This window comes from Ammospiza nelsoni, chromosome 9 (assembly GCF_027579445.1).
Source record: "Ammospiza nelsoni isolate bAmmNel1 chromosome 9, bAmmNel1.pri, whole genome shotgun sequence".
Taxonomy (NCBI): Eukaryota; Metazoa; Chordata; class Aves; order Passeriformes; family Passerellidae; genus Ammospiza; species Ammospiza nelsoni.
The window spans coordinates 16,983,454-17,271,811 of NC_080641.1; the positions used below are offsets into that span (position 1 = coordinate 16,983,454).

General features: G+C 37.1%; 1 protein-coding gene across 4 annotated transcripts; it reads left to right on the forward strand.

Moving 5' to 3' along the window:
* Positions 1–54,835: 54,835 nt before the first annotated feature.
* On the forward strand, positions 54,836–178,980 carry COL11A1 (collagen type XI alpha 1 chain). 4 transcript variants are annotated; one of them, XM_059477821.1, is made up of 67 exons: positions 54,836–54,950; positions 69,054–69,221; positions 71,472–71,685; positions 74,096–74,258; positions 86,359–86,487; positions 96,037–96,153; positions 96,760–96,855; positions 99,016–99,261; positions 101,813–101,875; positions 102,404–102,445; positions 102,775–102,837; positions 104,421–104,495; positions 105,805–105,888; positions 106,055–106,111; positions 108,504–108,557; positions 109,983–110,036; positions 110,145–110,198; positions 110,783–110,836; positions 113,969–114,022; positions 114,136–114,180; positions 115,525–115,578; positions 115,667–115,711; positions 116,145–116,198; positions 116,664–116,708; positions 117,832–117,885; positions 120,005–120,049; positions 121,652–121,705; positions 121,786–121,830; positions 124,576–124,629; positions 125,542–125,649; positions 128,205–128,258; positions 131,256–131,309; positions 133,422–133,466; positions 133,597–133,650; positions 133,740–133,784; positions 136,113–136,166; positions 136,996–137,049; positions 138,487–138,540; positions 139,473–139,580; positions 140,363–140,452; positions 140,718–140,771; positions 146,342–146,449; positions 146,929–147,036; positions 148,095–148,148; positions 151,598–151,651; positions 152,367–152,474; positions 153,053–153,106; positions 154,029–154,082; positions 154,181–154,234; positions 160,483–160,536; positions 161,013–161,120; positions 161,310–161,363; positions 161,651–161,704; positions 162,217–162,270; positions 167,317–167,370; positions 167,736–167,843; positions 167,925–167,978; positions 169,015–169,068; positions 169,928–170,035; positions 170,646–170,699; positions 170,789–170,824; positions 170,934–170,987; positions 171,810–172,059; positions 173,698–173,810; positions 174,584–174,652; positions 175,319–175,552; positions 177,236–178,980. In XM_059477821.1, the coding sequence occupies exons 1-67, from the start codon at positions 54,836–54,838 to the stop codon at positions 177,380–177,382; spliced, it is 5,424 nt and encodes a 1,807-aa protein (XP_059333804.1). In that variant the 3' UTR covers positions 177,383–178,980. The 4 variants fall into 4 exon arrangements, with proteins under 4 accessions (XP_059333804.1, XP_059333803.1, XP_059333805.1 ...); XM_059477820.1 differs by lacking the exon at positions 96,037–96,153 and adding an exon at positions 96,424–96,576 and having other exon boundaries at positions 54,842–54,950; XM_059477822.1 differs by lacking the exon at positions 96,037–96,153 and having other exon boundaries at positions 54,842–54,950.
* The last annotated feature ends 109,378 nt before the right edge of the window (positions 178,981–288,358 follow it).

Here is a 288,358-nt window from a genome sequence, read left to right on the forward strand (position 1 = left end):
CTCTGTCTTTTCTGTCATGAGGATATATGGATTTCATTTTTTCACTCTACTCAAGACTGAGAACAGTAGTGGTTTTCTGTTTTCAGCTGAAAACTGTCAGTTTTTATGGAAGCAGAACAAGTTCCTTATGGAAAAAATGAGACTTATATTTGTGCCATAAAAGAATTTAATCCAAACTAATTTCAGAATAGAAACTTTTAGATAAATTCCTCTTAGCCTTTGACACTTGCTCTACATTTCTCTCACTTTCCAAGAGAGGTTTTATCAATAGTGCTCTTTGCTATGTGCTGGTAAATGTCTGCATAGCTTATAAGCCACAGGCATCCAGGAGAGAGTGAAGGAACAAGCAGTACCTGATCGAGGCATAAAATAGCAAGTGTTTGTGAAAGGTATGGGGAAGGCTTTCATGCAGCACAGTTTATCCAACTGTGAAAACATTACTCGGGATATTGGAGTGGGTGCTCGGAGCTCTTTGGCTGCTGACCAGGATAAATGGTCCAAGCAGAGGAGCTGACTGCAGATTAGTTACATATAAAGAAGACACAAAGAAAAAAGAGAAACATGACCCAAGAGAGAGCAGCATGTGGGTTGAGAGATTAATCAAGCATTTCCTGAGTTATTTTTCCCTGTGTCCTGCTCCTCAGTGAACTCTACTCTTTCCCTCCTCTCAAGTAATACCACCTTGCGCAGTTCCATGGGTTTACACACAGAATTGCAAATGTTATCACATCTCTTTCTTCAGGATGCCCCTGGTTTGAGACACAATTATACAATTGCTGAGAAAAAAACAACTAATCTCATTACAGCAAGGGCACAGAGTTCAACTCTACACCACAACCTTTCATTGAAAATATTATCTGAAAGTCACACACAAAACAAAAAATATGGGTTTTCTCCATCATCACATCTTCCTCAATCACACTTCCATTACTTTTTCCACACTCTGAACATAATTCTCACACTTACATTTGATTCAACTGTGTAAGTTTGCATCTCAGGTGATTTTTCTGCACTCATCTGTACTCCAGACTCATAACTGAATGGCCCCTGACAGCTAGTCAGTCACTCCATTGCCATTCTCAGCTGTGATCAGAGAACAAACTTAATGAGATTGATTTCAGACAAAGTGAGAATGAGTTTGTTTAGTGATTTTGACAGACTGGAAAGATCTCCATGCTCCAGGATACTCATTTGTATACTAAATTTTCATCCTGATTGGATCTGGCTGAACACTTTTATCCAAAGCCAATATTTTGACACAATCTAGTTAGGAATAGTTAAAAGCACTGCAAGAAAATTATTTCCTAGACCAGAAAGAAAGCTGTCATATTCTGAAATCTCTATGGAATTTAATACTCTTGTCTGCTCTTGATTTATGACCAAATTCCTCAGGTACCATCTAAAATATAAAAATGTGAAACAGGGGGTACCTTTGGATTATTTTTATTGCCATATAGTAGAATGTCTTTCTGCTGCTGATAATTCCAGCAAGCTGGAGACCATTCTACTTCCAACATATCCAGCATCTCTAAAATAAAAGGTATAGCATCCTTGACTGCTGAAGTAATATTGCGCAGAAACCACTGGAATATAAATCTACCACAAAGACAGTTGAAGGTTTGCAGTATTCAGGACATGCTCTGCTCAGCACTTTTGCTATCACAGAAATGTAAAACTGCAAGAGATCTTCCTTGCAGAACTCACCCCTTAGTGCATGAAACGAGGCATTATCAGCTACACACAGAATGAGGCTTTGTCTGAACTTATCTCCAACTGTAAAGGATTGCAAAGCCTTAAAGGTACTCTGGTGCAGTGATTTTTTCCCATTAAGGTGCTCTTAATTGGGTTTTCTACTAGTATTTTTTCTGACACCTGAGCTAAATATTCCTGTTGTAAATTAAAGACTGGTGTTCTTATGATTTTAAAGTCAGAGGACAGAGAATCAGCTCTCTAACAATATTATACACATTGGAGAGTCTCACATTGTAACACGACATTTGATGACCTTTTCCACAAATATTTGATAATTTTGACTTTGCCAAAACATGATCAAATTTTCAATTCTGCCAACTGCAATAAGCTTTTTCTCAGCAGCTTTTAATTTTCTCCTGTGGAAAGTCTGATCTATTGGTTTTTTGCACAGATAAATGCAATGTATTATTGCTCATAGTGGCACATACATTAATGATGCACTGGTATCCCCACAGTATGATATATAACATCTCCTTGCTATCCCACCTTTTCAATACCTCTACAAAGTAATTGGCAAAGTGTTTGACAAGCTAAACTTACACACCTGTGTCATCACACCCATTTCCATGTTACACTGCAGCCTATGCATAACCTCCTGCTCTGCAAAATGTACCCATCCCATTCAAACCTACTTCCTCATGCTATTTAATTTTAAAACACTATGATTGCAACACTTTGATTATATAAAGCATTTCATTTAATTCATTCTTGCTTATTTGAATATTATTTGAGTTTGTAGAAACCAGTGAAGACCTGTCTCATTAGCAGCAACACTGATTAGTGCTGCCTACTATGTTTTTAAATGTAGCTCTGCTTCACAGTTCACTATACTTACAACACATTTTTATAGATGGTCGCTTTGCCATATGCATGCTGTGCTTCACACAACCTCTTTAATGTGCTGTTTTTACTACAAATAAATCTGTTCTCTGCTGGGCATTTATCACTTGTTTTTATGATAAGTTCATACATCTTAAGTAGACGTTCTTTTAAGTCTTCTATTGCAAAACAATGTTTTAAGATATCATTTAAAATTCACATTCCTGTGTTACAGTAACAAGGACAGAACACAAATGGAATTGGAATTCCCTTTTAGAAGGACAAGTACAAAGGAAAACATGTCAGGACTGTCAGTATAAAACTACACTTTAATTCCTTTATTTGACCATTCTCTAACTCTTCAAATTCAAATATTTATTATGCTCTCCAGTTCTACACCATCATGATTAATGCTTTCCTCTGTGGACTGTTTTTAGTAGATTGTTATAACTTTCTCACATCATAATTTTGTGTGGCTTTCCCAAGTGATAGACAAAGATCAACCACCCATTCTCACTCTTGGCCAGGCTTCCCCTTAGAAAACTTTGATTACTTCATTCTTTCCAAGCACTAAATTTTTCATTTTCCAAATATTATTATAATAAAGATATGACTTTGTAGAAGACTGCTGTGAGATAAATTTTCAGCTAACTTAATTTCATAGTATGTGCCAATGCTATACAAAGTTATCATTCCAGCATAGATAAAGGCATATGTCTTGGTCTTAATGAAAACTACAACCAAGGTTTAATCATAACTATGATAAATTTCACTTTTATAAGTGAAGTTTTGTTTGTCTGAAGAATTATGGGGTCTTTATGATTTTATTGGGGGGGGGGGGGAAGGGGGTCCCGCAACAAATCTTAAAATCTACTTTTGTTATTTGGAAGCTCATTTGCGAGCCCCAAAGGCCCTTGAATTTCTTCAAGACTAGAGTTTTAAGTTTTCAAGCATGGAGTTTTATTTCTAGTTAGTAAAACATTTTAGGCATTAAATTATTGGTTGCTAAATATTAAGCTTGAAAAAAAGAAGTTGTCCTTTCCAATTAACTATGGTTAGTCGGTGAAAATTGTACATTTGAGGGGTGTAGTTCTATATTTATTTGAAGTTGAATCCACTAAACCACAAACAAATGGTTTTCTAGTCTCCTGTTTCTAGAAAATCAAATAGAAGCTTGCAATTACTTGAACTGCACACCATCTGCTGCTGCACATATCTGCACACCATCTTCAGCAGGAGTTGGAGGAGCTGGAGGAATAGGTATGTCTGGGAAGAAGATCAGCATTCTTGGGGTTTAACATACTTCAGGGTACCTCTCAGTGGTATAATGAATAATTGAGAAGCATTCATGATGTGCTCCTACTCGAGTTCTTACTGTCAAAACTTCAGCATATAACAACAACAAGAAATCTTTTCATCAATTTGTTTGATTTGGAGTAGGTGTTCAGAAAAAAAACAACAACTTAGTTCTTCACAGATTTTGAATATTTATATGGGTGTAACAGTTCATTTTCCTTATCTGATTAAATGTCTATGGAAAGCTGTTCTAACAGGTTCATCAGTAACATATGTCAACCACATAAAATTAGACCAAGCACTGGCATCTCTTTGCATCTATTTTCTTAGCTTGGAAAGTTCAGAAAATGAAGAGCAGCACAGAAACAACTTCTGTGAGAGAGTATTGAACACTAAAATGGGCAAGTCGGAGGAATCACAGAACAGTCAGAGTTGGAAGGGACCCAAAGGGATCAGCAACCCCAATCTCAAGCGACTGGCCCATGTGGGGACCAAACCCACCACCTGGGCATTATTAGTGCCATGGCCCAGCAGCTGGGCTCACCTCAGGGGAAGCATTGCCAATGGCACACAAAGGCAGTGAGACACCCATCATCCTTCAAATGCAGGGGGATGTTTGTTTTCTGTTGGGTCCTCCATAAAAGCTTTCTTTGTACCTACTGCATAGTCAGCTTGCAGTATGAAAACTGGAAAGAGGCAGTTTTCTCTGTAAGGAATATTTTTATCACAAAAGTATCTTTACCCACAAGTAAAATGTTTCAGCACCTTTTTGCAGACTTTTTACATAAAGTATGAATTTGGTTGCAATGCTAGAAAGACTGTAGGCCAACATATTTTTTAAAATAAATATAAGATCTTGACATTATCAAAGTGACTAAACATACAGTAAAGGTTTACACTCAGAGTGCACCATAATTTGGTTATTCCGTGTTATTTTTTTAATATTCTTAAAACTGAATAAAATAAAACTGGTTTTGGCCTCTTGCAAAAGTGACCTGAAATTAGTTAGTTTTATCAAACTCATTTTAAAATTAATTTATTAATTCTGAACCATAACATCTGCAGTATTACTGCACCTCCAGATCTCACAAATATTGTATAAGCTATGGGAATTATAGGCCAGCTGGGAGACCTATTTAGGATGATAAAGAATCAAAGTAATGTCCTTAGAGAGCAGTACAGTTATGTAGTTTATTGATTGGAATGTTTTGAAATAACAGTTTAATTCAGATAAGAAAAAATAAATTCAGATTTGGGTCAAGCATATTTTAAAGAGTTGAATTAATTTTGACTTTCACCATCTGAAAAAAACAACTCAAAAAAATTAACATCCATTAAAAAGTTTAGTTTGTAAAATCTACGTTACCTATTGAGAATATATCATTGTTACATGAAATTTCCAACCATTTCTAGTTTAAACATTGTATAAAAATTCTGTCTCTGCCAATTAGACATGCATCAGTCCCTCAGCAGAAAGCAATTTTACCATGTGATGTTCTAATGCAAAAAGCACGACACATGAAAAAAGCAGCGGGCTTGCAGAATGAATATTTAGTTATTCTTTAGGTTGTCATTTGTGGCTTTATGAAAGAACAAATGTTAAAAAAGAGAGAGAGAAAGGCGTCCTCTTGCAAGTAGAGAGGGATGCAGAAGATTACAGTACAACGTACAACATAATCATATATTTACTGCACAAAACTCAGCACAGAAATATATACATTCATTTTGAGAGTTACAGCAGATGTTCACCTACTTGAAGTTAAGGCCAACAGCTCTCCCCAAGCCCATAAAGCACTGCCTAAGGGAGGAAAATATAAACAACAAAACAAACAAAAGCAAACAACAAAATCTAAACACAGACATGACTTATCTTATCTATGGATCTCAGTTCCCTAGCTGCTCAATTTGGGGCTTTTTGGTTATAAGATGACCTAAAAGAGCTAAAAATATTCAGTATATGCAGGTAGCTGCTCTGTAGCTTATTTCAACCAATGCATTACAAGGGTTTTGAAAACTGCCAAGCTGTAAATAAAAGCCATTCCTAACCATGTTCCTTTTAAATTTCACCTGCAAATAAAAAAAAAAAGGAAGAAAAGTTGTTCTTTTGTATCACCTAATGATTTCATGGAATTTGCCCATGAAATTCCAACCAAGTTTTTCTTTAGCCAGACAAGATCCAAATATATATTGCCAAGTGAGAGACGTGGATGTTGGAGCCCCCAGCCATGACCAGTTGTGCAATTTCCATTAAGCAGATAGAGGCTAAAATTCAGTATACCATGTGGAGGGGTAAAAGCAGAGGAAGGAGGAGGCCATGGACCAGTTCTGGGTTTAGCATGACTGTAAACTAGAAGAATTTTGCTTGCTCGCTCCATAGCACACTCCAATCCCCACACCAGCCTCATTCGTCAGTCAGTGCCTCAACAGCAAGATTTCCCAGGCAATGTGCAGCGCCTGAAGGAAGGAAAGGCCATTCACTCCTCCCTGTCCTTGCCACTCTTTCCTGAGTGCTCAGGTGTGCTGGAGCAGGTCACTCTGATGCCAAAGGCTCCTGTGCTCATACCAAAGACTGGCTATAGAAAGAACAAAACAGGCACCCCTATCACTTTGGCAACAATCCTCCCCAAATATGGGATGAATGGACTGATGTATTTACTTATTTGCTTGCAGGGGCTAAAAATAAAGGGTGAGGGCTCTACTCCTTCCTTCCAACTACTCCTCTTGCATTTCTGATTCCAAGAATATTGGTTAAGGCCTCAGCTTATCAGACTATTGTGTCTATATGGGAATACAATAACAAAATTTAGTGTTGTTTTATACTAGTTCGCCTGGATAGCTTTATGTCATTATTATAAAGCCAGTGTGCATTCATAAGGACTGCATTACCACAAGTTTTTCCCATGTCTGTATTTATTTACTCACTTTCCCATAAGAGAAGAAATAAATAACTTTGGAAATGGATTGGACTCAGTTCATGTACTAATCATTATATATATTTGTATATATAAAAGAAGATGTAAAAAAACCCTAAAAACCTGACATGGCAGTTGCCACTATAAACAAAATAAATATTCTTAGACATGAAAATACGACATTTACTTGAAGGAAAAAAGAGTTCTTATAATTCAATTGTCCTTTTAATACAGTCAAATTAAACAGCTTTGAGAGAGAAAAATAGAAAAATACTCTAGTTGCAACTGGTGTTTTGGGACAGGTAGTCTCAATATGCTGTGTAATTGTCAGTTCCAGTTTTCCTTTTCTACCCACCAAAAAAGCCTTCAATATCTGTTACTGTCCTGTCCAGCTGGTTATTGAGTGCATAAAATGGTGTCCTCACTATTAGAAATTCATTGAGAGCTACCAATTGCACCACCTGAAAATCCCCTACTTTACAATTAGAGAAGATTAAATTATTTTTAATAGTAATAAATTGTTTCAGGAAAAAAAATCAATTTGGAGATGGTGTTCTGGGTATACTGATCGTATCCTCTTATTACTATAGATATATGTTTAAACATGCTAGATTGAGCTAACTTGCCACAATGAATTATTTTAAAAGTCAAGGACCAAGCAGTTTCCATCTGCAGAAATGAATAATGATTGAATAATCTTTCTGGATGTTGCCAGTAGTAAATGTCTCCAGATTTTGGCTCACACATCTTTTCCTTGATGTCTAAGGTGACAAGTAAATTCAGCTTGAAAGTTATAGGAAATACTAGTGCTGGCAACTACTCAGCAGACTCAACATATCCATCAGCACCATGTACTTGTCCTCAAAACTGAATTATGAATTTTTGTCCCTTAGGTCTCATACTGTCCTTTTCTAAAAATAAAAAGGGTGAGAAAGATTACTATTTCTCTGCCTGTGAATCTTTTTTCTTTACTTTAAAAAGCTACTTGTTAACCCACTCTACAGAATATTATTATCAAGTATTTTTCTCTGATAGAAATAACCATGTCATATCCTTCACAAGTAAGGATCTTAAGCCTTGAGTGTCTCATGGGAGTGTAAGAAATCCTGCCACCATGTATCTGCAGTCAGAGACAGCCCAGAAACCACAAAACCCCCCAACATTTGTCATTCAGTTTTGCTCTACCTTTTAAGCACATTTTATGTTGCAACATTTCCTCTTCAAAATGGACTGGGGGGAATTTAGAAGAGAGAAGTGTGTTTCAGGTATGGACTTACAGATTCAGATCATATTCAGAGGGGTCTAATTTGAGAGGTCTAAAATTAGAAAAAGCAAATTAGGTTTTTGGGGAGTTTGTTTGTTTGTTGTTTGTTTGTTGTTATGTCGTTTCTTTTAATCACTGTTACACCTTTGACTCCAGACCTGAAATTGATGGTAGATATTAGTTAGCCTTTGAAGAGGGCTTAGAGAGAGCCTGTCTTGCTTTATCTCCTTGCAAGATCCTAATCTGTAGATAAGTGGATGTATCAGTGCTGCCTGACCACTATAATCTCATCATATTTCTTAATTGGCATATGCTCTAATTAAATGCATATAAATTTCACATAAAAGAACTATTGAAGGATTTATGATAATGGAAGTTCTAGGATACAGGAAAAATTACTTCCTTATTGCTAAATAGTTTATACCATGAGTACAGCTTTGCTTAAGGAGGTAAATGCACTTGTAAACTGTTAGGTCCAACCCCAAAATGAATGTGTCTGTGTCTCTCTCATGACACTGCTAGTGACTGGAAAAAATATTCCCAGATAAACACAGCAGTGAATCTATGGATTCACAGTTTCTGCTAAAGCAATCACTGTAATATGTAAAGCACTGCTTTCAGACATGGGAAACATCCTGAGGCAGGTAAATTAAAAATTATTTTTACAGATTGGAAACAGTTGTCACCACATATCTACATAGATTTTTTTTTTTTTATTTCCCCCCAGGTCAACATGCAATGTCATATAGTAAATCCTATCAAGAGACAACATTACAGAATTCATGCCAAGAGTTCCATCTCTGATACTATGTGCATTAACTATTGAAACAGCTGACTGTTATTTATTTCAGTTGTCGTATTAAAAATCCCTCAAATTTAATAAAATTAGTCTCTAAAATAAATAAAGATACAATTACAGTCTTTTAAAGCTCATTTACATAGTTTGCATAAGTGAATTTAACAAAGAAAAATACAATTGACCCATTATAATTAACAAGATCAGTTTCATCAAGAAGTGATTAACCCTTTGTTGTACCTCAAAACTGGTATGTTTTATAGAGGTAGAATGATCTATAGAACCTGAGCACCACCTTGCTACCCTATATAACCTTCAGACTATACACTAATTAAAGCATGAGTGTCAAGAAATTTCTCAAAACAGTTAGAATTTAGCATAATTTCAATAAATTTTACTCTGGATACAATATAATTATGGGCTGGCAGTATTGCAATGTTCTGCTAAGGACCTGCAAGGTGCCTATTTCCAGTGAGACACAAATTGGACAAAAGCCAATGGGAAATCTACATTTCATGTCCTACTCTCTCTTGAAAAGAAATCCTTCCCCTTCTGCAAGTCAAGGAGAGTTTCACTCCTGACTTTAGCAGCAAGGATTTAATCTGTAAATAAAAGAAGGCTTCTTTATTGAAATCCTTTCATTTTGTATTCTGTTGGCTGATACCTTTTTTAAAAAATGAGATTTCAAAAAAGTGAGAGTGTCCAGTCACAGTCCTTAGTTTTGCAAACCTCAGGGGGTCCAATTAGAAGTAGAGAGAAATTTAAACAGCTGTATTTTGCCACTTTAAGACAGAAAACCATTTTGTACCAGACACATAAGAAAGCACATTTAATTATGAAAATGAATTGCCAGCATGAAGGAAGTTCAAGTAGCATGGTTAAAAGGTAAAGTTTTCTAATGCTGCACTGTTCAGTTTTCATGGGCTTTTATCTTTTATTATGGACTCTTATCTGAACTATTCACATTAGCTAGCCAAATTGTATAATAATTGATCATGGCTTTCCCTTTCTAAGTAGGAAAAAACCAATACTATTTATACTTGTTCTACTCATTTACATTTTAGATTACTCAAACTGAAATCCAACATTATTTTATCATTTATTGACAGACATCAAACACTGAAAAAACATTTAATGATTCCTTCTGCCAGAGTCCTTCTTAATTACAGAAGGAACCAAGTTCAGTGCTCTTATTTAGTTACATTCTAAAATGCTTCTTGGATTCTCTACAATCATTTTATTCTCATAGACTGGATGATGTCTCCAGCATGACTCGTCCAGACTCTGGATGCACGCTCTCCTGACTTTATAACAAATACTTGTCATCTGCCAAACTCAACTTGCTAGGGCTTCGTCTACACTGTAATTGGAAATGAAAAAGCTAGGATATCCAAGCACAGAGTTTGCTACAAAAAAAAAAAAAAAAAAACCAAAAAACAAAACAAACTTCAGGAAGTAGACAACAAAGGCACTTAAAAGACACCACAGACTTTGAATGAAAATCTCAAGTGAGACGGATTTCAGAACACAAGAAACACTTAAAAAGGAATCAAACATCTTGTCATCACTTGTCAAGTGGCTCTTTTAACATGTCTGTATCTGACAGATTGCTCTCCCTCCTTCCAGGAACAAAAAGACAGTACAACCAATGTTAATATTTACATTACACAGGCAAAACAATCTCATGAACCACCATGATGGGCAAGAGAGGAAAACCAGAGACTGTAATGGACATGTGGAATAAATTTTTGGAGATGATCACTAGCACAGTCCACTCTCTGTACTAGTGCTTTTCACTTCTAAACAGGTCTGTTTTGTAAAGTCATTCAGTCAATGTATTCCATTCAATTTTCTTCAGAATGATCTCTCCAGAGTTTTTACCCCATAATTCACGTCCTCTTATCTACTTTACTGGTATCCTTGTTATAAAGCTCCTTCAACCATTGTGCCAAAGTGCAGTCCAACAAATGTTGTGGTGATTCCTGACATGGGTGAAAATTTACATAATATGTTTCATGTTGATTAATTATTTTTCTAAATGAGAAAACCAGGAACTAGCATTGGATGTTTTCTACCAAGAGAGAATCTGACTCCCTGGAGTAAGTTTTCATGACAAAAAACCACGGCCAGCTCAAAGTCAGGCATAGATGAAAACAGATAAGCTCTCCTGCAGGAATATTATAAAATGCTTCTATCACGTCCCTTATGTCAGAAGACAAGAGCTGGAAATCAGCAGGGCTATGAACAGTGGCCAAGTGTGTAATTTTCAGTATAGACTGTTGAACTATTACACTTGCACGTCTCTCTGCAGTCTGATGTGGACAAAGCACAGCTGCCAAGTGTGCAGTGCTGGGACAAAGCAGAAATAATGAAGTGTTACAGCCCAATAGGGAATGTGGGTTAAGGATTTAAACAGGCAAAAAGTGTGAAGGGCTGATGCAGAGCAGTCCAGCTGCCAGAAAAAGGAACAGGCAAGAGGGAAAGGTACCTGCAGTAATCATGTCAGAATAGGCTACCCAGGCCTACAGTCAGGATAGTGGCCAGTCATTTACTAGTATTTTCAAATCTGATTTCAGTTTAAACTTCAGAAAAGCCAAGCTAACAAGTTCTGTTCACTGGATTGAACAGTGAATATGAAAAACACTAAAGTTATCTGGAAAAGAAAAGGACAATGTGGAGCTCTGGATATCCCACAGAAAACTTTTAATGAAGGCAGTTAAATAATCATTTTAAAAAGCAAATTAGAAAGCCTCACCAGCAATAAAATGCATCAACGTATGTTATATAAAACTGCAAGAATTACAGCCTAAAAAATGCGATGACCTAAAATTATTTAAGCACCTCTCAAGATAATAATAATGCAGATCCAGTATGAGACAGTTAAAAGAATGAAAAAATGTTTACAATAACATCTCTAAAGATAGCAAGACAAGGGGTATGAAAATATTTTTCTTTGGATCATTTAATCTGTGGAATTATTTCCTTTCTTCCTGTTAGAAATATAATACTGAACTGAATGAAGCTCTGATGAAGAACTGAAAGAAAAGCAAGGAGGAAGGAAAGTAAGATCCCATAGGTAAATGAGGGTAATATGGAGGGGAAAATATAAGATTTATATCTACAGTATTACTCTCCAGGCAACTAAAGGAAAGGCAGACTTTTTTTCTATCTCTATTACCCTCCCCACAGCCTCAAGATTTTAACTGGGTTCCTGATAAGCACAAAAAAGTTGGACCCATTTGAAGACTCTGAAGTTACTGAAACTCAGCATTAAAAAGTTTCTTTTGCCTATGAGTGGCAGCTGGTAAGAGCATTAAAACAGATCACACAAAAATTTAGGAACAGAGAAGGTGAAAGTGAGCAAGGCTGCAAAGTAAAGCAAGTACGCTACTGCAGAATCCTCTTGCCTCATTTCATGAGTGCAATCATCCAAAGGCAGAGACTAATGTCAGGTTTAGGACACCAGAGTGGCACTTGCTAAACAAGACATAACATTTCAATGCTTGGGCTTTAGACAGCTCAGCTACCCTCAGTCATCATGCTCTGCTGAGAATTCCGGGAGAAAAAAACCCAGCATTTGCTGCAGAAGGAACAAGAGGGCAGCCTGCCAGATTAACTTTTAGAAAAACTGGGGAAAAGAAAACAAGGCAACAAAAAAGAAGCCAAATACAATTTGAAAGCTAGGATCTTGTAAAGATATAACTCAAGTACTTTTGAGCCTAGTAGTGGGCTAGAAAAATACTCTCTTGTTACAGTAAAGCTAAAGATGGAATTGGTTCAACTGGCTGCTGTAAAGGCATATCAAGAAGCCGTTTTTTTTAGTGTGCCTTATTTTCATATGTTGGCATCTGCATTAATCTCTCAAAATGAACAGGGTGGGGCCATAGACACATGTAAGAAATTGATTACCCTAATTAGAAGGGTAACTTATGATTAAAACTGTGATATAAAAGCAAACAAACAATTGAAAATCATAAATATCAGCTGTAGAGAGCCATCCAAGAGGTAGGTATTGTTACAAGAGTAATTTGGACATTTTGCTGCCATATTGGAAGATCAGAGGTGTGAATCCTCTGGGTTCATCTTTCAGCTCTTCCAAATTGCTCAGCATACAGAAATTGCTTTTAACATTGTTTCCAGATGTACTTTTGGCAGCTTTCATCTTCTATTTGGACTGATATGAATGATCTGAACCTTGGGAACGCAATTATACTCTGGGAAAAAAAATGTTATTCTCTCCAAATAAAGAACAAAAAGCTGCAAGGCAAAGATATGTGGTGACTTAACATCTAAGTAGCTCAATACCCCAGAAGAGAGGGCAAAGGAAGTTTTGATTACTCCAGCCATTTTTGAGTTTTTGAAGCCTTGTTAAGTCTGACCCAGAAGAGAGACTAGACAGAGTTAAAGAATAAAGTAGGTGTTTATTAAAAGGTTCAATGTACACACCTTGGGCAGTACAAGGGCCCAGTCAGGGCTACACCCCAGATGAGCCCAAAATGGTCACAAAACTGACAATTGGTCACAAGGTCTCTCACTCTTATAAGTTCTGGTCTATCAGCAGAGCTAATTATAGTTTTAGTTTATGAAGCCCCACCCTTCTTGGTTTTGTCTCTTCAGTCTACATTGTTTATGCTCTTGGGCCTGAAATTTTGATCAGTTGTCCTTGGTCCCAAGCTAGAAAAGGAATTGTTTGGTCTATTGTTTTGTCTAATTATTTTGTCTCTCTGAAGAGAGATTACCATCCCTTAATATGAAGCTCAGAACTACACACTAAAGCAGTACAGAATCTGAAAATTATAAAAGCTAAAACCTAAGGCATCATTTGCATGAACACATTCCAACATATTCAAGGAGTTAATTAGATGACTTCAGGTTTGGTCTTAGAGCACCAAGTGCCCATTAAATTACAGATTAGCAGTTGTGTTATCATACTAACGAGCTACTTTTTTTGGGAAAAAATAGACTAACTGGAAAAAAGTAATTGAGCTAAATAATTAAGTTAAAGCTACAGAATTTGCATTTCAACTGTGGTAACTAGTCCCTGTGGTAGGCAGGCAGGACAGCCTCAAGTATTAATATATAGAATGTAACCCTAGAAAGATGCCATGTGTGTGTGACACTGCTGGGCTGTGTGGAGTAGCATCAACATGCAACAGATCTGCCCAGAGTCTGCTTTCAGCACACACTAAAAACTCTTTGGCCCAACAGTGGCAGAGGCTGGAAACAGACCGCCAGAGCCAAGATGAGTAAATATGGCCATTTCCCAAGAGCTGTCATCCCCAGAGCCCCATGGCTGCCTTCTGGCCAGCCTGCTACTTCCTTAAAGCCAGACCTGCAGCCAATACTTGACAGGAAGGGAATGCTGGCTCCCCAGGAGTAAGCATCACAGATCCCAGGAATTATCCTGCTGATCCACAAAAACTCCACATGCTGTAGTTTAAGCAATGCTGCTGTTGACTATTCAGATTTCAAGTAGCAGGACTTCATCTTCCAGTGACCCACTAAGCTGAGAATTCTGCTGTTAGTTTGGTGGGAGAACCTCTTTTTGGAGCAAATAGACAAGTGACCAGCCAGTTACAATATGAGGATCTCTCTGGGGACTTCCCATCACATACCAGGAGCATATCTTCTATCTAATAAAAGTATATTTCATCACTACACCAGAAACTATGGCAATAAAGAGAACAGCACAATTCCAGCTGCTAACCAGTTTGATGTCAGTCAGCCCAGCCCAACAGAGAAGAGAAATCTGGGCAACACAACACTGCTCCAGTTAGCAGCGTCTCAGGCCTTACCAGTGTATTTTCATCACTGAGTTTATTTCTACTATTCATATTCAGTTACTATTTTACAATTACCTGTATGCCCTTTACCATATTGATATTTTGGGTAATGCATTCCAAACAAAACTCATTCAAGCTACACTATCTATGGATGAATTTTGTTTGCGACACTTGGTTCGTTAGAGGAATAAAATGCTGAGAAAAGGCCCCATCCTGCTGCTGGGTTACTGGGCTGTTTTTCAGAGTGCTCACTGGGAAGAAACCAGTCCCTGTTAGCACTGAAACCAGCAATGCTGCAGTGAGCTCAGAGACACTTTTTCTCCCTGTAAGAATTATTTTCCTAAGACAAAATTACTTCCTACTTTTGATGCTGGAGTCTGTGAGTCTGTTCTTCATGGAAGAGCCATACGTGTGCAGCTCACAGAAAATCATAACTCTTTAGATCACTTTCTGCAGTTTCCAGCTTCCCTTATATATGACTAAATATGAATTCAGTGCTACATAAACATCTAAAAGGAGCCCTCCTCATCATTCACAAGTGGGATATTAAAACCACTAGGCATTTGAAGTTAAGGCACAATACACTAGCTTTTTCAAACTTAACTTGAACAATTTCTTTTATGGTAAATAGATCAAATTTGCTCAATAAAACAATTATCCTACATATCACTGATTTTCATTTATTTAAACAAAAATGTTATTCCTTTCTGTGAAAGGCCACTATGAGTTCAAATATAATTCATGTCTCCTTCTAACAATTGATGTTTTCTTTTACCTAAGGGCAAACATTAACATTTGAACACCATAAATTTAGTCTTTAATTCACTAAGAAATTGCACAGAAATTGTTTTGCTAAGCATTTAAAAAAAATCAGTTTAGATAACAGCTGCTGGAAGTGAGCATCATTATTCAACTTTCTATTACAAATACAGGCAGTGTTGCATTTCTCAGGTAGCATATGAGAACAGCTTTCCCATTTAATATCTGACTTCTGCATCAAAATTATTTTTTTCCTTCTGTAGAAGGTAAAGCTGAAAAAACATGAGTTCCTCCTACCAGTGGGAATCTCTGTCCCATCAAGCAAGAGGTCAGCAGTTTACTGCTGTGGAGTCAAGACTGCTCTTTCAGAAATGCTCCTTAATCATTCTTTTTTTTTTTTTTTTTTTTGAGTGGAAATTCTTGTTGGGATGGGTAACAATATTTTCAAAAGCCAAACAAACAGTTGTGTCACCACATGGAGTTGTACATACTAGGAACTACATTTATCTCATTTTCTTGATATGTTCTAAGACAGCCTTTCATACCCACCACATCCCTGCCCCAAGAAGAGTTCAGCAGATGTTGGACAGAACTGGAAGATTTGCCATAGCACTGCCCTTCTGACCAAACAGAGACTGATGATAACTGAGGTCACACACCAGCCAGGAACCACAGCATTTTACCTGGCTGTCTGAACCACTACTGCTGAAAATAAACACATAAAAGAGAAGCAGAGGCCAGTACTTTAAATTGATATTCTCCTGCCCATACAGCTGGGGTGCTTATTTTAATTTGTCTTTAGAGATGAAATAGGCTGATATGTTTTCAGTAGGTGGGGAATCAAACATACTGGACCAAAAAGTCAAAGTGAGTTGGATAAGTAAACAAAATATATCAAAGGAACTCAACAACTCCTTGGCAGTGGTAACAGTGGATTCCAGTGGAGCTTGTGTCTGGAAAATTGGACTCCAGGGCCCAAAGGGATTAATTTTTCAAATTTATTTTACTTTCTTGTTGCAGATTTGGAACTTTGTACTCTTAGGTCTTCCACTCATTTTCTTTCTCCCTCTAAGAACTGGATAGCAGGTCAGGGGAAAAAAGTTGAAAATATGTACTAACTACACAGTAGATTGAAAGACTTACTTTCAACTTGGTACTATAAATAGGAAAACAAACAGAGCTATTGACATTAGTCACTATCAGAAAGTAGCTGATTATTCCACATATACTGTTTTTATACAACTGTACTTTAAAGTCATAAAGTTGCTTCAACATATAATGAGGAAAAAATTTTGTGATGTTACTATTATGAAATTCTATTTCACAGCATTGTAAAACTACATACAAACACCTCCAAAAAGAGAATGTGAGCACTTGCATACTGTGAGGCCATTTACTAACAAGGGCCTGATAATAATGTCCTTCTGGGACACAGTGCATTGTTTTGGGAAACCAGTAATCTTTAATTCAAACTATAAATTACAATGACTCTTGGCATTCCATCAAAGTAAAGTCTTTGCAAGCATAGCTATTTTAGGTTTTTTTCTCTTGCATCATTAAAAGAAACAAACTCAGGATCTTCTGCCCAAAAGCTAATCGGAAGAAATGTGACAACTTTCAGATTAACCATTTCTAGAGAAACGCTCAAGGGTTCAAGTATTCTTTTTAGTCTTTCATTTGAATGTCTAGGCTTCTTTAAGCCTAAGAAAGTCTCACTTTCAAAGTGGGGTTTTACTGCTAAAAATCCTCTCTAGTAATTTTATAGAATCATAAAACTGTTTGGATTGGAAGAAGTCTTAAAGATCTCGTTCCAATCCCCCTGCCATGGGTAGGGACACCTTTCACCAGACCAGGTTTTTAGTGGGCAAAACCAGATAAAGTAGCTAGAATAGCAAAATAAATGTTTCTCTCCGATGACTTCATTCAGCTTATCTAAAGCAAAGGGAAAAACAACTTTATTTCATTGTATACTAAATACAGCTCTAAATGAGTGCGAGTTAGCAGATGTAAGTCTGGTTACCTCAGAGCAAAAACTCAAATCCTACAGCTGACTTTTTTTTTTAACTAAAGTATGATTTTTTGTAAACCAAGTTCAGAGAAATTGTTCATCTATTTGCAGACAGCTCCTTTCTCATCAAGAGGTATTTTAAGGTAACACACATTATTACATTATGCCAATTCTCTGTCGCAGACATAATTCGTCCTGATTTGACTGGAAGTTTAATCAGCTGCCAGGAAAGCAAGTCCTTCACTGGTGGCATTCAAAATCAGCTCTAATACCCGAGCTGCCTTGGGAATCAGAGCTGACATTATTGTTATAGCTCTGAATGCTCATACAATGCATTTTTATCTTGCACAGCTGAAAAAAACCCAGTTTTCTATGCCTTGAAAATTAACAGAGAGCAATCTTATAAAACAGCTACCAACTGTATTGATACATAAATGAGTGAAGTGCTACACATAGATAAGCAGCAACTTGAACTTAGCTGAAAGGCATTCAGAACAATAATTGCATTAAAAATCATGTCTTTAAACCAAACAGTTTTAGAAAGTTTTATTTGAAAGCAACAGATCCTGTTTGGGGTACAGTGAGGGATGCCTGACACAACACAAAATTGAATTAATTAAATTAATTTCTCATTATTTGCCAAGCTTACTTGGGTACTGATTGTTATATCATAGAACTATCCCCAAACTAGATTATGGAACTGTCAAACACAACCAGAAAGATGCACTTGAACTTCCAGTCATAGGCATGAAATTGGCAGTCCAGGAATTTTTAAATCTAAGCTTTTATACTGCACAAGCAGACAATTTTTGAAATTAAATTAATCTTTGTTTCCAAATCTCACATCTGAAACTTCTGCTTGATTGCTGAAGATGCTGATGGTAAGTGTCCTGTACATGCATCTGTGATTTACCACCAGAAGTTACAGGGCTGAGCTGGCCTGACACTTACCCAATTTCTTTGCCTGATTAACATATTTCACACCTGCTGCCCATGTACCTGCACAGCCTGAATATTCTATAACCACCATGCACCTATACTCCTGACTTTAGAGATATTTTCTGTTTTGTCTCTCAATTCTAATCTTTCCACAACCTCAAAAAGTAGAATCCTGTAAAGGTGAAATTAAGCACTACATGGAATATACAACAACTTCATTGTGTGCCATTTTTAAGGAGAAATATACTCATAAATGGGGAAAAAAGAAAAATAATCAAAACCCCCCACCAAATCCAGAATTAAACCCTGATAACATTTTGTCACTGACTTCATTTTTACCAAGCCCACTATAAAGCCCTTCTAAAAGGGAACATAGGGATTTGCATGGCTTCTCAAAGGTAAAAATCATAAGGACATGGGGACATATGTGAAGGAACTAAATAATCTTCATTCCTTCCTGAAATTCTTAAATCTCTAATCATGTTCTGAAGAGAAAAATGAAGAACAATTAGGTCATATGCTTAGTCTCTAAAATGTCTCGTTTAATGCTGCAGCAGTATTTCTTAGAAATACTTGATGCAGCCATGCAGCAAGCTCTTAAAATTGGTTTTTAAGTACTAGATTTTGTTCATACATTTTTCTTTCAGTGATTTATTTAAAGCAGTTGAAAGATACAGCAGTGGTTTTGCAGTAATGAAAATTCCATTTCTTGTAGCACTTGTGTCTTGGCTCCATAGCTGCTGATTTGCTCCAAAATATATTACATAATAAAATGAAATTTCCAGACAGAAGTCAGTGCTCTGCTGCTAGATATATATCAGGGAAAAACCTCTTCTACACGTTGGCTGCTAATTATATGCTATTGGGTTTTGACAGAAATACTTTCTGGATTACATGTTTTTTTTCTTATAAAGATATTTAGAGAAGACTCTATAGCATACTTCCATTTTAATTTCTACACAAATCTACCCATCTTTTCCTGGGACAAAGTGAGACTTTATAATGAGCAAGTAAATTTGGACTCCAGTTGGTATTTATTTTTTTTTACATATTTTCCTAAATTTGAAAATTTGAGGTTTAAAAGGTGGTTTCTGAGGAAGAAGTACATCAGAAATAGAAGAACAATCTGCCAGAGTAATCTAATATTTGATGGTGGAGCAAGGAAGAACTACCATTTCTAAGGAAAAGTGGTGTGTAATATTCAAACTTAAATACTGGATCCATGTGAAATTCAAGATTATAAACAAGTGATCTACTAACTCTTTGTTTAAGTTAACCACATTTTGTATATGGAATGCATGTACAGTTCAGGGGAAATGGAAGGAAGTCCCAATTTTATTTAGCTGGAAAAAAACCATTAGGTTTTCAAAAAAATCCAGTTACATTGATCCCAGAAATTATACTCTTTTTAAAAATATGTCTCAGTGGATATTCTAATAAGTAACATGAAAAAGCTTGGACAAATTAGAATCAGGTCAATATAAATCATTATGTGATGATCTGATTAACTGTATGAAGTATGTAGGTAAAATGTAGTAGCCTATATGCACTATAGAACAAAGTCTAGTGAAATCACAGATTTTCCAAACTAAGAGGAAGATCAAATTAAACTTATGTAATCTGATTCTTTCTGTGTGAGATACAAGTTTAGCACCACATCCTATATTTTACTAAGGGAATGAGATGCTGGAATGCTGAGAAGTGAATAAAGAACATACAGCCAGTCCACTTCCTTACATTTTTCCTCAGGAAAAGCAGATAAATCAGACTATTTTTATTTAGGCCTTGTCTTGCAGCTGAGTTAAAATATATTTTTAAATTAATTTAGAAGACAAATATGTATTGATCAATGCGCATTCATCCATATTCTTGAGTAGTTTAATCCTCCAGCTGTTCTAAATATAGAGAGATTGGACCAATTGCTATCTCTTTGACTAAAGTATTTTATCAACCTCCTTTCATTTGTATTTGGTAAAGAAACTCTATCCAGTTTGTCAAAATATCACCACTTGGAAAGGCATAAAATTCCTCAGCAAAACATGCAACAGAAGCACACTTAAAGTAATAAATATATTTCATTTTTAGGAGAGACTCTTGAGCTAAGTAATTGTTCTGGAGATAAAATGCCAGTATTGCAATGCAAGGGATGAATGAAAGGAGTCAATCTGGAAAAAAATTATAATTCAAGTGACCTTGTACCCAAATGACACAATTCTGTGCTTTGTCTTTCACCCACGCTACGTCAAACCCTTGGTGATCCTGTCACCATGGGCAGCATTTGCAGAGCCCAGGGCAGGGCCAGGCTGTGGAGACAGTGGGGGCCCAGAACAGCCTGAGCACAGCCCAGGACCTGGCACAGCTGGCGCACAGCTGGCACACAGCTGGCACAGCCCCAGGGCAGCCAGGCCAGGCTCAGAGAGGTGCTCAGAGCCTCAGCTCCAGCACCACAGTTAATACCCCACAGAATTGTGCTTTGCACAGGAAACTTCCACTCCATCAAAAGCGTGAACCTTTTTTGAAGAAGAAATTTCAACATTTTGGGAAAGTTGGTTGCTGGTGTGTTGGTTGGTAGGGGGTTTATTTTGTTTTGCTTTGGTTTTTTTTGAGGTTCTAAAATCAAATCTTTCAAACAAACACTGGAAGAAATAATTTGTCCTTATCAGACTCCTTCCTTATATCTTGCAACTCTCAGCCACCTCTTCAGTTATGTCTCCAGACACCACTCTCACCTCTATCAACTTCTGGCTCCCCTCTCCTGCAGTGGGACACTGAGATCTACAATTTAAATAAAAGCTCAAACTACAGCTGGATGTATATAGCAGCTTTGAAATAAATAAGAAGGACATTTTTCTATCATATTTCACACACACAGAGTTTACTTTTGCAGTACTTTAAGATTTTCCATAAACACAGGCTACATTGAGGTTTTCTGTATGAAACTAGGGTCTGATATTAGTGAAAATGGAGCTTTTCATAATAAGTATTAACAGGTCTATTAGTACTCTGATCAGGTTTGGAAAGATTATTTTTTTAAACCAAGCAGAATCCTGGATCTCCTTTCCCCAAAAGTGGAAAAACTAATTTTAACCTATCCCAACACCAATACCTCCTCACATCTGAAAAAGACATTGAGCAGTCCACATGGTGCTCCCTGAAAAAAAGTCAATTTTAAACATATTTATGGGACCCAAATGTTTCATTCAAAACAGTATTAAAAGGTAGAAAGAAAACCCCACAGACTCAGAGATTTTCCATATATGTCCCCAAACTTTCGCTCTTCTACAGTAGAGCCCCCCTGGAAGAGTAGTGCACAGATAATAAAAGTCCATATACTTCATATTTGATCCTTTATTTAAAAACCGAACTAAGAAAGTGGCATCTTATTTTGTGAAATCTCCAAACACCTCAGAAGGAAGAAGAGCCACCACTTCCTCCCTGGCCTTTTTAAATTTTCCTGTCACCCAGAGTTCACTCTGTAGACCTCCAATCTACAGCTGGCATAATGTTCCTTTTTTAGAGGTAAATATAGTTCACAGATGTAGTGTAAAAATAAAATTTTACTTCCTTGTGAATGAGACAGAGGTGACCTTGCCAGTGAGCGAGGTAGAGTTAGCTGTAAGAACCTCAGTGCAACAGCTACTGAATTACACACCTTCACATCCTTTACCTGCAGCTGCAGTGAGCATTTCCAGGAATCTGGAATGGACACCAGAGTTTGCTGGAGGGAGAGGTCTGCTTAGACCCCACCTCTGTGTTATCTCTGGCACTCAAATTAGCTGGACATTACAAGGAGACTCAACAGCCAATTGCCAGTCACCTGACAAAAAATGGGTAAACAAAAGGAGCAAAAGAATTTTCAGAGTATTTTCAAGGCAGTTACAAAATTATCACAAGGCAAAAATTTGGCAAAATACAGACTTCGATCAAAAATTTTCAGACCTGCAAAAAGCAAGTTGCAAGTATAAATGGGGGAACAAAAAATAGATGTGGAAGAAGGAAGGAAATCCCCTAGATACTGAAGAAGGGTAAAAAATGCAAGAACTTATTTCCTAATTTAAGAAATTATAAGATTGGACATACAAGAAAAGCTAACTGACTGCAATCACACATGGTTGTGTAATTTTTCCCCAAAATTATACAAAGCTTCCCTCAGTGCAAGTTCTAGGACCTATCTTGAACCTCAGGAGTAATGAATTTTTGATAGGCCTGATTTCTTCTGGATTACCTCTAAAAGGAGGGATTAAGAATTATGTGGCCCATACACAAAGCATACAACAATTTTTCCTCTCAGAAAAGTAATAAAAAAGGCTGAGATAACTTCTTACTATAGTGTTACCTGTTGCCTTTTTAAGTGCCAGTTGTTTGGTTTATTTAAGTAGTGCAACAGATTCCAAAGATTTTTGTTTAGTCTACAGGCCATCTTCTGAGCAACCATTTCAAGAACACATGCCAATAATTAGCTGAATATCTACTGGATGCCAGAGACTGTAAGAAGAAAAAGAATCCTTCAGCTGACTGTAACAAATACATAATAATATGAAACAAATAAAAATACATAATAATAGTCTCAAATAGGTATTTTATGGTTATGAATCCATATTTTTTTGCATTCTGAATTAGTCATGATTGCCACTAAATATTTCCCAAAATGCCCTAGAGGCAAAGTATTCAAAGGGCCTAAGGAACGTAGGTGCCTTAATCAGGTTTCAAAAGTTAGCTTGACTTAAGTTAGTTTATTAGCTGGATACTTCTGAAATATTTTTCTGTTTTCTATCTTTTAAGGAACATCCCAATGATAACTGCATTAACATATACTTCAAGTAAAACCACTCTGTGTAAGTAGTCAAATTCCCTCACATTTTGTAGTCTGTCTAGAAGACATCCCAATTATTTGTGATTTCATGTAAAAATCATGTGCACTCACATCCAAAAGATGGAGTACATGCAAGACAGTTCGCTCAAAGGTACCACTAGTAGAACACAGATTCTATGAAGTACAAAGTTATCACAGGTACTCCAAACTCTGGTTTCATATTAGCCCCTACTATGTGACTTTATCCCAACTTGCCAGGTCAGGTTTTGGGTCCTGCACATACTGTAACTTGCAGGAATGTATCTACAAAGCTCTCATTTTGGCTGTACTTAATACTCATGAATTGCGTTACTCAGAATGAGTCAAGCAGACAAGCGTATAATTTGCTGATTTACCTTCCCATTTCCTTTTTTCCCCTTTGAGCCAGCCTGTTAGTCCCCCTTTTGTCTTTCCAGAATTGCACATATAAGCAACACCAAAATCAACAATACTCTCACCATCTTCTTCCCTGTGTCCCAATGGTTCAGTTCAGTTCCTAGGTAGAAGTCCCTTTTCCAACATATCTGCTTTATTTAAGATGTAATTAGAAGCATGAGGCAGCTTTTCCCAGTTAATTCTGAAGCATCTGGCATTGACCACTGCTTGCCTTCTGTATGTCAATGTATATGTTCACAAAATTAAAACCAGACTAAGATAATCCTTGACCAAGCAAAATGCCAAATTTGCATTCCTGAATTCATAAGAAATCTACATCTACTTCACAGCATAGGCATCCTCATCCCCTCATGGACCTCTGTCTCTATTACTATGAAAAAAGAAATTAAACCAACAGCAGTAAGTAATAAAACCAGTGGATGGATGACAGAGCAGCCTGTTAGTGACATTCCTTTGCCTCTGCTCCATTCTTTCTTCAGTCACATTAATTTATGCAAGGAGTGACAAGAAGTAGAAGAAAAGGCATATAAGCAGCATCCCTTACATCTGACACAAATATTTTACTTATAGTAGGCCCTGAAAGAGGGAATTTACAAACTTGGGGTATATTTTTAAGTTTAATCTCTTTTGCTGTGGAGTATACTCACAAGAAAACCGTTTGCTCCACTAAAGAACTTACTATGCATACCTGAACTTAATTCATATCACCACATCTTCACCATTACTTCTTCATTCATTTAATGAATTCCAATTAAGAACTGTCCAAAAATACAAAGCAGGGAGGTGATACTAGTGCAGAGTCTAAGCCTAAGCACAGACATGGCTGCCAAGCACTGCCCCTCTCATGCCCAGCAGGGCTGAGGGAAGCTGGCACCGCTGTTCCTGCTGTCCCTGTCATACCCAGCAGGGCTGAGGGAAGCTGGCACCGCTGTTCCCACTGCCCCTCTCATGCCCAGCAGGGCTGAGGGAAGCTGGCACCGCTGTTCCCACTGCCCCTCTCATGCCCAGCAGGGCTGAGGGAAGCTGGCACCGCTGTTCCCACTGCCCCTCTCATGCCCAGCAGGGCTGAGGGAAGCTGGCACCGCTGTTCCCACTGCCCCTCTCATGCCCAGCAAGGCTGAGGGAAGCTGGCACTGCTGTTCCTACTGTCCCTGCCATGCCCAGCAAGGCTGAGGGAAGCTGGCACTGCTGTTCCCACTGTCCCCCTCATGCCCAGCAGGGCTGAGGGAAGCTGGCACCGCTGCTCCCACTGCTCCTGAGGGCCTCAGGCAGTCTGGACCAGGGGATTCCTCTGCCCAGCTCCACTGCTGCCCGCCTTGCCAGCCAGCAGTGCCACATCTCCATCCCCCTCCTGGGTCTGCCAGACAGCTTGAGGTTGGTCTCCAGTTTTGTTAATGAACCAAAATCAATTATGTAAAAGGCAGGGAAAACCCCAGGCTGCTCATTTTGGTTTATATTCAGTTAGGGGTGGGAATCTTGCTGAAGGATATTCATACCCGTTGTTCCCCCAGACTTGGTGGTGTTCATCTGAATCACACCACAAAGACACAAACTTTCATTGTCCACCTCATCCATTCCCTTCTCCATTCATACCTGCAAGTTCTATTTAGTTCTCAGGAGGTTTTTATGGGCAGGAATTAAAAATGTTCCCAGGAAAGTTGCAAGGTCACATTGGCACCAGGTGTCTGAGGGGTGGCTGCCATGAGGGGAGGCCCAGCCGGCTCCACAACACCACACAGCCTGACAAGCTGAGCCCTCAGGGAAGCTGCTGGTGCCTCTCTCAAAGAGTATTTAAGGGGAAAATGTCACAAAGGTGGTGAGCAGTGAGGAAAAAAGTGGGGTAAACAGCCCTGAGACCCCCAAGGTCAGAGAAGGAGGGGAGGAGGAGGCAACCCAGACACACCAGTGTGGCTGAATAATGATCCTTGGCACTACTTTTACCAGGGGCATTGACAATATATTACATAGAAGGTCATTGCATGAGAGGGTCATGGCCATCCATGCCACCATGAGACACCTCACTAAGGCACTGCCCTTTGTCAGACTGCTCTAGAGCTCTGCTTCCAAGCACAAAAGATTCCTGCACACCAGGCCCTGTCCCCTACACACATTCCTCTCATAACCTGAGCCTGTCTCTCACTCATGTACCCGCCGCACTTACTCATCTCCTCTGTGGGTGGTGGTTTCAGCATTTTGAGATGCCTGGAGAAATAAATTACAAGTTCAATTTTGCCATTTCAAAGACTGCTTGCCTTGCAGATGTTGCTGTGTTCGTGTATCTGTGTGTGTGCTCACACAAGTGCAAGGCCTGCACAGACAGAAAAGAACCCAGAGCAAACTTCCAGAAAAGGATCACCCAAACATTTTCTCAGTATAAAGTTCTTAATTAAAAAAAAAAGGCAAACAAATCAAAACAAAACCCCCAACAAAACCACACTAATTCCTTTCTCAGCAGGCTTTACTATCTCAAAGATAGAGATTGGGTTGAATTCAACTACTGAGTTAAATAAGTCTCTAATTTGAGTAATTGTTGACAAGCAGATTAATCGATGATATTTCCATAACCTGTACTATGCATGCTGCGCAACTTCTCATTGTATATATACAAAAATATTTTTCTTCTTAACTTAATGTTATCCTTTTTATGAGATAAATTGCTAAGATTGACTTGATAAGCAAGTTCTGCGATATAAAGTTATGAGGTAAATAACTATCCAGTCCAATTATGCCAAATTGCTTAGCTATAGCACAGGTAAGCTATAAACCATGTTTATCTGTTTGGCATTCTGTTTATCCTGGTGGGAGATCCAGTATCTGCCATCTCTGCTCATCTGTCAAATCCTCTCAGCTGCTCCTTGTATGTGCTTGCCAGAGATGTCTTGTGTGCTGTGCCCTGCTGAGGCTCCCTCCTCCTCTGCTCCAGGCTGGCTTCCAACTTGTGCTTCACGATGCCAACTGGAGATCTGCCTAAGCAGCTCTGTTTTGTTACTGGTCAATGTCCATTAATAATACCACTTCACATCATCTCACTAATCCAAAAGCCATCATTACTTAAATAAAGCACAATCAAGACCTAATAGCAGGCCACCCTTATGCTGCTGGACAAGTCAAAGCCAGCTCAAGGAAAAAAAAAAAAAAAAAATCAACCTAAGGAAAAGCCTGCAGCAATAATTACAAATAGAATTTACCAATGTTTATCCAAACCAATGTACCAATGTTTGGACATAAGAAGTATGAAACAAACTTAGCAGGATGAGATACACTCCATCCTAATAAAGTTTCTACTGGTCAAATTTTAGTTTTATTCATGATTATGTGAGTCTTTGGCAATTCTAGTGTTTTCTCAGATAGCCAGTCTGGATTTGCCCTAGTGGAGCAAAGATCAGCATCTGGCCTCTGAACTCCATTCTCTCACTTAAAAGAAGCTGATATGAAGAATTTATTTTATTTTAGGCTTTCCAACCTTCTATTAAATCTTTTTGGTTTGGGGCAAATTTATTCCTTGGATATCACTTAAGTTACTACCACTCCTTTCCTTGGTAATGAAGATTTATCTCTAACAACAGAAATAAAGTGTGCTAAAACAAATCTGAACAATACTGATGATATTTTTCAAATGTATAATTTTTATAGGCTCAAGAGTACTAATGTTGTCCTTCCTAGTGTTCACCAGACATCCCTACTGGCACTAGCACACAACCCAGCCTTTTACCTTACACAGAGATAGCTACAGAAGCTGATAGACTGAAGAAGCTTCTCATAAAAAAAAAAAAAAAAAAAAAAAAAAACAACTAAAAATCCACCCATCTGGGATCACTTTGCTATTTTCAGTTTTCCAGCTTTTCACTAGAATCAGAAAGACTCAGTTGCAAGAAAGAAGTTTCCTTCTCTTGCTGAAATTCAGAAACGTATAAGTCAGCACCACTGTGGTTCTAATCTCAGCTTTCAGCTTGAGGAGCTGAACTGTGGTCACTTGTTCTCTGTAACTACCAGAGAATTCAGGAAAACTGTTAAGATCAAATTATGCCTTTTCAAGGGCAGGCAACTCACATGGTAATGTGCTGAGCCACCACCAAGGAATGCTCTGGATTCTATTAATACAGGGGCAATTTTGTAGCATTTTCTCTAAATATGCAGCTTTACAAAAAAGGCCTTATTTTCATGCAGCTAGCACAGAGGAAAATGTGGTTAGAAACTTACTGGTTAAGTATAGTAACTTTGGCTGGAATAAGAGGAAATTATTCTGGAGTTTGTAATTTAGGAATTAGCAGTTAGATCATAAAATAGGCTACCGGTAAACTCTAAGTATTAAGGATTAGAATAAATTTTTTTTTTTTTTTGTTATTGACACCAAGAAATCAGTTCACTAACTGTAGTATGCATGCTTACAATGATTAGGCTTGGATGCAGTTTGAGGTATGTGTTCATGAGCATTCATTTACACCTTAATTTTTTCTGAAAATTTTCTACATTCATTTACATCAATGAATGATAAATCTGGGGGAAAAAAGCCTGGAATATAATTTTAACATAGCAACACCTAACAAGCTCTTGAAAACAGGCTTTTAAAGTATGTATCAGTTTATTAGAAATGTTTTGACAGAAAGTTTCCAAACTGCTTTCTCAACAGCTTGCTATCACAGAAAAATTCTGTTATATATACTGACATGCTTTAGATAACCTGAAAGGAGTATTAAATTTCTTAAGTCCATATTACAGCAGTGCAGCTTTTCTGTGGCTAATCAAAACTAGAAAGCAGTCATAGCAAATCTGTAGTCAGTATGAGGTGTTTCAAACTGTCCATCTAGAAAAACAGTTTCTTTTTGCAGTCCAAATTCTACAGTGCTCATGAGAACTGTGACTTGTCAGAGCTCCACTGTGTTAAATACCAACCCTCCCCTGCTGCACACAGGGCTCCGGTGTGATTTCACTGTGTGAAGAGGGCAGAACACTTGGGCACTGGTAAAGGGACCTGTGTTTCTCAGGCTGTGTGTATTACTTAAAATATGCATGGAACATCTTAGAATTACTCTGGATGACTTTCTGAAAACTATAGTTCAATACTCAGATGCTGACAAAAAGACAAAAATTAAAAGAGATAAACAATCATTCAACACTGACTAGAACTCTAGCACACACATCAAAACTGCTACTAGTGACCACCTTTCACAGAGGGATGCTTCATTACCACACTAGGAAACCAGTTCAAGCAGAAGTATGGAATGTTTTCTGAACAAGGATAAATTTAAAAGATCTAGAAACTTCAGCTTTGATATGAGTTGCACTAGATGTGAAAATTAAACATTATAATAGAGAAAAAAGATCAGAAATTATTTCTCAGTGTTTCTTATCATTCAAGAAAACTGGCAGTGACACAAAGAAGTAATCATTCAGTAGATTTAAAGAATAACAAATATTTTTTCACATGCTGAATCTTGAAATGGTAGCATTTATAACCTTAATATTTTAAATGCAAATATACAGATTCAAAATGAATCAAGCAAATTAGTATAAAATAGGTTTGTCAGCAGCTTTAAAACATGACAGTAGAGATGATCTGAAGAGGAAACTTCTTCAATAGCAAATTTCTTTAAACTGGGACAGTGCACTGAGAGATGTTCTTACACACCTGTGAGCTTCCACTCTTGGCCACTGTCTGGGACAGAATAAAGGGTTAGATGGATCATGGATCTGACACTTTACCTGTGTTTCCATTTGAACACAAAAAAACATCCTGCTGCTTTCCAAAGATACCAAAAAAAGAATTTGCATAATACAGTTTTCCCAATGATCACACAGGATTTAAATTTAAAGTCTTGAACTTAAGTTGTTCTGCCTCTGGGAACTGTACACTTCCTCAACAGACAGGAAATCATCTCTAGTTCCTGAAAGGAACACAAGAAAGGTCCTCAGAGCAGATAGAGTTTCAGAATGGAAAAAATGAGAATTACCAAATCAAACAATCAGTTTCCTGTCTTTCAGGAGCCTCGTGCTTTACTGTATAATACAATATAAACACAAGCTCTGTTTTTCCTCAGCATTTTCATTTCAGTTCATAATAAAATAAATCTCTTTATTCATATAAAAGAAATCAAATTAAAATGTAGCTGACATTACTTTGGAAATTATTTTTATGCCAATGATAAAAACAGAACTGAACATGTGCTATTCTATTTTTATTCAATTCCATTATTTGTAAGAACTGGTTCAAACAAGTGATGAGCCATTCATGCTACAAGAGTCCAACATATAAAACTGAAGTAACAGAAAGTGTCAGAAATTTATTATTTCTGCCATGTCAGTCTATGGCCTTTTATCTCCCACACTGTGTACCCTGCTCCAGGAGTTAACTAAAGCCATCAGAAGAGCAGCAGGGAACCTCTAAAAATATTCCAGGACTTGAGAGTGACTAAGAGGAGTCCCACCAATTCAGGCTGATGGAGAAAAGCAGAAGAGTTGGCAAGAGAAGATCCCTGGCACTACCTGAGCCAGGAATAAGGAACAAAGTGTTTTTCAGCTGATTTTCTATTGGAGGATGATGTGGTCATGCTACATCTGTGTGTCGATCAGAGAGGTTGACTCGATTGCTCCTGTCCCTGGGAACAATGACTGAAGGTTTTATAGGCAGCTCCAGAATGCAAAGTCATAATAGGACAGACTGAAATTGGTTCAAGCAGAGGGAGGAGATAGTTCTTGGCAGTTGGCTAGAGGAAAGATATTTTCTATACTCTGAAACTTGAAAATAAAGTCCTGAAAAAAAAAATATAAGTACTTGAACTTTCAAGTCTCAACAGTCCCCCTCTGAGAATTTTCTGTCACAGAGGAGTTTAAACTCCTTAAACTTCTCTCTCTCTCCTATCCAAGGGCAGCAATCTCTCCTCCCTCATTCTTCATTCTCTCCTAACCTTGCTGGAGAGATTATCCCTTCCCCACAGGGACAATTTCAGTCTAACAACTTGCTCTTTGATTATGAAGCACTTGTGGCTGTACTGGTGACTTGTGCTCATCACTACCAGAGCAATGTGAAGTATCTGCTTTCTCCAAAACACAGAGAGAGGACTGAAGATAGGATAAGCCACCTCATGCTCTAAATTTTAAACACCTTTAGGGGCTTTGTGGACCTAATACATTCGCCTTCCTTAGCAGATACAGTTCAGTATCATAAATAGGTTATAATTAGGAGCAATGAATGCATCAGATCCTTTCATTAGGACTTACCTTGCTAGTAAACAGTCCTCTGTTTTTACAGCTCACTTAATATTCACACTTCATATGCATAATAAATTTTATTCTTTCAGTCTCTTTCACTAAATTTTCCACAGTTTTGCATGAGATTTACACTGCAAAAATGCTGAAGTTGTGCTGAGGCAGTCCTTTCTTTAAAATAAATGCCTTTTTTTAAAATCAAACAACTTCAACATATTCAGGTTGTCACTAAAATAGCTAAGCACCCCTAGGACTATAATGCTTGCCCAGACAAATGCACATTCCTGTCTGTAGAGACCTAGCCGGAATGTCTAGCATCAGAATTTCACATTTGTGCAGTCAATTCTATTTCACGTACTAAGCCACAAACCCATTCTGGTTGAAAACAGCAGCAAGTCTGTTTTGAATTAGGTGACGCAGATACAGTAGTAACAGAAACCACAGAGAGCCCAGATGTATATATACATCCACAGACATACAGGCAAGGCAACCAAGAAGCAAAGGCAGCTAGCACTTCAAATGCTCTCCAAATTCACCAGTTTAACACTGCTAATGAATAAAACAATATATTTACTGAACAAAAAGGCAATATGGTGTTTTACATTTCCCTCTTACTGAAGCTCTATGAAATGTGAAAGCAAGAGAAACAGGTAATCCTAGAGTGTCTTCAATGAAGGTTCTTTATTACAGCAAGGACCCCCTTCCTTTGAATGCACAGCTCCAAGAGACAGGACAATATGAACAACTAAGGAAGGCAAGCCTTGCAAAGAAGACATTTAGACCCACAAGAGTCATTATCATTTACCAGAAAAAAGTAGGAGAAAAAAAATTATGCAGGCAAGAAATTAGACAATATTGTATTTTATACTGTAGCTGCTTAAGAGAGCAAGATGACTGTCTGCATCAATCTTATTTTTAGACTACCTGAGATGGTTCTAGCTTTAATGTGGAGACAGAAACAAATGGATGACAATCTTTTAAAATATAATTTTTCAATTTTTAAAGACCATGATTGATGATGTGATTTTATGCAAAAAAATGTTTGCATCATGAGACTAAACCCATACCTGTAAATCAGTGGATTAAAATAACTCAGGCCACTTTCTAATAGTGAATTGTATTAAATTATTTGATTATTAAATGAAATAACTAGTTTATCTTAACACTGGGAGTATTTGTCACTCAACCAGCTCAGTTCTTCCCAGCATAGTTCTAGCCATAGGACATTGTTCCACTTGTCCAAGGACAAAGGAAGTTATGAATAACAGGTCAGTGCCAGTAGAACCTACAACTTTTGCTGTGTTTTGAGATTTTTAAGGCCAAGAAAATTTGGCTTGTTGAGGTGATAAAGGCTTGATTTGCATTAAGATAGTTCAGTAACTCAAGAAGGGCTGGCACAAACACTGAAGTTGTAGCTATTCACGTACACACAGAGAAAAGGCAAACTGAAGAAATATTGAAAAAATAGAATTGTCACTTTTATCAACTTCTAAAACACCACAGAACTCCTCTACATTTATGAAGGAAGTAATAAAATCATGCACATTACACAGCATAAGTTAAATATGAATCACACAGTAGTTATGTCAAATTGCTATTGTTACAAACAGCACATGGCTCAAATAATTGAGAAATTGGAATACTTTCTGTTCAAAAAGATTGGCTACAAAAGCAAGCACCTCTTTCATTCATTGAAAATTGGACAAGAAATTTGTTTTGCATCAGTACTGACACTACAGATACAAAAAAGACATTAAAGCAAAGTCTAGTATCTCACTAAGGAAAAAATATATTGTTCAAAACATTTCATTTCTTCTTCTGTATCAATCCTCTAAATTTTCCCCCATGTCCATCTCTAGAAATGTCTTTTACTTGCATAGGTTTTCCCTCCTCTATTTTTCTATTGTATTTTCTTCTCTATATAACAAACAAGCTATATTTAAAAATCAGTTCTTTTCATAAATTATTTTTATAGATTCTTCAAATCTATAAGCCACTGCTTTTAATTCATGTGACACTTTAAAGAAAGACTGTCTTGTGGTATTTGACTGAGATGAGTCAACATAGCAAAAGAGGAAATAATATACTGTTCTTAAGACATACATACTTTGTGATACATCTAAAATATTTCATCTTCAAATATCACTGTGGCACATTCACATACAGTTCATATAGTCCGTGCTGTCTTATTATTTATTTTAGAAGATAAATATTGAAGAATAGTGTGGGAAAAGCTAAAAACTAAAAATAATTACTCTTTGATATTGAAAACAACCTTTTAGTAATAAATTTATCCAATTTAGCCTGACAGAGGCAGTTCATGACTCAAAAAAATGAAGTCTGCAGCATACAACTGGAGGGACAGAATCATTAAGTAGATTTTTACTCTCAGCCATTTTTTTTCTTACTGTCTTTGCAGAAGGTTTCTGTCCTGCCTCAAGCTGACAGATGGGTTAGCTTGGGAATGACATGGATGAAGGGGTTTCCCTTCTCTAAAGTACCAACCATTCAGTGTTCTCATATTCAGACTTAAAATATATCTAATAAATGTCTTCATACTCCATCTGTAAATAATCACTGCAAATAGAACTGATCTCTTTTTTTTCTTTACAAAATAAAACAAGCATCCCTATGATATCAAGAACTTTGCTAAAAATCCTAAAGCTTTTAAAAAAAGATACTTCCTAGTGAAAATAATTAGTGGGATTTAAGCCTCAAGCAATGTCTAGCTCTAGTTCATTATTGCTTCCAGACATGTGGGTCTTCTGGAAGATTGTTTTATTTTTTCTTCACATTTTAATTAATTTCTGCATTTTAATATAGCTGGTGTATAAGCCCAATGGCATTCGCGTTTTCTCATCCAAACATTTGTGAATAATAGGGCAAATCGAGAGTTAATCTTAATAAATACAGAATATTTGTGAGACTTGTTGCATAGCTTCCTTCATGCCTGAAAGGTCCAGAAGAATGAAACATGTGGGCCCAAGCTGCAAGCTTTGGTATACTTTGTCAAATTAACAAGAATCTCTGCTGAGGGCAGGAAAAGTATCCCAGATTTGCATTACAGCATGAAGTTTGCACCGAGACAAAAAAAAAATGGAAGAAAAAAGCCAAACAGTATTTATTATCAAACATTAAGGCAGAAATATTTCATGTAAAGTCTTCTACCCAAAGGCCCTAAGCATTGCTTTCAGAACACGTATTCAAAATGAAATGGATGCAAAAAAGTAACAGAGAAAATAGGAAGTATTTTTACAAGAAATTACAACAAGTACTGCCTGATTCAGTCTACCAAAGCTGATGCTAATGAGAATATGATAATTTACCATCAATATACCAAGAAAAGTAACAAGTACTTTTTATGCAAATATATGATAAACTAGCCCTAGATAAATGTAGCCAGAAAATTACAAGGTTCTTTTTAATATCAAAGGATGGACTTCTGGAACAATCTTTCAGTTACAGAAACAACTGAATTCATTTGAGACGAGGCCTGATAAATTTAAAACAGACTTAATTTTCTTGCAGTTTTACACATTCCTTAATCTCTCAAGTGTAGGGATACTTTCCTAATGCTTTAATGTTTTTCTTGCTCTTGCTTGATCTATGTTTTTTAGCATCCATTTTGTGTTTCATGACAGCATAAAAAATGCAGGAAACCGTATATAATGATATGATTGTCACTGTAATTTTGGTCTTGTGCATCTCAATGATCACATGGCTTTGATATGCCACAGTAAGTTTTAAAATGCTGCACTTAATGGTAAATGTGGTAAGCCACAATTGTAGAGCTTGGTAATGCTTACTTTGGCTTTGCAAAATGGGATATCAAAGAGGTATAAGATCAACTTGCCATATTTGGCACCATCAAGTTAACTTAAACTTTGTCCTAGGTGGACAGTCAAATAAAGCCATGCCTCTGGAAATAGCAGGGTACTGTACATAAACTAGAAAAATTATTGGTTGTAAAGCAGTCTGGACTGAATATAACAAACTCAGCTGGCTTGAGCTCAGGGAGCTGTTTCTTTTGCTTCATAACAGAGCTTTTGTTTCAGAAGTTGGAGACCCTGTGTTTAGCCCAGCAACAAAACCTGAAATGAATCAACCATGTGTAGGTTTGATAGCATGTTTACCAAGGCTTCCATGTGTGTATTATTCTGTCCTTGTACCTTAACATGATGCGGCTGCCTCTGTACTATCCTACACTAAAAGAAAACAAAAAAACTAAAAATAAACCAAAGCCTTCTCCTTAAAATATTTTTAAAGGAAATTGTGCCAGAATTTCTAAGCATCCAGAATACATATCTACTATCACATTAGCTCCCACAAAATGGTCAGTCCCTCCCCATTCTCAAACAACTCATCATGCATTTTCCTTCTTTCTTGATGGCAATGGGTCATACTCCATGACCCATTCTTAATTCCTTTTGTCAGTTACCAACATTCTCCTACTCCTATTGCCATTTTAATCTTCTTGAATGGACTAAAATACATTACACAATCCAAGTTTCCCATTTCAGGTCATTATTATTTTAAGGTAATTTCCAACTTAAATATACATCCATCCCAGCCATAAATATAACTAGTTGAATGTGGAAGTACAAGTTAGCGGGAGGAAAGTTTATACAAAGTCTTTTGTACATTCAAATTTCAGCCAGTGTATTCCACAAAAATAGCTTCTGTGAAATCATTACCTTGGAGATAAAATAGTACTGTGCTTGAAACATACTGTCTTACAGCCTGAAATTTGTTGTTTATAATAATTACTTAAGAACATTATTCAGGAACAGAAAAACAATGGAAAGCAGGAATTTGCATCTACCCTATTCAAAATGCTTTTACAGTACCATGACTTCATGTTCTTGACACCATCAGGAAAGGCTGGGAAGTTTTATCCAGAGATCCTGACAGCTTAACTGGAGTTAGAGAGATGCCTACCTGGCAGCAAGGGAAAGAAAGTTTACTTGTACTGACAGACACAGCTGTGCCTTGCATTTTCTGCACTCCCAAGGGAGATTTGTGCTTCACTGTTTAGAGAATCACACTGTGAGTCAGTCTCCAAACCTTCCACAGGTGAATAGAAAGACCAGGCAAGAAGTTAAAGGAATGCAGAGTCTGATTCAATTTATATATACAGCACAAGTGGTTGAAATATTTTTCAGACCTGAACAGGAAATCCAGTTAATACTTAGAAAAGGGAGTAAGTAATTTGCCCAGTTTGTTAGGGAGGTTTTCCAACAACCCACAATCTTGATTTTATCAATTTCTAAATTCAGTTATTTGGCCTTTTAGTAAAATACAAGTTTAGAACCCTCACTATTGCTTTGAATGAAAACCTGGTGAACTTAACTAGCCAATCCAGTTTGCTTTCACCACTACTGAACAAGGCAAGAATCTACTAATTTTTTATCCTATTATCACAACACTATTATCACATGAGTTTATAGGGATAAACTCATACTCTTCCAGCTTAGCAAATATCCACAATATCAGCCTATGGCTATATGATTTGTAACAGTTCCTTCATCTGCATGTTTCAAATCTTAGTGTTTCCCACCCACCTCTTCCTTTCCTACAAGGATGACAGTAAAATGTCAAAGTTCCAAAATACTTGGAAAGCCCTCTGGATGAGTTGTTCTGTGTATTCTGATGTGCATTCATTGATACTAACTCAAGAGCAATGGACAAAAAGGGAAATTGATATTGAAAATGATGCTCTACACCAAAAACCCTTTGGATTGGAAACAGCATCTTTACCTACATATTGCTTAGGTTGATGTTCTTTGCTTTTCCATTCCTCTGTCACAAACTATTTTTCAAGTGAAAAACAGAAAAAACAGCACAACCAAAAATAAACAAGATGATCCCAAGAAAACTTTAATTACCTCATCAAATCTTTTCTTCATATTTTTTGGTAAAAATCATGATAAACTTAATATTTCATTGATATGTTTGGTTTTTTTCTCCTTGTGAAAAAGAAGATTTTAGATTCTTAATAATTTTGAATACTTTGTGTAACTTTTGCCATTACCCTAGCCAATGCAAAATAGCATTGATCTAACAGAATTAAAAGTAGACCCAATTTTCAGAAAACACAATAGAAATTAAGGAGTATAAACATGTAGAATTAACTTACCTCTTAAGTCTGTTTTTGAGTAACACAACACTGAAATAGTAAATAAGGATCCATTTTTGCACCGTCAAAAAACAATAGGCAAAGGACTTCTAATACCATATTGATTAGCAAGGGACAGAGAATTCATAATACGCTTATGGTAATCTATCAGTGTAAGAATATGAGGAAAAAAGCCTCTACTTCTGATGCATTGATTTTCTTAGATTTATAGTGAGAAAATGAACAGCATAATCTCAGCTAATGAAGACCAAATCAAGACCAATCTGATATCACTTATTGATGACTTATATTGACATAAGTTTATTTAAGCAAGCATGTAAATAAAAGTGACATTGGGATGAGATTATACTGTGCATGGCTTGAATTAAAGTTCTCTGACAGAGATATTTGTGTTTGAGAACTCAACCTTCTCATTAGCCATCTTCCTTGCTGCTGATTTCTGGATACTTATTTCACAGTAGATATCAAAATACACAGAGAGGAAGGGAAGTCTTCAGGATTTACCACAGCAGGAATTAGCATCAAGTTACAGCATAATAAGGAGTGATGAAAACTTCATGATAAACCATACAGCTGGATTTTCTTTTAAAACAAATATTTAGTATTTTAAGGCATTTTCCTCAACTTAAAACACTTAAATTGAATTACACTTGAAAATTCTTGTGATTGAAAAATAGACTGCCTTAGTCTGATGAGTTTCATTTTACAGACTTGGGATAAAAAAATATAACCAAGAAATGCTATTTACAGGTTTTGAAAATCAACCTGATCTGTTTTATTCTACATAGGAATGTAGGGCTTTAAATTCTGGAATCTCAGGACTTAGTAACTCAGAGAATTTCCCCTTTTAAATTACATTATTCTCCTAGTCATAGTTCTCACACCTTGTTTCTTTTGGTCTAATAGACTATCTCAAAAAAACTCAACATGGGTAAAGACTTGCCCTTTTGGTCTTCAGGCTACCATAACTGTGGGATGGAGTTCCATAACTGGCACAGAGAATACATAAAGGTGCATTTTTACACCTTTGTATGGCAATTCATTCAAAGACAAGAAACAGCTTTCTGAGACTGCTCAAATGTTTGGACTGTTACAGCCATGTTGTGAGAAACTGGCTGAAAAATCAAATGCAAATGAAATCATGAAAGATGGGTGATAACTGGAGTTTATAGTGACTCAGACTCACCATAGGAACACCAAAAGGCAGACAAAGAGAGATAGACCCAGCTTAGCTTCACAAGAATTAGTGTCCCTGCTTTAGAGGAGAACTCTATAACCCTGGGTGACAGGGCAGGGAGCCAGCCACCACTTTAAGGCAGAACTATTTGCACCTTCCTTAGAATCAGCAGTTCAAAAGTGGTTAAAGAGTTTCCATTCCTAAGCTAGATTTTAGTAGAATCCAAACTGAAGCAAGGTTGCTTTTCAAGTACACATAATGCAGATCTGTTTAAAAAGGCAGGTTTAGAAAATAATTCACAAACAATTCATTCCTATCCTTGGTGCCTGTATATTCAAATCCTGCTCCCATGTCCAGCAGTTTTCAAGCCTTTGATTACTATACATTCAGCAATCCCTTTGAAAGCCTAAGGTGGCTGTCCTTGTCCCTTTATATGTAGTTACATACCTGCTCCCTGCCCTACAAGCATTTCCCAGGTCCTCTGCAAACTCCTCAGCTGCTGTGAAAGCTCTGCCAGGTGAGCATGCCCAGCAACACTCAGAATCTAATTCCAGGGAAGCTCCAACATCCCTTCCCTTTGAAAAAGTTCACCTGAACTGAATAAATCCCTCAACAGGCCTAATCTCATCTTTTCTATAAAGACTAGTACACAATAAGCTGTGATCAAACAAGTGACACAATACACCTTTCATCGCACCATGGATGTAATACAGTGCTCAATTGTTAATTAAAAAAATACCTTACTGCTAAATTTAACTTGCTTAGTCTCACAGTACAGCAGGATGTTCTGTAGCACCCAGCCCTCCTGCTTGTGCTTCCTGGCAGTACCACAACAATGGAGAATCCTTTGGAGCTCTTACACAAGGAGCTCCACAAGGGTTTTATTTAATCTGTGCTTGATCAAGAGCTCACCGATCTCTGCTCTTTTCACTTAAAATGAGTCTTTAATTTCATGCTCAGATATTTGTTGGATGGATAAGGGAGCATATTTCTGTTGCAGGCCAATTTCCTGGTAAGGGACCAGCAGGAGAGGGTTTATTTTTTGAGGCAGGTCATCGTTTCCCATGAAATAGCCTTCACTGATATTAAGACAGTTTGCTGTTTTGTTGTGGTGGTTTTGTAAGCTCCCCAAACACAGGTTTGATATAGACCTATGAAAGGATAGCATGGGCTTCAATTTTTACTAACTCTTGATGTTTAACAACTTTTCTTTAAACAAACTATTGAAAACCTTGGATCTGAGTTATCTACCAAATCATGGCCCTCAGAATACAGTTTTAATTTGATTAAACAAAAGCAGCAATTTTTAAAGAAATGAAGATGAACATTTTTTAAAGTGAGAGGCCTAAAAAGTAAGAGAGGAAGCAAAGCACTGAACATCTATTTTTGAGGGAAATTTTTCAAAAGCAAAATAATTCCTGCATTTTGTGCTGCTGTCTTCTGAATAGAAAGAAGCCACTGTTTTACAAGCCAGACCATTTTGCCTTTGGGGAGGGGAAGTCAGGAACAGGGAAACTCCCTGTTGAAGGGACAGCAGCAACATTCCCATGCCTGCAGCCCATTCCTGTGGCTCCCACAGCTGGAAATTAAACAGAAAAAGCGGGTAATGCAAACTTGTGGTCAGGTTTCAAAGTTAGTAGATTGTACCAGCTTGACATGTTTGAAATCAAACTGCACATTCTTTCATTCCATTTTTTATTGTTTGATCAATGTAGGTGTTTGAAATGTTATGAATGTCCACTGTGACAGTGTGCTACGGCTCTGTCCACCAACACAACCCTTAAATCATTGTGTTCCTCATTCTCAATGCAGTTTGAGATGAAATCTCAAAATATGACTAACAGTGTAAGGGTAAGTAATATAAAACATAAATTAGCAGCTTCATTTCATAGGATCATTTAAGGAGTACTTTTTTTTCCTCCTCAAAAACAGTAAGTCCAGTGAGTTTCAGAAACATATCCAAGTTATAGTAACAAAAGTTACATTTCTAATCAACAAGACGACAAGCTACCATCTCTTTGTCACTCCTTTTTATAATAAAGAAATAGATTCAGAGTTTTCTTGGGAATTTGAGACATATTCAAAGCAGATAACACAAATTCCTTACAGGCTAAGGTAAGCCATTGGGGATACAGGCCTTGGAGACAAAGCAGTTCTGATAAATGAACCCTGACAAAGTGACAGACCCACAGGCAATTCTGAAGGCAGCAGCTCTCCTGCCTGTGAAGTTTGCCACGAAGCATAACATGCCCAGGTATTTTCACCTGCTTGTTCATTACTCTCACTCCTGTCAAAATGCATCTCTCTTGCTACACTATGGATGTTTTGTCATCCACAAAACACTCACTTTGGGCTCCAAAGGCAAACAGGCCAAATTCGGAGCTCTAGCAATCTGACATGAGCCCACTGAAGTCAATAGCTACACTTGCTTATACATACATGAAGAATTTTGTGTCAGTATCCTAGAAGGTGGGAAATTCTCACCTATTCAATTAGGAGCAATTTAGCACAGGTTTGTAGGAATTTAAGGGATTATTTCAAACAGAAAAACTGCAAGACTGCAGCTTATCTCAGATAGTATCTCGAATTGTTCATCTGAGTTTTAGCATCAACACTTCACCAATCTCTTCCTCTTGCTGTTAGCAATACAGGCATCACTGAACGCCCATTTTCATTTAGTCATTCTCTGTTCCCAAAGAGCAAAGCACTGAAAATTAGCCTCTCATTCACTGCTTCCTAAGGGTCTTTCCAGGTATTTTCAGTTCCATAATCATCTTGGGTCCAACAGAAGAGCATATACGGGGAACTAATAATCCTTTTTGATTTCTTCATCCACTCCAACATTTCTCCAACTCAAAATCATGGTTATGTCATTCTGGTTTATATTTGTTTTCGCACCATGCGCAAATGCCTAGGAAATACACATTGATTCTACTTTTCCTATATAAACCCCCCAGTTACATACACTGAATTTAGAAATGCCTAGCTACCTTGTAGTAGTTGGAACTAGTCCTGGGGAGAAAAAAGATACAGATAAATATAAACCCCAATGAGGTGCACACATATCTAGATGCTTAAAAATTAGGCACCTGCCAAAATACTAGAAGCATCATAATCATAGCTGGCTTGTAAATGTGAAAATAAATAAAGAACAGAAATAGTATTTGTGGTTAAGATAAGTTGGATGTTTTTATCTAGGGGAAACTAAAAGACAAGATTGTTATATATCATCTGGAATGAATTTTGAGCCTTTTCTATACCTAAAAATAAAAACAGATGTATAAAATCCTATTGGCATTAGGAAACTCAGCTTTGAAAAAGCTATTGTCTGCAAACGTGATGATCCTTAAGTCTGTCTTTAGGAGGACTAAGGGATTCTGAGCAATCCCAGTATGATAGAGGGTATCCTCTATATAATAGCCAATACTTGGAGTCATTTTTATTCCTCTCAATTTCTTAGTCTTGTTCTCATATCTGATTATAATTTGGCAGAGAAGTAGAAGACTAAACTATATAGTAAATTTTGGAATATTACTGCAGTCATCACCTGAAATCATACTGGATACAAAAATTAATCCTTGGTATAAAATAAACATTGTCTCCTATACATCACAACCTGAAAATGCACACTGTAGAGGCTGTAAATATATCAAAGCCTTACTCGCACCAAACACTGAGAATGTGCACCAGCACTGCACCTGTGACAGACAGGTGATCTCTGGTTTTACTGTTTCACAGCACTACAAACAAATAGGCATATTTCAATCTTCAGTATTTTGCCCACTGTATTTCAGAAATTCTGCAACTGATTTTATAGTCTTTTCACAGTACTACCTTATGGAATGTTCAGATTATTTCTGAATGGTGTTTTGGATTAGCAATCTTATATCAAGGCATTACGTCTAAATTAATCAAAATGTTTTTCATTATACCTCTATAACTCTCATTATGTAAATAAGCAAAACATTTACATTCTCATAATCCATGTCAAAATTACCAGAACAAATTTAATACTGAAATAAATTAATTTGGAACTCATCAGCATCACTGAAGATTGTTATGTAGTACAACATTCACTTATTGCTATGATAGTCTGATAATCAATAAATCCTTTAATCTTGAGGGTCCAATCACAAAAACTTTAAAATAATGGAGTGGTGGAAAAAGCAATGTAATGGAACTCTGATTTCTTTAAGAATCCAGATGTGAACTTCCATAATCCTCTTTTTTACTGCCTATTTTATAGAATTGCATTAAAGATACAAGTAAATAAGCTATATTTTAATCCAGAGTTTTATATTTAATACCATTTCATCTTCTTCAACCATCACTATAGTAGTAGACCTTGTTACTTTTTGCTTCAGTACAGACTGGTTACAAATGAATCTAATTATTTCATAGTTTGGGCAATGTGCCTGGCAGACAGCAGGGCTTGGACACCCACTGCTGCTTTGAAGATACATGTTGAAAGCAAAACTTGACATTTTTTCTGATAAAGTTATTAATTTTCATTGTATTGACTAGAAAATAATCACTTCCTGGAAAAAGATCAGAATATGGGCAGCTGAGATTATTACTGACTGCAACAGAATTACTGAAAATTGTGAGCACCTCTTAAATATGTTTTTAAGTGTTGAGAGGAAATGAACCCTACCAAAAGTGAATGAAGTAGAAATTAACATGTTGATCATTTAGTCTAACACACATTATAGAGAAAAAAGGTGTATCACAGTTTCACAATAACATAGACAGGAAAAGGTGTATGCAAAGATTTCTGCTCATCCTGCATTTGCTGATTCTTTTTTGATTCTCACAGAGCTGCTACATACTTGCTGTTTGTCCTAATATCAGATGAAAATAGTCACTTTTTTTCATTAAACAATGATCAAAAATAGTACTTTCTTTACTTGCCTTCTCAAATCCATACAAATTCCCAAACAACATGTAAACACACCATCCCAGAGAGGCATTTTGTGCTGTGCAGGCATCTATGCCCATGGACAGGAAGATTAAGGCAATTTGGGAGTTTTAGTGCAAGCCCTTTTTTCACTATCCCCTGCCACATGAACTACTCAATGCCTTCTGGGAACTGCTGTTAACACACCCAGCCCACTGGGCTCCTGGGACTGGTCCCTAAGACTTGGTAGGGACTGGGTACTGCCTCACATTTCAAAAGGGAATGGTCAGCCCTAAGCAGGGTTTCAAATCCTAGACAATTAAAAGGCACTGACTCAAAAGCTTTTCTGTGCCTAAATTTTAAAGTTACTACAAGTAACTCAATCACTTTCTTCAAAGGGGTTTCTTGGTTTTCTGGGAAAAAACTGGAATGTTGGTCTAGAGAAGACATATTACATGGCATGCTAATTAATGCATGTGATTCAGTTTTCATCAGCTTGGACTACTAAAATGACCATTATCTTATGAACAGAGGTGGATAATGAGAAATATTTGAAGTCTGAGACCACTCATATTCCAAGGCACCTGTCAATCAGCAACCTCTGACTTCTCTGAGGATGTGTCATTTTGGACAAATGAGCTAAATAAAATGGGACTTTTATATTTATTAAATTATAAAGCTCTAATGTATTTTTTCTTTTATTATTACTTAGATGTACTTTGTTTTGGCCCTCATCCTTTCAAAACTGGACAGGTAAGAAATGGAGCCTCCTGAGGCACAAGGCCTCCCTGAAATGTTACCTTTGCTCTCTCTATGTTCTTTCTTATGGAACAGGATAAATTTTCTTCTACTTCAAAGTGCTTTAGCAAGTGATCAGTCATGAGGTTCCCATGCATATGAAGAGGAAGTACAGGATTATCATGGCTGGACAGAAATCCATTTGCTGTTAGAAATTTGCCTTCTTAACTTCCTCCACATCTTAACTTCTATTTAGAAGGAACTGTGAGGGTGGTAGCACTAACGTTGCCAAAAACTAATAAACATGTTACAAGGGTGTGACACATGCAGACCACTAGTCTGTGCCTGCACTGCCTCCTTGTGTATTAGATAGGCCACCAGTGCTCCCCCAACACAAAACAATGCAGAGGAGGGACTCTAAGAAGCCTTTTATACTTAAACATCTGTGTTCATAATTTGTCCCAAGTCATAATTAAAAATGGACTGTGGTATGTAGATATTGGCCCACTGCTTTAAGCACAACACCGATTAAAGCAGAACTAAACAGGGACACTCTTTGATAATATGATAAACAGTTGCCAATGTGAGTAACTGAGCCTGACTACACTGCCCCCTTTTAGCTCTCCCAGCCCATGTATTTGTTTCAATTGGTCTCCTGCAAAAGGAAGTTTCAGATAAAATGAAAAAAAAAAAAAAAAGACAAGACTTTTTAACCAAAAAGATACCAGCAATTGAAGACAAATATTTGAGAGTGTTGCATTGCAAAACTGCAACAGACTCAAGTTTTAGTAGGCCATTGGAAAAGATTCAGAAATGGCAATCAAAATGCAGATTTCTGGCAGTTCTGGTGTGTAATAGCAATATGTAAAAAACTAAAAAGAAACTGAGAAATGGCATCAAGTATATATGTCTCACTTTCAGTTGTCTTAAATGAGGAAAACTACAGTATCCCTTATGCATTATATTTTAGAAGATGTAATGCACATTACACCAATAGCTCCTTTTGTTTTTTCTCTAGAATGAAGTATAATTACAATTACAACAGGCTATGATTTCAAAAAGAAATTCATACAAATTAAAAGAATGATGGGTTGCTGTGTCAGATACACAATGCAGTCCTATAAAATACCAGTAGGTGAGCCTTGAAAGCTTGGGGAGTTTGGCTAAAATAAGCCTTCGGAAACTTGAACCAAATGACAAAGCTGAGCTGGTAATGCTGCAGGACACTTGATATTTCCTGCAGCTTGCTGAACAGGATTGGGATGTGCTGTTTATATGCTGTAAAACACTATTTCAGCAGTATTTTTCTGGGGAGGGAGGTGTAGGAAGACTAGATAATGCTACAAAACAGTCATGATTAAGATTCAGCAGTCAATGACACCAGGAAGCACAGTCATTGCTGCTTTTCTCCAATGAACTTCATAGGCAGACATTATTTACTTTCTGTTTTAACCTGAGGCCAAACACATAGCCCATTCCCAGAAAAATTCTGGCCAGAACATATTCCATTCACAAATGTGGATATGCAGTAACTCCTCAAAGAGATCACCTGTATCAACACTAAAATGCTGCTTTCTTTTGTGTATGTTAAGGCTATATAAAGTAAGAAAGGAGGAACTTCATAGAGAATTACAAATTCATCAGGCTACAGTGATCAATGAAAGGAAAGTTATTGAAAAAATTGTGTTCCTTAATTGTGGCAAGATTTTATGTAAATGCAGTTACTTTTCCTCACAAATAAAAATATAGAAGCACACTGATCAAAAGGAAGGTTAAGGAGTAGAACATGTGGAAGAAAGTGACTTGTGACACAGAGTTATGCATCAAAGTAAGGGTAGGAAGCTCAGGTTCAAAACACATGCCCTCATCCTGTCTGCACAGACAGGTCAGAAGCAAGCAAATAAACTAATTTTTTTCCAAGCCTCTCAATTATGTGTATGTAAGCAAAACCACCAACAACCGTAAACCCAAACCTTGAAAATAGTGCAATAAGTTCAGCTAATACCTGTTTCTTCTCACCCTTTGATGCACAGACAACCCATATATTGAGGGTCCTTCATCCATTTCTTCCTAAATTACAGCCATAACCAGACCAATAACCACAGCAAGCATTAAAATCAACTGACAATTCAGGCTCTTCCAGAGAATTCTCAAGCCCACAAGCCCAACCTTAACAGCTACCTACGTAACCAGTACTTGTAACAAAAGAGTCTCATAATACTGGCAAGCCCTGCAGTATCTGGGAAAACCAGATTCTTCCATTTTATTGCCTGAAGCACTGAACATAACTCCAATCCTTACTTTCATTGCAGCAAGCAGAGGGATCACTACAAACTTTGTTAAATTGTAACCTCAGGTGCAGCCTGTTTGGCAATACTTACATCATCCCTGAAATAAGAGAGCAGCCCATGAAAACATGAGAGCTGTTCAGGGAGCTCTGCACAATCACAGAATCACAGAATTTTTCAAGACTGGAAGAGACCTATAAGATCATCTAGTCCAGCCGATGTTCTAACTGTTCAACTAGATCATGGCAGCAAGTGCCACATCCAGTCTTTTTTTAAATTCTTCAAGGGATGATGCCTCTACCACCTCACTGGGTAAATGATTCCAGTTTCTGACCACTCTTTCTGTGAAGTATTTCCTTCTTACTTCTAACTTACATCTAGCTTGACGCAACTTGAGACTGTGTCCTCTTGTTCTATCCGTTGCTGCCCGGAGAAAGAGGCCGACCCCCAGCTCACTACAGCCACCCTTCAGGAAGTTGTAGAGAGTGATGAGGTCACCCCTGAGTCTCCTTTTCTCCAGGCTGAACAACCCCAGCTCCCTCAGTCGCTCTTCATATGGCTTGTGTTCCAAGCCCCTTATTAGTTTCGTTGCTCTCCTCTGGACACGCTCAAGTAACTCAACGTCCCTCTTAAAGTGAGGGGCCCAGAACTGGATACAGTACTCCAAGTGAGGCCTCACCAGTGCCGAGTACAGGGGAAGAATGACCTCTCTGTTCCTGCTGGCCATACCATTTCTGATACTGGCCAGGATGGCATTGGCCCTCTTGGCTACCTGGGCACACTGCTGGCTCATATTCAATCGACTGTCAACCAGCACCCCCAGGTCCCTTTCCACCTGGGCACTATCCAGCCACTCCATCCCCAGCTTGTATTGGTACAGGGGATTATTATGGCCAAAGTGCAATACTCGGCACTTGGACTTATTGAAGTTCATCCCATTTGATTCTGTCCATATGTCCAGCCGTTCCAAGTCTCTCTGCAGAGCCCTACACCCCTCTAGTTGATCTACACTCATACCCAATTTGGTATCATCAGCGAAACTACTAATAAAAGACTCTAAGCCCTCATCCATATCGTCAATAAAAATATTGAACAAAACTGGTCCCAACACAGAACCCTGAGGGACACCACTGGTAACTGTTCGCCAGCTGGATGTGACACCATTCACCAGCACTCTTTGGGCCCGGCCATCCAGCCAGTTTTGAACCCAGCAAAGGGTATTCCTATCCACCACGGCCAGCTAGCTTGTGTAGGAGTATGCTATGGGAAACAGTGTCGAAGGCCTTTCTGAAATCCAGAAAAAAAACATCTACAGCCTTCCCTGCATCCACTAGCCGGGTTACCTGATCATAAAAAGTGATCAGGTTAGTTAGACATGATCTACCCCTCCTAAATCCGTGCTGGCTAGGTCTGATACCCTGGCCATCCTGCAAGTCTTGCATGATGGCACGTAATATGAACTGTTCCATTATTTTGCCAGGTATAGATGTCAGACTGACTGGTCTATAATTGCCAGGATCATCCTTTGCGCCCTTTTTGTGAATAGGTATCACAAACAATCAAACAATTATTTCCAACAATTATACCACATATTTAAATTTTCTTTTTCCAAATGATACTTCCTAACTCCACCCCAACTCCTAATTTTATATGCATACACATGGGTATCAAAAAGAATTTAAACTCATGACAATTCCATGGAACATCCTATTCCTTCAAGCTTTGAAGAACCTTGCTTTAAACATAGGTCTTGAAAATATTCTTTTTCCATCCTAACGTTCAAGCCAATCTTATCCCTAACCTTCACAATGCCCATTGCTGAAAACAAGGCATTTTCTGCTGATAGCAGTAAGCTGCTTTGTATTCCCCAGCAATAACTCAGTCTTCTGAAGTCATCTCTTACAGGACAACCTTAATGAAGGCTGGCAGAAAGATAGCAAACTGAAAATAAGATGCTAGACCTCAGCGATATCAGACCATTTTCCATCTCTAGATCCAATAAACTAGGTTGTCTATGAATTCTAGTCCTCACCTCAACCTCTCCTACTGCTGACGGCAGCCTTCCTAACACTTCAGATCTGCAAAAATTGATTGTAAACTGGAGTCTTGACACAATCCTAATCTAAATCTGAAAGACAGTAAATCATTACTGAAGAACAAATAGCATCAGTTTCTAGCATCATTGGGTTTTTTTGCTGCCTCTAAAAAGCTTCCAGAGACTAACAGTAAATTGGATTCTAGACAGTAAATATCTTCTGTCAATCCTGTTCAGAAGGCCAAACACCTCAGGGCCACAAAACATTCCTGGACCATTTTACTTACTGGATTAAACCTAAAGATTCTCAAACATTAATCCTTAAATTCTAATCCTTACAATTCTAGTTCTCACATTAATAACTACAGGATCAATTACCCCCAACAGCTTCTCTTCATGCGAGCCGAGTCTTATTAATTCTCACTTCGGGGAACACTGTACGTGCTGCATAAACGATGTTCTTTACACTTAGTCATCATCTTCCAAAGCCCTACTCTTAATCTGTTTCAAATCCTACCAACACCATCCTAGAGCAATTATTCCTGCACAGACTGAAAGAGGAAAACACAACATAAGCCTTAAAACAGTATCTGCCCAATTCTCACCTCTGTAGCATGTGCAGAGTCTAGTGCTAATTTGTAATTTATACATAACCTGTTATAGTGTAGGACAGTATCAGTCTCTGCTTTCCACATGTACTGTTTTTGTGCTTCTCTGGAGGAGACCCTGTACAACTGAACATTACTCAGGGATGCAGACACATCATAGTAAAAAAACCTAACCTCTCGTGTAGCAAAATTCTTCTCCAGAGCTAGAGAATTCTAACTATAAAAAAACCTGACTCTTAGTTTATTTATTTCTCCACCTGATGTAAATACTATTTCTCTTGAGGAAGAAAACCATGAAAGCTTTAGCTGCCACCGTCATTAGTACAAAGATTGCTGACAGAATTCTGCATTTGGGTGAAATGAATTTACCTGTTGATCCTCTATTTTTCTAAGACTTAAGCCTTCTCTTTTATACTAGACTTCTTCCCAGCCTACAGGAGACTAAGGTATTGATTTCTGCCAGTTGGTATAAAGTACTGGCCTAACTCCTTCCTTCTCATAGATTCAAACTGGAAAACGAAGTTGTAACAATTTACAATGCAGCTATCAGCATTAAAGAAATTTCCAATAGTAATTTAAGAAGGGCACCAGTTTCTACAGGAAATCACAATACATCAGCGTCTATTAATTGCTCCCTGCTACTCATCTTTAGCAGTCTTACATAGTTGCATTATTCAGTATTTATGACAGATAAAATTCTCAAACCCCAACACTATCACTAGAATAATAACTAGGACTTGAGTTAACTAGCACATAAGGGAGCAAACCCCATAGTTAATGGCAGCATTAGTCAATGATTTCTACCACTTAACTTTGGGGGAACCTACAGAAAGGTATTATGGCTCTTAGCGAAAACCTTTGGCGTAAACTCAATTGCCATACCTAACTGCTAAGCAGTTGTCTTCTAACTCCTATGGGACTAACAGAGCTCAAGGCACAGGTTTCTATCAAAACAATTACTATTTCCAGGGGTCAGCAGGAACAATCTGCCTCTTAAGACTTGAAATTCCTCACCTCCACCCCTGTGCCAAATCTTCCTCTGCTTATTGTTAACAATATCCTGTGTGTCTGTCAACCAAGTTCTGGAAGAAGAATTCTACTAACTCATTTCTGAGGTATCATCCCTAAAGTGAAAAGCAACACAGGTTATTGTCTTGCTTTGATCTTATCTTTGAAGAGCATTGGAGAACAAATTCTACAAATTTGTTCTCATCTTCATGATGCTGAGGAACAGGACGCAAGCTTGATAGCTGACATTTTTAACTATCAATGTTAACCACATAATTTAAAAATTAGATAAATCCTGCATCAAGAGACGTGCAAGTACCTACCAACAACCCCTTCCAAATCAGCAGACTGTTTTAAACAGCAGTTATGTCATTTAACCCCTTCAATCCATAACTCCGACCTTAATACTGCCTTCATTCCTTACACAGGCCTGGAAGCTTTAACCTCTCACGTTGATGTTTCTGGTAGCAACTTCCATTAGTGCACATTCAACTTAAAACTGTAAGGATTTTTTCACCAGGTACTGTACAAATTCAACCTTCAACACAGACACAGCAACAGACATGCCATTTCTGGCCACATCACAGACCTGCTTTTAGATCTGTGTAGGTTGCACAGTGCAACTTCACTCCAGTTTTGCTTAAGTCATTCTCAATTGGGAAAAAAACCCAGTAGTGCTAATATTTCTGTAGTCTTGTGGTACCTGAGCTAGTGAGCATTGAACTATGCTGTTTTATATTTAATTTCTTTTACTATTCTTTTTCCTCCTTAATTCCAAGGAATCAAAAAGGAAAATATCAAAAAACACATACTGCAGTCAAGACATCCACAATACACTGAGTATCACTATACAATATCATAAGGTTTAAGCATTTGTCCCTACAGAATAACACCTTACCACTTCAGACCATGCCAAGCTTCTAGCCACACAAAGTAACACCTCACTACATCAGAAGGCCACAAACTTCTACCCCCTTGCTCTTTAGCCCAATCTTTTATACCCCTCCTGTTGATGCACTGCAACTGCGTGCCCTCTGTTCCCTTGGGTGGTTGGGCACTCCCTGGCTCATTGCTGTCAGTGCTGCTCACCTGCTGCTCACAGCTGTGCCCATTGGGGATGAGGCTCAGCTACAGCCCCACTCATTCCCAATTACCACAAACTGTGCCTACAGGCACAGCCATTCCATAGAGCAAAGAGGTTTGCTGAGAGTCAGAGAAAGTCTTGGCTTCATCCTTCAAAACCACAGATAATGGAACTAGGGGACTTCAGTGAAGCTGTAAGCTATAATTCATGTTATTAAAAGGTGTATTGCCCTTCTTAAAGATAGAATTATGGTAAGTAACGCTGTGATTATTTTGTGTATGTGCATGTGTTTATGTATGTCTCTTTTTTTGAAACTACAAAAAGGAGTTGATTAGTAATTTGTCTAGCAGAGATCATTCCACTGATCTCCATCAGTGAAACAACTTTTTTTTACAAGAGTTCACTTCTCTAAAGCAGTATAACTCACTCTTCTTCCTAATAATAATCATATAACAGAAAACTCATAGCAAACATAGATTTGCACTAGAAAAGAGACAATGATAAAATACCCACCTACCTAAACCAAAAGAATTAAAGCAATAGAGAAGGCAGTGATGACTATTAAGGCAGATATTTATTTTGCAATATTCACTATGTGCTGCGAATAGAATTGAGAGGGCATCAATATCTGTGTGAAACTAGAAAAAAAACCCGTCAATATCCCTGAAATATACGGAAACCAACAATAAAAGCATACTCTTCTTTACAGTGAATTGTTTATTCTCAATGAAATGACCCCTTTATATAGAGAGAGAAGCCCATCACTTTTGGTGATGTCAAGGAATATGTTAGAACAACACAATGTGATTGCAAGAGAGCCAAAGAACACCATATTTACAGTTACATTTCATTATGGTGTCTATAGCTTGAAGAATGTGAAAGAGCTACTGCTGTGGGTTTCTTGTGACCTACAGTGGTCCAAAGAAACATATTCTCTTCTCCATAATTCCTAACCCCTCCCCCCCTCTGCCCCAAAATACAACAATGACCCATCTGTGCACATACAAGAGAGCAGTTCCTTATATTTAAACATGGATTAATCTGCCAACGTAGATGTATCAGGAACAGAACATAATGAATGTCACAGTGCTTGGTCTTTCTTTTCACTAAAACTGTCCTGAACAGTAATGAGGAACAAAAAAGCCGACAGGAAGAACAAACCACTGTGGATCACGGATGATTTAATAAATAACATCATTCACATCTCTTCTGTTTCTATCTGAAAATATTTTCATATTTTAGCCTTCTTCCAGATTCAAGAAAGAAAATATTTCTCCTGAAATTACATCTAAGAGCTGAAAATTTCTAACAAAAGTCTTTAATTTTATGGCATTCATAAAGCTTATCTATGCTCTGAATTGTTAATCTATTCTTCAACATATTATCACGGCTGCAATTACTTCCCTCTGCACTTCACTAGAATACCATCATTACAATTTAGAAGATTATGAACAATAACTAGGAAAATAAGCTAAATGTAAATCAATCATCCCTAATTAAATAATTTGATTGGCTGCAAAATGTGGATCTTCACCTAAATGACGTGTAACTTTTCTCTTGTAACTGCTGAATCTGATGGCAACTTATTACATGTCTATGTTGCTTGACATGCTGGCATGCAAAAATAACTGAGCTAGCTCTAAATCAAAGTGGTCCTGGTACCAGAATTCATATAGAATTATACAGATTTTTATATTAAGTGTGCTACCTCACCAGAATTAGTAGTCAGCATTTTGTCCTCTTTGTTCTGCTTCAGATTGATGTAGGACCACAAAAATCAGTGGCTATCTTTCCACTGACAGTCTGGGAGATGAACCACATCCCCTAACCTTAAGTAACCATAAAGGCACTGAGTGAAATTACTATTCTCTACACTGTGAGAATACTTGTTCTTTTTCACCACTATCTGAAATGCTTCCATTTCTTCTCCTGGGCAGTGACAGACTTTTTCCTTTTTATTAGGGAAGAGTTTAGCTGTATGCGTTCAAGTAAACAGAAAGGCTTAAAGTCAGAGAAGCAATCTTTGATAAGAGACTGCAAGGAGCTAGAATGCTGGTGACAAAGATGTATAATTTTTAGTATGAAGAGGAAACTTGAAACTTTATAGCATATGAGATTTTCCCACAACAAAGTATTGAGTAAAAATAATAAATTGCCATTGGGACTACCTACTGATACTGTAAGGAAGAAGGTCGAAACAGCAAGTTAATCCAGTCTGTTCTACAAAGCATCTAGTGACTGAGAACTACACTGACCAGCAGAGAAACAATAATAGTATTGACTTTTGGGAAACTTGTATGCAGCTAAGATGTGAGAGAGACAATTGTAAGACAGGATGAAATATTCCATAGGCAGCTGGGGGTAGTCTCACAATGACTGGGGAGATGGTTCAATGGTGCACATGGTGCTGTTGGGTTAAATGCCTGGTGATCTTAGAGGCCTTTTCCAACTTTAATGATTCTATGTGTAAGTTGTGGTACAGAAAGGTCGGTACATATGGCATTTTGGTGCTCCATAGCTGTACTATGGATGATTACCTGATGTGCCAGAATAACCTTGAGTATCTCTTCACTGAATGGCACCCAAAGTACAGCACTTAAGAGAGCTCAGACGTAACAGTGCTATGCACCTTGGTCACCTCCGATGCAAATCGAATGACAATGATCTCAACAGTTTCAGGAAACCAAGGACAGAAAGAGCTAGGTATATTAATGGAGTTCAGGAAAATGTAAGATATTTTATGAAAGAACAATAAATTTCTGAAGTATAATTTGACACAGAAACATGTATTTTATTGGAAACTATGTATTTAGCAATTGTTTTAAGGCATTAAAGATCTCAATGAAAGTAGGTTTTTTTAAAAAAAAAAAATTATATGTATTTCCACCAAAACGTGACCATGGTTTTCTCTCGTTTTCCAGAGAAGCCGGGGCAGACTCTGATCCGAACCGAGGGTTTCGGCTGGACCTGTTGTACAAGTAAGCTCTGCCAGAGGTCTCAGCCTACGGGCCGGTCCGTGTTACCGACTGCTGCACAGGTGGGCCAGGACAGGAGTGCGAGCGGGAGGTTCCCGGCCAGGAGCGGACACCTGGCTGCCCGGGCTGCAGGATGTGCTGAGGCGGGGAATGGCAATGCTTTTCCTTCACCACCCCGCTCCCTCCATTCTTACAGCCGCCTTAGAGCGAAGCCCCCGCGGTCCCCCCAGGGGTGTGTGCGAACGAGCTGCGCCTGGTTGGGGTGTGGGGGGAACGGGTCCGAACGTGCCGCCGCACCAAGGCCAGCCGCCGGTTTCGGGGGGTCCCAAGGGCCACCCCGCAAACGCTTCACCTCAGCGCCCCGGCTCCTCTCCCGCACATTCCTCTCCTCAATCTCGTCCTGCCTCGCTCCCTCCCCTGCCGGCGTCCCCCTCCCCCGCTTGTCCCCAGCGTCGCCCCCCTGCCCGTCCCCGCTCCGCGCCCCCGCCCTCGCTCCGCGGGGCGCCGCGGCCGCCGATGCGCATGCTCGGGGCGAGGGGGCCCGCGCGGAGCGGGAGCGGGCGGGGGGCGGCGGTGACCCGGTGAGGGGACACTCCAGCCCTGGCCCGGCTCGCTCCCGCCGCGCCTTCTGCGTCCCCCGAGCGCCTTCGGGAGGGCCGCTCTCCGCCGCCGCAGGGGCCGGCGGTGCCCGCGGAGCGGCCGGTGTGCCGCCGCCGAGGCGGAGGGCGGTGCTGTGGGCGGCCGGGGGAGCCCCGCGATTGGCCTCCGCCCGGCGGCTGGCGTGTCAGTCGGGCTCCAGGGGTGGCCCTGGGAGCCGCTCGCCCAGCCCTCTGACGGGATGAAGCCTTTAGGGGGATGCGGAGCTCTTTGCATTTTGATTAAAGCCCCTCATCTCCCCTCAGTCTGAAGGCAGGGCACCGGGGAGGACGGGTCGGAGGGGCCTGTGCAAGGCCGGGCAGAGCGGGAGAGGGGCGAGAGAGAAAACCTTCTCTCCGTTTAGCACGTATGGCTCTATAGGAGAAGTCATCTCTGGGAATATAGTGGAAAGGACGGAGCAGGTATAAACTGAACGCGCCCGCGTTTAATTCACACTTGTGGGTGCCCAGCATGGAGATGCAGAGATGGTTCACAAGGTGGAAAACGAGAAGGTGGCCCTGGGACTCGGCTGTAACCATGCTCATCACCTTCGCTTTCCTTCTTCGGGCTGCAGAGGTCAGAGGAGGTAAGAAAGCAAAGGGGAGCCGGGAGTCCAGCCGCCTCTCTCCCCTCCTCGGGGAAAGGACCCCGGGCACGGCTGAGGCCGCGTTCCAGAGGAAACCTGTCAGAGGGGCTCCCGCTGCTGGGGAGGTGAGAGTGCCCTTGCAGCCGCCTCCGGGCGCGGAGACCCGCGGGGAGCCCCCGGCAGCGCGGGCTGGGACGTCTCTCCCAGGTGCCGCGGAGGGACGGCTCTCGGTCAGCCTTAAACTTTGGATGTGTTTTTAATGAGGTAAAGGAGATGTACCGACAGGGTGGGAAAATTAAAGAAATACTTGTTGCACAGAGAGACTTATCATCTTTCAGCACTGGACTCTTGTTTTGTGGAGTGTGGTCCAACTTTGTTTTGTTGAGCTGCTGAAGTTCACCAGATTGTGACTGAAATTGACCGACAAGTCAATTTCTCCTCAGAAATTGACCGCCTTCTCCTCTGAGGGGCAAGGAAAGGGAAAGTTGGGGGTGGAGGCTCTCTGCTCTCTTTCTTCGTTTTCCTCGCTTTTATTTTTTCTTTTGCAACGGGTTTTAGTGGTCAAAAAGTTTTCTAGGGCGCAAGCGGAGGAGAAAATACACTCGCAGGGCCCTTTGCCAGCCGCTGCGGAGGGCAGCTCCCGGGGCAGCGGCGCCCCGCAGGTGGTGCGAGCGGTGCCGAGCCCGGAGGTGCCGGGGGGCTCGGGGGGGGCTCAGCCGGGGATCGCTGGGCTCCCCGCGGGCGGTGCCAGCGCTGGGGCACCGTCCCCAGCCCTCTCCCAGCTCTGCAGCCTGCCCGGGCTATCGATGGTCCCTTAGGTGTCCGTGGACCTGGTGGGCAGGGTGCGGCCCGCGGGGGATTGCAGGGGGAGCACGAGCCAGGAGCAGCCTCAGCAGAAAGGAATCGCCGCCCCCTCCCCCGCACCGCCCCTCGCCTTGTGCGCACTCCTCCGCCCGCACCGCTCTCCCCGGGCTCCCCGTTCCAGCCAGCCCAGCTGCGTTCTCTGGGCTGTGCTCGCAGCTCGCCGAGCTGCAGTGCGGAGTCTCCGGTGGCGGGAGAGTTCTCCTCTCCTACCGGGAGTGAAAACGCTGCCTCTTCCTCCTTTCCTTCCTTCCTCCCTCCCACCGAAGCCCGCAGGCGCATCTGGAGGCCAGTCTGGCTGGGACTGAAGTTTTTATTTTTCTGTGGGTCTGACATCAATGAAGGGGCTTAACTCTCCGAAATGAAAGGTTTAATTTTTCATGTATTTATTATTTTAACGACGAATTTCTCGATCTGAATCCAGAATCAACAGGCGTCCTAGAGGGAGCAGGGAGGGAAAGGTGATCAGTTTCCATTCAAGCCTTTATACCTGGGCACAACTTTGACGGTGTCAGATCAATCAGGGCTCCTGCCCCCTGCTGGCCCCGTTTCTGACAGGGACTGGAGGGGTCAGATTTCATCCGTCTTGCAATTCCACGGACTCGCTGGAGTTACACTAGGGTGAATTAACCTTGCAGTGCTTCAAGGATTCGGCTGCTCGTTACCGTGTGGAAACTAAATTTCTTCAAGAAGAATACCGTCCTGAAAGGCATGATCGATTTCTTATGCCACTTTTCACAGTAGAACTGACTAAATGAAGTAGGGTTTATGTAGACTATGTTTACATAATGGGTTGGATGGAAATGATCAGTTAAAAGAAAATCTAAACCCAAACAGCACAGGAAAAATCAACAGAATTTACACTGAAATCAGCAGAACTGACACTTACTGGACTGTATTCAGCAACATTAGGCAGACTAATTTGGTTGTGGTAACTTTATTCAAAACTAAAAGGCTATATTGATAGTCTTCTAGTCTTCTTCATAAAGGACATTTCAGAAATATAGAACTACAGGCTTCTTATTCTTTGTAGAAACGTTCAGAAAAGAACTTAGTTCTTGACCTTTTCTGAGATACAGTGTGCTATTTGCTTAGGAACTACAGGGAGCTGTGTGTTCAGGGCTTGATCTGTTATTGAAGTCACTCAGAGTTTTTCCATTGACTACAGAGGGACTAGAATTTGACCTAATTTCTCTAACAGTGTACAAGGGACTTATTTCTGAATCATCTGTTACACATTCTAATCTTATTTAAAGTACTTAAAAGTTAACATATGACATAATGATTCCTATTTGAAAATTGGAGAGGGAAAAGATCAAGGAATTAAATAAAATAGCATAAATGGCAGGTAAACAATATGACTAAATGAAAATGCTGGATAAAATATGAATGCTGGGCAAAATATGAGTTGCTCTGTCAAACTCTTTTAAATCTTCTGTTCTTCAATGCTCTTTTCATAAACCATCTCTGTGAAAAGAAAATTACATGGTGTATTCATATGAAGTGTTAATCATGTAGCAGTGACTGTTTAAACACAACAGAAGCCATTCCTTGTAGACAAACCTCAACAGATTCCTAAAATTCTTGACTTTTTTTGAAGTTTCTTTATTTAACAAAAAAAAAAAAAAAAAAAAACCAAAACCATAGACAAGTATGAGGTGTCTTTCATACTTGTAAGAAATGGTGTGCAAAGAAGTGTTTGGGCTCCTGAGTTATTTCTTCTTTACACAGAAAAAGTTACAGAAGTGAGAATCAACTGCATGAGGAAAGTAGTGACTCATACTTGGTCAGCTCAGTGCCCACCAGCTCTTAAGTAGCTCTTTTCAGAAAATGTTTTTGCTTTATGACTTGGCTAAAGTAAACAAAATTCAGTATTTTTAAAGACATCCTTTGATTTCCTTTCCCCTTCCTCACCTTTAATACTAAAGCTGTTGGTAATGTGTTTGGAATGAATAAACTCATTTAGTCAAAGTGGCATGGCTTCAACACTATAAATTTTTGTTAGGGCTTGACATCAATGCACTATTGTGATGCTGATTTAAATTTCATGGGCAAGAAATGAAAAATCAGCCTTTTTATTATTTATAAGCTTTTCCAAGCAAATGGAAATTTAGCTCTTAATCTGTGTGGAAAAAAAAAAGATTTAAGAAGCCTTACTGAAAATGAGGCTGTGAACCTATATATAGAAAACTATGGACCTTCTATGTAAGCAATGAGCAGATTTGTTTCTAAGATAAATAGATATTCTTGCTGTCATCTTAGGAAAAATAAAGGTTCCTTGTGCTTCCCACACACAGGCTTGGAAAGTAGTGGGAGTTCTAGGTGCAGAAGGAATGCAGAACTGGGCCAATTAGTGATGGCAAAAGGAGAGTTTTCTCAGTGGATGCACACTTAACACTGCTACTTATTTGTATTTGCTTAGTAAGGAAGATATGGATCTGTTTGTTGAATGAAAACTCTTGAATGTATCCAGCTAGTCCAAACCTGTAAAAAATAGTGCTTTAAACTAGAAAAGTATTAATTTCTTCTCAGAACTATTTGTGATGTAAAGTACTTTTGATTTTAACTGATCAAACAACTTTTAAGATTAAAAAAGATTGGCTTATGTGATAATTTGTGTACGTTTCTCAGATTGCCATTCCCCAAGTTAGCAAAAATTAATAAATCAAAGGGTGATTTCACTAGGTGCAGCTAGTGGTCCTAGCTGAAGTTTTTCTGAGTCCCAAGGATCAGCAGGTGAAATGGTCCAATCTTCCCAGAACAGTTGCAAGAGACACCTGCATGTCTCTTTTGCTATGTAGTTTTGATTCTTTAATTGTTTCTAAGGTAATATTATTTCAACTTCAGCTGCAGACATCAGGCACAGAAAAAAATGACTGGTATGTGTTGTTAATTCTCTAGAATGTGTGTCTTTGCATTGAATTTAGGAGACCTCACATGGATCCAAGAAAGGATTCAGGCTGCAGGAAACTATGTCTCTTTCCTACCTCTGCAGGAAAGAAGTTTTTCAACTTCAGTTTAGTGTATATCTTAACAACTTTAACTGTATCTAGGGGCACATATACTCTGTGGGTTTGGCTTGAAAGAATCTCTTCTCTAGTACCTATAATTGAAATGACAATAGGAAAAAAAAGTCTTTGATATAAAAACTTTCCTGGTGCTATCTTTTGTTCTGATTACTAAAATGAACCCATTAAAAACACCCCACCCCCAAAGCTCTCAATTGTTAGTAAAATTGGTGTCTGCTGCAGATATAAAATGTAGGAAAAAAGTTGACATACTTATTTTTACAACTATGATGCCCAAAGTTTCTTGATCTCCCCCAAAGAGAACCCTTAATTGTGACAGAGTTGCAGCTTACTAAAGGAGCCATGACATAACTGCTGAGGTTATACCTAAAACAGACTGGAGCAATTATGTCTTTCCCGGATTTGTTTTGTACAGTGGTGAACAGTAGGGTTTCCATCTGCCAGCAAGATTAAGAAGTTGCTTTTCTTTTCTCTGTAGAGTGTTCTGCTTCTTTTCAGAACAAATCTTCCTAGCATTGGTTAATTTATCATTGTTCTGAGTATTTGTTGATAATAGGGGAGAATAAATCAAGCAGAGCTTGGAAGAAATCTTTAATGTTCTAAGAATGTGAAGTCTCATGCAGTGATAGAGATTTGCCCTCTGGATGGGCACAATAGAGAACAGCGGCTTAAAAGGAATTAGGTTAACACACAAGCCTGTTGCAAGGGCTTATAACTGTTCTACTCAGTATTAAATACCAAGTTTACAGACTGTAAATGTAAGGATTAATTGTTGACCTGGTTATTACAATAGTAGTAGAATCTGGGAGAACTTAAATTCTTTTTAGCACATTAGCACACATAAGGGACTGTAAAAACCTTTGTGAATTTCAGGTCTGGGACTTCACTGCAAGTCCAAGTGTTAATGTACACAGTGTGTGAAATAGAAGGTATTTGGCAGAGCTCATATTATAGAACCAGAGTGTTTGCTGCAAACCAAATTGAAAGATGTATTATAAAAGATGAATAAAAATACAGCTTAGATCATGATTCTGCTATGAATAATGTCACTGGCAGCTAAGCTTTCTCTGACAGAAATTAACTTAATAGTAAATAAAATTATGATCACACTTTTGAAGTAGACTAAGTGCTACCTACTCTGTCCCTTACCTGTTACCTTACCTTACTCAAATTATCACAGTAATCTGATAGATCATCAAACATTCACAGCTTATAGATAGTTCAAGACTTCACAACCTTGGTGTCTGCTTAAGAGGAATTCCTGATAATATTGGTAGGATACAGAATTGAATCTGATTTCCTTCCATTGCTCTCACAAGAGGGATAATACCTTTGACATCAGGGAAAATATGGTGAAAGACTTTAGTTGTACGAGTTGTTTCTCTATCAAATAAAATAGAATTATGTTAAATGGCATAATTTCTAAGTCTTGTCCTTGGCTGTATTGTATGCTTAAAGCTGAAAAATGTTCAAATATTCCATATTTGAAAAATCCCATTAATTGGAAGATAATTTTTGAACACTTATTTGAATTATTTCTCAATAAATACCCTGATGACAGAACTTTTAAATGGACTGTTTCTTTCATGTTTAATTGCTGAGGGAACGCCTTGTCTCTTCCTGTAGCATGGACCATTTTTAGACTGCTTCTCTTTTTTATATGGCAATAGAAACAGGATACTCAAGAATGTAATACTTGTTTTGCTGATGTTCACAGCTGAAACTACTGTGTCTGCAGTCTGTGCAAAAAGGAATTTTTGAATATTCAGCAGAGGCCTCAATACAGTTGGACACTTGGAATGCAGTCCTAAAAGATTTGTGCAAAATAAGAAAAATTCCATAGAGGCATGGGACAGATGTTAAAGTATTATAAAATAATGGGTCAATACAGGTCTGCACAGATTATGGACAAGCCAAATCTTCTGGGGGTAGCAAGTGAAACCTTTTATGAAACCTTTTTATCAGGTTATTAGTGCTTGATGGCAGTCAATGCTGTTAAACAAGTCATAAAAACACAATCTATCCAGTCTCAAGAAAGTCCTGAACAACACAAAAGTCATATTTTGTAGTGACTTACATTATGATCAAAAGCCTCAAAATTTAGGTTCCACTTCAGAATTATGCAATGTAATGAAAACTTAAATTTTTTTTTTCTGAATATGTCCAGTAAATAAATCAGCCTACAAGCTAATTTTGCTAAAGGTCTGAATGTGAAGTTGTACCTAAAAAAGTTTTCCACTGGTTTCAGTATGGGATGTAAGTGGTGGGGGATTGTGGTTTTTTGGGTTTTGGTTTGTACTGTATGTGTGATGTAGGTTGGTCTTTAAAGTGAGATGTAGTTCATAGTTGGTGAGTATCAAAATTGCCTCCTGTACATGCCTAGACTGTCTGCATAGCCTTTGAAATACTAAAATGTATTTAATAGACTTTTCAGCATAGGAAGTCAATGAAAAAATTCCAAATAACTGGTGTGGAAATGGAAGTAGCCATTTCTGAGCAGTTTCACAGAAGCCTTTGTGGGTGAAATAGTCAGTCCTAGGCTATTTAAAGCATTCCTGTATGCATCGGGATAATCTCTAGTTCTTGTATGCACTAAATATGAAAGCACTGCAATAACACCTATTTCTAAAAACATCACTGGTCAAGATTCCAATTACATAATTCATCTAGGAAATTAATATATGAAAATTCTTAACAGGTAAAAAAACCTTGAAGTATGTACCTAGAAGTACATATATTCAACATATATTCAGTTAATCTCATAGATTTACATTCAGATTCCTAGGGAAAAAAACCCACTTAATTTTCAGGAGCACTATGTAATTAGGCAACTCAGTTGGTTCCTTTTTGTACCTTCAAGATACTCTGTTAGTCACTTTTGCAGCCCATAAAAGAGAGTTGGTTTTATCCAGCTGTATAAAGTCCATCTATGAAAAGTGTTGGAACCTTCCCAAAGGACACTGCAGAAGCAATGCTTTGATGCTGGTTCCCAGAGCAGTTGTGTTACAGGGCTGGGCTCTCAGCAGAGGTGGGAGGCCGGCACTTCTCAGACTGCCGAGCCCAAATGCCTGTGAGAAGGGCAGCTCTGCCCAGAGCTGGCCTGTAGGAAATGGTGCGGACAGAAGAGTGCCTGATCCTTTTCTGGTGCTTAGACACCTATGGCTGAACTGCAGGGAATGCTTGCTTGGGTTACAGAGACTAGACCCTGCAGTGGGATGGCAATAGCTCAGTGAAGCTGTTGGGCTTAACGTGTTTTTCAATTCCTGCTTTTGGATGTTCTGTATGAATACCTAACAGATGAAAAACACATTAAAATAATAAGTGTAGATAATCATATGTATTTCTTTTTTAAAGGATATCCAGCATAATAACTGCCTGCAATACGTAAAAGTGTCTAAGAGTAAAAATAAGAACAGAAATATTCTTACCACATTAGAAATGGTATAGTTTTCTGGTAATTGATGGGTCTTGTTTTGTATCCTAAAAGTCAGATTGTAATGCTGCTGTTAAAAATGAGCTGAAGACCTCTGACATTCATTAGCTCTTGGACCATTTAATGAGTGTCAGTTAGAAACTTCCATCATAGAAGTGTTTATCTTTACTCACCTATAGAATACATGGAATGTCCTTAGAATGAGGTCTTAGAGTTCTAAAGATTCAGAGTTTTAAGAAAAGTAAGTTAACTAAAGAACAATAGGTTATTATGTCTTTAATATGTAGCATGGTTTCAAAAACCTCTGCTGCAGTCAGTGCCTTCTACTTAGGTCCTTAAATGTATACCTAGAAATCCAACTAGAGTTGGCCTCTTTTGAAAACCTTGCCCACAAATATAAGGAGTCCCTTCATTAGTACTCACCAAATACACACATTTTAGCCTACCAGTCCATCACAGCTTGTAGATTTTAAATGATCTGTTACAGTGACATAAAACTGGACTAAACTTTGAGAAAACACTCCATTTAGAGCTGAAGATTAACATTTTAAGGCTCTTTAAGTTTTAGTTTTTGCAGTGGTTCCATTGGAAAAGATTACTGGCAGAATGAAGCCTATTTCCATGGAAAAATATGAAGTAAAATAATAGTAACTTAGAAACATTAGTCTTCCTAAATTTGTCATATAATTCTTTGTAATGGGGAAATTTAAGCTCTTTTCTACTCCAGGGTTGTATCTCCCTTATTAGGAGTTATTGATTGTAACTCTTAAAGGCTCTTTTTGGAGTGAGCGCTGGTAAATTTTAACTTTCACGCCAATGAAAAAAAAAATCATTACTGAAGAATTATGGGAACTGAAGAAGTTATCTGTTTATTATATCAGGAAAACATACAGTACTGTTCAAAAGTACTTTTTACTGTATCAAAAAGAAGGAAAGACAAAGTTACTGTAAGTATTTACAGTATAACAAACACAGAGTTGCACCCTCAGTTTGCTAAGGTATATCTGTATAGTAAAGAATACTGCCTCTTTTTTTCCCCTTTGGGTTTTGCTATTGTTTGCATTCAATGTGCCCCAGTAGGCAATCTGAAAGCATCTAGTAAATTATGTAAGTAAGCACAGCTTTTAAGTAGGGAAGGCTCATTGTGCCTGTGCTTTCTCATAAAATTAAGAGACTAACAACCAGGAGTTAACAGACCAAAATCTAAATATAACAGGATTTCAACTTCTTTGCTTTATTAGGTAATTGGAGAGAAATAAACATATTTTAGTCTAAATGAGTCATCCCCTGAAGAATTTCTGATGGGAATGAATTTTGTAGCCAGACATTGCCACCACGGTCACTTTCCTGCCAGTCCTGGAGGGTTCCACTTTGAGGCATGATGGTGAAGTCCTTCCCTGTGAGAATGCAGATGATGGTTTCCTATATGCCATATGATTTTACCCTATCTTCAATAGCTGAACTGTCTGGTCCTTAGGCACCAGCACCTCCATCTGCAGTTCAAAAGTGCTTTGCTGTGTAGTTTATAGCAAGAGAAAATATGTCAACCTTGGTACACCCTATCTGCAGAGGTTCAGGGCTCCATTCCCACTGCAGCTTGTAAGTGGTTTGCAGCATGTTCCATGTTAAATAGAGGAAAATTTAGGGTGTTGGACCTTTAGATAGGCCCATTCTGACTTCCATGGTCATCTTTTAAGGAATAATAAAACTCGTTCTCTATTCAGTGAATAATAGAGTTTCAATCTGTATGTGTTCAAAGTCTACTGAGGACCACTGCATAAAACTGGGATAGGATCACTCTAAATGTTTGACCTCTTCAGATGTGAGTAAGACATGAAATACCACCTGAGATCCACACTAGTGTGGAATTGCAGTCACTCATGGAATTGGCACACAAACTGCTTCTTAATACAGCTGTACCTAGGTTAGAAACCTGGCTCTATTTTCAGTGTGGGTTAATGGCCTAACATTTACAAACCTCACACTGACAGTAATGTCACTCACTAAATTGATCTGAGTAAAACTTTGCAAAAAACATGTTGTAGATCAAAACATTTTCAAAATTGAAAAATCACTAAAATAATTATCTTTAACCTTTAAAAGTTATTGTAGCTAGAACAATAATATGTATATATTTTACTCTTTTATTCAAAATTATTGCAACTGGTATAATTCCAAAGATGATATTGCTGCCATTAGATGCACTGTTGATCCATCTTTTTTTGGGTTCTGTGCAGTTTACCTTTGCAGGGCCAGACAGACTTTGTCACAATACAGAAATTCAATGGTGGTGGCTGAAGGAAAAATAAGGGATTTTATTGCCTTTTACTAAGGTCCTAGGTTCACAATGATCTCAGTTACAGACAGGATACATATTTTATAAACTAAAAAGATATGATTAAGTACCATTCATTTAATTACTGTCTACATTTCAATAAATCCAAATGTAATGAACCAGACATGAACATTCCAATGCAAATTTTCTTGCATATGTTACTTGTCCCTTTCTTGTAATGTCTATTCTTTTACCTAAGGTTAATGATGTGTGATCATCTACAAATGTTCCCATAGGGAGATGTGGAATTGCTAAGCATTTTTACTGAAAACTGGGGTCATCCTAAGAGGAGGAAGCTTGATGTCCCACAGTGAATAAGTCATGAGCACATGCTGTATGTCCAGAAGACTTCCATTTCTGCCCTTCTTTACAATTTTTCAGCCCCTCCTTTCTCTGCTGTCCTAACTTGTATTGTTATGGTGCTTGCTCCATCCTCCATGGACAGTTTCTACCAAGAGAAAGGCAGAGCCATGTTGTGTTATAGATTCCAGCTCAAATGTCAGGAAGTCTAAGTGAAGGAAGCAAGTCCTCTGAACTTGCATAATGATGTTACTTATATTTGTGACGTTAGGGCATGTCAGAAATGAATCTGCTGTTTTCACCAGATGGTGCTTAACTCCAGATGATACCACACTGAGCAATGGTAGTAATCGTTAGATGTAATGCAATATAAAGGCAGCAGAATTTGATCCATATGTGTTGTATCAGTATTATTAGTAATGATACATCACAGATTCTGTTTCAGCTTAGATATTGTGGAGTGAATGAAAGCTATGATATTTTCAACTGGGATTATATGATAGTAATGTAGTCTAGATTCCTACAGACTTTCCAAATCTCTAATGGAATTCTATTTTTACAATATAGGGTTATGAATTAATAGAATAGAAAGAATTTTCATGGCCTATAAAACAAATATATCATTGTTGGTCGATGAAATGTAGGCTTGGAAATGCTAACCAAAACTGGAAGTAAATTTTGAGATGCATTTTCTTCCTCTTCAAGTAAACAGAAAACACAGGAAGCTCCCCTCATATATTTGATGTTCAATACTCTCTCCAGTTTACAACTATTAAGCTTCAGTCAATCCTTTTAATTTCCAGCAGAGATATTTCTTTTCAGAAGTAAAAAGATTTTTTTTTTTCATCAGTTTCCTAATGTAAGAAAGCTAAAGGCAAAGGAAGAGTAAATATGGCTTCAGAGTTACATTTAATATGAAATGCTTTGGATCAAATGTTCTGATCCATACCACTGTAAATATGGAAAGCTCACTGAGTGAATGGATCTACTTCAGTCATGCCACAGTAATGAAGACAGGATTTGACTCTACAGTTTTAAAGTTGCAAGTCATTTTGGATCTTGAGATGTGACAGCACTAATTTTTTTTGGTGTGTTTTACCTTATTTGAAAATACAGGAACTTATGATGGAGTTAAATAATTAATTGTTTGGTATCTCGAAAAATACTGGAATGCTCAGGTTCTGATTTTTAAAAAGGGATTTTTGAAGAATTCACCTTTGCCATTCCAGAAATCCTGGTATTTTTAAGCACTTCTGCTCTGGCCACAGCTGTGCAGTCTTTCAGTGGCAGTGAGAGCTGCACATGTCTCTCTGAACTCTCCTGAACCAAGGAAAAAAGCCACTGAGCTTTGCAATATAGTCATTAGTGAGAAGAGCAATCCTCTGCAAAAGTAGCAGAGTAGAAATTTGCATTTTGATTGCAGACTGCAGGCTACCCTGATGAACACAGGCTTCTTTTCACAGGGTGCCTTGTGGCATCATCTGTCTTGTTTACACCTCTTGCAAGAGGTGGCCTTCAAGCAGCAGTGCAACATGGCCGTAAACATCTATGTAAGGGACCTGCTTTCTGGGCCTGGATCTTGGTTTTTGTCAAATTTGCCCTGGCAAACAGAGTTGGGTTTTCAAAGCTGATGTGCAAGTTTCATAAGGAGAATTAACTCCATCCCAAGAACTGGTGAATAGAGCTGTTTGCATGATTCTTATTTATTTCCTTGCCATCTGAATTAGTCACACCAAATTGGAAGGATACAGAAGCGTAAGATTATAGGTCATTAATCAACATTTTTCTTTACTTTTTGAGAAAACTATTGGGGAAAAGTAAAATCATATAGGCAAGCTGTTTTATGTACCATAAGTAAGGTCTCATGAAAGATTCTGACTTGTCAGTATATGGGTTATATTAATGTTGCCCCATATAAATACAAGCTGAGATCTTAGTTTGTGGACCACATAACATTTCTAGTAATTATTTAAACTGACTAGTCCTGCTATTTAATGTTTTTTGAATCACAGTTTGTGGAAATAAATAAATAGTCAACTGTAGACTATTAGCAGAATGTTTTTTCTTATTATTTGGAATTTGTGGTTTGAAGATTGTCCTATTATTATTCTGTTTCTTGTCTGGAAGTTTAGCAGCAGAACTAGCAGGGAGTAATGAATAATCTTTTTAATGGGTGAATAGTCTCCCAAGCAGCCAGGCAAAGAAAAACCATTATTCTAAAAAATAATGAAGAATCTGGTACAAATTACAGAAAAGAGCAAAGGACAAAGGAATGTAGCAGTGGTTGACTTACACAGTGAATTGAAATTTGTACTAATATTTCTGGTGACTGGTTCTACATTACTGGTTCAAATTAATATAAGTACGTCAAAGATAGCTGTTGGTTACTATAAAAAAAAGTGTGGCTCTTCCTTCAGAATGTTCCTTCAGTATGTGTAGCAATTCCTTCAGAACTGTTTGGAACACATATAAAAATACATTATATCCCTTGAAATTATTTTTTCAGTACTCAACAGAGAAGTTAGACTAATACCACAATTGAAACTTTTCTTTGAGACTCTTTAAACATAATTTCTTGAATTTTCTTTGTATGTGGATTTTAGGTAAATTCAGTTTTGTATGACAACATTCATTCCCAATGTGTTAGCTTGCAACAAACATTGGATATTTGGTTTATGTTTACTAACACAATGATGATCCAATGAGGAAAGGAAATGAAAAATTGCAAGATGTGAAAAAAAAAAATTTAAGTTCACAAGCATTTTCTTGGAGTATATTTTAAGAAAGAAGAAGTTATGTGCATTCTAGGCTGACTGAGAAAACAAAGATTGGTTTAACTACAGAGTTGAGGTTTTTGTATTTGGCACTGTCAGGAGATGAATAGGACGAACTAGATAACTTTGTTCACATCTGTGGAAATACTTGTTTAAATAGTTGAATATTCACAGGCAGTGAATTTTGAACCTTAAGTTGATTTTTTGTTGACACGTAAAATGAATAACAGACAATAAATCAGCTATAGTTAATGCCACTATGTAGTTCAGAGATGTGAAGTCAGATTTACCAAGCTCATTTCTCAGCTTTAACACTGAAAGTCATTTAGAACTTTGTCTTCCCAAATTAAGTGGTTATGAGTTTGCCAAGATAAAAACTGTGGAATAGTCCAAGTGACAAAAAAGTCTACTGAAATTTTGTTTCCACTCAAAAAAAAGCCACATTAAAAAAGCCATGGTTTGTAGAGAGTATGAGAATGAGCACCTTAATTTTTCCTAGGATAAAAGACATAGAGTATAATAACTGTTTTCTCTTACTGCCTCTCTTGAAGTGCTTGTCTATTCAGTACTTTGTCCTTTTGCCATGGAGAACTTATATATAATATATTAAGGCTTTTTGTTGGCTTTACATATGTATGCAGGCTTTTTTCTTTGTTTCAACTTGCACCAATATCAGTGTAATAACAGCTCTGGATTTTAATTTTAGATTGTTAGACACTGAGCACAGATGCAATCTTATTGTACTTGGTCTCTAAAGTATAAATTTACATTTTAACTGGGAAATAATGAAAGACCGCAATTCTGCCCATTTAGTAATTGCAGGCACAGCAGGTACATTTTTCTTTCTCTAACTTGCATGTGAAATTAGTTTAGCTGCTTCCTTATTCCTTGGTATCTGAGAAAGCAGTTATGTGTAATCAGAATATATTTTAATCTTAACAACAGATGATTTTGTGGTAGCAGATTATTAGCAGCTGAATGCTTCTGAAGGTTTTCTGCAAACTTTGAAGATCAGTTCCACTTCTCAGAAGTCACTCATTAAAAGCATGTATTGGAAGTTACAACCAGCAAGATCCTCAGCATTTGGAATTGGTGATTTTCAGTGTGTAGTCAAGCAGTTTGAAAATCCGATAATAAAAAGCACATTGGATGGGATGAACTCTTACATATTTAAAATTAATAATCCTATTAAAATAATAGTATGGTGTAGGAGTAATGTGCAATAAGTCAAAGTAGGATGCAGCTACTGCTCTGATTAGACATATGCTTTTGCAAAGAAATTAAGAGCTTTTTTGGAAGCTAGGTGCCATAGAGATTCAAGACAAATAATTCTTCTTGTTGTTTTTCTTTTTTTTTTTTAAACTTTGTCAGCTGAACCCGTTGATGTGCTAAAAGCATTAGAATTTCACAATTCTCCAGAAGGAGTAACAAGAACAGCAGGATTTTGCACAAACAGAAGGAATTCAAAAGGATCAGATGTTGCTTACAGGGTTTCCAAAACTGCACAGCTGAGTGCCCCAACAAAGCAGCTGTACCCAGGTAAGATTGGCAGAAAGCTGTTATGTTTGTACATTAACTTGCTGCATATGTTTTTATGTTCTCTAAAGCATAGCATGTAGTCCAACACCAGGAGCACAAAAAACTTCTCTTACCCCCAGAGTTGGCCCTGCATATGAATGGCAGGGTGGACTCCATCCACCAAATAATTCAGGTTTTATTGGCTTCAGTTACAAAGCTCTTCATCAAATTCTGTCACTGCTGGAATTGACTTGTAAGTCATATTACCTGTTCTTTCATGATGCTATCTGATGGAAACCTTATTTGGTGGCTTCGGCAAGTCTCTGCCTGTTTCAGTAGTGCTTCCTGGAGTAATGCTGCAGTGGGAGAAATGAGTTGTGGTTAGCCATTGCAAAATCATTCCCAGAAGCAGCATCTGGTAAGAATTACCTTAGAATATCTGGATATTTGGGGGACTAAACAAGGCTAGTTGTGGATAGCTGTGATTACATCTTCTCTCAAATTTCTTTGAAATGAAATAGTCAAATTTTGGGAAAGATTCTTTGGATGTTACAGAGAAATTTTTATTCCACGATTTCGCTATCACTTGTCACTTGCCTCAAACTGTTGAGGAAAATGATAGTAAGAATATTAAACCCAAAATCTTTGAAGATTTAAATTTTTTGTTTTGACACATCCTGTAGAATTAGAACGAGTTATACAGAATACATAGAGATTAGAAGTGGCAAAGAAAAATACTTTCTTTTTTTTGTCCTTTGGAGTAGCAATCATATAGATATCACTCAGATCCAGAAAAGGGTCAAGCATGCTTTGTTTTATAGTAATAGTGTGTTCCCAGAGCAACATGAGAAACAGCTATACCCAGTTAAAGAGTGACTTACAAGTTCCCTTAACTCATCACTTATTGCTGATGGAAGAAGATCAAAGCAAAATCCACTACAGATATAATATTTATAATATTTTTCATACACTTCGTTCAGTTTTAATATATCCTCTCAACTAAGTTGAATGGAAAAATTCCTGCTATCCTTTACAGGAGTAAAAAAACCAAAACAATTTTTTTGAGGTGTTTATGGTAATTTATTCGTTTTCCATCTTGTGACACAGGCATTCTCTCTCCCCACCACAAGAAATCTTCACTCTTCAGATTATTCTTAAAGAAATCTGAGTGATTGTGTCTCTTTTTCTTAGTGCTGTGTAGCAGTGGAAAGACTAAAGATATCCAAGATAAGATCAAGCTGTTAGATATAATTTCAGCTAAACAGTACATATTTTAATATGTCCTATCCTTGCTTTCATCTAACTCCTGTAACTCATCAGGATCTACTATATCCATTATTTCTCCATCTTTTAAAAAATTAAATTTATTTTATTTACCAACTTCCCAACCTGATTTTGCTGACTAGTACCAGAGAGTATTCTTATCTATGGTACAGGTTCTTGTTATGTTGAGTGAAATTGTAGTCCACATTTTTAAATTAGATGGTTGCTAAACAGAAGATGGATTTAAAAAAAACAGTGAATGTGAAACTACCATGGTTCTTTCATACTCTGTGTTATTACAGGATTTCACAATAGATTTAAAGCACCTCTCCTACAAAGACAGGCTGAGAGAGTTGACCTTGTTCAGCCTGAAGGAGATAAGGCTCTGAGTGTACCCCTTTATGGGGAGTGGGGGTCTTTCAGTAACCTTTAAATACTCTTAAGTCTTTCAGTACTTAAAGGGGCTTATAGAAAACAGGGGTAGGGACTATTTCCATGGGCAGGTAAATAGGACAAGAGGAAACAGCTTTAAAGTATAAGAGGAGAGAGTAGTATTGGATGTTAAGAAGAAATTCTGTATTCAGAGAGTGGTCCAGCACTGGAACAGTTTGCCCACACAAGTTGTGGATGCCCCATCCCCGAAAGTGTTCAAGGCCAGCTTGCGTGGGGCCCTGAACAACCTGGTCTAGTGTGTGGCATTCCCCCATGGCAGGAGGTGACACAAGATGAGTTTAAGGTCACTTTCAACACAAACCATTTTATGATTGTATGATTTTCAAGTTATGTTTTTAAGAACAATTAAGGTTTAGTTTTCAGGAATTAAACTGATATCAGAAAGAAAAAAAAAAAGACACAGAAAATGTTCCTAATATAATTTTTTATGTACTCATTTTTGAGAATTAGAAAACCCTGCAGTTTGTATGCTGGATCCTATGTGCTTATAGAAAAAATGGAAAATTGGTTTAATCTTTTCTGAATTTATAGCTGTATATATCACTTTGTTTGCAGGTGGAAGTTTTCCAGAAGATTTTTCAATATTAATGACAGTAAAACCTAAAAAGGGTATTCAGTCTTTCCTTTTGTCTATCTACAATGAACAAGGAATTCAGCAAGTAGGTGTTGAAGTTGGTAGATCCCCTGTCTTCTTGTTTGAAGATCAAAATGGAAAACCTGCTCCAGAAGACTATCCTCTTTTCAGAACAGTCAACATTGCTGATGGCAAGTAAGTGGAAAATTTTAAAATTAAGAATGTATTGCAGAACACTGTATATGTGATTATCTTTTTACAAAAGTCTCCTTGAATATTTAAATATGTCATTAACATCATTTCTAGCTAGTTGGACTGGTGTAGTACAAAATTAGAGAAGCTTTGCAGCAGAATACAGTTCCAGCTCCGAATGGTGCATACAGCTATGAATGAAACAAACCACCTTATCTGCCATTTTTATAAATTAAGGGTGAGGAAATAGTCATAGAAGTTGATCCAACCCAAACTAAACCTACGAATATTCTTCCTGTGCGATACACAAAGAAGCTGTTTGCAAAAAGTCTCAAGGAACAGTCTCACTAAAAAGAAATGTCTGGTCCACTTAAAGGTGGTAGCCAGTATGAAGACAAGTTGACAAGACAGCACAGAATTTCTTCTATCCAGAGCCAAACCAGCAGATAAATAAAATAGTTTGAGATTTCTATGTATAAGGAAATCAGGAAAGAGTAAGGATTTATACCGTACCCTCAGTAAAGGAATGAATCTCAAATACCTGTTGCATTAGAAATGCAGTTGTTAGTTTTTTGTAGCTTTGTAGACAAGCAATCATTCTCTGGGAATGTAATTCCAGTGCTTGTAAAAGGACATTCATTCTTTCAAAGGCTTTTTATTTGCTGCGCAGCAGTCCAAGAGGAGCAACCACAGTCTTCAGAGATATACAAAGTAAATTTACTAAAGCAAAAGAAAACAACTCAGCGAGGAAGGGCAAAAATTGAACTGTAATGAAATATGTTTATAAAGCAATGAAGAAGAAAAAAAAAGAAAAAAATTAATAGTCTGCTTGGCCTAGTATTACCAGACAATGAAATTATATGATGAAACCTAGACTTGATTCATTTCCCTAGCAGAAGGAGTGATTAAAAAAAACCAGCATTTTTAAATGGACTTTTGATAAATAACAAAGCTTTGACATAGATTTTATTCAAAATGTTGGTAAACTAGCTGAAATGAAAAAATATAAATGAACTTGGTTTGGTACAATTTCCTACACTGAGACTAAACAACTTCTAAATCAACTGGAGTCAATCCTAGTCACAGTGAGCTATGATTTTATGCTTTCAGCTTCTACACACTTTCAAAAGATAAGCCAACAATTTTCTTCTTACTCAGCTGTTTTATGAAGGATCTAGGACAACAATCTTCATCTCAAACTGAGATATATTTAAAAAGTGTGAACAGTGTAATGTGCCTGAGGATGCATGGCCAGTTTGCTTTTATAATGATAGTGTTTAACAGCATTCCAGAGAAAACATGGAATTATAGTTCTGGCTCAGTGATACTGTTTAGCAGTCAGATTCCATTAGCTTCAAGGTGTTTCTTTTGATACACAGACACTCTTTGTAACAATGATCTAAGCTTTCTCTCTGATTTAGGCAACTCTAATACCACAAGGGCCAACTAAAATAATTTGATTCCAGCCTTCCTCTTACCCGTCATTAGTATGACATATTTTACATTTTTTACCCTGGTCTATCAAAGATTCTTTAACCTTTTGCTCCATGGTGGATTGCAGAGTGGTGTACTTTTGTTCTTAAACATTTGTCATAGTAGGGAGGCTCACAATATTATTGTAGTCTGTCACAATTACTCATAAAGTCTCATAAAGAACATAGTAGAGTTGGGCAAAACATACAAAATTTTATTCTCAAATGTCTCTAAAGTAAAGTTATTTGTCTGTACTCTGAATCAGTTCATTCACTTTTTGGTGAATATTATGTAGGGAAGGCTATTGTTGCAGGAATAGTGCCAAGTATTTGTGAATAAATTTATCTGGAAAAGTATCTTTGTTGGAACTGTTTGTATGTATTTCTCTATGGAATACCTTCAAATATGTAAAAGAACATGATGGTTGTTCTGATGGTTGATCACAGAGAAAAAATAGGGAATTGTAAATAATAAATAATAACCTGGTGGGCTATTTATTTTTTCTGAGTATATAATAACCTGCTGGGTAAATTATATTTGCATAAGTAATTTGGAAAATCAAACACATTTATAAAAATAGTCTGCTGTCAGTTTGTTCAATCTATTAAAATGTAAACTGTGTACTGACATCTAATTTGAGTTTGGTGGTGTTCTCTGGTTAAAGCTGCAAAGAACCTCAGCTTGAGCTTCACCTTACAGAGGATGTTCACAACGAGCTGTGGATTCCTTCTGTGCTGAGGGACAGAATCTATACAGCAGCTAGTCAAAGCACTTTGTACATTTGTGTATGTGTAGGAGAAAGAAATAAAAGGAGACATTTTAAATTTTATCTGTGAACTAGTTGGTGCACCATCTCCTATAAACTGATTTGATAAGAACACGATGACCTAGTTTTAAAAACATAAATTACAGTCAACTTATGTTGGATTTTTTTCAATAGGTGGCATCGAGTTGCTATCAGTGTGGAGAAAAAGAGTGTTACAATGATTGTTGACTGTAACAAAAAAACTACAAAACCACTTGACAGAAGTGACAAAGCAGTTGTGGACACCAATGGCATCACTGTCTTTGGAACCAGGATTCTGGATGAAGAAGTTTTTGAGGTACGAATCAATAATGAACAAATGGAACTGAGGTTTTTATTGTTGAGCAAGTTGCTTAATGCAAACCAGAATAATCTTTTAAGTCAAATGCTGGTATAACGTACAAACTTTGATTTATAGAACCTGTTAGAATAGGCTGAAATAGAAGTAAAACAGGGAGGAGTACAGTTGGAAGATTTGGTGCATTTTTCTGTCTCTTTTGTTGTATCTGGAAGGGACTTGCTTTTTTTGTCTTTCTGCCTAATATTGAGATACCTGAGGTATTTGGGAGAATTAATCAGGGAAAGCTGTGTAGTATGATACTGAATCATTTTCTTTCTGTATCTCATAAGCATTTGCAGATATATGTGTGTGCTAAGAGTATTTGAGAGAAGGGGAGAAGGACCTGGAAAATTTTCTGTGTAATATGAATCTGTTAAAGTGTTTATCCCACCTATTACTCTTTCCAGTAAATGGAACATACTTTGGCAATAAGGACATATATGTTTCCATCATTTACTGGCCAAGAAGTACATATAGGAAGGGTAAAATGCCTTTAAGGAAGTAAGTAAATGCCAATCATGAGGCCGTTCTGGGTAGAATCCTTATGTCAATAATTATTTTTACAGACTAATTATGAAACTTCTTAAATCTGTACTACTGAATTTCCATTATAACATTGTTATACAATGGTTAAAATAAAAGCAAATTAAATTAAAAATGAAAAAAAAAGAAATTACAGATTGGTAGTTATTTCATCTACAGAACATCTGTGCTCTATAAATGTAACAGTTTTAATCCTAGCTTTAAGCAGAACATATGCTTGAGAAGCTGCATAGGTATCAAGAGGGGAAATAGGAATTTTGAGTGTAGCATTGTAGCATTGTTATCTTTTTTTTCCATGGACATGATGAATTGTGGGCCTTTTGAATACAGAAATTTCTGGGGTGATTTAGTGGATCAAGCAGTATGATATGTTTGGTATTTGCAGCCTAATTCACCTGTAGTCCCAAAACCAGTTTTCACATATGAGGAACATTATTTTCTGTTTGAAGATGAATTCCACAGTTGCCTCTATCTGGGATGTGACAAGGATTTTTTGATCTCCTCATGGGATAATTACTTTAAATTTTCATTTGTATTTCTTTCTTAGGTGAGAAACCAGCTTCCCCAATATTTGTGTTTGACAATAAACTGTCAAAAATGTGTGCAATGTGAATATGCATAAGTAAAAAAGGATTTGAGAAAAATAAAACTAGGTAGACTAATTTTTTAGTGTTTTCTATGTGATTTTAGATTATAAGAGAAGCTAAAGCAGCAAGGTCTGGCTAGTTCTTGCAAAGTTTGTAACCATTTAAAAAGTTTTCAAGCAGAGAAATGTACAATAGATAAACACTGATGATTGATTTGTTTAATTCAGTGCAATCGCTAAATAAAAATATCTGCCTGAAGTTTCAGTGGTGCTGAACTAATCATACATACCTGTTTGGAAATAATTTTTTATGATATGTGTGTAAAGGGAGATATTTATTTTATCATTTACCTCAAAAAATGTGGTAGAATGCAATTATTTTTTGGTGCAACTGTTAAAAGAGTCAGTAAAGTTGGATGAAGACATAACTAAGCAAATTGAAATTAGCACTTAAATCAGAATTATCAGATTAATTGATGAAAATCAAAAATAAACCTTGATTTTTTTGAAGTCAAACCCATGTGAAGTCAAAGTGGACATAAGGACATAACTTTACAGAATTTGCTGGAATGAATTAAAATTACTTTTCTCCAAGGGTGTTGCCACTTGTGGAAGGAGGTAAAAGGAAGGTAGTGCTAGCTGGTTCTCTGCCAGATTTTTTTCTGACATCTGGTACACTGACATGGCAAGTCAGTGTTTCAATTCCAGCTGAGACCCACAAAGCCTCCACTAAGAAGGAGGCTTTGGTCTCACAAAAGAAATTGTGCAGCTGTCTGTAAGGTCAGTTCAGTGGCTGAATCTTAAGATTCAGTACTGAGAACAGCAACATTTCTACCTTTTTTTAGCCTCACTGTACATTTCTGAATTTCTTCAGTGATTAGGTTTTCTTACTCAACTGAGTGCACCTCTCTTCTCTTTTCTTATTCAGAGAAATTACTTATAGTCTTACAAGGCTCTTCTTGAAACTGGTGGGGGTTTAGATTAAGTCTCAACTTTTACTTAAATTAGAAGCTTGCAATCCTCAGTTTTGGGATAGGTTTCTGCTTTCTTTGTTACTTTACAACCACCATGGAATAATTTATACCTATGGTCAATTATCTGAATCTGTATGTAAAAATGTGCATTTTGAAATCAGAATGTACCCCAAAGTTTTAAAAAATACTGGGCCATATACAATTTTAATGAATCATAGAATCATAGAATACCCTGAGTTGGAAGGCACCCACAAGGATCATTGAGTCCAGCTCCTGGCCCTGCACAGGACACCCCAGGAATCGCACCCTGTCCCTGAGGGCATTGTCAAATGCTTCTTGAGCTCTGTCAGGCTGGTGCTGTGACCACTGCCCTGAGGAGCCTGTCCCAGTGCCCATCCACCCCCTAGATGAAGAACCTTTTCCTGATATCCAAGCTAAACCTCCTCTGGCACAGCTCCAGCCCATTCCCTCAGCTCCTGTCACTGTCACCACAGAGCAGAGATCAGTGCCTGCCCCTTCTCTTCTTCTCTCAAGGAAGTTGAGAATGCAATGAGGTGTCACCTCTGTGTCCTTTTCTCTAGGGTGAGCAAGCCAAGTGACCTCTGTCCTAAGTCTGGCCAAACAAAACATAATCCAGTTCATGTTGAGTTTGTCTACTGTTTTTTTGCTATCTAAACAGCATTCTTTTTGTTTTATTAACAAGACTTTATCCATCCCTTAGCTACTTGTGCTACAATGTCTAAAGTTTAGTGCTGTTTCCTGAAATCTATCCCTCCTTGACAGGGACATGATTGTGTGTTAAATGTTCTGTTTTTCTTATTCATGGCAGCTCAGAGTGACTTTTGGTGATTTCACGGGTCTCCTTGTTAGTATTTCTGTGTTATGAACCCTGCTGTATCTTGAGACCACAATAGTAAATGAAGATACACATAACACAATGTGTCTTATTTTGTGGGCAGGAAATTCCAGAAGTTATCTAGTCATGACATTAGACTTAACTGTTTAAGACACAAAACTGTTTACTACAGACTTCTCATATGACACGTGCAGCCTTTGTTAGCTTAAATGTAGGAAGCCCTGAAAACAATTACCTTTGCTCAGTGTCAGAAGGATTTAAATTGTATCCATGCATCACAGGGGTCATCTTCCCTTGGGTAGTAGTGATATTTTTCTCATAATAAGCCAATACTTTGGTAGGAACAGGAACAGTGGAGCACTCAGTCTCCTCAAACTAAATGGAAATTTAAAATATGGAAATAATAACCTGTAGATACATATAATGAATTCTTACTCTTCAGTGACCTACTAATTGAGTATGATACTGTTTCATTCTGGTCTTGTAGCATTGTGTGCAGCAGAACACAACTGCACCAAGCCCCATTGCATCCCTAAGGTAACTCACTCCCATTGAAAGCAGCTGTATACAACTGAGTCCAAAACAGGTATCATTACATTATTCTGACCTCCTCATGACTTGATTGTATCTTTTGAAAAAGCAATACTCTTCCAGTCATATTGCTTTAACATATTTGTATGGATCATTCTTTTAGAAGCTTCAGAACAAATATTGCTCACATTTCCTTTAAAACAATGTTACATCCCAGTGGCTCAAATATTCTTCTTTTTGGTTGTAATTGTGTTATTTTAAGTTTCTAATACAAGATTTAACTAAATTAAATTCTTGACCATTTCCTTTTCTTTTATTTTTGTTCTTAATCTTAACCTCTGTTTTCTAGGCAGTTGTTCTCTGTTCTAATTCTAGCAGTAACACAAGATGTTATAGCCCACTGACAAATTTTAAGTGCTTACATTTAATGGGTGTGACATGACCTCATGACATAACTTTCCTGTGATGATCAGTAATTTCTAAGTAAGCATACTGGGTGTCCAGAGATCAGGTAGATCACTGAAAGAAGGAAAGGGCCAATTGGTGTCCTGAGAACATAATAAATTGCTGCCAAATTCACTGGTTTTGTATATCCAAAACACAAAATATTCTTTGATAAGCTTACCACTGGTGCTAAAGCTAAGAGGCAATTTTTTTAGTTGGTGCTGTCAGTAAGATTCTGGTTTAGCTGTAAAAGCAAGAAAAAAGTTATCTAAAGTGTTTTCTAAATCTAGTGGGCAGTTGTGTGGTTTATGTGAGAAAATTCCAATTTGGAGTTGCCTGCTGCTCATTCCTGAATATAAGTGCTAATCTGAGATTTTATGACATTGTGCTTTGTTAATGTGGAAATCAATATGATGTTAAAAACAAGATAGTGAATTCAGCAAGCGATAAGCATCAGGTGCATACAAATGATGAGAAGCAAATTATAAACCATGAATGCATCTTAAAATAATAAAATTATGCTGTCTAGAAACTGTATTATTATTAACTGCCAAATTATGAGACCTTCATTTACACTGCTAAGCCCTTGCTCACTGGAGTGAATCTTTTGATATCAGTGGAACTAATTTGCAAATGCTTGTTTTTGAAAGACTGTCACAACATTCCTCAAACTTTTATATGTGTCTTTTGAAATTAATGTCTTCTGTGTTTTCAAACACATATTGCAAGAACAGCTGGTTTGTAATTGCTTGCTGCAAAGAAGAGAATTCCCAAAATGCAAATGAAAAATAAAAAAGAAAAATAAAAAAGGAAGGAAAAATGAGTAAGATGCTGGTCCATGGCACCTAGTAAAGGAATTTTGAATTGTATCCATTGAAATATGTTTGTAGCTTACGTGTTTTATAAATAATAGGGATCTTTTTATTCTTTGCCAGCTTTAAGGATTTGTCACTCCTCATTTACTACTGTTGGTGTGAACAATCCAAGTTTTTTATAAGTATTTTATAATAACTTAATAACTAACAGAGTCTTTATGCAGATATTTCTCTATAGACACCTTTTTTCCTTCAAACTCCACACATCAGGCCAATACCATAATTTTTTAGGCACTTTGCTGTAAATGAGTATTACAAGACAAAACCTGATGTATAAGAGTCTTATTTAAAGCCCATGAAAGCTTTAACAGTACAGAGTTTATGGATTAAATCCTTGCAGTAATACTTGTTAATAAAGGGTTTAGATTTTGATACTAGGCATTAATCTGTTCTCATGAAAAAAGCAGTAAAACACTTGTGTGCAGGATGGAATTCCTGTTTGAAGGAGCAGGAATAGCTGAGTGAGCAACTGGAGCAGCTGGAGATAGGCTGAGAGTGCCCTGGCAGCAGTGTGGGTTAGCCTGCAGCTGAGGACCTGTCCCTCACATATCTGTGAGCATGGGCAGCCCCAGAGTGCAAGTGCAGATTTTTCAGGGAAAAATGCTTAGAATCAGTGGTTTAGATATCAACACAAAAGTGGTCAGCTTGAGCACTGAGAAGTAAAAAGCAAACCAACATCAACGCCAACAAAAAGTAAAGCAAAGCAGACAATTTTTTCATATCAGAGGGACCTAATAAAAAATCAGAGTTTCTTACAAAAGCTTTCTATTTGGCTTGTTTGGGTTTACTTTGTTCTTTTCTATCTCAAAGAATGGTGATCTGATGTTTATTAATTTTTTATAGCATTTCCAAACTTATGTTCAATGAACAAAGGTCAATCCAGTTTCCCTTTCTTATTTTTGGAAGCAGGAGGGGGACAGAAGGAGAGGGCAAAGTTCTGGTAATTCATTGGAATTCAAATTAATTTTCAAGGAATCTTCCCAAAAAACAAAGGAATGGTCATTTAACAAAACTGTCTGTAATTACATTTAAAATTAACAACCTGGGATCAAAGATTGCTGCATGCTGCATCAGCTTCAAAAGATTTAACAGATAGGATTTATATCACCTCATTTATTATTGTATCTAATACATTTCAGTTTTAAACAAGAGATGTAAATAAGATTTTTAAAATACATGAAAATGTAAGAGATTTGTAGGTCTTTTATCTAGAAAATAGGATGTCCTTGGGCACACGTGCACTCCTATGTCTATGTACACTTGCTGTTGCATGGGCATTGTAGTAAAATCTAATCTCTCAGCCAAGAATTGCAGTTGACTTTGTGAACAGCTATGTTTGGAAGGTCAAAAATGATAATTGGCATATCAACCTATTTCCTAACCAAGCTGAATTTATCCTTCTATAGGCATGGTGTTCAAAGAATCAAGAAGACTGATTTCTGTGGAAACTTTGACCTGTGCAGTATTCTGCTTTCACAGTTTATTGCTTTTGCAGTGCTTCAGTCTGGCAGGCTCCAAATATCTTTCTCCAGCTATATAGTACAATGGACCTGGGCTATGGAATATTATATTAAAAGCTCCTGGAATTTCTCAATCCCTCAAATCTTTGCAGGAAGATTAAATGAATTCTGCAGCAGGTTTTTCTAAATTCTATAGTAATAATATCCATGCTGTCTAGACTTTTGTTCTTTAGAGTCTATAGCTGTACTGTCACATAACTAATTAGAGAAAGTTGGCACAAATACCCAGGTTGGGATATTTGTGCTGATTGCTGCTGATCTGCGGAAAAACTCACTTTGTAATTTCAGGCTTTAGCCACAACATTAAAATGAAAGATATTGATTTTGTTCTTCTGAGTTGGTTTAGTGCCTAGCACTGCTTTTGTTTTGCTTTTATCACAATTTATGTAAAAGTCTTTAAAACTTAATTATCCTTATAAGCACATAAGACGTAGTAATGTTATCCAGTGTGAATCATGAAGATGTATTTTGCTAATTCTAGCCATCACACTCTATTTGAAGAAAGCATTTCTGAACTTCAAATATGTAAATTAGTCATTTAAGTAATTGCTGGGGATTTTTTTTGTTTTTTTGGTTTGTGGTTTTTTCCCTGCAGAGCTTCTGAAGTAATGCTTACCTGCTATTCCCTGGACAAAATAGCTTTCACCTGGCAGGGTTATTGCTTTATTAAAATTCTTGTAAAAGAGATATCCCTAAATGTGCCCCTGAACTGTGTGAGTTTCTTGTGGAACTAGAGAACAACTAGACCATTAAAATTTTACAGACTGGAAGAAAACAGTAATTTCTGCACTGATTTCTTCATACAGTTCCCTTAACGCCTTCTATGAATTCATACTTTTGCCATTTTAACAATGGGGTCTTGATAGTAGAGGTGTCTTTTTTCAATTATGAACTTTCAATGAGGAACTTTTAGGTAATAAATAGACTATAAATGGACTACTTTATGGTTGTAATTCTCTAATACACCATATCTAGAAAACATTAGTAAGATTACCTAGCTAGAAGGAAAAGAGAATATTTCAAGAAGACAGATATCTAAAACATTTTATTAAGTCAATTAAGGTAATAAGCAGCTATTAGCATTTATTGATATAACAATAATTATTCAGGCCCTTGATTTATATCATTGAGAAAATCTGACCCCATATCTAACTGGAAATTTTCTTTGTTCCTATTTCTGCTGTGGAATCTAAGGAAGACTCCAAAAATTTGGAATCACAGGTAGCAATTATTACCACAAGTCTTAACTAAAATGATAATTACATGAAGATGTAGCCAAAATTGGAAAGAGAACTTGTTAGTTTACTGCTTTCCTGAAAATTTGGTGTCCATTTCTTTTTTTTGCTATTCAACATTGCATTTTCTAGTGTTGCACTGTTTTCATATCAAAGCTATTTTTCCAGTGCAGATAACTCACTTTGTGCATTACTGCTTTGAGTTTTTCAGCAAGTCCTGGAATTGTACATACACATAAATTTTCTTATTCCAAGATGTCACTGTGGAATGTCTGTGAGATTCACAAAGGAATTTTCAATGAATGAATTCAGCACACTCTTCTCATTTTTAGCTGGGCTGTTCCTTGTAGTAGAACAGTTGATGTGAGTGAATGTGTGTGCAGTTGTTCCAGCAGGTGTGAGTTCTGCTGATTTGAGCATATTCTCCTTCTAGCTCTCTAGCCTGGTTCTCCACATTTGCTCTGGCATGCAACAAAGTGTATAGTTCCTCAATCACAACAACTCCTTTTAGAACTATTGGAGGATTCTGCAAAGAATAACTTATCTGGTGGAGTACCTCTTAGAAGGAATCCTTCTCTACCATGCTTTGACATCAAGTATTAGTGGTTGGCAAGATATTTTATCTTGGCTCAGGCAGCTTTTATCAGATAACCATGAGTCTGATTCAAAAGTCTCTGGTTTTAGTTATAAGCATATCCCTGAAATAAAGAGGAATTAAAATGCTCATAGGCTTTAACTATTTTTATTCCATATTACAATGAATTATTGAACTGTGCATTGCCTTTGTGAGTTATATGTTGACTTTGACAACTTAGTGCCTTTTTCTAGAAAGAATTTAGGATCCAAACTAAATATTAAGATTTAAAATTTACGTCCAAACTGCTTGTATGGTTAATGTTATATAGAATACCTTGCTGGATGTTCTCCACTAATTCTGGGCAACTGAGATGTAGCTTTCATCTTTCTTATCTCTAATTAGCAAGTTACATTAAATATCTGACAAACAACTGTTTAAAATATACTGTTTTAAGTGTTATCCAGGAAAAAAAAATTGTTACAAGGCAGAAGGTTATGATTCTCAAAGGTGAGCTAGGCTTTTAGAACTTTTTGGGGCAAGTTAAGCGTGCAGATTGTTATGGGTATTAATAGGAAAAGTGGCTGTGTATGTCTGCCTGACACCTCACCACTGTGAGGTGTTCTCTGTGTCTGCCTTCTGCTGCCATCCCACTTACCTCTGACACCAAAGCATGATGGACAACTGGCTCAGCAGAGACCTGGAAGGCTTTTCCTCTATAGCATGCTACATAGCAACTTCCAGCTTTGGAATTGCCTGAGCAGTCTTTGCCTACAGATGTGGTGGTGAAATTTTCTTAGAGAAGGAAGAACTTGTCTATAGACCGTAGGCTTTTGTACTTCCTTTTTTTCTCCATGCACTTTCCAGAGTACTTTAGGATGCTCAAGTGTATTTTTACATTTTAATCTATTTTTATTTATCTTTATCCATTTTTGTCTCTCTCTTACTTTCATCACTTTACCCCATGAGAATTCCTTTGTTCCTGAAATTTTTAAACAAAAAAAATGATATGACATATGCATATATGTTTAGATACCTCAGTATTTTTTACAGGTCAGTTATTGGAATTCTTAATAACCCATAATTCAAAGTTCTCAGGACTTGTGCAGGTAGATCTTTGTGTGCCACATTTATGACTCCAGGTCATGAAATATGACCAGATTATTTGTAGTTTATTTGCAAGGAACTTTATAAAATTCTATTTTGGTCTCAAAAAGTCAAGCAGTTAAAATCAAAGAATGTGTTTGTAAAGACTGAAGCAATTCTGTGAAAAATATTCAAAGAGAAAGAGTATAGATTTGTCCAACAAGTACCTTAGAATTGTAACTAAATCACAATAATGGAATCTACAGTAATGCCTTTGGAACTTCATGAGCTGGTATGATTGACCTGATCTGAAAGGAAAACTCTTGAACTATACTTACAGTATAGCCAATGCTTCACGGAACAAAATACTCAGAGAAACAATTTAATTAGCAAAGACAGAAAATAAAAAATAGAAAAGGAAAATGAATAATTTACTGGAGTCATTTTTATAGCACGTCTTGAAGGGAAAAGAGGGAAATAAACATTTGGGATTCCAAAAGTAAAATCAATCGGTCCTTCAGTAAACTTCTCGCACATTTATAGCCAGTAGCAATGTATGTATTCTGTAAAAATTTATGTATTTTGTGTAGGATTTCTGAGGGCCTCCATCTATGTGGAGCCATGACAGGCAGACAGGCGGGGCTGGGAAATACAGTCAATGGATCAGGAACAGCTTTAACCAATTTAGGCACATTTAAGCCAAGTGGTAACAGCATACCGAGTGCTTCTTGCAAACACACAATCCAACAGAACTCAGTGCCAAAATTCCATGGCATTCAAGACCAGCACAAAGCTCCAGAGTACTGGCTGTATTCCTGGACCTGTGTTCTCTTAGGCTCTCTGACTAAACAGTAGTTTCAGGAGCTGTTTGGGCACGGCTCCCGCTGGCTGGCACTCTGCGGACACGGAGATCTGTCCAGGCACCTCAGCCAGGAATGCTCAGGGCCAAAGAGCAAGACCATGACTTGAACTTAGCAGGGTGAGGACAGAGGTTCTACACATCCACCTTTAGGCTGCTCAGAAGGGTCACTTACCTCTTTTGTCCTACAGTTGCTTATTCTCTCATTTTTTCCTCTGCCTCACTTGGTTTTAATGTGGTTGGTGAAAGAGAAAGGGCAGAGCACTTTGGAAACACTTTGCTGGAGATGGGGGATGCATAGCTCAGGCTAACAGTGACTGTACAAAACCTCTCAAAGCACTCCAGCTCTTGAGGGAGTCATGGAAGAAATCAGAGGGGGAATTTTTCTGTATATGTAGTAGGTTTTGTAAGATGCCCAGATCAGGAAGCCTTAAAGGCTTAAGGAATTTATCTTAAAGGAATTCAGGTAAATAAAGGAGACAGTCCAGAACTGCTGACAGAGAAACAAACTGCTGCATTTGTAGTATTTCTGGAAGCTTAGAAAAAAATATTCTAAATCTAAATTAATCTGAGACACACGTGAGTCTGTAAAAGTGAAGTCAGCTTAGAATGCTGTAAAAAGCTGACTTGTAACATATAGCCATTATGTGCTATGAAACTATTTCCTACTTTATGACCGAAAAATTAGTAAAAAAATATAGAATTGGTAAAATTGCAGATCATTGCTTGATTTATTTTTTTTTTCAGTTTCTGGAAATTTATATGGAAGGAATGTTGCAATTATTAGTTTACTATTATTTATTACTATAAATTTACTATTTAAAACTATTCTCCATTTTTTTTTAATTTTCTAAAGGTTACTGTTATGATAGATGTAAAGTTATTTTGGAAATAGAATTATGAATTTTCCCACCTGTAGATTTCCATCAGTTATGATGTCTTGTCGTTAAAGATGAAACAGGCACAGGTATACTAACAAGGGTATTCATTTGCCCCTCTTTTGTGTGAAACAAAGAAATAAATCCTGCTAGAAGTACATAAATCTTAAAAATCAGCCCCTTGTGGGGAAATAGTGAGAGAATGAATTTAATGGGTTTTGACCAAGACCATGTGCCAATTTCCAACAAACTTATTTTTATGTGAGCATAAGAAGCTCCTGGATGAGAAAATTTATAGTGGAAATGTTGGCAGAAATTGACCTAATGCTGCCTAAATAGTACCACTATGTTAAGAAATACACTGGATACCAGACAGCTTTCTCTGGAAAATGATAAACATTCAGAATCTCTGTAGGGGATCTCAGCAGAGCCATTTTTATTATCCAGAATAGTGGGTCTCTTTCTGTGATGTTGTTTTTATACATGATATATGGAAATAGAGGCAAAATCAACATTTTTTAGCAGTTACATTTTTTTCCAACACAATCTATAGTGTGTATTTACACAGTGCTCACTTAATTATATTTTATTCAAATAACTGTCTCTATTTTACTGACTATTTTATTTTATTTTATTTTATTTTATTTGTCTCCTTTCAGACTACATATGTGATGCAAACTCATAATTATACTGTGGATCACATGCATGCTGAGCTGAGCTGCATGCTGGTAATAGGAAGTGCCCTGAATTAAATCTTAGGAATTTAGACTGATTCCCAGTGTAGAAGTAAACAAACCATGAAAATCACAGATCAGAACTTACACTTTCTCACTCTCTCCTTTTAATACCAGGCATGATTTTAAGCCAGACTTTTTCACCTAGTCCATTTGGTATTAATTTGAATTGTTCTGCCATGTGAACAATAGTTGTTTTCCATAACAGCAGCAGAAATTAAGTAGATATGTTATTTATAACCATAGATGGAAATGTCTAAGCATTATGTGCCTGGTTTTGTTTCTGAATGTGAACTCAGTGCTCCTGATGAACTGTAGACTACCTTTGGTTTTGTTATTTAATCTGCATATGCTTTCCTGCAGGGTGAGATCCAGCAGCTGTTGATTATAGCTGATCCCAGAGCTGCATTTGACTATTGTGAGCATTATAGCCCAGACTGTGACTCCCCAGTGCCCAATGCTGCTCAGGCTCAAGATCCTCAAGTTGATGAGGTGAGTAATCAGTCGTGTATTACTGGATTTATTGCACATTAGTGGCTGTGCTGGAGAAAAATTACCCAAGGAACACTTCCAGCTAAATGGCATGCATTGTTCTAGAGGTGGAGAAATCAGCTTGCAGGAGCGCATTCATTTTTGCTGTCTACTCATTTATGTCAAGCATTCAAAGGAACCTATCACCCTAGTTCCATTTGAACAATCATCATTCTCAGTGAAGTTAAACTGTAATTCTTTTTAAAAATTATGGCAGTATGAGTTTGTCTACTCATGCATATTTATTCTTCCTGTGTAGGTTTTTTTTTTAATTTTACTGATGCTGGATTTCAACAAATGCCACATTTGAAAGACGTGGGAGCTTTGAGTATCCCACAATTTTGAACTTCTCCTGTTAAAAGTGCCCTGTGTTTTAATGAGCTGCATGCACAAATGCATGTGCACACAAAAGTATTTCAGCCAGTTCCACTCACAGGAGGTAAACCAACAAGGACAAAACAGAGTAGGAATTTTTCCCAGAAACACGAAAGATATTTGGAGAAACCATTAGTCACTGTAGACAGTTCTCACAGCCACAAACTGAATCATTCACCAGGTCAAGATAGGTCCTCAGATTAGACCTCTGAGCCCTTGTATGTACTGCTGTACACATTCTAAGTACTTGCATTGAGCAGTGTAAAGGGAAAAGCTTTCCCAAAATGTAACAATCATAACTGAACTTGGCTCTGGACAGCTTGTATGCACACCATGTGTGATCTGACTGGTTATTACTATTGATTGCTCAAGAGATCAGCGTTAAAAACTTGCTGAACTGTTTTTAGATGTCTGCTTTGAGCCTGTTTTGGGACCAAACATTTTCTAAACAAGTGCTAATGTTATTTGTTGTTACTATTTATTCTGACTTAAAATTATGTCAGCAGAGGACTTCCTCCCACATCCATTCCATCTGAGGTGTAGTTCAAGATGTGTCAAGTCACCTACACACAGGCAGAAGACCTTACACTGCATTAGAGTGTGTGGGGTCTGGGCTTTTCAGGAGGACTCCAGAGGACCTGCTGTCCATGTGCCTGCATGCCTGGATCTCCATATTCCAAACCAGAACAGATTGAAAGCTTATTGCTGTTAATTTATTCAAAGACAAAAAAAAAGATAGCAAGACCCAAGGGGTTTTTTTGTAATTAAGTTTCAAAGAAAAATTTAATTTTGCTTGGGAATTTTCCTGGGCTTTGCTTTTATTTGCCTGCTCTTGGGTTTAGTGGTTTTTAATGTGTTTTTCAAAGGCCTATTTTCCCTCTTGGTAACACAGAGTTTGTGGGAGTACCTACAGAGAAAAATATAAAATCAAGGATACTAATTTGCAGTGTAACATTTTAAAATTAATTTGGAAATAAATTGAAGAGCACTTAATGATTAATAAAATGGACAACTGCTGTTTCCATTTATTTCATTTTTTGCTGAGAGAGGTGATTGGATTATTTTACTTAGCTTTCTGACCTAAGACACAATTTTTTTTTTGTGCTCCTTGTGTCACTTTGCATAAATATTCTCAGTGAAGTCAATAGATTTCTTCAATATGTAATAGTGATCTAAAATAATTGCATCAGCGATGCTACCGATGTGATAAATAGGAAATACAATAAATGGCAGACTGAATTTATAGAATGATAGAATAGTCTACTAAATAGTAAAAAACCAGCTTGTTGAGGCAGGCTACTTTATAATCTTTTGAGAAGGAGCCTGTCAAATCACACAGATAGTTTATTTTAAGGAAATAAATGAAACAAGTTTTATTTAGGTACTGAAAGAATTGGTAGAAGACAGCAGTGTTGATTTTTTGTAAACTGTAATTGCAAAACTAAATAAGATGTTAAAAGAGAAAAATACATTTGCAGCTAGTCTATAAGGAAAATAATTGTTTTAAAATGCTTCATTATATGTTTTGAGGAGATTATAATTTTGATTAGTGATATTGATAGATATTATAGACTTAGACCTTGGCAAAGCTTCTGACTTGTCAACATATAATATTTTCATTTTTTAAATAAAGGTATTGTACGGTAAAGTACATGAGAAAGAGATTTGAATCTGGGTGCCTTATTTCAGAAATTACTATAAACAATGAGCTGTCACTGAATTAAATTTTTAGCAGAGTTTCTTAGTAATTCTGCTAGAAATACAGAAATGTGTATAAAATGGATGGCATTAAAAATTGTCAGTCATGATACTGCAGAGCAGTAAACAGTGATGGAGACACAACTGAAGGCAATGTTGCACACATACAAGCCAAAGAAATAACTGCAGGGCAAACATGATGAACTCAGTAGTACATTGCAATAACAGTCTGCATGCATGTGGTAACAGAAGAACCTTTCATCTGCAGCAGATTGTCCCCATCTGGGATACTAATCATGCTGAAAGACAGCATGGAAAGATTATTGTTCAGCTTGATTGGTTTCATGGTTTGATCTTCAGTGTTTTCACACAAACTCTTGTGGTAGGAAGAAGGAAGAGGGAAAACTGGGCAAAAGGCTAGGCAGGATTGTGTCTTCAGAGTCTGGATTAAACCAGCAGAAGCTAAAAATATTTGTTGGGCACTAGCTTCAAAATATGCTGATTGTTAAAGAAGGGTAAAAGTTTTTCCCAAAATAGTACGATGCATGTCTTAGTTTGTGAATAAAAAGAATTCTGATGCAATATTACCTCTGCATGCTGTCACTTGGAACATAGACTGCATCATCACATATGTGGCTCGCTCACCTTATGGAAAGATCCAGGACAAAAAGAAAACGTAGACGAAACGGGGTGGGGGAGAAGAAAGATCAGTAATTTCAATTAGGAAAATATCTACTACAGTTTGTAGGAAAAAAAGAACAAATTACCAAAATGATGATTCTCTAGATGTCTTCAGGCCAAGGATAGAGACCTTTCTGAAATTTGGGGACATATTATTCATACTTTAGTTGACTCAGTTACAGAGTGACCATAGGAAATTTTGAAGTCTACAAGTTCGCAAGAGTTAGCCAAGATGGTCTAATAGTCCCTTTTGGCATTATGGCTCTGAGCCTTTGAATTATTGCAGTCCAGGATAAGAAACTGATACTTGGTTTAAAGATAAATTATGTGATTTCAGAGCCTATTAATATGTGTTTCCAGCACTGATTACAAAACCCAAAGGAAGTGGCTGACTTTTCATCACTAAAATAGAAAATTATGTTGGTGAAATTGCATTTGGGAAGATGAATAGGATTTCTCTTAAACTGCACACTTTTTTGGTCTCCTGGCAAGCTCACAGCCTAGTAAGGCATTCAGTCTGAAAAGCTGGATATTTCTAGACCACTAAAGAAGCATCTAGAGAGAAGGATTTACGTAAAAAGATACTGGTTTAAGGGCATAAGTACTTTGTTTAGCTGAATGTAATCCTTATTGCTTTAGGCAATGCTTCTTTCTCCAAAGGAGCAAATAATAAAATATGCAGTGTTTTAGGCTTGGGGGCACTTCTTTCAATAGCAGTGTTGATTTAAACGAGTCATTTTGTGAATTTGTTTCCACCATATGCTCTTGTTCCAGTTCAGCTGGTGGAATTGTCTATTGGAATTTGTTTTGGGAAGGGTCTAAGACTTCATCTAGACTAAAAATAATTACCAACCATAAAATTGGAAAAATATGGAATACCTTGTGGTGAATTTCCATTAAATGAGCCTGAGAGTACATGTCACAGCATCAGAAATAGAAAATTTGCTTTTTAAAATATTTGAGTTTTTCTCAAGGCCTTATGACTTCATTGTGCTCTCAGATATAAATTTACTGGACCCTGATTTGTAATCAAATTGTCTTTATCAATTATACCTTAAGTGTTGCATTGAGATTTCCATTTTCTTGTTGCATTTTCTTTTTCTTTTGCATCACATTCAAACTGCAGTCTGGGGGGTCCAACAGAGAGGATTTCAATGCCTACTTTCTACTTACAGGATCTCTTCATGCCTGAATCAAATACCAAGTTTACCCCAAGCAAAGTTCTGGAAGAATCAAACATCTCACAGTCAGATTCACAAAAATAGCAGGCTGTGAATAGAGATATAGAACTAGTCAGCCTAGAAAAGGAGGACATATCTTAAATTCAACCCTTGTCTGTAGGCTTACCCAGCTGTGCTGTCCTGTTCCCCACGACATTCTTCTCCCTCAGCAAGGTCAACTCCTGCATCCTCACTTTTCCCTTCCTATAATGGGTGAGCTGAGGATTTCAAGATATCAGCTTTGGACCTGATTGGGTCATTATATTTCCATTTTAATTCAGTCAGTCCCTTTCTGGACTCAAGTGACTGTGTTATGTGTCTAAAAAAGATTTATTTAACTGGGCAACCTCTAACTACCTTTTGTGTTCATGCTCTGCAGAATGTGTTGCACTTGGCTGCTGGCCAGGACTGTGGGCTCTGTGTGAGCAGTTCAGGTTGAGCTGTTGGGATAGATGCATGTCAGAGCCCTCCCTATACAGAATGCTTCTATTCCCCTGGGATTTGTTCATCAGACCTAAGTGTCATTCAGACTGAAAACAGGAGAGCAGTAGATAAATAGTAATATCCGTACACTTTACTCTGTTATTTATTGTCATTTATTTCCATCTTCAAGACACGTTTTAATTAAAATGTGCATCAGTCTTCCTTGTTCTTGCTTGTGAATAGCCAGGTGTAAATCTCTGTCTGTTGTCAAGGTCAGAGTGATGACCTCAGCAGTTGGCACTACACAAAAAGGTGATGTCTAGAAGTTCAGGAATCTTTGGCTTTTTTCACATTGAATGTATGACTTGGTTTTAAGGATCCCATATGGGTTTGCAATTATATTTTAAAACTATCAACACTGTTTTTCTTAAAGATACACACCTATGATTTTTTTTATAAATACCTTGTGAACAATCTGGCCTCTATCCTGTCTTCAAACCCCTTTTTACTATAAATGGAAATGTATTAAATTCCTTTCCAGTTCAATCACATATGCTTTGCCAGCTCACAGAAATTAGAGAAGTGACAGACCTAGCCAGTCTTCATCATCCTTGATGTTGGGCAGTGTATTTTCTGGAGTATCTTCAGGTCTTTTCAAAGGAATCAGCTATCAGGCTTTCAAATCTCCTCTTCGAAAATTAGTCTGTAACCTAGTGAATCACATGATCTGACTTCTGCTGAAGAAATGCCTCTCCAAAGGAACTCCGCTTCATTTATTTTGGATCTATCCCAAACTAATGGATTATTTTGAGACATGAAATGTTTTCTTTTAATGAAATGAATTTGGTAAATTAAAAGTGCAAATGGCCCCTAAATGTCTTGACTTGGAGGCTTCAAGCATCCTTTCAGAATGTGTTAATTTAGTGTCCTTTGGGGTGTTTGACTGGTCAGAAAGAACAGTTTTCTGAAAAATGCAGAAAAGTGATTATTTTTATGTTTAATCTTATGTTTATTTTTATCTTTAGAATTGCAGTTAGCTAATTTAGCCGATATTAAAAACTATGATCTTCCTAGCTCTCTTTTTCTTTACATAGATATATAAACTTTTTATACAAGGGAGTAACATAATAGAGAACCTTAAGAGCATTATTCTCCTTTTGAAAGAGGATATCTTTGGAAACTGAAGATAATGTTCTTATTTCCTTTTATCTCCTTGCTTGTATCACTTTTATGAACAATATAAGGGCTCTGTGGTAGAAAAGGCCATCCTTTGAATCTTTTAACTTTCCTTCTGCCCTAAGATCAACATCTTCTACCACTTATTTATTTATAATATTGCAGCTGATTTTTAAAACTCTCATTTTGATTGGCATCCTTTACTTTATTGCATTTTGTAAAGTGTTAGTGAGCCTAGAATATTTCAAAGTAATCTTTGCCTTTTTAGCTTATACATGATTAACCATAATTTTTAAGAATTGGAAAAACTGAGATTATGACTGTTCTTTGGTTGAGGATTTAGATTATTAATTATTTTTATTTGGAAATATAAAGCAAAAATTGCTAAAATCTACATTTGGAATGGGACGTTAGGTTTTTAGAGTATGGATAGCAGAAGAATTGGTTTCAATAGTAAGGTTTCCTTCAGAATGTTTAAGTTATTTCCCAGTTCAAATAGGCTTTGCATGATGCTGATCCTCTGCTTCTAAAATTCATCTGATGAAGAAAACAGTTCATCTCTTTAATTGGAATTGCATGATGATCTGGTAGTGTAATATAATCACTCTGGTAAAGAAAGCATGAGGTCATAATGGAAACATTTTGTCCCATCAAAAAGCAGCAGGTTTCATTCTTCCTTTCATTTGTAAGAAGATAGTCATATGCAATATTCATTACAAGAATGGCTGTTTAGTAACTATTGGTGTCTTAACACAGAAGATAGAAAAGCAAGAGGAAGAAAATTGCATCACTTCTGAAGTATGTGTTACCTGATGTCTCTTAGCTGAAATCCCTTGCCAAGTTGAACCTATTATTTATTTTGAAATTCTAGATCCTTTCTCCTATATATTCAAGAATCTACTCATTATCTTTCCTCGATTGGTGGTGCAGCTATGATAGATTTCTGTGAACTGCCCAAATTCTGTGAACTGACAGCAGCCCAAATTCTGTGAATGGACAACCGACAACTGAGTTTTGTGAATCCAAAATGTAAAGGAACTTTTCTCAAGATTGGTTGAGGTCAAATGGAGTGGATCATACCCCTGTCTCTGGTGATCTGATAAAGGTGACCTTTCAGTTGTGTAGCTCATGAAAATGAAGGAATATGTGCCACATATCCAGTCTTAACTGGATAATGTTAATGGCAGGGTAAGTTTGAGTTACCAGCTTCACAGCAGGTGACTAAAGCCATCAAATCTGTCACTCATGTTTCTATATTTAGTCTTCATTTACCTGACTAGTCCTTCACTAGTCCTGTTGTGTCCTATTAAAAACAGGGTACAGCCTTCATCAGGTCAAGTTGGTAAAATCATTCTGTGAATAAATAATATTTCTAAAGTGCATCTTTACATCAGCTGAAGGTGTAGAGATGCATTCCTGAAGGTGAAGGTGTAGCGACAGATTGTGCCTCAGGAAATACACCTGGAAGATTTTACATCTATATTTAACTCTTTGCAGCAGGACCTCGAGTTCAATTCAAAACATATTTTCTGTTTATCAGCTGGTGTGAAACATGAAGTTGCTGGTTTTTCAGAAAAAAGTCTTGGGAAAGGAAGGGTTGTTAAGAATAAAGTTTATCTTTTAGAATGTTTAGACTACTACATATTTTCACTTGTGCTCTTTGTATCAGTGGGACTACAAATTACTGCAAATTCAAAACTGTTTGAATATGGTTTTGGGATAGTGGCCGCATGTCCTAGCTTGTAAGTTCAAGAATTTTTGTAATACCCCTCTGATACTGTGATCTTAAAGTGGAAGGTCTTCACCTGCTTGGCAGTAATCTGACTCCAGCATGGAACTTGTCATTCCCCACCTCTCATCCATTCCTATTATTTCTTTCTGCGTGCTCACATATCGGTGCAACCAAAATATACTCTTGTATTTGTGATCACATTTTGCATATAAGAAAAGTTTCACTTTCTTTAACAGAAATGAGTGAAGCACAATACTCAAAAGTATTTTCTGTGTCATTATGCATGATGCAATAAATCTGTCCACATACTTGTGCTTTTTTTATATGTTTTCTAGTTTTCATTCATAAATTTCTGACTTTTTGAACTAGGCTTCTTAGCATAAATATCGGGTTATTCACTACTTTTTTAATACTAATATACTTGGCATATATAATATTTTTCCTTCCTCCCCCCCCCCCCCCCCCAATCTACATTTCTGTTTAGTTTATGGCCTCTGAAAAACTACTTATAACCCACTGTTGCAATTTTATTAGTCATGTGGTTGGCACCATTCAGCACAGCCATTCAACTTACCTTGAGAAAAGCCATACTACTGAGATTTGCAAAACAGTTATAATACTGAGCAACACAGAGTTATATTTTAATTGTCAGTTGGTCAAAGTGACTGCTGGAATGAATGCTTCCAGTTTCAGAATAGGTTTACATTGCTTACGAAAGAGGAATTTGTGTGTCTATAAGTTACTGAAACAAACTCCTAACAGCATATTAAACTTAAATCTGACTAACCACATGGTAGTTCTGTCAAAAATGTTGCTCCACTTGGACTCTCAGGAGTATCAGAAGTGGAGTAATAGAAACCCATGTAAAAGGATTTTTAAGTTATTAAGGGCCTTTCAACTTTAGCCTTATACTTGCTGAGGAAATAAACTTCTGTGCATTAAAATCATAAGTAAACAATTGTATCAAAAAACATTGCTAGAGGGAACAGTTAAACCAGTGTTTTGTTCACATGGTAGCATGTAGTTTGGAATATGGAGATCTATTTTAATTTGTAATTTCTTCTAACATATCAATTTCTTTTTGATAATGATGACTTTTATGAATCCTCAGACTGATTTGGAAGTGTAATGTACTAATTCTCTTTCTCATCATCATCATGAAACAAGCAGATATTGTCTTCATTTTACAGACAATGGTGCTGACTTGTAAGAGGAGAGAAGGATTTCAGAAGGAACAAGTTCACATGAGGCACATTTGAATATTTCTTCTTAAAGGGAAAGCAAACACTTGTCCCTCTGGCCACAGCTGTGCCTTCTTTTGGCTTCCTGGGCACATAAAGAGTAAACACAGTCTGCTTGAATTTGTCAGACCTACCAGTTCTTGTAGCTTCAAGCGCGGTAGGAGTGGGAAGATAGTTTAAAGTTGCCCTTTCTTCTCAGTTCTGACGAGTTGTACTTGGTGCAGATAATATGGAGACCAGGATCTTGGCACAGTCAAGACTACAGCTCAGGAGTTCCTGGCTCCCTAGATCATGCTCACAACACTACACAAGCCAATTCTAAAGCTACTTTCTCTTGAAAAGTTTGTGTGCCAAATCTTCATTTGATAAAAATTATAGAAACAGAGTTATGGAGCAATTTACAGAAGCTGAATCTGAAATGAAATTACAGCAATGAGGCTTTGCTCAGGAAATTTGTACCATGGAGCTGTCCTGGTTTTCAAACTCGACATCAAACAAGAGGAAGATAACCATGTTTTCTTGTGAGCTGTGGCCTCTCCTTTATCTGAAATTGTTTATTCGTGTCAGATATTGGCATCTCTGCTCTTCTGATCACCTGAAAAAAATACAAGTAAAATAGGTATTATTTGAAATTTAAAGATTAAATAAATATATGGTTTCACAAAAATTGGTTGGTGCTCCCAGTAGTCAAAATTATACTTGATTCTTCTTTGCAGTCTAATTAATGTGAGATTTTTTTCTGGCATTACTATTTACTTTTTACTACTTCTGTACTGTGCTTTGAAAGAAATGAGAAGTTTTGACGTTTTCTCCCCTAAATGAATAATTATATTGAATTGTTAATAGTGCCTTAATTTTGTTAATCTTTACTCCTAAGTAAAGGTGAAGAAACTTTCCAGTATTGCTAATCTAGCTTGCTACCTCTAACATGGGAATGCCTGATATTTTTCCATTTGCGATGTAGTACACACCAGAAGATTTTGTCGAATATGACTATGAGTATGGGGATGCAGATTATAAAGAAACTGATTCTGTAACAGAGGGACTCCCACTGTTCGAAGAGACAGTAGCACAAACAGAGGTAACAGAATCTGATCTGTTTGTTGTGTGGTGTCCAGCTGTCCCCTACCACATGGTTTGTCAATTTGTGTCTTTGTATATGAGCTTGATGCTTTCCTCTCACTCATTTCTTTACTTCGTAGCTGTAACCTTTGCTTTCAGTTAGAGATGGAAGGTCTCACGGCTGACAGCATTCATCTTGCATTTGATTACCCTTCTTTCCTTCACACTTTCTCAATTTCCTTTTCATTTTATTTATGTTTTCCCATTCCATCTTTCATAACGTTTGCAGAAAAAGAAAGCCATGGTCAAAAAGAAGAAGAGGACAGTGGCCACTAGCTCAAAGGACAAACCTCAAAAGGCCACAACAAAAAAAACTGAAAAATATGCGTCCAAGAAGAAGAAAAGTTATCAAGCAGCAACAAAAGACAAACTAGGGGTAAAGGTAGCCAAGAAATAATCAAGATCTTTCCCAGACTAAGACTGGAAGATCTTTGATGAGAAAAAAATTTACCTAACCCCACTAGATGAATACATCTGGCTAATACCATAACCTGAATAACAGCAATACCTCTTGAATTTTCATACAAGATTTTTTTTTAATAATGGATTTGTTTTTTCACACTAGGCCAACGTTATTGATGGATTTCAAGACTATAACATAGCTGAAAATGACTATGGGCCCCAGACAGAAGCTCCTTCCAGAGCTACTGAAGCAAATGAGGTAATAAGGACTCTCAAGAAAATACTTGTCCCGCCGGGTGCTACTCATTAAAAGAGTACAAATGCATTTTAAAAGGATGGATTTCTGTGTAAATGATACAAAATCTACCAGCACTTTATGTGATTTTATACTTTCTCAGCCAATAGCAGAAACTACTATTTTCTTGGGCAGAACTCCCATTAATTCTTTAGAGATCTGCTGAATCTTCAGCCTGAAGAGTTCATGTTTCTGGAAATAATTCAGTGATATGTGGTGTGGGAATGTGGTGTTGCTGCTTTCAGTGTGGATGTGAATGGAGCTATGTCTAGCACAAACTAGGTTAGATATTAGACATAGTCCTCCTGATCTAATAGGAAGGAGAGTCTCTAATTTTTCCTGTAATTTTTAAGGCGCAGCATAAAAGAGCCTAACACAAGACAAAGAATGGCTGCCACCAGAGGAAGTTGAGGCAGAAGCCATCGTTTCCTTTTCATAGTTTTCAGCTAACAAAACCAAATTACTTGATTTTCATTGTTCTATTAAAAAGAAACATTATGATTTAAAGTATCAAGAAAGATAAAATCATTATTTTAACTTACATTAGAAAGCACATTTCTAGAAAGCCAGAATATCAGGTCTAAACATTATTTTGTTAAAATTACTGCACCTAAGCCGGTGTTGATTAATATGTTTGCATATTAATTAACACTAGTGTTAGAAAAATGATGGCGGATTTTAAGAAAATTGTTCTCATTTTTCTTTTCCTTTTCCTTTCAAAATTAAGATTGTTGCTTAAAAGATGTACAAAACTCCCCCTCACCTCTTTCCCCTGAATATCTGAAAAGAGAAAGAGTCCCCATTTGTTCTATGCTTTTCCTCTTATGTATCTTGGAAGGTGAAGGTGAATTAAGGTATGTTTTACTCATTTTGCTGTTAAGCATTCTTGTGTTCAGTCTCATGTTTGCTTCTCACAGATTGATCAACAAATGTATCTAAATCATTCCATTTCCTGGGCAATTCTAAGCTGAGTGTACAATTGTACAGCTGTAATGAGGTATATTCAAAGTGCTAAATGCTCTCCTTGGTGAGAGCACTTCTTCATAAAGGTAAAATTTGGCTTAGAATTGGTTCTGATCTCTGTTTGTTACAGCTATAAGGTAGAAGTTACACTCCTGTAACTATTGGAATTAGGCAAGTGTTAAATCAGAATCTGGCCTTCTATTTTAATTGCAATAAATTTCAATGTTATTATTAGATCAAGACTTTTAATTACATTGGATGTTGATTGGCTTCTGAATATTTTCAAGATCATACTACTTCATATTGTCTGATCATTTTATATTAGAAATATCTGAACTTCAGTTTCTTTCAAAATTGTCCTGTATGGAAAATTATTGAAAGACCTTATTATAACAGAATAAAGCAATCCTTCTTTACTTCACAAATGGTTTTGTACATCTCAAATATAGCATTCTTTTAAACTGCTTTAGTGCTTTTAAGATGTTTGCTTGGTTTGACAGCTTACATACGTTAAGATGAAAGCTTAGATTTCTGAAATCTTAAAATTATTCTGAATTGTACAAGGAGAACTTAGACAAAAAATATGCAAATTACCATGACACACAACAAGTCATGCCTTTTACTGATAAATAAACTTCAAAATTGTTAACGAGAGGAAAGAAGTTTAGCTCAGCATTGGTGTTCATAGACAGAAAATAATGTAAAAGGCTGGGCTTAACTAAAGTGATGCTTGCACCTCCTCCACATTGCTATTATAAAAAGATTTGAACTTATTCACTGCTCATTGCATATGTTCATTCATGAGTGCTTGTAAGAGTGAAACCAAGCAGCGAAATTCAGCTATATTTGGCACTAAAGTAACATTACGCAAGCAGTACACATAATACTGGATATATTGAATTCAGTGGTTTTGGAAATAAAAAACCAAAGCATATGAAAACATTACTTCTTTGTACTACTTATACAAAGATCTTTTAATTACTCTGAAAGGCTGAGCTTCCATTCCTTCAGACTCTAATTAAAAGACAATATGCTGTAGTTCTACTGTTCTTTCTTCTTTTGACAAGTCATCATGGTGGATCAGCGTATGCTTACATTGCTTTACTAACAATAACCCACATATTCCTCCTATTCCCAAATCTTTGCTACTGATACGAATAGCAAAATCCTGTTGAAGAAGTATTTGCTGAAGAATACATAACTGGAGAGGATTATGATAAAAAAACTGAGGCAACTGAATATGGAAGCAGAGGAGTAGACCTCAGTGAATCTGATCTGCTGGTAGATGGAGATTTAGGAGAATATGATTTTTATGAATATAAAGAATATGAAGAGAAACCAACTGATTCCACTAATGAGGAGTTTGGTCCAGGTGTTCCTGCAGAGACCGATATCACAGAAACAAGCGTAAGTTGACTGGAGGCATAATGCAGATTAATTTAATTTAGCAATTCTTTTATAATTACAGTCTCAGAACTGCACAAACCCAGAACTCCTTGTGCATATTAGATATATTCTCATTTCCAATAGCCTTTGGATCAAGGCCATCCTCTTAGTAATATTGAATGTTTTATTTTTATCATGTAAGATTTTTGTCTCATTTGCTGAAGGGAGTAAGGGAGGGTGGGAGATGGGAGGAAAAGGAAAGAGGAGATGGAATTCAAAAAATAAATTATTAAAGTAACAGTTTTAAAAACCTTTCTAAACTAGAGCTAAAGCTGGAAAGAACATAAATTCTAGTGCAGGTACAAGTGCTGTAATTAATATTTTTATATGATTACCTTGAGAAATTGAAATGCATATAAGTGTCTAGAATCCTATGGCTTTTGCAGCTTTCCAAGAAGAAAATTCATGAGTGGGAAGGTTAAGGCCTGAACCCTTCCATGAAAATAAGCTTAGTCAATGGTGACAGGTTTATGGTCTTGCAGAAATGATTTAACAGCTCAATATATATAAAGATAGGTAGGATGACATGGTGGATCCTGTGAATCATGCTCTTCATTCTGAGTTTTATAGCTCTCTTTCCCTCTGACTTAATCATAGGCTAAACAGCAAGGCTTTAACTTTCCTTTAGTTGTGCCAAGATCCTTGTTTATCAGTTTACCAGCTGTGGATGCTGCAAAGAAAACTAATATGTCTAAGACTGGAAGGAAAAGAAATCCCATTTGGATTTTTTAATTAGGAAGACCCTGAATATAGTAGAACAAGAGAATTTTGTTTTCACTATTTGCTCAGTCTTATCTTCATTTTCTCCTCACAAAGTCAAAACTTCAGTTTACAAAGGATCAAGAAATAACAGCAAATGCTGTGAGGTTGCTTTTGCCTGCCAGCCTTGAAACTCATCCTTCTGTATTTCATTTACCGCTCTTTTCTATACCCTATTGGGGTCATTGTATTTTTTAATGATCCTTATCTGTGCAATGTGATACAAGCGTACTCTTTTCCTTCTAGCCCAGATGGGGACACTGTGGCAGAATGACACAGAAAAGTCAGATTATCTGTGAAGCAAAGAGCCCATAAGGCACCATTTGTGTCTGCGTTAAGAAAATGACTGTGCAGACTCTATTCCCTGGTGTAAATTTCAACTTAAAATGCCTTGATACAAAGCTGAAGGAGTCAGGAATCTTGAATTAGAACACAGGCTCTGGTCTATGTCACTTTATTACAGTGTCATCTGCTGAACCAGACTTATGTCATTTTCCTTTGGCATTTGGACGTATTTAGAATAACTGAAGTTCTACCTATGATAAAAAAAGGCAAAATGGAAAGTACTCAGTAAATGGGAGCTTTCAAAAAGGGGAAATATTTTCAAAGATGGAGACCCTGATATCATTTTTTTACAAGTAATTTATGTTAATTTAATAAAACATGATTGCCTATACATCTTGCTACTTGATTTTTTTGAACTACCAATGGGTCATTACTAGTGAGATCTGTGCCTTTATAAGTCAGTGCAAAATGCACAGTCTGTGAATCTCTGTTTTTCCATCCCAAAATATTTCATATTGAAATACTATAACATTATCATTACTATTTGTATTAATCCCCAGCTATTTTTTAAAGTAAATGTTGAATCACTCTTGAAATTTAGAAAAAGCACATTTTAAATTTTAAGCTGGTCACAACTTAATTTCTAGTGGATAAGTTAGCAACCAAGAGAGATACTTCTGAAGAAAAATACATTATCTCATGGTTTAAAAAAAAAAATCAGTTCCTTTTTCTTTGTTTGAAACTTCAGTGTTTCTTCCATTAGTATGTGTTATTGACATATTGTTTTAGGCACTTCTGTTACCTTAATCCTGAACCCAAAACTTCCCACAGAGGTGGTCCTCAAAGAATTTGGCAGTTAATGCTAATTCAGGTAGTGCCAAGGCATCAAAGGTTATCTGTGAAATATTCTTTAGTGTCCACAGTGCCACTTATCATTTATGCCATAAAATCACAGACCCTTCTCAGGTTGCTTCATATGTTGTGGATGTCTCATGAATGAAATTAGGAGCTTGAAAGGTACAGTCCATATTGGACCAAGAGATCTTTCTTTCCATCTTTAGGCTGCTTACCTCATAAAGCCATGAAGAATCATTGTCAATTACCAAGAATATTTCCAATCAAATAAGAAAAGAAATGATGTTGTGACTTGCACACAGAAGTTTTAGATTTTCTTTTCAAAGTTCTAATGTAAAGCATGGATGAACACTCATGGGATGCACATCTCATTTAAAAATTACAAATTGACAATATCCAATAATGGAGAAAGCATATACATGGCTTTTGCATTTTCCATTTCTCATGCATTAAGTATTTTTGACTTCTGTGGTTTGTACCTGTGATGTATTTTTTTATAGTATACACCAATTCCAGCTTTAGCTTTCAGTTACAGGTTGCTGCAATTCTTTATTGCATCAGATCCTTAGACCTTCTACTTACTTTTCTTTTTGGGGTTGTTTTTACTGGCCAGGTGACAGGACATGGGGCTTATGGAGAAAAAGGCCAAAAGGGAGAACCAGCTGTGATTGAACCTGTAAGTACAGATGGCAGGGAGTTTTTCAGTAGCACTGTATCAAAAATATACACTGTTAATGTATCATTATGAAATGTTGTTGTTCATGATAGGATGACATGATCTCTGAAACAGTCCCTGTAATGTGGATGATATAAAGTGATTACTGACAGCTACTCCTTTGGTTACATGAAGGACTAACCACATGTTCCTTAAAAAAAAAAAAAGAGAATCTTGTACAGAGAAAAACAGATCATTGATCTGATCTTCAGGCCATCTAGTAACTACATCTTGGACAGATCTACCCAGAAAACTTTCAGCTTAGGCACAGGTAACACCATCACTACAGCTTTCAGCAAGGGCAAAGAAGCCATCCTCATTTTTAATGCCATGCAACAGTTCAGGTTGTCATGCTAGGAGCTGTAGAGAAGATTCCTGGAAAATTTTATCAAAACACTAAGAAATGTTAACTTTAGTAGTTCAACTAAAAAGATTTTTATGTTTTTCTACAAAGCATTGAATGTAATATTGTGATGCATCCATCCATAGGGTATGCTCATTGAAGGACCACCGGGACCAAGAGGACCTGCTGTAAGTAGATTAATCACAATTTCCTTTATTGCACTTGATTTATCCACTGTGCTTTTCTGTTCACAAGTTAACACAATATTGGTCTTTAATTATAGTTCCCAAATGTGTATTAGATTTAGGACTTTTAGCATTTTCAGTGACGGCAAGCTACAAGCTGATGGCACATGAAAAATCTAAGTTTTGAATGTTGACAATAAATCTTTGTAAGAAAAAACAATACACTGCCTTATAAATTATTTTATCCAAATATGTGTTCATCCTAAAGTAGAGAAAAAATAGTTCAAAAGTCTTCAAGCATTCAGCATAATTATGTCATTCATTTTCTATAGGGTCTTACAGGTCCCCCAGGTTTACAAGGTCCTGTTGGTCCTCCAGGTGACCCTGGTGAAAGGGTAAGTCAGCAAGCAGATTATCCCATGCATTTATGAGATATCTTGCACTAATATCTTGCACTAATTGCTACATAAGGTTTTGTTATATCCTGAGCTGAAATAGATCCACATAGGTTAGAAACTTCAGTGGAACTGAGGCTGATTCATTCAGCTAAGTAAAAATCAAGTGAGAATCTGGACAAACATTTTCTTAGTTGTAGAAATACATGCTGTAAATACAAGAAGATGTTTAAGTTCTGGTTTGTTAGTATTCTTCTGGTTTGATGTGTTTAGAAATATACTAAAGTAATAGATACAAACATTTCCTATGAATTTGAATTAATTTTTAAAAAAGCAGTATGGCTTCAGCTCTAATATGTACAAATACAGAGAAAAACAGTCTTTTCAGAATCAAAACACATGGGAATATTGAAAGGGATGGATAATATTTAGATGATCTTGGAAGAATTTATTGGCCATATCAAATAATATGAGACTTGAGAAACCTATCCAGTCATGAAACTAGTTAAAATTTAAGCTATAATGTTAACCTTCATTTTCTTGCAAGCCTTTTCTTACTGCCACCACCAACACAATTTTAAAACAGCAACATATTTATTTGAGGAAAATATGATACTAAAAGGCTTTGCTGTGTTTTATGAGAGATATTTTACTTGTGAATCCAGCATGTTCATGCTGTATTTATATATGAAAGATGCTAAGAAGATGCTATCATTTCACTGTATAATGGGATAATTTTAAAATCCCAACAATGCTTTACCTTGCTAGTAAGTCAGCATGAACACTTCTTTCATATTTCTGTCCCATAGATTAATTAAATATTCCAGAATTTGAACTTGTAAAATGGGTATTTTAGCACCTAGTAAAGGAATAATTACTGACAGCACTTAGTTTTTTAACTGGCTGCTCACTGAATTCATCATGAGGAAATTCTTGACTAAGCACGTCATGTGCCTGTCACGGACCAGACACGACACAAATATATAATTGCAGCAATTAGGCTGGGAGGAGAATGGATTGAGAGCAGCCCTGCAGAGAAGGACTTGGGGGTGTTGGTGGACAAGAAGCTTGACATGACCCAGTAACACACACTTGCAGCCAACCGTATCCTGGCTGCATGAAAGAAGCGTGAGCAGCAAGTCAAGTGAGGTGGTTCTGCCCCTCTGCCACTCCTGTGTGCCTCTTCTATGGAGACAGGCTGAGCTGTGGGGGAAGGCTGCAAGAGAGGTGCAGAGAGACTATCCCAAGGGCCCATAGTAATAGGACAAAGGGGAAGGTTTTTAAATGGAAAGAGCAGGTTTCAATTAGATATTGGGAAGAAATTCCTTGTGCTGACAGTGGTGAGGCACTGTAACAGGTTGCCCAGATGGCTGCACCATCCCTGGAAGTGTTCAAGGCAAGGCTGGATGGGGCTTTGAGCTACCTGGTCTAGTGAAAGGTGTCCCTGCCCATGGCCGGAGGTTGAAACTAGATCTTTAAGGTCTTTTCCAGGCCATTCTATGAGCATAAATTTATGTAAGTGACTCAAAAGTTTTTTCCTACATTACTATCAGTTTTTTCCTCTCGTGTCTTTTTTATTTTAGGGTCCACCTGGTCGCCCTGGTCTTCCTGGTGCTGATGGTTTAGCAGGTCCTCCAGGTACCATGTTAATGCTGCCGGTAAGTTGTGGTTACAGGATAAGCAGCCTACAAAAACTGGAAGTATCTTTCAAGAAATGTATAGGTATTTCATTTTTTCATCTAATTTTTTCTGTGGGATGAGAGAATGATACAGAATTTCTTTTATGGTGTAAGCATTTGAAATTCATCTATATGGTGCCTTTTTTCCCTCACAAAAAACATATGCTTTAGCTCCTGCATGGCTGACAGATTGGAACCACCATGAGTGAATTACAGACACTGAAAACCACCTTATATTTTTAGCAGTAACTATATTTTGCTACTATAGTTCCGAAACAACGAGTCTGCTGTTGTACAGAGGGCCTGTACTCCCAACAGGCGCGTGTGCTTTCAAGTCTCATTGACATGTAGATTTTTATATATTCCATGCTTCAAATTGGACCTCAGTGTCCTCTTTGAAGAGTCAGTGCATCCTTTGAATAGAAATATATGCACATAGCCAACTCTACTCCCACCGGAGTCAAAGCAAAACACCATCTGTTTTAGCAGGTGGAGGAACAAGCCCAAAGCTGTTAAAGTATCTTGCAGCACTGGGGTACAAAAATCACTGTGTGCTTGGAATTAATTATTCCTAAATGTGTCTATGGGAGAAAAAAAACTGTGTCAACTCTGGTCGTAGGCAAACTGGGCAAACTGTTGTGGGCAGTGCAAGATTCATGGCCCTGATACCCAGTGTATGCCATACCTTTGGAAAGCTGAGCTTCTTGCTGCAGCCTAGCATTTCTGCAACGTTGCAAAGCTTCTGCCAGCAGTTTCATTAGCAGTAACAGTGCAGGAGCAAAGAAATGAGCACTTAAAATTTTTATTCTGTAATTTATTTTAAAATTTTCAGAAATTACACAAAACTGTTTTATTCTAGATACCAAACATTTTTCACGTTTGCAGCTGCCTTAAATTAAATTACATTTTTAATGTGAGTAGCTACCAATGTATAGAGAATTAATTAATTTTGGTATATATTTTTATTGACATTTTAAAGACAAGTAAAAGTCTATTTTGGCCTCTTTTATAAATACACAAGCAAACAAACAAACAGAAACCAAAATACTATTAAATCAGGAAAATATTTGCTCATAAGGGATTAAATTTAGACTTCAGTTGCTATTACCAATGACTTCATAATCATGTTGGATGCAATGGCCTCCATGCAGCCACCTTCTGAAGTTAGTAGAATGAACTAAAGACTGTGACCTTGTGACTTTGAAGCAGTTTCCATCATTGCAGCAAGTAACAAGTATGATTTAGATTTGATGAGTCCTAAATCCTTTTCTTGTTTTGGTACTTCCAGTTCCGCTTTGGTGGAGATGGTGAGAAGGGCCCAACAATCTCAGCTCAGGAAGCTCAAGCACAAGCTATTCTTCAGCAAGCTAGGGTAAGCACAAGGAGCCAAAACCTAATTTGTTTTATATCCTGCAGGATGTGAAGTCAAAGATGGCGGGTATTTGCTAACACATTCTAAAACTCTGTTAGTGTAGAATATGTATGCTGGCTGGCAGCTTTTTCTTGACACCAGGTGTTCTGTTTGTTTGTCTTCTCAGATTGCTATGAGAGGTCCACCTGGTCCTATGGGACTCACTGGAAGACCAGGTCCTGTGGTAAGTAGACAAAACAGGGGCACAGATTAAAGAGCATGGTGATGTAGCCATGGATGTCATTCTGGCCCTGCCTACCCCTCTCTATTTGTACTTGTTTTGTACTTATTTGAAATTAATGTTATATAATTGAAGCTGTAGCTTGTATTCTTATTCAAGGTCTGCGATGCAACCTAAATACTAAATAAGTTTTTATTGTAGGTTTTGTGGTGTTCAGACAGAGCACACTGCTGGACTTCCAAAACTAGTGAATAGTTTTACATAAATATCCCTCTACATTCAATCATCTCTGTAATGCTATTAGTTCAATTCATTGCAGTAAATATGAAACTCTGCAGAAAGAGATACTAAAGCAAGAGTTTGCAGAACCACCTTTACTCAATATTTAGGCTAAATCTGAAAAGTTTGTAAGAGGCATGCCTATGAACAATTAAGAGCCACAGGTATCTACAAGAATTACACTTCTTTATTTCAGCCCTGAATTTGACTGAACTTCTAACATCTAATGATCTGGAAATGGCCCTTTGGATGTTAAAATATCTTAGTATTTGTATGGAGTGTGTACACTTGTATTTTTAAGCAGATCTGTACAAGAATAATTCTTTTCTACAGTAATTCTTCCAAAATAAATAGTAGCTACCAAGCAGAGAATCTGGCTCACAGACTCCTGATTCATCATAATTAGGTATGCATTACTTAAAAAGAGTAAAATATATTTGGTCCATATAACAAATTCATACACTATTTCCAGCAATGTATTTAGTTCAAGAGACCTGCAGGATAACATTCAGTCTGTACAGACAAAACTCTAGAGCTGCTCTAAGCAAGGAGGACTTTGCAAAGGCTGGTATGATACTGACAGTGGGTTGGATACCTTTAGCAGAGGTATGACCTGCCTTCATACTCATGCTTTTATGTTTTAAAAGCCTTCATGAATTCCTGTATGCAAAGTTCATCAAATTAATATTAATAGTTGTTTTGCTTCTAAACCACCAGGAGGCTCTAGAAATCCAGCTCTTTGATCTAGAAACATTTTTTCCTACAGCTTCAAAAGCAAGTTTCTTGGTCTGTAAATTGGCTTTCTACCCAGATTCTTTTAAGAAAGTTGGAGCTTTTAGTCTTTATATGCATTTTATTTTGCTAAATTAATCAGTAGCCAATAAGATACATTAGTAACATATTCATTACTAAAAATCTTAAACATAGCAGTGTCAAAGCTCCAGTCTAGCATTGTTTGAGTCTGGTGTTCACATGCTCAGTTAACATAGCATGAAAATGAATGTCTGCCTACAGATAGTAAATGTAATCAATTATATTAGAAGCAGAGCTTTAATCAGAGAAACCCCAAGAGGCAATCGCCACCTACCAAAACCAATCTTCTCTCCACTGCTAGTACCAGTTTGGGATCTGATTTGCAGTTTGCTTAGGACTTGAATTAATACCTGCAAGGTCAGTGGGGATCTTTCCACTCTAGGATGTAAGACTCAGCACTAAGCCAAGCTATTAGATAACTTCTTTCTTCCAATGTTAACATAGAAGGATTATCAATTTTCAAAGGTCTGCAACATTTGTTTCATATTAAATACATACTTTAAGTCACAACCTGTTTCAATGATCAAAAATGCAACTATTCTTTTGTGCATAGTAAAAAACTCCCGTATCTTCTTTCTCCGAGACTGTATTCTATGTGTGCATGCCAGGATTTTTTGGTTTATTTTGTCTGTTTTTGTGAGATATCTAACTTGCTTTCACTAGTTCTGCCCCTGATTTCATGTACAGTATAAATGAATACCTGGTCTTGGCCTGTTTATGATTAAAGTGTACTCTTAAAATCTATGTCTTAATTTCCTAATAACAAGGAGATGTAGTTATATAGATTCTCCACTTCTTCAGGGCCAGGTGCACAAAGGCTTTGATTAAAACATCACTGAAGTTTATGACAAGATTAGACAGGGTATTTTTCATTGACTACAGTGATCTTTAGATTGAACTCTGAGACTGTTTTTTTCTGTACAACATAGAAATAAAGGTAAAAAGAGGTGGCTTTCAGCTCTTATTCCCTACAATGGATGCACTGCTGATTGCCCTACTTATGTTCTTACTCTGCTCATACTTAGCTCTCAAATGCTAATATAAAACAAAGGGTTACGTTTTGCATTTAAGTCCATGGGAGTTTTCTCTGGTAAGAGAAATATTTGGTCTGCCCAGTGTTTATGCAATGATAAATCAAGGTAGATAAATATCTAGATACAAATGATGAATTCACACCTCCTGATGAATAGAGGATTATTTGTTATTTCTCCCTGTAATTCACATATGGAAATAGAAAGTAACTTTTTAATTTAAAGGGGCTTTTGTACACTTAAGCAATATATGTTGGTTTTTTTTCATCAAGGGTGGACCTGGAGCAGCAGGTGCTAAAGGTGAAAGTGGTGAACCAGGACCCCAGGTACAATAATGTTCCATTATGTTTGAGCATGTTTTATATTTAAGAAAATTTATTCATATCAATTAGAAGAAATCAATCCTGCATTATCTTCCTGCATGCAATTGAAGAAAAATATCCTTCATGATACTATCTTCTAATTTCAATAGCGTGATCAATATTAAAATTGTAGTTAAAATCAATAGCTTTATTGTTCACTCTGAAATATAAAAGTAACAATCTTTGTATGACAAAGATTATTATCACATGTAGAGTGTCATCAGTTGAAAAGCTGTTTTAATATTGTCACTTCAGGCTCTTTTCTCAGTTCAATAATGATATGTTAGTCTGCAACTGGATGACCTTGGTCTCTGAACTTATCAGATCTCAAAAGGTGAGGGAGGTTGAATTTGGTTGGTAATTAAACAGGATATTTTCACTGTAGATGTGACATAGCAAGAATAAATCTTTACAAATCAATGCATGTTTTGTTTCTCAGTCTACTATTGTATAAAATTCTCCACAGTGATGTCAAAGAGTACTGAACCACATGGCATTCTTTCAGTTTAAACCTAAAATCAGTAAGGAGATTGTGAAAGAAATTATAAAATAAGTATCCCAAACAATGATTTTGCCAGATCTCAAGTAGTATCATGGATTTGATGCATTACTAAGTGCCTGTCTTCAAACTGGACATGGACACTTGGAGCAGAAACATAAAATAAATTAAAAAAACAAATAAAAAACATTCTGAACAGTTGTACAGTCTTTCAGTTTGCTTAGTAATATTTTTAATGGTTTTTTTCTTTTCCTACACAATATTTGTGAATCCTTGTTCTCACCATTGCTTTTTTTCACCTGAAAATGCATTTGGATGAGGGAGAGAAAATTTCCACAGTTACACCCATACAGTCGTCAGTGAAAGTTATGTGTGTTTGGAAAGTGAAATGTTTTTTCAGTCTGGGATAATTTGGTCCCTCTCTAGTTAAACCCATGTTGTGTAAAGCTAAGGCAGCACGTGATCTCTTTACTAGCACAACTCATGTTTGTGTAAATATCTGAAATAAGTACTCTACTCTATAGTTTTCACTTAATAATTATAATGTAATTATAATAAAATAATTTTGGCATGAGAGGAAGATGGTTTTTCAAACTACAGGACTGAGATCTTTAAAGCCATGAAAAGACTGTAAGAAACTTACGTGGTAACTTATGTCATGTATAGTGCCATCTCACGGAAATTGGTGTTAAAATTCATAATGCTAAGGCCAGTGTGGATGCCCATGTAGTTTTAAAACTAATGGGAATCTGGGAACCAGAATCCATCTCCTAGGGAAAAAAATGCAGCTTTGTGTAGAAAAAAACCTTACCTTGTTCTTGAGGTGAGGTTTTTTACTAGTGTTTTGCTGACATTAACGGAATGCTAAATATTACCCTCTTTAAACCCAGGGTCCTCGTGGTGTCCAAGGTGCCCCCGGTCCAAGTGGAAAAGCTGGCAAAAGGGTAGGTAGCATATAGATCAGTTCTGGGTAAATAGTTTTTGTTTAAATGTATTTAAATATTAATTTATTCCATTGCATTTTCAAATGTTTGCCCCTTTGGGTTTTTCAGGGACGTCCTGGAGCTGATGGTGCCAGAGGAATGCCAGGAGAACCTGGTGCAAAGGTAAATAATAATGAGACCTCTGGCTTTACTTCAGTCTTGGAATGGGCTAGACAGATTTTATGTAGGTACCACAGTTTCATCCAGGCCAACCCAAAACTCTCCTCTCAAGTGAAAATACTGAGGTTTAAGATAGCTGGGTCAGATGCAAGAGCTGAGAATGAATTATCCTTTTAAAATATGGTAATTAATGGTAATTCCTAGTAGTCTGACTTTGAGTTCTTGGGGCATGATTTCTCTCTCTCTGAGTTAGTTTCTAGTTAGACAGTATCAGTAATAGTAAAGTCAGTTTTGCAATTTCAAAGTGCAGCTAGAATCAAGTGTATCCTTTGTATCCTTTCAATGTGAAAATTCTTTTTATAAATGGCATAACTACAGCACAGTGAAAAAACTGTGGCATCTTCTCTTGCTACAATTTGTAGGGGCAAATTTTGAGTGAGTTTGATCTATATGCTCAGCCTCATGTGTTTCATTCAGTAGCAAAAGTGTACCTACAACCCAAGGGTAGAAACTAACTTTTAGGGGGAAGCCACTATTTATTCAGACAATTTGACAATCATTTACTAAAGCTGTGATTTCTTTCCAAGGGTGACAGAGGATTTGATGGTCTTCCTGGCCTCCCTGGTGACAAAGGTAACCGGGTAAGAAGAAAAATATGTACATTTATACATCATCAAACTAATTGAGTCCCAGAAATAATTCATTATTCATTAAGAACAGCACCAAGGACTGAGGGAAAAGTTAAAGCAGAATGTCAGCTTTTCACGCTACAAATAATAGCTGTACTATCAGGCAATGTATTCCTCATGAAACTTTTGAGTAATACCAATCAATAGTTTAAATTGATTTATGCTACTATATATATAGTAGTATAAATATAGTAGTATATATATTTTATATATATATATACTATATACTATATACTATATAAATATAGTAGTATATATATTATATATATACTATATACTATATAAATATAGTAGTATATATATATTTATACTACTATATATATAGTTTAAATATATAAATATTTAATTAAATATTTAATATATATATAAATATATATGTAGTTTAAATATGTTTTCAGAATTTAGATCACATCTTCAGCTAGGTTTTGCTCTAATTTTTCTTAGTTCAGGAATTTGCCTGTTGGACTTCAAGTCATTGCTCTAAAGAGTAATAGGCAAAGGAAATTAGCATGAAGTTTCTGTACCAGGAGGGTGTCAAATTTTAAGTTGCTTAGAAGCTTGCTCAAAAAAAAGGTTATGAATATTTCAATTACAAACTGAATTTTTAGTGGGGCTTATTCCAACAACTGCAGATTAAGAAAGGTCACAGTCAAGTCAGATAAATTAGGAAGATTTTTAGTAATATTTAAAACAACTGAAGTACTTGCTGCTTTTGGAACAAGTCTGTGGAACAAATCTGTGGAATGAGACTTCATCTTTCCCTACAAAGTGCAGATATAATCACAGCCAGGGATTTCTGTTTCAGATTATACTTTTAATGTAGGTGCTAGCACCCTGCTGAGTGTCGCTCCTTTACTGTTGTCCTGGTAAGCGCAGCACACCATGAAAGAAGGAGTGAATGGGAATGTCAGCAAAGCCATTTCCAAATGTGCTAAAGCTCAGTGACCAAGGAATTATTACCTCACCCTCACCCTTCAGAGGGTAAGCACAGTTGTACATCCTAGAAAAGCTCAGCAGTGTTGGCTACCAGACCCTAATGTAGTTGTTTTTAATAGCATCTAAGGATACCCTTTTGAATTCTGTTTGCAATGGATAAAGAATGTCTGCTGTCGTGAAGATTTTTTTACTCCTCCTTTAGGTAAGGAGTGTAAAGCAGTCAGTGCATCCCATAATGGAAGCCCAGCATGCTCAGCAGGCCAACAGCAGAGGGGGCTCAGCATTAAGCGCTTGCCACCTGCACTTGGAGGGATGAACAGAAATTTGACCTGTGACTCTGTGTCTTTGGCTAGCAATAATGAACACAAGTTAAATACTTATGTTGAAGTTATATTTCAGCTGTAAAAGAATCAACATTGAAAAACCTAAATTTAGAGTAAAGTTTCAGGACTGATTTTAGAATTAGTCATATTGGACATATGAGTTGCAAACAGAATGTCTCTGTCAAGGACAAGTTTTCAGACAAGAGTTACTGAATGAATCAGATTCTTGGACTTCTATTGTAGAGCAGATCACATCACATGAAATCATATTTCTTTTAACCTCATTATCTGTGACTTTGAACTTTTCTTATTTAGATTTACTAGATGGACAACTTTTCTTCAGTATAAAAGCATGACACTTTATACTTTTAAAATAGCCCAAAGAAAAAGAAATTCAGGCTCTAAGACAACACTTGAAGGAAAGAAAAAGAGCTAAAAAACTGAACACTGATGATGATAGGAAGTTTTGTTCTTACTGAATGACAATACCACGACACTGAATGCACACTCCTAATCTATATCTAAGTACCACATGACTGTGAGAAAGGTAGCCCTTAAGGCTATTTGAACTATTTCTGTATTTGAAAGCCTAAGTCAGTCTTCACCTGGATATTAATTGGAAGCCAGAAAAGACCATGCCTCTCATTTCATCTTTCAGAAGTGTCATCTAACATATAGAAAAACACATTCTCTACCTGCAGATAGCATAGAGTAGTTGCAGAACCCAGCAAAATACATGAATTGGTGTATGAATTAATCTTGAAGGTGTTAGAGAGCTGTTCATAAAATTTCTCTTTCTCTTGCGTGCTGAGGGAGGACAGAAAGGCAACAGAATAAAGTCCTAATATCCCTAGTACTGGGGGATGTGCTCTGGATATATGAGGGTTACCTAAAATTCCCTAGGAAAGTTTGGAAGTGTAAAGAACAGAGCCACTGAACAGTGACTCCATATATCCCTACCAGAATCCCCAGCAGTGCTCAGGCTCCTTGGAGACACTGATAAAATTAAGGCATACTGCATGAATACTTGGGTGTTGTCCAATGCCAGAAGGAAGTCACAGTCTCAAAGCCTGCTGCCCAGAAGGAGGTCACTCAGTGGTGTTTGAGCTCTGCAGCACACTAGTTCTCTTCAGGAACTGGGAAAGAAAAATAAATCCTAAAAGTATGGTCCAGAATCCACTGAGATTCTGCATATATAGACTTGAAAAGCATCAGCCTCTGAGGGAAAGTGTGGAAGTCTGGCTGCCTTCCAAAGCCTCAGACAAGCCGGTCCCAAGGCTCTCAGTAGCTGGTGCCAGGGTGTGTGGTTCTGAAAGGTGGTTAGTAAATCTCTGGATATTCCTGGGCCCTGCAGCTGGTTTCTTAACTTCTGCCCCACGTACACATCTTATTTTACTGCACTAATACATTGTGTAGGGAAGAGGGAAGGTAGTGATGAGACAAAGGAAAATGTGAGAAACACTACCTTTTGTAGATGTAGCTTGTGTATGTTCTGGGGCCAAAAATCACAGAATCAGAGAATCACAGAATATTCTAAATTGGAAGGGACCCACAAGCATCACCAAGTCCAACTCTTGTTACAGAGTGAAATGGTACACACACAAATTATTCATTGTTTCAAAAATGCTCATCTGTTCTTATACTAAGGTAATGAAAGATTTCACTGAGTACTAAAACGTACAGATTTGTATCACTGTGTCAAGACATGTTTTGACACATCATACTTCAGCTAACATATTTGTTTGCATTTCCCTTCCCATGCATTATTGTTTCCAGCAGCAGACAGTTTGCAGCAGTTATTTTAATGACTTTCCTTATCCTGCAGGGAGACCGTGGCCCACAGGGACCTCCTGGCTTACCTGGTGAAGATGGGTCAAGAGTAAGTTGCTGTCCACACAGGAAAATCTAGAGTGAATCCTCATGTAATGGGAATAAGGTCATGATAAATGGGCTTTTTTTCCCTAAGACTTGTTTCCTTTTGCTCAAAAACAGGGAGAAGATGGGGAAGTTGGACCAAGAGGTCTCCCAGGTGAAGCTGTAAGCAATTCTTTCTTATTCTTCTGCTTCTGTTACAAACAAAAGTCACATTCAGATATTTTTTCAATCTATTGAACTATTCTGAATTGCAGGTATAAAAATTCTTTCACATGTTTGCATTTAGAGAATACTGTTTCTGGCTGAAAAGCAAACAAATGGAATGTTTGGTTTAGGGTTGAAACACTGCTTACAGGATTAGAATTAAGTCAAGGATATATCCAGCTAAGTATATACAACTTCCAGAATCACAAATGCTATTTCTTATCCAATTGTGTAAAATCAGTAACTGCTGTCCTTGATACATCAGAATAGAGCCAAGCCCTTGCTGCTTCTGAAGTGTTGCCTAAATTTCTACTTACTAGAAAGGAAGGCCTGGATTCTCCTCTTATTTCACACTAATGTGCTTCATTGTGTATTTTACACTTGTTTCACATACAGAATTTCCACCCCTGTCAGTTGGAATTCTGCAGGGGCTGTCACTGCAGAAGAGAGTTCTGCATTGCAGGCAAGAAATCAAGCTTCAGAAGGGGAATTTTTCCCTAAATGTCTGATCTATTGCTGCCTACTCACAAAGTACAAACACCTTGCTACAGTCAGTGTCAGTGATTTGTCACTATGTCATACACAAGGAGACTGGAGATTCAGTTCTGCCTACTTTAGTAGCAGAACATGAATGATGGCACAATCATGAAAACTAGTACTCATTGGCATAGTATAGAATGAAAAGATTATGTTATAGACCAAAATCTTGTTCACCTTATTGATGAGAATAGCCATTGGTCTTTTGTGAATTTTTTTAGGAATAAGAGCAAAAAATCTATTTTTTGTTTCCAGAATGTCATGTATTTATTGTAATAAAATTACTAGCAATTTTTAATTACTTTTCCTTACTACAGATAAAAACCATCATTTTGTAATTAGAATAGTAGAATAGAGTATGACACACCATCACGTTTTCAAAAGAAAGGAATACAAATATGTATGTTACTGTTCAGGTCAGACCTTCAGGCCAAGACACAGCTAAAATTTTAGCAGAAGCTGCTGTGCCAATGTTCTACACCAGGAAATATAAATATCGATCTCCCATCTTTCTCTGAATTGACCATACAAAGGCTAAATCAAAGGTTGCCCTTCCACTGACATCCTGTTCAGAAATACAGTGTCCTTGAGGAAAATCTGTTCTCAGTAAATTTTTCCCATTCTTCTTTTCTTTCTTCCTAAAACACCCATGTTGCCTTCCCTTCATCCTTGCTACTCCTTATTCCAGTCCGCAGCCAGTCGATTACAGTCATTTCTGTTCAGAAAAAGTCATGCAAGTGTCAATAAGGGTTTCTTCTCTTGCAGGGTCCACGGGGATTACTGGGCCCCAGAGGAACACCTGGGCCCCCTGGACAACCTGTACGTATGAGCTGTCGAGTATTTCCAGTTTCCAGAAGGAAAAAAGGAAGTCCACTGAAAATTGCTCTTGTTATATTGTTTGTTGTAGGGCATTGCAGGTATTGATGGACCTTCAGGCCCAAAGGGAAACATGGTGAGTAAGTAAACTGGGAATTAGAAAGATTCTAAGAATTCTTTCCACATTCTCTCATCCCAGCAACTATGCCATCCCTTCCATTTAATTAAACTTTTATGTCAACTATTTGGATTCATTATGATTTTATATGGAAAAGGCAAGGCTTCTGTTACTTAGTTTTCAGCCAAAAGCACTGACCATGCTTTCTCTCAGACTCCTTTAGCACCATGGACTCCAGTGCTCAGGTCCTATGTGTGGGCTGTTATTCTCTGTTAAAGAAAAGGTCATGATATTCATTAGCATGAAAAAAATTTCATACTGGAGAGAAAGTTGCTGGTGGACTTTAAAGAGGAAGGAACAAAGATGAGTTTGTACTCCTTTTAGTCCTGACAATGAAGATCTGTAGTGCAGAAATGCAAACCTAATGCCCTTCTATTTTTTTGCATGGTAGGGTCCTCAAGGGGAACCAGGACCTCCTGGTCAGCAAGGAATTCCAGGCCCACAAGTAAGTGTAAAAGAACTCTCAAGAAACACGATGTTATGTGCAGCAAATGTTTAATAAGTGGAAATTACCAAAAGGTTAGCTTTTCATGTGCAAAACCGATAAAGCTTCAAGGATTTTATAAATAATGCTGCAAATGTGCCGAGGGCAGTGCAAGCAGAGTTTTCAAGTAAGTTTTCAGAGGGATTTTTCATTCAGGAGAAAAATGACTCATTCAGTGTTCCTGGAATGCAGCAGGAATGGCCACACCTGGAGGAGGGTTCTGAATAGGATCTTGTTACAGACCTACTGCCAGAAGAGTGGCTTGTGCAAAAGACTCGCACAAAACTCCTGACCTAACTTGTAAGGGGGGAAAAAAAGCCACTTATATTTGTCCGTGTGTTGAAACAGATTAATGAGGGACCTCTAGTAGGGTGAATGTATGTACATTGTTCTCCCTGGTTTCTCACACTGGTTTCTTTCTAACAGGGGCTTCCTGGTCCTCAAGGTCCTATCGGGCCTCCTGGTGAAAAAGTAAGTCACAGCATTATTTTCTTACTTCAGTCAGTTCTGTGCCACAACCTTGTTTATCAGCTTTGCTGTCTTTTATGGAATAGTAATCTAAATTTAAATATTAGATCTTCCTGAAATCACATTAATAACCAATTAATACCCAATGGCTCTCCTCTCATATATTCTTTTTCACAAGCATAACTTCCTCCCTTTATTTTGGATTAATTTTGTGTTATTACCTTCCCATCTACACTATTAAACAATTTGTACTTGGATGTTACTTAATTTCCCAGCAAGCTGCAAAAAGTATTTTTCTTAATCTCTTTTTTATAACAAAGTTTTACCTATTCAAGTCTAATTCTGTTCTTTTTTCAAGGATTATATTATGACATAACTCTGCAGTGTAATTGGCATACTGTAGTGTCCTTTGGTGGCTTTTTCCTCATCTGTTTGCACATGTTCTTGTGGCTTGAAAACTCTCTTCTATTCATTTGAAACATGTCACTACTGAATGTTATGCTAATTTTATTATTCTCCTCTTTTTGCTGAATTCCTGCTCAATTCATTCTTTGATTTTTCTTCTTTTCACTCTTTACTCTATTCTTTTGGAGAAATTAATACTTTTTACCTGTCAGTGTGTTTAAGTACTGTTCTAGCAAAATGGAAAGTCCCATGATATCTGCATTTCCTAGGCTTTCACAAAGACATTCCAGGCTTTTCGGCTATGAGCACTGGAGTTCTGTACCCTGCACTCTTTGCCTCTTGAACTTGTTGATAACTTTAATTGATGAATCCTTTTATTCCTGAAATTCTAAATAGTACTTAATTTTGTACACTGGAGAACTCTTCCCCACCTGTGTCATGTGTGTGCATGTTCATAGGGTAATTCCTGAAGCCTGCTCTCAGGCAAGCATCACATTGAAAATTATGGATCATTTTTGTAGGCTAAAAATTGTAAGAACTGGCCTTACTTACATATGGTATGGAAGTGTCATTCTGGCTTTAGTTTTATTTCTGTCATATCCCTGATATCCATATCAAGGGACTTAGGTATGACTGCATTTTATGTCCTTAGCTCTTAGGGTCACATGTGTTGGGCCTGTTTGCTGCTGTTTTTAAAATGTGCGTCTGTTACTGCGTTTAGGGACCACAAGGCAAGCCTGGCCTTCCTGGTCTTCCTGGTACTGATGGGCCTCCTGTAAGTAAAGAAATATTTAATCCTTTCAATGATTAACTACTTTTACTAAGTGACAAATACTGCTTTTACTAAGTGACTTCTGGATACCTGTGTTACAGAAACAAAATGGAGGGGAAAAGCAATGGTAGTCCTAGTTGGCAACAGCATTATAAAATCCATCTAAAATCCCTATATCATTTGAGCTGTTAAAACTAAAATAATTGCATTTTTGAAGCAGCTGCTGAAAACATCTGTGGGCTTTTAAAATGTGGGCCCAGATGTTGAAATGCCTCTGCAACATCTTCAGGGATGTGTAAATAATCTACTAACACACAAAGGGCCAAATACTGTTCCACTATATCCTACCATGTCAGTCTGGCAGAGCAAATCACCTGTAAAAATGTTCACCACTTGTTCTCTGAGGAAACATGCAACAGACTGCATCTTTCTCAGCTTCCTGGCTTAAGGTGCATGTTATGTGCTTAAGGTGCTTCTTGCATTGTCTAGACTGGGACATACCTGAGCCAAGCTTTGTGATTGACAAAAAATTCAGCTTCACTGTGAGGCTGCAATCAGTCACATGAACAGAGTGAAACCACTTGAGCAGCATATCTTAGGCATTCAGCTTAAATGGAATAATTTGCCATAATGGCCTGCCCATACACTTGTTTTCTTGCAGCAAAACCATACTTTTTTATACCACTAAGAACCTTTAGACAATGTTATTTCTGAGACCTTGACTATCCTCCCCATGCAATTGTCCCTTACAATTTTTCTTTTAGGTGAAATCTGCGTTTCCTAAACCTGACTTTTTGCAAGGTTTAACAAGGTCACTGCAAATATATTGCAAATACAGAACTGTTCCCAGGGCTCTCACAGTCTAGCCTTTTACCTGCCAAAGTACCAATTTAGTGGAGAATGTTAAGTGTGCAATGATTGTCCAGCTGAGTGTCTGTATCTTGGATAATTGTCTAAACATTTGAATGTTGCCCCTTATCCTTTCCTGTATACTGGAACCAATGTTAATTTCCAAACATGAGCATTATTTGTCATCTGCATCTTGTTAAACCTTCAAAGCAGAGGGGAAATGCTGTAAGAGATAATCAGGTGTCAGCACAGGTGTGTGCCTGACACAGACCCCTGCTGTGGTGGGTTGATCCCAGTCAGCAGCCAAATACCCACCTACTCACAGGCCCACTCCTCCCACAGCAGGGGAGGGCGCAGAATCACAAGGGGAAAAGCAAGAAAGCTCCTGGACTGAGGTAACAGCAGCTTAATAAGTGGAACAAAGCTATGCACACAAGCAAAGTGAATTAAGGGATTGATTCAGTGCTGCCAATCTGCAGGCAGATGGCCAGCCACTTGCTGGGAAGTTGGTTATGAATGTCCTCCTTCCTCCTTCTTTCCCTGAGCTTTTATTACTGAGTATGACATCATATGGTATGGAATATTTCCCTGGTCAATTTGGAGCAGTGTCCCAGCTGTGTCTCCTCACAGCTCCATGCCCTCCTGCAGAGGAGTCATAATTATCTGCTAATCTTCAGTTTCATTAAATTGCTTTTAAATTTTGCAATTTAAGTGCAAATTTTGTAAGAAAGGGGAACAGTGGATTGGCTAATGTTTTGAGTGCTCTAGTATTAATGTCAGTGATATAAAGCAAAGTCTAAAATGTAAATTTATTTTATTTAAAAATCAAGTCACTGTTTAGAACAAAAACATAGAATGTTGAAACTAAATCAGCCTTCTATTGAATCTTTTGATAAATTCTATAGTTTAAAAATATTTTTAGGAATGTCTTCATGCTGCAAAATAAATCACCTATTTTTCAAAATCAAAGGTGAGAGTCTCTCACATTAAAAGCCTCTAACTGCTGAAATATTAATTAAACAGAAGAACTGCTCAGCATATTCCTGAAAATATGGACATGAATGTAACTATTGTCCAGTGTTTCTTTTGTTATGTAAATTATATTGGCGTTGAAAGTAAAACCTTGCCTCAAAATTTGTGTGCCTATTTTAATATAAAAGAAATGTGATTAATGACCTGAAATTCAAAAGTTTAAATAATTGTGTTTTTATAATAAAATGTCACTCCTTAAAAAATATTGCTTTTCAAATCAGATACATTTCTCTCAAAACAGGGCCACCCTGGCAAAGAGGGTCAGTCTGGAGATAAAGGTGCATTGGTGAGTTTGAAAACTTTTCCATTTATTTACATAGATTACAAGAAAACTTTTGTTTCCATCTTTTTCATAGTATTTCATCTTTATGACACATTTGTCACATTTGTTGCTTACAAGAACTATTTAAGAAGACAATAGACAACTCATGACACATTCAAAGCATCTTTTCACTGATAAACATACATTAAAAAATTAGAGATTGTAAATAATATAAAGATTATTCTTTTAAAGTAAACCTCATCTTGGAGTTTATGGAGTGGCAATGAAAAGTTGCACACATTTCATACAAACAATTTGCAGATATTTTGAGTTTTAAATTCTGTTGTATGGAGTACTCACAAAAATTCTTCAGAACTTGCTTTGTTTGAAGGTATAAAACTACATGCAGAGACCATGCATTTTTTAGATCATCTTCAACTCAATGTCAGTGTAAATTATTTTTTTCAATCTTATGAAGCCCTGAAAGGCCGTAGAGCTCCAAAAAGTGTTCTGCTTACTCAGTATTGACCCTTATTTTTCCAGAATAGCACCCTTTATAGGACTTGAATTCAGTTTCAGTTTTTAGGGGCAATACTAAAAGGTATCCTGGATGACAGGATGAGTGAATTAAAAGGACATTTCAGAAAGTACAGCACCACTGACATCAGCGTATTATATTTGTCCAAAGTGTTGTTATCTGTAAAAGACATGTGAATTTTATCCTGGTTTCTTAAAAAGATAAAACTTACACACAGCATTTATGTTTTGCAAGTCAAGGCCTGTTGCCATCTGCCAGTTCTTATGTCTTTTGAATTTACTGATCCATTTCAGCCAAATTTGATAGAAAGTTCAGTTTCTCAGAGGTGTTAACAGTCCAAAGGTTTTGTGAAAATGCACATTGGAGAGAGGAAGAAGACCCCATCAATGTCCCCATTAGTAACAGATTTTATTATCTGTCCGTCTCAGACATGGGAGAATCAGCAGAGCAGCTCAGAGGTTCATGTTTCCAGGCTTCCTGGTTTCCACCCTTCGCAGAACTCAGTTTCTCTAGGCCCTGCCATCAGATTGCATAGAGCCAAGCTGAACATCATTAAAATGCTCAGCAAAATGTGACTAAAAGAATCCAGGCACCAGTCAGTATTGGTAGCACCATGAGCCTTTTAGCTTCCAGGCTTGGAATGTCATTTTTGTTCATTTTTTTTAAGACCATGATTTTTTGTTATTCCCATTATTTTGGTCTCTATTTGTGACTTGTGACATCATCATAATTAGCCTATAAATTTTCTTCAATAGAACACCACTGGTTTCTAAATGGCATATTTATTTTTCTGATTGTTTGTTCCTTTTTACAATTTCTATTGTTTCAGATAATTTATATTATGGATATATGCTTCCCAAATATACAAGTTAAATCCAAGTTCACAATTAGTTCACAATTCCATTAATAGTTTATGGTGACATTGAATGGTGCTTTTTAATGCCTTAACTTTTCTTAGTGGCAGGCAGCCCAGTGTTATTTTGCTGTCTCATACATTATACTGAAAGAATAAGGATTAGATTCTGAAGAGAACTGCTTGCTAACCAAAAACTGTACAAACAAATGTTCTTTGCTTTAATGTATTTTAGGGGCCTCCGGGTCCTCAGGGTCCAATTGGATATCCAGGTCCTCGTGGTGTAAAGGTAAGATTTAATTATTGGATTCCTCCTCTCACACCTTTTGAATATATGCATGTGGGTAATTATTTATATTCTTCCTTTAGGGTGCTGATGGTGTACGTGGGCTCAAGGGATCCAAAGGTGAAAAGGTAAATCTGACTGCAGTTAATTCTTTTCCCTTTTTACACTGCAGCCTCTTCTGTCTCCTTCACTGCAGTGTGCTTTATCTCGCAGCAGTGAGTTTATTTTTGCCTTTCCCTAAAGGCATACCAAGCCTGGTGCCTAAATCAGTGACCTTCATGGTTATTTACACTGGTACAAAGTGAATCTAAAACTTTCATTTTTTAGAATGGTTTTCAATCCTCTTTGCGCCAGTGTAGGTAACTTCTCTCTAAAGTGGCCTTGAGTAGAGAATTAGACATCACCTCCCTTATTAGTAGATACTGTAGTGGATATTGAGAGGCTTGTGCATCAGAGAGATTTGTGGTGACAATACTTTTTTTATCTGTTTTGATAGAGCCATAAAATAGATCTGTATTTTTTATGTACATTGGTCAATGGATTTCTAGGATCAAGGTATTTTGTCCCAGATCTTTGGCTTTGCTGAAGTGATGGACAGCCCCAGTCTGATCCATGTATATGAATGTGAAGAAAGCTCTTATTTCCCCTGATGCCATTAATTCTGTGTGTAGAGCTCTTCCTAGAGCAAACACCAACCACTGTGGTCTGGGCTGACTCCTGATGGTCTGTGGTGGCTGAAACCACAGCCAGTGTTGGTTTACAGTCACACTTCCTTCAGCACTCAAAATAAGAGACACACAACAGACTCCATCAGTCATACTCCTCCTGAACACACAGGCAAATCACTCCTGTGGCTCTGCTGGCTAGTATATATATCTATATATAGATAGATACATGATCTACAGATATTTATAGATATTTCTAAAGCAGAAGACTCCGTCTTGCCAAAAAGCCTGGATTCAGAACTTGACTCAGATGCCAAGAGCTGCTGTACATTTTCAAGCCTTCCTAAACCACAGTTTGTCTAGGCTGCATGCTCATTTTAGAGTTGCTCATTAAATCTAAGCTGAAAAAGTGTGTGTTTAACATCCATGGAGACTGGACAGTTCAAAACCCCAGATTTGTCTTGTGCTTTATTGGATGATTAATATCCCGCTTGGACAAAATACAGGACTTATATATAAATACAGTTCATAGATGTGTGTATATATATATCTGTGTATATCAATGAATACTGATTAGCACAATGTCTGCAATGCTTCTGTGTTCCTAAAACTGATCTCACAGTTGCAGTAAGACAGTGAATTCTACCAAATACCTCCAAAGGTCACGCAAAGCTATTTCATCCTTTGTTCTCTTAGTGTTTTAGATGTGTGTTCACAGGCCTTTTTGTACTGAAATTGTTCAGCTGCATTGCATGGGGGAGAGCAGTGCAAGAGAACCAAATAAATAACCTTATCATTCAGGGAAGCTCCCATAGATCCAGAATGATTGTCCAGGGGTATCAGAGGAGGCCTATCTCTGTACTGACCGGTAAATGAGACTAGAACTCTTTAGGTATTTTATCTTTTGTTACCAGCAAAAAATTCTGTTATTCAGCTCTCTCCTCCTACACAGAATAAAGTCAGTTCTTGTAGATCTCAATAGCAGGAACCTCACTGTGAAAGCTGAAGAAGAATTTCAGCTCATTTGGCAGCCATTTGGTCAGTAGCTGGCACGTGGTCAGTCCTTGCTAAGGGTTCTCATGTAATTATTACTGGCCAGAACCAAGCAACTTTTACAACTGAAGCTTTTTTGATGTATTCTTCACACTGCCTTTTTCATTTCTTTCTAAATATTAAGAAAAGCCACCTTTAAATTTAAAATTAGGAAATATAAGATGATCACATAAAACTTTGTTTCATCATATAGAAAGCATGGCACAACTGCTTTTAGACTGGTTTTTGGTATATTTTTTTTTCAATAAATTATAGTGTCACCTCTTTTGGGGTTTTTTTGCATTAACACATTTTATTGAAAAACAGTATTTACATGTTAGATTTGTTTTGGGTTTATTTTTTTTATTTGTTTGGTTGGGTTGTGTTGGTTGGTTGGGGTTTTTTGTGGGTTTTTTTTGTTTTTTTTGGAAGGGTTTGTTTTGTTTTAGTTTGTTTGGGGTTTTTTTTTTTGTTTTTTGTTTTTTGTTTTTTTTTTTTTTTTGTTTGTTTGGTTTTTTTTGTTTTTTGTTTTTTTTTTTTTTGTTTTTTTTTTACTTTTGATGCCTCCTTGCCTATTTTGAGTCGTTTACCACTACCTGATCTACTTCTATCACCCTTTCTATCACCCTTTGTTGCATATTCTACGACTACTTCTAAATTCAAAAGGGCTTTAGCCCTGAAATCCATCTCACTCGGTGATCAGGGCGAAGATAAAATTTAGTGGGCCTGGGAATGCAAAAAGCATAATCCTCATGAGGATTAAATACAAAGATTTCTTGCTTCTTTATATTTTTTTTTCTTCAATAATATCACATGTGCACATTGTCACTCTCTCCTGGTTTTATTGACAGTCCAAATATTCCTCAGATTTGAAATCAGCAGCATTACTTTAGCATACAGAAAACTAATAGCATCATAGCAAAATATTTTACTATGCATTGCAGGGGGTTATTGGGCCACTATGCAGGGCTTGGCACTTGGACTTACTAAACTTCAGAAAGAGAGAACCAAAGGCTGATCAGTTTATGGTGGAGCAAGACATAAACAACTCTGCTGAACACATCTGGAAATTTCTGCTTGTACCTGAACACACACATGTGTAAATGCAATTTGTCTGAGTACTGTGCTTGTACTTCAGCATGGAGACCAATTTACAGGTGTTTCTGCCTTTTTCAGGGTGAAGATGGTTTTCCAGGATTTAAAGGTGACATGGGTCTTAAAGGTGACCGGGTAAGCATTTATTCATAACCTATGTATTCTTAAAAGTTTAAATTTTATTGTTTTGAAAGGATCACGGAAGTGAACAAATATACTTAAACCAAACATAAAACAAAGGCTAGTATTTTAAAATATTCCTATTCTCTGTGCATGCACAAATTCAATCCAGAGATATGGTTCTTGTGAATCAAAAATGGAACAATCATAAAGAGGAGGAGAATGTCAGTCTTGAATATCCTTTTCACTGAGCTTCTTCCTATGGAATTGCCTTTCCCAGATTCCAAAACCTTGAGTATTTTCCTGAGGAAAAGTTATCTGTCTAGGATAAAGATATTTCCATTCCAGCCTGCCATTTTGCTATTTATTTAGCCCAATGGGCAATTACTTCCTTTCTTAGGAAGTGTTGTGGAGGTTGTCAAAAAGCGTTACATAAGAGGCTCCTGGCCTGTATCTGTAGTGTGTGTACATAAATAACTGTGAAGATGGTAGCCACATAAGTACTTAGATAATGACAATATTCTTCCTCTGGACTGCCAAGGTGCCTTCTCAAAAATTTAGGAAAGGAAAAATAAGAATACAACTTCCAAATGCAGCTGTCTTCAAGCAAGACAACTAGACTCTAACACTCTGAATGTGACATTCACTGCCTAATTTTTATATATTTGCATTTATATAATGAACATAAGTAGTGATATTTCCCTAGTAGGAAACAGGACAGGGCTTACAGCAACCTGATCTATTTGGAGATGTCCCTGTGCACTGCAGGAAGCCTGGATGACATTTAAAGGTTCCTTCCAACCCAAAATATTGTACAATTCTATTCCCTGTTTAGATTTACTGAAAAATTATTTTTAAGTAATTGTAGGTATTCTTTCCAATATATTCATGAATATTGTTCCATATTTATAAGATGATGTATTTTAGGGAGAAATTGGTCAGCCAGGCCCACGAGGAGAAGATGGCCCAGAAGGTCCAAAAGGTCGAGCAGGTCCATCTGGGGACCCAGGTGCTGCTGGTCCAGCTGGGGAAAAGGTCAGTAGCCAGAAATCAACATAAACATGCCATTGCCTCATAACAAAGCTGGAATCCATAACCTCCATCACTGAAAAACAAGCCTTCAGGTCTGGAAAATCTTTTTGTGACACTACTGCAGACCACTGGAGTTCCCATTTGATCAAGGATTGAGAATCCTTATCTTATAAGTATGCAAAGAGGCATTGTAGTACTCCACCTGTACATAAGGCAGCTCCATTCTTATCCCAAATTACATACAGTGCATGCCAGCTGTGGAAAACACAATGCAAATAAAATAGCTGGGCACAAAGGAGGATAAAGGTGCTGCTGAAGAGTGAATTCATATTGAGTCATAGTACAACAGACGGTGACTTGGAAATTTTTTTAAATGGAAAACATTGCCTGAATAGAAATCCAAAATAGGATTAGCAAAAGGGAAAGGGGAGGACTGATGAAAGGGTGGTGAAAAAAGAGAAATCAAGTGCAAGGCACAAATCTCTGTAGAATCCTGGCTTCAACAATGACCATTTGAGTTTGGTATAAAGGATGAAGAGGAAGCTGAGAATGTGTGTGTGGGTACTGTCAGAAAGGAAAGGTGATTTCAGCAATGGTAATATAAATAACTGGAGAAGTATGATAATATAAGATAATATAAAATAACATAAAATTATGGTTCAAAAATGTGTATGCTACATATATATAAGTGTAAGCATATATCACTTAAGTGAGAAGATGCTGATGAAAATATTTCCCTTTAGATTTTTTTTGGTGAACTATAGCTTCAATTCTAGTTTTCTCTTGAAAAAATAGGACAGAGGATGCATAAACTAAATCTAAACAAAACAATCCTTTTTTAAAATAGTTGGTAGATTTTAAATTCAAATTTGAGTTATTTTTAGTTCTTATTCAAATTGCTTGCTATGAATACAGCATATCCATTTATTCTTCACTGTGACATATTTGGGACTCTCACAGTATACAAGTCAGCCCTAAAGATCAGAAGATATTTGAAAAAATGTTGGAGTTAATAACACTATTAGCAGGCCTTTGAATTTTAGACCCATTTGGAAATATTTACAGCTTTTCTTACCCACTGGAAGGCATACATCTTCTCTGGATATTCTATGGATACTTGACCAGAATGTAATGGGTCAGAGAGGAAGTCTTTGGTGCTAGTCCTGTGATATTTATTTTAGTGTAAAAACTGGAGTGGTTGTGAACTTTTAGGTCTTCTCACTACATTTGGAAAGTCTGTAAGAGCAGATGTCTTGTTCCCCTGTCATCATATGATATATTTAATGCAAAAGTACTTTTATTGTAAGGAAAGTAATGAAATTACCACAATAGTTCTTCTTCTCTGTGTTCTGATTCCATTATAAGAAAACTCTATTTCCCAAGTTGGTATAAAGCTGGATTTTCTTGGTTAATGAAATCTCAAGTAGGGTGCCAAAAAAATTTGAACATATCAGAAATGAGCTCATAATAAAAAAAAATTCTGTATTCACAGTCACAACCTAGGCAACTGGGCTTGCTGACCCAAAAAATCAGGGACAAAACTTTCACTGAATCTGGCAAGAGTTTGATGTGCTGTCGTGTTGCAAAACATTTAGATCATTGCAATACATGTGGCTTGTTTCAGGGTGGCAAATAACTGACAGCATATTAAGTAGTTTCTTAAATGTAAATATGGTTCTCAATAATGGCTCACCAGACACATGTGCTTACATGAATGTGATAATACGGTACATATTTATTTATGTACTGTATTTTTTACCAATGGACATTTTTGGGAAAATGTCCTTCCCCATGCAAGTCTCTCCTTCCTATTTATCTATGGTTACTGCAAAGTTACAGTTGTCTTTTCCATTGAGATCTTCTCCAGAATTTGATATTCTAGAACATAGAGAAATTCTTCCCCAGCATTCCTATCTTTCAAAGTCTGAAACTGCTTTCCCCTGCCTTTGAAAGTGGCAAACCACCACTCATCCTCTAGAGGTCTAAAGAGACCAACTCAATAGAGTAGGGCACCGTATTTCATTTCTGGGAATGGTTGATGTCAGTGCTGATCAGTCTTTTCTGAACACAAGTTGGTAATGGTTGTTGACAAATCCATTGTCAGCAAATAAGCAGTGGAGTATAATTTAACATAGTTTCAGTTTAGAACTATTCAAGAAAAGAATTGATTCTTCGAATGCCTATTCATGAAAGTCAGAGATCACATTGTATAAATTAAAAATAATTTCTTCTCACTTAAACCTATTAACACCCCGATTTTTTAGAGAATAATTATTGTTTAATGATCTCAACCACATAAAACTGCACAGCGCTTCATGGAAGAAAAAACCTTTGAGGTATTGGTTTCTTTGTATTCATTAACTGGAGTAGGATTTTCTGTTAAGTTTGGGGCACTAAGCCCATTGGTGATTAATTGTAAAAATGAGAAATTGATTTAATTTAATATTGTATTCCATGGAGTATCATCGCTCTATGTTGGGGAAAAAATATTTTGTATAGAAACTTGCTGAACCTCAAAGGAGTGTAAAGTAAAATTTAACACTGCCTTCTCATTGCAGGGCAAGCTTGGTGTACCCGGACTGCCAGGATATCCAGGAAGACAAGGTCCAAAGGTGAGCTGGAAATGAGCTGTATATTGAGTGTTTTGACACTGGTCACAATGGCATTTATTTCATTTCTGTGTTTGGGGAAGCAGGGTGTGGATATCAAAGAAAGGGCCATTTTTCTCATTTTCTTTTTTGACAAAGTAAAATCTTCTACAGTGCGACCCCTAGGTCAGGCTCTTTATGGAGAACTGTCTCTTAACTCTTCTTAATATAGTACCCTTTAGCATCTTGTCCTGAGCTGCATTGTGCCAGCATCAGACTGGCACCCACTAAACAATTGGAAAAGGAAGGAATTGCTGACATTCTTGAAAAAGAATAGGCACTATATTGACTAAATGGATGCTAGTAGTGATGGGAATTTTCAGTGTGCTGCAGGGAGTCCATTTGTGTGATTATCGTTTCTTCCATGGAATAAACAATATTTCTTTAAAACATATAATTTACAATTTTCCTCATGTTTTCCTTTAGTTTCTTTTAAGACAAACATGACAAAACACAATCCTTAGTTAATTTAAGGGCTTATATTTATCTTTCAGCTACTTTACATATTTGGATTACAATAGAAAACCACACAGGGGCTTCTGCTTTAAAACGTTTTTATGAAACAAATTTCTATCAAGTTCATCCTAATCCATCTTTAGGAAATGGGCATGTTAAATTAATTGCAGGATCTCTTTTCTGAGAATTAGAAAGAAAAAAGATGGAATAAAATCTTACTTCCACAGACATTTCACTGCATAAAGGAGTCCATTAGGGAGGCATTGTAGCTCCAACCCTTCTCAAAGAATTCCCATCTAGCTAAATATCACAAGTAAAAGAATCCTTTACCACTCCTATACATCTGAACAATCAACCTCCAGTAAAGTCCTCAGGTCTATTCTTCTTTTGATTTCTTTTTATTTCCAAATTTGAAATTATGGGGGTTTTTGGATGAAATCCAACTTCCTGAGTAGCAAAGTCTTTTTCTCACTCTGCCCTATACTTCAACCCTTTCTAGTCAAGTGAATGGACTGTCTGAAGAATGCTTATTCACTGAACACTGCATTAGTGAAAAATATTAAAACTATCTATGGAAGGTACTCATGAAAACTATTCACCTTGAAAGACACCAGGACTTTTAGCTTCAGTTTCTAAACTGAGATTTTAGTCTCATTGTTCTCCTTTAGAACTGTCTTTTGAAAAATATAAGATAGAGTTTTACATTATTCACGTCTAAGAAAAAAAAATTGTCACATTCCAAATAAAAGTTGATTGTTTCTTTTTTCAACAAGGACTTGATCAAGAACTTCCTTGCACTAAATTTTTATCACATTAAAATTGAAAATAATTCTCAAGCTGCATTCACTGTTGCTCTTCCAAATTTTTGCTTAAATTTCCAAGAAAGACTAATGACAGCTACAATAGATAATTCACTAGAGACTTCTTTGGAAACTGAGTCACAGGCCAGTTCGAATTAACATGAGGGAGTGAGAAAAAAAACAGCAGAAAAATAGGTTAGCTATGTAAAGCAAATAGGAAATCTTGTCCTAGTATTATCAAGAAAGTTGATATAATTCTTTTTGTTGATACTTACTTGCTTTTTGTTAAGTTCTTTGCTATGATTTTTTTTAGAGTTTTTTTATCTGATAATTTTCAGTGCACTTTTATTTTTCTCTAATCCAGTCCCTCTTGATTTGAAACGCAGTTTCAAAAACCACTTTACACATAAGATATTTAGAACCAAGTCATGACTACTTGTGCCCCATCGTTTGGTCTGGATTTTTGCCAGCCTTTTAATGTTGAAGAGCATGCTAGGGCTTAACAGACTAGAATTTTTTGTTTTATTCTTATATAAAGTTATAACTAGTGAAGAATTAAGAAGAAAGAAAGGAAATGAAAGAAAAAGAATACAAAAGGAAAGGGAAGGAAGAAAAATATTACTTTTCTGCCACCAGTCAATGTCAGCAAGGGTTTCATTAGAATCTGTGTTAGTGAAGTTGTACTGCCTCTAAGTCTTTTATAGATAATTGGAATGGTTATGTAAAACAAGATTTATTAGAGGAAAAACAGAAGTAAGAACAAGAGGACAAAAAAGAAAAAAAGTTCATTTCAAAGAGCACCAAGAAATTATATTTTAGGGTTTTTTAATATGCATTTCACTTGCACTAAGATGCTAACAGCAAGCTGCAGAGACATAGATGCATTGTGACAGCATGGACTCTGGCTAGTAAATTTTAGTGGCCAACCAAACCAAACACTCTCTACATTTTCATCCCCACTCAGTTAAAAGAATATTTTTTCATGATTATTGCCTCTTTGATCCTAAGTTCCTTATGAAAAATTAAAACCTTGGCAGGTAAAATGTCTGCTGGAACTCTCTGCCAGCATCAAAGAAGAAAATAGTACTGTTCCCATTGGATTGGGCAGTTGGCAGAAGGAAAGGGGAGGAAAAAAGGAGGAGGAATAGAGCTGGGAGCAGTTTCATGTCACATCATCTCATAAATTCTGCCTATGTATGAGTTACATGGATCAGTTAAATGAAACTGTCCATTCTTTGATTTACAGTGAGTAAAGAACTTGAACTAATTAATTTACAGCCCAGTAAAGTGAGTAGAGTATGTGGCAAATCCTTACCATTTTTTGGAATTATTTTTGAAAATAATTTTCTTACTGTGAGGCAACGAGTTTGTCTTCATTATGATACAGTTATTTCTAGTGGGCTCTTATTAATTATTGCTTTCCTGCTTTAAAAAGGTGAAGATTTAATGAATATTTTATTTTCTAATAAGATGACAGATAATGTCCATTATATATCTTGATTTTTTTTAATGCTTTCTGGACTTAAGGCGTTATGGTAAGTTTATCTACAGCTTTCATAAGTTTATTTACAGCTGTTGAAGTTGCAAGTTTGACATGTGCAATGTGCATGACTTTGGAGTTGTGCTTTATGTGCCTATTAAATGTTGGCCCTACCACTGTTTTGCTCTTGATATCCTCTGACATTTGCATTGATTTCTTACATAGGGCTCAACTGGTTTCCCAGGATTTCCAGGTGCCAATGGAGAGAAGGGTGCAAGGGTATGATAATTCATTCTTGCATAACACTATTAGCTTCTAAAATTCAGTGCTGGGGGAAAAGACTGAAACCTAAGGATACAAGTTACTATCTAAAGAATGATAAAAACAGGCTTTTCACATTCAAGATGGACCTCTATCTTTATGTAAAACAGGATATACTGAGGCACCGTTTGCAATTCTTAAGGTATTAATCTAAATATACAAGGGCTTGCACACTTTCTTGCTGCACATAGTGCCATGATTATATAATTTGAAAAAGAGAATAAAAATCACCTTTGCTGAAGGGCTTGGACTTTTTTTTGGGCAGTATAGCTGAGTGAGTTGGCAAGAACTATTTTCCTGTATCCCATGAATTATCCTGCTACCATGCAATTTACCCTCAAGGAAATTCAACTTGTATTTCATAAATATTCTGACTTGCCACAAGGAAGTTTTTTTTAGGCTTAGCTTCAAAAAGGCAAAATATACCAGGCAAGATGAAGAATGTGTACTGTTACATATATTTTAGAAAATGTAAAATTACATCTTCTGCTGCTTTGTTTGTTTGAAGCAGGTGAGGGGAAATGTGTTATGCATGTTCCTCAAACTATAACAATTAAAAATAGATTAGAAAACAGGGTTACTGTGCTGTGGTCTCTAAAATTCAATTGAATATAGCAGGGTATGTTAGAAAGATGAAGAAATTAAGAGATGAGTCAGAATTCATAGCTTATAGCCACATCAAGTCAAACAGGTAATTTTTTACTATTATTATTATTATTATAGCAGAAATTCATTATTTTAAGATTAAATATATGAAATCCAATAGCATTTGCATTACTTATGTACAGTTTAAATTGTTCTTGTATCATTTTAGCTAAGACAAAGATGCATTGTTATCTACAGGCACAAGCAACAAAGCAATGCTGAGTTCATGTTGTAAAAAAATGAGGCAATTGCTAATAAAGGCAGCAGATTGACAAAAAATGCAAAATGATAGAATCAAACAGAAGGCTTAAAATGATGAAAATCTTACTATATTGATCTGTTTTCAGGCATTCATAAAGCTTTAAGCTCAGCTAGGGTATTAACCATGTAATTAATACTATCAAGCTGCTGGTACACTGAAATATTATGCTGATCATCAATGAGCCCATAACTGCAGGTTTTGTAATGAGAATCAGATATTATTGTTAGTCTTGCCTAAAGGGTTATCATGGTGTTTTATGCTACCATGCATACACATACTAAGAAAGACAGTCCCTGTCCTTGAGAAGATCCCAGGCTGAGTAGCATTTCAAAAACAGCACATAAATTTTATTCTGATAAGTGAAATAAAACCAACAGTAAAAAAAAAAAAAAAACCTGCCAAGAAAACAGATGAATGCATTTAATTCATTTCTGTAAAGGGGAGGTTTGTGCCAGGACATCTCTGATGATTTTTTGGTTGCTGGTTTGTTTACCTCAGATATTCAAAATACCAGCCATCAGGTTCCTTTCTCTACCTGAAAAGTAATTTATTGAATTTTAAGATTCTTTGCATTACAATACACAGCAATTCCAGTGCAGAGCCTAAAGAAAAAATAATGTTCAGCATGATAAAGAGATATATTAAAGCAAAAAGTAAGGACTGGTATTCTGGCAAGTTCTGAATCTCTGTCAAGTGCGCATAATTTTGGTAGGTATTACATTGCCCATTTCTGTTATAAATGAACAGAATATAAATGCCCTTTCTTCTCTTTATTAATCTGTGGGGCTGTCCATGGGAACCCAGGAACTTTGTTTTGAGGCTGTTCACAATGCCAAGTCCTTTAGACTACTACAGAGATACTCTGCTTGTTGTGTGCCACCTGCAATACCATTCTAATGTGATTTAAAATGTTCTAATGCCTCTGACAGAATTTGACTCTCAGGCAAATTTAGTGCATTTCGCCACAAGTACCAGTGAACTCAGAAAGATAACCAATTTTATCAAGGACCATGATTCTGTAAATTGAAATGCAAAGTAGATAGTTAAAGGTAAAATAACATTTAAACTTAAGGGAGTTGCTCTCTGCCTCCACTTCAGTAAAAAAACTTTATATCACAAATAGAGTGCCTGCTAAGATGATTCCTGTGAACTTTTCTTTCCAGGGCTTGCATGGCAAACCAGGCCCCAGAGGACAGCGAGGACCAACAGTAAGTTCTTTTGATTTGCAATTTAGAAGCTTTCCTGTGTAAATTGCTTCCACTATACTGTGACAAATTACTTTTATTAGATTATAATATCTAGTATTTATCATCAAGTGCATCTGTGTTAAATTGACAGGGTCCAAGAGGCTCAAGAGGTCCCAGAGGTCCCACTGGTAAACCAGGTCCAAAGGTAATTGTCAAGCACACTGTATAGATTGGCTACAGGCTGTTTCTTTTAAATAAATGTAAATCCTTGAATGTACTCTCTTTCCCTTCCAGGGCACTTCAGGCAATGATGGTCCTCCTGGCCCACCAGGCGAAAGGGTTTGTGAAAGCCATCTTTGTTTTTCCCACTATATAGGAGTGTGGTTTGTTTTATTTTCAGTTCTCCCTCTCATATCTCTGTGCTACTTTGACCAGGGTAACCAAACTAAAAAAACCTTAGTTCCAATGGCGCTTTTCACAAAGTTATGAACAGGGTGGCTGAAGTTTGCTAAAAGTTTCCTCCAACTGTATCTCAGTTACACGCAGGACACAGAGAGTACATGCTCACTTTGAGTTCCATCCATGTGCTTTGTATAGTTCCTGTGGATTACAGGTGTACTCACAGCTCAGCCTCTTCAGAGTTCCGTCCCTGCTGCAGCTTACTGCCCATTCATTGATTAGCAAACACTCCAGCCACATCCAGAAGATCCAGAAGTAGCTGAGGTTTTTTGTTCTGGTCAGCTAAGAATTCCCTTCAACCTATTTTCTGCATGCTTCAGAAATCCTATTGTTCTCTCTAAAACAAAATTTTCTGCTTGCTATTATCTTCCAATCAATACACAAATCCACTACGCAGCTCATTGTACAGCACTATAAAGAAAAAAGAGTATTAATAAATCGTTTTTGTAATGGCAGCACTTGAAAACCAAGTCAATTTAAGTGGATGAGCTTTCTGCCAAAGCATTTTTGCAAAGCCTAAATTTGTCTTTTGTAGTGATATTTCATTAAACTGCTAAACTTCTTCATAGAGGAAGCCTAAAGCTCTTCTCCCAGTATCCACAGCAAAGTCCCAGTGTTTTGCAGGAGTGTTATTCTTTAGGAGGGAGCTCCTTGTGCATTTTCCCCAGCTCCATAATGCCACTTTTTTGGCATTAGCTAGGATGTGGGATGGAGAGAACGAGACATAGACCAAGAAAGAAAGTGTAGGTTGCTTACACTGAAGAGGATCAGAGGCAGCCTACCAGAAGGGGAATAACAGATCCTTGTGGAAGTTTTCTGACAACTCCAGGAGTTTGCAAAGGAGAGAAGTTGTGGGGGTAAAACAATGAGCATATTAATCCAAGATGAAGGTATCCCTGGAGAGAAATTGATAAAAGCAAAGAGATGAAGAATCATAAAGCAACATGTTTCTCATCACTTGTGTAATATAAGTGTGAGGTATCTATTTGCTTCCCAAGAGGGGGTGTCAGCCAAAAAATAAAACTGTCATCTCTACTCCTCTGAGACTATTTCAGCTACCAAACATGAAAATAATAAATAATCTATCCTGTGTAGCTACTGTTAAAATGAAATTTAATAGCAAGAATGAAAATTTAATTTTGATAGCATGCTGTTAGCATTCTAGTGCTTTTTCTCACACAATCCGTCAGTCCCCTGACTTGAAACCTGCAAGCCATATTGTGAATGAAGAGAAAAATGTAAAGATTTTTCCTTACAAAGCCTCAAAGCTTGAGAACAGGGGAAATAATTGAGAAAGAAGGTGCCTTTAAATGTAAAACTTCAAGTTGTGTTCCTACAACCCAGTTTCTGACACTGACCAATCTCATTCAGGTGTTCTGTAGCTTAGTCAATTTTATTAGTTTTCCTCTATAAAGTTCCACTTTTGGTTTTTGGGTGGGTTTTTTTGGGTTTTTTTTTTTTTTTTTTTTTTGAAGCTTTATGTTATATCCAGAAACAAATGAGGAAATTTAATTTTCTCACACATAAGGCATATTGAAAAACAACCCAAACCCCCCTATGGAGCATATTTGTGTGTTCTGAAGTTGATAATCTTTAGCTAAATTTGTAAAACCATGCTGCATGAAAATTTTCTGTCTCCATATATCTGTATATATACAAAACTATAAAAATAATACATTCATATGTCATGGGATTTTTCAACTATTTTTCATAATAGCAAACATGCTGTATTTAATCCCAGCTAACTTTGAAAAGTTTATTCTTTTTGGAATTCTTACTGTTGTACTGGTTCAAAATATTCTCAGGGTTTAGGAATTGCCAAAGATGAATGTTTGACTGGAAGTTAAAAAGATGACCAAAGTATTAACTAAATCCCCTGTTTTATGCAACATGGAAGAACGGTGCTTCAAATTCACAGTTGGTTCCTACTTTATTATGCACAGTTTTAGGGGTAAGATGCAAGCATAGTTGAAATAAGTAGTTTTCCTCATTTTTTTAACTGGATTCCTACACAAGCACTATTGCTTTCAGGAAATCCCTCCAGAGTCTGTGCATGTGAACTGTGACTACCAAGATTTATGACAGTGTGGCTGAGGCTTTATGCTTAAATCCAGACATTACCTGCAGGGTTCCTATATTCTATAATTGAAACAAACTTTTCAGTCCAGCTTGAGTAAAACTTCCCTTGTTTGTTTGCCTTTAATCCAGGGACCACAAGGGCCTCAGGGACCTGTTGGATTCCCTGGACCAAAGGGACCTCCAGTAAGTATCTCTTTCATTAAATTTGTGCAACAACAGGAATTGTAGTTTTTGTAGAGTGCCTCTGAAGTAAATAGTTGCAAATTTATGTAAGGGGTGGTTTATGTATGGATTGAAAATGCTCATGCTGAGCCTTAAGGGTTTGGGCTGACATTTTTAACGTGGTCATTGGTGCAGCTCTGAAGACACTGAGAGCAATGCGCCAAACTGGAGGTCTGGTATGTCCTGCCAGAGACCACGTGACACACTGAGTTCAGGCAAAATACTACTTTGCTGCTGTATATTTTCTTTGAATGATTGATTCACTGAGGAAAAATGAAGAGGAAGGAGGCATTCATTAGTAGCAGGAACATATAGAAGTAACAGCTCATTTGAGCTGCTCCCTGAACCAGTCTTGGTGCTTTTCTTGTGTGCCTCTGCTCATGTGCAGTACAAAAGCAACAAAGCACCTCCCATGCATTTGTTACTTTTATTTGCAATTCTGAGACCTGAAATTTCATCAAGTACTTCTGAAATGCTTAGATTTGTGTTGAGTCATTAACCAAAGACAAATGGAATATAGGGACTTTCCATGATTTCTGAATTTATAGAAATCTATTCTTAACATGTTTGCATTTGGCAACAGTCATTCTCCAAGCAATTGTTAAGACACTATAGGAAAGACACAAGGAAAAAGTATTATTAAAATCCTAGTTAGCTAATATAGGAGCAGTTTAAAATTACCAAAGACTAGTCTAGAAGTAAACAGAGAGCAGAGATTCTGATAGCTAATTGCACACTTTTTTTGAAAATGGCTAAGAAATTGCTTGATTTATGTATTTTATAATTGCAGGGTCCACCTGGAAAAGATGGCTTGCCTGGGCACCCAGGACAGCGGGGTGAGACTGTAAGTAAATGCACTCTGCTGTGTTACTGTTGTTCTAAAGGTCATGGTTATGGGATCAAAACCAAAAAAACAGGGATGACAGGGAAAAGGGAAAGAGGCTGGCACCAAGAGGTTACATAACTGTACTTTTCTTATAGATGGGGCAGGGGAAAGCTTTATTTTGCTCCCATGATACAGGTGTGAGGTTATTTTTTGCTGTGTCCAGTCAGTAACATCAGAATGAGATTAAATATTCGCTAGAAGTAAATGAGATTAATACCCAGATCTCTATTTAAATTGAGATCTTTCAGATAATTACTGTACAGTAGTTTTCTCCCTGAATGCCATGTACCAAAGATAGTAGCATTAAAAAAAGTCTTATTGATGATAAATTGCTAGAAAAATGAAAAGTCAAGACCTTTGGAGACTAGGATCAGGAATGATTAAACTTATTAAAATAAAATAAAATTCTGAAACTATGCAACTCATTTAAGAATCACAATTAAAAAATTCTGGCATGAAAATTAAAAATACTATGTCATACTTTTAATTTAACTATCCTTAAAAAACACACTATTTCTGTGTGTCAGAATGTTATTCATATTCCATTATAAAATAAAAATTCTCACTGAGATTTTTCAGGGCTAGAGAAAGCCATAAATGAATTTATTGAGAAATTTTCTCAGCATGCAGAATGTGTTTTAAGCTCCAGCTTCACTGGAAATCTGTTAGTGACTGCTGAGTCACTTCCACTGCTGGAAGGAGAAGCACAGAGCCTGGAGTAGCACATCCCTCTGAAAATCTCTGTTTTCTTCTGCTAGTATTGCCACACTGTAATGCTTTGCAATGATAGTGATTTTTGTCTATGAAACATTATTGGCTCCTTTATTCTTTTCCTTTGCAATGATGCAAAGACTGTTGTGTACCATAAGGATCAATTGTTTGCATTGTTTATAATGCAGGATGCTCAAATTTGTTCTTTAGTCTGCTGTTAAAAAGTTACCATTTTCCCTGGATCTTTATTTCTTTTCAATTTCTTTTTGTCTCACCTCCACTTTAATGCCCTTCCAACTTAATAGTCCATCTGTGTCTTTCTTTATAAAGCATTTTTATGTCAGGCTTTATGATTCATAATATACATATGTAAAAATGTATTTTCAGCTGTCTTTTTAGCTGCATCACTTATGCATTCAAACTCATCTAATCAAGTTCTCCTAGAGAGATCTGTAAAACTGATGGCAATTTTTACTGCTGTACCACCTCAGAGAGATGAAAGAGAGATTAATCAGCATTTCATATCTAGGCATACACACACAAAAAAGATTTCACTCTTTTATTTTCTGAACAGAGGGAATGTGTGACATGGAATGTCTCATTTACCTCTTCAGCACAGAGGTGAATTTTGCCCTTTTATAACTTGTAAAGGGTAATATAATATTCTGTCATTTTTTTTCACAGGGTTTTCAAGGAAAAACTGGTCCTCCTGGTCCTGGTGGTGTTGTTGGCCCTCAGGTACATAATTTCATTTCATAGCTGACTTCATGAGACCAATGTTTAATGGTTATATTATGGATAAGGCAGTTGCTTTTGCTCTATTAAAGGGATCATATCCATGGTTATATTAACTTTTGTTACAAAAGTTGCATTAACAATATTAGAAAGCTATACTTAGTAATCATCACTGATTCCATCAAAAAAATTAAAATATTTGGGTTACCTTTCCATTTTGTTTTATGTTTTGATTTGGGTTTTTTGTTGGTTCATTGCTGTTTCAGTGGTTTTTTATGTGATTATGAAATTGGTGGTTTACAGAAGTCAGAGACACATTTCTCTACCATTTTAGAAAGAGCAATGCTATGTGTGAATTTCTTGCCAGAGAAAAATTTTCAGTAACTTTTAGATTGTGGAGAGATAAATTATCAAAATTTCATTTGATTTAACCTTGTTAATTTACAACTTAATCGAGCATTTAGAGCTTATTTAGGTAATTCCCTCAGTGGAACTTTTCTGCTAGGGAATCTGAAGAAAAATCTTTCAACTCTCCTGCCTTACAATTCCTGTTATTCAGAAAAGCAACAGTACAGAACTGTTTCAAGGCAAGAATAGTAGATGGATTTCTCTCCTGTGTCCTTTTTATAACCTTCTCCCATACACGCTGTGCTTTAAAGCTTCAGTGCTTAAGGAACAAGGTCAGGATTTCACTCTTTGGAAGCTGCACAGACGTGTCTGCAGGCAAAATGCAATGCAAGATTTATTTTATGGGACAAAGATATTTTGTAAGTCAGCCTTGCCTGGAGGGAAGGTGAGGAATGTGCACTAACCAATGGCAGCACTGTTTGGTAACACAGCAGCTGGATATTGAGAATCTGCTCCTCTCCACTTCCTCCCACACCCTCAAGACATTAAATAACTTCAGGTGACTGAAGCTGTGCTTATGTGCCTAGGGTCCTACTGGTGAGACTGGACCAATTGGTGAAAGAGGCCATCCAGGTCCCCCTGGTCCCCCAGGTGAACAAGGCCTGCCAGGTGCTGCAGGAAAAGAAGGTGCTAAGGTATGATGTGGCTTTGGGGAACAAGCAGGAAGGGACAGATAGAGTGCTGACAGTGTGACATTTCAAATCATCATGAAGACATGCAGAATGAAATCAGAACATACAGTGTAAAATCATGATTGGCAGGTTTCACCCAGAAGGACTTGGAACACTGGAAGATTCCAATTTTAGAGCTGAGTCTGCTTCCACTGAAATAATGAGAATTCTTTCAAGCCAAAAATTAATATTTTAGTAATAAAAGCAAAAGAAAAAAACTTCTGCATATAATATGCTTTCAATATACTAATCATATTCAATATTTCATGCTTAGTAATGACATATTCACACCAAGGTAGAAATTTTTACTTTGGCATTTAAAGTCAGATGTGTAGTAGTGAATGAAAAGTAGAATTTCACTGAATAAATTTAACTCCTTGCTTAATTTTTGGCTGCCATTGGTGAACAAGAAAAATATTACTTATCTGGTGTCTATGTAATTCTATTCAATTTTTGATTATAATTGGGTATCAACATTTTTTATTGAATGTATCTTTAAACATATTTTTACGGCTTGTTGTGTTTTTCACTATTTATATTCCATAACTGGTGCTGTATTTTGCCAAAGTTCATTATAAATGTAACCACAGGCTACTGTACTGATAAAAAAATTAGTGAGTGAATAGCTGGGGACACAGTCTTTGTTTTCATTACTATAACTAGGCTCTGGTAGTTAATTTTCATTGCTCACTGTACACATAACTTTTTAAACATAATTTTTAATCAAAATGTAATATGTTTCCCAGGGTGATCCAGGCCCTCAAGGCATTCCTGGGAAAGATGGACCAGCAGGTCTTCGTGGCTTCCCTGGGGAGAGAGGGCTTCCAGGTGCTCAGGTATGATATAAGCTCTAGAGCAATTGATTGCCATGATATTTCTAAAAGAAAGAAACAATGTATGAATTTCTTTATTTATTAAGTCTCCTACTGTACTTAAAACAAATACAATAAAAGAACAGATAAAAATATAATTGGCTACATAAGAAGTAAGGAATTTATTCAGGTTTGTTTCTTTGGATCTTTACATGTTTCCTATTATATGTGTTGCAAAAGTACTCTTGGACTTTCCAGACAAGCTTTTTATTTCCTTTCCATTTTTTAGGGTCCAGCTGGTCTGAAAGGAGGGGAAGGCCCACAGGGTCCACCTGGCCCAATGGTAAGTAAACATAATAATTCTATGGAAATATAAACAATATTATCTAATAACCTTTTTCTTCTTTAGATGCTGGGATGTTTTCATTAACACAGTCTGTAAAACAGCAGACAGATCAGACTTAACTAAGTATCCATACTAATGAGCATGCATGGATATGGAGGTAGAGAATATCAGAATCCTTCTGCCACTCGATTTAGTTATGACAATTACTTACTGCTCTTGTCACTTGACACTTATGTCAAATTGGGTTTGAGATAAGAGAGGTTTTCCACAGTGGAAAAATCCATGGATAGTGACTCATGCTGTTGTGGTGGGCTTGCCTTGGCTACATGCCAGATGCCCACCAAACTGTGCTGTCCCTGTCCTCCTCAGCTGGACAGGAGAACACAAGATACCCTGAAAGGCTTGTGAGTCAAGATAAGGGCAGGAAGATCAGCCACCAGTTATATCATGGACAAAACAGAATGGGGAAATGAGTTTAGTTTATTTTCTATCAAATCAGAATAGGATAGATAAGGAAAAACAAAAACAAGTCTGAAAACACCTTCTCCCCACCTTCCCTTCCTCCCAGGCTGAACTTAACTCCTGATTTTTGTTTTATCCTGCCCCTAAGCAGTGCAGGAGGATGGAGAATGGTTCTCAGTTCATCACATTTTGCCACTCCTTCCTTCACATGGGGAGGACTCCTCACACTCTTGCGCTGCTCCAGTGTGGGATCTCTTGGCAGTGAGACAGTCTTCCATGAACTTGTCCATCATGAGTCCTCCCCAGGGCTGCAGTTCTCCATGAACTGCTCCAGCCTGGGTCCCCCCAGGGTGCAGTCCTTCGGGAGCTGGCTGCTCCAGGGTTGGTCCCCCAAGGGGTCACAGGTCCTGCCAGCAAACCTGCTCCAGTGTGGGCTCCTCCCTCCACAGGGCCACAGATCCTGCCTGGATCATCCATCACTGCAGGCTCTCCATGGGGCACAGTCTCCTTTGGGATCCATGTGCTCCAGTGTGGGCTCCTCCACGGGCTGTGGGAGGATCTCTCTCCCCTCCTGTTGTGCATTTTTTCCCCATTTCTTAAATACATTATCCAAGAGGTTCTGCCCTGTCACTCCTGGGCTCAGCCATGGCCAGCCCATCGGTCCATCCTGGAGCTGCCTGGTGTGAGCTCCACTGGACATGGGGGAAAGTGGCATCTTCTCCCAGAAGCCAGCCCTGTAGTCCCCTGCTAGCAAACTCTTGCCATGCAAACCCACTGCTCCTGTGTTCCCTTTGTACAACTGGGTAAAATCATGTTGTGCAGGAATTTTCCTTCTCGGCATTTTAAGTGTAGTAGAGTATGCTTCAAGTTTCCTATTCTCTGTTGTCATGCTTTATGCAAAGAAGTTCTACAAGGATGCACTGGCATTCAAAACATGCTAGAGTTATTCCCAAATGTGAATTGTGTAGATTTTGACAGTCATCTTGTCAACTTATTTCTTTCATACAGTAGAATTAAGGTTAAAAAAGAAAAGAATCAATCATCACAGCTATTCATGTTAGAAAAAAAAAAAGTAATGGAGGAGCTGAATTTCCATGTGCTTCAACAAAGCTCTCTTATGTCCTTGCAATTCATATTCAGATTAGAATGCATTAAACAAGGATAAAAATCCACACATAGTACAGTACAAGTAATACATGAGACTTGAATTCTTAAAATGAGTTATTGAATTCTTAATGCCAAAAACCTGAATTTACAGTTCTTAACACTGTGCAGTATAATTCTCAAACGGTACCCAAACAAAGAATGGAATTGAATGGAATGGAATGGAATGGAATGGAATGGAATGGAAGCTAGCAGGGAGAGTCAAAAGTGATATCATCTTACCCATTTGAAGGACCTGAAATGTTAAAAGAAAGGATGAATCAAAGTCAAGAAAGCATAGACCAGAATAGTCTCTTCAATCTAAAGGTCCTGTCTTGACGTTTTGTTGAAGGAGCCCCTAAGGCTGGACTGAGCTCTCAGGCAGACGGTTCAGGTGCAGTGACCCAGAGCCCTCCTGAGCATGCACAGAGCAGCCAGCACAGGCAGAGCTGGTGGGTGACACAGCCCACTTTGCCAGCCAGCACTGTCCACACAGGAGCTGTGCCACTCCTGTCATGGTCCTCAGAAAGACACATCACACAGATGTGAGGCAACAGTACACACCTTATGTAGTGATAGTTGTCTGTATTCTGTCTGTTTGAATTGAAATTCAGAGGATCCATGTTTCTCTAATTCTTATAGAGTGTCTATAAGTTAGTATTTTAGTTGAAAACATCAGAACTTTTTTGAGGAGGATATCTCAATTATCCCCATTTACCACCCTTTGGTTCAAATCACAGAGCTCTCTCAGAGCTCATGAATAGTATTCCTCTCATGTGAAATTAAATTGGTAGAGAAAGTCCAGGAACACTATTAATGCTCCCCAGCTAATGGGAGTTCAGTGCCAGCTGAAATCATCATTAATTATAGTCCAGAAGCACACAGAGTGTGGGTGTCAGGAGCACACTACCAAGGACTTCAGTTCATAAACCCATTCCTGTTGGGGCCACCCTTCAGTCATAGAAAGAAACCCTTAGGAGGCTGAGGATTTTTTGCATGTGGTTTTTGCAGTCTTTAAGAAATAGATGGTAGCAGGAGTTGAAAGGGAGTTTGAAGGGCAAAATTTTTCAGTTTTAAAATATATTTTGAGCTCATTGCACTGTAAGCTGGCCCCTTCAGGTACAAAGAGGACCAAGTAGCTCTTAAAGTATTCCAATAGTCCTCCATAGGATTTTTATCTGTTTCATCTTTAATTACTAACTTGTTATCTCAATACAGTATTCAGTGAAAAAAGGTGTGTAGGTGCCCTTAATACTGAGTTTCATTGCACTGTCAAGCACCACAATTAAACCACAACTGCTTGCTTTTTTTCACAGAAGCTCACAGCAGACCATGAGCATCAAATACTCTGCAAATATTTTCCCATCTATTTTTAGCCACCAGCGAGTACACACACAGAAGTGTAATTGTAGTGGAGTCTTCATTTGCCACCAATAGGAAGAGAATCCATGCCACTGGCTGACTTTCCTGTGATTTCCTGCCAATAGCAATTGTTTCTAAGTAGCATATATAGTCAATTATAAGCTTTGTTTGGCTGCTGCATACATCTGCAAGCATACCAAACAAATGACTGCTCCAAATGCTGTGCATATGCCAATTACTCTGTTTAGAGGGATTTGGACAAAAGAAAGAGATGCATGAATGCATGTCAGAGCGAGAGGGGGTTCTGCAGGATTGAGGGGGGTATTTTCATGGTTTGTATTTTTTGGGGAGGGGGTTGTGGTTGGTTTTTTGTTATGGTGGGGACTTTTTTTAACAATTGTCTTTTATCTGCTCTCTTTGTTGCTTCTGTTTGTTTTCTTCCCTTCTCCTACTACTGTGTGGAATGCTGAATGCTGATGAGAGAAAGCTCTTTGGAATGTCAAGCAGTCATTTTTCATTTGCTCATTTAGGAATTGGATGCTCAAATTAGACTCAGAATAAGTCAGCTGTAGGCTACCCAATTATCAGTACTGAATATCTAGAGCTATCTTCATCTATCTGAAAACATTTTACAGTCATGGGGACCTTCACTTGTTGAGCATTTTTTTAACCATCATTAAAAGGTATTGCTACTACTATGCAATGTATACAATAGCTGTCATTACATATCTCCTCACAGGAAGGGAGAGAAAACCAAGGTTGTTAATGAGTTTATAGTCTGTATAGCAATAATAGAAGACAAAACACAAACTTCCATTCTGTAGAAAAGTTAAAAAAAACCAACAATACAAATTAATAAAAAGATTCCATGATGTGAGTACTACAAGACCAAAGGTTAACAAGTGGTTTCATAACATAAGGAGCTTGTTTCATAGTGGGACAGAGTGACCAGAGAAAAATGAAACACAGAAAGAGGGAACAGACTTAAGAAGCTGTTTAAAATGCTTTTCTGAGTTGGGACTATCATTTAATATGTTCTGCTGTGCTCAGAGGCCATTCTCACAGAGAAAGGAGCAGTTCCTTGGAAACAGAAGGTGTAGTCCATCTTCATAACTCATGTGAAATGCAAAGATAAATGCGAAAATTGGCTGATTAAAAAGAGGTACTAGAAATTATGGCCTCTGTTAGTGTCTTCTGTCTGACACAGGAAAGATCTATGAGTTATTTGGGTTTTTTCCTCTCTATTCTTACATCCTCCTGATGAGATGACCTAAAATTGTTTAGCTTATGAGAGCTGACAAGATCAGAGACCATGGCAGTATGGCTGTAGGGTAATGACTTTTTCTTGTTGAATTCACTGAAGCCTTAGGAACTCAAATAACAGAAATAGGACAGAAACTTGGGCAGCCACCCAGACTTAAAAAAATCCCCAACACCTGGAAGGATAAAGTCATCTATGATGTCCATACAAATACTTTGAACACTCATGCAAATTTAGATCTTACTGAAATAAATTGCTAAAATACTTTGAAAAACCATTCAGCACTCTTTTCTGTCACATGTATGAGGAGGGAAAAGCACCATATTATGAAATTAGTACCATTTTTGCTAATGAGGTCAGTCCAGGACAAATATGTCATGAGTAAAAGCAAAAAAAATAGGGTCCTCATAGGTGAAAGCATCTTAAAATTCCAATATCTACAAGACAGCAAACTTGATCTTGCTTAAATATGAAAAAAAATGCTATTTAGAGTCGCAGGGTCTTACTTTATTATTTTTATTATCATTTTCTGTTACTTTTCTGTTCTGTATCATCCTGCTTCTAGTATATCAATTTAAGTGAAATTATTAATCATAAAGTGTTGCAAACTATCTTGAAAGTATAAAGCTGAAAATTTGGGAACTATTTTTGTACAGCAAACAAACATTTAACAGTACCTCTCTTAATGCAAAAATTGTAAATTATTTAAAAGACAGAAAACGATGCAGTTTTAGTGGTTTTCAATACATAGTGTCCGTTGTTTCACACTTGATTTTTAATATTACATTTTTAACTTTTTCTTTGCTTATCTAAAGATGCCTGTACATAAAAAACGTTCTCTGCAGAACACACTAAATTAGTCACTGTGCTTGAATGGATTTTTACAGAGGTGCATTGAAATGCAGAAATGTGATCATCACAGCAATGAACAGCCCAAAACTTTTCTAAAAATTTTGGTGTTGCTTAGTTCTGTATTTTGATATTGTGAATTTGCTTTCATCAAAGCAGTATGTTAATATATTTTGCAAACATAGAGGGAAGTAAATTCTTGAAAAGAGGCTGGTTTGAAGGACACTCTCACTATGATGAACAAGTACAGGAAGTGGTATTTACAAAAAAAACAAAATTAGTGTTGCATGAACTGTATTGGGTATGAACTTCAAGTTGGTCCTTCCAGCCTTTTTTCTTTACTTGCACACGTGATGGATGCATAACCTTCAACCAGCAGAACTCACACTGCTGAACAGTCTCTCAGGTGACTTGCCTCATGAAAACCTCCAGCATTCCCAGGCTCCCAGAGTCCCTTTATCCCTCATCCCTTTCTCCTCTGTGTTCCCAGGGCTCGCCGGGAGAGCGTGGAGCCGCGGGCACCGCTGGCCCCATCGGGCTGCCGGGCCGGCCCGGCCCCCAGGGCCCCCCGGGCCCCGCTGGAGAGAAGGGAGCTCCCGTGAGTAACCGCAGCCCCTGGAAATATCCCTGTGCTCACCTCTCATTCCACAAAAGTGCTTGCTCCCACTCTGTTCAACATGCATTCTCACAACACCAACCTACTCATTTTGGATTTACAAATATGTACACAGTAAAACATTTCTCATTGTGCTGTCTGAGACCAGGAGTGTTAAACCTGTTACTGTCACAGCAGGGAGTGGATATAAATCAGTCTTTCATTAAAACTTTGTACCCAGCCACTCTGCATTAGAGTACAAGTGTATTTGACATCAGCTTCCATTATTACTTCATATAATTCTCTTATATATTCTCTTATCTTGATAGTTTTCTTTCTGTTGGGGTGTTTTCTGTTTTGTTGGGGGGTTTTTTTGGAGGGGGTGAGTGTTTTAATTTTGTGTTGGTATTGGGACTCCCCGTCCTGAAGTATTCATTACTCCCCTGTGATAATGTGGATTGTTTCATTTTCTTCAAAACCAGGGTGAAAAAGGTCCCCAAGGCCCAGCTGGACGTGATGGAATACAGGGTCCTGTAGGACTTCCTGGTCCTGCTGGCCCCAGTGGTTCTCCTGGAGAAGATGGCGACAAGGTGAATCATTGTAATTGGTTATTAGTGCATCTGGGAGAAGATCTGTCAGTACGTTCTCTGTAGCTCTCCTCACAATAAACAGGGTGACAAAGCAACAAATCTAAGCCCTGACTCCCCCAGATTCCCTCTGCCTACTGCAAAAAATACCTTAAAACCTCTCCTATAACTAAATGTCTGAGGGGCACGGGACACGGGGATTTGTATTAAAGAGCTAGTAGAATAATATTTATCCTGGCAAAGAAACAAGGATAAAAGTGTGGCAAAATAAGGCAAATGATGCCAAAATTCATTTTTGCCTATTTTAGAAATTTGGTTTACTGAATAAGATGAAATGTCTTCAGTAATATTCAGGGATTTCAAAACCACCAGAGGTTGTGCTGGTAGGTTGAGGGTGTCAAAATAATTATGTTCACAGCAGAGATATCCTGTTGACCTCTGGCAGAATTTAAAATATTGCACCTTTCAGGATCATCTGGTGTGGTTGCTTGACCAAGCACTTTTCTGTTAGTTAGCACAGGGTAAAGGTAAAGATTTTAACATTCATTTTTGTGATTCACGAGTGTTATTTATCCCATAGATGGTATTTTCTGTGATTTAATTTAATTGTCTTTTATTATTGTATAAAGACAACATTATTTTCTAATGTGGTTTCTTGGTGATTTGAATAATTTTGAAGTTTGGAAATACTCTACACTCCAGTGAGAAGCAGTAGTTCAGTCATAAACAGTTACATGAGTCTATAAATCAGGCTACTTTCATTATAAGTTCATATTGAAGGTGACATAAGCAACACAATTTCCTTTATTTAGAGCTCAGTAGCATTATACTTCAAAGCCAGGTCTTGTTGCCCTTTTCAATTCAGCAATCAATATCTAGATTAATATGACATATTATTGATTACTGCAGAACTGCTCCCTTTAGGCATTCACTTGAAGCAGCAGCATAAAACATAGAATAATCCTATCACAGGGAACATTTGGAGATACCATGATATTGACTTCAGCTGAGTGTGAAGGAGAACATTTTAAACAAGTTTAACTTTTAAATTTCAATTACAGGGTGAAATTGGTGAACCAGGTCAGAAAGGTAGTAAAGGTGACAAAGGAGAAAACGTGAGTAGCAAAATCCTTTGTGCATTACATCTATTCTTTATAAATAAAAGGTATTCATGCATGAAGTATGCAGGTAATTTTGATACATAAATGAGCAAAAAAAAAGACACACTCCTAAAATGTTCCTTCAAAACAATGTTCTTTTAATACAATACTAGAGGTTTGTACTTACAGATCCAGGCATGTATTTATTATTGCTCATATTCCTAGAGTTTACAGAATCATTACAAAATATAAATTACTTTCTTAAGCACCCTTCCTGTACCACTGAAACTCCTCCATTCTGCATTTGAACTGGAGGGATCACGAATTCCCATACATTCCCTTACTGTGTTGAACTTCACTGAGTGCACTGTGTGAACATTCCCAGCTTTGGCTTCTGAGGATGGAAACTGTGGAGACTCAGCAGAGGAATCTACTAATGCAGTTTTAAAAATTTCCAAAGGATATCTACTTCCTGGGGAGCACAATTAACTGATGGCAGATGAAATGGCTTATTCAAGTTTTCATATATTATCATTAGGCCTATTAGTGAACTTAGGACTAATCAGGTTTCTACTGTTTTGATTTGACATTTTTCTACCTTCAAAAATTATTGCTAAAGTTCAAGCACTTCCTTTTTTTTTTTTTTTTTGGCCAGACATATAAAATTAAGCTTTTTTTTCACTGTGAAATTTGAAGCTAGAAAGAATAAAACTAGCATTTATTTATTTCCATTTGATTTTGGCTTCTTTTCTAAAAACTCAAAATGGTATGTTTTCAATTCTGTTCAAATTCAATATAAACTGGTACTTTACTTGAATAGTTTTCCTTGAGAAACAATTGAGAAGTAATGGCAGAAAGATCCCTTTTATTGCTATATTTCAACACTATTCACAGTTAGCAAAGCTCCAAACTCAGCACAGGGGTATTCATGGCTAAGTAAATTTATCTTGAAAACAGTGTGACTTTTGAGATTGACAAGTTACAGAACAGTATGTTACTTTAAAAAATTACACCAAATTTATGGCTTACATAATATCAGATTATATTTATGGGAGGATATGTACATACTCAAGCAAATCACAGGTCATAGAATCACAGAATGGCTTGGGCTGGAAATGGGCTTTAGGATCAGCTAGTTCCAGCCTCTGATCCAGTTCCACTTCAGGCTTTGCGTGTGGTCACAGGCATATCCTGTTTTCCTCTTTGCCATGCCTCTTCATTAGAAATGCTTTGCATCAGAGAAATCCAGAGAAAAAACACAAGCTGCACTCTTCTGTTTCAGATAATTTTAGCATAGCTAGTTATGCTGAGCATTAGACTGTGACCTCAGTTCCCACAGTGAGTACTGATGCATTTGGGCCTGCTCCAGCAGACCTGCTTTACAAATAAAATGTCTGCAGCATTATCATTTGAGAATGTATCCTGGACTCCCAGTCTCGAGGTTTAATGCATTTGAGAATATTACACATTTTTTCTTGAAGTACAGTATTCAGTGTTGAGGCTTAGTTGAAGTGAATGTAACTCTGGTTGAAGTCACATGTCTTGAATCTGCAATCAGTTTGCCCTCAACTGCAGTCATTCAACCCTGACAATTTCACAATGTTTTCATTTTAAATCTGCTTTCCTTTCAACATGCTGACAGAGGCCTGTTGGGGCAGGGAGAAAGGGCTTGTTGGTCACCTCTGAAAGGTTCTGACAAGAAGTACCAGTTCTGAAATCACAGGACATAAAGAACAGATATTTACAATCTCAAAGCACCCACAAGAGGCCTTGGTGGGCATTTAGAGCCTGATCACAGCAAGGATCCTGATCAAAGAAGTGATTCATTTTTCCTGTTTAAGAAGAGCTGGAAAAATCTTCAATTCCCCATTGAAACTAACAAAGATTTCTTTTTGTGGGTTTGAAAATCCTGTGCCTAACTATGTTGGCGTATTCTAGTTAAGACAGCACAATTTTGTTGTTGATGTGCTGTCCTCCCTTGAACTTCATTTGTCCTCCCTCCTCATTTATCGCAGCTGCCTTTATTAACTGAGGATTCTCTCATTATACTGATCAGTCTTTCTCCATTTGCCCTCCAAAGCAATGGCTAAAAAGAATCTGGCCATGTGTCCAAATAACTCCTCATTAATCAACTGCAGAGTACGCTCCAACAGTGCTTTATATCAAAATGGGTTTTTAAATGAGTTTAAAAATGTGTAGGCCTCATTCCAGAGTCTATAAAATGAAGGAGCACATTGAAGCATCTTGAAGAGTGTAGAAAAATCCATGCAAATCTCTTTCTCATGGTAACACTTGCCAGTCAGCTGGAGCATTCCTCAGAGTCCTTTCATTTAGGCATGTCACGACAGAGGCTAGCAAGCTTTGTTTCATGTATTGCCATCAGGTATGGGACAAAAATACAACTGTAAAAGAGAAGAAATACAGAGCTTGATGCTTCATGCTCCCTAGAAAATAAAAGGGTCCAAAATATATATAAAACCCAGAGAAAGAAATAGACTGCAAGACTTAAGATGTCCCTTTATTTAATTCTCCTTATAAAGGGCACAATAATCTGATTTTATCCCTAGCAAAGTCTATAAATCATGGCATTATTCTGCTCTAAACCAGAATTTGAAGCCTAGAAGTTGCAGGCAACTTGGCATCTGAATAGACTAAAATTAGCCAAGGCCAGGTGTTGAGTTTTGTGCCTTCTTAGCATAACTCTTCATCAGTCTACTTCCTCTAGTGTGGCAAAAACAAGATTCAAACTACTACATCATTTACACCTCATCATAGAGGAGGATCTTGCATTCCTGTACTCTGATAGCTTCATTATATCACATCTGCATGACTGACTTCTAATTATGTGCAATATAACTTAATTGTCATTCTGCAGGGGGAATGAAAAAAAGACATTCCTCTCAGGGACTGGGGTTTTTGGTCATTCTGTTGAAAAGAGACTTAATATCAAAGAGAATGTGATTCCCAGTGCTCAGCAAGAACTTGCAATTTTTCATGTTTCCTAGAGGTCAAAATAAGCTTTGTGCCATTGCAAAAATAATTAGCAGTTTCATGAAAACTACTCCAAATAATAAGCATTTGAATTAAAGATAGATTTTTAGATGATACTTTAAAGTTTGAGAGATATTTGGCATAAACCTCGTTGAAAGTTTTCATATTTTTAATTGTGAAAAAAAATTTCATTTTGATTCATGTTCACATGGAAACTTATTCTGAAACATTAAAAATGAGCTTCTAACTAATGCCAACATTGTCTATTATAGATGTGAAAATCGGAGTTTTTGAGAGACAGTTTGTACTGAATGGAAAGGACTTGTGATGCTACATCCTCTATGGAGAAACATGGAAATGCTGAATAGATTGTGGTCGTGCAAGTCGGGATTTCTGTCATGTCCGTATTTGCTTTTAATCTCATTGCAGATGTCACAATCACTAACTTGTCCTTTGAATTGTGTTTGTTGCAGGGTCCTCCAGGTCCCCCAGGTCTTCAGGGTCCCGTTGGAGCCCCAGGGATTGCTGTAAGTAGCTCATTCAGAGCCAACCCCAACCTTGCATAACTCAGCTGATCCTGACTTCTCTGAACTGTTTGCTCCTTACTCAGGAATATATTTCAAAACACCACTAACAGTTCTGTCCCTGCCCACTTACTTGCAGTTCTTTATTGTAAACAAGCCTGAGTGGGTGTTACTGTATGGCAAATTTACAGCAGGGCAATAATTTGACAAAATTATTAAAAATTGAACCCTGTAAATAGTGAACAGAGGCCATCCTTTCAGTGAACTTGTTTGGTTGCGTGTTTGGCAGCTCAGTATAGATGCAGTTAAAAGAGTGTCTTTTTTTAAAATCCACCTGATACCAAGTGAATTAATTCTTATTTTTATTTGAAAGGTTCTGACTTCTTTTACCCTGAGTAGTGGTAGAACCCTGTGCTACTCATATATACACTGGTATTCAACAGCTAGAATGTTTATACCAATGTGAAAGAGAAGGGGAACTTAGGGAAAATTTCTGTGAGAAATGCAGCACTAATTGACCTATATTAAACCAGAGCACGTGCTGACATTCTGTTTGTGCAACAGATTTCATCCAGCCAAGATGATGAACATGTATTTGTAAGGACACTTGGTGTAATTCTGAGCCCTTTTCTAGCTGTTTCCCAGTCATTTCCATGGCGCTTTTCCAGTTGTTATTATCAGAGCTGTGATAGTTTTGCTCTTCATTGTTTCCCAACAGGGAGGTGATGGAGAGCCAGGCCCAAGAGGTCAGCAAGGGATGTTTGGGCAAAAAGGTGATGAAGGTCCTCGAGGCTTCCCCGGGCCCCCAGGCCCTATTGGCTTGCAGGTAAATTCCTTTATTATTTTACCTTACAGCTGTAAAACAAGATGTAACAGAAAAAGTGTAAGAACACTGATTTCTGTGGCAGAAACTGAATGACTACTGTCTATTATTAAATAAATTATAGCATCATTTAATTAGAATGGAAAGATCCCATATTGATGGGTTTCATGCATAAACAATAGATTTAGTGCAGCAGGACTTTTATATATATGTATATATATATACACATCAGAGCATAAATTATCCAGACTCCCACCTGAGCTCTGGATAATCCTGAAAGTGTTTTTAAAATCACCCAGTGTAGCATTTCTGTGTGCATTTTTGGTGGGGTTTTTTTGCCCCCAAATTTATTGTATCACTTAGTTTAAGCATCCTAGGATTACCTATATATTTACTTTAATATTAAAAGCTCCCTTCCGTTTCTTTCCATTTTAATGCAAATAGGTCTTTTTCTTCTTATTCCACCATCCTGCCTCCTCCCAAGTTCACAAGTTTGATGTGTAGATCTGATTGTTTCATATTGATTTTTAACTAATCATTCCAGGGACCCTACTTACAGTATTCTTCCCCATGTTTTTTAGGGTCTGCCGGGCCCACCAGGTGAAAAAGGTGAAAATGGAGATGTGGGCCCAATGGTAAGACTTCTTCCGCACTGGTCACTCTAAAGGACATAAATATTCTCCCTACATTATTGTCTTTTCTCTATTGCTCACCATTTGGTAAGATACTCCTGAATTTGATGACCGAGTATGAAACATTTTGTGTAACATAAACTTTCTCTAGGATTTTCTTCGCTTTCCCACATCTACTCCCTCATCATTAATATTGAGATTTATCTAACGTGAGAAAATACTGAAAAATAGATAGCAAAGCAGATGCTCTGTGTGTCTGAGATGGTCCAGTGACAATCAGGTTCAAGAAAGAAAGAGGAAAAGTAGATACCACTGCACTAGAGAGTCTGGAGCTACCTTCCTAGAGTTCAGGCCATTGTTATTAACATGCAGTGTCAGGTATGCAGGCCAGGAGATGGCAAGCCCTGCTTGGCTCTGTTTACTTTCCCTGGGTGATGCATTTTCCAGCTGTTTCTCCTGCTGACAGAATGCCTTGTGGGTGTTCCTGAGTGCTGTGCAAGCTCTCTGCTCTATACCTTTGCCTCCAGCACCTTGTGCCAAGTCTGGCTGCTTCACTCCTGCCCATCTGTAGGCACCATGGTGCAGCTCTGCCCCAGGGCTGTCACAGACTCTTGAGCTGCTCCAGGTCTCTGGCAGTGGGATGGGCAGCAGGGAACCTGCAGGGAAAGAACCAATCCTCAGGGGCTCCTAAGCATCAGGTCATGTCCAGCTCAGGTACTGTGTGACACAGCCTGGGCCTCCTGTCACCTTTTGAACTCATCCAGCAGGCAGCAATCTGGCCCTGCTGTTCCTGCTGCATGGTGAAGATTAAAAGCCCTCTACAGATTGAATATATTATTTTTCATTGGTCAGAAATTCTTCCTGATTGTAACTCTACTATATCTGTTCTGTAATTCTGTTAAATCACATTGTCTCTTTGATACAGGGTCCACCTGGCCCACCAGGTCCCAGAGGTCCCCAGGGTCCTAATGGAGCTGATGTAAGAATCAATCTATTTTTTTGTCTTGCTAATTGAGTAAGAAGCACCCTATTTTGGATGACCATGTTTTGGGTAACAAAAATCTTTTGTCACTGTAGGGTCCTCAAGGTCCCCCAGGCTCAATTGGCTCTGTTGGAGGTGTTGGTGAAAAGGTGAGTGTGGATGGAAACGCCCAAGGAAGAGAAAACATTGGAATAGGAATGCTATATGACATTCATTCATTAAAATTATTTTCATTGCTATTTTCAGTTCTCTATACTGAAAATTTTCTGCCAGGATATGGAGTGAGTTCTTTTGGGATTGGTTACTTTCATATTTTACCCAAGGAACATACCAGATTGTATCTTCCTTGTTTTAAAGGAAAGATGAGATATGCAGGGATATAAGGGCTTTTTTCCCTGTGATTTATTTGAAGCAAGAGAGTAAACTATTATATAGTGCTGAGCAAGCAAGAAGTTCAAAAGAGAGTCTTAAAGTGCTTGTTTATGTTTATTTTATCAAGCTACATGACCTCAACCACATCATCTATGTAAGCCTAAAAGCCTTTTGCTGTAATGTTACAGGTTTAACATTAATTTTTTCCTGAACTTTGGAATGGGAAAGAAGATCCTGAGTGGAGCACAAGATGGAGGAAACAAAATAGAAATATATTCCAGGCCAATATATAAATTGCTTATTGAGAAACTATGTAGATTGCTCTTGAGTATTTAATGATTTGTCACAGAGTATCACATATGTTCAAAGAAACACCAATGTCAGTGAATCCTAGAAAAAACATCTCTAGGAATGTCAGTATTGGTAGTTTTTCAGAAAGCTTTCCATATTTTTAACTTTTCAGAACATGAAGCAAGATTTCCCTTTTTCTAACTAAACCAGCCTTTTAAAAGAATTTCCAGATGTTTCACAGTTTGGTTTTTTTTTTCCTACATGCCCATCAACTACATCACTTACCAGTGCTCTGGGATGTGGCAAAGAGTGTACTAGAATAATATAACATAAAATTTGGTTTGATGGAGAAATATCCTATTTTGTGTCCTTACTGTCCTTTGAGACCAAAGAGATGTCATTGTGGCAAGCTGGCAGTGCTTCACTGCAGTGCTTCTTTCTCAGGATGTGGCTCTGAGCATCAGCTCGCCTCTTGGGAGCAGCAGCATTCTGGTGTTTTCAATCTTATTCCCCAAAATTGCACAAGACACACAAAACATGATGCCCTCCTGCTTGACTGCATTATTAACAAGGATATTCCTTCTAATGTCCCAAGTTCAGGACATTGTTCATCCAGTCTACTTTAAAAAATATCTTGGCCTCATGAAGGACTGCAGGATTTGTTTTCTTCTCTCTGGGAAGAGTTCCAAAAATGTGACACAATCTAGGAGTTGAGAGAAATAAAAAGTTACTGGGAAAAGAGAGTCTGTATTTCAGTGGAATACAGAAAATAATGGGCATTGTGGGAAGAAAAAATTGTCCTGTGACCACTACTGAGAAAAATGTTAATTATGAGAACATCCAGGGTAGCAGCCAATTATATTCAGTACTTTAAAAAAACCCCACCTTGTATAATATCGTGGCCCATTGAACTTGATAGGAATTTTTGCCATTGGTTTCAGTCACCTCTTCGATTTTCAGCACTTCACAATCAAATTATATTCCAGCCATTTTCTAAACACATTGCCTTATATTAAACCCCTTCCTCCTTTGTTTCTCCCTGCAACTCATCTGTGTGATTTAGAATCACCGTTTGTGATGATTAGGCCATGAAATTTAATTCAAGAACATGAAGTTCAGACTGTTTATCACTTGGCTGTCATTTTTTATTTCCTCTAGCTTATATCCCATATTCTCTGCATTCACAAAGAGAAGCTTCCAAGTGTATTATTTTGGAAGTTTATATAATTGTAATTACTTTCCTCCCTCCTCCTCCTCAGGTTTTAGTACATGCCAGGTTATTTTCTTTCTTAGGCTATCTTCCTTCTTAATTTCAGTTCCATTTAATGAGATTTCAAGCTGAGATATCATCAAGAGTTGCTTTTTCAGGGGGAGTTGCTGCAATGGGAGGACAGGTCATGCTTTTAAACAAAACATGCATTTTTTTCTTTTCCTTTTCTTCCCACACGTTTTTCCCCCAATGTTTTTCTTATTATGTCAGCATGCTTTGGCCTCTGCACCCCTTTCAGGAAAGACACACCATACTACAGATAATTCAATACAGTGAGTAAAGAATGTGGAAAAACATTTTAGCATCATCCGTATTACTGCTGAGGAGAGAAGTAGGTTTGCTCACTTGCATATTTTAATGGTTTGACCAGGAGATATTTTTTCATTACATGGGTTTCAAAGCCCCCTTATCTTCTGGAAGAGATAAACAATTTTTGTCACACTTAGTGCCATGAATTTTTAACCAGTTGTTGTTTCCCCTGCTCTGCACACAAGAGGCTGAATGTTCAAAGGCATCAGTGCTGCAAACGCTCCTGCAGCCCTGCGTTATTATTGATGTAACCCCCACCGAGGGCCTGCCAGTCTGACACTCTGCAGAGCCCTTAAATCCAGCTGCCACACCAGGAGCAGCCACTTTCTTCTGCTTTTAATTTAGAGAAATGGAAAACCAAATGTATCTACACACTCTCATCTCTAATTTGATATCAAAGGTTTAACATGCAGATATTCTAAACAGGCAGGAAGTTGCTCATGACTTCTCTAACCCGTGCCTTAGAATGTACATAAGAATTTACAACAGAGGGGAAACAGATTAAATAATGTTAACCCCACACTTCCACAGAACCGAATGAAATAAATTTGCCTTTCTAATTTATTTTGTGATAATTGCACTGAGCACTGTGCTATTCTTCTACCCCCTCTCCCTTCCACAGCAGTTATAAACCGTCAGTTAGAGAGCAATACAAACCCAGCGTCTGTAGAACCTGAGAATTCATTCTGTAGCCTCTCAGAGTTCAGACCTGGTTTACTGCATGAAAAAGTCTGATGTTACAAAACCACAACACTCATCTGGGTTTCAATTTCTTCCTATTATATTGTTCTAAAAAACTTTCCAAAGTAGTACACTAATAAGGAGTCCAACACAGTAAACAAGTGAGATCAATAGTTCTCATGCTTAATCATTGATTTCTACTGCAGATGGAAGTGAGAGGACAAAATCAATTGAGTAGCCTGGCTCTAAGTTTAGGAACATGTTTGATAAGTGCTCACACACAATTTTATGTGTAAATATCATTTTTCCACACGCATGTGTAGACACTGCTAAGGTAACTAATCAAGGCATATCTGTGACAGTTTAGGCTACCTGAACATCCATCCTAAAAATTACTTTTAATAACTTCACATGACCTCCTGATTGGGATTTTTTTCTCATCCTTCTCCATCTCTCCAACACTGTAAACAAGAGCTCTCCAAGAAAACACAGCCTGTAGAATTTCTCTCAATTAAATTTAGTTCTCCACAGAACGATCATATATAACACACATGCAGACCTATGCAAAAGGGATTCTCTTCTAGAGTTACAATTTCCCCCTTTTTTTTTGTTTTCTGAGCAAAGCTAACTTTTCACAACCCAGTCAGTTGCAAAGTTGCCTCTCATTGTTATAAAATTAAAGACCATGTCCCAGATTTTAACCAAAAGGTGGCAGCCTTCCATCCACTATCTCTGTGCTTTGGATATCAGTTCTCTAGAACTGATCATAAGGAAAACAACTTTTTTTAAACCTTAAAACTTTTTATTTTTATTTATATTTTAACTTTTAAACTACTTGTCTAGCTTGGTAGAAACCATTCTGCTTGCTTAATCCAATAAGGTTTTCAGAATTAAGCATGTCTGCAAAATGACATGACCCTTTGTAGTTTAAGATGTCTGTCTTTCTTTTTAAATTCTGTCAGAGGAAGACTTTGCCTAAAAAAGACCACAGTAACTTTTAAAAGATCTGAGCTGCTAAAAAGAGAGAGAAAAATCTCTAGAGGTGGAATAAATATATTATTAGATCATAAAATCTGTTTCCCAACAGAACATGAAATATATCCTATGGAGAAGATTCTGAATTAATGCCATTGTTGCTAAAAATGAAAAGAAAGACCAGGGCCAACAATAGCTATAGATTACACAGGTTTTAGTAGCTATAAACATGCACTCTGTGAATATATATCAGCTACAGTCTTCTCTATCAAAACATTATTTAACTCCCTTAACAGTTATCTAAACCAAATGTAGCATTTCATAGTACCTGATACTTGGAATATGGAAATCACTGTCAGATAAAACAAGGGCTGCATACATGGAAGGGGCAGATTTTTTAGTAGAGCAATGATACAGAAATATTAATGTGAGATGAAACTTTAACTGGTCTCATCTTTCACAAATGCCCTTTAAGGGAACATTTTGACATTTTTTAGCCCTTCCAATTTCTCAGTTTTTCACACTGCTGCTTGCTGGGGAGCTGCAGTGCACAGAGCCAACATCACTGTGAGTGCTGGAGCAGGCACCCCCAGAGCTCCCCCAGGGCTCCCAAGTGCAGGTCAGGGGGAGCCCAGTGTTGTGTGATGGAATGAAGATGTGCTTGTCAACTGGAAGGGTAAGAATTGTACTATCAATCAAATGTGGATCATCATGAATTACAGTATCATTAGGCAGAAAGGCAGAAGATCTCTCTCTCTGAGAAGCTGCCAAGGGGATTATACTGCACAAGTGCTTGGCAGCAAAGACTGGGCACAGTCAGTGCTCTCATGTCACTGCTTCATTTTGTCCTGCCATGGGCTCACCTTTGGAAAGACTCTGTGGATATAGAATGGCTACTAACACGAAAAACATATTTTTGCTGATTCCAGACTTCATCCTCTTTTGCTACAAAAATCTCAATTGATTGATAGTAGGCATGGACAAAACCCCAGTGCTAATGAGGCTGCAGACTCAGTAAATGCTGTGCAGAGAATAAGGAAATGAAGATTATGAATTTTCCTAGAAAACATTCTTAACACTTATTGACCTGAAGCATCCACTACGGGTTTTGTTTTGTTTTAAAAGGAATGTATCACAGAAGTAAAGACTAAAGTAAACACTAAAAGGGATCATTAAGTTCCTACAAATTTTAGTACATCTAATAGAACATACCAGAGTTTCCAAAGGCACATTCATCCTTTAATAGTGCCCTTTTTAAAGGGCATTTTAATATTGCTCCTGAAATATTGGTTATCTGTTAATTATCCTAGTCTGGAATTCAGTTGAGAGGTACTGAAATATTTTCCTTTAATCTAATAAAATATTTGTACTGGGCCAAATTCTGGTCCCAGTGAAGTTATCTTGGTGCTATGAGCTTCTCTGAAAAAAAGGTTCAGTATCTACACCATAAGTTTTGTTTTAAAAATGTATTTTATGATTTGTAGTTTTATACTGACCAGGTGGAAATGACAGACATATATGAACTAACTGAATTGTTGTAAAATGAAGAGGGGTTGGAGATCACACAGGTTAGGAAGGGTACGCAAATTAATTCTGTGAATTCAGTAAATGATTGGGGAAAATACATTTTTAGCACTGAACGACTCTTGCTCATAGATGTAATTCTTAGAAAAAGAATATATTTTGGGGAAAAAATTCCCCCCATTAGCAGTTGGATTGAAAAATCCTTTAGGATAAGATTATGTATTTCTTATCCAAGCACTCCATAACAATCACAAAGCATATTCTGTTATCCTTCTATGATTTATGTTTCTGTGATGCTAATAACTAAATATTGTACTAACAGAAGAGTTTTCTACTAAAGTTTATTCATCAGACCACTGAGCTAGAAAATAATTGGTTAAAACTAAACTTTAAAATGAAGACTTGAAAAGACAGCCCTTGAGATAATACTCAGAAGGAGACTGAATTATCTTAAATGTTCACTTAATAGTGCACAATCTTTGACTTGCATGGATTTTTTTTTCATACTGGTATGATCCTGAAAGCCATCTGCTTTACAGAACAAATTCCATCACTGGTAAATACACTGCACACACCTCTGTAGCCTGTGGAGAAAGTTTTTCTAACTGATGCTATTATTTCATCATTAGGTTTTCCTTTTTATAGCTCTTTCTTCTTCCAACAGTAGCTATGGCAATAATCAGAAGCAGGAAATTTGCAGTATGTGGGATAATAAAGGGGAACATCTCCCAAAGCCCAAAGGGAAGCTGAGTCTCCCTGGCTCAAGAACATATTAGTTTGATGTATTATGTCTCAAATTTCAGACTCCACTTCTGCAAAACCGTATACAAATCGACCCCTCTAGGTACACCAAATAAAAACCTGTTCTTATAAGCTGTTTACATAAATAAGCATGGGAAGAACATGCAATTACAAAAGTAAATTCATCAAAATATTCTCCCTAATGACTCATAAATTATTCTTATGCATCTATAGGGTGAGCCTGGAGAAGCTGGTAACCCTGGACCTCCTGGAGAATCTGGAACAGCTGTGAGTATTTGGTTGTTGTCTTATCATTAGCATTTATTATGGTGAACTGTGGTATCTGGCAGGGCTTTGGTAAGCATTTCCTCAGATCACTTCTGCATACTTCTGTACACTTCTGTGTACTTTTTCTTTGAATTTTCAGCTGAGAACTTTTACCTTTAAAATGACATTTGTTTCTGTATAATCATAGCCATATCTTGTACTAACAGAGGATGGAGACTTCCCAAAACAATGCCTATTTTTCCTTTCATAAGTATTAACTTTGGCTTGCACGTTTCTCTTTCTGGAAACAGTTCACTGATGAAATCTGGGTGCAGAATTTGGCACTTGACCTAAGAGATCCTTATTTCCCACTCACATGCCACCATTTATTGAGGAAACTGATAAATTTCTATTGTCTGAAAAATCAGTTTGCCATTGTGATCTTTTTGGCCATTCCATTTCCAGATGGCATTTTTGTCTTCATGTGTTTTCCACAGGGTCCAAAAGGTGAAAGGGGAGAAAAAGGTGAAGCTGGTCCACCTGGAGCAGCCGGACCACCAGGTGCTAAAGGACCTCCAGGTGATGATGGGCCTAAGGGTAACCCAGTAAGTGAGCTTCATAATTCTAACCCAAACCACTGTGAAGCATTGCTGAATACAATCTGTGAATACAGAACCATAGCATTTCCTGCAAGTGCAATACGTTCATTATATGCTTCATAAAAGATTTCTGATGAGTGCTACCTGCTTGGCAATGGACGACACATTCTTTGCTTTTTTCCCTGATCTATCTAGGGCCCAGTTGGTTTTCCTGGAGATCCTGGTCCCCCTGGGGAACCTGGTCCAGCTGTAAGTATACCTTAAAAACAGTTTTAGGTCCTAGTCTTAGTTTTGTACTTCATTCTAGTTGACCCTCTCTCTTTCTTGTCTGGGCATGAACTCTTGCCTGTAAGATCCTTTGCTTTTCATGCATTTCTCAAGGCTTAGAAATGTTAAGAAATCTTTAAAAATTTTGAAAAATAATGACCTTGGGAGAATGCTCTATGGAAAAATAGTGTTCTTATATTCATATATGAAAGATAAGGGCCTAAATTAGCTGAATTTTTAATTTTGTTTATTTTTCTTGAATTCTGTAGGGTCAGGATGGTGTTGGTGGAGAGAAGGGTGAAGATGGTGATCCTGGTCAACCTGTAAGATTTTTCTCTCCTTTTATTTCACCTGCATAATCTCTCTGATAATAAGAAAGTATCTTTTGCCAAATCAGTGGCTTCTATGCAGTCACACTCTTAAAAATATTTTCAGAGCGGACACTTTTTCTGTTATACTAAAAAAACCCATTTATTTCATTGAAGCGGTAGAACTGCCCATATTATAGTAACACAATGAAGGAAGAGCTCAATTTCCTTTAGAAGTAGTCATGTGTTAAAGGATTTCTGCTGGAGCTGCTGAGGAGCACTAAAAATAGAGCAGCTCTGAGCATAAGAAAGAAATGCTGCAGCCAAATAATCTTCATTAGCTGAACTAACGAAATTAAGCCAAGAGCTTAAGCAGTACCTGAGCAATACCCATATTAAGCATCAAAGCTCTATTTCTGTAGATTCTGTCCATTGATGGGGCTAACACATGGCAGATGTCCATGGCATTTAATACAGATGAGAACTTCATCCTTTATTCCTGCTGTGATTTTAATTTTCTGTTGCAGGGTCCACCAGGTCCTTCAGGTGAAGCTGGCCCACCTGGTCCTCCTGGGAAAAGAGTAAGGAATATCTCATCTTCTCTTGTACACTTCTCCTTCTGAGACACTGTGTCCTTGAGAACTTCAGCTACTTGTTTCATGCTGGGACACTCCTATCTGACATTTGTCATTTCTTTTAAGTAATGTTATAAGAGAAATGAAAAAAATAGAAAGAACAGAGAAAGCTCTTTAGCATGGGTTATAAGAACATAAGAGCAAAAAAATACATAGGGAAGAATGCATTGCTTACCCATAAAGGTGATTTTTCTTTTCACTTAAGAAGTCAGTGTCTACTGAATCAGTCTGCTAACAGGAGTGAGTTGGTATGACAGTAATAGCAAACACCATCTTTAGGCACATGTCTGCTATCAGGGAGCAGGAAGAATGTGTCTGTTTTGGTGTCTTTAGTCTTGGAAATAAAATAATTTCAATGCAGCTACTGTGCAAAACTATATCATCCTCTCTGTATACAAGATTAACAGGCAGGCATTTCTTTAACTTATGAAGCTATTCCATTTCTAAAGCTTTTGAAGGTTCACAGGGTTTACAAATATACCTAATCAAACCCAGTAAATAATGTTGCAGTCACAGAACTATAGTAGATGCATCAACCCTTAGGTCTGCTTCAGAGAGCAATTAGATGCAGTTTTACACTTTAAAAAACAGAAGAAGTGGCATTATTAAATGTGAACTGATAATTATTTAACAAAATATTTTAAACTGCTTGGTTTAATGGGCTTGAGTGGAATGACATGCCTAATTGGTTTTATTTATTTTGTACAGTAATCTATTTGCTCCACCAACATGCAAAGTATTTATAATATTTTAAATTATTATGGTCATGTTAGCAACCTTATTCTAAAACTGAAATATGGCTCAACTGAATATTAGCAATTATTATATTTGCTTGACATCAAATTAAAACTTCCTGCTTTATTATACAAAAAGGCAATAGCTCACTCCTCAGAGACAGGCTATATTCTATCTGATTGTACCTAGACAAAAAAACAATTTCAAAGCACAGATTCCATGTTACCTGTGATTTGACACATTTCCAATTTAGGGAAAATACATGGCTAAATATTTCAATGTAGTCCCTATCTGAATTATGGAGAAAACATTTTTAGAATCAGATTCTACATTACTTGAGCACCAGAATATTTCAAACTTGTAGGGAATCTGTATTATATTAATATTATACTAGAGAGTAACAGTGAAAGACAGAAAGTTTCATACTTACCTGAAAAAACTGCTTTTCATTAGTTTTTATCACTTGTATGATAGAATCAATTTCAAGAAAAAGCCCTAACAAGAGTCTTAATTTGGATTGAGAAGGACACACAGTTTCAGTAGTAATATTGCTGTCGGTGAGGTGCAGCTCTGGCTACACTACTAGAAAGCAAAATTCCACTCCATTTTTTGGTTTTCAGTCTCCAAAATAATGGGCTGGCAGAGCTCAGAATCCATACTTTTAATTAAAGGCTCTTGAAATCCTCAACAGTAGGCTCCTATTTATTTTGTTATACATTTTCATTCCCCTCTTCCATTCCATTTTGTAACTGACCTCACCTCAATTTTACTGCCCAGTCGTCTAAAATCATGTTTATTACCAGCTGTCAGAGTTTTGAGCAGTCTCTGTCTAGTTACAGAGTTTAAAAGTTTCCCCATCTCTCCCTGGGAAGCAAATTCTAGTGAAAGACAAGGACATATATAGTTTTTCCATTGTATCTAAGAAACTGATAAGCCAAAACCACAATCTAAAAAGGGTGACTTTTGTGACACAGTAATTGACAAAGTCTTGAGAAGTGATTTTTTTTTAGAGTTTAATTAAACAGTAATTATTATTTTATGTATTCTGACTTCTTAAATTATCTCTGCAGGTACCAGATCAGAAAAATACATGCTCAGAAGGCTTTATATATCAATGTAATTTAGCTGCAAGTAATAGTATTAATTGTGGCTGCTTATCTAGAACTAGAGATACAGACTGAACCCCTCTGCAGTTATGTTGTTATTATTATTTTTCTGAAACTTAATCCCTTGCTCTTACTTTTGACTCTCCTTTTTGGTTTGCTATACAGTACTGGGTAACACTTCTAGTTTGAATTCATTGATTTCCATCTGGCAAATGTTAAAAGTAGCATGAGGAAAAGACACCATCAGAATTTGTCCTTCAGATCAATATGCAGTCAATGCAGATCAGCACAGAGAGCACTCCTTGCCTGCGTTCCCAGCCCTTCAGTGTGCCAGGCACTTGAGCTTTGGGATCTGCTGCTGGGCTGCTTTCCTGGGCAGTGACAATTAGATGTCCACATCACATACACACAAACCTTCATATATCAACCAAGTTTTAGAATTTAAAACTCAAGACTAAGATGTATTTTTGTTCTCAACTGGAGGTCACACCATCTTTTTCCATTAAAAGATGTCAATACTGAAGCAAAGCCAGCAGTTTTGCAAACCAGAAGTTTATTTGGTTTGCTGCCTTTAAATACAATTTTGAATAACTCAGGAAAAAATAAAGTGTTTCTATGAAGGAGATTTTTTTTTTCCATTTTGGCTACATCATGATGCTGGCTCAGGGTGTAGTCACCACTTAAAAATTAATTTCTCTCTTGATTTCAAATGCACAGAATACCTAACAATATGCTAAGTTCCTATCACACGGGCTAATGAAATGTGGAAATGGTTTTTCTGTGTTGGAAATCATGTTTTAAGCCAGATGACAGCTATAAACAACAACTGAAATTATTTTAATGAAATATGGAAGAACAGAGAAAAATATTCAATAGGTTCATGTAACAAAAGTTGAGAACGAGTTTGTTTCTGCATGATTGCTTTTGTCTTCTTGGTTGTTAAAACGTATCAGGCAGTATGTCCAAAATGGCAGTGCAATGTTGATAAGAATCAGCATGGCAGCTGGGGTGATGAGGGGTAGAACCCTGCATTAATGCCCAGTACTGTAACCGAGGTCCTTTCTGTCAGCTCCAATTCCCCAGCCGCTCCCCCGGCGCAGTGGGCGGTGGGGGAATTGCAAGGAGCGCTCTGTGTCCGCAGCGGCCCCGGGGCAGCAGCTCCGTGCCTGGGGCAGCCCGGGCACTGCTGCCAACGCCAGGCACTGCACTTGTACTTCAGCCATCACAGTGGGCCTAGCCCTGCTAATTCATTCAAGCTGCAGCTTCATTTCCAGATTATTGAGAGACCATAATTCTCAAGTACAAACTACCACATTCAACCCTTTTCAGTCTCTTAGGGTGGGTTAGAATCCATATGGGAACTTCAGACAAGTAAAGAAAAGGGGCATATTAATTAATTAATATAAGAAAAAAAGTCATGTTTCTAAAATTCTTCTTATTTTATTTATGTACCTGTTGATCTTTCTTATTATCACTGCAAACTATAATCCACCCAACAAATTATAACCTACACAAAGGGTTACATACATCAGACATTATTAATTATTATTGGAACAGCGGGGATTTAAAATATTCTTCCTGTTTCAAAGAGTCAGCATTTGGCCCAGGGCATCTAAACTTCTCTGTATTTTGAAGAAGTAAAGCTAAGTCCTTTACCCCTTACAGCTCTTAAAAATACCAAAGAAAAAAGCTGCTGATACCCACAACAAATGGTCAAATTCCTCTTGTGGTTAAATCAATTCATTTGGCATTATCTTTGATGTAGTCTGAACTATCTCTGCTGGCCAAAAGGTCCATGCACTGCTGCAGATGTTCAGTGTCACCCTGGAGAAAGCTTAATTTCAGAAGCAAATGAATGATCTTAATATACTTCTATGTAAATAGCTATAAAATGAATATAAATTTCCAGGAATTAAAACCAGTGGAGTTCCTCAAGGTATGTGCCAAGGTAGCAGTGGATAGTGAAATATATCAGGCAATAAAAGGTTTGGGCTAAGTTCAGCTCTAGTATAAAAAATGGCTTTAGGTCAAATACTGATCCAAAGCCCTGAGCCCACAAAGCAAATAGGCAGATGCTTAACTGGAAGTACAGTTCTTACTGGTAAAATTTAATTTGTGTTCTGGTGCTTTACCTTTAAGGAGCCTGAATTGTTTTTCTATATGTTAAGAAGTCAAAAGCAGTAAATAAATGGAAGTGATTGAATTTTTCTAGTTGCTGATTTTCAGAACATTTTTTTTACATAAAAATCTGCTTGTTGCATTAATGAACAGATGAGTCTTATATAGATTCACAAAATTACAGCATTTGAGCATAGTCACTTTTCTTTCATGTTCCTTTAAGCTGCTTATTGGTTGGCAAGAAATAGCTACTTGTAATAAAGACATTTCCCAGGCTAAAAATTAACCTTGTAGGAGAACAGTTGGTCCATTATCTTGAGTGTATCTTTTCTAAGCTAAGCATATAAGAGAACCATTTTCAGAAGAGTGCATTAAATTCTAGACACCGCTCCTGTTCATATCTGAAGCTATGAATATTAATTACCTGACCTAAAAATCAGCCCTTGATGTTCTGGAGGAGAAAAATGTCTTTTTATTTTTCACTTTCATATTTAGTGGATAATACGTCAAATTTTGGCTGTCCAAGTGTAATCAGGCCCCTTACTGAGCCCATCCCTGACGTAGAGAATAAAGAAGTATTTGCCACGCTGTGCACTGTAGAAAGAGAGGGCTTTTTGGAATCAGTGGATAAACTACAGTGAATAGATAGAATTCAATGCAAAGCAAGTTTAAAATTAATTGTTACTGTACATATAAATTAGTATTGCCTTTTTTCTTTTGTACACTGTTTTGTTGGGTTTGGGGGGGTTTTGGGGTTTTTTTGGTTTGTTTTGTTTTGTTTTTTTTAATATTCCCAAACAAATTAAATCGCATCATCTTTTAGATATTCTAAAAAACCAGAAAATTATATAGCAGAATAAGAGCTGTTTGGTAATTTTTAGCATGTAAATAAAATGTCAAAAAAAGAAATTTAATGTTATTTTGTAAGTATTTGCTACTTATTAATATGGTGGGAATTGCACCTTCAGAATTTTTTTCACTGGTTATATTTGAAAAAACCTGAGATTATGAGCTCAGTGTCCATATTTTACAGGGACCTCCTGGAGCAACAGGTGCTGAAGGCAGACAAGGTGAAAAAGGTGCAAAGGTAATACACTAAAGATTTTTTTTTGAAGCATAGAAATATAAACTATTTATAATTTAAAAGTCAATTGCTTATGATGCACTGAGTGTGGAACTTTTCAAAGATATAACAGGCACTGTGTAAAATTTAAATTCAGACCCAGAATTAGTAGCAATATGTAATAGAGAGGACCCAGCAGTGCAGGCCCAGCACAGCTCACCTGTAACAAGCAAGGTGCTCTGCTGGCACCACACCTCTCTGTGAAGCCAGAGACATTTTACTCAGGAAATCATCCTGTGCAGACCTCTGGCTTATAAAAGCACTTTGCTTCTTGTACATCCCTTCAGTGCCAAACTCAGCCCCTCTCTGACCTGGTCTGTTCTTTCCAGGGTGAACCTGGTGCAGAAGGGGCTCCTGGAAAAACAGGGCCAGTTGGGCCACAGGGACCTGCAGGGAAACCTGGCCCAGAGGGTCTCCGGGGCATTCCTGGCCCTGTGGTAAGTCATGGAGCACCTAAAATCTTAAATGTTGCATTTCCTCTATACACTCTGGTAAAGCCAGCTTTTTGTTTTTTCTAGGGAGAACAAGGTATGCCTGGAGCACCAGGTCAGGATGGCCCTCCTGGACCTCTGGTGAGCATCCTTTTCCCACATGTCCCTCACAGAAGCCTCCAAAAACATCACTGAAAGATCCCTCTTCTAACATTTGAGAGCTTAAATAGTCTGTTAAAATTTGGAGCTGAGTATATTAATGACTATATACTTCCAATTACACAGACTTCCTGTCAGCTCAACAAGAACTTTTCAATGCATTGCTGCAACTTAATTTTGGATTTTAAGAAAGTAAAGTTGATATGTAAAAGTTTCTCAGGTTATATTTCCCTCCTTCCCCTCCCATCCTCCACAAAAGATTGCTATCAGGAGAATATGAAGGCTTATTTGCAGTAGAGCACAACACACTGCAGGTGAAAAGTCTAATTCTGCATTCCAAAGGCTTAAAAATTTCACATTTCAGTCATGAATTATGCATTTGCCTATGCTTTTGCATCTAGTGATATCCTGAAGTGGAGAAGGAAAGCATAAGCACTGAATAATATTTTGTACATGAAATGTTACAGCATTTTTGAGTATGTGCCAGGTGGAAAAGGTCTCTTATCACTCCTATCCATAGCAGAAGTTGCCCACTGCCACCAGGAGAACAGTGGTGAGGAGACACAGACTTGGTGTAGCAGCTCTACACCTCATGGACACGTGCAGTGTGAGATTAACAGCCTCTGAAAAATTCATGTCTTTTGCACAGGCACATGCACTGCACATGGCCTGCATTTTTCACTCCATTATGTACAAATTACACAATTTGCATTGCCATTCTTATAAAATCTAAAGATTTCTCAAATCAAGAATTGAGTTGACCCTCTGCTCCATAGATTTCTACTCATACAACCTTTTATAGATTTCTAATTATAGAGTTATTTAAATACCACTGTAGCATCATTATGGCTTTTTAAACATACATTTCATCCTGGGCTCTAAATCATGTCATCAATCACAACCATCAGCCACTGAATGTGTATTTTGATTTGAACTGCCTTCAATAACATTTCAAGAAAATGTGATTCAAGCAGGATGTTAAAACTTACTTTAACATTACTTCCCTTGCTTTATAAAGGGCCCACCTGGCTTGCCTGGACTGAAAGGAGACCCAGGTTCCAAAGGAGAGAAGGTATGCTTTGCTAATTAGTTGTGTCTTTGTAACTTCAGCCCAGTCTTAAACCTGTATAAAATTAGCAGAGAGAAGCAGCCGATTTTTTATCAGCAAGGCATTGTACCATGCTATCAAACAGCTTCCACAGCCCTAAGAGTCATCATGAAGTTTTAAGCCATATCCTGGAAACAGCTAGAAAGAAACAGATTACTGCCTGTGTGGTAATCTAATGACCATGTGGTCCCTGCAATGAAAATCCCAAAGATAATGATATAAAGAGAACCGTCAGATTTACAAGAACAAAGCAAGTAGAAATTATGAGTATTGGCAATTTTTATTTTAAAAGAAAAATATAAATATTTAACAGCTATAATACTTTCTTTTGAAATAATGGATTGAGACATCTGGGTTAGCAGTTTCCTATGGAGTCCCAACAATATATGGATTGCTTTTGTATCAGAGAAAAACCTGTAGAGAAAGAGGTGTGAATATGACTGAGCCTTGTGAACTGCAGGTTCTGTTTATCTGCTTGGATCAGCTGTTTATGCAGCCATAGCACATGTGGAACTCTGTGAGATGCTGATAGCATCTATCTGTGAAAACTGGTATGAAATTTGTACCCAGAGTACTGGGATTTCTGTGCTGGTTTCAGCAAGGACTGCACTTGGATCTTTCACTGAATAAGCAGTCACAACTTGCAAATAATCTGAAAGTTGGAAAGACCATCTAACAACAATAAATACGCTTTTAGAATAATTTTTTTTCAGGTTGATTATTGACAAGCAACAGTGGCAACATGTGAAAGGTCTAATTTATGTGTTTGCAAAGCACATTTACTTTAATGTATGTTAACTGTATTTTCTTAAATCTTGTTTAGGGACATCCTGGTTTGATTGGCCTGATTGGACCTCCAGGAGAACAGGGTGAAAAGGGTGATCGGGGTCTTCCTGGCCCACAGGGATCTCCTGGAGCCAAGGGGGATGCAGTGAGTACAACATATTTGTGTTTCATTCAAGTGCCATGTAAGAAGGAGTGTCTATTCCAGGCTTCCTTCTGAAAGCTGTTCTAAACACTTAACACTCAGAGTCTCCTGCAAGAGGTTAAAACTTTCTTCTCTTTGTACAAACACAGCAATATTAAACATCTTAAAATGAGGTTATAGAGTGTTTTTGGAAAATTAAGGAAACACATACACCCCAACATGCACACAGAACACGTTAGCAACAAGATAAAAGTAGCAGCAGCAATCTCATCACATTTTCTGATTGCATTACCCAAAGCAGCTCCGTCTCCTCTAGTTACTAAGCCATGTTTTTAGGGCACTATGTAAAATGTGAGGTTTCCAAGCCCATCTGAAGAGGAACACAGCTCTGACAATGCACTGCAGTCAGTGTAAGAACAACTACAAGCAACTCACATTGTCAGATCTAATATTTTAAACTTGCCAACTATTCTGGCCTCTAGCAAATGGCCTAACTCAAAACTCACCACAGCTGGACACTTCATGGAACTACTTTTTTATAGATACAATTTTTTAACACACTCCAGTATGTAGAATACTTCAGTTCTGTGCTTATTCTCTTATTCCTTTTTAGGGAATTTCTGGTCCTGCTGGTCCCCTTGGACCCCCTGGTCCACCTGGATTACCTGTAAGTAATTTCATCCAGCCCTCCTGTTCTACCCAGCCCCAAGCTGTGTGCAGTACACACTAACCAGAGTTATATGTTCTTGCCCATAGGGTCCCCAGGGTCCCAAAGGTTCCAAAGGATCCAGTGTGAGTAACTCTCCTCTACACTTTCTCCTCTTTTCCTTAGCTTTTGTGTGTGTTATTTTTAAACGTTGTGTAACATGGTCAACACTGCACTCCTTTCATTGCTCTGTAGGGTCCTGCTGGTCAGAAGGGTGACAGTGGCTTACCTGGTCCACCTGGTCCTCCAGTAAGTAACAATTTTTATCTTGCATTACCCTGACATGATGAACTTGCTTTGACAAGGGTAGAAAACAACGTTTGGGAACTAAAATATGAATGATGGTTTGAAAATTCATTTTTCTGGAAACACAGATCCTCCAGGCACAGAAATACGTATCTGCACTGAAAAAGCCAGAAGAAATTTAAAACAAATAAATAAAATAAACAAAAAGAACACTCCAAAAAACCTCTATAACCAACCCAAACAAAGAAGCCCCTCATGCAATAATTATTTAATGCGTTATATTGAAGCACAGAAAACAAAATTCTATGGGTTTCCACTGCTGATACTCTTCTGTTTCCATATTTATTTTTAATATCATAACAAACTAAAATGAGTCCAAACCTGAGTGAAGTTCTTCAGTTTCTTGAAATTAAATATTGTTTCCTAGACCCCAAGTGGAATTTTCAACTTTTATCATAGGAAACATCCAGAGTTTTCAATTTTCATAGAATATGTCTCTGCTTGAGGGAATTTACAGGGATACAGAGGCAACTGCGAGTTCTGTGTGTCACTTGTGTGAGGGCAACACACTCATCCCCAAAATCAATGTAGTGAGAGGAGTTTAGAGCACACCAATGGTCTGGCCTTTTACAATCTTTTTTGGTTTTTTCTTCAAGTAAATCAAAGCACATAGGTATGAATCTAAAAGAAAAAAAAAAAAGGTGAAATAAAGAAATAAATACCTCGAAGAAATTCTATTCAAAGCATCTCCATGCCACATTCTGTGGTCCTTCTCTGCTGAAAAACTAACAGAAGATATAATTAGATATGTTGTTTTCCACTTAGGGCCCTCCAGGTGAGGTAATCCAGCCACTGCCAATCCAGTCAGCCAAGAAGACAAGAAGATCTCCTGACTATATGTTATCTGATGCTGGTGATAATATTCTGGATTATACTGATGGCATGGAGGAGATCTTTGGCTCTCTGAATTCCCTGAAACAAGACATTGAGCACATGAAGTTTCCCATGGGCACTCAGAATAACCCAGCCCGGACCTGCAAAGATCTGCAGCTCTGCCACCCCGACTTCCCAGACGGTGAGTTCATAGTGCACAGCAGGGCACACGGGGCTGAGCCTGGCTCTGCCAGGGCTCTTTGGCACCACTCATCCAGTGCTGAGACACGGCTCACACAGCTGCTCAACAAACACAGTCTCACTGAATCCATTTCTACAGGCATAAAAGTTTAAAAGTGTAAGACATGTTCTCTTGGTCAAAGCTCTTTAAATACATAACCTTATCTGTTTTTTGAGTTAACACCTGTTAAAGTGATAAATAAAAAGCAGTTGTTGTCATGAAAGGTGGGCCTTGCATTTCCAGGATGATCAAAACAGGAGTGTGATGAAAGAGTGTAGTATAACAATATTTGTAGTGGGTGTAGTATAACGATATTTCAGCATTGGTATTTTATGACATTTATGTTCAATAATGATTCTCAAAAAGTTTACTAGTCTTTTATCCCTGGAAGCAATAATTTTCTCTACTGCATCTGATTTTTTTTCTAGATCAGCCAGCAAAGAGGCATGGAAGTTTCTTTGATACTGTTTAATGCTACCAAGTAGTAGTGTAATAAAATGCATAGTAAAATGAAGATACCCAGTGTTCCTAAGAACTATCTTGATTTCATTATTCTTTGTTGTTTTCTCTTTTTTCTTTTAAATAATTTTACCCCTCTGAAAATGTTTAAATGAAAGCCAGCCTTCACTGAATTTTCTTCCTTTCATAATTTTTTCAATTGCAATGCATATTTTTTCCAGTTCAAAGCAATATTTTTTTGCTTTTAAATGGGAGGAAAAATAGATTTTGACAGTTTAATAATATTTTATTGCTTTCACTCTAGATAGATAAGAACAGATGGCTGCCTTGAGGAGTAGTTAAGCTGTGTATGTGCTATATGAAAAGTAGATATTTTACAATTCAGTACCCTCCATAATAAGGAATGGTTTTTACATTCTGCATTTACCACTATTTGCTTCTTCTTCAGAGCTGTCTTCATATAAAAGTAATCTTATTTTGGTTAAAATAAAAGCAAATATATTCATTAAAATTCAGAATTCCTCAGGGATAAGACTTACAGAAAGGAAAGACTGTTTTCAATATACAGCCTAAATCAACAGAATTGTTAAACCCCACAAATACTTTGTCTATGCCCTATATTCAGAAGACAGAACTGGTGAAAGGATTAGTCACTTCTCTTTGAAATCTCCACTATTTGTTTGAAACGGGATTAGAACTGTAGTTGGCAGAAAGTTGCTTGCTGCCCTGCTTGTGAAACACCTGAAGATAAGAACCCTCATCACAGAAATCATCATTCTAATTGGAATATCAGATTTTAAAGAGCACTGACTTTGAATGTACCTTGGATGGGCTGCAGCTCTTTTCATGCCCAGCTTTCACTGGTGTTGCAGCTTCATAAGCCAGGAGGAAAAGGTCTTTGCTTGAGGTGGATCCATCTCAGTGGAAGCTTTAGGTGCTTGTGCCAGCTACAGCCCCAGCAAGCCACATGCAGACACCTCTGTTTGCAGATAGGGATGCATTCCAGATTTTGCTCTCTGACCTAAAACATTCAGATAAAATAAATTTCCTATTTTGGAGGACCATTAGTTAGCAGTAAAACCTGGCTCTTCTGAATACCATTTCTACGGTATAAGGTGAATATTTTCTCATTTGTCTTAGGGGAATATTGGATTGATCCTAACCAGGGCTGTTCTGGAGACTCCTTCAAAGTATACTGCAATTTCACAGCAGGTGGGGAAACTTGCATCTACCCAGATAAGAAATCTGAAGGAGTAAGTACCAATCTGTGTTTTCAGTTGGCTGCTGACAGTTACTATTATGCTGTTACAATGTTGAACTAAACAGGATAATTACACTGCCACATTTTCATGTATCTGTCTTTCTGATTGCATTTACATTTACATATATCTGAATGGAGCAGTAAAATGGTACATAGAGTTAACAAATACCATTTTCAACTTCAGATAGGGAATCTGTGCACCTGCTTGCTAACATGTCAGTACATTTCAGAATGCAACACAGCTGAGCAGCCACTTACAGCAGATGATCTAGTATTTGTCACCTAAAAGCTAAACCTTCCTGTGTTTCCCTTGTGGGTTCATTTATATCTATTCATGCATTCCTATGCAAAGTAGATGTAAAGACTGTATTAACAGTGTCCTTATTCACTGTTATAGATTACATCTGCTGAGGCATATGGTATAGAGGAAGACTTTCTGACAGCACTCCATTAGCATCAACACGGGTGAAAACTCATTTAGATACTTCACAGCAACAACTTATACCAGCAGCTGACCTGGCTCTTAACAGGTTACAACCATCTCCCTCAAACAGAACTAACTCTCTCTTGGATTCCATTTGAAGTCACTGATTTGAAGGCATTCTCTACAAGAAAAAGATTCCATTTCAGACCTTTAAAGTGGCTGAGATTTCAGAAGAACCATTCTGTATTATCTGGTGTGGTATTTGTCCCAAGTAATGTAAAACCTTCCTATCTGTCAACATATGTTTCAAATACTTCTGTCTCTGATGTTTGACCTCACAGGTTAGAATTTCATCGTGGCCAAAGGAGAACCCAGGATCTTGGTTTAGTGAATTTAAACGAGGCAAACTTGTAAGTTGTCACTGCAATGTAACTGTATTCATAAATCAGTTCCATCTTTTCAGCCATCAGCAGATCAAAGGGAATTTTACAAATATTTACATAATGAAAAGACCCCCAGCCCTTTTGCCCTAAATATCACAGCAGCTCTGTGGTCTCTTGCCCCTGGACAGCCAAAGCCTGATCTGTACTGTCTCACAGTGACCCCAAAGGTCACTGCACAGCTGGTGGTGAGGATCTGGCCCCTGTCAGACACACCTTACCACCAAACCCTGGGAAAGCAGCTGGAGCACAGATCCCCCACCCCAGTCTAGGTTACTGGAAATATTCTGGGTATGCAGAGGTGAGGCTGCAGGCTGACTAACTTTATGATTAACTAAAAACAGATTGCCAAACAGATTCTGCTGCTTTACACTATAAGGCAGGAGTGATTCTCTCTTTTCCCAGTAGAACAAAGCTCATATATGTAATTTTTCATCCTAAATATACTGCTACATCATGAAAATCTATTTACTGAGTCATAGCTGTATCGACCTTTAAAACTTCATAAAATATTATGTGTTGGTTGATATTTTTATTAAGGGCAGTTATATGATTCTCTTTTGTCAACAATAATTTTGGTTTGCATTGTACCAAAGAAAACAGATAAATATGAATCTAACTTTTTATATTTTCCAGCTTTCCTATTTGGATGTTGAAGGCAATTCCATTAATATGGTCCAAATGACATTCCTTAAACTACTGAGTGCCTCTGCCAGACAAAATTTCACTTACAACTGTCACCAGTCTGTAGCCTGGCACGATGCACCCTCTGACAGCTATGACAAAGCACTAAGGTTCTTAGGATCCAATGATGAAGAAATGTCCTATGACAACAATCCTTACATCAAAGCTCTCCATGATGGCTGTGCAGTAAGTAGAGCTTCAAAGAGTCTTTACAAAACCAAGCTGTCATTTAAAGTGGAAATCAAACAAATCTATTTTTTCATAGCTTTCTTCTGAGACAAGCTTTGTAAACACTTCACTTGTCATATACTGTTTTTTAGTAGATTTTTAACCATAGCACACTGGTGCCATATTCAATTTTCACCTATGTACCAAAAAAGATATAACCACAAGCCAAGAAATTGAACAAACCTGGAATGGATGCAGGCTGTCAGCACCACTGTGTTGAAAGCAGACTATCTGCTACTGTGTACTTCCTTCCAGAATAAGGAAAGAACAGAAGCAAAATAGATAATGAAAGGAGGCAGCCTATAAGCAGAATATACTGATTCTAAAAATCAAGGTATACACAAAGAGAATAGTCATTGAATGCAGCAAAAACTGTATCACATAAATCCTATGTATGTACCCAAACATAGCGAATTAATTTCATAGTTTGATATGTGACTTTGTGTTTCCTTTTCTTCTTTTCTATATTCAAAGCCAAGTGAAGTTTGTGGCTCTTACTTTTCAGAATCCCCCTTTAAGCTAAAAATCCCCAGAGGTGTCCAAGCATACATCAGCTCCCTGAGCACTCCTCTTTCAGGGTCTCTGTGGGCATAGCAACTGTTACCACTTCTCAGAAATAGAACAGTCTCTATTGAACCCTTTGAAACAAAGACATCAAAAGAACAAGGGATAGTTGAAGCCTCATTAATTATTTTGGTGTTTGATATAGGAGCATTCTGAAAGCAGTTTCTGACCAGTCAGAGATACAGAATTAGAGACCTGAAAGTGCCAGGATATACACCTGAGGCAGAGATGCAGCTCAGGTGGTGCAAAGCACCTCCCCTCAGCAGTGAGACTCTAATACTCAACTGCTTCATGTCAGCCTTTCTGTGTGCCTTGTATTTCCATTTCACTTTTGTTATCCACAAAGATAAATGTAGAGCTCCAGAGAGAGCTGAAAGTTGCAGCTGTCACTAAATTGAGAACACTCAGGTCTGTCAGCTTGGATGCTCCTCTGAACTCCAAGACCCTGGTATAGCTGAAAGGGGTCTCAGCAGATATAAGAGACCATCTAAAGGAAGTGCTGACAGGTGATGTGATGGCTGGCTGAGTGATGCATGAGGAGCTAGAGAGCCTTCTTCAGGCACCAAGGGTGTGCCTTCAAAGCTGGCTTCCAAGTGCAGCACTTGGCAGTCCTGTCAGAATATTACTTTCTTCTTAGTTGCTGTAATAGTTTGTGAGCCTGTTACAGTATTTCTTCTTAGAAGTGTATCTTCTCTGTTTCAGAACTAATTTGTGATTTTTTTCCACAGGAAATACGTGTACTGCTGTGGCAATATTATTGTTTATTAGATAGTATAGACATGAACTATAGAATTCTCTAAAAACCATGGGATATCTTAAATTATTTTTCTTTTGTAGGCCTACTTTAATAAGTAAAAAAATCTATGGTTCATCCTCCAACTAAAATCAAATCAGTCCATGTCACATTTTTAGAATTAAATCATAAGAAAATATAAGATTTAGGGTTTGCAATATCTGGTGCATGTCAGGGCAATAATTTCAAAATTCTACACTTCAGAGATAAAATATGAAGATTGACAGCATGTTAAATGCTCAGAGGTATAACAGTTTGGGTTTTCTTCTTCTCTTCCTTAACAGTCAAGAAAGGGCTATGCAAAGACGGTGCTGGAAATCAACACGCCCAAAATAGACCAAGTGCCCATAGTTGATGTGATGATCAATGACTTTGGTGATCAGAACCAGAAGTTTGGATTTGAGGTCGGTCCTGTCTGCTTCCTTGGTTAAGCTTAAGACAAAATCAGATCAACACAAATGTTGCACTTTGGTGCTACCAACCCACTTCATGCCACATGCAAGTTTTGAGTAAGGATGGCATAGAAAATGTCTTGCTGTGTATGTATGTCTTATCTAGAAAGTAATCATTGCCCTTGTAGGGCCAGAATCACATGACTTAAACTTATTTTGCAAAGATGCTGTGGCACAGACAGACAACATAGGGCTCACTTCAGGAACACCCCCTTTGGATTCCTCTGGTGCTGTAAAAAACCAACGACAATGGTGCTCCTTCCATTACAACAAAGAGGTGTTTAGAGAGTGTTTAATATAAACTGTAATTATTCTATGTACAGTACTATACTGTGATTTCTCTGTCCACTTCCGAAACTTGCATGTGTCTCTGAATTGCATCTGGCTCTTATTTTACAATTACAAACTACATTGTCAATACTGTGTATGTATTCTGAAAAAAATAAAACTGTAATTGCCAGTGAAGAATTCCATTTCTGATTAATAATAAAATCCCTTTGTATATATTGTTGTTGAAGAGCTTTGTTATTTGAAGTCGCCAGTAAAATTAAGGTGGCAAAACTGGAAGAGCTTGAGCAGCACACTCAAACAACTCCTTTCTGCTGATATCAGTCTGTGACAATGAATTTAGATGATGAAATGAAAGCACTTTCAAAGGTGCTGTGTTCCATGGTGCTATACCTCAGACTTTTTCTTTTCTATTCTAATTCCATAATTTCATAAAATAACTGTATATACCTAAAATAAACAAGGTTATATTTTTGGGTGGGGAAAACATGTAAGAAAAAAAACAATCTTGTGTGCTAGAGAACTGTTTAAAATCTGTGAAATAAATTAGTCATATAGCTTTCTTTTTTTTTTTTTTTGTTTTAATCTCATCTGGATTTGTTTCCATTGTGCTTATTTGGGCTACATAAATATAAAACTGGATTTGAAACAGTTATTCATGGATTTTGCAGTGTTTATTTAGATGTTTGTGTAAGCAATGATGGATGTTCGCTTCCTGAACTGGATACTAAAGATTTCACAGAATACTCTATACAATATTTGCCTGTCCCATTAATATGAATTAATTAATATGAATTTTTCTTCCTGTTACTCCACCTGAAGGCCAGGGATGCAATATGTCTAGGTCATGTGATTCTACACAGTTGCTAAGCAACACAGGAGGGACTGCTTCCTAAAGAGCTGTCTCTGACCCAAACTCTTACAATTCACTGTTCAAAGCTCACCAAAAAACGTGATGGTTTCGCCTTCCCTCTGAACATTTTATTCAGGTAGTTGGAAGTAGAAATTACATTTTAGCTTTACAACACAAATCCTTTTGTAATTATTTTTCATAATATATGTAAGACTTGAAAAGAAATGTTTGTTTCTATTTCTTATAAATTGTTAAATTAAATAGTACTAGTTTCTGCTGGCTCGTTTCCAACTGGTATTTTCTTATGCACGTTTATACATGTAAAAGTGAGATTCCAAAAGTCAACTTCTTGCTGTTCATATTTTCTTTTATTTTTGAACCAAAGTTTGTAACTGTCACCTCAAAGAGGGAAATACAAATTTTATTAATAAAATCAAGTCTTGTTTATCTGGATTGGTCATTCTCTTGTTTCAATGTCCAAAATGCACCCACTGTCATTACTTTAACTTTATTCTGCTTCCAGACCAATCCAGGCTTGAAAAAAAGGAATGTTACTACATGTCCTGGCAAGCACTGGGCAACAGCACTGGGAAGGGAAGTGTTAACAGAGAATGTGCTGATCTGGCCATTGGCAGCAGGGATAAGTTCATACGTGGTTGGTATGGATTTATAGCTCCAGCAGTCCAGACAATACCGTCAAACACCAGACAGGAGCCCGATACTCCTTCCCAGCCACCCACAACCTACAGTGACTGTCCATTCCTCAGTCTTGTGCTTATCCTTGTAGGACTCCATTGGGTAGGGAAATTACCCTATTTATTAATAGGAAATGGAAGACAAGAATGAGACCAAGACTTGGAAAGTAGTGGAACACAAAATGTCCAGCACCTTGTTTTAGACTGTGGAACCAGAACCAGCAATGGGTTCAATGACATGACATATGCCCCCTTCTCCAAAGAACCTTCTCTCTTTTTCATCTGCTACCTGTTCTTCATGAACTCTGGCTATGTTTAAGTAAGATGTGAGGGCAGCTGCATTAAGTTTGGCAGAGAAGCAGCCACTTTTTCCTGCTCAAGGGGGCTGGGCTAAGTTAGGAGCTGACCTGTTCAAGCCTATCTAAAAGAAACCTCCATGTTTGAGTGCTTCAGGGTAACAAATAAAGATGGTTGTGGCTTGGCAGAGTCAGGGTTAGTCTGCAGCAGAATGTTGTTTCTAAGAATGCAATGATGTATTCAAGCAGTCAAATGAAACCAGATCTTCTCCAGAATTAGTCCAAGCATCTTGCCAAGGTTTCTGTCAGCAACATCACAAAGGAGGAAATGAACATGAGTTTTCTACTCTTTTCAGCAAGGACCCATCTGGTTTTTAACATTCTTTAATATTTCTTTAGGCCTTAGCCACTTACTAGTTATCCTTTTCATGAAAGCATCTCACCATTATCTAACTTCTCTTTGTCCATTCTCTTTTGCAATCTGCTATTTAACAGAGATTGTGGTTGTGTTGCATTGAAATGGGAGTAACTCAGCACATGGCAAACTAAGGCAAAAAAATACTCCAGACTGAGGCCATGTTCTGTCCAGAATTACATGGACATACAAGAGAGATTTAAATGACAAGCTATGACTGGAGTGGCAGAAACTGCTCTGTGTGCATGAGTGGAGTTTCTTTGCCTCTCTCTCTTCCAGGATAGGGCAGTATCAACTCACCATGACTGGCACATCTCTTGGAAAACTTCATAAAATGCAATAAAGATATTTTTTCCCATTCCATGTGAGAGCCATTATGGCTAACATCAACAGTCACCTTGTGACACAAAAAGCTACAAAGCTTCAAAAAATAAGTGAGGTCCTTAAGATTCTTCCCCTTGGAAACAGCTTTGTTAATTTTAAAATTAATCTTCACATGCTAATGGCTGGAAGGAGAAGCCTTAATAGCCACAGGTTTTCTATTGCAAATACACTCATTTTTCTGTGAAAGAACATCTTCTATTGTAGATGCACCAAAAAAAAAAAAGAAAATTACAAAGACAGGATATTAAATGTCACGTCTATTATATTTACCTGGAAACGTGTCTTATTTGTGTTCCTTTTGAAAGCACATAAATTATCAGAGGCTCATTGTTAGTTCAGTGAAAAGCAATGCCAAGATTATTGCCAAGGAGTAGATTACTCTAAAGCTATTTATACATTTTGTTTTCAATAAAAACATTAAAGATTAATACAGCGAGGAAGGCTGCAAGCTTACAGATATTCCAACGCTCTGCTCTAGCCAAAATTGGCCTTGTTTCTTTCTCAGCTCTTTGAATGAAGGCTCTGTTCTAATGAGAGAGAATTCAGCCAAAGCCCACAGTGGACATGTTTTGTCTAGGTTGTCCAGGGAGCTTTGGCAGACCTTGACTTTGTTTCCAATATCTCAAGGGGGGAAAAAGTGATCTCCACCAAAACACACCTAATTTCACTAAAACAGACAAGAATTGTTACAAACCTCAGCAGTGGGACTGGGATCTAAGCACCTCCTCTGCTCCCTATTATAATCTAAAAAAAATTGGATTTTTTAACATCAAAAAGGCAACGTAGCTAAATCTTGCTGAAGCATGAAAGAACTCCAGCTTGCAATGTGATTAAAATGTGGATGAAAATTAAAAATTCAGTCCATCCAATAAGATCCTGGACAGAAACCAAATTAATTTTCTTCTAGCTGCAGAAGTTCTCTAAACTGGATCTTCTGTTGTGTTTTCAATGGTTAATTAAAAGAACCTTTCCGAGTTCACAGGACTGGGACAAGGCTGCCCCACAAGGTCACCTTAATAATCATGAATGAGCACAGCAGCTTCACACTCAGCTCCCCTCTCACCAGAAATATTTCACAGCCAGAGATCTTGCATATGGCCTTAGCCCCTGTGGGCTGCAGCACTGCAAGGCCAGTGAGTCATGGTCTCAGAGGCCAGCCTGAAAGCTCTGAAGTTCCTCAGCACAAGTAAAAAGTGAACGTAGCTACAGCAGAGCCATAAAGCTGAGTTTTTAAATTAAAAATTTTAACTAAATGAGGAGACTCAGGATGTGACTAACAAAATAAAAACATTACACTATAATTGTTGTTTCTGAAATGGAAATACTGGTTTCTTCTTTATTAGTTTACTGAGAATGTTACTCAGAAAGGCCACAAAAGTCAGCCAGGGTATATCATGGAGCTGCTTGACTTCTAGAGCACGTCCTCCTCATTACAGTAGGAAAGTATATTAATTGGAATGAGAGGTGGAAAGATTTAGAATGAAGTTGTTTTTATAGACATAAAAGCTTTTTTCTGTCAAATATTAACTGAAAAAAAAAAAGGCAAGGTTTTATATCCTATCCTTAGAGTCTCTTGAGCCTGGGCCTCTTTTTTGTTACAATATCATTTCAATGGCAGCTCAGGTGAAAAAGTAGCTGTGCTTTGTGGTCCTGGTGCCCAAATCAGCTCACAAAATAACATAGCACAATGTCAGGGCTCAGGTTCTGGAAAATGCATTAAAAGATAATCTTCCTAACATTTGCTATTCAGTAACTTTCTGATTTGGATGTATGGGGATCACTTATCCCTTTGTCATTCCTCAGAAGGATTTTAGAAATATCCACTTTTCTCTAAGCCTGCAGAGTTTTTCAGTGCACAGATATTAAGATCAAAGTTGTTTACTGTCAGAAAGAGCCAAAAATGGAATTTTAATTTGTGAAAACTTTCCACAGCACTCCAAATTCTGAAAAGAAGAAAGAACATTTCACCTTCCTTCTCCCCCTTTTTTAATTGTGCTGTTTCCATTTGAAATAATGAGATGTTTTTGTCCAAACTCATTGAAAGTATTTGATTGATAGGAAGAAGTCCAGTCTTGGTACCCTCACCAAGATTGTTTTCCCATGTGCTGGGAGACAAGAGCTGAGTACTATACTAGCAGTGGAATAAAGACACTTTTAGAAGTGAAAGGCACAATAAAATAGTTCTCAATGTATCACAGAAAGGAGGAAAATGTAGTAGGGGAGGAAAGAGGAAATAAGAAAGCAGGGAGAAATGTGTGGGAAAAGAATGATAGGAGAACTTGCTTCCCTCAACACAGGGCAGGAGGGTGAGAAATCCTTCTGGGCAGTCTGGGAGCATCCCATGTGACTGCTGGAACTGCAGGGCTCAGCTTTGTTTCTCACAGTCAGTGCAAAGGCAGGGTGCACTGGCCCCATAGTTAGGAGGCAGCAGTAAAACTGGTTTATAAAAAATATACCTAAAGAGCAGCCACGATTGTAAGGCTGTGTGGGAAACACCTGGAGCACAGCCTGCAGCAACATCCCTGTGCCTCTCCTCCCCTCCCTTCCCACACTCACCTCTCTCTCAGACACTCCTGACACTGCCTCCTCTGCAGCATCTCTGCTCTTTGGAGCAGCCACATTTTGCTGGGGCACTGGAAAGCACAGGAGATCTGAAAAGGGAGATGGGATATTTAACTTCTAAGGTGAAAAGAGAATGGATGATGGGGGAGGGGAGCAGGCTCAGAAATCAAAATACACCCACACTAACATACTCCCAGACTCATAAAATATAAAGCCTGTCTGGACCATCCAGATTAGGAACAGGCAGTTTCTGTGTCCTTTTCCTACCACAGAGAAACACAGAGACCAGGCAGCACTGAGGGCTGTCTCTGAAAGGAAAGTCAGATAAAAACAATGAGGAGATCAACTCACACTGCTGACCCTTTGAAACCTTACTCTGCACTTTAAAATTGACCTCTTTCATTTTCTGAACACACTGACCTCAAACCAAAACCACGGTATTTTGAGGAACCACATTTGAACTAGCATCATATCTTCCCATGAAAATATTCCTGATAAAAGCAATAAAAAATTAAAAATGGACAGTCCGCATGAACTGAGGATACCTGAAAATGTTCCTGATTAAATGATTCTTGATTATTTCAATGCATTATGCAGTTTTGCATGTGTGCATTCATTTCTCATGTTTTGCATAATCTTTCTGATGACTGTATGCACAAGTGTACCATGTAGAAACAGCGGTGAGCCAATGTGGTTACTCATTAAATTTAATGAGAAGGTTAGAATTATCTACTATAAAACCAAGATGAAAGCAAAATCACAAATTTAAAAGCTAACTAAAGGCTGAAACATCTGCAAGTACAGTTAGTTAACACCCTCTTAACATGCAGAACAATAAATACATCATATACATATACAGCAAATTTGGATTACCCAAGTGTAACCCAGCTGTGATGGTGTATGAAATGATACATTTAACTCTAATCAGACACATAACTCAGAGGAAGCAAAACCACAAAATACTTAAGGGCTGTCTTGCAACACTTTTTATTTTTGATAGCCAGATAGTATTCTGCCCTTTTCTGTTTAAACACAATGAAGGAAGACAGAGTTTGATGTGTGCCTCCAGATCTCTGTAAATAAATGTAGGGTGACTCCTACACACGGGGGTCAGGGCTGTAACCATATAGTAAAAACCAGAAAAGGATGAAGCCCAGGGCCTGTGAACAATGTATGTGTGACAAAGGAGAGTTACAAAGTACAGCAAGGGATCATAAAACCATAGGGTATCCTGAGTTCAGAAGGACACACATGGATCATCGAAGTCCAGCTCTGTCCATCACAAGGATCATCGAAGTCCAGCAGGCCATGACCAAGAGTCACACCATCTGCCTGAGGGCATTGTCCAAGCACTTCTTGAACTATGCCAGGCTTGGTGCTGTGACCTTGGGGAGCCTGTTCCAGTGTCCAAACACCCTCTGGGGAAAAACCTTTGCCTAATATCCAACCTGAGCCTCTTCTCAGCTCCACATGAGTTACCTGCGAGAGAGATCAGTGGTCACCAGAGAGAGATCAGTGCCTGTCCCTCCATTTCTGCCTGTGAGGAAGTTGTGAACTGCCCTGAGGTCTCGCCTGTGTCTCTTCCATACTTAGCAAGCCAAGGGACCTCAGCTGCTCCTGATATGGCTTCCCCTCAAGGCCCTTCACTGTCTTGGTATCTCTCCAATAGGTTTAAATCTTTCTTCTACTGTAGCACCCAAAACTGCACTCAAGGTAATACTTACAGTTTAGTACTCCAGGAAATACTCAAAAGCCCTTCTTTAACAGGAGGCCTTAAGGACATTTTTAGATGTTTGTTCTGACTAAAACTCCCTGAAGAGCCCTGGGTTTGGCACTCCCAGGGGCAGCCCCCAGGTGACCACTCAGGGCCTGTGGGCCCAGCCTGACGGGGGCTGTGCTCTGATTCCAAAGCCCAAGAGGTGACTTTGAGCCCATGTGTGTGTCTAAAGACACACTCCTCCACTTACCCCTAGATGAAATCCAGCGTTATCTTTTTGTCAGGAATTTTCCTCCTACCAATTCTCATTTCTCCTAAAAGCATCATATTCAAAACGTACCATTCCCAGCACCCAGAGTTTTATGCATGTCAAAAGAGGTAAATTCACATTCAGTTGTTACCTCTTCAAAGGCATAAATAAGGTAAAAAAACCCACTCCACCAAATACAAAGGTTGCCCTCTCCTCCTCTGAACCTGTGCATGTGCTCTGACTCCCTGCCCATGTGCTCACAGGGCGATGGCACTCTGACCTTCCTCCCCGTCAGGCAAAACACTTCCCTTGAGTTAGCACCTCTCTGGGGTCATCCTCTCCAGAGCTTGATGTCTGCAACCTGAGCTGAGAGACCTTTTCAGAGTGAAGGAACACGAAGGGCTTGTTTTCTTTACCCAGGTATTTCTGTGGTAGAATGGGCTGCAAAACCTGAGTAGCTGTGAGAATTCAAACAGCAGGCATGCAAGGCAATATTTAAACAGCTCTATAAATGAGCTAGGGATGTGTGTCATTGGTTTTGAAGCACTATCTAAAGTTTTTTTGCTGAAAACACTTCTGTTGAGACATGAGCCATATTAAGCAGCTTTGTGGCAGATACGGTAGCTCCTCTTTCATGCAATCTCTTTCTCTGAAAGCTTTGATTGAGAACTAAGCCACATTAAGGGTTTAGTGGTTGAGCCTGGAAGCTTCCTTCAGTAAACTCCTTCCTGAATTAATTGCTGCTGGAGCTTATCACCCATAATAATATTTTCAGAATCTTTCCCCTATTATCTTCCTCTGTCAGGTTAAATTCACCTTTTTGCTGTGACACACAATAAATACTGTAAGAAAGGAACAAAAATTTCACTGCTCAATAGGGAGATGCAGCACAGAGTGTTAGTGTCCACAGGTCTGCTTTTGCACTTGGTGAAATATGAAGGATATTTCAGCAGAATTTTAAGATAAACAGCTGAAAATAAAGAATTCCCTTCTCCACAGTCCGTCACCTTTAAGGACTATGGCAAGGATTCCACTACAGTCACAGCTTTAGGATGTTTCTATGCAACATGTACAAAAAAAATGAGAGACCTGCAGAAGTCTTACACAGACAAGCATTAAATTATCAGTTGTGGTTTAGGTTGGGCTCTCCTCCCCTGGTTCTCCTTAGCTGTGAATTGTCTTAGGCTGAAGGTATCCCTTAGAAACAAATGGAATGATAAGTCTTGCTCAAGTACTCAGCTGCCAGGCAGGCAGGTGAAGACTGCAAGTTAAAACACTCCTGGGCAGGCAGAACTCCAGGCCATGGTAAATTCTTAAATTAACAAAGGTGCAAACCATGCAGTTTCCCTTGCTATGCACTGCTCCTAAGGGGATTGCAAAAAAAGGTCTTACCTTTAATGAGCTAGGATCCAGTTATGCAGGAAATGCAAAGACACATTTTAAATACCTAGGGATGAAGGGAGAGAAAGGTTAAGACAGACTTGATCTGTATCCCATCTAAAAATAAATACAAATTCTCTCTCTGGCAGATGCTTTTAGAACACTTGGAAAAAACCATACCCACAAAAATTATTTTTCTCTAATGCTTTCATGAAAATACTAATGAAATTTTAAAAAAATTGCTTGAGCTGTAAATATAGATGATGAATCTTACAGGTGTCCAGAAGTTTTAAAGCAAATCAAGATAAACATTTTCAGTAGGCTCAGACTTCCTGTACATAGGTGTAATACATTTCATTTTTCAACTTCTTAAAAGCTTTTATATGACGTTTGGACAGAAATATTCCTTTAGTCAATACACGCATGCTAGTATAAAACATACAAAACATACTTTATTAGAAGTTACTTACACAAATCTAAGTTTATATAAAGATTAAAATATATTCACTCTTCACTGTGGTGAACTCAACCACTTATAAATACCTTTGGTCTAATTTCACAGAACTTCCATGTTTTGTGATGCTATCAAACCAGCACTGCAGAGAGCTGAAGGCTGATACCAGGTTAAGTGAAAGGGAATCAGAGCCACTCTGTTTTTCTGACAGCCATTATGGTAATGTGATCAGTACCTTGACAGATGCTAAGAAGAATAATTTTGCTGATTGACTTTTCTTCAAACCTAAGGCTGTGGGCAATCAAAGAAAATATGAACATCTGGCTGAGCTTTTGATTGCCATGCTCACTGATATAGTGCACCCAAATAAGCAACAATTAGTACAGCTTGTGTCAAAAGACCCATCAGTTAATTCAAATTAAGTCAGGAAAATTGAATCCAATTGGTATTCATGCATATTTGTATGCAAAGTTTAAATAAGATTCTTCTGCATTACATTATCCTTTATTTACAAGGGAAAAACATGCAAAGTTTTATGGTTTAAGCAAATATCTTCAAAAGCCTTCTGACTTCTTAAAGCCAAACTGCTGGGAAAATTCTGTGTACTTTAAAAGGACATATTTAGTCTAATAAACATAAAAATGTGGTGGCTTTCTAAAGTTCATATTCCTCATTTCTTAAAACATGTCACAAATTTGGACAAGTTATTAATTTTGTCAGTAGTAATTAGAGTAATGCAGAACTGATACATGGCTAAATTTATTAACTAAGATGGTGGCCAAGATAATTACAGACTCTAGTAAGAAAGAAAAATCTGAAAGTTGAAGACTAATTTCCTCATGTTTTTGCTTGATTCTGAGTGTAAAACCCTAGGAATACGTAATTTCTTTTTTTTAAAAAATAGCTTTCCTGTTGGGACTCTATTTTTGGTAACAGTAAATTAGGTTGCATGAGAACCTGAGATTAAAACTAATCAAAGGCAAAAGACAAGTTGTGTGCCTAGTTTTTTAAAAAGAGAAATTTAGAAAAAAAAATCAATTTGATTTTTTATTTAATTCTTGCTCCTTGCAGTAACTAAACTTTAGTCATTTTGTGGAAGTTAAGCTGTAATAATTTTATTTGTAACTTGAGTGTGAAATCTGTTTTTTTCCTTAAAAAATAGTGACAGACTCTCTAGCTGAGGTGCTATCTGAGCTCAGCTAACTAGAAGTGAATTTTACTGTAATCTCACCTAAATCTCAGTTATCTTAATCTGACCTGACCCTAAAATCCTGTTAAAAAATTCCAGGATTTCTGCTACTCATTCACATGTGTTAGTCTAAAGCCCAAGGCAAACCAGTGTATCTCAGGCTCCACAGGGGACAGGGTCACACTGGCAGCCCCAGCTGTAGCTTTGCTCATGGACTGGTGTTACATTGCACCTGTAGCCACTGACCTGAGTGCTCAGTGTTGTCAGAGCCAGGGAGCTTCAGAGCAGAGCTGGGAATACCTAAAATGCTGCTAGAGCAGAGGAGGGACCATGCCACAGGAGAAGGCTGGGTGGGTCAGTCCATTGGCTGGGAATCACACACTACGTTATCAGCTGCCGCTGATGCAATGAGTGTGGCCAAGCACCTGTTACAGTCTCTTTTTTCTTAGGGTTCCCTTTGTTTTGATGACAAGAAATAGGTTTTCCTAATCACTGACTCTAACACTCTTTAAAACAATCAGATCAATTAATTAGAAAACTATTACTATGCTGCCTTCATAAATCAAGAGTTAGCTTGTGATCCATAACTTAAACAGTCTTTTAGCAGCTGTTTTCTGGAAGTCCTTTCCTTTAAAATACTAAGATCTCTTATACATCCATCTTCTGATTCAGAGGTTAAGAGTTCTTCTACTAGTGTTACCTTTAGAAATATAGTTGATGGAAAATCCCCTAGGTAGTCTAATGATATGGTCCAGTTACTCTCAAGTGCACAGGCCCCTTATAAATGCTACTCAAAAATCAATATCAATCTTTCAGTGCCTTCAAAAGATGTGGAGTAAGGGCCATAATAATGGGTGATTGCCTCTAGCAAAACTGCTCAGTGATTATACTGCAGCAGCCTGGAAGTCCAAATCCCTCTCAATAACTTTCAAAATGGATGCATGCTGGGAAATGTAAAATCATCCCTAGCAGGCAAGTCAGTAGCTGCACTTTCCAGTCAAGTACCTACTTATTTATTGTGTTGTTCTCTCATTATTGACATAAGATTTTGGAGAAGTCTGCTAAAAAAAAGTAAGCTGCAAACCAGTAGGTCAGCATTTCAGACATGTTCAGCACAGCAAAGAGTACTGTGCATTACAGGAGAATCAGCTGGCAGCCCCTCCCTTTGCCTGTTTCATTTAGAATCTGAAAGCAGACCAAGGAGAATACAAATTCAAAGACTATGGTAGTAGGAAAAAATCACTCCAAGTGTAAACAAGGCAGCATTCGTAATTATGGCCTCTGATATTTATTCTCTGAGTAAAGCAGCTGCTTTCTTGGAGTCGGGAACAGGGGAATATTTAGCAAAGTTTGAAGTAGTGTTACTTACTTTACCACTAAGACTCTGAATGGCACTTACCTGGAGTTCAAGTTTCCATGGTTTGCACATTAGAAGGTCTCAGTGGGCAGTATCAAAAGTCAGCACAGGCCAGGTGTAGCAGCCATTGCTTTGACTCTACACATCAGCTGCACCACTGGAGTAAGGGACTGGTTAAAAATCACCCAAAGCCCAGGATGCTTTGGGCATTGCCTTCCCACCTCATTATCTTCTGCATGCTAATACTGAATCAAAATTAGCCAGCCAACCAAAAAGGTTTGCCAAGACATCAGGGATAGAAAGTCCTTGCCATACAGAATAGACAACCTTGCTACAGTTACACTTCACCCTAACAAAACTTTTAATTAAAAATACTAGAAAAAATTGTCCATATACATACATAGATCTATTAACAGCAATGTTACTTGTTACAAGACACAATTAAGTAATTATATAATACTAAAATAAAACCCATTGGAATTTGAAAGACAGTGATGTTTTAGTATGTTAAAAACAGAAGTACAAAATAAAGATTGAAGAAGGAGAACTGCCAACTTTAAAATATTTTTATTTCAACAATCTCTCAAATATTAAACTTTATTTTCTACCAGTATTCCTCTCAATTTAAATGTCTTAGCAAGTTCTGGAAAACCAACTATTTTTGCAGACATGCTGTACCATCACATTGAGTTCTAGAGCTTCATTAACCATAATAAAGCCTTCATTATGTGTTTTCCCTGCATGTATAATACACTGTTTGTATGAATGCCTATCACAACTGGAAATATATTGAGCCATCTAGCAGCTGATAGTTCAAGCAATGCATAAATATTAGAATAGAGAACAGCTGAGTATGATTTCAAAGCCAGTTTCATTTAAAATTCTCTGAACTGGCCATTCTCTTTGTGCCATCTGTTTCCATAGGACATTCTGGTAGATGAGGGGGTTTTATTTCAAAAAATCTGAAAACAAATGTTATGGCTAAATATATTCTCTGCAATAAGTATTAGGTAGTGAAATAAATTAGACTAAGTACATACCCAGCAGTAAAATTTAGATTTTACAGACATGAGTGCTACCAGAGATATCAGACTCAGGGAACCCATTATGATTTAGACCCTAGTGACATGACAATAATAAGACACCTTAAGCAAGCTGTTGGCTGAATCAGTCAAGTTAATCTCAACTGTGTATTAGTGAAGTAATTTTATCCACATAAGTTGATTTTAGTCCATTAAGACAGTCCTTTTACTTCACAGTGTGCATAATCATTGCATTTCCCTACCTTCATTTGTCTTCATTCAAAGGAGCACTGAACCACCTTGGTGCTTATTGCCATTAACAAGGTTGTGGTTTAGTGGACACTAAATACAGTGTCAAATGAAGTCACAAAGAGTCATGAGGATGATAGCAAGAGAAACTGCATAGGTGTGCTCAAGGTTACTACGTAGATGGGAAATATAAATGAGGGATGAAATGCAATTTAAGCAAACACTCAGATGGAAAACAAATGTGCCATTACAGATACACAGTTCCTGAAGCAGCTGTATAGGAGTCCTCCTTCACTTGTAATTCTTATAATGGGATTGAAAATCCGAAGAAATCAGAATTGTTAAGCAATGAGGAAATAGCAGATATTTTTACTGAAGCTGTATTTCAGTGAAATTACCTTTTACTGACAAGACAAGCATAATAGAACATAGAGAGTTAACTGCATGAGCATCCTAAAAGCCTGTGTATTAAAGCTCAAAAGTTCATTTGGCAGAGACTAATAGGCCTAAAAGCTTTATAGTTCATTTTAACACCTTCTGTTTTTCTCATTAGTGCTGGCACTGATGTTCAGTTATTATTGTAGGATCTGATCATATTTACAAATCCTTGATACTTTTCCTCCTTAGAGACCTGATCTGAATCACTTTTGAATATCTAGCAGATGTTCAAGACACTGAGTTCTTAGAAAGATGCAAGGCTCTTTAAATACCATGTGAAGCACAGCTACAATCTCTAACTACTGTGCTTAAAAAGTAAAACTTTCCTTGAAGACACTATCTCATATAAGTATCTGCTGCTGGTTTTATCCTCTGAATCAGCTTGTGCTGATCATGAAGGATTCAGGATTCCTATGTTAATTTTGTCTCCAGCACTTATACTCAACATTTCCAGCATTACTTTTAACATAATGATCTTTTACTATGAGTCCTTGGCCTCCCATGTCTGGTAGAAAAAGAAATGTGACTCCTGGGGCCAAAATGTATGGATGGGAGAGGACGGTTTTGCCTTTTACAGTACTAATCTTAGTAAGCTTTAAAATGCACACTCAAGGGAATATGTTAATTTCACTGAGTACTCCTCACTTCACTAAAGAATCAACTTTTATCAGCATCTCAGGTTTGCTCCCCAGCTCTTGTATGAAATGAACTCAGGGGGTCTGTGCACAGCTAATAAGTCTAATGGTTTTTTAGAAGCAAAGTGGTTTGTCACTTTGCACTGTCAGTGCAGCAGCATATGACCTGCTGACGTCAGATCAGATGCAGATGTGTTTCAGAAAACCTTGCAATTTTTCTTTTCTCTGAAATTAAAAGTAAAAATGTCTGCAGGATAAAAACCACCTCCATTGAGGATGGGTATGTCCTTATGTACTCCTTTGTGTACACCTTAATCTTCCACATTAGCCAGAGGGGAGTTAATCAGATGCTCAAAGTGAACTTCAGTGAACATGCAGAAGCAGCAGGTAGGTCAGAAGAAATCACTTATCCCTCACTGGCATAGCAGTCACATTATGAGTAGAATAAGAGTGATGTTATCCAAACTCAGAATGCCTCAATCCATCAGCAGGGTCAAAAAAACAATCAAACCTAATTTGCTGAACAGCTAATTGTTGAACGGATGTGTTTTTTAGTGTGCATATTTGTATGTATCTGCTTTGTCAAATTCCCTAACCAATGTGTGCTACCAATAGCTAACCCCAGTACCGCCACTGCAGCTGCACCTCCTAAGAATCTTGGCTTATTCTGCTCTCTGAGGAGAGAGGAAAAACATCAACATGACATCCCACACCCCTTGAAATCTCCCCAAATCAGGAACAAGTTCATGCAGGACAGCTTGCTCTGATTCTGTCAGTGTCTACACTTAAGGCAAAAAGGGCCTGACTCTGATGACTAACAGTACAAGGACAGTATAAAACTGTATAAAACTGTATCAATTAAAAGGAAACATCTACTTTCATATATTAAGACAAGAATATAGTCAGATATCTGAAAACCCTCTTTTGTTCTTCCCAAATTAGATTACACATATATCATTATAGTCATAATTTTATGGATATGTGGAAAGGAACATGTATGACTGACCTTCAAATCAACCCTCAACTCGACAGCCTAGACTGATTTACTATCCAGATCTCTATTTCTCATTCTTTTTCAACAGTCAAAAAGAATTTGTTTGTTATAAATAGCAACCCTCCAACAACAACAGAAAATAAGATACAGGCAGCCACCTTGCAATGTACCTGTTCTCAAAATTCTTTTTACTTTTTAAAGAAGCCCAAGTTTCCAGGCTGCTTGCATGAAGAGCATACTCATCTCTTGGACAGGAGTATTTGTAATGAAGTGAGATCAGCTATTTACAATGTTTCCTGGAGGACACAGAGGTGACATAAGTTACAGGTTAATGGCTTGTTCTCTGTGTGGGAAGGTCATAGGAAATCTCAGGTCCTAGTGGGTTTCAGTTTCAACAAAAATGTAAACCGGAGACAGAAACTTCTGGGCACAGACTATAACTTAACTGCAAAAAAGCACACAAGTGGCTTGCCACCACTTTTTAAAGTCCATTTTAGTTTTAATACTGTGTTAAAAAAACCCAGTCTTGAATGGAAGATTCTCCTAGTTTTTCTTTATAGATATAGAATTATTGAGAAGTTGTAAGAAAACCTACCATACTCTTAAATTAAGCTTCAGATGCCCAGGATTCCAACAACTGGGGTTTTTTTAAAGCCAGGGTACCTTTGAAAACCATAAATGTCACTGAGATTCCCTTGTTGTGAAGACAGGTAAGGACTGGGTGTTTGAAGTCATTGTTAGGCCTAACAGACTTGCATTCATTGCAGGTGGAGTTTTTGCTGAAGTACATAAGCAAGCCTTGGGAACAGCTCATGCTGGGGACGTGTCCTTAGGCCAGCAGTAATTAGCTCCCCTAAGAATCCTGTAGCCACAAGGTGCCATTAGCATTAGCAAATGTACTGCACTTTGAAGATGTAAAAGGATTTCAAAGAGCTCATTGGTACCAGATTATCCACTAAACTGGGATTTCTGCGTTGCTGTTTTCAGCTCTTATTATAAAATTATAAATAGATATTCAGACAAACTTGTAAGTTATTTTTGACAACCAGTTATTGCACTTACTACTCCAAACCCCAAAACATAACTTTTCACTAGGAATGTCCCTTTTGTTTAAGTAAACAAAAGTTTGTTTTCATTTATTAAGGAGCCTGAAAATCTGTTCATTTTTCTTTTTTCCACTCGTTAACTCCTTAAAAAAAGTTTGTAGTCTGTACAAAATAACAGAATTTTTAGAAGTAACTCATTTTTTCTTCCCTGATGATACTGCAAGATTCAAATAAATAAAAAAAAAGGAACAAACCACAGAAGGATTTTGTCAGGTTTTGATAACAGGACAACAGAGCAGAAATGTAAGCTTCAAATGGCTTTCTTTTGCTCCAAAAGCTCAAGATTAATATGAAAGTGATAATCAAAAATTCAAGTTGAAGGGGAGTCACACGAGAATCAGAAAGAAAACCTTTTCCCCAGCAAGGTATTGCTGCTCAGGGACAGGTTGCTCAGCAAGAGCACCTCAGGGGTATTCGAGACACAGCAAAACAAGGCCAGGAGTGGCTGGACCAAGCTCTAGTAACAGCACAACTTCAGGAGGGGTCCTGGGGGCTTGGTACCAGAAGACCTTTCCAAGCGAAAGTTCTCCTCCTGCAGTTACTGAAACTACCCAAGAATCATCTAAGGAAAGAGATTATAGGATTTTAATTAAAAGGTTAAACAAATATAGAAAGCCAAATATTGAAACCTAAAGCAAAAAGAGCAAAGTTTCAAATAAGGAAACATACACATTCCTCAAAGCCACACTGTAATTTAGGGCTTTTCACTGAGTTGTACATACTATATGGAAGCTAAGAACCCCCACCTTTTCTTCCTTTCAAGTCATCCTAACAGGAATCAGATACATTTACTCTATCACAGCAAGAGTCTGCAGACAGATAGAGTATTTACTGAAGTTACCCATATCATCTGTCATCTGCATTTCAAAAGTAAAAATGTAATTTTACAATAGAAATCTGTTAAAGATAAGCACCATCACTTCAACACACTTTTCTTCATATAAGATTTTCCTTCCAAAAATTTCACCTTCAAGACTTCAGACTGTAATAGAAATTTTTCTTTTATTTTCCCTGCTCAGCACTGCTTAGACTCTGGCATTCAACTCAACAATTAACACTTGCAAGATTTGTAACTGGCTGGATTGGCTGCCTGTTCTGCAGGTAAAAATTTATATAAATATAAATAAATATGTTAAATTCCTCTCTAATACTTGGATCAGTGTATTCCCAACAGGCAAGAAACTGATACTTTATTCTATGATCCTGAGAGCACATCTTATTGTAGACAAGCTAAAGAGAGAACCCAGCATGAAACTCAGCTTCCCTTCCTCATAAAAGTCCATGTCCAACCACCTTATGAGATTATTCTACTTCTTTCATGAATAAATAGATCATGATTCCACTACAGTGGAATAGATACAGCAATTTCAAGAGACCCAGCTTTAGCTGGGAAAGAATTAACTCATGCTACAAATGTTGTTCAGAATTTTAAAAATCTGGAGATTTATGTTTCATCTTCTCTACCAGCCAATATCATACCTGTAGAAATATTTTTCTTGCACAGGGATTTTCCCATATATTTTGGACTGAAACCTCAGAGAAAATTGTTTGAATCATGGTGATTTCACTATAAAACAAAAAAAAAAAAAAAAAAAAGAGACCTACATTAACCAGACTCAGAATTCAGTGCCTATATCAATTCCCTACATGAAACAAGTGACCATCTGCTCCACTTGCCTATAAGCAATATTATCTTCTCTCTTTGCTGCCCTATTTATCCCCCTTCCCCCCCCTCCCTGCTTTAGCTTTAAATCCTTCTCCGCATACAACACAACCCACCTATTTTTAACTCATGTCTTCCAAATTTCCACTTGGCTGCTCACCTCATCAACATATGTTAGATCTGCTCGCTGGTGCTACAGACCTCCTATCCTGGACCATTTATGAACCATCTTGTAGCTGGCACAGTCATTTACATGTCTTAAAGGCATTTACAAAATGTCATCACCTCAGAACATATCCTCAGAAAAAGCTGTGGCCAGATCCACTTAATGCTCTTGATCATAAATTTGTTCACTCTGTAGTGTTATTTCAAAAGTTAAAATAAAGCTTGATGTTAAGTCTGGTTTTATAATTCTAGTCATCCCATTCTGATCTTGAGACTTCCATTTGATCTGGAAATTTCTCTTATATTGAAAAATAGGGATTTGTTAGATTAAGAAACTATCTAGTATTTATATTTTTCCCCTTCAAAAGAAGAGGAAAGATATATTTCTACTCTCAATTTCTACCACTTTTAAATAACTTGGAATACTAGATTCTCTCTTTCAGATGTCTGGTGAGAAAATTGTATCTAATGAGTGTTCTCCGTTTAAAAACAAAATGTAAGGAAGTTTCTGACCTTAGAGGGTCTTATTGCTGAAGTTTGAGTCTCTAGTGATTATCTTACAGCTGTTCACTACCAATTCTGGGTTTCATATAAATGTGTAAAGTCTTTCTTGTACATAAGCCAAGAAACAATGCAGAGCTGCTCATCTGAGCTTTTTTACTTGTTCTTATACAATCAGCAAAGGAATTATTGTAGACAAGTTTGCTATTATACCTTATTGACATTTTTTATTTAACAATTGTCTCTTGAAGCTCAGCAAACTCTGCAGAGGAATAGAGCTATGGTGACTACAATTGCAATGCTAATTAACAGACATAACAAATATGAATGTTTTAGTAAGAATTTTTTTAAGAAGTGTATTGGATGAAAAGCAGCCAGGAAATACTTGGAAAATCAAGCTTTATTTCCTGGAAAATTTGATACTCTGCATTAGAATATATTCAGCTGAAATGCTGGGCAGCAAATTAAAGCAACGGCCTTGTGTGTGCCCCTATGCATTATTTTTCTGGTGTTGATGTTTACCTCACCTGCCCTTTGAGTAGACTGCAGAATTCAAATGAATATTATAAATTTACCAGTAATTTCTAAACTCTAAAATACTTCAATACAAAGTATTAGCAGCAGTCATCTCAAAGAGATTTACTGATTAGGCAGCCCAAGTCAATTATTAGACATAGCAGTTTTACCATTGCTGTCTCATGTTTGTAAGCAAAACAAAGGAAGCAGATGCACTTTGCTATATTCTGATTCTCTGAAAAAAGCCAAACCATGTTTATATAAGAAATCTAGAAACTCATCTGAGTTCCTCTGCAGAAAACAAAAGTTAGTAAAGTCAAAAGATAAATGAAAACTGGTTCCACTACTATATTGTCTCAATATACCTGGTATTGCTGTTCTTGAGTATCTAGAAGTGCTAATATGCAATGTTTAAACTAATCCTGGCTCAGAAGTGAGGTCTGAAGGTAGATACAGAGATTTTATTAATCCTTCCCTAGTACTGATTTTACTCTGATAATATTAATTCTTTTTCTCCATTATGTGGTGTCCTTAGGGTCGGCTATATCTAACCCAAATATCACCAAAAAAGGAAGCTATAATAGAGATAATTGATTTGATTTGTCTTTATCTAGTTAATTACTTCATCCTGCACTCACTTTCCTTTATTTTTGCCATTTCCTGAACCAAAAGAATGATCTGTTATTGACAAAGGAAAAGGAGAGAAAGAGGGGGAGGGGTAGAGAGAGAGGAGACGGAATCTTCATTTGTCTGCATTTCTCTGTATCTCAACTTCTACTTTGCATTCAGATAGATTCAGTGCTAAAAAATCCTCATTAATAAATAAAAGCAACCTTCTAACTCTGTATTACTTTTGGTCCTGAGGAACATCAAAAGACTGTGCAAACCTAAAGTAAAATTCAATCAATTACCAAGCTCAGGGGATTATTTCACCAAAGCAATTGATTTAGCTTCACCACTGCCGCCACCTCTCACTGGAAACATATCAGCTATTTAACAGCACACTCATAAAACAAGGTAACAAATTACCTCAAAATTTCCTAGGGAATAACCTTTCAGTCTTTCACTGGAAGAAGACAGGTGAAAAATCACGTTCTCTTCTTTTCTTTTCACTTCAGTTCATATGATCTCTACTATACCTACCAGAAATGTATTATAAAAATAGGGAATCCTACTGAAAATTACATACAGTAGAATGTATGGCTTAGGTTTCAAGAAACAGATAATGGGATCTTTAATGACTACACACAACAAGGATTGGGGCTTGTCACATCAAACCACATTTCTATTTTACAGCACAACAGGAAACAGACTTCAGTGACAAACACGACTCAATACACAAATGCAGGGTTTCCATCAGTGCAGATAGTCTATCCATGTGTGATCCCAGATACATGCAGGACTTGGAGGACTGACATTCATCTCAACAAAATAGAGAGTTCTGAGCTTGACAAGGAGCACTACCTAAAAACGGAAAGGAGACACTGTCCAAGATATATCCAAAGTAACTAGTTTATTTCTTTCTCTTGCTATATATTTTTTATTCTGTCAAATGGGAAAGTGGTTCCTTTGCTTCCCTCCTCTTGGGCTAGGACCACATCCTACTTTCACTGTGTATCTAAAGAGAGAACACTCTCTGTTGATGTCAATGCCCTTCAGACACTTCTCATACTAGTAATAAGCAAATTAGATTTCCCTTTTTACAGAAGTGCTGAAAAATCTAGACTTGCCATTATCACTCAGCAAGATACTGTGATATTTTTCACTGTGTTGTTGGTTATGAAAAGCTACATAACATAATACAGAAATGAAATCACTTCATTTTCACCATCAATTCCTTCTTTCCAACATTATTCAGTATGTGGATCATACGTCCAGTATTCCCATGATCAGATATTGAAACTTAGCTTTAAAACAACTTTTCTCAGAAACCATAATGCCAGGGACTAGAATCTTTCTCATGTCACAGGGTCCTGTCAGGGAAATCCAGCAAGGTGAAATCATTCAAGCAATCACAGTTACACAGAGGAGAATCAAAAAGCCATAATATACCCAGCAGGACAAGACAGGAGTCCCAAGTGCTGAGCAGCAGCTGCCAGTCTGATGGAAGTGCTCATTAAGAGCTGCCAGTGTTCATGCAGTAAGCTGGTAATGCCTGACTCTAGGAATATAATAGGCCAGAAATTGCCAAGTGTCAAGAACACAAAGTGCAGAGCACCAGCAGCACTTCAAAGCTCCTATAATTCCTGAAGATCTGTTTGGAATGCTATTCCTCTTGAAATCTGTCAGCCCATGGGTCTGCCTGACCCCCCCTTGCTGCTTGTGTGGAGTCAGCTCTACCAGCACACAGGTGAAACAGCATTTCCCCTACCTGTAACCAGTCAGAATGAAAACAGGGTTATAAATATTGAAATAGATTCCCAGATGCCAGTGTCTCAGGACAGGTGGGAGCATGACAGTGCATGAATCTGTCTAAAAGCACACAAGGACTGTTCAGGTAATAGAATTTCTCTGAATAAGAATTTTCTCTGGCTTTGGACACAATAACTGCCTGAGATTTTATTTTCTCCCCTTCAAATCAGAATTGTTCTCAAATCAGCACTGCTCTAAAGAGGACAATTTAAATATGTATTAACATGTATAAAGAATTGTCCTTACTAATTTTCAAAGGTTTTTTGTGTTTTAGTTTCATCTTTTTCTCTCTTTTTTTTTTTTTTTAGGATAATTAACACAGTACTGTTAACTATCCTCAGAGATTTTTTCATCCTAATTATTGAAAAATAAAAAATATTTATTGATGTGTACTCCAGATACCTTATTATTTAAGCAAGAAATTTAGCATTCATGAATGATATTTCTTACTTTGCTGATGGCACTGCGTTTTCACATAGCAGCTGAATACTTGTAAATATATAGGATATACCCAACCACTCAAAAAAGGAAATTAAGGTGGTATGTAAGGTGGCATTTCTTTAAGTAGAAATAAAAAATATGGCAAACTAGTGAGAACTCACTGAAAGACATTTGGCAGCACTGGTTATGTCTGAAAATAATCCAGCTGCCATCTTAATTTAGACAGTCACAGGAGTCTGACTGACTGATCTAAGAAGCTGTCATCAAAGAGATCTGAAAGCTCAATAAAGTACAGAGAAATCAATTTTTCAAACCCAGCCAATCTTCAACTTGGATGCTCAGGGAACAAAGCAGAATAAGTGACTAGTGTAAAACTGGTGTAAAGGAACTAGAAAAGTTAAATTACTCAAGATATTACTGGATTTGTATATTTCGTCTGTCACACAGTTTGCACACATGAATATTATGTTCACTGTACTATATTTATTTTTTTTCCAGTAAACAGATAAAATGGACTCAGCACTTCCACTTTTGGACTAATTTTTTCTCATTTGCAGACATTGTGTTTACAAAATAATTGCTTCCATTTTTTTTCTGCTAAACATCTTCCCCTCTCAGTACCATTTCTATTTATGTATATTCAAGTGTCTAAGTTCTGCCAAAAGTCTATAGTCTTCAAAGAAAGTCCAACATTTATTTTATGGAAAACACCTCTGAATATACAGTCCAAAAGGTTTAAATCACTTCTGGGACCGAGACAATATTGTTGCCCCAAGTTTTCTCTATGGCTGTTTCCTAATGATGGAAGCTGTGGTGCCCATGTCTGAAACTCATTAACACAGCTTTGAAAATGCCTCCTCTCCATTGCTCAGCTCCAAAGAATTCTCCACCTTCTCATATAATTTCTTTTAAATCTATTATTTCCAATTAAACTTCTACTAAACAAGTTTAAAAAATATATCGCTGCTCTAAAATTACTGAATTTCTGGTTTTGTTTCATGCTCCCTCAATGAATATTTTGAAGAGTGTACTTATATATCACATTTTGCAATGGCTTGGGCATGTTTGGTTTTAAAAGTGATCAGATTTCAATTACCAATAATGAACTTGCAGGACCTCAATAATTATCACAATTCTCACAGGGTGCTTATTAAACTTTTAGTGGTTTTTCCTCCTATTTAAAAAACTTTATTCCTTTTGCACAGGAAAAAAAAAATCTGGATTTCAAGAGGACTATTTATGCCTAGAGCTACTTACTGATGATAAAAGAGTAGTACTGTTTGCTCATATTTTATTTTTCCACATTTGCAGCTATTTAATATTCTGCCCTACCTTGCTATGTGCTAAATGCTTGGCAGCTTTTAGATGCTTGATATTATAAGTTTTAACAGTTCTTATATTTCTATCTATTGACATCAGATGTAATTTTTATCCTTAATTTTATTGAAATAAGTGTTTTGGTTTTTTTCCTTATATCATAATCATCTCTAACATCTCACAGTAAACAGCAGGTGGTTCTAATCAATCTCTCTCCACCCATTACTTATTCCCATGAATGTTGTCTTTTAAGAGTTCTATGGGATTGGAACCACACATTGTATAAAACTGCCACGTAATTTTTGTTTCTGATGATCCATTATCACAAGATACCAGATGTGCACTACTTCTTCTTAATTACCATACTTAGGGCTTATGTCATAAAACTAACTGAGATAATCTTTGATCTGGGTATTTTCTTCCAACACTGGGAGGACACAATACCACATTATCTCAAGATATGCTCACACAATATTTAGTAATTGCTCATAGGAAAAGCAATTTGATTGTCTGAGGAGCAAAAAGAAGTCTGCAAAAGCTGCTTTTCCCATACATTCCTCAACCTCCTGTAGCCCATAGAGCTACACAAGTGTTGAAGAACTACCTTCTTAAATCAGCAAAATCTAGTTTTTGTCAGGGAGGAAAATATATACGTACAAGAAAATATATTGCTTAGTAATGAATGACATCTTATTTTAAATATTGATTCTTCTTCCCTAGATCCTCAGAGCTCTTACCAGAAATTACAATATTTTAGAACCAACATTCCAGAGATAGAATAACCTGTCTGCTGCTCAAAAAATGTTTCTTACAAAAATTAGAATTAAGAATTTTTTCAAAAATTTTAAATTTAATTTTTCCTCCAGTCAATGTTTCTCAAAATAATGGATATTTTAGCCAGCATGTTGTTTACAGCCTGATTTGCTAAGCCCATGCTGCCTGAATCACACCACAGAAAGCCTCTTTTCAGAATGTATTGTCTGTCTTGACCACCTGGGAAAGAGATGTTGAACAAGTCCCTGCTGGATTGTACAGCTCAGAGGTCATCAGGACCAAAGTCTCTCACAATGATCACTTTCTCTTCCAAGAGTTGCAGAATGTTCTAGTGCTGCACAGCAGTGTTAATGTTACGGATTTAAAAAAGAAAATTAGTTTGAAGCAGATTTAAGAGTTAAAAGCATATTCAGCAGTGCTATTTTTACATTGCCAAGTAAGCATAAAACTCTTCTTTATTTCTGAGGAAAAGCAGAGAGAAGAGCTTATCTTCAGTGGGAGAGGGAATGTCTGTCTCAAGAGACTGAGCTGCTTGATCTAAAGCCTTCCAGAAAACGCTGTGTGCCAATCAGTTCAGTTCCACTGAGTGCTAAAAGCATGAACAGGCAGGTTAATATTGCAAACTGAGCCTGAACCTGGCACTTTGGAAGCCTGGCTTCCTTTCCTTGCCAAGTTCTCTCTAATCTTAGTTAGCTGTGCCCTGCTTCACTAGTCCTTAGCTTTTGTCTTACCTTTCATTATTGTTTTGAATGCCACTAATACAGGAGTGCTCACAGGGGAAGCCTCTAAAAAACTTTTGAAATATTTAATTGGCAAAAATTATACATATTTAAGCGTTTGATTTAACATTTGACCGACTGCAAACAAAACACACCTTTGTTTTCTGCAGAAATATTATGTCAACTATAAAGACAGCTGGCTTTAACTAGGGCCATAACTTAGGTTTTGCTTTTGTGATTATATTTTTGATGCAACTTTTCCAACACGGTTTTTGAATTATAGTTCTGAAGTTCCCAATCAGAAGTCAGAAATGTGTTTATTTGCAAGAATTCAGGCAAACAGTGAAAGATTATCCAAAAGTAAAAGTTTTAGAATTTCTGGTATGAAAAAATTTTTAAACATTTTTTCTGAGAAATAAAAGAATCACCTATTTAAATAGAGTATGATTTTCCTCTATTCAACACTTTTAAAGCAAAATTTCCAGGCAGAGCAAACTGACATAGCTTCACCAAAACCAGTAAACTTTGCAAGTCTACAAGCTGGAGATCTAACCCTTCATTAGTCAAGTGACTTAATACAATTTTACAGGCCTGGTACTGTTCTGAACCATTATTTTCCAAGTATACAGACTCTCAGAATTCAACGGTTTCCAGCCATTCTAATAGCTCTAATTTTGTGACAGTTCCTCAAAATTGGATCCCAAATTACTAAAAAGTGCAAAAATGTAATCTGCATTTTAGAATCTACACACAAAGTTCCAGCCTGATTTATATATTCCTTAACTCTACTGCAGATAGCTGAGAGCTAAGTCTGCTGCAGTTTGCACTAAAATGGATGATCTCACCAGATCATTCACTTACAGATTCTTCAACAGTTTCAACAAGCACTGTCATGGTTTCTAGTCTTGCAACAAGAACTATTCTGCTATCATCATCTTCACACTTCACACTTTAAAGTACTTCTATCTTATGGGAAGCATTCAGTCCTTCTCTGCAGCAATAACAGATCAGTATCACTCAATAACACAGACAGTTCTATCCTGTGTATCTGAAGCCATCAACACTGTTTTCCTGGGATGAGGTTTTTGTTCATCACTTCCAGCTAAGTCAAAGTACTGGTTTGGCATAAAGTCTCTAAAAAGTGCCTCACAAACCTCCAAAAAGGGACACACCTAAGACAAGCCAGAAAATGGAGCAGGTTTTTCAAAAGCAGGACTGTTGCAGGTAGAGCTGAAGTGAACTTGCAGTGCTGCTGGCCTGTAGGCAGAGACAGATTGCACTAATTTAGACAGTTCCTTGGGCCTTTCCAATTATGCCATGGGCCATTCCTTGGGTGTGAGTTATGAACTGCAACTCTTTGAAGAACAGCACTGAATTTCACCTCAACGTATAAGCTCTGCAGCCTAATATATATCATGTTGACAAAGTCACTTCTTTCCCTTAGACCTATGTTGCTCAAATCAGTGAATTCAGAACTTATTGAGGTTAGCATTTGGGGCTAGTCCCTCATTTTCTGAATTTGGTAGGCATACCTAATATAATTCAGATCAAGCTTTTATTCAGATTTCTATGCTTTTATTTCCCACATTTTCTTGTATTTTTATGTTTCAACCACACAATAAAGAAAAATATTACTGGTGGATTCATTACTTAGTTTGCAAAATTGACACTCAATTCCAGCATATGAATATGCAGGACTAGACAGTGAACAAGCATCAGCAGGGAGGAAAAAAGATGATGAGGAAGAAATCTACCTGACACGTTGTGCCAGCCTCCTTCTGGCACATTTAAAAGCAGAAGCATATAAAGCATATTTTAGCTTTTCACTCTTGCTTCAATTTTTACTACCTCATATTTATTTTTTTCTTCTTTGTATACTGATCAAACACTCACAGTTTGTCTTTCATACAGAATGATATCACAGTCATATTTTCCATCAAACTATTGCCATTGTAACAAGCAATGGTGATTTCTCTTACTGGAGCATGTTACAGTTAATGTCAGAAAACATGAAGTAATGAACCCAAGAAACAAACAAGTTACCATTAGATTAGATCTCTGTATTCTTCTGATCCAAAATGTCCCTTCAGGAAACATTGGAGGTGTGTAAAGATTTCTTCAGGCGACCTTCAAGTCATTGAAAAAATAAACCAGTTATTTCTTCTAGCAATAAACTTTTGTTTAGGATAAAATAGGCTCTAATTTGATACAAATGTTCCATCAAAGAGAGATGATGTGAGGCATTCTGGACAACAGGGTCCATAGACCCTTTCTAATTACAGAGCTGGCACCAAGATTTCCCCAAATGAAAAAAAAAAAAAAAAAAGGAACTGCATCCTTGTCTAGCATGGCCTGCAGAGTGAGAAGTCATAAGAGAATGATGAGAGGCTCAGAGGCACTTTGCAGTTTGGCTAATACTTCAGGAGAATCAGTGAAAGACAAGTTGCACTGAGTACCACATTCCCAATCACCTCCCAAAAGACCTGCCAGGAAAAGTGTGGAAGTGAGTGTTTTTGCACAGGTACCACCAATATTGTGTAGAAATACTCACATTCAGTAGCTTACTCTAATTCCCTAACAAATTTGGTCCTGCAACTGTCCAATCCTCCAGCACTCCTGACAAAAAACCCCCACATTTGCATTTCTGATTTTAAACAGCCTTTGAACTTTGTGTATCCAGGAAGACAAAAATCAAGTCTTGGACTGTGCAAAGACAAGATCTTTTGCATCTTTCATCATTGCCAATCAGTCACATCCAACAAAAAGAGGAAGCCTCAAATCCATCATTGTGTTTCAAAGAGGTTTGTTTCCTCTCCCAGTTTTTCCAGTTTCACAAGGCTTTGAAAAGGCAAAGCCATGCTTTGAGTTCCCATGCTGTTCACAGAAATTGAAAAGCCTGAAACACAACACCAGATGCTTAATATTCCAGGACATTTGGTTTGTGGGATGTGTTACAGGACACTTGCACTGGTTTTCAATATCTTGTCTCACCTTTTTGCTTCATTTCACATAGTACTTCACTAGGCACAACATCAGCTTTTTTCTCCTTTCCTTCTTTTGCAGTTTGGAAAACTGAGATAAAGCTAATTCAGAACATGCTCAGCTACCAGGATTGACTTTATTAAGGTTCATGTAGGCAACTTGCAACTACTGCTATTGTTATAAATTCTTTCTTCTACTTTACTTTTTATTGAAATATTGTAACTACTTTACTGTAAAACCAGCTCCTAGATTAATATACCAGAGTAAGACTACACCAATTTTTACAAAATTAATAATTGTTGGACTTGGTGTAATATCTGGCTTCTGGGGAATATAGTTGTTACATTTTTGCTATCAAGACCATAGTCTGATAAATGTTCCTTCTCCATCCCTCTCCTAAACATAAGTTTATGTTGTGATTATTGTGACTGGTTCTCACCAGCACAATAAGTTTCCCCCCCAAAATAATAATTCATTGAAAGTAAAAGTTAACTAATACTTGCAAAAGCCCATGATTTCTAATTTCAAAATAGTAAAAATACAGTTAAGTACGCAAAATAGATTCAAGCACACATATTCCTGGAAGACACTTTTATCCCTCCCATTTCTCCAATTTATGTATATAACAACTAGAATCTGAAATAGGACTAGAGCAAAACCACTTTGAGTGTACTTTAATATCTCTCAAAGAAATTTTGTCAGACACAACTTGTTAGTCAGTGTCCTCTCCTTGCACATCAATAATAGAGTTGGCAGTATTTAAAGCACAAAAGAGGGAAAACTGGCTTTCTTGGCAAAAATACGCCTCTGATTCAGCCCTCAGCATTTCTTTTCAAGACAATGCTCCTTTGCTTCAATTACTGTATTCTGCCACTTCCAGAGCAGTGGCACACTGCTCAATCCATCTCCTGCCATAGCAGGTATTCAACTCCCACAGCTTCATTAGAAAAAGATTTCCTTTTATTCATGCTATAAAATGACTAATTTCCTTCTTCTGGATTTAGATATACTTTTTGTCACAAATGCTCATTTTTAGACTACATGCTAAGCTTAATGATTTTGATTTCCTCATTTTCATGTTAGAGTCTGCTTCTCAGTTTCTAGAACAGGGTGGCTGTGTGAACCTCATTGACTCCAAGTAAACCTCATTTGCCTCTGAAAAGCAGGCAAGGTGAGCTGGACCCTTCATCCGTCACTAATTAATTCTAGAAAGCTGTTAAATAGCTAGATTGTAATATTTCATTCAGACATAAATTAATCTTTGCATTTCTCATTAGAAAGCATTCTCTATTCCTTTACCCTTCAAAGACATTTGTCACTGATTTTGAAGTTTGTCATACTTCTGAACATAATCACTCCCTTTGGCAACTATTCCGTTGTTATTTCATTGGTTTGAACCTACTGACTTGTTGCTCAGCCACCTTTTCTGACCCAGGTTAAGCAGTCTAATTTTTTCTTATATCTGCCAAGACTTAAGCAGGTAATTGAAGAAAGTGTATTTCAAACATAGTGGATACCTCTCTGTTTCTTCCCTTGTTTTGAATTCCATTCCTAGACATGGTCTTACATTTCTTATCCATTCTCCCCACCTCAAGGGATGTTGTGGTTAAGTTGTAGAGAGAATTGGCAGAGAATTTCAGGAGGTGGCCTGGCACAGGTCAGGGAAACCACGTGTGTACACAAGCCCCTGCCAGGAAAGTTTTGTGTGCCTTTGTAAGACACAAGTCACTTCTAACTTGCATTTCTATTGCTTGTGTTAAAAACATTACCTTCCTTTACCTTGCAAGGTCATAGTATTTTAAGCAGTTGTGATTTAGATCTAAAAGCTGTAATAATTTCTTCTTGCTGAGAGTCCAAAGACACACAGGCAGTTAATTTGGGTGACAAATTCAGATGGTGCAGATTTCAGGTTCTATACATCTTGTCTGCAGTCTCCCTCGTTCTGGTTCAATAGTAGTTCACATGAGATTTCAGGCTTGTTACAATTTATGTTTCACTGTATTCCTCCTATGGACCCTGCAAGCTCTGCCAACCCCAAGAATTTCTGTTAATGAGACCAACAATTCATCTGCTATCCCATCCCCCTCAGTCCTTTAGCTTCTTAACTGCAAATAAAAATGAAAATTACTCCTAAGCATTCTGCTTGACAGAGAGTGGGGGCTTTGAGAGATATGAGAACATACCAAGGCTTTTTTAGGAAACAGTAAGCCTTTCCATCTAAAACTTTGCAGGATTTTCTCTCTCACCTCTCAAAAGGTCAAGATTGCCAAAGAATCTAATTTTTTTTCACTGAATCTTTGTGTCCTCAAAGAAAAAACAAGTCTACAGTTATAGTTTTAATTGCCAATCTTCTTCATAACATGTTATACAGACAAAACCAAAATCTTCAATATACTTGAAAGGAACCACTAAATTCCTATCAGTGCCAATGGCAGAAGATCAAGGTTAAAGGCCCAGCACTCAACGATCATTGTAAACTCAACAATCATTATAAACTGTCTAATGGAATCCACACTGAGACACAAGATAGGTGCTAAGCTCTCGTGGTTCTTTTCTGAGAAAGGAACAGCATTCCTAAACTGGAAACATACCTTATCTTGCACTTACATATTAAACACTGGGGAAAGGGCAGGGAACACCATAGCTTACAGTTAGGTGCCTATATCCAGGTCTCTGCAGGCAAAAAAAAAAAAAAAAAAAACAAGAATGCCACCAAAGTGTGATCAATAGATTAACAGCCTGACTACCAGGTGTGCCATCATGTTCAATTGTAAAAATACTTAATTCAAAACAGGCTCTTCAGCCTAGCCAGTAGGAATTTCATTTCCTAGAAAGGAAATCAAAACATCCTGGGTTTAAAAACAGGTTAAGTGGTAGGTTTCCCAGCCAATTACACTAAAACAACATTTCTGCTGTATGCAAAGCACTTAAAGACTGTGTGTTTCAGACCTTGATGGTTCTGGGGCTAAAAGTTTTGATACACTAAATGAGTTGCCTGTTGCCTACCTTGATTTCCAACCAGCCCAAAGTTCCCATTTTTTGAGCTGCGTGTGTCATCTTGAACGGGATGAAGCCATTTCTTTCCACCTTAGTCTTCCTAACCAGACACAGGTTATTCAGAAGTAAAGTAGATCTCTCATAACAAACCTACAAAATGACATACATAATTACTGATTCTGACATATCTTTAATCAGTGGGCATCCATTCTTTCATTAACTAGTAGCATTGCTAAAAATTATGTACAGAATATGCACTATTAATAAGCTAGAAAAACTCCCCTTTGCATATTTTTCGAAGCACATCAGCTGGATACAAAACATTGTTTTTTCCCATTCAACCTTGACCTGAGTTAGAACTTGTTAGTTGTCATGGCAATAGAAGCATTCAGGTGGTAGGAAAGAGAAATTAACAGATTCCAGCTGAAACTGCTCTGGTAGGGTGTGTTCTCAGGAAGATTTATATACGAGGCAAAGATTGATAGTATTTACACTTTGATGTAGGTGAATGTTTTGAAAAATCAGTCAGTATGATAAATGTGAGTTTCTTATTATCTGCTATAATTTTATCCAGCTGTCTTTTGCCAGAATACACCACTGACTGACTAAACATCTTTTTTAAAAGTTATTCTGGTAAAATAAATAGGAAGGAAATTAAGTATGAGGTTTTTTTAAAAAAAAAAAAGTTATTGCAAAAAAATACCAACAGAAAAATTGTCTTGTGTAGCTAATTTTGTATTATTCTGTATGTATCAGAGAGTTAAACTTACTTTTTACAAGCAAAGCAGAGCAATACTGTTACTTCAGAAAGTCTTTGGAGCTTTTAATAAAGCCAGCTTGAAGCTATAAAAGTTGGGATAACTTGCACCTGGCCTTTATGTTCAGAGCATTTAATTTTAAAAAAATCATGTGTGATCATATGCCAGTAGCCATTTTCTGGCTTGGTACATACATTTTAACTTTTATTGTAGAAATTTCACTGTTTAAGTTTTCACTTTCACTGATATAAAACAATTAGAAGTAAGCTGATTTAGGTTTGGGGGATTTTTTGGGGGAAGAAAGGGGGTTGTTATTGCTTTGGGTGGATTTTATGTGTGTGAGAACAGGAAAACAAGAAAAATTGAGCTCTTTTCAATGAAGTCTTCAGAAAAAGTCCTCATGGCAAGCTCAACTACACCTAAGCAGTTCTTGACAGATACTTGTCTGCTCTATTCTTCACCATCCCCCCTGATGGGGACTACACAGCCCTCCTAGGAAATGCCCTGCAGCGTTAACAATCCTTATAGCTGAGAAACTAATCTTAACATCTAAAATTTTCATGCTGTAGTTGCCATCCTTTTCTCTTACACACAATGAATATGGAGATCCATGTGGTCCCTTCCTCTTTAACATTTGAAGACTGTTACTATGTCTGTTGTCAGTGAGGTTCCATTAAAAAAAAACCAAAAACTAAATTTATCTCAGGTCACGCGTTAATGGCACCCACTAAGTCACCTTGGATAACTCCAGTGCTTTTTCCTGGCTCAGCTGTGAAGGGAAGTACATAAAACCAGTTAAGTTAAAAGCAAGGGCTCTTACAAGAGGGACAAGACTGGAGCCATCTCATGGCTTTCATGAATCAGCTGACAGGAAATAATTCTGATGTTTTCAGTACAGCAGCTATATATTAGCTTGTCTAAACAAAACAACCTGAGGCTTATAACTGTTTCTCAAAGATCTTGTCTTGTAATCTTGCCCTTCCTACTTCCCATCTCCAAAGTAAACTTCTCATCCTTAAATTGCAGTCTGGTACACATACCTGGAAATAATATTGAAACTTCTGTTAAGCTTATGTTAAAAACAGTACAAACCATTCTATACCCTTTACCCCTTGCTATTTGCCGCCTTCTAATTAACAGCAGAATGATAGATTAAATGAAAGTGCTGCTAAACCAGGCATACCCCACCTCCTACTCTGCAGTCTATTACCAGTACTGTAAAAAGCATAATACTTTGCATGTGGCTTCACAGAACTGCCCTCCATTTTTTAGGTTTGGGGCTTTTGGTGATGCTTTTCCTATTTCCTACTTGTCCACACTATTGTGAATTCTAATCTTGTCTTGTAATTTGCTTGCAGTCCTTGCCAGTTTGGAGTCAAGCAGTGAATGCTCTATAAAGGGCTCAGCAATTACACTTCCCATGCAGTGCTCAGTTCTGCATATCTGGCACAACAGGGTTTGCAGACTCATCTTGCTGCCATTAAATACGGCTCTAATTATATTATGGAACAGGTAGAATCAAAAGCCAAATAATTTAATAATCATGAAAATAACACTGCCTTCTAATTCCAAAGGGAGTAGCATGGCCATCCTTGAAAACAGGCTGTTCATATGGAAAATACGGAGTGCATCTTTTGCTTTGAAAGAGGGCATTTAATTCTCTGACCTTCATGAGCAAGCCCAAAACCAGCATTCTGAGATATTTTTTTTCTCTTTCTTTTATAGTAGTTGCTCTTATTTCCAGTGTCATTGAAGTACTTAAAAAACAAAATTATCTAAGGCAGCTGGAGTAGAGGATCATTGTATATCCCTTGCAACTGAAATAGTCTGCTCTATTCTGTCTATTCTACTCTGCCTCTGCACAATCAATCACATGTTACTGCTCCTTCAGGGAATGTTACCTTATACTTTATCTTTCTGTATTTTTATGCCGTTTTAATGGGTGGCCTGGTATTAGTTTAGAACTGGTTACTGATGCATTTTGAAAATTGCAAATTTTATATTATTGACCTAAAAATTCTGTATCAGACTTCTGGAATAGTATGTGGAAGTAAAGGGTACCACACACAAATTGTGTCACAACATTAAAAAAAAAATTGTAATGTCTCCTGGGACATGGAAAAAGGAGGAAAAGCCACATGAAAGATTCCCAAAGCAAGTGAAGGAAATTCATCACTACTAGGTCATCCTTCTCCTTCACATTTTAGACAAAAAAAAAATCATGATTATTGGTGAATACTTCTGTATATTTTGAACACTGGTTTTGAAGCACTGGAGAAAAATAATGTAAGCTGACTCCTCAATTCCCTGCCTGTGATGGCTTAAGGGCAAAAACCAAGGTTCTGTGTACAAGAAAGAAAGACATTGAAATTGACAATAAAGCACAGATACAGGAATATCCTCATGGATGTTAATGCAATAATAATACAATATTTTGACTCAAATTGTCCCTGCCTTTCCCCCTGAGGGTAGAATTCAGACACTGTAAAATTCTACCACCATAGGAAACTCAGGAAAACTGCCCCATTCCATTTGCCTGATATCATATTAGTTCAGAGTGCAAACAGGCTGAAATTCTGGGAGCATCGTCAAGGCTGAACCATTTTAAAGGAATGCATTGCTTTAAAATCAGGGAAATTAAATTAAAAGCTATATTCCTTCCATTGCTATTGAGTCATAGTTCTCACAAATATGTTTTTTAAAACCAAAACAAAGCAACTAAGGCAGATATGTTGATATGTTTCCAAAGGCAGCAATATGAGCTAAGTATACAATAACATATCAATTGCATAGGTATCAATTAACCATTGCAACTTCACATGGTTCAATCCATTAATAGTAACAACATAACCAACCTTCTATTCTTTGTTATATGGATTTTTGCTTCCTTTCTTAATCATTCCTCCCGAGTCTCCTGCTTATCACTACTCTTTGGATATTTTTAGCTACTTTGCTCAACCCTGAGCAGAATTAACATAGCTCCTAGGTACACCTGCAGATAGTGCTATGGAGAACACTTACAACTCTGTATTCAAATGTTTGCTTTCATTGTTCTTGTGACAACACTGAAAATACATTGCTTTTTAACTACAATATTATGGGCTTGGAATGCAGAGGAGTACAGAACCTGGTCTCAAAATTCCAGTTCCTCCCTTCATTCATTTATGTTTCCTTAATATAAGTTCATTTTTTCATTTCCCTGTTTTTACCATGGTAAATTCTCAGTACAGGCAAGCTCATTTCTCTCCCACTGCAGAAAGACATTAAGGACTAGTTATATTTCGGTTTGCTCAAAAGGTACTAATGAACATTCACTCTAAGCATTTTTAGCCAGTTTATGATGTTTACTCCAGTGTCTTTTTCCTAGGGCTCATTAGATTTTGAAGAATAATGTCTAATTGCTGAATATAATGTAATTTTTACAACACTGAGAAACATATGGGTTATTGTATTCATGTTAAGCAGGTATTTCATTAATATGTCACTTGAAGTATCCACCATCCTCATTTACTATTTCAGGGGTCTAATCTACGTCCATTTCCTTGCCAATGGCTGAACTGTTAATTGCAACATCAGCAAGGCTACAAGATTTATAGTCAGCCTATTCTAGAACAGACTCATTTAGGGATGAATCTAAAACAGTGACTGAAGAATTAATTAGAACGATTGTGCAACTTATCCAACATTCTTCAAGACAGTTAGGACAAAATAATCAGAAGACATTTTTTTATTTTTCAAAACTACTGCAGCTAGAACACGATCAATAACAACACATCTGTTCTCAGGTGACAATCATGCATTCAGCAAACACATCTCATGTGCAACATCAGCAAAGCCTGTCAAGTGTTGAAAGCCACGTTTACATGCCAGAATGTGCATTTCACTATTGGAATTACTTTCAGAGAAGGCTGAGTAGCTACAGGCATTAAGTACACACACACACCCATACCCATGCAGTTTCTTTCTGCAGCACTGTCATGATGCTGTCAGATACTGTTGTCCCTAGGATCACTTCTGTTCAAAGTTATAGGATACTAATTCATTTTTTTACCTGATTTCAGCCTCTGATTATCTATTTGCAAACTTCTCTCTGACTTTTTTTTTCAGTTTTCCTTTTCTATCTGAATCTAATGCAAATAGGAAACTTGCAGTAATTTAACAAAATCATGTGCGTTATTAGTATTTTAAAGTTTTTTGTTAAAATTTTCCTTCAGCATGGGGTTGTATAACATGCTTCTCTTGAAATTCCTTTTATAGAGCTTAGTGGCCTAAGGGTAAAAAAAAAAGCCAAAGCCTACAGGGAAAGGGGAACATTGACTGTAGCAACTCACCTAGCTGGAAATGTCACAGGAGTTTTCAGACCTGCCACTGAACACATGAAGGAACTCTCATCTGCTGAAGGTTTATTATTCAAAACAAACACTTCAGATGCCTCACCTCTGAAATGACATGGTGAATCCTTACAAACCTTGCCTTAAAAAAATATTTATCAAAGATAGAGCTGCCTTTTTCATCCCCCTTACCAGCTGGAAGATCTATGTGGTGATGAGCCACATCAGAGAGCAGAGTGGAAGGTACAGTAAAGCTTGGATAACAACAGATAAACTAGAGAACTCTCCTTTCAGTTACCTCACCACAGATTGTCCACTTCGTATACTATGCTAGGGAATCACAAAAGGTTTTTCTTTTGTTTTGAGTGTTTGGACTTCCCCATCCCCTCCCCCAAAAAATTCTATAATCTATTTTCTTGCCACTGCAGAAGCCACTCTTGCTAACATTCCAATGCTCTCACAAAAGGAAGCCTCCTTGCTCCCCTTCACTGCCTGGTGACTTCTATCACATCTGTGCAAATTGCAGGTTCTGTATTCTCAGTCCACTACTCTACAGCATCACCCCACTCTTGAAGACATATCTATCTAAGACTTTTGCTCCTTAGGGGGGCCTAAGGAGCAAAAATTTTAGGATTATTTTTCACATTAACCCTGTACATGCTGACATGAGAGCTCTGTAAAATGGAGAGATAAATATAATTAATAATATTTATAATTATAATAATAAATAAATAATAAATATAATTTGGTTTTGCACTTTTGACATGGCACATGCAAATTCTATGGACTTTTTAGTCTCAAACACTGATATTAACTGTATTTCAGTTCAATGTATCTTTCCCTTTAAACACAATCTCTGGAAAGTATTGTTTTACTAATGTAATGAGTCATTTCTTCTGATTTGACATAATGAAATAAATATCAAAGCAAATGTATAGTCTTGCAGAAGCTCTTCTATTAAAACAAAATATCAGTGGAAATGCAATACAGCAAAGAGACATGCCCAGCAAATAATAACTTCCATAAGCTTTGTTAAATGTCTAAGCCAAATAACTTATTTTATGGAGAGCAGAGAAATGGGCCTTGTGCAAAGTCCTGATATCACTCGGGTCTCTCCTTTTCAGGAGCAAAGTTATAATTGTGTCATCATGACTCAGTGGAAATCTGTTCTCTATAATATTGCCTTCAGTCCCTTGAAGTAAAACCTTGTGAAAACATCTAAGGACAATATTTCAATAATGCAAAAGTTCATCATTTCCTGAGAATGTTCTTTTTATAACCCCATGGAGCTGGGGTCTAAGAGATGCTTCTAGATCTTGAAAACATAGCACTAATCTGTTAATCCATAAATAGATATACAGCTCAACACTTTAATTCACAGGTCACTAAGTGAGTAAGGAAATGATTAGATTTAATAAGATTTATTTTAACTCTCCCAGATATTCATGTATGTTAAGACTGAAATTTACTTTTGTGAGAGCCCACATATTTTATAATTATTATCTTAAGTATGAAAATTATGAGAAAACGTATCTCATACCAGTTGATCACTACCTTAAAAGTCTTAGTCATTTAACATAACTACCCAATACTGTATTTTAATTCTGGCATTCTGGAATTGTGCTGAAAATGTTCCTTGGTAAAATAAAAAAAAAAAAAAAAAAAGCCAAAAGCAAAACCCCCAAGGCATTTAGTTAATTTGCTAAATTTGCTATATGGCTTTTAGTACTCAATAAAGCTTCTTTTCTAGGCCAAAGCATTTTACTATTGCAATAAAATATTTAACACTTGATACCAACTTTCCTCTCCCCAGGGGCATTATTTTTATATTTTCAAAATATCTTTACTTTCTTAGCCAAAAAGAGAGCTAATAGTATATTTCTTACGAATAGTATGATTCCAAACCTATCAAACTTTCTTTTTCTCCACAAGCATTCTATTTTCTCCCACAAATAAAGGAAGAGAAACATCAGAGAGAGACAAAATCAGAAAAAAGACATTGTGACTTTGTTATGCTATCATTGTAAATGATAAACATGTAGGCTGATCTGCTAGAAAGAAAAATACAGCCAAATGATGCCAGAGATACCTGATAAGAACAGGGCTGAGCGTACAGACTTTCACCAGCAGCAAGGAGCCCCAGCCCAAAGCTTTGCTATCCCACAGTCATACACACAGTGGGGAAGACTGGGAGGCACCACTGGAGTCTGGTCCCACCTTCCTGCTCAGGAAGGTCCCCTAGAGCTCACTACTCAGGGTTGTGCCCAGATGGGTTTGAATTTCTCCAGAGGAGATTCCACAACCTCAAATATGTAACGTTATGCAAGAGAATTGATGACTTCTTGTATTTTAAAGACTTGGTAGAAACAGAAAGGAAGAAGCAGATCTTTTTGTAGAATGCTTCTTAAGCTAAAGTTTTCAGCTTTAATCAGCTCAAAAAGGGAAGTCAAGCACAGAAGAATCAAGCAAAATGGAGATATTTAAGAAATCATGCAGCTAGAAGCCATGACAAGACATGGTCAGACTCTTCTACGTAACCACAGAATATAAACAAAGTTAAAGAGTAGATCCTCTCCTTAGAGGATGGATGGTAAATTAAGTGCATCTACTTAACATATTTGTAAAATGACAGCTTTCTGATAATGAATACAAAATAATTAACAGGAACACTCATAATTTGCTAAAGGATCAACTTTCAGAAAAGACACACATTTATCCCCTCCCAAGTAAGCATCTAAAGCACAGGGATAATCTAGCTCTAACAGGCTGTGTCACATTTTTCTATTTTCCCACATTGTAAGGTTTATTAAGATTTCAGCAATAAGTATCTTTTCTTGCCTAATGGAACATAAAATTGTATTACTTATGTCTATCTTTCACAAAATATTTATAGTACACTAGTTGTTTGTAAGTCACTTTTAACAAAGTTTCTTTAAAATCAATTTTATTTTTCTGGAAGTGACTCCTGTAGTTCTCTGAAGGCCTTTTTGTCTTCAGGTGGCAGCTGGCTTTGCACTGGGTCCATGCATAGCTTGGCACTTGCCTTTGAATGAGAAATGAAGGCTAATGCTCCAGCCTTCTGACTCAGGCTCAGGAGAGGCACTGACCACGAGGCAATTTCAGGGCACACAAGTATTTCGAAAAAAAAAAGGATAGGTTTGGTTGAGGTTTTTTTTATAAACTCTCTGCTTTATTGTGGTGTGACTGAGTTATATTTCTGGAGACAAGCAGTGTTACGCATTCAGTTTCTTCAACATCTGTCAAAAGCCAAGATAACCACACACATGAGTTCCTTCAGCAAACAGAAGTTCCCTAAGAAAGCACTGCTTCTGCTCTCTAGGTTTAATACCCAGTACAGAAAGAATAGAATCAAAATCCCAAGGAAACATCAACATTTTGATTACTTTTCCAGCAAGATGCAAGGAGATTCTCACACACTGGATTTTTCATCTGCAGGCTGAAGTTAAGTTGTTACCAGGTACTGTACTTTTTTTTAAATGCCATTATTATTCTCAAGCTCTTTCTTTTTAATGTTGACCCAACAAAGCACCCACATGCCTAGAAATGCCCAACTTTATCCATTCTAGCATCACACTTGTCTTTATCATAGATATCTTTCTGGCTAATTATTCCCCCAAACTTTCTATTTTTATACCCTCCTCTTATATTTTTCCTCTCATTATCTTTTTAAGTAGAGGTGTGTTTGCATCCCCATTTCCTGAGAGCTACAAGCATGTCTGTGGACAGCTGCCACAGCTGAGGGGTTGAGGTGGACTTGCATGAGCATTTGTCTGTGACTTGTTACTTGTAGGTAATAATTTGGAAACATGGCTTGCAATCTAATTGTTCCATTTTCTTTTAAAGCTAATGGAATATTATCTACCTCTTTTATATATAACCTCTTCATGATAATCCCGCTCTTCCAAGCCAGGCAGTTACATCAAACACATGACACTGAATTGAGCAGCTATTCCCGCTTCCCTTATGTCCCTGCTTTTTGCTGCCATTGACTTTTTATATAGGCCTTCCCAGTGTACTCTCTTTTAACAGCAGAAGATAAATTATCCTTTCATGCACAATCAGGTATCAGAGACTGCAGTCATTCCAAGATGGATTTGCTCTACCTTTATAGCCTGTTCTTTAGCTACAATTGAACCTAAGGTCACACTCAGATTTCGCTCTTCCATACAGATTGCTGAAATAGTAGATAATAGATAGTTTTACTCATAATATTACCAAGTATCCTAAGATAAAAATCAAAATTACATTAAACTGTTTTTATTGTTCAACAAGGACTGTTACAATCTCAGAAAAAATAATGCACCCTAAAATAAGCATAATAAACTTATGTAAAGGATTCAGCAGAAGCATGCAAAGGCCAGGGAAAGCAGAGCATCTACTGTGAGTGTCTATGTAGGGAACACAGGTCACAAAAAACACCCCAACCTCTGGCTCTTACAGATGGTTCCACCCAGGAGCAAAGGATTCAGGCTCATGGGGACTTAGGAGGAAGGAGGCAGCATGGGCATTAAGGACCCCATATCACCTGAATGGAAACCTAAGGAGTGAGACCTGCTCACAGGGAAGAAAGGAAGACCTGGTATCAAATTATCACACAGTGGCTCTGGTTTTATAACACAGGTTGTTACAAACTGCTATCGTCCAGCAACTGTCATCTTTGAATTTTTTCTATTTAGTCACAAATCTATTTTGATCATAATAATATTAATATTATATAATATTATATAAAAACATATTATATACAACACCATTATATATAATATAATAATATTTTTATCTTATTGATAATCTATTTTGATAATCTCTTTGCAGCATATACTCTTTCAAATATATAGCATAACTAAGGTGTAAGATTGCCTGCACCTTGTGAAATGCAGCTGTGCTAAAACAGTAAGACAAAATTTTCTTTTTCACTGAAAGACAGTGAAACCAGTAGTTACAAAAAAAAGAAAAAGGAAGGATGCAAATGGCAGCTATTTCAGACAGCAACAGTGGGTGATATTCTATGTTGCAGCATCTTGTTAGCAGATAATTCGTCTGACAATAGCAGTGCACAATTTATCCTACAATCAGAACTTTAGCCATCTACTTTAGATAATAATACATGATCATTTACAAATACAAAACCACTAGAACAAATGATCTTGTTTAAATGTCACCTTCCAACTCAGCTGTTCCTCTCTCTGCTTTGTATTTCTAGCCTCATTTCTTTACTTGAATAGAAAACGAAATCTTTTTAAATTGCATTAGGCTTAAGAGCCCAGGAGAAAGTGAGACAAGTTTTCTTTTCCCCCAACAAGTATTGGCAGGCTTATGAACTGTGTGTCAGGTACCAAGAATAAATAAGAACAGTTCCAATTAAGTTCATAAGGTCTGATAATTCATATCCACTGAGGACCTGAATTGGATTACAAATTGCAGAGTCATTTCTGTCCTTAATTATAGTTATGCCACCTCACTGCAAAATTAATTTCTACAGGTGGAGCTTAAGGTTTGAGCTTATATAATATTTATAAAAGGTCATGATGTATGAAAAGGAGAGGATTTCACTTGGCTTTCACTTGCATCTGAACATTCACTTAGCATATGAAAGCTTGTTTTCTAATTTGTACTTTGGTAGTAGAACTTTTAGGAATCTTCTATTGAAAAAATCAGCTTCGATACTGGAAATGAAACACTGCATGTGTTTGAGATGTAGCAGTGGCTTTCAATTGTTTTCAAATATATCTGTAAGCAAGAATCTCAAAACAGCCTTAAGAAACTCCAAATACTACATCCTTCTGTAGCCTAAAATTCCCATTAGAAGTTCCCTAACTAATATCAAAACTGGTTGAATCTGAAAAGATGTTTTCTTGCTGGAATTGTACAGAACAATTGGAATCTTCAGGGAAAGCAAACACAGCTGCAGCATCTTGAATAAGTGCAGTGATTAAGTGTACTACCACAATTATGGTAATCCACGTTCAATTTGAACTCGGACTGAAACAAGTGAATTGGAAGGCTGCTGGCATTACCAGAAATAATGAGTGTATTACAGGTGGAGAGGACAGAGAGCTTGCTCAAAGGGAGCCTAGCAAAGGAAAATCAAAGGAGCTCAGGGTTTCTGCTGGAAGGTTCAACATGTAGGAAGAAGACAGCTACAGGAGCTAAAACAATGTGGCAATAACCACTAATGTTTATTACCTAGGAGAAATTTAACCTGGAAAACTGAAAGGTGATTTAACTGCAGAAAGAAATCTAATTTAAATGTATAATGACTTGACCTCTCTATGATACAGAACAAAAAATATTTAGCAGGAAAATACCTTCTTGTGGTAATTCTAGTACATCTTTTCACACCAAATCATTCATATATATCACTGAAAAAATAATCTTTCTAAGAGGAGGGCCAAAGTCATTCTTATTACAGCCACATATGAGAAGGACAGATATAAGCAACAAGAACAGATGGGGGGAAAAAAGGTATGAAAACATCAGAATTTGCATCAAAATTTCTTTGGTATGAAATTTTGGCTTCCTCTCTCATCAGCTGGAATCTCTTTATTCACTTATCATTCCTTTTATGAACCTGATTATGATGAGTTTAATCAGACAGAAAATGGCATACTTTATGTCAGATTTAAGTCACAAAATCAGGAGGTTGCTCTGAGCTGTGCTATTTGATGCTAAGCAATTGCTTTGTCCTTTTATTCTCCAAAATACCCAACCACAAGACAGAGATGCAAACATTTAGTTACAAACTGTGGGGCCAAGAGATAAAAAGCACTTACTAAGAGCAAATTATTTTAACTGCTTATATTCTGTAAAATGCATTGTTTTATTCAGTTTTAGAAAGCTGCACAAAACATTATTTTCTTCTCCAAAATCAAATTCCATTCCTGTTCAGGTCTAGTAATTAGCCATAATTATTTCAATATTAATTGGTGCACATTGCCTTTAAAATGTGCTGCTCAAATGTTTATTTTTTTATTTGTATCTGATCAGCTACAACATCCATATGGTTTGCTTTGGAAAGATACACTGAACTTGTTTTCAAAAATAATATGGGCCACCAGATATTCCCTCAGTCAATTTTCAGAAAGCTCTATGAATCAGAAACTGGCATTTCTTAAATTACTGGGTGCCTGACTTAGCACAATCTGTCATTGATTAAAAAACTAGCAAGTGGCGAAATCCCCTTGGTGTTCTTTGGAACAGGCGCAGATGGCTCCCATCTCCCTGAATAAGTTTTATTTTGTTTTCCTCCTCTCAAAAGGGAAACTTGGTAACACTGTGACAAAAAACATACTACACAGAATAACAAGTTCAGGCACTTTATGACAAACTGAGACATTGTTTTAAAGGAGAATAGTACTTTCTTGGGAACTGAAGTGTTTATAGGATTATAAAATGCCTGGGATGACAGCACAATATATACCCAGACAATAAGTAGTGCTGAAATCTTTGTGTCCCTCACAGTTTTCTCCTGCAGTTTTCTACAGCCATGATATCTCATACTTTCAATAACACAGATAAAACCAGAGCTGCACAGGACAATCACTGAGCCTCCCAGAAATTTGCTAACAACAGACATGGAAAAACCTCACAATCTTCAATTCTATTCTAGCTTCAGGAAAATAAACTGCTATGGTAGGTACAGCTCCAGTTGTATTTCACCACTAAAAACTGCTTTTTTTTTTGCATTGCTTTTCTGTTGCTGGTCTTTGTGCTTCCACCTAGTTTGAATCTTCCTTACCCATTCAATCCCCTTCTCACCTATTACTTACACCTGGGCTTTCCTCTCCAACCTCTTTCCTCCAAATTTCCCCATCCAATTTCTCTGTGACTCCAGCAGGTTCTCATCCTCATCCTGTGTAGTGAGGGAAGATGTTTCGCATGGCTCAAGGGAAGGCAGAAGAGAGCTATCACCTGTGTGTCATCACCACTGCAGGCAGGAGTCTGGAACAAATGACAGTCCCACTTAGGGTGGGTTGGACAGGGGAGTGCCCAGCAAGAGAAGGAAGTCCTGATTTTCAAATAGATTTTAAGGGAACTGGATTTCAAAGAGGGGAAAAAATGCAATATTTCCTTTTCATGGAAGGTGTACGTTTGTGAATCATTCTGGCCTGAAAAGAGCAGGAATGCACAGAGTTGAATCTGGTTTTCAGATCACAACATAGATTTCCTACAGTAGAACTGACTGTAAGAAAGAGCAACTATTAAACTGCATTATCTCAGATATGCAACTGTATTAGCAGCAACTAAACTAATATTACACTTGGACCAAGTTTAAGGATTGCCTACTTGAATTGTGGTTAACTTCAGTTTGACATGATTCTAACCAACACTGAATTTAGAAATCAAAACTCAGGGCTAGTCATGCCTAAGGGTACTCTAGTAATTTAAAAGATAAAGCTAATTTGTTTAGCTAGCAATAACTTTTCTCATGTATAATCATCTCTACTGTGATTGGTAATCTGGGACTGTAGAAAATCTGAAGCATTATTATACAGTAAAGCCTGTCAGAAATTTTGAATTATCCATACCAGGACATTACTGTGTTATTCATTAACACATATTTCGATGAAATTGAGATAATATCATAAAATAAGAATTTTAAATGGCTTTGACAGGATTATACAAAATGTAAAACTTTTTTTTAAAAAGTAAAGGCAAAAAATTAAATTGGCATTTTAAGCAACCATTTCAAAAGAATTTCAGATTTCCTATGAGATGACCAGTGAACTACCTTTTGTGGACAAAAGAGTCCCACTTACCAACTCAAGTCCTGTCATTTGCCCATAGTGCTGACCATAGATATTTACAGATATTTGTCCAAATTCCATCACTTTTCTGTGTTGTTAGCTAAATTTCCAATCGGAAAGAACAGCTGAGGCTGTGCTCTTCATTCTGCCATCGCATGAATGTGCCTAAAGACACATACAATTGACAACAAACTCACCTTAGAGGAGTTTTCACTGACCTGCAAGTAATTACTTCAGTGTACACCTAGAACTTGACTGTAATACTTCTCCTTTTGTCCTCTAGACAAATCATCATCTGCTGCGAGTTTCGGAGGTGGGTGTTGTTAGCAGAATTGTTTGCCTTTCAAAGCGCTACAGCCCGTCTTCAAGGAGAGCTTTAAAAAGCTGATCACAGGCGCAGCTGAAGCGATGCAGAAACGCCCCTGGGCGATCTGCAGGGCTCTGTCAGCAAGCCGAGCGCCAGTCCTCTGCAGAGAGACTGCCAACAAAGCCTGAGTCAACTCACGCGAGTTCAGCGGGAAGAGCTCTCTGCACACAATGATTATTGAGGGAATAAGAAGGCTGGAACTCCACATTTCAAAAGAAGATATATTCTATTAGGAGTTTTGCGCTGCTATATTTTTGTGTGTACACAGCACAATTGCAGCTCTTCATTTCCACTTTGATGAAAACAAACCAAACTAACCAGAATGCAAGTATGTGCTGTTGAAATATTTTGCGGTTTAATCCATATATTTACCATGATTCACTGGGATACTTAAGGAATAAGGTATTTGTGAACTAGTGGGAAGGAGCGTGCTAATTTGTGCCAAATACACTCAAGAACATTACTGTAGGACACAGTATCAATACCTAAATGAAAGCTACCTTAACCAAAACAGAGAATAAAGATTGCTCCTTAAGATAATTAATGTTATAGAAGACTATACAGTTTCAGAAAAAAGGGGAAAAAAGATAAACCTTTACAAACAGATAGACCAACAGGAAAAAAAAGTAACTTTTTTCCTCTAGTCAGACACAGAAGATTGATGTATATACAGAATTGGGGGAAAATAATACTGAATATACAATAACAATTCAGTAAAAAGATATCTAGAAATAAATACCTAAATATAAATACCTAAAAATAGGCAATGGAAATAAAAACCAGAAACCCCACAGTGCTTGTATTTCTAATTGAAACCTGTCTCGTGTTTAACACTGCATTTGAATTGCTATAATTATATGTATGAATATGTATATAATGAAAATGGAGTAATCAGAGGCAAGTACTTTTCCAAAATTTGATAAATATCAAACTTATATCAACAGATGTGCTGAGAGGTAGTTGGTTTTTTTGGGTTTTTTTATGAAGTGATGCTGAAATTAAAAAAAAAAAAGGAATTAATGTATGATTTGCAGTCTTTATTGGGCATTGGTTGATTATAATGACTGTAAAGATTTACTGGATTTAGAAATATTAATGTCCACAGTTTAATCTAAGCTCTCCAGAACTGACCTTTATTTCTAATATAGAAGATACTGCATGAAAGTGTTATGGAACTTTCGTTGGTTTTAATTTTACGGCAATTATCTAAACCCACTGCATTTCTGCAGCTGGAGCAGTCCTTAAGCTCACAGAGACTTGTGTTTCCTGAAACTCCTTGGCATGGTGCTATCCTTCCATTTTGGAAGGAAAGTTTTGCAGACTGTGGCATGCCAACACTTTGGGAATGTAGGAGTCCAGTAGTACTAATTGGAGTTCTGGGGCCAAGAGCTGAGTCAAGGAGCCTTTGAGTCCATCCCATCAGATACATGTTTATCTCACAACACTCAATCTTCTATTAAAGTCCCTGCAGTACTTCTTTGTATGGGAAAATTTTTCCTTACTCCCTTTCAAAAGTAACCTATGGACCAGACCAAGAAAGAAGCCATGTGAATTCTTTGGTGCTATATTCACCAGGGCATAAACAAAAATGGAATGCTTTTTTGGATCCACTGTATTTAAAAAAATTCAGTTTCACTTCATACTTAGGATATTTTATTCTACTCACAAAATCATTCTATATTTTCTCAATTTATAATCTTATCCCATAGGTACAAACGTTTACATCAATAATTGGCTTGTATGATAAAAATGTGTAATGGTGCTTTTATAGCAGCATTGTAATAGCTTTGGAATTAATGATTAACTCAAGGCCAGAGAACTGCAATTATTCAGCTGGATTTATTTGGAAGGAGCAAAATCTCCCTTACAATTGCTTTAGGAAAACAATTACTAGAAAAGAGAGAAGATTAGAAAGAAGAAGGTAGCCTCAACAAGAATATTATTTTTAAAGTGCCTTACAAAGAAATCAGTATATTTATCTTACCAAAGGCTTGAGAAGGGATTTGACTACTGTGTGTAATTATCATCATCAGAGGAAAATGCGAGATATTTAATGAAGCAGAGCTTCATATGAGTCATTTCAATAGATATTTGTAACCTTTCTAAATCTGAAGGGTTAATTAATAGACTAAATCTTCTAATGACTTCAGGCCCCTTCTTCCCCTAACCTGTCCTAGTAGAGGAAACCCAAACCTATCTTCCCCCAAGAAAGCTAAAATTAAGGTCTTGTCTTCCAACACAAATATTATGTTCTTTTTTCTATTAAAAGATCAGGTCACCAAATCTTAGACCCAATATCAGAATCAATAAAGTTTTAGAAATACAATCTCATGACTTTTTATAAATTTAGCTTTTCTTTTTCCTAACTGTCTAAAGTAGCATAGAAAACACAGTAATTGGCAACTTCAACAAAAAAAAAGCACCGCTGTAGTAAATTTAAAGTTCATCTTGATAGAAATCAGTGGCAATTTGTCCACTGGACTATTCATGCATTAGCACACACATTCGTGTGTCTGCATCAGCACTATGTAGTTTTGCATCCTGGTCAAGTTCTTTCTCTGGTGTGAGTAACACAGTGCAGAGCAGAGATGCTCCTTCACTTGTACTTCCCGTTTGCACTGCCTTTCTTGGCCTCCTCATGCAATACCAGCCCCTGGTAGAACTCCTGTCCTAAACACAATTGAATGCCTAATGAATTCAGCAGAAACAACTCCAAATTACATTAAACTGATTTTGCTCGCATAATTGTGATATTTAAGCATGCCATAAAGGAAAAAAACTGAATTCAAACTAAAAGAATTAATTCTGATTTGGAAAGACACCATATGTAAATGTTGATTACTCTTTGATTATGTTGATTTGGGAGGGGCATTCATAACTAAGGCAGTACATTTTCCACTTTATGCGTCCCACTTCTAAAGGACTGCAGTAAGACAAGTGCAATCAAAACAGCAGATTTAGTTTACTCAGTCAGGAGCTATAAGCACAACTGCTTCTGATTTCCAAACTTGCCACAGTGAATCAGAGTAAAGGCCCCATGCAGTGAACAGCAAGGCAAGGACTCTGCTAAAGCATCAAGGCCCCTCAGTCAAAAGGCTGATATTCACCAAGGTTACTGAAACACAACAGAGAATTTTTATTGCAACGGTACTTTAAAGCAAGCCAAGTCAAATACCAGTGTGAGCTCAATTATACCAGTAAGTATGAAATTGCATCACACTACAATTCACAGAACATCCAAGAGTCTTGTAGAACAATGATACGGCATTTTGAAAATTTCAGGGATTTATTTCATCATGCCATAGATTTCTGTAAGTACCTGCATTCCTTAGAAGCATGAACCTCCTTCATTTCAAGTGGTGAGTTTGATTCTAAATCACTTGGGTTCTTCTAAAAGTCTCACTTTCTAGCAGAAGCTTCTCAAAAATATTTTTCATCTTTTGGATAATTATTTCACATAAAGAGCTTCTTTTATTTTTTCAAAAAAGCATGTTTGATTTGAGAGTCATGAAGAAATGAGGACTCTGGTTATTAAACTTTTGGCAGCTTTGAATGGTATGTTTAAAATCCTATTTAACCCTAACAGAAAGTTAATTAATTCCTTTAACAGGTCATTTGTACAGCTCCAAGTAACTCATAAACAGACAGTAATGGAAATTTCTAAATGATTCAATACAATCCCACTTTACTAAACTATTACACTGTTGAATACTGCACTTGTGCAAGAAGTTACTTCAATTCTGTTGATTTTGCACAAAAAAGTTTGAGAGGTAAATTTTAACTGTCTTCTCTGCAAAAATACACTAATGCCAATGGATCCCATTACTTCATTAGAAATATCCCTTGATTTGGGTCTTCATTTTACCTAACGTGTAGCTGAACAGCCTTGTTATTAATCATGTCTTAAGGTAAACACTTCGAAGCTGTTGCTACTCAGTAATGCTCATAATAAATAGCCCCTGTGGGAAACACCAGCTTATTTCATTAAAACTCCTGCCTGCTGTAATTGCTCTCAGGAAAACACGAACAAATTAACTGTGTTTTAAGAGACAGTGGTGTAAACTTGTATGCTTGTGTGTTTGATTGCTGGGCCTAATGATTTCCCTGATAATTCTCTGCTGTTGCACTCAGTTTATGATAGCTGGCAGCACCAGCCTGTTTTAATCAACAGCAGCTGATGTTACACAGGTTACATTAAAAAAAAATTGTTTGAAAACCAGTGTTCACCATGCCAGCCAAGACACAGTATCATTCCAGGTCATGAGCAACTAGCTTTTAAGTTTTAATGACTTTTTTGTGTGAAAGAAATGATGCTCATTAGCTGGGATGATTAATGTATATTAAATGAGCAAATTAAAAACTCCAGAATATTTTCACCATGACAGTGGAAAAAATAGGATATGTGATACCTTCAAGGTGAAATCAAGAAATTTCCACAATTCAGAGAGACATGGGGCTTTGTATAAACTGTAATAATATTCAGTTAAAATAGTGTAATAAAGAAAAGACCATTTAATTTAAATGTCCTCAATCAGAATGTTAGTAAATATGCTCTATGGAGTAAAAGCAGCCTCCAGTACAATTTGCCCAGGAATAGATAAGCAAAAAGAAAATTAGCTTTTCAAGAAGATTAAGTAATGCTTGCAACAAATATGTGTTAAAAAATAAAGTTATTTATTATCTTCCTCACGAAAACCTATAACATTATAAGACATTCCAGATAGTTATCTGGGCTTCCTCACAGATGCCTGAAGTCCCTTGGAAAATCTGTGGTTGGAAGCCAAAAATGAAAAATAATCAAGTCAAGAGTAATATGGGGATATATTTATATGACATTAAAGAAGTCATTACTCTCTCTACTAGGAAAACTGAGCTTGAATTTTTACCTTTTGTATTCAGCATTGCACTCTGATTTTGGGAGAACCAACACTTCAGATTCAGATAGGCATCTAAAAATCAGCAGGATGATTGTCATTAATCATCATTAGCTACTTAATCTCAAAAAAGCCCCAAAAAACTTAATGGGTAACAAAGGAGAGGGAAACTAAAAATGCTGATGGTAAATAAACCCTATAGCATTGATAATAATTAATTTAATTACTCAATAATGTGTGTATTTCAGATAAGAAGGCAATATAGCTGCTTTTCCCTGTTCCTTTGTCTGGGTTCATCTCAATATTCCAGAATGTATAGTAAATAATATCATTTTGGCTAAGAGTTGTGTTTTAAATAATTATATGATTTCCAGGCCCTGGATTTTCAACACACAATCCTGCAATTAAATCTGACCATAATCAGAGGAGTATTTTAATAATACATACTTAAGGTAAAATGTTTTCTCTACTCCTGAAATTTTCCAATCACCCCATTTGTAATTTTCAATCCTCTGCTCTAATATTTTTGCAGAGCAAACTGGAATTTCAGTTCCACTCTGAGCACTCCTGGTTGTTCATAGCATATGAATAAAATAACCAATATGGTGGAGGCCCAGCAGTTGCAAATGATGGCTAATCAGAATTAGTCCCTCAAGGAGAGAATGTCATTGATGATTGTTTGCTTTACATATCAACAACTTTATCACACTTTTGGTAATGCACTCAATCATGGGAATCTCTTTCTACTCTGTAGAGTGAATTCTTTCCCAATTTGACATTTATCAGAACATAAAATACCACAAAAACCAAAGGACTTAGAAACAGTTTAACAGATGCTTAAATAATTCTCTGATTTTCCTTGTGTAATCTTGATTTAAATGACAGGATCATCTTAAATACAGCCCTGTATGCATAAGGATTTCTTGCAGAGATGCACCTGGTAATTTGAAAACTCCAGAGTCTTTGAGACACTGAGCCCTCTACTTGCTGATTTGAGGAAACCTCAGGCTTTTTGCACTAGAAGGTTAAAAAAGCAAGCAAACAAGTAAAAGCAAAACATGTAATTCTTGGTTATGTGGTTTGTTTTCAGAACAAAAGCTTTTCTGTCTTTTAACATATAGAGAAAACAGAAGTAACTTGACTTGTGGCAGTCAGAAGAGCCCTGTAGGGAGTAGGGAAAAGAAATGAAAACAATTTGGGGTAATTTTTTTTTAAAAAGGTATTTTGAGTGTTTTGTTTACTTGCTTATTTATATTTTCCCTATTTCCCTTGAAACTGCAACTTTTCAGATGCTAGGAGTACAGATTTAATAATTCATCTGAGGCATAAATTTGACATTTTAGGTCTCCACCAGAGAGTGTAGCTTCTACACAAAATTAAAATATTTATCTCAAACTACTGAAAATCTTCTTCTGCTTAATAAGAATTCAACTATTCAAGAGCATCTCCCACATTCACAGTGTGCATAAGCCAGCTACTCTGAGCCATCTGTAAAGATTAATGGAGATTTCTAATGGAGAGATTGTGCAGAAATGCTGCAAAGTCCTGGTGAACTTGGTAGCACTAGGTTAATGGTTGGAATCCATGATCTTAAGGGACTTTTCCAAACCAAACCATCCCATAAGCCTTTGAACGCCATAAAAAGTGATGCTACAACTCCAGACTATTCGTAAGTAGCTCAGATTGTAAAGTGAAAAAAACTCTAATCCTTCCTCTTGGAAAGCCTTTCCTCAAATACCAGGCTCCCCAATCCTACACCACCATCATACTGTCAGTGAGGAAAACCAGACAGTCTGCTGGAATGGAAATGGAAATTAATAAAGGCGTGGAAAATAGAAACCTACTGTGCAATCTTAGAGATCCTACGAAGTGCAGAAGTTCAACACCATCACCTGACCAGTCAGTGGGGTTTGCATAAGTAGCTTCCCTTGCCAATGGAAAAAGAAGTTAATTAATTCCTGAAGATGAGCTACATCCAAAACATCATGATGAACTTGACTCAGCAAGGGTTAAAGGAATGAAGGAAAATTGTTTTTTATGTGCTGCACAGATTGAAACAATGCAACCTGACAAGGAAATGCAATTCTCTGGCTTTTTCACTGAATGAGCAGTTTAGTGTTTGTTTCACAGCTGCCAGAAAATTAGATAATCTGCAGAAGAAACAAGCTTGGATCAGCCAGAAAGGACATCAAGGACAATATTCATACTGCATTTTCATGATAAACAGTCTGGAAATGTCAATGCTTTTTGTGTCAAAGAAAAACTGCAAGAAATAGAACATATACATAGAATTTCCAGGTCAGTGAAAAACCAAAAACTGGAAAAACACCAAAGTACATTTTAAAATTTATCAGCATGTTTGGGGTAATATGTAGCCCAAGGAGATTTCCAGGATGATTCTGTAACCATCCAATTTGGAAGGTAATTTTATTTGGATTACCAGAAGGAGCAAAATGGAATAAGTCTCCCACAGACCTTTTTATTTGGAAGCTGGGTTATCAGAGAACAGCTCCAGAAAGTGAGACTAATTCAAGGCATATGAGTATGGTCAGAAAGTCTTGGGACAGGATGTGGCGGTGGAGGTGGTGCAGAATTGTAGAGCCCTGCCCTGGGGAGCAGGGGCAGGTATTCACAGAGAAAGGTTCAGCTGCTCTGGAAAATCACTGTGTCTGGAGGCTCACCATGGCTGTTAACCTGTTCCAAAACAAAAATGGCTGGCATTTTGGGAAAGGTCACACAAGAGCTGCCAGGACACAATTACAGCCTTAGTACACAGGAAACAGAAATTGTTTAGAATTTTGCAATGCCTAGGTTTTGCACTGTCTTGCATTTTTCATGGTTACAGTCAAAATCAGAGGCAAAACTTGCACATTTTCAGTCCTTTGGGATTGCATTTCAAAACTCATTGCAGTAAGTGCTTATCTGGATCTAGGGTAATTTAAAGATCAGTTTGACCAGAATGGCAACAAATCTCTCTTTTTTTTTTTTTAAAACAGAAAAAAGGCTTAACCTGCCTTACTACCTGGCAGAAATATTTCCTCAACATCAACCTTGCTAAAACCTCTCTGGAATGTAAAATACAATAAAAAGGGGCATATTCACTGAAACAGATACTACTTACCGTGAGCTTATAGGTTAAGTGAGATAACAGAACCTACACAGTCTATTTAACAGTGACTTATGGGAGGGTGTTTTCCTGCCATCACTTGTTCACACCATCAATAGTTACATCATTTTTTATGGCAATACATTTTTTTTCCAAGTCTTTGAAAAACTCTTGAAATCTGGGTTTTTTAATGTAGCATTGTAGAACATAAGGAAAATAATTTCATTTTCCTAAGAAACCAAGCATATTGGAATAATATGTTATTAATATACTGGATCTTTCATAAAACTTAGGAAAAAATAAAACTGTGGGACCGTACATTTGGGCACTGGAGGTAAGTTCCAAAATACTACAATTGAAGAGTAATCTATTTTCTCCTACTGCCATTACTCATTCTCATATTAGTAGCAGTCTCTGTGAGCTCAGCGAGACCAGAGCCATCAGTAAGTGTTAAAACTCTTGTTACATGTTCCAGAATGGATTACAAGCAGAACAAACTCAAATTATATTTCAATTTTCAACTATTTGTTATAATAAATAACATTAAAAATCTCACATCAGCTTCTTACCAGGATGAAGAAGCAGATTAAAAGAATGATTTGATCAGACACACAAACATAAATGATTGTATTATAATCCCATATACGCTGAGCCTACAAAACAAGGTTACCGTTTTTACATTAATTACAGAACTGCAACCCACACTATTGTAAATCAGAATGTTTGGTCCTCTTTGTTAGAGTATGAATGACCAAAAAATTGCCTCAACAAACAAGGACAAGGAGAAGAGAATTAATCTGGCCTTGAGTTTTATAATTTAAAAAGAAAACATTCTATAACTCATATACTCATAATTCCTGGCCTCCTGGTTTTGTCAAAGAACATCAAGCATGGAGAGATCAATTTTAACTCAAGTTTCCAAAGACAGGCTGTGCAAGGCACCTACAGATGCTGCCCCATTTTCCAGGCAGTCTTAGTTTGGGTCACGTGAGAAATTCAAATCCATGAATGGTTTTTGCAGTCACAGACCTTCCAGAATAGAAACCAACATTTACTTTCCACAGAAAAGTGCTCTGAGGGGGAACATGGGTTTGTATTTCTACAGTAATCCACTTGTACTGAAATGTAAAGTTATCTGACTAGCAAATTACTAGGAAAAGACAAATATGCTAAAGTGCCCTGCAATTAAAAAAACTAAATAAATCAATTTTTAATTGACATAGCAATTAGCTCAATGTATAAAGTCAGACACAATGCTTTAACAATGTTTATTTAATGTTTATTCATTTTTAACTGTTACTTTAACTTTCAGTGATTGTAAAAAAGCCCCAAACCCAGAATCTTCTCTACTAAAATGACTGCAAAATCCCTTTTTAAGTAGAACTTTTCACTGATTTAAATATGTTCCAGAATGCACGGAACAAAGTAAGCTCAGAATGTTTAAGAATCCTACATATAGCCTATGCCCTGCTTTTACTGAAAAGTGAGACTGATTTTTTAAAAAAATCACATTAACTAAAAGTAGTTTACCCTCTGCTACTGTAGAACTCAGCTGAACTGCATTAACAAAGAAGCACACACTTAGTGAGAGAAAAAGCCACAACATCCAGAGCTCAGTACAAGCAATTTCCTACAGTTCACATGGGCATATCTGTGATCAGACTTAGACAACCAAGATCCAGCTCTGATGTACTGACATTCTTGGCAACTTCTCACTGCCTGCTCCTTGTAACTTGTCAGAGTATAGGGCATGCTTAATGACTTCAGTTAAAAAATCAATCACTTTTCCTGATGCATGTCACACATTTGTTATCGTAAAGCCTTGATAAGTGTCATAGAAAGAGATATGCCTCCCAGAAAACTAGTGAAGCCTAGGAGAAGCTGAAAGCAGAAATTAATAACACTGACACACACTTTAGTGGGACAGGTTAAAGTCTGGTGGGTCTCTCAGTCAAGAAATTGCTGTATCCACTAGTTTTACCTTGAAGTTTGTGATTAAAAACGTTTTGGTGATATCATGCAGTCTGAAATAAAAAACTGCAATTTTGCATAAGCTACAGCAGGCTAGGAACTTGTCAGAGTATCAGTTGAAACAGCACGTTCCAAGTCATTAAATCTCAGTTTATATTATGCCCCAGAGATTTCTAAAGTAGCAGAATGTGTGCATTACTGTGTAGGCAAAATAGGAAAGACAGATGTTGAACTGACCTCTTCTCACTGCAATCTAGTCCACTATACTAACAATTGCACTAAAGATATCTCTAAAGGTGTACAGTGAACTCCACAAGAATGAAAATGAAAGGTGAATTCATAAAGATAACATCACCTGATTCACATTGCAAAAAGATTGTCAATGTCTTTGTGGGAAAATGTTTTGGGAGTCAAGTAATAATGACCAAAATCACTCTCTATCATAACCAAATTATTTCTGATCAGTCCTAAAGAAGAAAAGAGACAACACTGATATGCTAATCCAACATCATTTAAGTCATCTGGGAAAGCTTAAGTAAGGGAGTTTCAACACTGAGAGACCTCAAACAACATCATAAAAATGTGCAACTCTGCTGCAATTACCATAAGCATAATGAATGTAGTTTGAAACTTCTAGTGTCTGCAGGAATTTGAGAAGCCAAAACAGAAAAGCAGTTTAATTTTTAATTATTAGTATTATGTTATGCTTTTAGGGTTGACTGGGCATGCATTTAGTGCTGACATTATAAAATAATTAAATTGGAACTTAAGAACAAAAAGGGACTGTGACTTCCAAATGAAATGGCAGGAAAAAATTATGGATAAGCAGGTCATACTAACAATTACTGGAAGAATTTACACAGCTATGGTCTTGTTCTTCTACCAGGGGCTCCATGCTGAAAATGTCAGATGTTGAAACCTCAGCAACAGCTCAGCAAGTACCAAAGAGACTGCTCAGGTGAAGAGCTCACTTCTGCAGCAAAGCTACTCAATGACATAAAATAAAAAGACATGGCATCAAATCCCCCAGACACAGTAGTAAAGTTTGTTTGGATACAAACATCCACATCTCTTCAATTCACTTTCCCTCTTCCCTTCAAATTTTTAAATAGCTATCCACTCAGTCTATCATCTTTCTTGTTGCTTACCAATTTTTAAAGCTGATAAGAATTTGATTGCAATGAGAATTAACTGTATTTTCCCCTAAACTTAAGGGAAAAAATATTTTCAGGAATTCTCACTTTTTCCATCTTTCTCTTGTTTTTAGATGGAATAATATTTGTTTCAATTTTGCACCAACAATCTCAGCTGTGGCATTAATCAACCTGAAGAAACAGTTGGTTTTGTCAATATTGATCAGAACATCCTAGGACAATTAAGCTTTTAGGCTTACCACTTAAAGCAATTATTACTTTGTAAAGAGTCTAATGATCTATTAGTCCTCTTTGGGAACCCTGCTATCTTGTCTTCATCTGTACTAACATTCCACATAGCCTAGCAATGCTACATAAATGTTGGAAATGTCTCATTGGTGGTTAAACAATCAAAAGTCCTAAATGATTGAGGTAATTGTACCTGTGTGTAATTTCCATGTTATGAAGGCAGTAAGGCTAGTTGTATCCTTGAAGCTGTATGGCTTCTTATTTATACCATACAGGAGATTTCACTATGAGGAAAACAAATTGGCTTTTACAAAGCCTCTAATAAGATCCAAACCAAAGCATCCTTTAACAAACAGTATTTATTGGTTGTACGTGCTCAGGGGCACTGGATCATTCTAACACTGTCACTGATGTTTCCCTCACCTTTCAGAGCTGGGTATTTGGAAGCCTCCCCTCATCAGGGCTGTGCCATCTGGCACATACCACCTGGCATACCTGGGCTGCAATGGCTGAGGATCAGAACCTTAATTAAACACATTTTATCTGCCTTGCAGGGATGCCAACAGTAATGGACAGTAGTGGCAAGGTAGATACTTGCACACACACTCCCTCATGGGACCTGCAAGGCATTTAGAGAGATTATAAATACAGGAGGTGTGGCAGAAAGTAGTATTAAAATATCCACAGCACCCATTTCTTTCAATTATCCTGATCATAGCCTTTCTTTTTCTACCATTTGTCCTGCATCTCACAGTTGTTCTACAGCAATAATTTACAAATCCCACCAGGACCTTGTGTGTATTGCATACTCAAGCACCTGGGAATGCTTCTGTAATGACTGCACAGTATTCAGTGCAAAAGATTGTAACCCTTTGGCAAAATTTCAGCCAAAGCTGAAAAAGAAATACAGAGCTCTACAGTGCTAGAGCTCTCAAAAACAAAGTAACTGGAAAGTATTAACTATTTGAAATAGGCTAGGTATTAAATGGAAAGGTAGATTATACATTAAAAAAAACAACTTCTGAATTGTTTATGGAGTCCTTGAAAGATTTCTTTCCAGGATTTAGTACATTGACTTGAATAGATTATGTATTACCTAGTTCAGTATATTTAGGACAAAATAAATTTACAGGAGCTAAGAAAAAGGTTAAAAGCCACTAGAAATTGATCATAGCATAAAAGCAAGGGAGAGCTAAGAAAACCTGCCCATCTCAGTTCTGTGTCACAGCAGTGATGGGTGAGGCAGAGCTATGGATGCTCACCCAGATCACCTCACAGCAGGAGCTCTCTGGAGCAGCACGAAGTGCATGTGCTGCACACCTGCTGCTTCAACTGCAGAGGTGCTGAAGGAGGAGCCTGCACACTCAAATGCTGTACACTGCCAAGACGATAAGAATTAAGTGGTTCCACATAAGTTATCCCAGTTGGGAGGGCTAGGATAATGGTATAAAACAATGTTAAATAATCAGGAAGGGCAACTGAGATTTTGTGTTATGCCATCAGGCAAAAAGGAGAAAACACAAAGGCTATATTTCTACTGGCAAATGGAGTAGCTTATGATCTTTTCTTTGACCTACTGTTAACATGATATTATCTCATAATTCAAAGCAAAATATCTACATAAAACCAGCACAAAAATATCTAACCTAGTAAAAAGGGAGAAAAGAAACTAATACAAGCCTTGGGATCTGCAATACCTTATTCTAAAGCCAGACAATTAAGAAGTCATGATGATCTTCTTGATCATCAACTATATACAAAATTATATTTATTATTATGGTCTTCACACACAAACATAAGCAGAGCATTTCTTTCCAAGTTACTCTTGCTCCTTCTTATTGCAAAAGTGGAAACAATTTTGCTTAAAATAATTTGGTTTTCAAATGCCTTGGGTGTCTTTTTTTGAATTGTTTTTCTTTCTTCTTTAGCATGCCATTTTTCTTACTGAACCACAATACACAATAACTCACTAAACCATGTTCAGAGGAGGAATCCTAGGTGGGGTGAAAGAAATAAAAGTGCTGCATTGAATAGAGGGAAAAAGGATTTCACAGCAATGACAATTATGTGAAAGTTCATAAATCATTGTCAAGATCTCCCTGCTAGCGCTCCACAAATATGACTGCCATCTCATTTAATAATACTTCAAGCTTAAGTATTTCTGCCTTATGCATTTTTTCCAAGCCTGCAGCCTTCCATGCTAGCAGTGAGTGTATCTGTAGAAGTACAACACACCTGCTGAAAACATAGTGATCTAATCAATTACAATTACCTCACATAAAAAAAATAAATTTAAAACATGATCATTCAAACAACCCCGAGGAAACAACAGCATCCTAAACTGATGAGAACCATTCTTACTGGAACATAAAATGCAAGCACACAAATAATCATGGCCAAAATTAAAACAGTGTTTGCAAAAAAACAAAGATTTGCACTGAATTCTCCCAAAGCTGGATGTGAAAGCTTTTCCCCTGGCTAGATATTTGTAAATCTTGTCTGCCTGGCTCTTGCTATTCCCATTTCAATTTTAGAGTTGGAAATGACCATGTGATTTCCAATGTAACAACTGTCAAAAACCCCTTACTAACTCGAGCAAAAAAAACCCAACAAACACACCAAATCAAATGAAAAGAACAAATTCACAGAACCCCCCAGCTTCAGTCTTACCTGTGTGCTCAAGGTAAGTTTAATGATGGGAAAACAGATTCACTACATCTTTTAAACTGCAGGGACTGCTATGGCCAGCTGCCTAATGTATGGACAACTGTTTATTGAACCAAAATTGACATCTGGACATGGAAGCACAGATACAAATGCTGATTATTTTCATAGATTTTTTCTGTATATTCCTTTTCAGTAGGTCAAACTTGTTCAAACTCAAATTTGTGTTCATGCATTTGCAGTTCAGAAACAGTAAATGATAACTAAGAGTGTGGAATTCAGAAAGCTATCTGCTTGTGTGAAAATTATTGGTTCGTGCACTAAACCAATAAAAGTAGGAAAGTAAGAATCAATACTTAATATCCAATAACCACTAATTATAGCAATAAAAAGTACTATTTTTTGTTATGGATACATTTTAACACATTATGAACATATTTTAAAGTGCCACCTGATATTTATATATAAAAGGTCTATACATTATATCGTGTACACACACACAGTGCCACTGTCATGTGTAAACATGCAGCTTTCCCCAAGACTCCAAGGTACAGTTGGATTTCCAAAATTTGTTATCATACAAACACTGTTAATTTATTTTGTTGTATGCATCATACCACCACTATGATATCACAAATAAAAAAAGATTAATTATAGTTAGTCCTGAGGCTGCTCTCTGTTCTTAAGTTTTTCTGCTGCTCCCTTCCCCTCATTTTCCTTTCCAGGGATCACTGCTAGGCAGAATACCAGTATCTTCCTTAGCTAACCCCCTCAGCTTCACCTTCTCTGACTAGCAGTGTCCCCTGGTGTAGATTTCATTTTTCTCCCGGCTGATTTACGACCGGAGATAGCTCAGGGACGCCACTTGTAAGGTTTTCGGCTGTTTAGGTTTGTAAGGTTTTCTGTGAGCTGTTTAGGTGGCCTGGAAAGGCCCAGAGATGGCCTTGAAGAGCCCGGTGCTTCAAAGGACGAGGAGAGACTTCTGATATTGTCTCGGTCTTGGTGTTTATTAATTGTTTATCTAAAAGATTTTCTTTCAGCCCAACAGAGGTCTGCACAGCAAGTCAGCCATGGGCACACTCCCCAAACCCCTGGGCGGTCACTTATCTTTATACCCTAAGTTACGTGTACAATATTTATCATTTTTCCCCAATACCTTCTACCCTTATTAACCGGTGCACTTTTAGTAATAACCAATCCCCAAGTGCCACCATCACCACAGAAGATGGAGGCCAAGAAGAAGAAGAAGAAGAACAGGACACGCCCCAATTCCTCCATCTTACTTCTTTAGACCCCCCTGTACCAAAATCCTAAACCCTGTGTTTTACACTTTAACTAACTTATCCCTTCACCATTCACCCAGTGAATTCCTCCCAATCCTCATACAGGTCTCGTCTCCCGTGTAGGATCAAAATCCTGCCACCAGACACTTCTGGCAACATTCCAGGATTCCCGAGCCCCCCAAGGGTGGTCTCGGCCTCTCTGCACCTCCATCCTGAGGTGCTGAGATCCCACACCCTGGAAGTCCAGGAGCCCTTTCTGAAGCCCTGGAATTTTTCATAAACTGCCTCCTGCAGGTAGCAGAAAGGCCAAGCTAACCAGAATGCATCTTTTGCCTATTTCCCAACCTGTCTCACAACTTAAAGACTCCACATAGATTAAGTGATGAAGACACAGACTAAAGCACTTATTTTAAAATTACTATGATGAAAGTAATCTCAAGGAATGTTGAAATATTAATGTATGGCTAACCTTTTAGCTTCCCTTTTCAGTTTTCACTTTGATCTAAGCATACTTCTTTCATTAAAGAACAACCAACCCATTTTAATTTGTCATCTTAATTTTTCAATTTCTTCACTGTGGTCTGAATAAACCTAAATCATCTCATCAGATGATGTGAAAGTTAGCACAATTTCCATAATATTCACTTGCTGTTTAAAATACTGGCAATATACAGGCACCGACTATTCAATTTTCTTTCTTCTTTCTGCTCTTTTCTTTCTGTTCTTGTCCTTTTCTATTTCCCCAAAACAGAGATTTTTCTCCTTTTCGCTGGACTTAAAATTGGGGTGATTTTTTCTGGCTCCTGAATCAAAAAGCCTCCTCACATAAAGCAATTTAACCCATCAAGGCCCTGCTGCCTACAGCAGCTTCATCAACTGATGGCAACAAAGTTCTCAGAATAATATTCTTCAGCTGGCTATTGATGCCAATCTAACACAAACAGCATGGATGACTTTATCTCAGGCTGTATCTTTAATATTGGATGTAGTGATTGAACAATGTAGGCAAAAAAGCTTTGCAGGGGCAGGGGAAATACAGGAATACAGAGAAAACTAAAAGACAGGCAGGCAAATCAAAAGGCTGTGATGAAAGGCACTTATTTGTTTTTTATATGGCACAAGTACAGGGCTAGGCATAGTCCAAGACCTTAGATCAGACTTATCTGGAATTAAGTAGCCTTTTAGTGTCCATGCAGCTGCAGCCTCCATAACCCCTGCAGCATCTCCCTTGCTGAGTGCTCCCCATCAGACAGAGTCCATGGGAGGTGGAGCTCTCTTAACCGCTCTGTCACAAGCATTGCCCTCAAAAACACCCCCTATTTTGATGCCTTTACTCCAAACTTTTCAAACCAGGTAAGTTCTACTCCCAAAGAAAATTTCAGGGTATTTCCCCAGTGACTTCAGTGCCATCAATATCCAGCAGCTTAGAAAGGCAGACCCTTCTATTACTGTCCTGTGGTGTTTCTTCTTGTAGCTGTCATTCCTCAAGACATATGAATAACTACTAAACACTAGTGGTGAGGAACAAACTTTTCTCTCCTCTTGGAATCCTCTTGGCCAGTTAAGGGTGATGACAACTCTTCACAAACCACCCCATATCGAAAACAATAGTCTGTACTCTTCCACAGCATTCACCAAAGCACATGTGTTTACACCATTTGTCATGGCAGATATGATTTGTAAAAAGCACATATACAGAGACAATTATTTCATAATGAAATTTTTATCATGTATTTATTTCTATATAATTGATAGTAATGGCATCCAGATAAATCTCAGACAAAACCCTTGTAACTATTTCTAAGTATCTATGAAAAAAATTGTTGGTGGGATTCTCTTTAACATCTGTACCAGCCACAGAGACAGTTTGCTAGACTTTTGGTTAATTGTTTGTATTAATTGTTTGGCTTTGTCATTTCAGAGGGAGGTGAAGCATCAATCCTGATGTGCTCCTTTAAACCACTGTCATGATACAGAACAGAAATACCCACACTACCAGGAACTGTGTGAGGAATTGTTTATTACATATGATGAGCTCACAGTGCTGTTTTAACAATGTTCGACTGAATTTTCCTACTAAATTGGAGTGCCTTTCAGTATTAAAATGACTACTAACCCCTTACAAAAAATAGACATATACTTACTTCCATTTTAGAAGAACAGCAGTTTTATACTAATTTGTTCATTTGAGATTTTAATAGAGATGAATATTAATTTTGCCTTTAAATCCACTTACAGAAAACCATAAAACTTGTACCTACTGACTTTGTTTCACACAAATTATTATCTTCAGAGAATATTAGAATATTGATTTATCTTTATTTCAATTTCAAAAAAAAAAAATTTTAATTGTTCAGAATGACCTGCAAAACAGAGCCCTTTATTAATAGTGAGGATGAAGGTAACTATACATCACGTGATTCAACATGAATAATTACTATTAGCATGATGAAAACTGCATCAGGAATCACCACGAAGTTATAGTATCTCTCTCCATCTTTACTTCACTCTGTTTCATTTATTTTTTTAGCTACACTTGAGAATGAACATTTAAAAAGACAAGCCAGGAAGAGAAGGAAATGAACCTAAGGTTAACAAGAGCAATTTATTTCAAGAATGGAGTGGTGGTGATTGACATGAAATAAGATATATTGCTTTACTTTATCTCATTCCAGAAGAACAGTGCAAAGGAAGGAGATTTCTGAAGAGGGAACAACCTACATTGTCACAGCCTTCAGCTTAAACCATGGCAATAGCTTAGGATTGCAATTGCAAATAAATTACAGTCATTAAGGCTCACATTTTGAAAAGGAAGCAAGAAATGCTGATATGATGTCTTGCAAATACTCTGAACAAACAAAAAACCCCAGCAATCTGTAGAGGTGAATATATAGAAGAGTAAAAGAGATGGATTTTGCACTCAGGTTGTTTAAAAGATTGTTCCTAAGCTCTTCTAAAACAAAGCAGTTGTGATGTAGTAGCAAATTAAGAAAACCCTTTAAGTGCTGTGGCTTGTGGGAAAATCACTGAAGAAATGGAATACCTTTCCCACTTGAAAGAGAAATTCCTGCAGTTCTGCAGCTCAGTTGGGGTTCTAATTACACTTTGGCACAGTTATGCACAGTCAGCGCCCAGTATGTGCTCAGTTACAGAGGGTAGCATGATTAGCTCTTCTGAGTGTGAAAATTTGTAATAATGCCAGTATTTAGATGTTTTGATCAGAACCAAAATTTAAGTTATCACCACTGCAAGATTTGCTGAATATCTCAATTTTTCTTGCAACCATAGTCAGCCAGAAAAATACTATTTAACTACTCTCTTGTGACAGCCTATTTCTCTACTGAAGAAAAACAATAGTGTAGCATGCACTGGTTTACTTTTCACTAAAAATAAAAAAAGAACATACTTATATTAAAAAACTCCACTTCTGTAAATGGACTGGAAAAATAACTTTTAAAACTAAACTTTCTGTTTTAGAGGACAAAGTATTCTGGGTCCAGATATGCTTAATGGCAACCGTGAAGTATGGATCAATAAAATATAGTAACTGTCCATCAAAAATATGAAGATAAACCTAAGAGCTGTGCAGTGAAGCATGGAAAAACCTATCTTTTCTTCTTGAATGTCACAGAGAAAAATAAGTACTTCAGAACAGTAGAACAAATGGTTGAGGTTATATAAGAGACTGACAAAACCAAAATTGAATTGTCTTGTTTATTCTACTAGGAAGAGATATGAATATCCATTTAGAATTAGCTACATATTAGCATATCACATATTAGGAGTTGGTGAATGTACAAAGATTAACACAGATAAGGAAAAAAAAAAGAGTAGGCTTCAAAACATGCCCACACTGATTTTTTTATAAAACACAAGAACACTTCAAGCAGTTCAATTTCAAATGGATCATGGGAAGGATTAGTTAGAAAAAGCTGGCCTTTAATTCTGTATGTTTCTTAAGAGTTGATTAAAGGAAAAAAACAACAAACACCAACACCCCACACTGCACCCATCCTTCCTCCCCCAATCCAAATCTTGTCCAATTATCTGTTTATTGCAACCACTGGCCACCTCTCTGCTGAGGTATATTAGGGTACAGATGAGCAGCACAAGGCATGTATTAACACCCTTTCTGCTCATAAAACAGAATAAAAGCTTCTCAAAGTTCACAAGTGGGAGGAAAGAAAGACCTGGGTTTCCACTTAACTGAGTTGTTACTGAAATGCCCCACATTCCCAAAACCCAAACAATTAATATAGAGTCCTATTCAACCAACTTGCTAATCCTGAACAAATTTAACATACAGCTAAGGCTAAAAGCGTAACTTCAATTCAGAGAATTTTCTCTTTTTTAGCAGTAGGGGAATTAAATGCTATAACGTCAGCCTCAATTCTACAGAACAGAGCTGATGGACTGTCTCAGCTTTCCTGGTGTCTGCTGGCCACCTGTAATCAAAATGGGGTCAAAGCCACAGGAGAGCTGGGCCCTCCTCCTTTGAAACATCTGAAGTTCTTTTTCCTAATAGTTTCTTTTCCCACTGACTTTAATCTGTGATGATAAAAATACAACAGAGCTCTGCAGCATTAATTGCATTTCAGCACAGCTTTTAAACACTTCAGAGATTGGTACATTTTTAGCTGTTGAGGTAGCAGCCACGGCACCTGCTGAAATACTAATAGTAACTGTCATATTTTATCAGGCAGGCATAAAAGAACAGCAGGGGACTCAAAGAGGAGAGTAACAAAAAGCTCAAAAATACAACAAAATTTTTGCACCTTTTCTCAAATGATGTTTACCTAATAAGGACTCTTGTTCTTCTATAAACAAGGGCATTTGAAGAGCCAGTTAATGTGAGCCATGAATCGGAAATTGAAAAACAATTATCTCTGACCCATACATCTACTGTCTTGTGAGGGGTTACAGAGCAAAAGAGAAATTCCACAGGAATTTGTCCTTTGGGGGAATTCAAAGCTAGAAATGTAACCAGTTTAGAAAGATACACCAGAAAAACAGCATGCAATTTAATTCTTTAAATACACAATACCTCTACATTTTTCTACTCTGTCCTTTCTGGAAATACACATGGTGACATTCTTGTTCTGATATTTTTGCTACTCTTTATATGAAATCAAACATCAGTTAAATGGTACCTTATACAAGAGAACCACCAAGAGAATTTAAAAACAAAAAAAGAAACAAAAACAAATGAAAAACCCATACTCCACTGAAATGTCTTTACTTCACTGGGAATTGTTTCTAGTGAAAAAGAATTCTAAAAGTTCACTACACATAACCTTCAACTCTTCTCCCTCACTCCCAAATGGTCTCCCAGCCAAATGCTTCATATCTCCTAAAAGACTGTGCCTTTAGAACAAGACTATTTTAACTGAAAAGAAAACAATGATGAATATTTTTAAAATACAGTAACAAAGTTTCCATGGTAGTTGTGTTGGCAACAGCACTGAAATTTCACCTGTGTGTTTTGATTTTATATTGTTTACCTCTTTTCTATGCTTACTTGCCATGAATAATCATGCTCTTTTAATGAATATTCATTAAGTATGTGGGACTGAAGTTGTAATGGAGCCAACAGGCATTTGCCACTTACTGTTAGAAGGCAGTACCTGTGAAAACCACAGATGCATTCAGCCAGGCATTTTGTTTTTAACAATGGGTAAATGAGGGAGGAATGTATCCTTAGATAAGAGTATAAGACAGAGATGCACTGATGATTGAATTCTGCTTGCATGACCTTTATACACTTTGGTAGCCACTCAGCCTGTGGACAGGAACAGCAGTCCAATAAAGTTTAACATTAGAAATTATTTGCCTAAATTTTTAGAATTACTTTATCTCAGGATTCCGTTTCTTCCCACTAAGTAGTGGGTAAATGCAGTGGAAAATACATGTTTACAATATTTTCTGTAATCATTCATATTATAAATCTGGTGCTAGCAGTTTTGCATCACCACTAGATGAGAGACAACCCACTTGAACAAACCAGACAATCAACTATGAGCAACTTCAACAAATTGCCCCCAGGCAAGCAGGGAGACTTAGAGTAATATTTGCACATGTTGCAAATTTCCAAATAGCTGAGATGTTCCAATTTTCACAGGAACAATTTTTCCACAGTTTATGTTTTTAATAGGCTAGTGGATGACTTCCTGCACCACGGATAGCATTTTCAACTCTTAGGTTGCAGTGCTGTATGGAATATGAAGTATTCAGGGGAATGCAAATAACTAAAATTATCCAGGTACACATCATTTCTTCTAAGATATATTTTATGTAAAATGGGGAGGAAGAGAGAAAAAAATAATTTAAGAGGGTTTTTTGGGTCATATTTTATCCCATATTTTGTAACTTTACCAAATTTCATCCCCTCATCACCTTTTTAAAAGAAAAAAATATATCCTTACATTTGCTGTACTGGACATGCAACAACAAAAATCACAGACCTAAGCAATGTAGGAATAAGAACTAACTTTACCTAGTTAAAATCAAGTGTATATTCTAAATTTCTCACTTTACCCTGCCGTAAACAAAAAATTTTGTAAGCTGATTTCTTTTCTTCTCAGTCCTGGTCAGGTTTGGGCTGTTTGGTCACCATAATTTAGGAGAGACTGAAAAAAGACATCCTAATGAGGAATTCTGCAATGGCTGCTTGCCAAGAAATCAATCAAGTGATCTCTTTCAAAGTCTATCACTACCCTCATTAAACTAGTGAGAACTGAAGCTGTGACTTTCTCAATTCATTCCCTCGAGGCCACACTGAACTCTCAGTGAGGAGCACTGAGTGCATCCCCAGATATGCAGTCTGGTCACTGGTCAGGACACAGATACTGTGCATCTCATATGGTCACAGAGATGAAAATGGCTGCAGGGGTGCTTTAAAGACTTCCTTTATTTGCTGTAGTTTGCTATGTAAAAATGGAGAGAACTTAAGCCAATGTCAGCTTCACCTTCCAGGCTTCCAGTCTTTATCTGGCTCCCAGTCACTGCCATGGGGATTCATCCTAATGACAAACAAACAGCTGTTGGGAGGTGCCCTGAATCAGTACACGGAGGCAAACAGACTTGCAGGAGTCTGTGCTTAAAGCACAGGTGCTCTAGAAGATAAGAAAGCCCAGAGGAAGTGATAAGAAGGAAGATGATGCATGTAGCACATTGCAGCTGTGTTCTGGCTGCTGCAGGCAGGCTCACAGGAAGCTTGCTACTCCCTCTCCCTCTCTCAGAGCTTGTGCCATTCCCTGATCCCCACCTGTTCTGTCCCAGATGATCACATGGATATGACTTCACTTCAAAGTGTCACACATTGTTACACACTTGCAATAAGAATAATAGAATTTATTTTCTAATAACAGCATTAAACTTAAAAACTAGAGATTGAATTGTCAAAAAATTGGTATATACCAACACAATTCTAAAGGCCTTTCCTGAACTGTATAAAACCAAATGCCTGTAATTATTACAGCTCTCCAAACTAAGAGGTTTTTTTTCAATACATGTTATAAAATATTCGTCCTCTTAATCTTGTGAAAAAGCTCCCTAGCCTCCAGAATCTTAATAAATTCCAGACTAGTGAGATTTGATTAAAGACTTTGTAGCATGAAAAAGGTTTCTTTTTTAGTAATTATTACATTCATTCAATATGACATCCACTCATATGCTGCAGTCCAGCATAAGGCTTAAGTTCTGCTCAAAACATACTTAATCCCACAGGCCTCTCCTTCACATAAATCAGCTTGTTCACCACGTTTCACAGCACTAAATAATGACTGAACAATGTTATCAAGAGTTGGAATTAGACATCAATTCACATCACTCAATGGAAGCATCTAAACAGTAGGCTGAGGAAATATTGCCATATTACCAACCTATGACATATATAATATATCATGAACCACATTGAGAATTCAAAGGTTTCAAGTATATATACCCTGCTGCACTCAGTGTTTCAGAGAAGCATTCTTAAAAAGTGGTAAAATAGTTTGGTCTTCAATAAGAATATTTCCTACTTTGGACAACTGTTGTTTTAATTAGACTGGAACATACAGACAGTTCTTTTGGATGCGCTTAGAAAGATTTCATTTTACCATAAAGAAACACTATAAAGGAGAATCATCAGTGTTAATCCCACACAATGAAATTACACAAATTAAAGGAAAGTATAATCTGACAGATTCATTTTGCTGTTTAATTGGTCTAACTTAACCTGGACATCAGTTCTGACCAGTCCAGTTGTGATAGAATATTTCACAAGTGAAGGATATAGGCATAAGGTGGTCCCCAAACTCTTCCCCATAAGATAAAAGAGGAAGGCCCTTAGGAGAAGGCGAGCATTTAATTTCCTCAGCAAACATTCTCCAGGAGATCTTCAAGAGAAAAGCTACAATCTAAGGCTTAGCCCTAAGCATTAAAAATGAGTGGGGAGGTACGTGTTATTGACTCTTTCTTACCAGTTATTCAGTACTAACCAGCATACTTTGTTTTCTTGTTCAAAATCAATGTGGTAGTACAACTCTGAATTATTTTTAATTAGCTTGACAGTATGATTTAAAACGTCTCCATTTCTCTTTCAAATAAAGATGCAATAAGTCAGAAGTAATGACAGAAAAATGCTCAATACATAACTGCAGCTGCAGGAATTATTTGGATTCAGATATCTTTACCACAGCTGAGGTAGAGGGTCATAGGCTGAGGTTTACCACCCAATGAAGCTAAAAACAGAACTCCCATAGATTTCACAGTGTTATGAATAAAACTACAGTGAAAATTACTCTACAATACTATCCAGAATAGTGTGGATCCTTACTGACCTTACTGATAATGCTATAACATTTTCATTAATTATTATTTTATTTGGATAGTCTTCCAAATTTGAGTCACAGGACACACTGCATTAGAAGAGGACGCATGGAAAAATACAGGGCAAGGTTCGAGAAAAACAACCACAGAAATAACTGCGTGAAAACTCAGAGCCCAGTTCTCAAACTATCCTTAAACCTCTCCGAGAGTTTTATTTAACACTGAAGTTACTCATACCAGAAAGAAACATCAGCTGCTCACTGTACAGGTCTCCAAAGACCTGAATACCTGAATGCAATTCAGCTTCAGTAGCATTGCTCAGCAGCTTTTCACATATATGCCTAGCTTGAATTAATTTTCATAAGCTGTTCCTAGTTTGAATTAATTTTCATAAGCTGTTGCTAGTTCAAATTCATTTTTATAATGCTGTTCCAATGGATCTGAAAGGATTAGACATGCTTAGAAACATTTCTAAAATGTTAATTTCCTGGGTTTGGTTTCTCTAATTTTTCACTGTACCAGTACAAGGTATGTATCATTATCTGGGGAAAAATTTCAACATATTTAAACAATTCCTCACCCTCTCTCTTGCTCCTTTTTCTCTACTCCATCATAATGGTTAAGGCAGCCTCATGAACCACATGCCAGGAAGATGAACATCTTTGGTCAAAACTGAGAAATTGACTTGGACTTTTCATATCACAGTTAGTTACTGAAGTACCATAGTTACCACATCTAGACTGGAAAATTTGATTCCCTTGGGAACAAAATTCAGGTTTTCTATCAATCCCAAGAGGGTGAAAAGTGAGTTGTAACTCTTACCAAAGACAGGAACATTTAGAAAGTGATCTGCAGATGCACACTGGGGGCTGCTCCCAGTGTGAAGGACATGACTTCAGTCTGACCTTGATGTACAGAGTTCTCTTCTCTGGTAATCAGAAGAGGAGAGGAGATGGAGACCACGAACAGGCAGGGATTGAGTGCTCTGAACTGCATTAGCTCTTGGAGTGCCATAGAGAGTTCAGAGCCTCATGAAGCACTGTGAAGTTTCCCACTCTGGGCAGTGTCTCCAACCAGTTCTTAGACAGACAGCTACTGGTGATCTGGTACCTCCCTGCAAGGCATGAGTTCACCTTTCTCTGCTCAAGGAGATGATGTGCTTCTCACTGCATCTAAAAGTGAATTTTTACAACACCCCACATCCCAGTGACTGTCTATTTTTGGAATAAGTCTCAATGGAAATGAGAAAGGCCAAGAGAAAGAGACCACAGAATGACAAAAAGAGATGTGATTATACTAGAGAGCCAAGCAGTGATCTCTCCTGCTGAACCACTGCCAAGCTTTTGGTAAATGCTAAAGCAGAGTAGATTTGGAACACAGGGCAGAGTTCCCATTGATGGAAGCTGGAAGTGCAGCAGTGACTACAAGGGAAGATACAGCCTTTGCTGAAAAAAAAAAGGCATATAGTAATCATTGAAATAGTAGTGTGTAAAAGTTGTTAGTAAATTACAGGAAAATTCATCTAAATACGTAATAGGCTTTCCAATGAAAAAGCCCTGTCCAATCTATACATTACATTTCTACTCCTGCAGTACTTGTGTTTTTTCAAAACAGTTAGTTTTTCTTTGTCCTAAATGCTTACAGATACAGAAGATATTTTGTAATATTTCAGATCACTTCCCATCCAACAAAAGCTTTATTTCCTAAAATAAGCACAAAGGTGGTTTAGGAAACAAATCAGAAACAATGCAATTACAGCAAGACTTGACTTGCCTTCAGAATATAGCCTTGATGCCTGCAAATCAGATTCTAATTTAAATCCCAGTGGGAAACTTAAGAATTAGAATGCTTATCACCACCATGGTGTTCTGTGTGTTATTTCATTTGGATTTCGACATACAGCATTAGAGTATAACTGGCTGAAAGAGTATAAATGTATGACCACTTGCCTAGCTTTAATTTGCTTTTTGCAGATTCACATACATCTCTAACTACACACATGTAAATAGACTTAAATCAAAGGGGCTATTAAGGTGTTAACAGTTAAGCAGGTGCTAATATGATTTACAAAATTTGAGCCCTAAAAAGCAAATGTTTTCAAATAGGAAGGCATAAACCCAGTCATCTCTGATTCCGATCTCCTCTGGTTCCTTTAAATTTTCTTTATTTTCACAATCTCCTTTTTGTAGCAGCACTCAGCTCTACAGCCTTTTGCCTTATTTTCTTCTTACAAACCTACTGATTAAAAAAAGGGTTAATTTAATGTTACTGTAGGGAATCACAACTGAAAGTGTTTAATTCCTGTAACTGTCAAAACAGCTGCTATGCTCGGTGAGTATGTCTGAGCAATCATCTTTGACTTGACAAAGAATACATAGCCCTGTACAAGACAGCTATTCATCACCTTGATGAATGGCTGCCAAAGGAAGTGAAATAGTTTGTGGCCTCTCAGTGCCCACCACCCAGAACCTGCCTCATCAGCAGCTGATCAAGCTGGGCAAGCTGGACATGTCATCCTTCCCCTGTACAAGTCCCCATCACCATCAATACCAAGGCATTTTCAGGTAAACTTTTCTCCAACTCGATGACCCTGCTACCTGAACCTTAACAAAATCCCAGCTCTAATCACTTACCCACAGTATAGTGATACTTCCCCACCTCAACCAAAAAAGCTGTTTTCAATTGGAACATGCCAGCTTCAGGTCTTAGATCAGTGTTAATAGCCTCTCTCTGAAATGACACCTTATTATAGCTCATCTGTATTTGCAGTTCATGTGTTATGGTTTTTATATATATATACAATGTTTACACATTAAATCTACTCCAGACCCTCTAATAATAAAAATTAGCCTTTACTAGCACTTTTGGAACTGCAGAAATAGCCTGAATCTCTTCTTCCCTTTACTGTGTCTCACTCAGCCACCATCCTAAGCGCTGGGGCTACCTGTCAGCATCAGTCCTTTGCTGAGCCTGGCAGCACCTTTGGAATCTATGGCTCACTCTGAATTACTTCCATATCCCATGCACTGCTTTGCACCACACTTCCTTACTTCACTTCATCTGTCAGTGAATTAAAAGATGCATCTCAGCATTTTAATCTCTGCTGATGCAGCTTCAACCTTTCAACTAGAATTAGAACATTTTGACCCATCCCCCAAAAGCAGTGTAGAAAATTCATAAACTAATCTAAATTATTTTCTAACTTAAGCAAACTGTGTTTTATTATGGAAGATGGGAAAAATTAAACTCTCTTTTACTTTCATTTGAGAGACAGCATCCTACAGAACTCTGACATACTGCTCTGCCACTTCCAAAAAGAGCACCATTTCAACCTGCTCTGTTCTGCTGCTTTTCTAGAAATCAAATAAAATTATTTCAGTAAGAGAGGGAGAACATGCTGTCACAGTACATCTGAAAATAGTGTGTACACTGGCCAGCACTGAAAAGAGTGAGAGCTGAAATGCATTAGAGATTTTTCACTGCAAAAACTCCTTTGAAGGCATTTGCCAAGGAAAAAGTCTGAAAGCCTTTCCCTGACTTTCTGGAAGATTCTTACAATTGCATCAGCAGGCACACTTCTCCTGAAGGTTGCAGTCATAGGCTGGCCTTGCTTTTGGAACTATTCAATACCTTATCACAGTTCTCAGTGCAAGTGCCAGTGCTTATTAGTGGGAGTCAGCCCTGGAAACACAGAGAATGAATTTCCTTCCCAGTAATGGCGCTCCCCAGGAGCCTTAGGGTGCAGATGAGTACACGGATACGTACTGCCACCACTTTCTCAGTTTGAGGTGATCTCTCCTGTTCCCACATCAAACTCTAATTCTCTATATACTTGAAGAAGAGGGACAGGTTAAGCCTATAGTAACAAGCACATGACTAAAAATTATGTGGGGGTTTTATGGTTCAAGTCTAATATAAAAACATCCTAGATTTGGACTTAATTTACAGAATAGGCAAGAATCTTACAAATATACATGACCACATGGATATTGGTGAAGTTTTTTCTACTATGTCATCTTTGAATCTGCCACTTTGGATGACTATAAAATTCATTACTTTTTAAAATGCTGACTACACTTTCACCCAGTATATAATTCAATTATCATATCTGGTATGAAAATATCTAGGTATCTGCAGAATAAGCAAAGTATAATATGAAACCTGAATTAAAGTAAAACTCTCTTGTGGGGTAATAGATGTCTTTCCTTTTTAATGTGATGGAGAAAAAAAATGGGGTTGACATGATGGTGTTCTAAAATCAGAAACATCAACACTGCATTATAAATTATTCTATCTCTCTTTGTACTTTATATTCATGTAGTCTTAAGCACTTGTGATTTCTCATCTCTAGGCATCCTAACTATACTTGAGAACCAGAATAAATGCAAACTCGGAAACCTTCTTAACCTTAAGATGAAGGAAATTCCATTAAATTCCTCATGACATTCTCTATTGTAATTTCAGCACATTTAAGATAAGAATATGGAACTGTCTGTTTTCAATGACTCTTCAGCCTGCTATCTACTGGCTTGCCTATCTCTTTAATAGTGCTTTGGATTTCAGAGGATAATACTGATAGTTTCATTTCAGAAACTATCTCAGTTTTAAAAAAATATCCTCAGGCATTAATTTTTAAATACAAAGTAGAACCATCTGTGTTTAGCTTAACATTGATTTATGTGATTAGATTTAATGTGCTAATTTATCACATTACAGTGATTTCATAGGCTTTGAATCTTCTTTTCAGAACACCTTGTTTCTATTTCTTGATGAAAATATTCCCTCTTTCATTTATCTGGATATGAGCACTATGTGACAATAAATTGCACACCACAAGTTCCCACATACCAACACACCCCTCACCTTCTGATACAGAAAGCTCTCTTACAATTAGATTTACAGTAATACAAGTTAACATATTAACAAATAAGGCAGGAACTTGGTTTTATGGGATTACGCTGAGCAGTATAACAAATCAGAGGATACCAAGTATTTTGAGTATGCATTTCATACTCAAAAAGATAATAATTTTCAGAAAAGGAATTCTACTGTTTATTATTTAGGTCAGATGTCTTAAAGCACTTACTTGACTTAGGGTCACAAAATCCTAATAAAAATCAGTATGGTTTAACATTATTTAATTGGTTCACTTCCAAGGTAATTATGAACTAAGGGATACAGACAAGCATCCAGTGGGATCCCCTAAATACCTAACTGTCCCTGTTTTCTACCTGTAAATATTTTCTCTCTATGTGGAACAGAAAAAGGAGGGGAAAAGAGCAATAGGTTAGTTATACCTCAAAAATGTCACACTACCTCAGAATAATTAAACTAGCTAAAATAAAAGAATACAACGTGAAAAGGCAGCAATATGGGATATTAAAAAAGAAAAGTAAATTAACCTCTGCAATGAATTCCACGTGGTCTAGATGTGTGCAAGATATATGACATAACACTGATATCATGTCACATCATATACAACATGATCCAAGAAGCCAGCACAGGCATTAGTCCTTTGAACTTATTCCTAACACAATTTTTTTAGGGCAAAATAAATATAACTCTTGAAGATACAGAAATAGAAAAGCTGGAAGTTATGCAACTAAGACTCAGAGTGTACACTGAAGAATTATAGTTAAAAATTTAAAATAACCCAGTCAACCCCATAAGACTATGCTCCACCATGTGCATAAACCCAGAGCACCTAACATATATTTTTGATTTAGAAATGCTGTCTCTAACCATTTGACACTGATATTTCATAAGGCTTCCTGGCTGCCAGCAATCACATCCATCTGTTATGCTGGCAGTGTGCTCAATCACAAGGTGTGTTGGATCTCTTCATTTTAGGCACCATTGCCAGAGAAACAGAAAACCCTTTGAACTGAGTGCAAATGCATTCAGAAAGTACCAGCTAAAGGCTTTTTGGATAGGGCAACAAACCTTGGGCAGAAAATAAAGAGCAGAGGAAGGAAAGTAATAGATGTACAGAATGTAATAGCTCTAACAGCAGTCTTACCTTTGCTTGAAGAAGTGAGCAAACATCAAAAAGAGTCATTACCAACCAACAAGTGTCATTCAAGTGATCCTTCCCATGAGACACATCTTGGAAGTCATAGCACTACCTTCTATTTCTTCCACAGAGCTTAAAGATCACTTTGTGATTTCTCTTTCACATATGTGCATATATAGCTATACATACATATAAATACACATGCATTTACTAAACATATACATATAGCAAATAAAAATATTACACACACAAAACAACAAAGACATGCATGTTATATATACATATGCATATGTATAGACACATACATAATTTTTACTGGCAAGCTCCCTGTGCTTCATTACAACTACTAAGGAGCAAAATCTACTTTGATGTAAAGTCTTTTTGTTTTTCCCTCGGGGAGGAGGTAATCACTCAATGCTTCTGCATAGCAAACACATTTTCCTGCACAGTTACAAGGGAGAAAAGCCACACAAGAGAGTGTGGCTAATCCATTAAGACAAGTTCTGTATGTTATAGAAAACCACTGCAGATTCAACCTTGCTTCCTTTTGAAGGAGAATTAGGAAAATGTCTTCACTTCGGCAACAGTTTTTCCAGCCATCATTTTCTTGCTACTGACTAGTACACAGGTTCAGAAGGATTTAAGCATGGCAATCTCACTGGAATTTGTGGGGCTTTTTTTCTCTGCAACTAGAAAGAGATCCTTAAAATAACTTCTCAGCTATAAAATGTGATATTTGCATGCCAAATAATTTTCAGATTATTTCCATTTATTCCAGCTGTGTCACTCCTCAAGGGCTCAGCAGAACAGTCTAAGAGACCATTTTGAAAAAAAGTTCTGACATTTTAGCTTCCTTTTTATTTATTCCTCTGCAGAGTCAGCCCTCCAAAAAGAGTAAATTCACAGGAAAGAAGCTCAGTATTTTCACAATCACTTACAGATACTTGGGCTTTGCCTTCCAGAAAAGTGGTGACTGTGCATATGAGGACAGCAAAGGAGCAGTGTTAGAACCCCTGCACTCAGCTCAGGAAGTGCTTTGCATTACCAGCTGTCACCAAGGGCTCAGCCCTGTGGGAAGGATCCTGTTCTGCCTGCTGCAATTCCCTCTCAGCTGTTTGGCCAGGGGCTGCACCAAGGAGCATCCTCATGCCTGTAGCAACAGTACAGTCTCCAGCGAGAACTGATCCAATTTGGCAAAAATGGCTTTATCTTTTAGCTGCCTGTGACCAGAACAGATGAAAACAGTGAGGTCCCTACACAGTCAATGCCTAAAGCGCCACTCCGCAGTACTTAACTGCAACTACAGCACCAATGGGATGTTCAGACACAAGCTTGTCAAGGATTAGGAGATATTTTTAGCAATGAAAAGTGCTTCATGGCATCAGCTACAGGAATTATTGAAGGAAACTACAATATATAGTATTAGATGTCAAAAACTGATAGTAAAATGTGAGAATATTGATCAAACCGGAAGAAAAATAATGGTCTGCAGTAGAACAGAATACTTTAGCTACAATAATGAAACCGTAATATATATTTCATTTTTAGTACTATTTTTGTAAGAGCAATTCCCTGAGGTTTCAATTAATTACTGATACTTTGTCATTTCTATTTATTTGAAAGTAGGTGCCACATAATCTTCAGTCAAGAAGCCCAAAGTATGAAAGCTTCAGTTTACTCACCACAGAACAGTTCTTCATCTATAATTCTGCTGGTTTGTTGATGGCTGTCTTTGTGAACTTCAAATTATATTAGTCTCTTCTTAGGCTGGAGGAAGACAAACAATTCACCTCTTGCAAATATATTCCTGATTTTTGAACACAAAAATATGTACACTGCAATGCTCTAAGAAACAACACAGCACATTAAAATTAAATTCAGAACATGACTCCATCACTTTGACTACTGAAGCAATGTTTTCCAGCAACAAGATTGTTTTACAAATATTGTACATTAATGCCAATGTGAAATGATGTCAGAATCAAATCAAATTTCACATCAAATGATGTGAAATGTGTGGCTGTACAGTAAGACTGCAACTCACAAAAAATTACCTGTTTTTCTGCAGTGTGACAGTGAGCAATGAGGACTGATAGTAACTGAGTGATAACAAATTTCCTCAGACTTCAGACCTTCCACCTGTCACATGCAGGGACACCAAGTTCTTTTTATTTTTGTGTGTTTTTTCTTCTTAAATACTGCTTTCCATCCCTAATTATAAAAGACCAGTTTTCCACAAACATTTCTATAAATTTCAAGTTCAACTTCAATTCACTTATCAGATTCCTCTAATACTGCAAAATGGTAAATATTAGACAAATTCATAAAATAACAATTTCTAAACTGAGAATTTCTTCTTTTTCTTTTCTTTATTATTTTAAGCTTCTTTCACCTGTGGGAGATAAGCCTATATCTGAATCATAGATTGACTGCTGTATATATATAGAATTTGATGTGGAAAAACTGATTGAGTTGTCCCAGTTTCAATTTTAAGGATGATAATGCTTTTGGCTTCAGATCTTAAAACAGTAAACATTACAGTACAGGTCTAAAGTATCATAGCCTGCACTAGTATATTTTCAAAGCTTTCATCATAGAAATGGGAAAGAAAGTAGCCTTGTAAGTCAGTCAGGGCAATACATCCCACAATTAATTATTTGCTTTCTTCTTTATTACATGAACAGTTCAATGAGAAGTAAAAATCTCTCCTCTTCCCAATTTCCATTTTTTCTTTGCAGTAGACCTTTCAAAAGTTACTTGTAGCATTATCAAGCACATGAAGTCCTACCCATCTCTTGTGATATTTGTGGAGCTGATTTAGCTCTGTTTCTGAGAGAACATCATCGTTTCACACTGAAAAAAATCAACCAGGGAACTATTTCTCCCAGAGCTTTTCATACTATTCCTGCTATACCCCAGGCAAATTACATTCTTTGCAAAAGTAACTCGTAGAATAATTTTCCCAGAAAGCAATCAATAAAAGCTCCCCTCATGCCCTTCCATCTCTCTTTGCTTTCCTGAGAAATAAAGCCACTAGGTGCACTGGCACCTTTGATAGATGATTTAAGTGAATTTTTCTGAACATATTCCCTCTCTGTAAGCATATAAGCTGCAAAACTGTTATTCTGCAGACCCTATATATCATTGAAGTAGGTTCAACCTTTCAGTAATCTTGGAAATACAGCAACTGAATTTAATCCTGAATGAAAGCAAACCAGCCCAGCTGGAAACCTAAAAATGTATGACCAAGTCACACTGAATGCTCAGAAAGAGAAAATAATTTTCACCAAAGTTCAATAATATTTTCTCTAAATTAATAATAAGAATTGTATTATTGCTACACAACAAATACAGATGCGACAAATCCCCTTCAAGCTTTAGGAGACTACATACACTTTGCTTACTTAGTTTACTAATTGTAGTATGTATTTTTAAAATATTCTACATTCATATTAAATTAAAAACCTATGAATTATTTTAAAATAAGGCATAGATACATGTACAATAATTTCCTTAGCAGTATGTCAAACTATATAATTGATCTATTTCTAATCCTAAGTAGTGATAAAGGCTTGCAATGGCAAGGAGTATTTTATCACTGGTTATAGATAATGTACATTTTTTTTCTAAAGCAAGAATATATTTAAACTTTTCCTATTCCTTGGCATAAAACTGCAATGATCTCAATTTAACTTAGAAGTAAAACAAGAGCTAATTCAAGTACAAGAAAAGCTAGTCTTGTTATGTAAGTCTTGGGATGAAACTGAACCTCAAATGAAACACTTGAAATGAAAATCAGCCCCCTGTACTTTCCTTTTTACTGGGCCTAGGAGCAATACAGTTGGAGCTCATCCACTCAATCACTTCTGATTTCCAGATCTTTTTTCCCAGAGGGATGTTTAAATGAGATACCTAAATTTTATGGTATTTTATGCCAAACAGTCCAAGTATTAACAGAACTGACTTTGGGTCTTATACCTAAGAATAATTACAGAAATCATGTCATCTGTCATGTGAAGAACCCAAAATAAAATGAGCTGTCACAAAGCATTGTGTCATGTCACCATACACATGCACACACACACATTTTATACACACAATATTGCAGCTGCTCATTTTCCCTCCTACAGAGACACTGTCTAAGGTGGCAGCTTTCCTTGGGGAATATGCTATCATTAGATTTCCCATTTGAGCCTTTTCCATGGAGAAAGATTTTTCCCTTACCAGATTAAATCATGCTAATTTCAAACTGGAGGCAGTCACATCGAATTGATTTTTAAAAGCTAAAGAGAGGAAAAGAGATGTTTGGTATATGGTGTGAGAGGAAGCAGCAATGTAAAACACACTCTCAAAATTGTCCTTGCATATTCTGTATTTCAGAAGCTCTTGAGATTTGCATTGCTCTCTTTACCTCATTGAACACTTCAGCTCTAGTGATTCCCACTCTCATATCCACTGTCAGAGCATCACTGGCAGCGCTAGATTTCTGTGTTGTAAGCAGGACTATGGCTCCTTGTTGAACTTAGGCAGTAATTTCTTCCAACAGAACCAAGGCTGTTCCAGCAAAAAGCATAAATATTACAAATAATTATAAAATATATCTGACAATCAGAAAAATCACCTTAAGAGTTCCACTTCACTCATGGGAAAATGAAAAGGTCATCAGATGTCAGAAGTAGTTTATACTCCAGCAAAACAGTAATGTAATGTTTCCTATACATTCTAATTTTCCAATACGTTGCAAAATTCTGAATATAAATCTCATTACTGCCTTACAGAATCAACTAAAAGAAAGCACACATTTGTAACAGCTGATTAGTAGACATTAGGATTCCTGGAAGCTTGGAAAAAAACCACTAATTCTTGCTGTGCAATAGCAACTAAAAGAGACACACCATTGAGTACTAGTCTGTAGAAGTGAACTAACAAGACACTGAAATGCTTAAAAGTTGATTTTCACAAAAATTGGAGGCAACTGCGTTTTAGTCTAGTTGCAGTTTACTCCATACGGTCAAAACTGGTACAGCTGACAAAACACATTTGTTCCTCAGAATTCCTCAACAGTAATTCTTTCTCTTCCATATTCCTTTGAATATTTTTTATTATTCCTCAGAAAATTCAATTTACTTAAGGCAGAAGCATTTAGAATTCCTAGTTCAGATATTATGTGCTGCTTTCAAAAAGCTACTTGCATATGCTAAGTGGAATGCTAATAATAGGCCAGTACAATGCAAAGTTTGAAACAAACTTTCTGAGAAATTACTTTCTGTCAGTCTTGAGAAGAGCTATTAAATATCAATTCAGTATCGCTTTTCATTTCCTTAGACCAGATTTAGCAGCTGAACTGAATGAAGCGAGGCACAAGGGAAGACATCCTCAATATAAGCTTCCCAGGCTTTTATGTTTAGATCAAAGGGTATTGATTTACAATTCTGAGGATGAAAACAGTGGTGAAGAAACCCAGGCAGCTTTAAGTAAAGTGCTGACATCAGTGACAGATCTGATTTTAGCTATAGTGCCATCAAATAAAAACAAGGCCAACGGCCTTGTCAGAAACATGCTTTCCTTTCCCCACCCTACTTCTAACAGTGGTAACTATGGGAATGCAAAACAAAGTAAAATGAAGCTATGCAGAGAAAACACCAAACAAAATTCAAAACCAATTCAAAATTCAATTCAACCAAGCCTTTTATATGTCCCATCTCAATCATAGAATAAATGCAATTGAGATGCTGGAGGACCACAGAAGAAACAGCAATAGGAATGAGTGCCAGAAGAGAAAGATCTCTGTGGTACAATATAGTGAGCCCTTACTCAAATCTAAACATAAACCCTTTGCTGTCTCAGCAATGAGAGGTACAGACACCCTTCCTACTACAGATGCAGTTCATAGCATCCGGGGTCATCCAGTACTAAAGGCTCTGCAGATCACATCTATGCTTGCTTTTGTTTCAGGATGAGGCATATTTTTAATCTTCTAGCCATTTTTAGTGTTAGCATTTATAAGGGTCATTTCAATATAAGGGAGAGGAAAAGCTTTTTGAAGTACCATGGATCACTTTTAACAGTGACTATTACTTTTAATATTCATATGGGTGTAAAGTCCTCCTTTTTGTTAGTCAGCTGATTTTCTGATTTTCTTTTTTAAACTGCATTAAGACAACAAAAAACTCATAATCCTAAATAAATACTAAACAAGAAGAAAACATAGGATACCACAAGTTTTACAAGAGAGCTTCCATATGCTCAACCAGAATTCCAAAAGGAATGAAACAAGCTTGAGCTCTAAGATTCCTTAAAATACCAGGAGGAAATTAGCACATCTTTCATGGGGTTAATTAATTTTTCTCTCTGAGAAAAAGCAGAGGAAAGAGCAGTTCAGAAGCTACCAGCTCCAAGTAGTAACACGACTCATGACATACCAGCTCCCTTGCTGTGTTTTACAGTGCTCTCAGCAGCATCAGTCCTGGTATTCTTCAAAAAAAAAAAAAAAAAGAAGCACCAAACAGAGCAGCATCTGCAAAGTTTGCCCTGGAAGGTGGCAGAAGAAGGTGCAAAGTGTAATGCTGAGCAGCACAGTGGGGGAGAAAGTGACTGCTCAACCGCCCTGCAATACAGCTTTGCTTTCAGAAATGGCACTTGGACAATAAATAGAAATTTATTTAATTTGCTGCACTCCATGCAATCCCTAAACCTGTGTGTCAAATTCTGCTTCATGGAAGCAAGAAGAACTTCAGCAAAACAGTGTATTTCTTCACAAAACTAATACAAAATGGATATGGGAAGTTCATATAACTAAACTCTGGAGTCCTTGGATGACAGTATTTCAGCTGGATGATCATACAGTAGCATTGTTTTTCCTATTCCTCCTAAAGACAACAAGAAAAGCTTTTTTTTCTTGTCATCAGTGTGTCTGAAAAAAACAGGTCTTTAATCAGGAAGTGTGTATGCTGATGCTGTTATACAAACAGCAAGGCAAAAAAAAAAAAAAGATTCATTTCTCTTCCACAGGAATATTGGTTTTAGAGGTCAGAGTAAGAGTAATTACTAAGAGTAACAAATGCATTAATGTCTTTGTTTCTAATCAATTCATATAAGCACACTTTCACTCCTCGAACTTTGCAGTCACTTGTCAGCTGGCCTTATGGAGAACCAATTAATTGATAATTATAAATTTAACCTGACCAAGCACAGCAGTTAACACAGACATCACCAGCTTTTTTATCTTTTTACAAAAGGTTCTCTTTTACTCAGTGGCATGGCTTCTTCTACTTAAAAGACAGAAGCAGCAGCCACAGAGATACTCTTTGGAGCAAACCTCTTATCAAGTATTTCGCTGAACCTATTAGCAACAATAATGAATAATTTCTCAAGCTACAATGCCCCGCTCCAGTTTAAACCTCAGAGTACAAGAAAGCATCTCAATAGCTATCTAAGGGGGAAATGCACTATTGTCATAGACCAAAAAACTGCTCTACAGAGATAACACAGTCAGAGGCAGGATATCTGAATTGCCCCTGAAAATCCAGGGCAACAGAGCTGCTTTAGTCACTGAGCTCAACACCAGAGTCACTGTGTGCCATGGCAGGGCCCATACAGGGCTCCCAGACAGCTCTGTTGGCACTACAGTGTTTTCCTTCATATAAAAGCAGTGTTCCTCATCAGCCATAGTGTCTCTTGCCCCCCTACATCCATTGAGCATCAAGACTTGTGACCAACCTCCTGTTTCAAGGCAAAATCACTCTGTGCCTATCCTGGGATAGGACATAAAGAAATACAAAGAGCAATCTTGAGGAAAAAAAGCTATCACAGAAAACATATTAAATATATTATGAGATCCAAGCTTCTAAAATTATATGGTTCCCTATCCTATTTGAAACATTTTAGGAAATTAAAAGAAAGCATAATAGGTCATGGATAGGGCTCAGAAGCTTTCAATTCAATCCCTCTCCTGTCACTGAATTTCCCTCAGCTTCTCTTTTGGCCTCAGAATGAATGCATCAGCTTAAACCAGGACTGTTTATACATACACTAGCAAAGGAGGAAGGCGTACAAAGTAAGAGCAATGCACAGGTGGAAAGGGACATCAATAAACAAATCAATTTTCTCCCAAAATATTGCAGCATCAGCAACTATCCAACAATATTTAATGCATTGCTTTGTAAAAATTAATTACTACACTGTGCATTGTTAAAATATTCCATGTAATTACCTGGAGTTATCTGAACATCACTCTGCACAACTGACTTCAGAACAAAGTAGAGCTTGGTCTGATTCATGTGCAGACATGGGCAACAGAATTAACCCCTTAGGCAGGAAATAGGGAGCGGACAGAACAAGGAAAAAGTGGAATCAATAAAAAAGAGGAACTTTTCTGTTACAAACACAGTATCTTAGATAAATTTTAAGCAACTTTTTTAAATGTATATGTTCTTTTTCCTAATATAGAAGAAAAAGGCCATGGATTATGAAAATTGTGTTAATCAAAGAGATTGTTTTTCTAAGTACTTTTGTATTGGAAGTGATATAAGAAGAGCAAAAATACATAGAAAAGGATCTTTTCTTGTCCTCATCTATCAATTCTAATAAATTTCACAGTAATTTTTGTAAGCACAGTTACAATGACCAATTTTTTCATGGCACAGTCTTCCTCTAGAAAAATCAGAAATAAGAAACGTGAGGTGTTTCAGTAAATTCCCACGATTGTTTACAGCAGGAAGTGAGAAATGGGATTGATCAATGTTTTTAATCAGACCCTGTCATGGTGCATCGCTGCACTTGTTGCAACAATGTTAGGTAACTATGCTATTAAACTAGGCATTGTTGCAATTTTATCATGTCAACATTATAGATTACAGATTATTCTCTTTGACAACATCACAGACACATAAAATGACACTTGTGATATCAAGCACAATCTATTTTACTTCAAAAAACAACTACTGTCCAAAAAGGGGCATCTGAAGAGAAATTTGCTTTGACTAATAAGGCATGACAGAAGCTCAGAGAGGTGTACAGCTGCTAAAAGTTAAATACTTAATATATTGCAATTGTATTGCAAGAATAACCTAAATCTTAAATGCACTTATTTATTTCACCTACTTAGGTCAATAAATAGGAAGTTTAAGCTCAGCATGATTAACAAAAAATAAACTGATAAAGTACAATCACTATCTGCATTCTCTCACAAACAATAAATATATAGCTATTTTCTGATTTATAATTTATAAAAAAGAAACACCAATGACTGGAAGATACTGTAGAAAATTCTTTTTCAAAGACACATATATTAGTCATTCCACGTCAGGATAATAATAACATCCATAAAATATTTAAATACACTAGTATCTATTGTAGAATAACATCCATAAATAGGATTGACATTAAAATGACAAAAGAAAATGTAAAACAAAATAATTCATGCAAAGAATTTTAAATACTGTATTTGCCTAAAACTGCTACGCTATGCAGATCACATGAAATTATTTCTTGTTTAAGCTACAAATCTAATGCCTAAATTACCTATAAACCATTAGCCTGAATAATCTCAGGGGAATGTAATTACATACACAAAGTCCTTCATGTCAATTATACTGAATATAAAAACAATAAGTAATAAATAACTTTCCATAAACAAATATTTTCTGCCATCAAAGAGATCAAGATTTGTTCTTGCTACACGTTGGGGCAAAGAAATAATTACAGTGTGAAGATTCATCTCATCAGGATTCAGCAGCACTCAGACTCTGAACGTTTAACTCACAAGGGGTCTGCAGGCAACCCCAGGGATGGAATCAGGAATGGATCAGAACATTTCCATAAATCACGAGCTGGTCTAGATGGCACTGAAGCAAATGTAAGTGGTTAAGAAACCAGCATGTACTTGAGAAGAGGAACCAGCTGCCATCTGGCTTCAGGGCTGCACAGGCACAGAGCCACTTTGCCATCACACAGCCCTTGTCCTTACTGATAAAGCCACTACTGAATTTAACCATGTTACACCCCATGAGAGATGTAAAGGAATGCTGAGCCACCTTCATTGCACAGATAACAAAAGCAACTTTTTTCCAGAATCATCTCATATGTGCTGCAGAGTGAGACTAAAATAAAAACCAGAAGATCATTCCCCTTTTAAATAGCAAATCAATCTAGTTTTCTAAATAAGTATTTTAGTACAAGCTGTGCCTAACTACCTTATAGATAGATGCACTGAGGTCATCTACATGAACATGCATTTTCTATGAGGCTCTGTAAAACTTTGAAACAAGGAGTTAACACAGCCTTTTAAAAATATTTAACATTATAGACTCTTCCTATTTTTACAGTAAAAAAGGCAAGAATCTTCATCTGCAGAAGCTGCAATATTTTTATTTGTATTAACATGCCCCCAGTGAAGCAGAAAAAATTTCTAACCAATAATAAAGAGGGGAATTGCTAATGTATGAATGATGTTAATCAAACAGTATGAATGTACTGCAAGACCTAGCTGCAAGGAAAGATAGGAGTCATCAACATAGTTTCTCCCCATTTCTATTTTTCTTTTGGAAAATAACCTCTCCATTTGCTAACTCACTCTTCTATTTTATGGCTATGACACTTTCATCCAGCAGCTTTGCTGTGCCTAAAACAAAATTCAATAGAAGACAAAAAGCAGTTATAATCACAATATGGATTTCCCTTAATTATAACTACAAAATGGCAAGAGGTTAAAATAAAAAAGAAAGATTATTAAATATATTTTTAAAAAATTAATTCTCTCCTTATCCCAAAATTATTTCCAGCTTTTCTATCACCTTGCATGCAAGTCTGTCTTGATGGAAACTAATGATTCATGATAAAGCAACGAAACCCATTTTCAAACTTAGGAAAACTTTAGTGCTGGGTTCTGTTCCCAGAATTCTTTTAATCTTCTCTAGTTATACTCTCCCAGCAAAGCTGCACAGTTAGGCACAACTGCACAAACTACTAAAGCATGTGTTAAATGCATTTTTCAATCAATGCTTTATACCATACTCAATCACCCTGACTTCAGAGTGACTCTCACCAGACTTTTACCACTTCTACTTACAATTAGCTTTCTGAAAGCATGACTGAGTCTTAAATTTTCCCTTATTTCTCCACCATCTTCTCAGGTTCTCCACACATCAAAGGGATTCTGAATGATAACTGAAGCTTTTGCTCACCATATACCCAGTATTAAATTCTGCTTCAAAGACATCCAAAAATACTGCATGCTCAGCGACAATAAAACAATAAGGCATCTTTATTTTCTCCTGTAGATGTTGTCCTATGTGAGCACATAAACTGTGAATGCTTTCTAAATTTCCAGAAGCATTTGAATACACTTAATTGGCGTTTCACCAAAGTGTTTTCCTATTTCAGGAAATATCTCAGACCTTTCAAAGAAAATTCAGTGAAACCCTAGAACTGGACAAAAATTAATTCAATTCTGTTCATATGTACATTACCTTTTCATAGTTCAACAGCATAGTCTATAACTTCTATTTAATTAAATTATCATCAATTACTTTACTTTCCTTTTTATCTGCATTTTAATGTAGGATCTTTTCCTCGCCATAACTACAATTCCCAGCCCCAGCCTGCATTTAGTCAGGTAACAGTTCCTCTTTCACACTCTTTCGAAAATGAAAAAAGGACAAAAACCACAAACCCTATTTCTAATGTCTGTGCATTAGAACCTCTAGGCAAGAGTATTCTCAAGTTGACATATAGAAGTTCTTTGAGTGTTTTCAAGAGCTTTGAATGGTTTTTCTGTTACTGTAGCATTAAATCAGGGCCTTGTGGATAAAAAGTGTTATTAGCTCAAACAATTAATATCTCTGCATGATCATTTGCTTCTAGCAATGATTTTTATTTGATTCACTAAATATAAGATTGAATTTTGATACTACATGAAAGATGTAATGACCCAGAAAAATTGTGGGGAAAATCAATCTAAAAATTAAATAAAAGGTTTCAGTAGAGAAAGAAGTAACTTTGAATAAAAGCAGTAAAAAAGGGGGAGGCTTAGCACTTCACTACTAAGAAAAAATTGTATCAGTAAAAAAACCCCCACACTGTAGTTTACAAACTGCACTCTAGAAACTCACTGCTGTGCAGAGCACACAGAAACCCACAAAGAGCACTCATCCTGTAAGAGAACACTCTTCCTCTGTGAGGTATCAGTTACTTGCCTGGCCCAAGAGAAGATGCAGGTCTGAATTCTGCACTTACCTAAGAAAGGCAGAATTCATATTTCATTATACTTTCCTATTAACTTGGTTTCTATACCTTATCACATATTAATCACTGCAATTTTAAAGTCAATTTATCACTTCTGTATCAGCTATAAATAACTAAACAATGAGAAGCCCATCATCTGTAATACAGGAAAATCCCTTTTGAATTTCCTACGGACTCCTTCTGGAACTCTTGTATTTTCAGAATTTATTTTAACGCGATGGTCTTTGAAATACTAATTTTAAAAGTAATTTTTATTAATTAATATTGTACATTAAAATGAAGTTCCAGAAAACTGAAGACAGAAGTTATAAAAGGTTCAGACTTAAATGAAAAACTCATCCTTACATAATTCTGATGTCCTAAAGACAGGTCTCTTTAAGTTCATTTCATAACTAATTTGCAGGTCAGTCTAGCTGTTTCCTGTCACTTTAAACACCCACAACCTCACAGCATAACACGGCATGAACCATGGCCCTTTGTTATCCAGAGAACTAATTAGGTGTAATTATTAAATTTTCACAGTCTGCACTGCAGGTATTTAAAAATCAACCCTTGCAGTCCATTTGTGTAACACAGTATTTTCCAAAGAACAGAGAAGTAAAATTTCAGGTTTGAATATACTTCTGATATTATTGTGATTCTTAGTTAAGACCTACTTATACATGTCTACACATATATAGAATATATATATATCACTGAAGCAGCAGGGTTTGTAGGTTTTTTTCTTATGGGCTCAATCAGATGACTTGCATTTCTTAAGATACTACTATTTTTTAGCAAGAGGTGGCGACTCTGCATTCTGAAAGGCAGATAACCGACCCAGGTACTGATGCTTCTGTCTCAGGTTTCCCTGAATATGCTTTCCATTGCTGGCACTGCCAGTGGAACCCCGCCCGACTGTGTCCTGAGTCATTGCAAAGATGGTGATCAAAGATGGTGATTCAAAGATAGAGATCTTTGAATATCAGAAGCTGTGTCCCCACATAAAGCAAAAACCTGGCCATCATTCTCATGAGCACATCAAAGCTGTCCCCTTGCTCCCTTGCTATGTGAGCACACACCAGCAGGAAAGCCCTGAGAGGAACTCAGCAGTGGATACTGTACCATTTGTCTTAGGGTTCAGATAGCAGAAAGAGCCACAGGCTGTATAGAGAACTCAGTGAGCTTGTGCTGACCATTTCACTTCAGTGCAGATATTTGAAAATTGCAGTAGCCTAAGATTTCTTTATGTCCATTAACTGTGTATGTGAAAAAACTGTCTGTAAGGCTAAGCAAAGCCTCTCTCACTCTCTGAAGGCATCTGGAAGACATAAGCTCCTACAACCTATTGGTTGTAAAGTTGGTTGCAACATTGTCCCCACCATGACACTGAGTTTAAGTCTCCATGATCTGTGAGTGTCTGTGGACTACAAGCTTCGAGCACAAAAAGGTACAAAGGCTTTAATTGTCACACTGTTCAATGTATCTTATTATGTATAAGAGCCATTTGTGTCCCATGCTGGGGAAAATAAGGAAGGCTAATAATTTTTTGGAGCAGATACTACTGATCAGGTAGATTGGAAAATAAATATTCATAAAATTTTACATGCCTGGGAAAAAACCAAGAGGTGGTCACTTAAAGGAACTTAGTAACACTAAAATAGGTATGTCTCTATTATAACTTGGACCTATCTAAAACTTGTATTTGTTCACTGCCATCTGGGATAATTAAAATATTCTCCCACCAAAACTGCATGCAGCTGACTGGCTTTAGTGATTTTAGGATCTTTGGCAAGAGTCTGGGTTGCTCCTGTGAGCAATAAGAGATCCATCAAGGAGGCTGCACTGTATTTCTTGCAGAGTGATACATATGTATCAAAGTTTTACATAAACGTCCATAAATTAAACCTCAGTATTACATTGTATCAGAAATGCAGTGCTTTCTCCTTTGTAAACTGAGATATTGTGTAGGCCTATTCCCTTGATGTCATTGAGATTTCTGCTGGACAAAGAAAATCACAACCCTAATCCCGTCTCCTCAGATACAAAAATTAATGGCTTTGATCCAGCAATTAATTCTCAAGGGACAAAGGACATATAAGAAAACTTGGGTGTGGAAACTTGTGCCTAGGTTTCAGCAGTGCAAGTAGATTGAAATGGCTGATGTGCCCAGTGACAGCAGCTGAGCTGCAGGGCAGACACGAGGCATGGTAAGGGCGTGCCGCTTTAGGTACAATTCAGTGAATACACGTGAACTTTAGCATCCCCTGTCATCTTACTCCTGCTGCATCCCTGGAGTATTGCTTTGTCCAAGTATGTGGGGAGCTGACCTTAACAGAAAGTGCGGGCTGAGGCTGTCACGTGGATTAGCCATAGGGACAGAAATCCTTTTCTGACACATCTGAAAAAAAGCCCTTGCTGCTCCTGCACAACATTTCATAAAGAATGCAGGGCACAGCTCTCCTAGAAGATCACCAGTCTATCTTCCTGCTAACTCTGACCTCTTTATCAAATCCCCTCCTGCACTTCAGGAGACTCTCTCCCACACATCCCCTCCACTGCAACATCAAGTTCAATGACTCTCACGAGCTCTGCTTCTTCTTAGCCCACATCCCTCTGATCCTGAAGTCATGCTTAAAATCAATTGATGGGATTCTAATCACACCAATAGCAAGAAAGGAGAAAGTTACAAAGTCATGTTTCTTTTCATTAAAGGAGCGACAATTAACTACCTTTGCAAATACAAAGATTTTTATGTTTATAAAGGAAAAAAAGCACAGTGGTGCATTTTCATTTGTACATTTCTGTACTACCAAGTCAGCCCATTTGAAGTCGCCCAGCTTTCTATGCCTTTCCCCATACACAATCAAATTCTGGCTACATTAGTAAATATTGCTAATACGGAAAATAATTTATTCTCAGCTGGTAAATCATGAATTAAGATTCAGACTAAGGCACATTTCTCATAGCAGAAATGCAGCATCTGAAAAACAGGGCATTTATAATATCCAGATTCTCAGGTGCAATAGCATAAATGATGATGATACAGTAACTTCAGAAATAACTCTATTAATTGGATCTTAAAATTGCAAACTCAAGTAAAACGTATGAGTCACATACACATGCTCACAGTATTGAGATGGTTCATATCTGCCATCCTGCCATGCTTCTGACAAATTGCAGAGAGAAAATTCTAACCTTCTTTAATCAGATTGAAATTACATAGAAGTAACCCCATGTTACCTGGCTCCTATTTCCTATTACCCTGGTTTATATTATCCTTCCACATTCTCATGAGAACTGAACTTTTCTATGAAGATTAATGCTACACTCACTTCACTGCACATTAATGCAGAAGACTTTATTACTTGGAGCCCCAGGAATTCCCACTGGCAAATGATATTAAATCCATGCATTGTCTCTCCAGGTATCCTGACATGTCAGCCTTAGACCTGCTGTAAATTCAGTCATGGTTGATAGCAGAACTTCAGTCAGAACTTTGATTAATAAACCCACTTAAAAAAAAAACCCACTTAAAAACCCACTTAAAAAAATATATATATATATATAAAAAAATATATCTATACATCTTGGAAATACATAGCAATGCAAACCTACAATTGCTTCTTCCTATTTCATCCCATTGATTTCTATGGAAACACTAGAGGAGCTGCCAAGTTTCACTCTGAAATATTACATTCTTTATAGAATTATAAGACCTTCATATATTGACATTAATTATATTGTTTAATGTAAAGTATTTTTACACATCTGTAAAGATGTGTCTTTCAGAGCACAAATATTTGTAGAGATTTACCTCTCCTTTTTTAAGAGAAATAGCCTTGAAACTGCTCTAAGGAAAAATGTATTGGATAAGAAAAAGATATTTCTTATATATTCCCTATGTCTTCTTGCCCAAATAAATAAGGAAAGACTGAGACATTTCAACATTCTAGAGGGTCATCACTCTTTAGAATTAAATGAATATAGTCTGTGCAGAGACTTAACAGGTCGTCTCCAACTGCAGATTTACTTATCAAACTTAACTTCCCCTTCAAGCCCTACAAGATTTTGGGTTAGGAAAGGAAAATAAGCATGAGTTGCTCAGATCTGAAAACTGTACAGATGCTTTTCTTCTTGGATGCAGCCCTGACTGCTATTGCAGTAATTACACACACAGATTGAAATCACATGTATCAGTTGTGGTGCAGAAGTTAAGAGAACAATGGACAGTGTGTTCATGAAGACTGCCCATAATCTTTAAAATTCTTGGAAAGCAGGATCCTATTCAGCAGCCCATTACCCAACAAAATGCCTGGCATGAAAAATCTTTCTCTCCTGGTGGTATTAAATCCCACATCTCTGTATATTCCCATCTTAACACCTGAAGTAGCAAAGCTAGAAATCATGAAACAGGCCAAGGAGAATCTACAATCTAAAGGTCCTGTTTAACTATACATTTAATATTTTGAGCAAGAAGCAAGATTTGAGGTATTTACTGTTTCTGTGTGGCTTTAATATGGGTAGCAATAATTTAATGGTATTAATCTTCTGATCTCATATTGATTTCCACTCTTAGAGTGAAGGTTCCTTACCTGAGAATTCCCAAAGGAACAGAGAGAGGCAACATGCAAACACACGAAATGGGATGAGACTGATCAAAGTGATGCAACTGAACACAGGCACTCACCACATATTAAGAGCAGCATCATTTTTTTAAAAAATTATATTATTTCAAATAAATATCATAAGTGCTTTACTCACCACAATCCTCTTCTTCAAAAATGTGCTTGTATCATATTTTTTATATGGTGAAACTCTTTCTGCTACAGGAAATAGAACCCTGCAGAGTTCTATGTAGGTAAAAAAGTTTCAGGTAAAGCAGCCCGTTGGGAAAAAAACGTCCTGTTAATCATATGCTTGTCACAGTCACACCCTTCATCCTGAAAAGATCTACTTCTTCCAAGTCATGCCAGTTTCAAGCTGCCTCTTTGATGGATGCACTCAACATGAACTAAAGAAGTTTGATTTGTGAAAGCTGGGTTTGGATCCTAAAGGCTCCTCATAAGGATTTAGGATTTTAGGATTCCAAACTAAATGTCAAATGAGAAGTGGGGCTTATCCTAATAATTTTCACATTTTAAGTCAAATCAAATGTAATAAAAAATAGCACTATAGAGCAAGAAGCTACTTTATTCCTGCATCTCATAACAGCTTAGATTTTGCACCCAAAACATAACAGAAGAATTCACACTATTTCCCTTGAAATATTTTTTTAAATTATGTTTGACTTTAGAAAGGATGAAATTGAACTTATTCACTTTGTGTCATATCTCTGTACCATGAAATGCCATGATTTTCATTTCTAGCCTTCTCCACAATAGCTCAGAAGTCTAATACTGCCAACATTTCTACACAGCATTTAGCAGCAAAAAATGGCCAGATTCACAGATGTGTCTCTCTCCCTCTGAATGTGATCCAGATATAAAAGCCTAGTGAATACACATGGCCTAGACCTTGTGCACATCTTAGATGTGTTAGCAGTAATGTTAGTGAAAATGGCACATAGAGGCAGTTTTACATTTAGAAGTGAACAGTATTTGACACTGAAATTGCACCTTGAGCTGAGAAACCATTCTACTGTCATTAGACCCCAATTCAGAAAGATACTGAAAGATGAAGGTCATTTTCCACGTTAAAAACTCACTTCCAAATAATTGGCCTTTCAAGTTACTAGACAAGGTTGCATTCTTTAAAATGAGGCAATGAAATTATTCCTTGTTAATTCCTGTCAGTAGGACACTGATTTGGTTTTCTATTCCAATAACTGCCTACAGGCTACTTATCTTACCTCAGCAGTACCAAACCAAAACAACTATGAATACACTTTTTCAAAATTAGACCAACTTCTAAGTATTTTAAATTTACATATTTGATTTTAAATGTTAATACTGGATTTCTTGAAATACTTACTTGTATAATTTTTCACAATTCATGTCCGTGGTGCAAGTTGCTTCAGAAATCGCTGGTATATAAAAGATCACTGCTCCTTCTACCAATTTTTAAAAAAATCCACTGTAAATCCACGTGGAGATCCAGGTTCTACAGATTGTAAAACTAATTGCACATTTTCTCCTTTGTTGATCTTTACACAATTATTTTTGCTTTGATTTTTAAGGGGAAAGAAAAAAATCAAATGCATAAGGTCTAGGGCAATCTACTAACTTTGATGCCTTTGTAAGCCACTGGCAGTAATTTGTTCAACACAGCCATGAGGCTTTGGTGACTTCTTTCACCTGACAGAAGAAATCATTAAACTTTCTTCCTTTCTTCAAACCCACGTGGGCTTCAGTGGTCATCATGTGAGTAGGAAAGGTCTGGATATGTTATGTTTCTTCTTTTTTCATTCTTACCCAACTTATAAATACTTTTTATGCTGTCCTGATTGTGTTTTATCAAAGAACTGGACTCCTTATGAAACAATTACAATGAATAACATGTTTCAGGGGTAGCACTGCTGCTTCCTCCGAACTCTGCTATTTCCCAAAAAGCTAATTGTACCCTATGGCTAAAATATAGCTACTCCCTTGTCTTTCTTTAATAACTTGCACATCAGAAACAATATTTTGTTAAGTAATGGCTTACACGCCTGGACAAGTCGCAGTACTCAGCTAATGCTAATTGCATTTGCAGCTGACTGAGAGTGTGCCCCGTGGCAGTTCTTTCAGATCAGCTGCCAGCCCCAACCTGTCACTCCAAAGCAACATTTGTGTGACTGTGCTCTAATTACTCATCTGCCCTGTTCACGTGACCACGGGACTTTATGACTTGCTAATCTATGGAGAACTGCCAGACACCAGATACTACATCTTCTATAGCATTTTAGACCAATTTACAGTATTTCCAAAGAAATATTCTGCCAATTCCCACTGTGACTACCAGTAGCTGCAACAGCTGGCCCCATAAGATACATTCTTAATGTGCATCTTTCTAAGGAAGAGGCTCAGACATGAATCTCCATAGGAGCTATGCAGTTAAAGGCTGTACCTGCTACAAGGAGGATTCCTGGAGAAAACAACTCACAGAACAAGAGGCTAAATTAGTCTTGGAGAATTTCCACAGAAGAGAGAAATCCTATTTTAATAAACCAAGACTATCCCTATTCTCTGGATAAACAAACCCCACCTCTTCATATCACTCACTATGTGAAGACTCTCCCTGGATTTTATCCCCCTTTCTGTCAGTTTCCTGTTGCACAGATGAACACAGAGTTTTCCTTAAAACCACCCCAGTGTGGCTATTGCAGTGATGAAGAGCTAATGGTGTATTGTTTCAGAACAAATGAGAGTGGCCCTCCCAGTCTGTTGTTTTGTAGGTAAGGAGCACAAACAGACTTTGAGCTGTCTGATCAAAGCGTAGCTATTGATTAAATGACAATGGAAACAGAATGTCAGGTCTACATTTTGGAACTACAGGAAAGCAAATGCCAGCTTATATGCATAGCCTCTTTATGTCTCAAAAATAGCTTTCTCTTTCATAAACAGTGCCATTGATTGATGCTATTCAGGCAAATGTCTAAGAACATTTTGTTCAGTAATTATTGTAGGCTTGAGCACACAGACTATAGAAGAAAAATCTATTTTAAGCCCAAAACTCAGTGTGCCCTTCACTGCAGGCAGGGCTGTGACTAACAGAGATGTCATCCTTATTATCTTTACCAGATGCAGAAGCTCAAAACAAACCATTGAGCTCATTAAAGACACAAGCATGGGATAGCATCCAACAGTCATAGCAACAAATTACTGGGCTCCAGGCAAACTAGCTAACTACAAATTGAAGTGGGAAAAAAGAGTGAGCATAAGATACACAGCAATCATTCACAGCAAACACAAAAGTCAAACCAACAGCCAAATTCTTGATGGTCTTTGAGCTGTCAAGGAGGAATACACCAAATGCTATCATGTCCTAACCACTAACAGATAAAAAACCTGATAGTTACTAAAAATTAGACAAAAAAACATGCAATAAGCAAGTACTGCAGCCTGGGATCTGATTAACACCTTTGCCAGATCAAAACTTCATATGCACTTCCACGTCAGTGATGCTAAGTACCTCCCTCCCTCAAGCATGCCCACTGCACTTCTGACTATAGCAGAGTTCTAACTCTTCTGGCCAAAGAACAGTTTCTCAAAACCACTAGGTAGAGAGAGAGATTAATTCTTCATTTTCAATTGCACAAAATTGTCCTCATATCATTTTGCTGTCTGTACCTCAATATACTTTGCATTCTTTTATTCTCTTGTAGATAAATTTTCAGTGGAATTACACAATGTAAATGAGAATAAGAAAATGAACAGGGCTCAGGATTTGGGCAAAGGGCTTTATAGTTTTTCTTCAGTTTTGCCTTACTTATAAATCCATTTCTATTTGTTTCTGCTATTTTTATTTCTCTTTTTGAGTCTTGTATCTCACAAAAGATTCTTTCACATTTACTGATATAATGCTTTACTCACAATCCTGAGGCATTCTGAAGATGAAACAGACCTATGTTTTGAATGGGCTTGGATTTCTGCCTCTACATTTTTCTCAAAATCCAGAAGTGATAGGTTAGAAGTGCTATTATCTACCAATCTCAGGCTTTTGGCTATACTGAAAAAACAAGCATCTTCTTTAATAATATAATTTTTATATAGTCTAATAGAAATTACCCCCAAGAGGGTGATGGGTCAGTGAAACAAGCTCCCTCGGGAAGTGTCATAGCCCCAAGCCTGTCAGAAACCAAAGCATCTCAATGATACTCTAAATCCTATGGTTTATTTTGAGGTAGTAAGGAGTTGGATGCAATTATCCTTAGGAATCTCTTCCATCTCAAGATATTCCATTACTTTATTGTTTCCTATGGAGGTTTCCTGCTCACAAAGTGGGCATCTACTTTATCACTGAGTCCAACAGTTTCATTCAAAAGTAAACTAGTGTTAAAACTCACTGGGTATATTCCAGCACCTGCCTTGAAAGGTTTGGATAATCCTTGGAAAGGATCAGTTCAGAAGGTGGAGTTCAAAAGGGCTCTTACAGTGGTCTCAAGTCCATGCCTAATTGCAACAAGGAAAGGACAACCTGGTCATGAAAAGGCAATACTTCCATGCTGAGACAGCCAAAGACATTATGGGAGACTGTCAGGAGTAGGAGTATGTTTCAGCAAATCAATGGATAAATGCAAATTATATTTCAGCATCTTTATCAGACTATGAAATCATTACCAGTTGTGGCTGAAAACCAAAAACAACTTTGAGAAAGTGAACAAAAGTCTGCTTACATTTTATGGGCACTTTTCCTCCAGAAGAGCTCTAAGCAGACTGCAAATCCTACTGGATTGTTGCTATTCCTGAACAAACACATTATCCCAGCAGTTAAACCTTGGTCCATTTCAGTCAAACAGAAACACTGCAGCCTCTCACTCTGCACCTGCCTTATTTTTCACTTCCTCTGTTAGAATGCTGTAATTTGTTGTTACAAATGTGGAATCAAAGGAACACCTCTGAATCCAATTAGAAAAATGGAATACAGTCAACCTAAGTTTTAGCTAATAAATACAGCTGAGTGGAACACACTGGTATTCCATAAGAGCCTACTTTGTCTCTGGATACATTTTCAGTGCCCATTCATTATCTCTAAAAACATCAGCTTCTTTCATCCACAAAGATGAAAAAACTGTGCTGGTCAAAGTGCTAAGTTTCATGTAGACTTATTGTCAAACTTTAAACTACTAAAGGAATAGAATCTTCAGTATGAAAAAATCTTTGTGTTAAGAGGTCTGCCAGCAGATAGGACAGGTCATTTTCAAGGCACAATCCAGTATCTGCCTTTGCAGAGGGAGTCAGGAAAAAAAAGTTATTAAAGAGAAATAGCTAGGTCTAATACAAAGAATATGTTTCTTTCATGTGAGATTTTTAAGCCTGAATTAACTGCTTCCTACGCACATTAAGATTTAAAAAATAGCATTTTACAGGTAGATATTCAAACTCTCCAAAAGATGGTATAGACTAAAATCAATTCTCCATGGAATCATTTCATTTTACAGTATCCTACAATACCACAAAAGAGTTCAGCAACCTACTGGGTATGACTCATTTTTCATGAAAGTGTCTTAAAAATAAAGCACAGAAGCTCTTTATGAATTATCTCCCTTTGAAAAGACTTGAAAGACCAGACTGCAGATTGTTGACATGAAGATGTCAGATGAAAAGAAAAACTATTCAATCCATTTTATTGCACATTAGATGTATTTTCATTGGACTAGACTATGCACTCTCATGAATCACAATTCTAAGATGCCATGAAAAAAACAGTTTTAGGAGTTATTTAAGGGATATTACTGCTGACCACTATGCCCCTTAGAAGACAGGAGATAATTTTAAAATTACTACGTTATAAAAGATAGTAATTAGATATTCATTAAACTATGATTATTTACATTTCGATGGTCCATAACAGTTTTAAGATTGTTATGAAAACCTTTTGCATGCCTTTTTTACACTGTAAAGGCTAAATCCCTGTGGAATTATTAGAAGTTGACAGCTCTACATAAAGTTGAAATAATGAGGTTTGGCATCTGAGAGCTCCTTAATCTTCCTCCATCAATACCACTGCAATCGTTGCAAATGTCAGGCTAAAATGATTGTGAGCCTCAGACATCTGTCACTTACAATTACACAAAAAAATTGGTCTGATTATTACACTGTATGGTTATCACAGAACCACAGTAGTGAACGAATAATTACTACAGCTTATGCAGTTTGTTTCAATAGAAAGAAAATAAATAATTTTTTAAAAAGAGAAAACCAACGAAACAACGCCAGAAAGACCACCACATACACAAAAAGCCCACCCATAATGGACTTTCAAGGAAGCCCTTCTCAACTATCAGAAGAAAATTTTCCTCTTCCATAGGATGAGACAAACTGTAATTTCCATCATGTATTCATCCATGTTTATAAAGAATGATGCTGTTACTGTGACTGAAAATAGCAGCTACACCGGACCTATGTTAAGTAACAGAAACCAACAGTATTCAGATATACCCATGCTACCTCTTCAGAGCAGTGTCATGCGATGTTGCAATTTTAATAAGGAATTTTTTTACTCTTTCTTGAGATAATCGACCTTTTCTGACCTGTTGAACTGTCAGAGATTGCTGTATACTGATGCAATAGTACACTGTAGCTTCTTCTCTTTTCCACAGACACTCCTCAGCATTTCCGTTCTTCCTTATAGATTATGGTGACTGCAAAGTGCTGAAGGATTATGCACATTTAGCTCAGTCTGATCACACTGTGATAGAAAGATTGCTTAACATAAAGCATGTAAGCTTCAGCCAGCTTTGCTGAATCAGGATGATTTCAGTCAGTTAGTTCTTTTAATCCTGTTGCCTTATATAGCTTTCATAATATTATTTCCTCAGAGCTAAAAGATCTTGCTGCTTTTGGTTACTTGGTAAAAAAATGTGGTTTGTTTTTCTTTTTGTTCATTCTACAGTACAAAAGATGAGGGCTTGCACAAACTACCCATATATTCAAATATCTGCCTGGAATAAGTGCTGTTCTTAAATAATTACAGTTGCTGTAGAACCATTAAAAATTTATCTTAAAAAAAAAAAATCCTTTCATTAATTGCCTCTCTATTCTTCCCATGCATTTGGGTATGAAGGCTGAAGCACTGGCAATCGACCAGACTTCTCAATGGATAATTTCCTCTAAATGATGTACTAAAACTATTTTTACTTCTGCATTTTCAGATGCTCTGCCAGTTTGCTTTTTATTATTGGTATGAGGAAGTCATTTATTATATTGTTATGGGATACTCAGTGTCTTCTCTTTATGTATGTTCCTCTAAAGATATAGATATACATACACATTATATATATATATATACACACACACACATATCTGTTTACTCATAAAAGTAATTACCCAAACTCATGTTGATATCAGAACTAGGAAACTCACAAGAGACCATTCTTGGCTCATGCAATTTGAACTGAAATATTTGAAGGGAAATCCAGAGTGTTTTAATACGGAGCCTTCAGGGTTGTCAGTCAAATAAGGACGTAACAGTCTTTGGAATCTCCCTTAGCAATTCCAATCATACTTAACACCTTCAGCTACTAACTTTTTTGTCCTAAACCTAGAGGAAAATGCTAACAAAGCAAGCTGCATCTCACCCTCAGTCAGAAGTGAAATGTTATGCCCTAACATTGTGTAACAAGCTAATTTGCCTATTTATCTTCCATACAAGCCATCTCCAGGTTTTCTTCCATATTCCCTCTCATAATCACAATAATTTTCCTATAAATACTGTAAAGCTACTCTTCTCTCCCTGCCCTTTAAATCCTTTAAGAAAACCTGCCTTTGTGGAATGTCTACAAAACCCTTGATGCTGACATGCCAGGGAGTAATCTGTCTTCCTAACTGGCATTATTTATTGGGTTTCTTTACTCTTCTATTTGTCATACCTACACACCATCTTATGTCTTAGACTTAATTCGTAAGCACCTGGGGCAAGGATCATTTATTAACTCTGTTTGTACAACATCAAGTGCAACAGGGTTATGATTTATGCCAGACCTGACAAATTAAATAAATAGCTTGTCTTTCCCCTGAGAATCTCAAACACTGGTTTTAAGAACATTTGTAAAACAAGTACTGGAACTGAATAAAATTACTTGGATGGTGAGCTCAAAGAACAAATTCTATGGACATTCCTCTCAAACTTATGAATGCTCTTCAACATTGCTGATTCTCTTAAAATTTTCTATTTCAAGAAAGCTTTCAGCATTTTTTGCTCCCAAACATAAGTACCTGAATAAAGTGAATATGAGTTTAGGTGCATGAATAGAAAACTAAAAATGACAGACTTACAGACAGAGGGGTCTGTCAATTACAAGACAAGAAATATTTGTTTGTTACTCTGTGGTTCTCTGGCAAGCATTTGATCAAACCTTAAAGATACCCTTTTATTGGGAATTAGGTAAACACACATGGACACAGGTTGGGTTTTACCATTAACAAACTGGAGAGCATATGATTAAAAAAAAGGACTCAGCAAACACAGAATGCTAAGAATGTAATATTACATTTCCTCAGGAAGATGGAAACATAAAAGATGGGTAATGGTACAAAGAACAATAAATAGAATCACTTAGTAACAGGTTTCCTTTCCTAACTGAGGAAAAATTCAGCTGATAAGACTGCATACAAATGAAATAGAAATATATTATTACAATCTACATTACAATATTCTAGTTAACTTTGACTTAAGGGTATTCTCAGAAGGAAAATGTTTTCTGCCCAGGTAAATACACCAAGGGGAAAAAAGAATTTCAACATGCACATAAAACATTCTTTAAAACCCTATGTCAGGAGAAAAGCATTGTTACAGGGAACAAGGGAAAGCACAAAGAGTGGTTTTCATATCAAAGGCAATGTTTGCCAGGAGAATGGGCATTGGTTTCCTGAAAGAAAGACATGAATGCCCTGGGACAAGTAAGGAACCAAGTCAAAAGCACTAACATGACAATGCCTCACAGTTTTTAATCTTTGTTACCTGTGCTTCATACAACTTATGAGACAGATTTTCACAAAACAAAAATTCTGGGGATTTAAGAATAAAAAAGAGCAGAGTATGACAGATTTAAAGTTGCACGCTCTAGTCATCTTATGCTTGTTTTTTGGATTTACTTCTGGAATAGCATCTAATGATATATCTTGACAGATACAAAAACTTGCCAAGGGGGAAGATCCTCCTGGCCTATGGCAAAGAGAAATTACAACACAGAGATCTAGGTTGAGGGATGTCACAGCAGCTGGAATACACACTGGCAGAGATGAAGCCCACTGGCTGTGGGACACCAGATAGCGCATGCAGAAATTATACAGCTTGATCATGAGTACCATGATACAACCATACGTTGTGCTTCTCCAGCAAATTATCCATAATCACACCTCACAGACATCCATGCATGTAATTTATATGCTTGTAATTCAGCTGAACAGTGGCTCTCCTGTCTAGACATGTAAATCATTGTCATAGTCTGTAGTCAAATTACCACCATTGGGCATGAGTTACTTTACTATGGGAACACAAGTATTACATGATGAAGTAGCAATGGCATTTTGCAATCACTTCGTGTTGATTTCCCACTTACTGCTCATCTCTGTGCACCCAGATGACCCAAGTAATTTTGTAATCATAGGCATCAAACCATTTTAAAATGTTATCCCAGTCTCAAGAAATTATAGTCAATGGATATCAATACAGCACAGTTTGATATTTAATAGACCAGGCTTTTTCTAAGCAAGATCTTTGGAATTTTAATTTCCACACATTAATGCTAGAAATGACATATGACCAGATATTAGACCAAAGCAGGTTGATCAGGGCTTTATCCTGTCTGGTCTTGAAAATCTCCAAGCATGGAGACTACAGAGCTTCCCTGAGCAAACCGCTTCATTGCTTAACTGTTCTCATGGCAAAAATGATTTCCCTAAACCCACTCAAGCAAATGCCCACCCTGAAAAAGTAATGCATGAATAGGCTCCAGATACATTTTATAAACCCTAAAAGGTTCCATTAACAGTTTATATTTAATGGAGAGCTAAGTATGAAACCTAAATTATCAGTGACTCTCTAAAAGCAGAAATGAAGCATTGTATAACATCCACAAAATTTGCATTACAGTTTACTGAAATATACAAGAATTTATGTTTTATCACTTGCATATCCAAGGAATGAAGGCAATATATGAATATAAGACGCAGTAATATAAACAGGATCAGTTAGCAAAAATCAATATGCAGTGAACAGCAACAGAAGTGAAAATAGGTCAATGTATTTACATCACGAGTCTTACCATAGTGCTTGTTTTCTACTGAGTTAAATACTACATGTGACACAGCTATACCCCATTATACATTACAGACACTGCAGGTTACAGTGCTAGGCTTGGTCCCTTCCATAATAATAAAATTACTTATTTGCTTTTGTTCTTTAGATTTTTGTAGTGCAGACTGAACTGTGCAAAATGACAGCCTTGCACTGAATCAGTAACAAGCACTGCTTTGTTTCATTGTCCAAACACAAGAAAGGACATTTGTCTGAAGAACTGCATTTGCATTTAAATACTTCTTTATAAAAGCACCTTCTGCAAGTATTAATTAGACTGCAGTATTGAAGTGCTGTCAAGAATGTGCTTAGTTTAATAACAGAATTTCATAAAAACTCATTTAATGCAAAAACAGTACAGTGCAAAATTACAACTGTATTATATTTCTGAATACCATTCATTAAAAAACAGCACGTGTACATATCTCTCAAATTTCTTTCATCCAAGAGTATCACAGGCATCTTCTGTGAAGAATTAAGCAGTTATGCATTGCTTCTATAGATGGCATATGTTACACAAGTTATCAGCTTGATATTAATTCACCTGACTGCCAGGAGTTAAATCAAGCAACGAAGCTACTGTGAAAATCAATAGAAAAGAGCACAATGAAAGAGCCAGTCTCAGTCTGGAAAAAAAAACTGTATCCAGGAAAAATTACTAGATACTACATTGTTAATCTCTGGGCAGTCTCATGCCTGTCTAGTATATTTATAATGTTAAATTATCCCTAATGATAGGTTCCCATTGCTTACAGATATGAAGTAGAGGAAGGGCTAAATGGAGTACAGCTGATCTTTCCCACTGAGCTGAGTAAATAATTACTCTGCCCTTGTGATACCAGTGGAGCTAATGGAGCAGAAAAGAGGCCAATTTTTGCTCCTGAAACTTGGTACATCATCTGAGCAATGAAGGTTAACTCATCTGACATTCCTGTTACCTTTTGAGATACCCAGTGACTAATATGAAACAGGCAAAGATTGGGTTTATGCAGGACAAAAATTAAATTACTTCCCTTGACTTTCTAGCCCGTCTAGACAATGGTTGACACTATGCTGTGCATCTGCTGCATTTAACTCCTCCACAGGACAGTGTATCACTCCTTTGCTACTTATCTGCCTTTCAGAAAGAGGAAAGAAAGTGGGTAAACAATGATATAAAGATGATAAAATGCCTGTCCTCTAGTTTGGTCTAGTGCCTGTCTAGTAGTAGCTCTGTGTTTGTGCCAGACTACACCAGCTGAATGCTCAGTGTTCTGTCCATGTGTTGCCCCTTTCCTGTCAAACTATACACACAACTTTTACTGAGCTTTCACAATGGGTCAGTGTACATTCCCCATCCCTCTGGTGAACCATTTCACAGTTCCCTCATGTGAACTGCAACTTTTTCTCAGAAGTGGATCATGAATTTATAGAAAATCACAACACATAATGCCATATATTGATTGTTACCTGAACACTATTATTTTTGTCCTCTTGCAAAATTTTCCATTGCCATGTGATGTACTTAAAAGATTCACTATATATTAGAAAGTAAAAATAAAATTACCACCGTAGCTGGTGCCCATGAAATTATTCAGTGGTGTTTCACTGAATTCCAGACTGTGGCAGTTAAAATAAGATCGTACATTGTTTTTCATGTTCTGCTATTTTCTGTTATTAAAATCACATCACATCACTTTTTGACATCTCATTTGGAGGTCCATCTGCTGTAGTTTTAGCCATACTGTAACTGGTAGCACAAACACAGCAATTTATTGTATCCCCAGAAAGAAATTCAAAGCTCTGCTCTTAGGAACGGGGCTAAACTTTGTTTAGAAAATTTGGTCTGGGTACATTCACACAGGAAAAAAAAAAAATAGGAAGACAAGCTGAAGTCAGTAACATCTGATTGATACTGGTAAAATGCAGAGTAAAATTTCATCTGGTAATTTATCATTAACTCAGTTTGAGTATGAAAAATTCTGAATAGCAAAAAGCCAAAAGAGGAAGGAAAAAACATTCATTCACTTCAGGGACATTAGAAGTTCTTCCTGCTGGGGAAGTAAAGATAAAAATTTTGAAAAAATTTGAAAATTTTGAAAATAACAGATGCAGAAGGAGCAAACAGCAGCAGACACTCCAAGAGTCTCTAGGATTATGCCTTAGGTCTGTCTCCCCATGTTTAGTAAGTGGTTCTTCTGAACTCCTTTTCTCTGCAGTACATTCAATTCACTGCTGCTCTACCACTTCATTCCATTCTCCTTTTACTTTGTCATCAAACCATTTCCTTCCTCCCAGCAGTCACTTTGCCTGTTGGAAAAATGCCTTACCCCCATTGTGTCTGTCCCAGCAGTGTGGGCTGAAAGCTGAGACAAACCCTGCCCACTTCTGCATTTGCTCACGCCGTGGTGTGGCAGTGCCTCCCCTCTGCTGGTCATCAGGGGCTACCAGCACCTACCCCAGTAACAGAGCCTGCAACACCCTGGGCAGCTCCACACTGGGAAGGGCTCCTGTGCACATGCTCCAATATAAGAGCCATGGCAATTAACTTTGTCACTAGTGGTACGTAAAAAGAGAGTAAGTGGTGGTAGCAGGCTGCTGAGTGGTTAATTACAAGCCTTGTGGATGCTGAGAGCTCTCAAGCCCTAATTTATACTGTTAGTCTCAACAGTATTGGCCAGCATTTACCATTTTGGCTAAGTTCTGTCAGCCTTCATTTACAAGGGAACAAAAGTAATGCAGACTGCAGATACAAACAGAGCCATGGCCCATTTCCTTCTAAATAAAACCTGTAAATTATTTCTACTGGAAAGGATTTAAAAAGAGAAGTTCAGCTGATGGTGTTTTGAGTCAAATTCCAGAAATATACAGATCTATTTCTACTAAGCAATTATGGGATTTTTATCTGTAATGGACTATGTTCATCTGGAACAAGAGAGAGCAGGATCTTTAAGCTCTTGTGTGAATGTGTCTGTCCATTAATTTTTGACAAAAGCTGACACACAACCATTTACTCATCCACTGATAATGTCAGATGCTTTAGATCGATGTAGAGAAACTATCATGTTTTCCACCACAAAAAACCAAATTAGCAAGTATCAAGGCCTTAACTTCATTTGGAGCTCTTAAAAGAGCCCAGTTCTACACACTACTTTCAACTACTGTAATTTCTGATGGTCTTAAAGGTGTAGACAACAGAATTATCTTAATGCAGGAATTTAGGATTACTGGTGTCTCAATGTCTCCAGACCTTTCCAGAAGTAGATAATAAAGACATCTTCAATGTCTTCACTGAGCCATATTTGCCAGTAATTTCAAGTGAAATTCAAGCCACAGATATGCAAAGCACAAAATAAAATAACACTAAATTGAACAATTCACAATTTTGATTTGAACAGAATACTGCTCAATTACAAACAGTCTTAAAACCAGGAAAAGGATACACTTACATTTATTTTTACATTATTTTGCTGTCATCTTATTGCAAAAGTCCATACCTTCTTGGTGATTTCTCATAGGCATCTCCTCACAGCATTAACTCCTTTTTCACAGCACAGCCAACAAACCCCAACTCTCCTCTCAACCAGCTAATCCACTCTTTTACAGCACTCATCCTCATTGGACACAGCTGAGGCCTGTTAAGAGCAGGCCTGTTCCTAATCTTTGGTAATTAGTACAGCTGCAACTCCTCAGGGGTGAGATTACCTTCTGCACTCTCTTTATTTTCTTACAGTCTATCCCCTCACATTATTTATCAGTTTAACTCTCACAGACAAATCTTAAAGCTAGTATCCACAGAGATAAGAAAATATTTTCCATCGACTCTCACTAAATTGAATTCTTTACTCTTACATGCACCTAATAAAGGTTAACCATTCTGTTAAAATTACTTCTTATATTAAGCCCTTCTTTTCCTTCCTGCAGCATGTGACCCATTAAGATTTATGGTACATTTGTAAAGATGCTGTCTTCAAATTGCCTCTGTCATAGTACAGGTTGTCAGAAGCATCTCAAGATTTCATCTTATAGTGATTAATCTTACAAAGGTCTCAGGCAACAACTCTGGGGCATGTCATATATATGGGACTAAGCTTAAACTAAAAAAGTTTTTTCTTTTAGCATGAGGAAACATGGAAAATACCCACAAAACCTCAAGTCTTTTTCCAGCTGTGATCTATGTTTTGTGCTGGTGTAGATGCTTCTCTACTGTTAGCATATTAATGCATCATCTTAATTTTTCATTTAGTATATTCAAAATTTCAAGCACTGCTCAGACAGCAAAAGGAAAAAAATCTCTCATGAGAACTACCACTAAGGTAGTAAATAGCCAATACAGCCCAAAGGTAAAATAATCAATGACCTAAAGTTGCATTTAGCTTTCACACATGTATTGTAATCAAAGGATTATACATACACATACACAGAGCCTGTACTCTTGAGACTACTGGATCTATTCAATTCCTCCTTAATTTAGATGGGAAAGGTTATTTCTCCCCTTATGGGATGTCATTGTGAGAATGCTGCAGACATGCTAAAGTTTTCAAGTTATAGTAGAGGCTGTGGTGTGCTTTTATCTACTCCTACTAAAACACACCATTTAATACCTACACTAAGTTGTTGCAGAAGGAATAAATAAATGAGAATCCAAAATATTGTAAACAGCCAGACAACAGTAAACAGTAATAATTTAAAAAATTTAAAATTGCACAGGCAAGTTTGAAGTCCCCATGGCACTTATAAATTACTGCATGTATAACCCACAGGAAGTGCACCAAAAGTTTATAAATCCTTTATATTTCTGACTAAACTTAAGCAATTCTAAGGGCTTTAGAAATTGTTAAGGCACTGAATGAGTGCTCAGTCAATATTACTTTTTCGACCAATTAAATAAAACAACTTGAGATGTAAGGACTCTCACAAAACACAACTTTCAATAATTGTCCAGCATATTAGAACAGGAAAGTTTGAATTTTAAGAATTTTCCAAGTGATTTAGATACTGAGGTGAGAGTTTTTCTTTTTTTCAGGAAGAATTTACACTGCAATTTTTAAAAAAATCCATCTTTGAATGCATCTTTGTCACTCCAGCCTTTTAGTATACAACCAATTGAAGCTCACTCTTCAGTGCAGTTGTACTAGGGTCTAACAAATCTCAAGTATAACTGACAATTCCCTTATGCTCCCGACACAGCTGGGCCTAAGATATTATTTAGGTTCACACATTTCTTTAATTTTGGCTATGTTCAGCAAAATCCTGAAAGACTTCAAGTACCTGCAAGCACTGTTTCAACCAACCAGTATTGTTAGCCTCATAATAAATTGCTTAATTCCTTCTTTCAATTTTATTGAGTGGGTTGGGTTTTTTGCGAGGGTTTTCTTGGGTTTGGGTTTTTTTTTTTGCCTTGCTGAATACACCTTACACCAGGAGATTCACAGCAAATGTAATTATTCATCATGGTTCATTTACTATAAAGTAACTGTTTGACTAGCATAAATTCTGCTCTTAGAGTAGAATTTATGCTAGTCAAGGTAATCTTAAGGAACCAAATATTTTTCAGATTTCAACTTAATGACACAGTGTATCTTTTTCTACTTTGACAATAATTCAGAGAAAACCTGCAACGAAAATGTTTCATACCAGAGTTGTTGAAGCCAAGTGTGAGGAAGTACTAGAACTTTCCTAAAGTTATAACACTGACATCCCACAGGAGCTGAGAAGCAGTGGGGGAAAAAACCCTCAACACAAGTGCCACAAAGCAAAGAAATTCAGAGACCAGAGAAACAGTAACTCCTTAAATTACAATGAATCATAACCCATCATCACCCTTCATTTACTGTATTGTTTAGATGAACAAAGGAACTCTGAAAATCACTAGCAACACAATATAAGTACCACAAATGCTTCCATACATCTTGCTGGAACAAGATTAAAATTGCTAGGTGTACCCTTTAATTCCCATAACAGGCTGTCATCATTTAAACACTGAAATTAAGTATTGTTCAAGTTGCTTAATATATGCATGGGAAATAGGCAATACCTAGCAGATACAAATTATCATAATATGAATTTTTATTAATAAACTGTGTCTACAATTTTATTCAAAAGCAAATTTAATTAAATTTGCACCACTTGTATTAAAGTCACTATTTACATAGAAAAATATCAAATTGTAATACCTCTTTCATTTACCTGAAAAATGGTTTCTTGAATTAAAATTTCTCACCTCAATTACAACTTTATGGCCCTTTCCTGTCTTAAGAGTCCAAATTTGGACTCTTTTTCCAGATCAAGGGTTCTACTTTCCCCTCCCAGCCATGTATGTTTGCATTTGCTGTATCAAATGCTCTGTCTGCTGGATTTACTATTCTTAATGTTTCTTCAAGATGCGACTTTTTACATACTATTAAAAAAAATATCTGGAAAAGCTAACACACATATGGTGTACTTACAATCTCCTCTAAACAGAAATCACAAGTGTTACATTAAAAAAAATTAGAAAAATACAACTTTGAACAAAAGCAATCAGTACTTATTCCTGGCCTTATTTCTTTATCATTCAATAACTGCCCATAGATTAACAACATTTGCATGTTGGCTTTTATCATCACATTAATAAGCACACAGTAAATCATCTCAAAGTAACTTCAGTATATAAACATTGCCCAACTTTCTAGTCAAAGCAAAACTTCTGCTGGCATAACTTGACACCACCAGAGCCACCAAGCTTGACTTCAGCTCTGCTGGTGGAAAGGCAAGGTGGCATAAGATTAAAACTATATTTTAAAAAGTGGGAGTTTAATACATAATATCTCAACCACATAAACTCAGAATTTCTGTTTATGCAACCGTCTGTTCTGTAATAATGATCTGCATTTAGCACAGTATTTTCAGTTGTACTCTGAAGATGGTATTTTTTATTCAGCTTGCTTTCTAAATATATTAGCACGAATCTGTTTTTCCCAGATGGATTTACTAAAATAAAAATGTAAATGATTTATGGATCTAGTATTTTTCTACTAACTTGCTACATTTATCCCTTATAAAATTTTGAGACCAGAATATAAAATCTTGACAAATGTTTCTACAAGCAATTAACCTGAGTGTATACCATTTTGAACATTGCATTTTCTCCTCTACTCTCCTTCCAGTAAGGGTTTTTTTAAATTAATATTATGGTTTGGTCAGCTAGAAAACCATACTTTTATATCCATAAGGAATATGCCCAGTAAAAAGAGCAATATTTAGAAATTCCCTTTTTTTAAAAAAATTCTTTATTTTTTAAAAGAAAGAGATGAAAAAAACAGGGTTACAGTTCAGATTCTTATTTTCAATTTAATTCAGAGAGCCTGCCACTTTCAAGTCCCTGGAAAGAATCCTGTGTATGAAGCTAGTACTGGCCAGTGGTTGCTTTAGAGCCTTGTAAACATCCATGACTCTTACCAGGGACACTATAAAAAACCTCTAGAGCTGGCAAGTCTTTCCTTCCTCTGTTTATAACTGTAGCGCACCTATCCATCACCTTCCATAGCCAAGTGAGTGAAGTATGACAATTCAAACATGCACCACAGCTGCTGTCTCAGAGAAAAACAGAATAATTCAACTGTAGTGGCTGTTTTTGTCTATGTGCTGTAGTGACTGACCCAGCTAAAAAGCAGGTATCAGTGATGTGATACTATTCATGGAATACTTACCATAGACATAACACTTGTCCTGCTATACAGATATTAACTAAAAAGTCATTATAAAACTCCATCTGATGACTGAACCATGTGTGAGCAATCAACCTATGCTACAAGAGAGAGCAAAAGGAGAACTGTCTACTTGCTAGAAAGAACTAAAAGGTCCATAGTAATTAGCTGGCCTCTGTAAGCAATCATTAACCACACTAGACCCTCAGATCAAAGATAATTTAGCACTGATGGCTAAGAGGTTCCTTTAGTCAAAGTAATTCCAGAGCAAGGTATCTAAAAGCATGTTTTCATAGAACTTAGAACTATTTTATTCCAGGTTCAACTGTAACCAATTAATATCTAGTCAATCTATCTCCCAACTTCCAGTGACATGAGAAAAATCATAAGCACTCAAAAATTGTCCTATTTGTTCAGCATCAGTATTAGGACCAAAAAGTAATTTTTCCTTTTTGTATTTCTCTGCATAAAACTTCTACATTATACATAGACTTCACAGCTACTGCTCCATGACTGAAGAAAGTGGAAGTCTTAAGAGTATATAAACAGAGGAAATATTATTCCTAGTTCAGCATCACACTGCAGTAAACTGAGCAAGTGAAAATGTTGCTGACAGCTCTTGACTCCACTTCTTACGCCACTGCACTGTGATCGGATACACGAAAGGAAGGAATGCAGCCATTCATAACTGACTCCATTGCTCAAGGTGAAGTCTAGTTACATCTGCTAACACACTGATTGCACATAATTCCTAAATCTAGGAAAAAAAACAGTTTATCCTTACACATTTAAAAGAAAAACAATGACACTACACACAATTCTGTCTGATCCTTTTTCAACTGATTTTGAAATCTGAGTGGCTTTGGTCAATTTGGGATGCTCGAAATTTAACAAGTATATTTGATTTTAGTGTCAGTTTGGACTGTATGCAAATAATGTAGAGATGTATAGACTTATTTTTAACTTGGACACTATTTATCCCCCTCTCATGTACAGCCCTACTGCACAAGTTGCAGCCCATATCTGGGCC

Bases quoted from the DNA above. Each gene is read 5' to 3' on its own strand.
- COL11A1 (XM_059477820.1), top strand. From the start codon at position 54,842: ATGCAGAGATGGTTCACAAGGTGGAAAACGAGAAGGTGGCCCTGGGAC. The intron at 86,488-96,423 runs GTGAGTAATCAG...TAACGTTTGCAG, and splicing joins AAGATCCTCAAGTTGATGAG to AAAAAGAAAGCCATGGTCAA. The intron at 133,467-133,596 runs GTAAGTTCTTTT...TTAAATTGACAG, and splicing joins GAGGACAGCGAGGACCAACA to GGTCCAAGAGGCTCAAGAGG.